The 282,358-nt window shown below is 49.4% G+C and overlaps 1 protein-coding gene across 1 annotated transcript; it reads left to right on the top strand.

The window, feature by feature from the left end:
- Window positions 1–95,234: 95,234 nt before the first annotated feature.
- Window positions 95,235–273,735, top strand: PRDM16 (PR/SET domain 16). The gene is made up of 18 exons (XM_054394822.1): window positions 95,235–95,259; window positions 96,833–97,182; window positions 137,306–137,356; window positions 139,603–139,605; window positions 230,465–230,599; window positions 238,409–238,511; window positions 244,453–244,651; window positions 246,488–246,635; window positions 247,789–247,942; window positions 251,084–252,485; window positions 256,311–256,395; window positions 260,968–261,137; window positions 263,074–263,151; window positions 268,207–268,376; window positions 268,867–269,041; window positions 269,667–269,897; window positions 271,237–271,411; window positions 273,601–273,735. The coding sequence occupies exons 1-18, from the start codon at window positions 95,235–95,237 to the stop codon at window positions 273,733–273,735; spliced, it is 3,789 nt and encodes a 1,262-aa protein (XP_054250797.1).
- The last annotated feature ends 8,623 nt before the right edge of the window (window positions 273,736–282,358 follow it).

Below are 282,358 nucleotides of genomic sequence, written 5' to 3'. Positions count from 1 at the left end.
AATTGGAAGGGACCCCTAGAGCTCCCTCAGTCTCAACATCCCTGCTGAAGCAGGGCACCCACAGCAGCTTGCCCAGGATTGCAATGATCGGGGGGGTTGGAATCTCTCCAGAGGAGGAGATTCCACAACCTCTCTGGGAAGCCTGCTCCAGGGCTCTACCATCCTCTAAGTGATTTTTTTTCCCCCTTATATTTAGGTGGAACTTCTTGTGCTCCAGTTTGTGCCTATTGTCCCTTCTCCTGTTACTGGGTGCCACTGGCCAGAGTCTGGCCCCAGCCTCTTGCCCCCCACATGTCCTTAGCTCTTGCTGAGTATTGCTCAGATCCCCTCTGGGGCTGTCCTTCTCCAGGCTCTCAGCCTTCCATGTTAGGATTGCTGCTTGTGGTACAATAGAAATGCCCTTGGCACGAGGTGGTGGCACTGGCCACAGAGAGCTTCCTTCCCCTGTTTACACACTGGGGTCACCCCCACACTCCCTCCCCTCCTCACCTTACACCAACCACTTCATTTCACAGGGCCCTGGTTGGCAGTTCTGTGTCCTTTGGGGCTGGCTTTGCTGTGAGGAAGTTGTGTGAGGGATTCCCAGCACAGGTTTGCAGTGGGTGGGGACAGTTTGGAGGAATCCCTGGTCCCTGACAGTTCCTTGCAGCAATGCCAAAGCTTTTGAAGCCTTCCCATTTACATGCAGTGTGAGTTTCCCTTTTGATTGAACAAATGATGCTTTGCTTAATTTGTCTGTGTTGGCTACTTGGGGTTTTTTTTTTTTTCTTTTTTTTTTTTTATGAAATATGCACTTAATTAAGTAAGAGAAATACAGCAAGATGTTTATTCTCAAGATTGATGCGAAAAGTGAGAACCCCACTGAAATTTCCAGTAGTGAAGCAATTAAGTAATGGAATTCCACAGTATAAACATAGTATAATTCAACTATAAAACTGATGCCTAAGTAATGTTAATGAGCTGCCTTGGAGCTGCACAGGCTAGGAAAGTTCACAGCTACACCTGAACGTTGAAACTGGTCTGAGTTAGAACCAAACTCAAGTCACTTTGCACCAGGAGTGGTCCAGAAGTTGCCCCAGTCCCAGTGCTGTGCATGGGTGCAGCATGGCAAGCTGAATGAGATGAGTGTTGAGGGAGTGAAGCCGGGTGGGATGTGCTCTAGGTCTTGGCAAAATTTGCCACCTACACTGCCCTGCAAGGCCACATCTGCAGTGCTGGGGCCAGTTCTGGACTCCCCAGTTCAAGAGAGGCAGGGAACTACTGGAGAGAGTCCAACAGAGGGCCATGAAGATGGTTACAGGACTGGGCCAGCTCCTGTGACAAGATGCTGAGGGGTGGGGGCTCTGCAGTCTGGAAAAGAGAAGACTGAGAGGGCATCTTCTCAATGCTCAGCAAGAGCTACAGGGGGAAGGTCATGAGGTTGGGGCTGGGATTTTTTTTTTTCCAGAGGTGCCCAGTGGTAGGGCAGGATCCACAAATTGGAACCCAGGAGGTTTCACTTGAGCTTAAGGGAAAAATTCTTTGGTGTGAGGGTTCAGAGCCCTGAAAAAGGCTACCCACAGAGGTTGTGGAGTCTCCTTCTCTGGAGAGCTTCCAAACCCACCTGGACTTATTGTGACCCTGGGCAAGCTGCTGTGGCTGGACTGGATGATCTCCAGAGGTCCCTTCCCACCTCTACCATTCTGTGATTCTATGACCTGATTTTGTATTTATTTTTTTCCCCATCTAAGTTCTTATCTCTTTGGGTAAGAGCCTTTCAGATCTCTGCCCAGGCTGTCAGCAGAGCAGTTGGGGAAGGTGTGTGGCAGTGCTGAGGTAAATCCCAGCAGCCCTGGCTGTGCAAAGCTTTAGCTGATGTTCTCAAGCTGCCTTTTTTTTTTTTTTTTTTTTTTTTTTGGCAGGTCCTTGGGGATTTTGCTGCACTCTGGCCTCCACACCACGTTTTCTTTTCTTTTGCTCATTCCACTTTCAGAATGTTGTTTCTGTCACCTTCTCAGCCCAGTAAATAGCAGGCCTGAAGATTTATGATGTTTAAACTTTTAACGCCATACCATATTTTATGTATTTTTCACAGCATTATTCAGATGTGTTATGTTATGCTTAGGTCGAGTCCTGGTGCAACTGCTCTGAGGAACTCTTTCCTTGTGGGCAGTTCCACTTTGCCAACTAGTATTTGCACTTGCTTCAGAGGAGGGAAGGAATGCTCCATAAATGTTGCACAAGATTAAAACCCCTAGATGGCCAAAACCTTATGGATGGAGACAAAAAGCCTGATCCTGCAGCTTGGAGGAACTACAAACCATGGCTTTTCTTGGTGAGCCAATCAGTGCTTGCTCCTTCCAGGTTTTCCCAGACTAAATTTAGAGCAGGATGAGTCTTGTTGGAGTCAAGGTAAAGAGGAAGGAATTTTTTTTCACTTGGAGAGGGTGGCAGAGCACTGGAAGAGGCTATGGATTCTCCATCTCTGGAGGCATTCCAGATCTGCCTGGATGTGTTCTTGAGTGATTTACTCTGGGTGGCCCTCCTCCGGCAGTGGGCTTTGGGCTAGATGATCTTCAGAGTTCCCTTCCTACCCCTACCATGCCTGGATTCTGTGATCTTGCAAGCAATATGTGAAGCAATGATGGTAAAGACAAAAGAGCACACAGGGGTCCTGAGGAGAGCAGGGGGCTGAGTCAGTGGCTGACTTCAGGTGCCCATGGGAGTCTTCATCTTGGCTGAGCCTTTCCCCATACCTCTGACAGCTTTGATTGCTCCCCAGCCCCAAAGCAGTTCTGAGCAGCCCTAACGTATGGGGGTTGTGATGGTCACCTTCACTTTGCTGCTGGGGTTGTCTGCTGCTGGTGTTGAGAAGGGATTTCACCACCAGAATACAGAGGAGGAGTCACAGAATGGTTTGGGTTGGAAGGGACCTTGGAGTTCACTTGGTTCCAACACCCCTGGCATTGTCAGGGACATCTTGCACCAGACTAGGCTGCTCATGGCCTCATCCAACCTGGCCTTGAACACCTCCAGGATGTATAGGTGGAGGCTGAGTAAGCAACATGTGGGCTATGAAGGGCTGTACCCAGCTCTTAGGGACCAAAGCTCATCCTGCTCTCTCCTCTGTGGAATGTGTGACTACTAAAAAAAGAAAACAGAAAACCCCACCTAGAATTAATTAATTAATTGTGGGGCACATCTGCTTGCCCTGAGTTCCTTCCACCAACTCTCCTGTGAAGTTTTCATGAGTTCATAAAACATTAACTGCTTCTACAAGAACAACAAACATTGTTCTCTCCTCACACAGCTCCTAAAGCCCAGCTCCCAGACGGCCCAAATCCTGCACCCAGCCAGGGAATATTAATTTTGATGGAGAGAGACTTTTGGTGTTGTGGGTATTAAATTCTCTGCCTTGGGAAATGCAGCACAGTAGATGTGTGTTTGTGCTGAGTGGTGGCTTTGTCTCTCCTACAGAAAACCCTCCCTAATTAAAAGATAATGTGAAAAGCTGGAGCGTGCTGGGTTAGCTTTTAGTGTGCTGCTAAGGTAAATAAGAAGGAAACAAAAGGTAGAGAGGGAGAGATAGAGGGAGGGTCGTTAAAAGTGCATTGTTAAATCACTCTGTGCCACAACGTTTCCAAAATGAAAAGCTGAGCAGCATCTGGAAGTGGACACACAAGCAGATTCCTGGTACCTTATCCAGAGCTCTGCCTTTGGTCCATGGTTCATTTGCACTGCTGGTAATCACTGTGCAGAGGAACACAGCTCCTGCAGCTCTGCCTCACCACATTTCTTCCTCTCACAACATCTCCAGCAGTCCAGCACAACCCCTCCCAGCTCTGCCCCAAGGCTGGGAGAGCTGAGCTCCATATGCTGCCTGCTGCTTTGGCTAGAAGGTCTCTTTCAACAGGTTCAAACCAGAAACAGCTTGGAAGAGGAACTGGGATGAAGCTGGCAGCCTATGCTGTGTGATGGGAAGTAGATGAGCTGCCAGGCTTCAGCTAGGGCTGAGCCTTGACCATTTCAATGTGCAATAGCCCATGACAACCCCAGGTATTTAATGAGGAGGCCCTGAGCAACCTGGGCTAGTGGGAGGTGGCCCCTGCCTATGACAGGGGGGCTGGAACAGGATGATCTGGAAGGCTCCTTCCAACCCAACCCATTCTGTGTTGTTTTATATCAAAGCTGGCTGCTGATAGCAAACCATGAGCCACCAGTGTGCCCTCATGGCCAAGAGGGCATCCTGAGGTGCAACAAGGAGAGTGTGGCCAGGAGGGCAAGAGAAGTTCTCCCCATCTCCTCTGCCCTGGGAGGATGGTCACCTTGGCAGCTTTGGAAGACTTAATCCAAAGTCCCCCCAAAACTTTAAAGATCTTTCTGTCACAGTACCCAGGTCTGGACTTGCTCTTCAGTGTGTGAATGCCATAACTCATCCTTGGTTCTTGCAGTATTGACTCCTTCATTAATGAATGTCTTTCTGGGCAGAAGTCCAAGGTTGAAGGCCTTGGGTACAGTCAAGGTTAGAGAAGGTCACTTTATCACCACTGTATTGCTTCAACACTATCTAAGTTCTCTCCAGAATCTTCTCCAAGTCTTCCTGGCATAGAAATTTCCAACCTGGTCTAGCAAAGGGTGTCCCTGCAGGTGATGTTGGAACTGGATGATCTTTAAGATCCCTTCCAACCCATTCTATGAATCTAGGAATATGGCCATGTTGGGGAAGAGAGAAGAAAGAAACCATGAGATCCTTTCTTTGTGCCACTATCCCCCTGAAGAAAAAGCTGAACATCTGATTTGGGTTTGCTGAAATAACAACAGATGTTTATCTTGTATTGTATGGCACATGGCACTACATCTCCTAAACCCCCTCCTGCAGCTTAAAGCAGAGTTTCTGCTCCCTATTTTGGACACTTGCAGGCTTTGTGCTCTCTCTCTTTTTTTTTTTTCCCCTCCAATGTTTTTGTTTCTCTGGAGCTTAATCTGCTACCAAAGTATCTGTAAGTATCAGGTTATAAAGCGTGAAACGAGGAATAGCAAAGGAGATTTTCAATACTTCCTTCCACTAAGCACAGGACTCTGCAGCTGCTTACCTGCAGCCTTAGATAATCAAAAAATGGTGCAAATGTTCTGCAGCTTTTGATTAAGAGGAATCCACTTGGGCTATGGGATTGGTACAGTTCCATGGGGGAAAGGCAGAGTGGCTTGGGAAGCAAAAACTGGGGAGAGGAAATGGAGGGGGGAGGAGAAGAATTCTGGGACTTGCAAAAAGTGGAAGTTTTTAACTTTTAAAGTAGACCTTAGAGCTCCATTTCAGTATCTAAAAGGGACCTACAGGGAGGCTGTGGGGAAGGACTGTTCAGAAGGGCCTGTGGGGACAGGACGAGAGGCAATGGTTTGAAACTGGAGCAGGGGAGATTGAGGTTGGATGTCAGGAGGAAGTTCTGCACAGTGATTGTGGTGAAACACTGGAACAGGTTGCACAGGGATGTGGTTGAGGCCCCATCCCTGGAAATGTTCAAGATGAGACTTGATATGGTCCTGGGCAGCCAAATCTAGTTGGAGATGTCCCTGCTGAGTGCAGGGGGGTTGGACAAGATGCCCTTTGAGGGTCCCGTCCAAGCCACGCATCCACTGAAGACCCAGACAGCACACAGGCAGCAGATTCCTTCTTCTCTGCAGAATATTCTCTATTGAGAGATATTTTTGCTATTTTCTAGATATTTCTGGGCTCCACTGACCCATGACTATTGTCTCCCTTCCCACCATACCCTCTGAAGGTCTGGTTTGTTTTAGCCTTGAATAAATGCAGTCCTCCTTTGTTTCCTCCTCCTGAATTCTTTATTTATTATTTCCTAAAATGATTTGATTTTCCTCCCTCCTTCCAAACACATCTGATTGCAATAAGCAGCTCCCAACTAGAACCTGAGAAACAAAAGGCTGAACATGCTGATAATGTACATTTGGTTTGTATTTCTGGTTTTAAGATGTGTTTTAATTGGTTCACTACCAACATCCTGTAACTTCCACTCAGTCAGAGGAGTAAACCTGTTTCATTTTAAAGTCAGCTCATTTCTTCCCTCTCTCAGCTGAGAGGGGTGGTGGTGGTGGTGCTGGGCAGGACCCTGCTGTAACATCTCCAGGTTTAATTTCATTACCTTGAGAAGCTTGGAGCAGATCTTGCTTTGTTTTGCTGTTCTCAGTTGGGTTTTGTTGTGGAATGGGTTTGAAAAGAGGCAACACAAACCACATTTTGGTGCTTTGTAACAGAAACCTTCCATGCTTCATTTCTAACCCAAACCTGGAGCCCTAAACCCAGAGATAAAGGCTTGGCCTTGCTGTTCCAGAAGCTTTGTCTCTTGAGTTTAACGGTGACACAAGTGGCATCCTGAAATGACAGCAAAATGTGATGGAGCAGTCTGAATGTGTGCCAAGTTCCAGTCCAAGCCTTTAGTTAATGAAGGAACAATAGGAATCAAAGAAAGTGGGATTGGAAGAGGGACCTGCAAGATCACAAAGTCACAGGATGGTAGGGGCTGGAAGGGACCTCTGGAGATGGAGCTCAACCCCCCTGCCAAGGCAGGATCAGCTGGAGAAGGTCACACAGGAACATTGTGGTAGAATAAGAGGGAATGGATTCAAGCTTGAGGGCAGCAGATTTAAACTGGAGGTTAGGAAGAAATTCTTTGCAGTGAGGGTGAGGAGACACTGGAACAGGTTGCTCAGGGAGGCTGTAGCTGCCTCCTGCCTGGAGGTGTCCAAGGCCAGGCTGGATGAGACCTTGAGCAACCTGGGCTGGTGGGAGGTGTCCCTGCCCATGGCAGGGGTTTGGAGCTTTAAAGTCCCTTCCAACCCAAACCCTTCCATGAATTGATGTCCAGGTGGGTTTTGAACATCTCCAGGGATGTTCATGTTTTGAACACCTCCCCTCATGTGTCCTCCTGGACATGAGCAAGACAAACTTCACCTTTCAGCCTCTTCCAGAGGTTTGTGGAGCACATTCACAGGAACTCCCCAGGACAATATTTCTATATTCAGACAATTTATCACTGACAATTTAAAGCTGAGGTTTGATGCCTCCTGAGAGGCCTGCAGTGTACCAAAGAGGAAGCAGTCTGAGGAAGTCTTGTTGTAGAGGAGGTCAGCCTGGAACACCACACCATGGTCCCTTTTGACCTTGCCTTTTATGAGCTTAGTGTCTCTGTTATTTGGACTGTCAGCTTTTGTCTCCAAACTGCAATTTGGAGTAGCATCAAGGATTTGTGTTTTAAAGGGTAGAAATTCTTTTTGCTCTGCCTGAAACAGGCAGGTCTGACAGGGGACACTGACCTGTAGTCATCTTCCACCTGGTGGCAACCAGCTTTGCCAGAAGCCTTGACTTTGTCTCACGACTGCTTGCTCCTAAAGCTCTGTTTAAGCACAAAACTTCTTCCTCAGCCCTTTTGGGGGGCGGGGTGGGGAGGGTTGCAGGGTGTTTCCAAATGAGAATTGGTAACAACAACTGAGGGCAAAGCCCCAATCCTGTGAGTGAGGAGCATCCTCTCCTTTTTAGCTCTAAATTTTCACCCTCAGCAGCTTTCAGCTGATTTCACAACCATCACTGCCTTCTCCTGAGCCGGGGATGCCCAGGGCTTTGTGCAGACAAATCTCCCCGGGAACAAAGGTGTCCCTGGACAGTGGCTTTGGTGTGGCAGTGAATGGTTTCTGCTGCTGTGGTCAAAGTGCTCCATGTGGTTAGTCCAAATCAAGAAGTTTATTAACAGAAGTGGTGAGGGGGTGGAATTACCTGGAAGCTTCCTCTGCTTAGTGTCACACAGCCTGGAGCAGAGCTGCAGGGGCAGCAGTGGGGCTTGGGCAGGTGGGTGATGGTGCCCAAGGAGGAGTGGGGTGCTCAGGACATGGAAATTTTTCTTTTTCCCCCCTCAAAACTTGACCAACTTTGATGGTTTCAAACCAAAGATTTCCTGCAGGAGGATTTGTGTCTTCTGGGAGGGTGGACAGTTGGACACTCTTCAGGAAAACATATGGAAAGTTTTGGCTCAATGAATGGTAGGAGTTTCCCTTTGGCTGCTGGAAATGTGGGGAGGGGGAAAGGTGGAAAAAAGATTCAGTTTGTTGGCTGGCCAGTTGGGTCAGAAAGAGAAAAAACTGGGAAGTGCCTTTTTCCAGAGAGGTGGTTCTGTGTCCATCTGCAGGGAGCCAGACCCTGGAGGTCCCCAGCTGTTTCTGCAGCAATTTTGCAAAGGGGGAGAGGTGCAGCAGCAGTGGAAAGAGCAGGATTCAGAGCATGGTTTGGAAGACCTGAGTTAAAAACGATGGGCCAGCGTTGCAGGGCTGTGGTGTGGAGCTGCTCCAGGAAAGAGCTGTCCCCAGGGCACTGTGATGACAATGTAAATAGCTCTCTGTGCTGTGAAACAAATGCAGAAACATTTGTTTAGTTCAGCCTGCTGCAGGTTTGCCAAGTCTCTACTAATTATGCTGTATCTTGTTTGTGTCACCTAGATTATAACTGATTTGATTGCCAAAAGGGCTGGATGCTTTCCCCAGTATCCTGTTACTGGTTTAGGTTTCTGACCATCTTCTCACTGGTATTGATTTTTTTTTTTTTTCCTCTCTCTCTCTCTTCTGGAAGCACTCTTGCTTGTTGCCTGCTGCCATAGCAATGCTGCTGCTGCTTCAAGTTCTCTAAAATGTGTAAGAAAGGAAGAAAAAAAAAAAAAGGTTGAAGTGCATCATGAGGCAAACAGCCTGGAGTGTGTCAGTCTGTGCCTCACCTGCTGCCTGCATCAACCTGGAATCTGTGTTTTCCTCGCTGGAAAAATACAAGATTCCCTGTCCAGTAGAGTTTTGCAAAGGGAGCATTAAACTAGAGCAGCTCTACAGGGAAGGAAAGAGCTTTTCTTTGGAATATTCAGTGAAGACGGAGATAATGGAGTACTGGCATCAGTTTTGGGCCCCTCAATCCAAGGAGGGACATTGAGGGGCTGGAGCAGGTCCAGAGAAGGACAACCAAGCTGAGGAAGGGTCTGGAGAACAGGGCTGGGGAGGAGCAGCTGAGGGAACTGGGGCTGTGCAGCCTGGAGAAGAGGAGGCTGAGGGAGACCTCATTGCTCTCTACAGCTCCTGAGAGGAGGCTGCAGTGAGGTGGGGATTGGTTTCTTCTCCCCAGTCTCAGGTGATAGAAGGAAAGGAAATGGCCTGAAATTGTGCCAGCAAGAGGTTAGGTTGCAGATGAGGAAAAATTTCTTTGCTGCAAGGGTGGTCAGGGATGGGAAGAGGCTGCCCAGGGAGGTGGTGGAGTCCCCATCCCTGGAGGTGTTCAGGAACTGTGTGGCCATGGCACTTGGGGCCAGGGTTTTATGGCCAGGGAGGTGTTAGGTCAATGGTTTGACTTAATGATCCCAGAGGGCTTTTCCATCTGAAAAAATTCTGTGCTTCTATAAAAGTCTAATGCAGAGGGGGGTGGGGTTTGGGCATTGCAGAAGTTGGTGAGAGAAGAGCTGAAGCGATGGGAGATAAGAATAAAGAGGATGCAGAATATGATCAGATGCAGAAGGAGAATAAAGGTAAAAAGAGTGGCTGGGACAAGTGGGGTCAGAAGGGCACAGAAAATAAGAAGTGGAGAAGGAGCATTTCTGTGCTACAGGGTTTTCTGTGAGATTATTTATTTCTAAACACACATTATGGGCATGAAGCATGAGCAGGAAGAACCTCAGAAACAGTTATGAAATGTTATTATTTCAAGGACAGTCAGGTCTAGAGTGAAGGGTTGGGAGTTTGTTTGGAGTGAAACTTTTCTCCTTGAGAACTTTCCTGGGCAAAGAAGTGACTCTCAGTGCAGGAGCAGATGGGGCATGGTGAGAGGAGATTTCAGACTGCTCAGGTGCCTGCAGTGCTGTGCTCAGGGCAGGTGCCCCTGGGCTGCTCAGTTCATGCTTCTGTGCTCAGATCCTTCATCACCAGCAGCCATTGGTGTGGGTGCAGAGGGCAGGCAGAGGCCTCAGCTAAGGTCAGTGGATCTCCAGTGCAGCTCAGGAGATTAATTTGGCTGTGGCCACCCATCAGAAGCTCTGTGCACCCCTAGTTCATCGGAGAAGTCAGCCACCACAGCTGACAAAGGGGTCCTTGCTCTTGAGGCCTGAGATGCTGATGAAAACTCTTTGAACTGCTTGAGGTTTCTTTGGTTTCTTTTTTTTCCTCCTTTTTTTTTTCCTTGTGGGTTTTTGCTTTCTTATGAAGAACAGAAAAGTAACTTCCCATGCAGATCTGGTGCAGGGACTCTCTTGAGCTGTTTTACATACAGTCCCTATTCAAAAGAATCTTCTTGCAGCTTCCTGAGGGGCCTCAACAATGTCATGTTTGGGTAAGGACAGGATGAGCCTTTAATGAGGAGCTCAGTGATTACAACAACCCTGTCTGGAGATGCTTTGGGCCATGGCTTAGTGGCCATGGTGGTGTTGGGTTGATGGTCTGAGAGGTCTTGTTCTGGGATTCTGTGAGTTTTGTACACAGGGAAGCAGCAGAGAAACTTGGAAAACTTCTTCTCTGCAGGATTACTTGAGATTTACATTACTGGAGATGACGCTAACAGATCATAGAATCATGGAGTTGTTAGGGATGGAAGGGACCTCAAGGATCACCTACTTCCAACTCCCCTGCCATGGGCAGGGACACCTCACACTAGATCAGGTTGCTTCCACCACTTCCCTGGGCAACCTGTTCCAGTCTCTCACCACCCTCATGGGGAAGAACTTCTTCCTAACATCCAATCTGAATCTACCTGTTTCTAGTTTTGTTCTATTCCCCCTAGTCCTACCATTACATGACCCTAAAAAGTCCCTCCCCAGCTTTCTTGTAGCTCCTTTAAGACACTGGAAGGCCACAATAAGGTCTCCTTGGAGCCTTCTCTTCTCCAGTTTTCTCCAGATGACTGTAGATGGGGAGATGGTCGTTGTCCCCTTGTCCATCTACACAGAGAGTGTGTGCCCTGAAATGCCTGAGAAATGCACCCCCAGCCCCTGCCAGTACAGAAGGTGCCCATGCCAGCTGCTCACCACGGATGCCTTTCCCCCTCTGCAGCCCTGAAGCTGTGCTGAGCAGGTCAGGAGATAGTTAGCAAAAGCTTGGTTTGATAAGGAGCTGCCTCAATGAGGCTAATGATGAGTTCTGCTGGGGAAAGCAGGGGAGGGAAAGTTCAAAGCTTGGTATTTCTGTGCAGAGAGTCCAAATCCCTGCCAAGTCCCCCTGATGAAGTGTCTTTGTCAGAACGATTAAATGAAGGTTACAAAGGCCAGACCCTTGCTCAACGTATTCCACTCGCTCCTTCTGTCCTCTCTTCAAGGTGTCTTCATGTTACATTCATTTGCCTCATGAATTCTTTATTACTCTAATCAGTCCTGATGTACAAACTCATTAGAAAATGAGCTGGAAATGTAAGATCTGTCAAATTTCAGAGCCTTCTGACATTGTTAGAATCAAGGGTGGGTTTTTTTTTTTAATTTTTTTTGCAAAGAAAAGAGAGAAAGGAAAGAAGCTAATGAGGAAATGTCAGATAATGTAGAAGTCAATCCATTTGGGGATGAAGTTTTATAAAGTTCAGAGAGAAAAGCTGTAGCCTTGCCAGGGTAAACACTTAATTTTTCCTTTAAATGTAAATTTTGGCAGAGAAGAATTTTTTTCTCTTTTTCTTTTTGCTTTGTTTTTTTTTTTTTTCTTTTTCTCTTTTCTTTTTCTCTTTTCTTTTTCTCTTTTCTCTTTCTCTTTTCTTTTTCTCTTTTCTTTTTCTCTTTTCTTTTTCTCTTTTGTTTTTCTCTTTTCTTTCTCTCTTTTCTTTTTCTCCCCTCTCCCCTCTCCCCTCTCCCCTCTCCCCTCTCCCCTCTCCCCTCTGCCCTCTCCCCTCTCCCCTCTCCCCTCTCCCCTCCCATGCTCCTTTCTTAATGATGACACAGAAACTAAGGGAAATAATTCTTTGAATAGGATTTCTTAATTGCATGAAAGAGCAATTTGCATTTAGGGTCTTGTGCCAGTCTCATTCTCCCAACATGCAAGGTGCAGGGCAGATGCAGGGTGAGGTAACTGCTGCTGTGAAGGAAGTTTTGGTCTGCTTTGGGGGTGTAAGGTCTGCCAGAGCAGGCGCTCAAAGATTCATCACTGGCCTGAGCTAAGAAGAAAAAGGTGAAAAAGAGGTGCTGGGGGGTACCTGAGTGCAAAGGTGAGCTTGCAGAAGCCCTCAAAGGCAGAACTGCTGCAGCAGAGGTGACAGAGGGATGATTCATCTGGAGGGGTTCTTCTAAAATCAGATTGGGGTGGGGTAGGCTGCTGAGAGGGAAGGGGACATGTTCTGCTTTGCAAATCTAACTCCATCCAAAAGGTGTCAAAGAGCTGCTACTTCCTTCTCAGTCCTTCCCCTCTTTCCTTCCTCTTTCTCTCTAGCTGGTGTCTTGGCTCTCTTGCAAACAGAACCCACATCTCAAATTCCTCCTCTGTGAAGGCTGTGGCAGGTCAGGTAAAGTGATTTCATCACACCCTTCAGGAAGAGCTTTGGGTGCTTTCTTTACCCAAGGGATGTGGCTCTGACTTCTGAGGAGCACTCTAGGTTTCTCCACTGCATCAGAGCCATCCACAGAAGAGTCCCAGGGCAGTGAAGGGTGAAGAGCACTGCATCCACCTGGCTGCTGGCAGATTTGGGGTAGGTGTTTCCATTTGCTTTGCTTTAAAACTCTCATTGCTCAGACTCCTTGCATGAGTCGGCTTCAATCATCCTAAACTTCTCCTTGCCACACTACCACAGGGTCATCAGCTTCATCTTTGCAATTCCTTGAGGTTTCCTTTCATTTCCAGTGCTCTGATTATTGCTGGCTGCTTTGTCTTTGAGTAGAGATGCTTGATAGCCTTTGGCATCCTCCTGGTATTCCTCTGGCCCAATCAAAGCCACTGCACTGCAGGTATGGAATCTAAACACACCCAGCTTGATGTTGGCTTTGGTGTCTTACAGCCCTTGGCAATCCTTCCTCTTCTCTTTAGTCTCAGGTAGGATTTCAACCTCTGACAACCCCTTAAGGCTTTTGGAGCTGATCTCCTGAATCTGGCTGTTGTGCTTTCCAGATGGATCAGCAGCCAGAGTCTCCCTTCAGCCAGCCTTTTCCATGTGGCCACTGAAGTTTCCAGATCCTTCAGCAGCTGTTCTCCAGTGGTCATGTTTTGCTCTAGGGCAAGGCTGCAGGAACAAGGAAGCAAGGAAGAGGGGAAATGCCTTGAGAGAGAGCTGCCATTTTTTCTGCCACCAGAACCCAGAATTATTATCTTTTTATTAGAAGGAAACCTCAAAATCAAACTTCTTGACTGAGCCTCCTTTAGAAAACCTCTTGTAAAGAGCTGCAGGAACTGCAGAGCTGTCTCAGCCAGGATTTTCCCAGAGCCTGGTCAGCTCCCAGTCATCCACCCTTGAGATGTTTGGCACTGCTGTGTGCCTACCTTGCTGTTAGTCATCCCTCTTGAGAAGGTTACTCTTCATTTGTGTTCATCTTTCCTGTCTTATCCTCTGTTCTCTCATCTCCCCTCTGCAGCTGGGAAGTTGATTAGATGCTCCAGAATCTCTGGATTTGGGTTTGCCCCAGATGATGATTTCTGTAACTAAAGGAGCAGTTCACTCTCTAGCCAGTTTTCACCATCAGACTATTTCTCTTTCCAACCAGTTTTTACCATCAAACTGTTTCTCTCTCCAACCAGCTTTTACCATCAAACAATTTCTCTCCAACCAGTTTTTACCAAACTATTTCTGTCCAACTAGTTTTTACCATCAAACTCTCTCTCTCCAACCAATTTTTACCATCAAACTCTCTCTCTCCAACCAATTTTTACCATCAAACTCTCTCTCTCCAACCAATTTTTACCATCAGACTCCCTCTCTCCAACCAGTTTTCACCATCAGACTATTTCTCTTTCCAACCAGTTTTTACCATCAAACTATTTCTCTCTCCAACCAGCTTTTACCATCAGACTATTTCACTCTCCAACCAGTTTTCTCTATCAAACTATGTTTATATGAAAAAACCCAAACAAACATATTTTGATGTTTTCTTTTCCCACCCCTTCATTACCAAAAGACACCCAAATTGCTAATTTTAACATAGTTCCTCCCTGAAAACCTACAAACAGTGGATGGAAGAAGCAAAGGTATTGCACAGTCCAGCTGCCTGCCTGGTTCAGACCCTGGGGCTGGCAGGGGCAGAGAGTTTTCCCTCCTTGAGATGCCTTCAGCTGGTTTTTCAGTAAGTTCAAACAAATCTATGAAGCCATAGATGGTGCAGTTGACGTTTCTGCCAAATGTGTGGTGATAAAAGGGAGACTTTGATCCCTTGGGCTGTCAGTTGTACCTCATGTGCTAGGTCAGGACAAAAGTCTAAGTGTGCTTCCCTTGGCAAATGGATTGTGCTGCCTCCAAGGTATTGTATCTGTGGAACAGTCAGTAGTGAGTTGGCACCACGAAACCCTGAGAGGGGAAGAGAGCTGATTCCTAACACCCAGCACTGCTCAGGGATTGTCAAACAGCTGAGGATGAAACAACCTTTCTGTTTATAGAGACTCCACATCCTTCAGCAGCAGGGACACTCCTGCATAGCTAACAGAAAAGCACCTGACACACTCTGCTAGCAGCTGGGAGCTCTAAGCTGCAGCTTAGGGACAAGCTTTCTTCTGTAGTTAAGACAAATTTCTCCTATCTATATTTAAAATAAGATTTTTCTGCATTTAAGACAATTTTTTTCTGTCTGCATTTAAGACAATTTTTTTCTGTCTGTATTTAAGACAATTTTTTTCTGTCTGTATTTAAGACAATTTTTTTCTGTCTGTATTTAAGACAATTTTTTTCTGTCTGTATTTAAGACAAGTTTATCTATATTTGTCTTAAATATAGGGTCAAAAAAACTTGCCTTAATTTTTTTCTATCTCCAAGACAAGTTTTTCCCATCTATGTTTAAGTGGATTGTTTGAGGAAAAGGAGGGATTTCATGAGGAATTAGTGCTGCTGCCGAAATTCATAGATTCATGGAGTGGTTTAAGTTGGAAGGGACCTTCAAGGTCATCCAGTTCCAGCCCCCTGCCATGGGCAGGGACACCTCCCACCAGCACAGGTTGCTCAAGGTCTCATCCAACCTGGCCTGGAACACCTCCAGGCAGGAGGCATCCACAGCCTCCCTGGGCAACCTGTTCCAGTGTCTCCCCACCCTCACTGTCAATTTCTTCCTCATCTCCAGTCTCAGTCTGCACTTCTCCAGCTTCAATCCATTCCCCCTTGTCCTAGTGGATATAAAAAGTCCCTCCCCAGCTCTCCTGTAGCCTCCTTCAGGTACTGGAAGGCTGCTCTAAGGTCTCCCTGGACCTTCTCTTCTCCAGGCTGAACAATCCCAGCTCTCTCAGCCTGTCCTCCAGCATTTCAGATTGCTCCAGCAGCAATCTGAAAGCAAAGAAGCTTCCTGAAAAGTTGTACTTTGATGTTAGCCTGACCTGGGGCTAGGGAAGTTAAGGATGCTTGAAACAAAAAGCCTATTAGAAAGCCGAGGTGAGCTCCTGTGTGTAATAGCTGCCGTGTCCCTTCCTGGCCTGGGGCAAAGGCTGCTGAGGGATGGAAGGGTTTCCACTTCTTGTTGAAGTGCTTTGTGCTGAGGAACTCTTGAGGCAGCAAAGAAAATGCTCAAGCAGTTGAATGTTAAATGCATTTTTATGCAGCAGCTGCTGAGGTTGTGCTGAGTTCTTTCAGCTCCTCCTGTTTGCTCACAGGGCAGATGTGTGTGGTTTGGGCTAATCTGTTCCTAGCTAGGTTAGCTTTGTGGGCACAGGGCTCTGAATCAGGAAGGCAAAATTGTGGCTCTGCCACTGCCCTGCAAGATAACCTTTGCATGGTTGGTTCTTCTGCTCTGCACCACTAACCAGCAGCACTGGGGTTTGGTAGTTCTTCAGGCAAAGGTTGGCTCCTACCAACAAGTGGGGCCATGTCCAGCACCAATTCATGACCTCTGGGGATGACTGCAGCACAAATAACAACCTGAGATGAGTTAAGTCCATGTCAGCCTGGTTGGGCAGTGTGTCTTAACTTGCTTGTGGGCAGTGCCTGGCCAGAAAGGGGCCTGCAAGAAAGTAGGGAAGGGACTTTTGACAAGGACTTGCAGTGATAGGATGAGAGGGGATGGACTGAAGCTTGAGGAGAGCAGATTGAGACTGGAGATGAGGAAGAAACTCTTTGCAGCGAGGATGGGGAGACACTGGAACAGGTTGCCCAGGGAGGCTGTGGATGCCTCCTGCCCTGGAGGTGTTCAAGGCCAGGTTGGATGAGCCCCTGAGCAACCTGGGCTAGTGGAAAGTGTCCCTGCCCATGGCAGGGGCTTGGAACTGGATGATCTTTAAAGTCTTTTCCAACCTAAACCACTCTATGAATCTATGAAATTCAAACCAAAACCACCTGCAGGCAGCAGCAGGTTTGTTTTTTCCCTTCAAGTCTTGTATCCCACCTGGGTCACCTGGATAGCTGCTGGCTTGCTCTTGACTTTGTGGCTCTGGAACTGCCCCATGTGAGTGTGCTAATAATACACTGGAGAGCCAGCAGCCATGTGGTGTCACTTGGTGTTGAGTGAGTCCCACAGAATGCATCTCAGGAGCTGCAGAGGGTGTGCAGAGCCTGGAGAAGGAGACCTCTAAAGTGTGAGCAATTGCTGGGAAAGTGAGTCTGAGGTGTTCCTGATCTCCTCTCTCAGCAGCTCCTCACAAAGCTTCCCAGCCAGCCTGAAGGAGCTGAAAGCAGCCATCAGAAATCCTCTTTCTGGAGTCAAGAGGTTGAAGGGGCTCTGGATATACTGCAGATGAGTGTTGCTTTTTCCCTTAGTGGAGCATCTTAGCTCCAGAGGGCTCCTCTGAAGCAGTGGAGAACTGCTATGTGAATGTCCCATGGATAATTTGACACAAACAAGTAGGAAAATCTTCTGAGTTTTGCCCAGTTCAGGGGCAGGAAGCAGAACCATGAACCTGGGCAGGCTGTGCCACATTGCCAGCTTGGCCCAGCACTTGTATAATGCCTCTGGTTCCTGCTCAGCAACCTTGGCCTCTTGGGTTCAGCTGGAGTTCAACCCTGGCACATGGTAATCATCACTTGGGCTCTCTGGGGAATCGAGGCAGTGAAGGCAGCACCAGGATTGATGCTGAGCAAGACACAGTAATGATCATCAGGCTCTCTGCAGGCTGTGAGGTTGTGAAATGTCTGACTGCAGTTTGGGGGTCAAAGGTATCGTGATGCCTCACTCATCATCAGGCTTGCATCAGAGATTTGGCACTCTGGGTCTGAGCTTGCCCATCCTGAGGCACCCTGCCCTGTGCAAGAGCCTCAAACCATTCCCCCTTGTCCTACTGCTAGACACCCTCAGGAAAAGTCCCTCCCCAGCCTTCCTGTAGGATCCCTTCAGCTATTGGAAGGCAGCTCCTAAGGTCCCCCTGGAGCCTTCTCCACGCTGAACAACCTCAGCTCCCTCAGCCTATCCTCATAGCAGAGGTGCTGCAGCCCTCATGGTTCTCCCACCCTTACCCTTCTCTTACCTTCTTAATGCAGCAAACTCCAGGTCACACACACAGTGAATCAACCAGGTTGGAAGAGCCCTCCTTAGCTGCAGATTAATTGAGACAGTGTCCACCCTTCTCTCAGGGGGCTTGGCTGTTCTCTCAGGGGCAGAATCTGGGCCACCCTTGGGTCCCCCCCTATCTCCAGCAGGTGCCTGTTTCTCAGTGGGCATCTCAGTGTGTTGGTGGCCTTGTCTCAGCTGTGTCTATTGGATTACACACCCCCAGCTCAGGGCAAGGAGGAACATATGCTTCTGCTTTCTGGCTCAGATGCTCCCAAACACTCACAGCAACAAAAGAGAACACTGCAACTTTCTTCTCTCTCTTTTTTTTTTTCTTTTCCTTTCCCCCAGCTGATTGAGTCATCCAAATATGCAGTTGTAGGATCAGAGAATGCAAGATGTGTGATAGCTGAAACAAAGCATCTTTGAGCCAGTCCAGTGGCCAGAGGAGCAGAGCTCCATGGTGATGGCTGGCAGGAGGGATCCATGCCAGCTGACACTCCAGAGCTCAGCCTGGCTGGGTTAGGTGCAGTACCTGCAGCACAGTGGTGCTGTGCCAGAGCTGATGCCCACAGGTACCACAGCAGCAGTGAGCTCATCTGATCTGATGAGACTCTGTCCCTTTGCTAGGTGGGAGTAGGAAACCTAGAGAAGAGGCTTCTGTCATTGTATGACTTCTTTTCCTTGGTGGATGCAAGATAGCTTCAGTTAATAGGCATCAAAAATGATTTCTCTTGTAAAATTAAAAGTTTAATTTTGAATTAAAGCATTGCAGTGCATCTGTCACCCTGGCTGCTTTTAGCAGACACTATGTTAGGTATTGATCAGCCACAACTGTGGGAGCCTGCAGAGGTCCTGATCCAGTGTCCTTGGGGCAAGATGAGAGGTGAAGGTTTCCTTCTCTTGCAGCCTCAGAGCCCTGGAGAGCATCATTTTGGTTGCATCTCCCTGCTCAAATGAGCTCATCTCCTCTTGTGCAGGAGCTGAGGAGAGAAGCTCTGTGGTGGAAGGTGCATGCAGCAGATCTAATCTTTATGATAATCCCCAAACTGACAATGAAATCCCAACAAAATGAAAGCTGCCGTCAGCTGGGCAGGAACTCTTTCCATGTGACAAGATCCAGACACTGCAGTGCCTTAGTCCTGACCCTTCCAGCACAGCTGGCATTGAGTTACTGCAACAAACATCCACCCAGGGGTGATAGTCTGGAGCTAAATTTGTGTTTCGGATCTCTACCAGCAGTGAAGGATCAGTGCCCACAATATTTTCTTTCAGTAAGAAGGACATAAAATGTTTTGGCCACAGAGAATGATTTATAAACTAGAGTAAGAGTGGCTGCCCTTGAGCAGGGATGAGAGCATTTGAGTTCACTGGTGGTGACCTTTCATGAGCTCTGACAGCCCCAGCAATGGGGTGGAATAATCCAGGATGTTGTGATGCAGGTGTGGATTTGAATGCCCCTGTGGGAAGGTGTTCAGAGTCCCTGCTCTGCTTTGCTGGTGTCCCTGATGTGCCAGCTCCCTGTGTGGTTCTCCTCTGCTATGGTACCTGAGCATCTCTGCCAGGAAAGGGCAGAACTTCAGCTTCTCCAGTACCTGAAGGGGGTCTACATAAAAGCTGGGGAGGGACTTTTGTTAAGGGCTTCTAGTGGTAGGACAAGGGGCAGTGGCTTTGGACTGGAAGAGGGGAGATTGAGACTGGAGATGAGGCAGAAATTCTTGACAGTAAGGGTGGGGAGAGACTGGAACAGGTTGCCCAGGGAGGTTGTGGACCCTCTCTGGAGGTTTTCAAAGTCAGGTTCGATGTGGCCTTGAGCAGCCTGGGCTGATGGAGGTGTCCCTGCCATGACAGGGAGCTGGAACTGGATGATCTTTAAGATCCCTTCCAACCCAACCCATTGCATGATTCTGTGACTCTGATGCACCAGCTCCAAGTGGATGTCCTCTGCTGTGGTATCTGAGCATCTTTGCCAGGAAGGGGCAGGTCTTCATCTTCTCTAAGCTGTGAGCAGTGGCTGACTTCAGAGCAGGCTTCAGATCCCTGCTGTGCTTCCTTCCTGGGGAGAGAAGCCCTCGGGCTGCAGTGCAGGCAGCACAAATCCAAGGACCAGAGGATTGCAGTCTGGGACGAGTGTTTTTCTGAACAGAGCCCACAATGAACTAAATGAGGAGCTCCTGTCTGTGGAAGTAAATCAATAGTGCCCTGCCCACCGCTCTGGCAGAGGTGACAATGCCAGCGTCTCTCTTTGTCACCAGCCCTGCCCACTGCAGATAGCTCCGGCATCTGTCTGGACCCAGTCTCCAGCCTCGCAGCATTTCTCCAAGATGAGTTCAAATTTTTTCTTCCCCCTCCACCTCCCCTTCCTTTCTCTTCTTCCCACCTCCCTCCCTCCCTGCCCGGTCCTTGACAGAGGCGCAAACACTCTTAAATGAGAGATAGTGGCTTGCATCCAATGGAGCCCTGCTTAATCACCGACCATCGTGGGAAAAGCACAAGATGAGGGCCGAGAAACAGCCCATTGTCTGGCCAAGATTAAAGCCCCAAAAGCCGTATTGTCTGCTGAGGGGATAAATCTTCCTGCTGTCACTCAAGCACTGAATTAAATTCCCCTTCATTTCTAAAGGGGCTTATCTGTGCTGAATAGGCTGTTGCGCCACAAGCGTAAGGGAACGTATTAAGTGAGCTCCTGTCTTGGGCACCTTCACAAATAGACGAAAAAACAGGAGCAGAGCTGGAAGGGGAGGGTGGGAGGTGGTGGTGGGGGGGTAAGAGCAGAAGTACTTTGGGCTGGGGAGAAGAGGAGGGATGCTAAGTGTTGTCGCAGGTTGCTGCTGCTGAAGATGGCTGTTTTTGATGGGCTCTTTGGTCTCCTCACCGCTGAAAGAAAGATGAGGAGGAGCAGCAGGGAGGAGCATCCCTCAGTGCGACGTGGCTTGGGCAAAGGGATGTCCTTGTCTACTTCAGGGAGTCCCAGGCTGTGGCAGTGTGATCCTCTGGTATGGTCCCTAAGAGAGGAACCAACCTGCTGGTGATGCCAAGCTTGGGCTAGGTGCCTCCTGCCACCCAGGTTGTCCCAGGAGGGAGGGCTGGCAGTGGTGGACTTGAGGCAAATGTGTTTTGTTTTGTTTTGGTTTTTTTTTTTTTGTGCAGGGGTTTTGTAACACATTTGCTCAGCTGCTGGAGCTGGCTCCCCCCCAGCAGCCCAAGGGCTGGGCTTCGGTGGGAGCTGGAGAAAGGAGGAGCTTTGTGAGCAGATGTAATGTCTCAAGGAACCCACAGGCAGCACTATCACTGCTTCTCTAAATGCTTCCTTTGCTCTTTGGCAAGGGCCCAGCAGTGTAGAGACCCAGGACACACACAGTCACAGCCTCTCTGATCCTCTCTTCCTCCCCTCCTGCTCACCCTTACAGCATTCCCCACAAAATCCCAGCATGCTGCTATCCCACCTGGAGGTGCTCCAGTGGGAATCACAAAAGCATAGAATGAGCATTGCCCTATGGTTTTGGGTGGTGTGAAGTACCTTGGAGATGCAGCAGACAGGGAGATGCATCCCTGGTCAGAGGGCCAAGTGCTAGGCAGTGAGCTTGGCATGTTCCAAAGAGGCATTTTGTGGAGGGGTGTGGTTTGGGAGGGACCTAAGGTTGATGGTTCAGTACAGCTTGCAGGGGATAAACTCTCATTCTTCTCCAGAGAAAGGTCAAACAAACTTTTCAACAGGTATCAGATGGTTTGCATGGGAGCTGCTGCTCCTCAGTGCCAAGTTCCAAGGATCTCACCAAGATGATTTCTATTATTGCAAGTGGAGGGTGACCTGTCCTCAATCTCTGAGGGTGGGTTCTGGCTCTTGGATGCGATTTCTTTTCCTCTGGTGGGATTTATGTGGCTTTAGTAAATATTCCTCTGCCTTTGGTGATGATGAAGGTGCCTGAGGTGGTTCTTGTCAGCAATCTTTATTGACAGCCTGGTCAGCTAAGATTTCTGCCTGTGGAAAAAGGTTGCAATTAAAGGTTGGATGGTAAACTGTCCTTGAATCAGCACTGAGCACAGAGAAGGCTCCAGGGACACCTTAGAGCAGCCTTCCAGTACCTGAAGGAGACTACAAGAAGGCTGCAGTACCAGGACGAGGGACTGTGGTTTGAAATGAGAGCAGAGCAGATTTAGGCTGGATGTGAGGAACAAGTTCTGCACTGTGAGGGTGCTGGAACACTGCAACAGGTTGTCCAGGGAGGTGGTTGAGGTCCCATCCCTGGAGATGTTCAAGGTCAGGCTGGACCAGACTCTGAGCAAACTGCTCTAGTGGAGGATGTTCCTGCTGACCTTGGGAGGTCCCTTCCAAACCAAATCATTCACCTTGGTGTTGGTGTTTTGGATTAGAAGCAGCCTGGGTGTGATTTGGGAAGTGCTGAACAGGATTTTCTGCCTCCTGAGTGGAGCTGCCCCTTGTTGAGGAGGTTTAATGCTGCACAAATCTCTTACTGTGCAAATACCTCCAAGCAACCCAAACCCTTGCTCAGACAAGTGGGTTTACACCTGCTTACCAGATTAATTTAATCACCCCAAAGCAGACTGGCTGGAGAACAGCAGCTCACAAAGAACACCTTTTTCTTTCTAGTTCTGGCTCAATCTGGTCTCTAGTGCAAGCTGGATTGAAATATTATTCCTCTCAATTTCCTGCTTACTCAGTTGTTTGGTTTTTTTTTTTTCTATAGGCATTTGAGAAAATAAATGATCAAAAGTCATGTTTTGAGGTTTTTGTATTTGACATTAGAGTGCATTGGGTTGGGAGGGACCCCTCAAAGGTCTTCTTGTCCAAATAATACAAAGAGAACTTCTTTACTCCTCCAGCCTTCACATGAAAGAGCTGGTCGAGTCCTGGGCTATTGCAGGAAATCCAATTATTTTTTGCTGTCTAAAAAGTGTCTCAGTTCTCCAGATTTGCTCAAGGAAAACCTGGAGCTGAGCTCTTACAACACTTTGTGTGATTTCCAGAAGCCTGCAGAAAAGGTTGGGATGCAATTGCTGGAGCTGGGGGCTGTGCTGTGATGTCATTTTGTACCTGCTGCACACTTGGGCAGTGCTGACCAAGGGCAAGGTGGTGCTGCGGCAAACCTACTGCATCCATGCTGCTGGGGCTGGTCTAGAGGAGACCACAAAGATGATTCAAGGGTTGGAGCTCCTCTGCTATGAGGACAGGCTGATGGAGCTGGGGTGGTTCAGCCTGGAGAAGGAAAGAGTCCAAGGAGAACTTAGAGCTGCCTGCCAATAGCTGAAGAGATGCTGCAGAGGGACTTTCCTTGAGGGTGTCTAGAGACAGGCCAAGGGGGAATGGTTTGAAGCTGAGGCAGGGCAGGGTTAGACTGGAGCTGAGGAAGAAGTTCTTCAGTAGGAGGGTGGTGAGACTCTGGAACAGGCTGCCCAGGGAGGCTGTGGATGTCGCCTGCCTGGGGGTGCTCAAGGCCAGGCTGGATGAGGCCTTGAGCAGCTGAGTCTAGTTGAGAGGTGTCCCTGCCCATGGTGGGGAGGTTGGAGATGATGATCTCTGAGCTCGCTTCTAACCTAAGCCATTCTATGATCTCACAGCTCAGCACCTGCCTGGTGGTCACTGGTTAGTGCTGGTCCTTGCTATGGCCAAGAAAGGTTTGTTTTTCCCTGAGAATTCCCACTGTTTGCAGCAGCTTGACTTGGGTCTGAGCATTTTTTAATTATTTTTTTAAGCTGCAAATCGTTAATTATTAGGAACAAAAAGGACTTTGTCCACAGAAACTTTGAGTTTCTAACCTTCAATATTTATTTCACCTTCACCCTTTCATGACTCTTCTTTAACAAATGGTCTTTAAGGTCCTTTCCAACTCAGCCCATTCTGTGCTCCTAAAATCCCACCTCTCCTTTTAAGCAGGCAGCGTTTTGCAGCCAAAAAAATAAAGGGAGCTGTACAATAAATGTCAAATAGTCTTTTCACCCTGATCCTCCTTTATCCTTTAATTTTTATTTTTATTTTAAGGCAGCAGATAAATTCCTGTTTGGCTAAATGCTGCTTTTCTAACACACAGAGTGATTTAGAGGCACACTGGATTGGACAATTGTAAACCCAGGGCATTATGAGCACGAATTTGGTTGGAAGTCAGCTGTTGAATTGAGATCAGACTGTTCCATGCTTGCTTCTTTCTGCCTTTTTTCCCCTCCCTTCATATTCTCCAATCTTTTGGAAGAGGCACAAGCATTAAGTAAAGCACCTTCAGAGTCCTTCACAATGCTACTTTTCAAGCAATTTGTATTTAAAAGGAAGGGAAAAGAAATAATAACAACAAGAAGCAAACAAACTTGTTTAGGCCCATAGGATGCTTCTGCCCCGTGGCTTAATGGCACAGGTCTTTATGCATCCAAATCCAGCAGCTTTTAATAACAAAGGATGGAATTCATGAAACAAATTGCTTCTCCCTTCCCCAGTCCCAGGCTCGTGTGCCAGGCTGAGGATGTGTTGATAACATTAAAATAGTTTGGTCGCCGCTGAATTGTAAATTCCCACCGAGCCCTGGGGCTGGCGAGGGAGCTGGGAACAGCGTGGTGCTGGACACAGAGAGCATTCAGCTCCTGGCATTCACTGCCCTCGGGTTGGGGGAATATTTTTAGGCTAAGAGCTAAGGAACACCACTGGGAGGTTCTGCTCAGCAGCCTCGAGAAGGGGGGGGGGAAAAAATAGAGAGTGAAATATGCAGAGGCGATTTAATGACCATGCAGGGCTCCTGGAAGCTGTGCTGGGGTGAATGTGAGCTCTGCTGGCTGGGGCTTTGGGGGGCAGGGGAACAAAGGCTGAATTCACTTGAATTTCCTTGCTGACAAAAGGTAGCAGCATGTCTGCACCCTTGCAGCAGAGAGCTGCTCCTCATCTCCAGGAGAATTATTCACACAATCCTAGAACGGGTTGGAAGAAACCTTAAAGATCATCCAGTTCCAGGGGCAGGGACACCTCCCGCCAGCCCAGGTTGCTCAGGGCCTCATCCAGCCTGGCCTTGAACACCTCTAGGGAAGGCACATCCACAGCCTCCCTGGGCAACCTGTTCCAGTGTCTCCCCACCCTCACTGCCAAGAATTTCTTCCTCATCTCCAGTCTCAATGATGTCTTCCAACCATGCTGAAATCAGGGAGGTAGTCACCCAAACCAGCATGGCAAAGCCATCTCTTGCTCTGGCTTTTCTCATTTGTAGATTGGTTGGGTTCAAACTGTGATGGATGATTCCAAGAGCTACTGGAAAGTGTAAATGGGGAAACTGAAGAGCAGACCTAGAGCACTGCTCTTTATGTAGAAGAGAAGGCTGAGGGGAGACCTCATTGCCCCCAGCTCCTTGGAAGGAGGTTGGGGTGAGGTGGGTCTTGGTCTCTTCTTCCTAGTATGAAGCGATAGGACAAGAGGAAATGGCCTCAAGTTCTCTCACTGGAGGCTAGGTTTGATAGGAGAAAATTTTCTTTGCTGCAAGAGTGAGCAGGGATTGGAACAGGCTGCTCAGGGAGGTGGTGCAGTCCCCACCCCTGGAGATGTTCAAGAAACCTGTGGCCATGGTGATGTTGGGTTGGGTGGTGGGACTCAGTCACAGAGCTCTTTTCCAACCAAAACTATTCTGTGATTTAAAACATGTGGCTCCTCAAGCAGTCCATGGGGAACCCTGCAAGCATCCCAGACATAAATCCATCCTCATGTTACAACAGCTCCACCCTTGACCACTCACATGGGAGGTCAGTGTGCCATGATCTTTAAGGCTCCTTCCAACCTGAACCAGTCTATGAATCCTTTAAGGCCCCTGCCAACCCAACCCATCCTGTGAAGCTGTGCATCTCTCAGCCTGCCCACTGCAATTAGAGCCCTGAGCTCTGCAGCAGCATTCTGGGACTCCCAAACCAGGGCACAGAGGAGGGGGAGGGGGGAAGCTGATGGTGCAGAGTTCTTCAGGCAGGTCAGGACACTTTGACAGGACCCAAAAGGGTTAACAAACAAACTGCCTGAATCTCTTTGTTCAGGGGAAATCTAATCAGATGTTACCTACAGTCCATATCCAAGCAATCCTTTCCTTATGATAGTGATTAGTATTACACTGGGAATGAATAGAGCAAGGAAGGATTCCTATGGTAACCTTCCAAATGCATTCCATGGGCAGGCTCTGCCTCCTCCCCATAATTACATTCTTAACTGGCCTAACAAACGGCATGCTAATTAGCTGCTTAACCAGCCCCTGCTCATTATTATACGAAGGTTGGGCAGCCTTGAGTAAAGTGACCCAGAGAGAAGCAGCCCACTTAAAAAAAATAATAGTAATAATAAGACATTTGTCAGCTTGGCCATGAAGATGGACCTCCTCCCCAGCCACAGGGCTCTCTTTGTGTTGGGGATTGGCCTTTTGGTGAGGCAGTGCTGCAGCTTCCTCTCAGCTCCCCTGCCTAGGCTGCTTCTGCTCTGGGTTGGCAGCTGTGGGTCTCACCAGTGTCAGAGATTCACAGAATCCTAGGATGGTTTGGGTTGGAAAGGAACTGAAAGATCATCCAGTTCCAAACCCCTTGCCATGGGACACTTCCCACCAGCCCAGCTTGCTTTGAGATTTCATCCAACCTGGCCCTGAACACCTCCAGGGAGGGGGCATCCACACCCTTCCCGGGTAGCCTGTTCCAGTGCTGGGGATTGTCCTGGCTTTGTTTGGGTATTCCTGTGAATGCCCAACTTCTTCTGAGGCTCATGGTTCAACATAGTGAAGATCATAGTTAGCAGGACTAAAGCAAACTTTGGATCTGTAGTGCAGCCCAAGGCTGAACTTGGTGGCTGATGGAAGCACTGCTTGGAAAGGATCTCTGGAGGTCATCTTGCTGCCTGGAAGACCTTACCTGCTCTGGCAGGGGGCTTGGTTGATGATCTCCAGAGGTCCCTTCCAACCACTACCATTCTGTGATTTCCTGAGTGCAAGCGTCATGTACTGGAGGAAACGGAGCTGCCTCCATCCCTGAAAGAGGATGAGCATGAGGAGCTTGTGCCACTGGGCACTGTCCTGAGGTTTGAGAAAGCCTCTGGAGTCTTTTTTCCTGGGATAAGCTGTTCAGAGCCTTTCTCTGGATGGGATCTTTTGCTCCTGGCAGCCATGCTCCATCCAGTTCCTCCATTCTGTAGTTCTGGGTTTCTTCTTGAAGGGTGCAGGAATTTTCTGTGGTTTGGGATTTCCCCCCCCTGCTTCCAGATCTAAGCAGGGTGGGATGGGCTCAGCTGCTGACACAAACACCATCCTGTATCTTTTCAGTCTGTTTCAGGATCTTCTCTCTGGTCAGAAAGCAGCAAATCTGAACCCCCCCCTTGGTGTTCCCTCAGCTGTTTGCTTTCCTTGTTCTCTCACAAAACCTTTAATTTCCTGCTGGTGATAAACTTCCAGCATGTGGAGAACCAGAACAAGCAGCTCCATCTCTGCTTTTGGAAAGGTGTGCAGGGGATTGGGTTTTTAATGTTGAACCAGTTGAGGCTTCCCCATCTCAGGTGTCCCTTTCTGCATCCCTTGCAAAGCAGTTTCACAGATCCATAGATTGCATCAGGTTGGAAGGGACCCTCAAAGGGCATCTTGTCCAACTCCCCTGTGCTCAGCAGGGACACCTCCAACTAGAGCAGGCTGCCTAAGGCCATATCAAGTCTGACCTTGAACTTCTCCAGGGATGGAGCCTCAAACACATCCCTGGGCAGCCTGTTCCAGTGTCTCACCACCCTCACTGTGCAGAACTTCCTCCCGATGTCCAACCTCAATCTCCCCTGCTCCAGTTTCAAACCATTGCCCCTTGTCCTGTCCCCACAGCCCCTTCCGAACAGTTCTTCCCCAGCCTTCCTGTAGGTCCCTTTCAGATACTGATATATAACTCTAAGATCTCCCTGGAGCCTTCTCTTCTCTAGGCTGAACAGCTCCAACTTTGAGCCTTTTCCCAAATAGAGTGCATCTGGGAAGCTCCTGCTTAACAAAACAACCCTCTCAAGTTCATCTTGGCTGGATGAGAAATACATATGTGATAATTTTTACCAGCATCTGTCTGGTCCCAAGGGGTTCTGTGTCAGCAGTGCTTGTAAAGGCAGCTTCCAAGCAGGAGAGTGCATTTGGGGAGGCTCCTGCTTCAAAAAGCCCTCAAAATCCTCTTGCCTTTCCTGCCAGTCAGGTTAGCTTACGGTAGCTGGAGCAGTTAAGGAAGGATCACAAAAGTTGAGGGGGGTTTTGAAACTCTTTTTACAGTTCTTCAGTGTCAATCCACAAAGTTAATCCTTAGGTAAACAAAGAGTAACACGATTTATGTGGCACTAAAGGCAAGCTTGTGCTATTGCTCTAAATACAATCTGTTGGGGTTTTATGTCCTTACACCAGCTGGAAAGGCAAAGCTCCCTCTTTCCATGATCTCAAATATTGATTTGGTTAACATCCATCACAACATTACCTTCCTATATTAAGCAGAATGTTTATTTTTGGCTTTCATACTTCCAGCCCTTTTAACACCTTAATGTGCTCTTGCATCTTGTTGCACTCCTAATTATTTTTTCAGTCCCCCTCTTCACCTCTGCAGTTGGTTCTTACATGGTGGGAACCCAACCATATGAATAAGAAACAAAGCTGAGCATGCTGGCTCCAGCAGATCAGCTTCCTCCTCCTCAATGCTTGCAGGGATCCAGGGGCCACAGAGGACAAAATTCCACTGGCAGAGGAGCTGTGGCTACAATCTGTGTGTGTTGGGCTGTCTTAGGATGCTCAAGTTGAATGACAGGGGATTTTGTACTCAACTATAGGCACAGGACAGTTCTAGCTTAAAAAATGTATTCCTCTCAGTAACTGCAGTGGGTTTCTTCATCTTTATCAGTAGGACAGGTTATCAGCAGCACAGAAATGCAGGTCTCAGAGCAAAAATCTGTTGTTATCTCTCTTCCTCCTCATAAAACCTTAGTCAAACCTGGGAATGCTTTTTGTCCCTGGAGCTGTGTTGATTTTATTTTTTCCCAATTGCTGATTCCTGCCCGCCCTTGTAGAGGAATCACAGAATCATTTGGGTTGGAGACCACCGTTAAGATCCAGTCCAGCCTTCAACCCAACACTACCATGGCCATTGCTCCTAAGTGCCATGGCCACACTTTTTTTGAGCACCTCCAGGGATGGTGACTCCACCACTTCTCTGGGCAGCCTGTTCTAGTGCTTAACACAAAATCATTCAGTTGAGGTTGGAAAAGACCTCATCACAACCACTAGACTATGTCCTGCAGTGTCACATCTACTTGTTTTTTGGCCACCTCCAGGGATGGGGAATCCACCACACCCCTGGCCAGCCTGTTCCAGTGCCTGACCACTCTTTTAGGAATTAAATTTTTCCTAATCTCTGACCTAAACCTCCCTTGGCACCGTTTCAGGCTGTTATGCTGGGGCAAGTAGTAAAAAGATAGGGAGGAAGTAAATAAGAAGCCTGGATAATTTAGGAGGTGGCATTTCAGGGGTTCTGGAAAGCTCCAGCAGTTGAATATCCCTGAGAGATCTGGATTAGGTAGGTTGTAGATCACAGGATACACTCTTCCATAAAATTTTAAACCTTCTCATTAGCTAACAGAAGTCTCTCCCCTGCAACCAGCTGCACAGCTGTTGGGGATTGTCTGTGCTCACTCCGTGTTGTAAAGGCAGTGCAGCTCTGCTCCAGCCAAGGGCTGGGAGGGGAGGAGGGAGGGCTGCAGCCTCTCCAGTGAGAAGAGTCCTTGCTGGGCTCTGGATCCCCATTGCTCAGTCTCACAGATGTTGGCTGAGTTTACTGCAGTGCTCTGCTCGCAGGTTGTTGGAGTAATTGGTTGAATCAGAGAGGGGTGCTGGGGCGGGGGGGGGGGGGAGAAAAGCAGCAAACTACTGCTAATAATACAATAAAAGCAAATTCTAGGCAGCACAATAAAAATGGGAGGTGGTTTCTGCTTTTTGAGGGAGTTTATGGACAAACAGGCCTCTGCCTTCTCCCCCTTGCACATCTTGGGGATAAGGTTACGTTTCATTTGGAGGGAATTTTCTGGCAGCAAAGCCCTTTCCTTGAAGGAAGAGAAAGAGCAGATGATTGTTACCCAGAAATCCTCCTCATCACTTCTCCCCCCAACTTGCTTATCCTTTAGCTTCTTCAAGGAATTTTTAGACAAAGATGCTTTCTTTTTCCTCAGGAGAAGAAAAAGGAGGGGGGGGGGGATGATGACAGGACACTGATGTACAGTTTCAAACCTCTTTGAGCACCAACTCTCCCTTTAATGAAGACCTTTTTGTTTATCGTTATTTTTTGGTGCTCTCTTCAATATTCACTTTCCCCTCTGGCCCCTTAAAAAAAAAAAAATTAAAGAAAAACTTCCCAAGTTCATAAGGACGGATTCCCTGGGTAGGACTTTTATTAAGTCTTTTCTATTTACTTCCTACCTAGATAAGATCTTAATCACAGCCCCCAAATTATCCACAATGACATTTATCAACTCTAGTCATCTTTTCTTTAGCATGCTCCGCCTGACCAGTTGGCTTTTCTTCCACCCCTTCCCTTTCAATGGAAGTTAATTTCGAGTACATGATTTATCTTGCTGGGCTAACAGCACCGAGGCAGCCCACCTTTTCAAAGGGCTGGCCAGGGAGTGAATTATAGCAGAGTTGTCCAGTGATTGCGTTCCATGGGGAAGGAGAATAGGCAGCCAGTGTGTTGCCCCGATGCGGCGCTGGGACCTTTTCAGCCGGCGGAGAAAAAAAGATTGGGCCTCTGACCGTGGGGCTGACAGGCAAGCGTTATATCAGCAGACAAAGGCTCCACTACCTGAAAGGCTCAGAACTCCATGTACTCCCAGATGTGATGTTGTTTACAACACCATCCCCTGACCCTAGCCTGAATTTACATGATATCAGTGCCCTGCTCTTTTAACCTTCCCTCATCCTTCTTCCCCCATCCTCACCCCAACGCCCCCCGTGCGTCACCAGCCCTCGCCCGCAGCCCTGCCCCACTGTGCGGTTTCCCTGCGTGCCCCCTGTACACATCCAGGGGCTCTGTTTGGTTTGGCAATGGGTTTCATTCAGTATCTATTAACATTCAAGTTCTATTTGTAAAGGGCATGTACAACCCACTCAAGTACATATTTGGCACAAGCCGCAGTCATTTAGCCTTGGTCCAGGAGTACAGCTGGTGCCATCTGGGGCAGGATAAGAAGAATCTTTCACAGAGGTCTCAGAGGCTGTGTTTTCAGATTTCCTTGTGCCTTCCCTGCCTTATACAAAGGGGGGTGGTTTATGAGTATGCTCCAGTTTAGAGTTAGAAGCTCATCCAGCCCCATGAGCTCTGCCTGCATTGGGAGGGGATGACTCTGGCAGCTTTGGAGGTGCCATTCAAATGAGCACCCCTAAATCTGCAGGGGTCTGGCTACCAGCAGCTGAGCTACCGGAATCCCACCAGTTTTCAAGCAGTAAGGAAGATTTATAACCCTTTCTGGTTTACTTCTAGAAAGCCAAGAACCTCCTTGCTAACAGATTCATAGAATGGTTTGAGTTGGAAGGGACCTTAAAGATCATCCAGTTCCAGGGGCAGGGACACCTCCCACCAGCCCAGGTTGCTTAGGGCCTCATCCAGCCTGGCCTTGAATACCTTCAGGGAGGGGGACATCCACAGCCTCCCTGGGTAATCTGTTCCAGTGTCTCCCCCCTCCTCACTCTCAAGAATTTCTTCCTAATCTCCAGTCTCAATCTGTCCTCTTCAAGGGTCAGTTAATTAATAATAACACTTTCCATACCAACAAGGGTTGGAAAATTCACAAGTTAGGGAGAGGGAGAGAATTGCTCCAACAAGACTGGAGGCTGGGCAGGGTTTAGTTTAATGCAGAAGCTTCAGCTGGTTCTTAGCACACATCACCGCCCGAGCTGGTGGTGAAAGGAAATTTCTTAGCTACAAAAATCACTTGACGCTGTTGAAAAACCTGGGGCCAGATGATTTGAAGCCTTCTGCATCCACTTAGCTGTTTATTTTCCTGTTCACTGAGTTATTCTAGACGGTGCTCTATGCAATCCTAGCGCTTTGCCTTGCCTTGGAAGAAACAAAAGCCCTTCATGTTCCACTTGGCATATCCCCTCCAACCCTCCCTTCACAATGAGCCACTGTCAGCAAGGACCAGCCTGTACCAGACCTGCCCACGTTGGGGCCATCGCTTTGGGACATGTTCTGGCAGATGTTCTCTGATGATCCTGTTCCACCAAGGGCAGTGGGGGAGCACTCTTGACCCTTGGGAATGGGTAACCAGTCCTGTGAGACTATGAGAGCTCTCTATGAGAGCTATGCTGGCTGGAAGGTGCCTGAGTTGCAGCTCCAGCTCCTGGGTGCCTGCAGCTCTCTCTGTAATTAAACACTTAGTTAAGTGTGCGACTGTGCCAGGGCCTTCCTAGCCTGGGGAGGGTTGTCTTGCTTGTATTTATTTTAAGACCCTGCAATAACCAAACTCATGAAGTTCCAATGGAAATGGCAAAGTTTTGAACTGTACATTCCAGTCAACCAAAAAAACTCAACTAAACAAATAAAAAAACCCACTGATTTTGGAGGGGAAAGAGGTCAAAAAGGAAACCTTTTCTTTGAATTTGTAAATTCCTTGTGCAGCTTTCTGTAGGGGTGTTCACCACTTCCAGGGTTTGATTCTTTGTTGGAGGGAATAACAGCCTCAGCCTCAGCCCAAGTTTAGGGTTTGGTGCTTTATCAGAAGAAATATCAGCCCCAGGGCATCACTTGGGCACTACTTGCATCACTGGGCACTCAAGGCCTGGCAGACTCTGCTGCTCCAATATGGTTTTCTGTGCTGAAAGAAATGGGTCATAAAATGGTTATAGATGTTGGCCATCAGAGGATAAACAGATGCTGCTCTCGTGGTGCTTTTTCATGCCTGTAAGTGCAGAAGGATCTTTGGTTATGGGGAGAATTCTGCTGCAGCCTCACTAAAATTTGTACTGCTAAGAGTGAAGGGGAAGTATCCAAAAGGGGCTACAAGAAGGCTGGGGAAGGGTTTTTGATAAGGGCTTGTAGCGATAGGATGAGAAGCAATGGATTGATGCTTGAGGAGGGCAGACTGTGACTGGAAATTAGGAAGAAATTCTTTGCAGTGAGGGTGTGGGGAGACACTGGAGCACTTTGCCCAGGGAGGTTGTGGATGCCTCCTCCCTAGAGGTGTTCAAGGCCAGGTTGGATGAGACCCTGAGCAAACTGGGCTGGTGGGAGGTGTCCCTGCCCATGGTAGGGGGTTGGCACTGAATGATCTTGAAGGTCCCTTCCAAACCAAACCATTCTGTGAGTCTGTAAGAGAGCTGAAAATGATGAAATGGAGCTTTCACTGGATTTTGGAGTAATGCTTGTGAGCTGTGTTATAAGATGCTAACATCTCTTAAATGTGAAACATAAAGGCAAAAGTGCAGGCTTGTAACACCACAAGCATGAGAGGTGTTGCTGTTTGAGGTATCTGAACCTTCCCTGCAAGCTTTCTCCTCCTCCATTCTGAGCTGATGGTGGTGCAGCTTTCCATTCTTTCTTTAAGGAATTCTGAAGGTAGTTACTGAGCTGTCTGCTTTTTCTTGAGCATTCTCATTGATTCAGTCACCTGCAGCCTTTTGCTGGCCTGTCTTTATCATTTTGTTTGCTGTAGGAAATTAAATGTTCTTTTGCAACTCGATTCCAGTGGGGAAATTTCTAATACAAACCTCATCCCTGCTCAGAAAAAAAACCCAAACCTAACTGTATTTTGAGTCTAATCCACCAGTGCTTTCCAAGCTATCAACATCATCATTTTCTAGTGATCTCATCAGTGTGTCAAAATCTCCCCTGTTAATGACTCTGAGAAAACTGTGGACCCAATAAACCCTGTGTCAGGGAAAGAATACAGCGAGGATTGGAAAGTGACAGATAAAGCAAATATCCTGCTCCTAAACAAACACAGCAGGACAGGAGAAGATGACAAATGATGGGATTGTGTCAGCTTGAAAACAGATTGGACTAATGGCATGCTGGACTTTGCACTCCAGGGGATCAATACTCTATCAGGAGAGAGCTGGAGACCTTGTGAGCAGCGTCGGCATGGGCAGGAGACAGATGGTTGCTGATAGCGACCGCGGTTGGGGCTCGCCCGGCACCGTCTCCAGCGCAGGGTGAAACTGGGCTCTAAGGGGAGCTCTCTGCAGCTTGCTTGCTGCAGGAGAAAGGGAAACCTTTCCTTTTCGGGGTCCTTCCTTCAGTGCAGGAAACGGAGATGTGGCCACGGCTCTCTGTGCCAGGCTTGGTGCTTGCTTCACCTCTTGGAAGTATCAATTGTTAGTGCTCAGAAGCCTTTGGCATCGCTCTGCTGAGTTTCTGAGTTTTCTGCCTGCCACCACCCTCACCTCACACACGTGTTTTAGGGGGCACTTCGGGGGTTCTCTTGTGTTCCTCGGGTTCCAAGCCGATCAGCAAGTCCAAAATACCCCTGCCATTGCCAGCCCAGTCTACACCCTTCCCCTACCCCCCCTGTTTCTCTCTCTCCCCACCCCCCACCCCCCACCCCCCCCCTTTCCCCTTCAGGACAGCCTCTCCATCAGCATCAAGATCTAATCCAGCTAACCAAGCTGGAAATTTCCTGATAGACTTCTTTTTTGCATATCAGTGTCTAGATTCAGGTCTTTCTCTTCTCTTTTCTCATCTCAGCCCCTCACCACCAACAGTTTTGGGAAGAGCTATTGATAGAGGGGACTGGGGGAGTGTTGCTGGGGGTATCTCCTATGCTGGGTTGGGCAATCCTGGCTGTGAGCTGCACCCTGCCTGGGGTGGAAGGGCTGACCCCAGCCATAGACTGAAATGGGAGCCCTGGCATTGTCCTGGAATCTGCCCCTGCTCTGCTGGTCTGAGCCTATTTTATCTAAAATCCCCATTCCTATCAGGTTTAGTTCCACCTGCTCCAAAGGGTTAACTCTTCCCTGATGGATTGCACTCTCTTTAACAGCTATTAGTTGTTTACCTGAGCCAGGGAGATTAACGTCATATTGAATATGGGGGAAAAAAATATCAATGCCTTGGACAGCCCAACACATGCTCTTAGATTTATATGCTAATCATCACCAGCATGAAATTAACACTAAGGAGCCATGGCAGGAATGCAAGAAACCAGAAAAAGAACCAAACTTGAGCGTGACCCATCCTGGAGATCAGATGGAAGGGCTCCCAGGAATGAAATCAGGAGGATTGCTGGTTGAGAGCAAGGGGTTTGGAGGATCAGCCTTGAAAATGTGTATTTTGAACTTGGAGAGGTCAGGTTCAGAACCCAGGAGATCCCTATATTGCTTGTGCTTTTCCAAGGTGTTTATTCAGCTTTAAAGTCTCTTCAGAAAGAGGAGGAAAGAAAACCTCCTGTGTGCCTATCAGGTTCTCTGTTGCTATGTCTCTCTCACCATTTGATATTTTAGATAAATAGGCATTATCTCATCTGAAGGAACCCTTTAGAAAGCTTTTTTTTTTTAAATTATTATTAGAGTCTAACAAGCTGCTGGTTTAGAAATTAAATCTATAAGGCTGCTCTGGGAAGGTGGGGGTTCTAGGCAGGCCATTTAATAACAACAACAACAAACAAAAAAGGCAAATTAAACACCAAGAAAAATAGAGAGAGAACCAAATAAAGGAGAAATTTAGCTGTGAAGAATGTAAATATTATTAGTGGTGGAGTGTTTAATTAAAATGAAGTGGTCTCAATTTGAGTGGAGGTATTGGAATGCACCTGAGTTGGAATAATCTATGTGGAGATGTTGTAAAAGAAAGCAGGTTAAAAGGAGATGCATTTTGCTTCTCCCCTCCCAGAGGCTGTGCAGGTCCCCCCTTCTCCTCTGCTTTCCTTGTCCCATGAACACTGATGCCAAGCAAATTAAGGGTTGATGAGCTTGATGAAGCTTAAATGGAAAGGTGGTACAGATAAAAATCCCTCTGCAGATCTGTGCCATGCATGCCCCCACCTTCCAGAAATGGGAAAGGTTGGATTAAATCCTTTGGGAAGGGCCAAATACCAACTCCCCCTTCCACTTGTGACGATCCCTGCACTTTCCTGACACCAAGAGCAGCCTACTAGGAGCTCTCCATTCCCCCTTTATCCCCAGTTTACCTCTTGTCCAGTGTGTGAAGGTAACTGGGGAGTGGGAAGGCCAAGATTTCATTCTTATCTGTCCCATGATGTGAAGATTCTACACCAAACCAGTGCCTGTGCCCTAGTTGCACATCCTACCCCTGCCTGCTCACCTTGCTGGGGTAGGGAACCTCTTTTCTCATAATAGTAACATGTTCTGAGGGCAATACAGGAGCTGAAAGGCAAGTACCAAGGAAGAAGAGCCATTACGGAGCTGGAATTTTGATCAGGCATTGGCACAGGCTGCCCAGGGAGGTTGTGGAGTCACAATCCCTGGAGGTGTTCCAGAAACCTGTGGCCTTAGGGACATGGTTTAGTGGCCATGGTGGTGTTGGTTTGATGGTTGGACTCAATGACTTTGGAGGTCTTTCTCAGCCAAAACAATTCTATGGTTCTAATGTGCTGCCTAAATGCTCTCTCGGCTGATCCTCTCCTTCTTTCCCAGAGCATCAGGGAAGAGGGAATTCTCCTATTCCTTGCTTTTTAGTGCTGGAGATCAGGAGGTTAGAAAAGAGAGTAGCCAGTGGTGGATCTCTGCTCCATGGGAGCTGACCTAGCTTGAAATCAGTTTTGGAAAGGGAACTGGGGGTGGATGTATTGGGGGAGAAGAGGCAGGCAGAGAGAAGTTTAGTCTCAGTGTTGTCTGGCTGGCTTGGTTACTGCCATGATCTCACTGCTTCTGGTTGTCAGACAGCACTAAAATAATAGAAATGATACTCTGAGAATGAGAAAGTGAAGCCATTTTCCATAGATCTCAAACACTGCCTCTGTTTTTCTGATTTTTATTTTTCTTCCTTGAACACCAGCAATTTACCCCAACTAACGAGCAGAAACCTTCTCTCTTATTATGTTTTCTCTCTTCCCCCCCCCCCCCCCCCCCCCGTAATTTATGCATAATGTGTGCTCAGAGAAGCTAGAGGGGAAAGCAGTGTTTAGCATTTATTTTGGCTTGTCTCCCCTTGTAACACAGTTGCTTGGGCCAGAGAAATTGCACATCATATGGGTGGTGGGGTGGGGGCAAGCCTAGAGAATCCCAAGAAGTGCTTCCACCTCCTCTCTGCTCAGCTTTAATAATGAATGCCTTGCTTCACTGAGGCTTTAATTGGAAGGGGTTGATGTCTCTAATAAATTAAAGCTAATTCCCTGCTCCAGCATCTCAAAGGAATCAACTCATTTTGGTTCCTGGAAGAAAATCAGCAAGCTTGGAGGTGTTTGTGACCAAAGTGAGCTGCCAAAGGGTTCCTCAGCTGGGCAGCAGCAGGGGTTTGGGGGTGTGTTGCACGGAATAAGGACCCTTTGCACGCTCAGAAGCATTTTGCCTAGAGCAGAGGCTCTGAAGGGAGCCGAGGTGCCTGCTCTCAGGCTGCCGCAGCAGTTACCTTACCAACCAGCTGCGCACCAGGGCAAGCCTGTGCCTCGTGTTTGACAAGTAAAAATGCCTGGGACCTGCCACAGTCATTTGTCTTTATTGCAGCCCTAATTTGAATGCAATCAAGTGCTAATAGAGGACACGCTTTAAGAAAACTCTCCGCATTGGCAGAAATTTCTTGCGGAGGGAGAGAGCGGCGCCGTGATTTAATAGCTCGGGCTTCTCTTTGCTGCTGGCAAACTTTGCTAGCCTGGTGATGCTGGTTGCTGCTGCAGTATTTTTATCAATGCATAATGCCTCCTTTTCCTTTCCCCCCCGACCTCACCACCACCACTACCACCTCCCCCCTCCCAAACTTGGGCAGCGAATTCATCTGGGGAGATATCGATTCCATGCTGCGCCAGAGTGGGACAGTGCCCTGCTCTGCGGAGGGCTCTCGCTGTTTCTCTTTCATGAGCAGTCACAGGCTGCGTCTGGCAGCCTTGCTGGTCCTCTGGTAAAGTCTTCCTCCCGATTCACAAGACGAGCTGCTCATCAAGGCGAGACAGACGTGTTAAATAAAGTGCCATCAGGCTTGCTCGCTCGCACGGTGGTGGCCCATTGTGCTGCCATACGGGAGAGCCGGGGATGGGTTTGTCCCCTTTGGAATCCTTTTTAATTATCTCTAACGTGATTCCAGCTTGAAATGATATTTCAATTGAAAAGAGCTCAGGGGACAATTACCTTCTTCCGTGTCTTTGTAAATATTCGTGTGCTGATTTCTTCAGATGGGAGAGGAAGAGGGGAGCAGGAAGAATGGGGGGAAAGGTGACAACTGGCAGTGTAAACATTTGGAGCTTGGATGGAGCAGAACCAGAGCTGAAAGCTACCTGCTTTCAGAGATGGGGTTTAGGGTGGCTTTATTTCCCTAGGTTTTAACTATATTTAAAGCAGCATTAAGTGAAGTGCAGCTGTGCTCTGACCAACCTCAACAAGTGCAAGGCTTGTAAAGGTCCCTGGTGGGGCAGACAGCCCAATCAGAAGGACCTCCTTGTGCAGAAAAATAATGCTCCGCTTCCTCCCCTTTTTTGATCCCCCCTCCTTCATTTTTTTTCACTCCCTCCCCTTTCTTCCTGTCTCCCAGTAGAGACCCTAATATTTTACACCCTGCTGAGTGGATGTGGTGCTTGGGGATAGGGTTTAGGGCTATGACTTGGTGATCCTGAGGGACTTTTCCAACCTGAATGTTTCTGATTAACCTGATGCAGGACCCCTTAAGATCCCTGAAATGCTCTGGGAAGTCTTCTAGTTTCAGTGACCAAATGGAGGCACCTGGACGAGGCAGCAAGTTCTGCCTCAAATTCTGCATGCCCCTTTTTCCTTCTCTCTCCCAGTTTCCTGGGTGGTCCTTTTCAAGCACAGACTGCTTGTAGTGGGGTCTCTGAGTGGTGAGGTCCCCTCCAGCAGATGCTGCTGACTAAATGCTACACTCCCTTGTGATGGTGACTTGGCAGGTTTAGGCTCAGTGGTATCTGAAGACCAAGGCATTAATTCAGCTCTAAAGATGCTTTGTGCAATCAAACCCCTCCCAGTCCCCTAAGAGCAATGCTGAGCTTTTTCATCTTGTGCTTTCTGGGTCCCACAGGAGGCTGGGGAATAGAAATATTTTTACCAGTCAGGTTCTAGTTTAAACATTCCCCCAAAATCCCACCCCAAACCCTAAATAATTCAAAAGATGGAATCAGTCTGTTCTAGACCTCTTGTTTATTCAGTATTATTTAATTTCACAAATATTAAGTTTCTCTTTTCCATCATCAACATCCTTCCCATGGGATGTAAGTTACCACCAATTTCATTCTTCTGCAGCCTCATTAATGTCACCAGTTGTTCGCTTTGACTTATGGGCTTAAATTGCCAGAGACTGGAACAAGTGTAAATATAGTTGGGCTGCCTGTGAAAAGCTCCTCCACACTTCAACCTTCTGCAGTAAACAAGAGCCAAGAGGTGACAAATGTGGTTGGGGTATTAAGGTAACTCCCTCAAAACCTCCTTGACAGCAGACAGAAGCTGGAGCAGTGTGGTGACACCAGGTGCAGTAAGAGCAGAAGGTGCACTGGAGCTGGGATTTACTGCTCCATACCCAGGCATGGTTGGGGCTCTTCACTCCTTCTTTGTGTGCAACCCAGGGACTGCTACTGCTGCTGCTGCTGACAAGGAATGCAGGTGCCTGCTCTTAATTACACCAGGCAAAAGTTAGCTGGGATGTAAGGTTTCTGTTAATGACAGAAAAAATCACGGATCAAATGGGAATGCTGAGGGATGTGAGACACCCCTCATCCTGGGTTTCTGAAGTGGTTTCCCTTAGCAGAGGAGGCAGAGTCAGAGCCTAGGCTGAGAGTGTGGTATCAGAGGGTTTCTCACAGGGTTTTTTTTTTCTGTTGGACCAAGGAATATTTACTTGAAAGCTGGGGAGAGGCACTAAAGTAACCAACACCTCCAACTCCCTGTCCTTCTTTGCTTTCCCCTTGGATGCAGTAGTTATAAAACCAGCTCTTTTGTCAGCTTTTATGTTCTGTGCTTTTTAAAGCTCCAAGGTGTAAAATAGGATCTAGTGACTAATGAGGTACAAGCACTGGGGGTGCTCCAGACTGCAGCATCAGGTGAGCTCAGAGCAGGAGGAGGCTGGGTGATGACACATGGGGACCATCAGCAAGCTTAGGCTGAGAGAAAATCCTGAACTGCAGAGTTTTACAAGAGGTTTTCTACTACTGGCACCATAGTGGGATGATGATTTAGTAAGAAAGAAAAAAAGGCCTGTACTTGGCTCAGGGTTGTGGCATAATGAACACAGCCAAAAAGACTTAAATCATTTCATGTGCAGACACTAAGTTGTTAGTGCAATAATTAAGTGTGAGAAGTTTCAGCCTTGGTATTTCTCCTCCAAAGAAGAGTTCTTTGGTACTTAAATTAGCAACAGGTTATAATAAACTTGGTAAGCTGTCAAAAGCCTTGTGCTGGGCAAGGTTTCGTGGCTGCTTGCTCCTCTCCAGCTTGGTTGTGCAGTAAAACACAGCAAACAGAGTGGTGGCTGAGGGGTGGTGAGGCAGTGCTGGGAAGTCCTGCCTGGGTTCCAGTGCACTGAGCCAGGGAGATATGAAAATGTGAGGTTACAGAGAGCTTGCAGGAGTGTAGATGGAGGAAGGAACCAGGACCTCAGGAGCACAAATGCTCTGTTTGCAGGCACAGCCAAGTACAGTGGATGTAAAAGGATTGAGAATCAGTAAATCATGTCCCCAAGTGCCATGGCCACAGGTTTCTTGAACACCTCCAGGCATGGAGGCTCCACCACCTTCCTGGGCAGTCTGCTCCCATCCTTGACCACTCCTGCAGCAAAGAAATTTTTCCACATCTCCAGCCTAACCCTACCCTGGTACAATTTCAGGCCACTTCCTCTCTTTCTGCCACCTGATAATAGAGAGAAGAGACCAACCCCCGCCTGGCTCCAACCTCCTCCCAGGGAGGTGTGGAGAGCAATGAAGTCTCCCCTCAGCCTCCTCTTCTCCAGACCAAACAGACCCAGCTCCTTCAACTGCTCCTCCCCAGCCCTGCTCCCCAGCTTTGCTGCTGGTGGGTTTTCTAGCACCAGGTCTTTCTGGTAGCAGGTAACAGAGATGTTTTTGTGGCATGCATTTTTCCATTTAACAGTTTGACTTGGAAGCTGTTTGGGCACTTCTAACCTACAAACGTTGCCACCTGAAGAAACCAACAACAGGCAACAGGAAAATAAGTGCCTTGATAAGGAACAACCCCATTTTTGTTGAGGCCTAAGAGAAGTTCTGAGCTTTGTCCTACAGCTCTCTGCAGCCTGCAGTGCCTCTTGCTTATTGAATAAGTGAAATGAAGCCCTTGGCGAGAGCGAGTAAGTGTGGGACAAAGGGCAGCAGTGAAAAATGAACACAGTTTCAAAATGCAGAGAACCAGATGTGAAGCTGCAGCAGAGCAAAGGAGGAAGGGGAGCCCATTACAGAGCCCATACTGAGGGCAGAATTTAAAGCTGCAAAGCATTTTGCTTACTGGGTTGCTAGCACCACACTGTATTTTACAGGCTGGTCCTCTTCATTATCTCTGATAGCAGGCTAGAGAGAGGCCACTTCTCAAGCAGTGTCCAACATCTGAAGATTCTTGAGGAGGAATATGCATCAAAAGACCTCAGGCAGGGCAGGAGTTGGGGGGGGGGGGGGGGGGGGGGGAAGGAGAAGGTGGGTGCTTATTAAGCCCTGCTAATGTTAGTGATGTATTGAGTGAAACATCATGAAAAATGAAAGCAAATCCTCCTATAATCTTGACAGAACAAAAGGCTTTCAGTTAAAACAGAAAAACTCCTCGGCGGTGTATATCAAACATAGCTTTTATATTAAATGTGCATGTGGCAGAATATGGATCACATTAGAAAAAATGTTGTTTGGCCTTTTTTTTTTTTGCCTTTCTTTCCCTGCCATCCCCTTCCCTCTTTTTCAACCAGCACCTAACGCTCTTGCCTGGGAAAAGTTTGGCCAGTGTGCTGCTTTCTGTTGGTAAAAAAATCAGATTTTTCTCCTGTTGTTATAATGAGCAGGGATTTGCCCATCTGCACTTGGAAGAGAAAAGACTTTTGCTCATCAGTCATTAAGTACAAGGTTTACATGTCTAGCATGAGTGAAAGTGGCTGGACTTCTCATTCATCTTTTCTTGACAGGAAAAAAACAATAGCATAGAAGCATGGAATGGCTGAGGTTGGAAGGGACCTCAGAGATCATCTACTCCAATTCCCCTGCTATGGGCAGGGACACCTCTCACTAGCCCAGGTTGCTCAAACCTGGCCTTGAACTCCCTGAAGGAGGAGGTATCCTCAACCTCTTCCAGAGTCCCATGGGCAGGGACACCTCTCCACTAGACTCAGCTGCTCAAGGCCTCATCCAACTTGCCCCATGGAGGAGGCATCCACAGCCTCCCTGGGCAACCTCTTCCAGAGTCCCATGGGCAGGGACACCTCTCCACTGGAGTCAGTGTATATTGAATATATTGACTTAATATGTTGGAGCAGACTTCTTTAGAAAACATCCTACCTCTTTATAACCACTTAATGGTATCAGCTTTATCTGATGACTCAGTTTCTTTGAGCGCAACTTCCCCAATTCGAATTGCTGCAACCTTTTGTTCTAAGAATAATAAAATATAAGCCAGGGCTGGCACAGGAGCCAAGTGGCCCCTAGCAAAAGTCAAGTGCTTGCAGAGAAAATAAAACTCTCCCAGTTCCTCCTTGAAGTCCAGTAGCTCACACAACAGCAGTTGTTTCCTCTAATGCATTTAATTTATCACAACTGGAAAAGAAAGGGAAAAAAAAAGTCTTTTAAAATACCTCTTCCCCTAGCAGTGAGGGTAGCCCTCCTTGGCTCATCCAGCCTGGTGCTGGAGTCATCTTGGCAGCCAGGAGAATTCATGTATTAGTTTAGGGCTCAAGCAACATAAACAAAACTCAAGTGGCTGGAGGGGAAAAAAGGATCATTATGTGAGTGAAAAAAAAATTAAACATCTTGACTCAACAAATGCTCCAGTCCTGTCTTATACCAGACTGTCTGTATGCCAAGTTAGGGGGTGGGGGTAGGGGGGAAAAGGCATCTGACTTAAGGAGGGGGAGAAAGGGAAGCAGCAGGGTTTGGGTTTCGATGTGCAGAAAGGGAATAGAATTGGGGGGTGGGGGGGTGGGTGGTGGAAAGTGGAAAGGATTTTTCTAAATATAGCTATTTTCAGCTTGCTGGTGTTGGTTTGTTGTTTTTTTTTTTTTTTCTCCCCCCTTTTAAATTTAGAACTGTTTCACTTTAAATCTAGTTGTGCCAAATGCAAATAAGAGTTGGAAAGGAAGTTTATGTTCCTTATGATAGTGTAAGGGGAGGGGGAAAACCCCAAAAGTGAGGCTGATTGCTTTGAGTGTCCGAGGAGGGCATTGGCTCTCCTGCGCCACCTTCTAGAAAGTAAACCATGACAGATCGGAGGGGAAAGATTTCTCTATCCATCTTGTTATGTCACCTTTAATAAATCAACATCTCTTAATTAATTACATTCTTTTCATACCAAGACTTTAGAATTGATGAGGGTGTGCCAGTGTGTATTTATTGCTCATTAGCTGCATGACTCTCCGGAGTTTCTGGACTCTATTCCCACGTGTTGAAGGGCTTGGCGGCGGGCTGTGGACATCTCATTTTACTCCCTGTATGGATAATGGTCTTGGTCACGGGGACTTAATTGTGTTGCCATCCTGCAGCAGACATGGGAGATGCATAAAATCCTGCTCTGTGTGCATGCAGTTCTACCTGTCACGTGCATGCACATCAAGATCTGTACCCAGCGGGGCACGTGCAGGGACCTCGGATAAAGGGCACTTAGGGATTCTTTTTAAAAAAGGACTTAAGGGTTTTTTGGTGGGGTTTTTGTTTGTTTGTTTTTAAGGACTTTTTACAGGGGTTTGTAATGACAGGATGAGGGGCAATGGATTGAAGCTGGAAGATGGGAGATTTAGACTGGAGATGAGGAAGAAATTCTTTGGAGTGAGGGTGGTGAGACTCTGGAACAGGTTTCCCAGGGAGGCTGTGGATGACCTCTCTCTGGAGGTGTTCTAGGCCAGGTTGGATGAGACCTTGAGCAACCTGGACTAGTGGGAGGTGTCCCTGCCCATGGCAGGGGGCTGGAACTGGATGATCCCTAGAGTCCTTTCCCACCCAAACCATTCCATGAAGGACAAGGATGTATTTGGGAGATGGTGGATGTATCTTGATGGCTTTTCTCATTCATAAGCCAAATCTGAAGGCAGCAGCCTGAGGGTTAATTCTGTGATATTAGTAATAGCTGTTCCTTAGGCAACCCCACAACGCAGAGGGTCACACACTAAATATTTCTGTTTCTCCTTCTGATGTGCCAAAATTTACTTGAACAAGAAATGGAAATGAAGCTGAAAGGAGTCTCTTAACCCAGCTAATAAGGAGGCTCATCTGAGAGGAGCTCTGGCATGAACTACAGGGAGTGATGTGAGCAAAGAAACCAAAGCAAAGTCAGGAGGCAAGCAGTCTGAAAGGAGCTGTGCTGGTGAGACTGGAACAGAACCATGCTGGGCTGTGGGTGCAGCTCAGTGCAGATATCTGGGCAGCCCTTGCTCATCCAGTTGTCTGGAGAGCTGCAGAGGAAATGCTGAGGGGAAGAGGACAACATGGAGAGATTCCCAGACTACAGCTAGCATAGGAGATAGCAACCAGATGGGAACTGTCAGCAAGAGTGAGGCCATTGCTACTGCTGCCTGAGAATGGACAGAGGAAGGAGAGGAGGGAAAGAGAGAGGGAAGAGGCTGAGTGAAAGATGGATTGCACTGAAGAGCAGGAGAGGAGATGACAGAACAGTGGGGAAGGGGTGTAAGAGTAGCTCTGGGTTAGAGCAGCCTGGCTCCAGCATGCTAAGGAGCAACTACTTTGTTAATGGAAAAACAACCCAGCTCACAAAACTGGCTTTAAGGTTACCCAGGGACAAAAGGCAGATCTTTCAGCATTAAAATCCAAAGGGGTTTGATAGTAACTAGGGCGATGGCTTGGGGTGAAGGTGCAGGTTCAGATTTCTCCCTGCGTAACCTGGAGTGCTGGAATTTAAACCTGGGTCAGTACTTGATTGAGAGCTCAGAGCTCCAGTCACTTGTCTGTGCTGGATTTTTTTGTGCTGAAAGATGGTTTCTGTCACTCTGCTCCCAGCTCTGAGATCCTAATAATAGCACTGATGCTCCAGTGCCCTGTGTGGCCTCCTGACCCATCTGTGCAGTTATCTTGACAGGGCTGGGTGCAGCTTACTAATTTCTGGACTTTAGAATCAGGGCTGAAGTTTGATGTTTCTACCAAGATGCAGCCCTTGGATACCATCCAGCATTATCTAAGATCCAAGAGAGTCTTGGAGACCAGTTGCTGTTGAAATGCAGCTCCAAGGAGGGTGAATCTGTGCTAAAAGCTCCAAGGGAGAAGCAGGGCTGCTGATGCTTCGTGATGGGAACCAAAGTACTGGGACTGTCACAGCCCAGAGAGAGATTTTGTCTTGTCCAAACACCAAATTTCTGCATCAAGAGCCAATGAACGGCCTGCTAGTAGAAAACAAACATCTGTTCCTCATGAGAAAAGAGTCAGTCATTCCTCGTTTAGCTTTTAATAATAATTATTTATAGCTTTATTAATTGAGGCTCAGCATTTTGTAAACTCTGCTACCTATTCCACCTGATGATTTAAGCTGCCTGGCAAACAAATGTGTTGCAAACTGCTAAAGCACATCAGCATCTTTTATTTCTGCTGCAAAATACAAACCTATGCTTCAGTACTTTGTTCAGAAGAGCTTTGATTCCTTAAATTGTAGTCTTTCCACTCTTTGCACTTTGAGTATGAGTTGTTGGATCTGTGGCTTGGGAATGTGCTTAGCTTCGTTACCCTTCAAGCATCTGTGGGGCTACAAGTGGTGAAAAACAAGGAGTAAGCATTTTCAGGATTGGGAATTATATTTTCTTAAGAAAGCAGCTCTGGGATGAGCTGGTTTGTACTTGGAGCCACTCTTTTTAGGCCATGAGTTATTTTCCTCATGCTACTGGATTTTTTTAATACATCTTTGTGGGATTTTTCACTCAGAGACTTCTTTACATGGTGTCAAAATAAAGAGTGAAATCAGAACAGCTGAGTTTGGGCATATCCAGGACTTTGGTTTAGTTACTTTGTTTTGACTCTGCTTCAGTGGGAATCTCAGACCAGCCTCAGAACTTGTTCATGGCTTTTTTGACTTAACTCAAACTTGTCCAGTCCAGCAGCATAACTCAATTTATGTATTCTTAGTGTAACTGAAACCATTTTGCTGGTGTTTATAGCAGTGACTCTTCAGCTGGAGCATGGGTCATTCAGATACTAACATGTGCAGGATGCCAAGATCTCTGTGCTGTCTGTAAACACTGCTCCTGAGGCAGAGAAATGAAAGCTATTTTCTAGCTTTGCTTCCTTTCCTGTTTGTTGACATGAAGGATAGCTGCTCAGGAACAGGGAAGATAGATGCATTTTTTTTAGGTGATCCCACATGGAGAGTGAGATTCCTCCCTGCACTTCTCAGGGTCTGGATGTTTTAACTTGACCCCTCACAACTGGTCATGCTTTGCTCTTAGGGCTCACCAGAGCAGGTGCTTTGCAGAGTGAAGCCCTGAGCTGGTACCTGTAGCTACAGCTGTGCAGCTCTGTCCTCGTATTGCAAGGATAAAGTGGTGACACAAAAGGGATGCATTCAGCTGGAGTAGTTTGTGTGCTTCAAAAATAACAACAAACGCAGCTCATGAGAAGATGTGAGCTGAGGTAGAGTTGTAGCAGTGGAGTCTCCTGTGGTCAGGGGTTGCAGTGCCTGATGGCTGAGGCTGGGAGTGAGGTTACACTTCAGGGGTTTTGCAGTGGGGTAAAGCTCAGAGTACTTCAAAGCCCTCCTGTGTGCACATACAGAGTGCTAGCAATGGGTGCTGGATCCAGCAATGGTCAGGCCTCCTCCTGCCCTTTGCTTTCCATCTCGTGTGGGCAGGAGCCGCCCACTACGGCATGCCTGAGCCAGCAGCCTGGGCAGCTGCTGGCAGCCTGGGCTGGGGTGTCCTAGCACCCCCAGGCTCTGTGGGTCACTCATGGCACCCCAGGAACAGTTCCTCGAATGGTTTCCTCCCTTGGCTTCTCCTAGGAAGGGGCCCTGTGCGTTTCATGTCGTCCGATGCAGCTTTTCTTCCCTGGGAGCCTCGAAAATCCACGCGGCTTGGTCTCTTTCCGTGCGTGCAGGGCTGGTGAAATAAAAGTCATGGTTAAACCCCTCTGGGGTGCGAGCAGCACTGCCACTGCCCTCCTGCAGACTCATGTGTGACAGGCAGCCAAGGCCCCTCACTCAGCGGCTCACCGGTGGAATTTCTCCCGGACTAATGGAGTGCGGAAACTGGAGTCCCTCAGCTGGAGCCACATGTTATGCTTAGCCCCCAGCCGGGGGATGGGGCCCTGCCCGGAGCTGGAGCCAGAGCTGAGCCCTGGCTGGTCCCCCCTGGGGGCCGCCCTACGGCTCTGCCACGGGGGGAAAGGGAGCGGCGGAGCGAACCGGGGCCGCGGCCGTCCCGGGAGAGCCGGGCAGGTGTGCAGAGAGGCGAGGGGCTGAGCAGCAGGGACTGGGGGAGTGCTGGGCGCCTTCTTCCTCATGTTCAGCATTTTTTTTTGCTGCCCGCTCTGGTAAGTGTTGAACATTTGTAACTTGCCCCCTTTTTTTTTTTTTTTTTCTTTTTCTTCTCCTTTCCCTTCCGTGAGGGATGATGAAATGATAATGAAATGCCGCCCGCTGGAGGCGACGTGCCAGTGCCCGGCTCCAACGCCGGCATTAGCCTAATTCAGTAAGTGCTAGATGCCCGCTTTGTTTGTGTGGAGCTTGCAGCCCTATTGATGTCAAGCAGGCTGTTAAAAAGCATAATGACATGGCATTAGAGACCCCGAGAGCAATTAACAGGCTGCTTAATTAGCAAAAGGAATTAGAATTTGAGTGGCTGATCTTTGCTTAAAGACTTGTAAAAAAAGCTGGAGCAGTTATCTGATTATGCATTGATCAAACAGGCTAACCCTGTCCTTAGGTAATTCTCTTCCCTCCATTGTGGTCTTTGAATATACAACTGTTTAAATATTCTGACCTGCCCCAAGAAACCAGAGGGGAGCTGCGGCCGCGGGGCTGGGCGGCACAGCAAGCCCCTGCGCTTCAGCCTGTGCTGGGTGCTGCGGGGCAGAGGCTTGGCCCAAGGACTGCAGCCCGGTGAGGGCATGAGGCTTGGCGAGGGCTGGGCACTGTGGGGCCATAGACCTGGCCTGAAAGCTGTGGCTCAGTGTCCCGAGTTAACGCCCTCTGCTCTCACAATCCCTTCTCCCCGCACACAGATGAGAGGGAAAGCAACGCAAAAAAACCTCTCTGGGTTGAAATAAAGAGTGAAGATAAAGAGTTTTGCTAGAAGTGATCCAATGCACAATGACCTGAGCCTGTTTGTGGAGAAGGGCAGCAAACTGCAGGAGCAGCAGCAGCAGAAGCCAGGGACCAGACAGTTCCCCTTCTCAAGCACACAGCCCAGCAGAAAAGCATCAACATCCCAAACCTGCAAGCGGGAAGCAGCACCCAGAGCAGGAAACCCCTCATGTTGCAGTCACCCCTCATGTTCCAGTCTGAACGTCAAGCCCCATAACTCTTTGCTCCAGCCAGCACTTTGATTTTGAAGCTGGCATGGCAGCAGCATGGTAGCAGCATGGCATTGAAAGGCAGCATCATGGCATTGAATAGCAGCAGCAGATTCAATTGAACCCATGACAGCCAGCCTGGAGATGAAGCCTGGGCTGAGAGCCAGGTGCTGCAGGACCAAAGCCTGAGGGTCATGGCCTGGGTGAAGGTCCAGGTGCTGCAGGGCCAAGGCATGGCCTTGAACCGCTGATGTCCCAGCCTGGAGCAGAGCTTGGGCCATGTGCCTGTGTGGTAGCCAGGTTTTGTGTGCTCGGCTGGGTGGTGCATGTTTGGCACTCACTGCTGGGCTCCTGGGCATGGCTTTGCTCATGCATCTGGCTGCCTATGCTGCCAGTGGGCAGGGCCTGCTGCCCAGGGTCATGCCAGGCCCCTTTGGCAGGGCAGGGGGCTGTCATGGGGCAAGGGTGACAGGGGCAGCTGTGCCTGCGGAGGGAATGGGCTGGATCTTGGAGGTCTCTTCCAACCTGCTTGATTCTGTGATTCAAGCAACTTTCTGTGCAGCAGGGCTGAGCCTGGAGGAGCTGGGAGTGGGGAGGCCTGACCCAGCGGTGCGGTGCTGGGCGACCCCCTCCGTGCAGACACACGCAGGCTCTCAGCCTTTCCACTCAGCTGTTGGCAGCCGAAAGCCAGAGGAGCCCGGAGTGATTGATTTTTACACAAACAGGCACACACACACTGCATTGTTTGCTCTGCCTGCCTTTGGGTCTGATTCACTCCAAGTGTGTTATGACACTCTCCCCTAGTCAAATCATCGTGGAATCGCTGCTGGGGCGGGAGCAGAGAGTGCTGCTGGGGAAGGGGAGAAGCGTGGGCATCCTGAACTGCTCCTGTTTGCTTTTAGGTGGGTCTGTGCAACAGAATTTACAGAGGAGGAAAGCAGAGTGGACTGAAAAGCAGGCTCTAAAGCTAGCAGGCTACTAGCTGAGACTGGTGGCTGCGGAAGGTCAGAGTAGATGATCACAGAATTTCTTTGGCTGGAACATGGATGTGACACTTGCTTGATCTTGCTGTGCTTTTGGCAGGTGGTTCCCTATTACTGTGTGGCACAGAGTTATTAAAAAATCCATTAAGGGTTGTGTTTGTGCTTGCCAGAAGCCCACCTGCCCCAAATTTTATACAGGTTTGTCTTGAATGTTGTTCTCCTCTTTGCTATAGAGAATTTTGGCTTATTGGGAAGATATTATTTAACACTTTTTTTTTTTTTTTTGGTACACTGAACACATTGTGGGTTTGCCTTTTTTTTTCTTTTTTTTTTTTCCTGGACTTGTGGGATTGAGGAAAGGGAATTAACCTTTACAAGGCAAGGGAACTCTGCTGTACCCAGTAGAGTTTTCATTGTTTTGCTTGCAAAAGTTTTGTTTGACCTAAGCTTGATTGTGTTTAGTTCCTGACAATTTATTTATTTTTAAATGCTAGTTCTAAACATAACCACCCAGGCTTGAGAAGTCCACCATTGTTTATTGTTTTCCTTTTAATAAACTTATTTTTTTCCTGTCTTCTAGATGGCTAGAAAAAAAGAACAAAAATCAAACACCCTCCCCCAGCTTAGCGAATTAAAAATAATCTACACCAATTTTCTTGCTGTGGAGACTGCTTGGGGGTTTAAATGTCCTGTGGAATCCTCTTGCAGTGATCTGAGCCCTAGCAAGAGTCTGCTTTGGTTTTTAACGCTCTGAAATGAGTAAATTGCAATTTGGGTTACAGTAAATCTCTGCTTACAGGAAAATTATCCTGTAGGGAAATATTTATTACTTCACTGCGAGGTGGTGTGAGAGAGATCAAATCTGTATTGGATTTCAAGCTGTAGAAGTCACTGAATTGTGAGAGAGTTTTGTCAGGCTGAGCTTCGTCAGCTAACTCTGAGCTCATTGGCAGCACCTCTCAGATTCACTCCTTTCACTCTTGCCTGTGCTGAGTGCAGCATTTAGGGGGGGTTAAAGCCTAGGGTTTGTTTGTTTATTTGGATTTGTTTCTTTATTTTGCCCCTTGGAAGTACAAGTTGCCACAACAGGAGAGGAGGGAAGTGCCTGCCCGCACTTGAGCTTCTCCATATCAGCAAGGGCTGGGATGCAACAGTCAGGGAAATGTTGAAGCTGACGTTCCGAGGTCTTGATCTAGACATCAGCTCTGTGTAGGCAGAGCTCTCTGCTCGTGATTTAATTGGGACTGCTGATGTCTTCAGGGATCTGTCCAGACGGGCACCAGTCTGCTAGCAGGGAAAAGCCTATGCTGCACACAAGCATTTCCCTCATCTTCCTGCTTCACTGACATCTTTCTCCAAGAAAAACCCTGACTCTTTTCCAATAGCTGCAAATGTGTATTTGAAATAAAAATCCCTCTTTTTTTTTTTTTTTTCTTTTTTTCTTCTCTCTGGAGACTTTCCTCACTGATAAATGGACCATTATGCTGTTCTGCCAAAGAAGATATTCATATCTTCCAACAATTGAAAGAACAGATTAATGACCATCCTGTGTCTTAAATAAATTCCACATTAAGTTGGATAAAACATGTTTTTAAGAAAAGGAAATGACAGCAAGCCCATATTTGCTGTCACTGGGTAAATAAGTGTGTGAGGTTATGCTTGGGTTTGAGTGCTTGCAGGATGAAAAGCAAATTGCTTTAGACTTACTTTGCTAAAGTTCTGCAGAACCTTGGACATTCTGAAAGCTTCCACCCTGCCGCTAACTAGAAATCATAGAATGGCTCAGGTTGGAAGGGACCTCAGAGATCATCTCCTTCAACCTCCCTGCTATGGGCAGGGACACCTCTCAACTAGACTCAGCTGCTCAAGGCCTCATCCAACCTGGCCTTGAATACCCCCAGGGAGGAGGCATCCATGACCTCCCTGGGCAGCCTGTTCCAGGGTCTCACCACCCTTGTACTGAAGAACTTCTTCCTCAGCTCCAGTCTAACCCTGCTCTCCCTCAGCTTCAAACCATTCCCCCTTGTCCTGTCTCTAGACAGCCTCAGGAAAAGTCCCTCTGCAGCCTTCCTGCAGGATCCCTTCAGCTATTGGAAGGTCCCTCTGGAGTCTTTCCTTCTCCAGGCTGAACCACCCCAGCTCCCTCAGCTGATCTGGTTTGGACTGATACTGAAGACAAGGATGAGAATCCCTTCAGTTCCATTCAGGCTTTGCTTTGTTTGTTTGTTGGTGTTTGTTTTTTTTTTTTTTAATCATAGTTGCCCACCACACACTTTGTGCTCTCTGGGAGAGCAGAGAGAAAAAGGGAATAAAATTCCAAACAGCACAAGTTTCAGGACACAGGAGGGAGGGAATTTATATTGAGTTGGTGGAGTCATACTGTTGTAGGTAATCTTGACCTAATTAGTCTAATGGAACATAGTCCAGCACTAAGCATCTGAGCTCAGATTTTTCACAAAGTAAAGATTAAATTTAAAGAGATTAGACAACTTTTTTTTCCTCCTTTTTTTTTTTTTTCCTTCTGCCCCTCCTCACCCCCCCAAGATATTAGCTGTTCAAAAATGACAAAAATGTTCTTAAGCCTCTCTGAAGGAAGGGTGACCAAACAGACTGCCTTTTGTTTAGCCATGGGGCTTGCTTGCAAGCCACAGAGAGGTGGTGTCCGGTCACGGTGTGGGACCCAGGAACATGACTTATCTCTCGCCAGTAAAGCGAATCAGGCTGGGGTATTAGCAGGGGGATTAGAAGCTGAAGTTGCTAGTGCAGCAGTGAAAACACTGGCCACCCACCAGGGCTGCTGGAGAGACAGAGCTGGAAAAAGCTTTCTCTAAATGAGAGGGAAAATTTGGGGCAATGATCTTCCCAAGTGCTGATGTAAATGAGCCTTGGATTCCTTCTGTGGGTGCTGACCTGGTATGGAGAGCAGATGCCTCTGACTTGCACAGGAGCACAGAGCTGCCTAAGTTGGGAAAGATTTCTGAGACCATTGAGTCTCAACTCAATTGCTGTACCCTTCCAAGTTTCTAAAGCTCTTGGAAGGGTACAGCAACCTGAAATTGTTCTACCTGCCTTTTTGGTAGCTCCTTAGCAAACTTGATTACCTACCTCCAGCCTGTGCCAGATGTGGCTGGCTGTGGTTGAGCTTGAATGCATGAAGTGCCTGGGAGTTGCCATGGAGCTCTGAGGCTTCTCTTAAAGTACCTCAATGAAACTTGATGATAGTTTTTCAAACTGACTTGGACTTCAGCTTTGCCAGGAGGCTGCCAGTACTGGCAAGCTGCATGACTATGGAGAGTAAGACTTGTGACAGGCTGAGTGGGGTACATGTGGTGATGTATGTCTCAGGTGAGCTGTGGACACTGGCAGCCTCCATGGAGTCATTGATGTGCTGTAAATTTTTATACTGGGTTGATGGCTGGGGAGAGTTTTGTGCTCACAGCCATACCCTGAGCATAAATCCAGCCTCTCAGGACTCAGTGCAGGAGTTGGCTCTCTCTGTTCATTGCTTTCAAATCAGAATGGTTTGGGTTGGAAGGCACCTTCAAGATCATGCAGTTCCAACCCCCTGCTATAGGCAGGGACACCTCCACCCACCCAGGTTGCTCAAGGCCTCATCCATCCTGGACTTGAACGCCTCCAGGGAGGGGACATCCACAACCAACTTGGGCAACCTGCTCCAGTGTCTCCCCACCCTTACTCTAAAGATCTCTGCTTTGAGTTTCTTGATTTGAAGCTTCAAATATTGAGATAAAAAGCCTAAAAGTCCTTGCACAGGGCAGGAAATGGCAGGAACACTTTGTACCCATCCCTCTAATTCTTTCCTTGCAAAAGACTGATTTCTGCTGAACTAATTCTGATAGCCTGGGGTATGATGTCTGTCCCCATCTCCCCAAGAGATGCTGGCTGTGCTGTGAGGCTGTGCTGGCTTGCCTGAGATAAACTCACTGCCAGTTTATGCTTGTTGTGAAGTGTTGATTGGAGTCTCTGTTGAGCTGAGTACCTCCGTCAAGGTCACGAGGTGCTGAGAGCAATCTGGTTAACACAACTGGGATCAATATTGGCCCCTTCCATGGGTTTCCAGGAGCTCATTATTGAGACAGATGATCTGGGAGGCTTTTGGATGTGGTTTGGAAGTGCTTTAATCGTTGCATTTCGTAGGGTTTGGAGAGGTTTCAGTAGCTTTCCTGCAGGGCTTTGCACTTCCAGGTTTTGATGGGCCAGAGGCAAAACAAGTGTCTCAGCTCAGACAGCATTGTTGTTTGTTGGAAACCTGCTGAGAAGCCTTCTCCCCTTGACTTAGCAGATTTAGTTAGACTTGGAAGGATTTCAGTTATCCCAGGTTGTTCAAGGCTCGGTCATCCAAGGTGGAAAGGTTGTGAGACCCTTCACACCGCAGCCGCAGTGCCACACAGCAAGCCTCACCCTTGCACCTGTGCCTCCTGTGCTCCTCTCCAGAAGGATAAGGAACATTGGCAGCATCTTCATGAAGTCCTGACTTTATTGGGAAGATTGTTCTTTTTGTGTGTGTGGGTGTTTTTTTTTTTCTTTTTGTTAACAAACCCTTTGACTTTGAAGCCTCAGCTGAAATACTTCTTGACCTTTACAAGTGAACAGGCGAGACACTAACCATGTGAGGTGGGTCATATGGAACAGATTTAGATACAAACTCATATCATCCTAGCAGAGGAATGCAAAGTCTTCCACAAAGCTGCATCATGTGTGTGAGATAAATCCAAGGGACACAAGGGGCTGCCAGACAGCCCAAAGGACAATAACTTTGCTATCTCAAACAAAACAGACAGCACTGCTTGGAGATTTCACTCTTAAAGGTGTAGTAACCTCCCTGGCCCGCTGTGAATTGCTGAGTGAGTGTTGGGGAGTGGAAGGAAATAGGATTTATGGCTGTTCCAAAACGCTGGTGGTCTGGCAAAATGTGTGAGGGACTGCCTGAGCACCACGGTGCCTTTGGAGAGCTGCAGAAGGTTTTAAGAAGTCAGAAGCAATAAAGAGTTCAGCTTTTGTTCTGAGCCACAGAGCATCCTGAGAGAAGGTTCTGTCAGTTCTTGTTTTACACACACCAGATTCTTTCTTCCTGCAACAAATCTACAAAGGTACCAAGGGCTTTCCAGGGCTATCAAGGGCTTTTCCAGGGGTACCAAGGGCTTTCCAGCTTGGAGGTGAATTTTCTCCCCCTCGTTTCATCACTAAACTGCATCTTACTTGAATAGTCAGGAGAGGAGGCTGAGGGGAGACCTCATTGCTTTCTACAACTATCTGAAAGGAGGCTGGAGTGAGGTAGGAGTTGGTCTCTTCTCCCTAATATCAGGTGATGGAATGAGGAGAGTCATAGAATGGCTGAGTCTGGAAGGGACCTCAGAGATCATCTCCTCCAACTTCCCCACCGTGGGCAGGGACACCTCTCAACTAGACTCAGCTGCTCAAGGTTTCATCCAACCTGGCCTTGAACACTCCCAGGGAGGGGACATCCACAGCCTCCTTGGACAACCTATTCCAGAGTCTCACCACCCTTGTACTGAGGAACTTCTTCCTAAGTTCCAGTCTAACCCTGCTCTCACCCTGGGTGCCTGGGGGGTGTTGGGTTCTGCTGGAAGTCCACTCCTGAATGCATTAGAATGGGAACTACCCAGGCACAGCACCCCAGTGGCTGGGCTCCTGTTGGGGCTCCTGAACCCTGGGTGACCTGTTTGGATTTTTTTTTTTTGCTGGTGAAAGGGAGGAAAATGTGAGCATCAGGCCTGCTGAGACAATCCTGGGTGATTTTAGTTAGAGAGGTGTCAGGCTCTTGCCCAACATCATTCTTCATTCCCATATTTCAGAGCTTTTTCTCTCCAAGTGTTTTTGCCTTAGGACTCTACAACTGTGACCTCTGGCACCAATGTTAGACCTTTAATTATGTCTGCTAGACAAATATGTCACCTTCCACTCACTTGGGTGGTGGCATTCCATGAATCTCCCTTGGCCAGCTTGCTGTAAGGTTCTAAGCTTTGACAGTGCTGTTAGCAGGGCAGGATTTGAAGCTGTTCCTTGTATAATCATCCCAGTAAGGTGCTGCTTTCCTCCAAATTAATCAGCAGGGCTTGTGTTTAATCACCAGTGATCCAGGTATAGCTTTTGCTATGATTCCATTATCTCACTGCTTCCTGTGGTACATTTTTTTTTCCTGAGATGACTCCGTCTCAGTGTTTCCTGGGAAGCTGGACTCTCCAGTTTGTTTCATTTGAGGGATTTTAATAAGTTTGGGCTGCCCAGAAGTAAACCTGCACTTGACCTTGAGCATAGCAGTAGAAGAGGAGCTCTGGCCCTTGTTTTTGTTGCTGACAAAGCAAACAGTTGAAAGATGGAAATTCGAATTCTATTTTCTTTCTGTATTTATCCCCCCTTTTTTTTTCTCTCTAAGTTAACCTATGGCAGAAGCAAAATCCAGCTCAGGCTACATCTGCACCAGCACTCAGGTTATTAATATTCCTGTTAGAGAGCAATGAGGATAAAGAGCAAATGGAGAAGAATAGGAATTTGGTTTGCTGGCTGGCATTACAACGTAAGACATTATTAAGATGATTTGTTAAATAATAGAAAGGGTTTTTCATTTCCTAATTTTCCAGCTGCAGCTAAAGCTATCTCCCGGCAACCTGCTTCTCATTCCTTAATATTTAGACTTATGGACCAATTTGAGAGTATTTTCTTTGCAGCTATGATTAATGCTTCCATGAAACAATGTCATCGCAAGCCATCCACCTACCTTGTCAGCTTGGCATCAGCCTGGCTCTGCTGCGCTGTAATTTATGGCTTCAGCCAGTCATTTGCAAACCTAATGTTGGGGAGGCTATGAGGATCTGAAATCTGAATGCTTTTTCCCCTGATTTGGTAAATATCTCCCCCATTAGTGAAACAAATGGCACAGGGATCAGACATCATCTCCAAGGCTCAATAAATATTTTATCAGGCGTAATGGAAATTGTCAAATTGATCTAATTGTGCGATACGTTATCAACCAGATATCAAAGTTGGACACGGCCTCTGCCCTTGTCTATCATGTGCAGGCTTTTGTCTTCCAGTGTGGCTTCCTGGGAGAAAAGTAGGGAAGTGCAGAGTCCATTGCAGAGCAGGGGGAATAACAGACCCAGGGAATATCCATTCCGAAGATAAATTCTGGAGAAATAATTAACTCTGCCCTGCTTGCCTCCAAAGCAGGGCTGGTCCATGTAAATCTCCTGAATGGGAACTGATGGTTTCCTGTTGAACCTCAACACATTGATCTAATACATCAAGGCAAATTATCCATCATGGATACTGCTTTGGAGGTAACATTCATGGCTTTGCTCCTTATCAAAGGGGCTGAGCGAGCCAATTCAAAAGCAAATGTTAGAGTTCTGCCAGCAGCTTGCTGGGGATTATTTAATGTATTTTTAAAAAGTTGGGGAGAAAAATGGCCTGACTGGAGGTAGAATTGATTGTCATTGTCACTCTGCTCGGATTCAGGATGAGTGGTCAGTCACAGGAAATCTAACTTGGTAAAATAATGAAGGATTTATTTGGATGCCTGATTTTGACAGGGTCAAATTAAAAGACTCTACCGTGGTGAAATTCCTGCCTGCAGAGTTGCTGCCTTCAGCTACATCCTAGAGAGATGTTTAAAAGAATCTGTCTCTTCTCAGGTCTTTTTGTGTAGGTGAAGGGATCCCATCCACTGGTAGAGAAAAATCCATTTACAGAAAAATGAAAACAACTTCTCACTTAGGAAGCAACAAAGGGAGGAGGAGGAGGAGGAGGCAGCTCACTTTGCTTGCAGGAACGTGAGGGGCAATGGTTTGAAGTGAGAGCAGAGGAGATTGAGATTGGATGTGAGGAACAGTTTCTGCACCATGAGGGTGCTGGAACACTGCCACAGGTTGTCCAGGGAAGTGGTTGAGGCCCTGGAGATATTCAAGGTCAGGCTCAACAGGGCTCTGAGCAACCTGATCTAGTAGAGGATGTCCCTGCTGAGTGCAGGGGGTTGGACTGGATGAGCTTTGGAGGTCCCTTCCAACCCAAACCGTTCTGTGATCCTATAGATGGTGTCTGGGTGCTTGAGATCTTTGCACAAAGGGTGCAGAAGAAATGGAAGAGGCTTCCTTTCTGTTCCTTGATACTGTTTGGGTCTCAAAACACCCAAACTTTCAACTGTCTCGTGCTGGGTACCTCGGTGAAGAATGTCAGAAGCCTTTTCATAGTCAAAGAATCTCAACCATGTGGTGGGATGCAGCCCTTAGTTATGGTTTAGATTAGATCTCCTGGAGGCTTAAATGGAAGGTCTACAGTAGATGGTTTTGGTTTCCTGTCGTTCTGAATAAAAATAAGCATAAAGAACATGGTATCTTAATAGGAACCTTGAGCAAAAGTGGCTTTAGGTGGCACTGTCTTTGTGAAGTGCTTACCGTGGAAGCTAACAAACTGCAAACATCCAGCAATGTGTTTTTACTGTTGGTTGGTTGGGTTTCAGCTGCTTTCTGCATTGTAAATAGGGACCAGAAGTGTGTGTGGAATTAGAATCAATTGCAGGATGTTAATAACTGAGCACAAGGAAGATCATAATGTTCATTAACTCACTGGAGGGCAAAGAGGCTACTTTAACAAAACACAGCAGAGAGAGAGGACTTAGACCAAGTTAAGCTTGGGCTTCAATGCAGCCTGTAGCCTGGGGGTTGTTGAGCCAAGAGAGGTTTCTAAACATAAGCCATATGCTGCTTCTTTCTTTCAACTGTGCTTTTAAAGTATAGAGTCAGTCAGCCAGCCCTGCACTGCTGGCCCTGCACTGTGCACAGGAAGCAATGTGAGTCATCTGGGATGCTTCTCTCCAAAGGACTTCTGGATAGGGTTTGGTTTTAACAGAGTCTGATGACGATGGAGTGATAGCTCGAGAGATAATAGCAAGATCTCGACCCAGCTTTAGACTCTCTTCTGTGGCAACGTAGTAAGAAGTGGCTGGAATTCACTTTGTGCTGCAGAGGTGGCATCTGAGTGTTTGCTTGACCCAGTGCAGCAGACTCTGGGTTTTGGAGCAGGGTTTCTCAGGTCTGTTTCCAGAGCAGAGCTGTAGAATTAAAACAAGTGGACACCCTGCCTGGCAGTGCAGCAGATGGGAAGCATTTCTTTTTGGTAGTTCTTCCTGGTACAGTTTAGTAGATGGTGACCCTGAAGAGTCTTTGGGGTATGGGGGAGCTAAAGAGGTGGTTGGGACGTTGCAGCATACACCTTAGATGCCCACCTTGGAACAGAGGCAGATGTTCAGAGCAGTCCCTGGTCAGCCACAGACACTGAGGCAGACAAGAAGTAGAGCTCCTCTCTTTGCAAGTCAGGCAGGAGCCAAGCTCTTACCTGTACTTAGGGGCAAAGACTCAGAGAGAAGGCTTAGGACAAGCTTACAGAACTGCTTCTGGCCACACGTCAGAAGCCTGTAGACATCTCCTGATCTGTCAGCAGGTGAGACAGGAGCCTTGCCCAGCACAGGGCACCCTGGATCTCACAGGCTTGCCTCTGGTCATTTCTTTCCTATCACCACTTCTGGTAGAGGGGCACAGATGCTTTATGGAGTGGGGAGCTGAGAGTTCTCCCCCTCTCTTTCCTGCCCTCCCCTCTCCCAGTGCTGACCTCCGTGACGATGCACACTTGGGACTTTGAGGAGCAGTGAGTACTGGAGCCACACAATCCTAAGGATGGATCCCTCCTTGGCCTGACTGGGGGATGGCTAATTCCCAGTCTCTTCCCGTGTGACCAGTGTGTCCTCTCCAGCCTCTCTGAAGCACTGCAGTGTTTTGCTTCTCTCCAGCACACAGGCACAGAGCACTCACCCATTTTGGTGGAAGGCCTCAGGAGATGACCAGCTGGTGGGTGTGAGCAAGCCCAGCCTTTAGCAGTGATGCTCTGCTGCACAGCAGTCAGCTCTGGGAGAGAGCTCTTGATTTTTAATGCCGGGTTCACGCGGTTCTCCTTTTCTTTGCATCCCTTGCACACTCCCACCTCCAAATCAGCAGACCTAGATTTTTATCTGTAATGGCTTCTGCTGAGAGAAAGAAGAAGAAGGGGGATAAAAAAAAATAAAGTTGTTCTTAAGCATTCATTTTCTAGGCCAACAATAACCCCAGCCTAGACGAGTAACTCCCTCCTAGTTCCTACGGAGAGAAGTGTTAGACTACACAGACAGTGAGGTCATTCCTACTCACTATTGTTTCTTGATAACCCAATTAAGAAAGTGCAATATATCTAGCCTGTTTCCATTTAATTATCTAATTTGTCTGAGTGAGCTGGCCTAGCTATCTCCTCTGCACTCCGGGGCTGCTGTCACGCTAAGGACTGTTCCTGCAGCCTGCTCCCCAGGTGCTTTTCATTCCTTTGACCTATGGTCATAGACAGTTATAAATCAGGAAGGTAGAGAGAGCCATCACCTCTCCTGCCTTTATCACTGGGGGGGAAATGTGTGCTCTAGATGGAGAGGCACAGTGCCATTGCCCTCCTGCTAATCAAAGACCAAACTTTAATAAAGAGGTTTGGTAGTCATCCATTTAGAGCTGAAGATGGCTGGGGGGGGGGGGGGGGGGGGAGGCGGGGAAAGGTGAGGGGGGGGTGTGGGGAGAAAGATTTGTCAGGGTGGGTGTCAGTCTCACCTCTGTGCCTGGCAAGATCATGGAACAGATCCTCCTGAAGGCTTTGCTGAGGCATATGGAAGATTAAGAGGAGGTGATTGGTGGTAACCAACCTGCACCAGACAGGATGAGAGGGGATGGATTGAAGCTGGAAGAGGGCAGATTGAGACTGGAGATGAGGAAGAAATTCTTGACAGTGAGGGTGGGGGGAGACACTGGAACAGGTTGCCCAGGGAGGCTGTAGATGCCCCCTCCTTGGAGGTGTTCAAGGCCTGGAGCAACCTGGGCTGGTGGGAGGTGTCCCTGCCCATGAATGAGTACCAACCCTGTGCCCTTCTCTGCTCCAGTGCAGTTGCTCCTGTGCCTGCTCTTGCTGCAATGAGCCACCCATAAATGTTGTCCTAGGTACACTGCAAACATTTCTTAGAGATTACAACCACCTCAGAGGTTTGTGGTCTGGTTGGGGGTGAAGCTCTCCAGGACAAAGACATTTTTCTGGGCTCCTGGACTTAATGCAGTGGAAATGAACCACTTGGGAAGTTCTGCTTTGTGGGGATTGGGGAACATTTCAGTTCTTCCCCCTTGTGCTGTTGATTTGTCAGTAGAGCAGCAATGATCTTTTACGCTGGGCTTTCATTTTTGGGAGCCAGGGATGAGCACCCTTCCTAAGGCTGTGGCTTTGCTTCTTTCTTCTGAGGTTGTTTGGGCTGCTGCTGTTTCTGAGGAGGTGTGTTCTGTGCTACTTGAAGTTAACCATGAACTGTGCTATCTGCTGATAGTGTGGAGATTTTGTTTGCTTTGCTACAGTCCTGTGCAGTCCAAGCAGGTGGACAAATACCTAAGAAGGGTTTGGCTTTGTTTGTGTTGTGTTGTGTGTGGGTTTCTTCCTCTCTCCTCTCCACCCCTTTAACCCTGTCTGGGGTTCTGCTGCACTTCCAGGGCTGTGTTTAGTTGGACAGGCTGAGGGAGCTGGGAGTGTTCAGCCTGGAGAAGACTCCAGGGGGTCCTTAGAGCTGCCTTCCAGTACCTGAAGGGATCCTAGAGGAAGGCTGCACAGGGACTTTTCCTGAGGGTGTCTAGAGACAAGCCAAAGGGCAATGGTTTGAAGCTGAGGGAGAGCAGAGTTAGACTGGAGCTGAGGAAGAAGTTCTTCAGTAGGAGGTTCCTGGAGGCCATGCTGTGCAAAAAAAATTGATAGGACTGGTAGTGGTGGAGTGTAGCTGAAGTGAAACCCCAGAGTGGTTGTCCCTTTGCACCTGTAGTTTGTTTCCTAGCAGAAGATTCTGTGAAGTGCTTGGCTGCATGCCAGGAAGTTTGAAAAATGTTTGTAAATCCTGAGAGCTTTGCATATTTCTCCTCTCTGGATATTCCCTCAAATATTTGTTCTGTGGAGAGACAACACTCACTGTTTGGTGTTCTCTGCTTTACAGAGGTTGGGTGCCCAGTTGGGGCACTGGTTTGTGCTGGTGTCTGCAGGGACCAAACTCTCCAGCTCCTGCAGGTTTGCTCCCATGACGTGCTGTTTGAGAGCACTTCTGCAGGGGCTTTGCAGCAAGAACCCTCAACAGCAAAGAGCTGTTTGAGAAACCAGGGATCTGAATGTGATTGCTCCAAGCATTGGGCAGACACTTAAGAAATCAAACATGTTGGCGTAGTTAGGGGCTGAGTTTGTAACCCATGGGATCTCTACCCACTTGGATGCACAGAGGGTCAGATCCAAAAGGAGAGGACCTGCTCTCTAGGTCTCTCTTCTCTGTGGAGCAAGGCCTCTTTCAGATAACAGGAGGACCACATCTAGCAGGTGATAACAATACTTAGAATCATAGGGTTGGAAAAGGCCTCTGAGGTCATCCAGTCCAACCATCCACCCACCACCTCCATGGCCACTAAACCATGGCCCCAGGTGCCATGGCCACTGGTTTCTTGAACACCTCCAGGGATGGGGACTCCACCACCTCCCTGGGCAGCCTGTTCCAACCTCTGACCACTCTTGCAGCAAAGAAATTGTTCCTAACCTCCCTTGGCACAATTTCAGGCCATTCTCTCTCGTTCTGTCACCTGATACTGGGGAGAAGAGCCCAGCCCAACCCCCACCTCACTGCAACCTCCTCTCAGGGAGCTGTAGAGAGCAATGAGGTCTCCCCTCAGCCTCCTCTTCTCCAGACTGAACACCCCCAGTTCCCTCAGCTGCTCCTCCACCCCCAGCCCTGTTCTCCAGACCCTTCCCCAGCTTGGTTGTCCTTCTCTGGACCTGCTCCAGCCCCTCAATGCCCTTCTTGGATTGAGGGGCCCAAAACTGAACCCAGAATTGAAAGTGCAGCCTCAGCAGTGTTGAGGACAGCATAGACTCCAGGAGAAGATTTTGGGGACTTGCAAGCTGTGCAGAAGTTGCTGTGTTACCCTCAGTGAGTATCTTACTGAATCCTCTCCCCCTGCTGTCCCTCCCCCATCAGCCTGAGGAGCCACAAGAGGGAAGTTTGCATCCTTTCCTGTGGCAGAAAGCCGGAGAAGGATCCTGCGCTCGTTTCCATTCTGATCAAAGACAAAACAACTAAATTGAGTTGGAAGCAATCTCTGCATTACACAAGTCTGCAGCCTGCAGAATTCTCAAAACAAAAGAGGTGCAGAGGAGGCCACTCACCAGCAGAAAGGAGGCAGAAAGTGTCTCTGGACTAGAACTGTTCCTGTTCCTTAACTCAGAACTGAAATATTTTAACTCCTTCACAACCAGAGCCAGGCCAGCTGCAGAATGCCAATGGCAGAGCTGAGGAGGTTGCACTGCCTGGGGGTGGCATCAGAATTTGGTTCTGTAAGAGATGACATCATGTCAGAGTCAGCTCTGGCACTCTGCTGCAGTGGGACTGGCTGAAGCTGCAGCTTGCACAAGTTCACTAGGGAGATGTGGCAGTCAGAGAGAGGGGAAACGTGCAAGGGACTTGGCAGGGTCAAAATGCAGAGGAAATCCAAACTGTCTTCTAGCACTGGGGTTCTTCTTCCTTTTCCCTCCAGGACTTTGCAAGCCCAGACTGTTATTTGTTGTGGTTAAAGTGGTCACTGAGCCACTGGTGTAGAACATAATCATTTGCAAAAACTTGCTGCTGGATTTTCTTTCCCTGGCAATGGAGGAGTGGGAAAGTGACCTGCTCAGGTATCCTGCCTCATCCAATTTAATTATTTTAAGTGAAGAAAAGGGAGGGGGAAAAAAAGAAGAAAGAGATGGTAGGGGCAAGGGGAATTCCTTGGAGCTCAAGTCACAATGTTATTATCAATTCAAATTCAGTGAGCTTTGCTGTCCCTTGACTCAGAATGGGAACCTGATCTTACCAAACAGAGAGATGCTGGAGAAGAGAAGGCTCCAGGCAGACCTAATAGCAGCCTCCCAGTACCTGAATGGGGCTGCAGGAAGGCTGCAGAGGGACTCTTCCCAAAAGGCTGCAGGGACTGGAGAAGGATCAGTAGTTTGAAATGAGAGAAGAGCAGATTGAGGTTGGATGTGAGGAACAAGTTCTGCACCAGGAGGCTGCTGAACCACTGCAACAGGTTGCCCAAGAAGGTAGCTAAGGCCCCATCCCTGGAGATTCCCAAGGTCAGGCTTGACAAGGCTCTGAGCAACCTGATCTAGTGGAGGATGTCCCTGCTGAGTGCAGGGGGGGTTGGACTGGATGACTTTTGGAGGTCCCTTCCAACCCAACCCATTCTATAATTATACCTGAGTCCATGTTCATCTGCACAGATCTTGGGTGGTTTTTGTCTCTGTGGCATCTGCACAAGATGCTCTAACTCCTAGCTGCAGCTTGTGACATCCCTACAGACACAAGCTGGAGTTTGAATTGGGGCTAGGTGCCTCCCCAGGTTAGGGACTAGAATTTGGGCTAAGTTTTATCCCCAGTTATCTGAGGATAAAACATGGCCCTAAAATGTAGGTGCAGGTTAGCTGGAGAATCTCCTGAGCCTGCAGTTCATGGCTCTGAAGTTTCCTCCCTGGTGACAGCTGACCAGTGAGGAACATGGATGGTGTGAGGAACATGCCTGGTGTGTGGAACATGCCTGGTGTGAGGAAGGTGGTGTCCTCCTCTTTTAACTGTAAGTGGTTGTGGGAAAATACAGAATCGGGGGCTGCAGGGCTGGCAGGGGAGACTTCACCCTCAGGGGGTTCTCAAGAAGCATTTTTGCAGGGCACCCTTCAGTGATGAGAGCAGCAGGGCTCTGGTTTAACAGATGTTGAGTTCTCCAGGATGGGATCAGGAAGGATTGGGGCAAGGATTACAAACCAAGTCGAGCAAAAACTTTGTCACTTCTGGAGACTTTCCCTTTTGAGATGACTACAAGAAAAGAAGAATTCTGCAGAGGTGCTGTAAGGCCAGGAGAGGTTTGTGGTCATGGAGCAGTTGTGTTTTGGGGGAGAAAGGGGGAAGGTGTTTGCATTTGGCTAAGCAAGCCTTGCTTTTTAAGAGCATTCCAAACAAAGTGTGGGAATTCCAGGGTGTGCTGATAGCCACTGCAATCACCTGCCTCTGGTTCCCTCTTGCCTGTGGCTCCCTCCTGCCTCTGGCTCCCTCCTGCCTGCGGCTCCCTCCTGCCTCTGGCTCCCTCCTGCCTCTGGCTCCCTCCTGCCTGCGGCTCCCTCCTGCCTCTGGCTCCTTCCTGCCTGCGGCTCCCTCCTGCCTGCGGCTCCCTCCTGCCTCTGGCTCCCTCCTGCCTGCGGCTCCCTCCTGCCTGCGGCTCCCTCCTGCCTCTGGCTCCCTCCTGCCTCTGGCTCCCTCCTGCCTGCGGCTCCCTCCTGCCTGCGGCTCCTTCCTGCCTGCGGCTCCCTCCTGCCTCTGGCTCCCTCCTGCCTGCGGCTCCCTCCTGCCTCTGGCTCCCTCCTGCCTCTGGCTCCCTCCTGCCTGCGGCTCCCTCCTGCCTCTGGCTCCCTCCTGCCTCTGGCTCCCTCCTGCCTCTGGCTCCCTCCTGCCTGCGGCTCCCTCCTGCCTCTGGCTCCCTCCTGCCTCTGGCTCCCTCCTGCCTGCGGCTCCCTCCTGCCTCTGGCTCCCTCCTGCCTCTGGCTCCCTCCTGCCTCTGGCTCCCTCCTGCCTGCGGCTCCCTCCTGCCTGCTACCTTACAGCTTGGTTTTGATAATGCACCAGTGGGGAGATAAGTAGGACCAAGGAGAGGCTTTCTCATCTTACAGAAGTGGCTACCCTCAGGTAAAGCAACTCAGTTGTTCCGAGGCTGACCCACTGACCTTCTAATCACTGACAAATTACCCTCTGCTTTATTCTCCACTCTTTATTATGCCCTGTTATTAAACAGGCTAATTTCTCTTTTATTAGGACAGAATCACTGAGGTGCAATAATGACCCTTTTGATCAACTCCACTGAGGGCTTGTGGAAGCATTTCTGTGGTTCTGACACATCTCAGGATGTTGTGATAGTTCCTGTGGCAGTTTGTCAGAGGCTGGTGAGGTGAGAGTGCAACTGTGGGGTTTCAGGTCCTGGCTCTTCTAAACAGGAAAAGTTCTAAAAGCTGAAGTCCCTACAGAGGGCTCTGGGACCCCCAACACAAGAGGCACAAGGACCTGCTGGAGAGGGTCCAGAGGAGGCCACAGAAATGATCAGAGGGCTGAAGAACCTCTGCTGTGAACAGGCTGGGAGAGTTGGGGCTGCTCAGCCTGGAGAGGAGAAGGCTCCAGGGAGACCTTAGAGGCTACATCTCAATATCTGAAGGGAACCTACAGAAAGGCTGGGGAGGGACTGTTCAGAAGGGCCTGTGGGGATAGGACAAGGGACAATGGTTTGAAACTGGAGCAGGGAAGGTTTAGGTTGGACATCAGGAGGAAGTTCTGCACAGGGAGGGTGGTGAGACACTGGAACAGGTTGCCCAGAGGTGTGGCTGAAGCCCCATCCCTGGAGACATTCAAGATGAGACTTGCTGTGGGCAGTCTGCCCTGGTTGGAGATGTCCCTGCTGACTGCAGAGGGCTTGGGTGAGATGCCCTTTGAGGGTCCCCTCCAGTCCAATGCAATCTGTGAATCCCCTGCCCCAGAAACAGGACAATCACACAAGTAAATTCTGCAGCCCTTCAACACCAGGGCCTTGTACAGCTGAAGGCTCTTCCACAGGAGGAGGTCTGTACACTGGTAAAGCCAAGCCCCACCATGAGTGACCTCTCTAAGTGATGACTGACAGAGGAGTCTGAGGCCTGAGCTCTAGAGCAGACTTGCAGTGAGTCTGAAGGGAACAAAGCAGGAAACATGTTTTGCCTAAACCAACAGAGATAACCTGATGGTGCTGGCATGATATTTCTTCCATGGTTCCCATCAGTCTTTTCACCAGAGCATTTCCAGTTTTTCAAAGGATTTATTGTGAAGGTATAGGGGACATGGGGGAGGGCAAACAAATTAGGGGTTTAAAATTACTATTAAGTATCTTATTTTCAACCCCCTTGACTGAGATCCTCAGTTCAGAAGGAAAGAAATCAATGAACCGTAGGCCAGGTTTTGAAAGAGACCTGGGGAGCTAAAGTTTCCAATGTGAAGCATCTTAAAGAACCCAAATTGCTCAGCAAGCTGTCAGGACCTGTGCTCTGCACAAACCTCTCCTTTCTGATGTCTCCAAGTGGGGCAGCAACTGCTGGGACCATCTAAACTCAGTCTTGGAAGCTTAAGCAGTGTGTTGGGGAAGTGTTTCTCCCTCAGCTAGGAAGGGCTGGGATTTGTTATGCTTCATAATGTAAGAAAATTCCAAAAGAGCCATTTCCCCAATGTGTGTTTTAAAACTTTCAGAGTATCACAGAGTGGTTTAGGTTGGAAGAGACCTTAGAGATCAGCTACTTCAACCTCCCTGCTGGGGGTGGGGATGCCTCCCAACTACACTTGGCTGCTCAAGGGCTGAGCCAACAAATAGATCAAACCAGAACTGAGCCCTCACAGGCCATTTGAGCTTAGTATTTGATCTTCCTCCTCCTCTTTTGTATTTATTTGCACTCTTCTGACTCTGAGCTGTGTCATCAGGAGCAGAAGCAGAGCTTTTGTAAGCTCAGATGGGGCATGTTCAGTCTGTCCTGTGCATGAAATCAAAGAGCTTCCCAAATTGCCATGCAAGCCTCAGCTGACCTTTCAGAACAAACTTTCCACTGTTCTCGGCTCTGCTTTCCACCAACTGTGTGGGTCCCTCTTCAGCTCTTTTTATTACTGCCACCAGAAAGCCTCAATGTGTGATGCAGAAGCTCAGTGGAGGACTCTGGCACATTGTGAGGAGCAGAAGGTAGAGAAATAGTTCCTTGTACTGACAGGACAAGGGGCAAAGGCTTTGAGCTGCAAAAGGGCAGATTTAGACTGGAGATGAGGAAGAAATTCTTGGTGGTGAGGGTGGGGAGACTCTGGAACAGGCTGCCCAGGGAGGCTGTGGATGCCTCCTCCCTGGAGTTATTCAAGGCCAGGCTGGATGAGACCTTGAGCAACCTGGGCTGGTGGGAGGTGTCCCTGCCCAAGGCAGGGGGTTGGAACTGGAGGATCTTTAAGGTTCTTTCCAGGAGGGGACATCCCCAACCTCCCTGGGTGACCTGTTCCAGTGTCTCCCCACCCTCACTGGCAAGAAAATCTTCCTAATCTCTAGTCCAAATCTGCCCTCCTCAAGCTTCAATCCATCCCCTCTCACCCTATCACAGCAAGAAGGACTCAGAATTCATTCCCCTGCAGCATCAGAAGCAATCTGGTGATGGCTTGGGTGTATTTTTTAGCCACTGGTAGGTTTCAGCTCTGGGTGTTTTAGTCTGAAAGCTTTTGTTGCAAGATTTAAAATAAATAAATAAACCGAGCAAGTGAAATCAAAGGCTTGGGTTTGCCTGACGGGAGCTGCATGGAGACTGTGTCTGGTGATTAGCATCTCTCACAAAAAGTCCTGGCAGTGCAGGTTCACAGAATTATTTCCCCCTTATCTTTGTTGTCGGTGGCACGATTGTGCAGAGATTTCCCCAGCAGCATTCTGTTCTCTTGGAGTGAAAAGGACCTGTGGTATTGTTTCAAAAGCACTTGTTCCAATTCTGAGTACTTTCCATCTGTTTTCCTCTTTCCTTCCTCTTGATAGGAGCAGCATTTCCTCCCCTTCTTGCTGTGCTGGAGCAGTGGAGAGGGAGGTTCTGTGCAGAGCCTTGCTTAGCTCCCTGCTAGAGGATCTCACTAAGATTGAAGCCTCAGGATGAGGGTGGGGGAGGCTCTGGAACAGGTTGCCCAGGGAGGTTTTGGGTGCCCCCTCCCTGGGGTTGTTCAAGACCAGCTTGGATGAAGCCTTGAGCAGCTGAGTCTAGTTGAGAGGTGTCCCTGCCCATGGTGGGGAGGTTGGAGCAGATGAGCTCTGAGGTCCCTTCCAATCTGAGCCATGCTGATGAAGAAAGAAACGGAGAGGAGAAGGACCTGAAGGAAGAGCAGATTTCCCAGCAAGGTGGCTGGGAGGCTGAGCAGCTCAGGGTGGTGGCAGTGAGGCTGTGTCTCCTGCTGACCCCCAGCTGCCTGGAGCAGCTCTGATGTAACCTTGTCCTCCCCTCAGAGCTCCAGGCCGTGATGGATTTCTTTAAATTAATACCGCGGAAAGGGAGATTTACACCGCCCTGCTCAGATCTTGTCTCTGCCTTTTATTCAGGCATTTGTCACTGTAATCTCTAATAGAGGTGTGCAGTGGGGGGGATAAATAATGAAGGGTAAAAAAACTCTGTCATCATCCAGAACCATTTGCAAATTCATCACCAATATTCTTCAGGAAGCAGAGACAGAGGGAAATGAAAAATCTAGAGGGGTGCTAATATATCTCCCTGATTTCCATCTGCTGTTTATTCAGGGAACCTACTTTGAGCCATGATAGAATGTGAATCCCAGAAATTGCCATTCCTTGCTTCAAGAGGAGGCTGAGCCGGCTGCTGAGCTTCTCCAGCAACAGATTCAGTAGAGCCAATGAATGCTCAAATGTTGTCCTTTGCAGCCAGACATCAGACACTTACCTTGCACTTCTTGATTAATTAGGGTTTAAGTTACTGTGTGCAAAGCAGGGAGGGAGTTGTAGCAATTCTCTAGCAGTTGGGAAAGCTTTTAGAGATGTGTTGAAAAAAAGGCAAGGAAGTGAAAGCAAATATTTTAAAGGAGGAATCCTGGAAAGATCTATTTTCTTTTGTTTTGTTATCCCTTACTAGAAGATGCCTGAGACAGATGCAGTTCCTCCTGAAGTTCAGATTTCTTTAACCTTCAGAAAACAAAATCAAATAAATGTTGCAATGCCAGAATTTTGAAATTGTGGTCTTAGGACAGGAGAAAATGAGATTGCAAAAGAGCTTCCCTGGTTGGATTCCCTGGCCAGCTGTGCCCAGGAATTATTACAAAACTTAGAGGGTAAAGATTCTTTTTGGTTTTGTGGGTGACATGTGGCATCATATGAGGGCCTTTGGGTCATGGCAGGGTATGGCACAGCATGCTGGGGTGGCCACTGAAAAAGAAACTCTGACCTTTCTGTACCTTTTACTGCAGCCTTTGTGGTTGTCCTGCTACCAAATGGGATAGTTTGATTGAACCCAGACTGCCTTCAGCAGTGATTCTGGCACCCAAAGTGGCTCCAGCAGTGATCCTGACACCCAAAGTGGTGAGCTGTGAAGGATATGGCTGATAGCAAAGGAAGGGGAAGGAGAGGCTCAGGTTGTAGGAGGAGGTTTCCTCAGCAGCAAAGAGCCAGGGGTGCTGTTGTCACTCTGATCCCTCTCAGCACCAGACCACTTGGGTGTTTTACTGACTTCCTGGGATGATGATTCATAGAATGGGTTGGGTTGGAAGGGACCATCAAGATCATCAAGTTCCAACCCCCTGCCATGGGTAGGGACACCTTCTACCAGCCCAGGTTGCTCAATGGCCTCATCCAGAACAGCTCCATGGAAGGAGCATCCCCAACCTCCCTGGGCAACCTGCTCCAGTGTTTGCCACCCTCACTGCATTTCTTCCTAATCTCCACTCTAAATCTCCCCTCCTCAATCTTCCACACATTGCCCCTCATCCTAGTGCTCCAAGCTAATCTGGCAGCAAGGCTGCAACTGGGGTTTAGCAGTGGAAGATGTTTCAGGGTGTGAAAAGTTTGGGTTTAATAACTAAACTAAGGTAGTGACACTGTGTTTTGTAGCCTGAGAGCTTGGAAGTGCCTGGACTTAATGGAATCTGCTGTTCTCTCTGTGATTGCTCCCTGCTGCCAAGCAGGGCTGGGTTAAAACCAGCGAGCAGAGTGAAAACAGAATGTAGTAGCACTCGGGAAAGGGGGAGAAGATGAAATATATCACAAGATAATAAGAAAATAAACCATTAAAAGGCTCTGTTTCCTATTATCATGTGGTTTTATGTTAATGAAGTTGTTCCAGGCCTGTTTGAGTTTAACTCAAGCAGGGGAATATGAGTAATATGAAAAATATGTGGGGATGAGGACCCTAAGTTAAAAAGTCTGTGAAACGTTGAATGTTTTCATTCACCATGCATTTCAGAGGAAGATATAAAGCAGCCAGAAAGTGGTATGGAAAAAAAAAAAAAAAGAAACAAAACCCAAACCATTAAGTGCCAGTTCCCCCCCCCCCCCCCCCCGCCTTTTTTTTTTTTTTTTTTTTTTTTTTTTTTTGTGCTCTTTGGTGTTTACAAAAGCAGAGCAAACTTGTCAGGGATGCTGGTGTGGGCAGCTGTGGGGGATGGTCAAGTTCAGGTTCATTGACTCAGTTTACCCTCAGCTTTGATGAATCTCAGGATGCCAGAAGAGATGAGGTGAGTGATAAATTGCCATCTCCATGTAGATTTCAATCCTGGTGAGGTTTGCTTAACAGATAATTGATTTATAAAAGAAGTCTAAAGTATATTGGTGGAGGGGGGGGGAGGGGAGGAGAATTTGGAAAGCAGCTTGGATCTGAAAAATGGAAAACAGGGAAAAGGTCCAAACAGAGACTTGGATATTTTTTTTTAATAGGGTTTTATTTCAGAAAAGCTCAAAAATGTAGCTCTGACCTGAAATGACCTAGATTTAATAAAGGAGAAAAGAAAGCACAAAGGGTCTGAGATGTCCCAGATTCACACAAACAGATTCCAGGGTGGACTGAGTTGAGCTAAATTTTTTTTTGTTGCTGTTTCAATTAATTGAAAACCTTGGAAAAAAAAGATTAAAATCTTCTGTTGTTTAACATGCATCAAGCTCTTGAACTGAGTTTTTGCTTTGAGAATGGACTCAAAAAAATGATGATTTATGATAGGAAGGATCCTAGCCAGGAACTGGTTGGAGAAGGTTTGCTGACTGAGCTTGCAGGGCAGCAGCTTTCACAGCTTTAGCAGCTGCTGGTCAGGAACCTCCTCACTTTCCCTCCTCACTGTTTAGAGCAGTGGGGTCCAAAGCACAGACCTAAGAAGCTGGCAGCTGAGTTCCATTGGGAGTGTTCTCAGGAATGGCAGGGAGCTGACAAAACTAAAGGCAGAGCTGCTCCTGCAGCACACCTGGACCTTGGGAAGCCAAAAGGGAGTTTTGGTGTTTTGGGTTTGTTTGGTTTTGTGGTTGGTTGGTTGGTTTGTTTTAAAGTAACTTTGCTTTCTGCCTCCTTGCTGGATATAACAAGAGCGGTAAAGCTCTTTTTCTGTTGTCCTGGGTAGCTGATGTCATTGCTAGGCAATATTCTGACAGTAGCTGCATTTAGTTTGAAATAAAACCAAAGAGCTAATTTGGATTGACAGATTTTTCAGTGCATCTGCATTTATTTGTTGTTGTTGTTGTTGTCCCCTGAAAAATAAAGAGAGAAAAATCACAGTCATTTAGCCACCTGGTTGAGAGCAGAGGAATTTTTCCTCTTCAAGAGGAAGCTTTGGTCACAGTTAATATTTCAAACATCATGGCACTGCTGCAGGCCAGTCAGAAGCACAATGTAAAAATATTTTTATCTTAAATATTTTTCTTAATAATAGCTTCAAAGGCAGGGAGGGAGAAAAAAAAATTGCTTGTTCAAGTGCAGCTGACTGTGGTGTGCTGTGGCCTGGCAAAGTCCAACTGGAGGGAAGAGAAGGACTTGCATTTTGGTGGTGGTGTTGGGCAGCCTGGAATGTGAGTTGTCTGTGACCCAACAAAAGCATTTCCACCAGGAGTAACACAGGAGGAAGAAGTGTTCTGTTGTGTAGATCTAGGCGCAGAGATCTCTCCAGCAGTAAAAGAGTTGCAGCAAGTTTTGCAGTGAGTCCTTCTAGATTTAGCTGTCAAGTCTCAGTGAAAACCTTCATCATCAACAGTAGGGAGTTGCAGATGGGCTGGGAAGGTGGTGGGACAGAGAGGCAACCATCAGCTGTTAAGTGGCAGCTGACTTTATTTCCATTAACTTTATTTCAGGTGAGTAATCTGCTGCCTAGGAGTAAGGAGAGGGGATGCTGAATGTGCTGACACCGAGGAAGCTGTCAGGCTGCTGGGGTAGAGCTGTAGAGGTGCTGCAGGCAGGCTGAGTGTTTCTTTCTACATCTCTCTTCTCATGTCCTCCAGCCAGTTGTGTTCTTCATGAGTCATTGAATCATAGAATGTCAGGGGTTGGAAGGGACCTCTAGAGATCATCCATGCCAGGGAAGGAGGATGAACTCCTGCCTGGGTGAGATGGATGTGGAGGTTGCTCTAGAGAGCCCTGCAAAGCTTGGCTGGAATGGATGCCCAGGCTGAGCCAGTCCTGACAGGGATGACTCCAGATGAGTGTTCACACTGCACAATTTTTAAGTAGAATGCTGCTCATTGGCTATTTCTGCATCAAAAGTGTGAGCTTAGGGATGCAAGGTACTGACTGCACTCTGTAAAAGGCCCTGGACCCTCTGGTAATGCAGCTGGGTGAGCAGTGCTGCAGGACCAGGGGGAGTGGTTTGCACCTAGAGCAGTTCTTGTTCCTGCTTTGATGTTTAAATTCATAGAAGTTGTCAATGGGACCAGAATGGCTCCAGGGTGGGAGAGGATAAATTGGCACAAGGTGGGTACTTGGTGCTGTCAGCAGTGCTGAGAGAATGGCAGCAGATGGAATCCCTTAGAGCCCCAGTTACTGCGTCGGAGGTGCAGCATTAAGCAGGAATATCACCTTGCCTTCTGTTTTGCTGAAATGAATTAACTGGCAGGAAATCATGGATTTCCGAAGGCAGCTTTCCTTACCGCATTCCTGCTGCAAAAGGAGAATTAAAGCAGTGAAAATGAGTAACAAGAACCAGCTTCTAAAATGATTCTGTCCGGTGAGAGCGAAACAGCATCAACCTGTTGAGCAGCCTTGAGGGAAAAAAAAAAAAAAGGGAGTTAGAGAAAGATCAGCTGGAACTGAGGGAGCTGGGAGTGCAGGGAAGGGGTGAGGAGATGGTAGGGTGCAGTGGAGGGCATCATGCAATGGGGGCAGGCTGGGAGAGTTTGGGCTGTTCAGCCTGGAGAAGAGAAGGCTCCAGGGAGACCTTAGAGCAGCCTTCCAGTACCTGAAAGGGCTCCAGGAGAGCTGGGGAGGAACTTTTGGCAAGGGCTGGGAATGACAGGATGAGGGACAATTGCTTGAATCTTGAAGATGGGAGAATTAGATTGGAGATTAAGAAGAAATTCTTGCCAGTGAGGGTGGGGAGACACTGGAACAGGTTGCCCAGGGAGGCTGTGGATGCCTCCTCCTTGGAGGTGTTCAAAGCCAGGTTGGATGAGGCCTTGAGCAACCTGGGCTGGTGGGAGGTGTCCCTGTCCATGGCAGCGGGTTGGAACTAGATGATCTTTTCCAACCCAACCATTCTATATTATCTATCTATCTATCTATCTATCTATCTATCTATCTATCTATCTATCTATCTATCTATCTATCTATCTATCTATCTACCTACCTGTCTACCTATCTATATCTACCTACCTACCTATCTACCTACCTATCTTTCTATCTGTCTAGAGCTCCTTTCCCACCTAAACCATTCTCTAAACCTCCAGAGCTCCCTTCCCACCCGAACAAACCTACGAACGCCCAGAGGTCCCTTCCAATCCAAAAGCATTCTCTGAATCTATGATTCCAAACCCAGGGCTCCACTCTTCCTCTCTCATTTCTCTTTCTCGTGCCCAATTTCCCCCTACTTCAGCAGCCAAAGGAAAAAAAGAAAGAAAAGGAAAAGGAAAAGAAAAAGAAGGCAGAGGAGTGTGTGGTGCGGGGGGAGGAAAAAAAAATCCTTTTCTTTGCTAGCCCTGTGGCTGTGCTCTCCTTGCCTGTGCTGGTGTCCCAGAGCCGTGCTGGGGTCAGCAGTGAGCTCCTGCTTTTGTCAGGGTGATTAATAGCGCTGTGGATTGTCGTTAATTCACTGGCTAATGACTGCAACTCTGGCCGCTCCCGCAGTAATCGGGTGATGTATGTGGGGAGCGAGCACCTCATGGCAGAGGTGAAAATCATTTCGACAAGTCAAATATTGTCACAGGGAACAAATGGCTCTCCCTGTTAATAAAAATTAATGAATTTTTTTTTCCTTTTTCTTTTTTTTTTTTTTTTTTTTTTCACTGCTAAATGAAGCTGTTGGAGCGAGCGGGCGGAGGGGACGAGCTGGGTGGAATTAGAAGGCTTTATGTGGCGGTTTGGTAAACATCTCTGTTAGGGTGGGGATAGGATGTGGCAAGGGGGTGGTGTGGGGATTCTGTGAGCTTTTTTTTCGTGGATCCAGGAGGTTGGGTTGGAAGGGACCTTGAAGGTCACCTGGTTGCAGCCCCCCCCCCCCCCCCCCCAGAAGTTTGGATCTGTGTTTGTGTCGAGAGAGAAAACAAAAGAGGTTTAGTCTGGTTCAGTGGGGACGGATGTTTGGTGTCAGCAGTAGTGGCTGTCTCTCTCCATTCCTTCTTTCAAGGATGGATCCAGAGTGCATTGCCCACCCTTTGGTGCAGAGCTTTGGCAAAGCCACCTCTCTGTGCTGCCCAGTGCTGCTGGCCAGCTTCTTCCTTTCCACCAGTTCCTTGTCCAGCCAAGCCTCCAATTACAGCAGTGCTCAAATAGCTGTTGACACGTGCCACCAAGCCTGGGCATGGAGCAGTGCTCAGGGAGTGGCTGTTCTTGCCCCTGGTGGCTTCCAAGACCAGGCTGGAGAATGGGGTGAGAGGGGAAGAAGTAATGTGGCAGAGGCAGCGGAGTTTTATGACACCGCAGCAGGAGCTGGTGCTTGATGGGGAGCTGCAGGGGCTGACAGGAGAGTTTGGCTTGGTTTCATTAGGACTTCTATCTGTGCATCTGATGAGAAGTCTTGGGTCCTGTTAGCCAGGTCAAACCTGCCTGGATGTGTTCCTGTGTGCTCCTTGGTGCTCCTGCTCTGGCAGGGGGGTTGGACTGGACAAACTCTGAAGGTCCCTTCCCTTAACACTCTGTGGTTCTGTGATCTATGGATCATGAATATGACTCTCTTAGGGCCAGCACCTCAGATTCCAGTGGGACTGGGGGCAGCACTGCTTGAGTCCTGGTGGTGCTGGTTTTGGGGACCACCAGAGGTAGCCACAGTCTTAGGGGAACAGTCAGAGAGCTTTGATCAAACAAACAACAGATCTCAGTGTCAAGGGAGCAGGCTCACTTTGCAGACCAGGGCACAGCAGCAATCCTGCAGCTTTTCCTTTTTGGGAGTTTCCCCCTTTTTGGGGTGCCTGTGCTGTGGGAAAGGCCACCTCACAGGCTTCATTCCTTCTGTTTGCTGCAGAGATGCTCTGGCAGAGGCTGTCTGGCTGCACACAAAGAGAAATATTTATACTACTTAAAAATGCATTGCTTTTCCCCAACAAGGTGTAGATGCTATCTGGGGAGAGGGAAAGCCTTTGTATACTTGTGGGTTGTGTTTCCCTTAATGAACTCTTTTTTTTTTTTTTTTTTCCCTGTGTGAATTTAATTTTAATGCAAACAAATTCAGCTGCATCCAGGAAAGTGATCTCCAAAAAATCCCAAGAAAGCAGAATGTCATTTGGGTGACTTTAATCTACTTTCTGGCTAGCAAAGTTGAGCAATGTGTTTATATCAGTGGACAGCAGCAAAAGCTTCCTGCATCAGGGATTATTGATTGTCATAGAATTCAGGATGGAGATGTTCTCCTTCAGATTAAATTCAAACAAAGTCTTGATTGGGTTTGACTGTCAAAGATTCCATTAGGATCTCGACTCCTATTTCCTAGGCAAAAATGCAGTAATATATTGGATAATGATCACAGCATGGGAGGGATTGAGAGGGACCTCTGGAGATCATCCAGTCCAGCCCCCTGATCACCTAGAGAAGGTCACGCAGGAACATATCCAGGTGGGTTTGGAATCTCTCCAGAGATGGAGACTCCACCACCTCTCTGGGCAGCCTGCTCCAGGGCTCCATACCTTTCAATTAAAGTTCCTCCTCATGTTTAGGTGAAACTTCTGATGTTCCAGTTTGTGTCCCTTGCACCTTGTCCTGTCACTGTGCATCACTGAACAAAGCCTGGTCCCATCCTGCTGCCACCCACCCTTGAAATATTGATCAGCATTGATGAGATCTCCCCTCAGCCTTCCCTTTTCCAGACTGAGAAATCCAAATTCTCTCAGTCTTTCCTCATCAGGGAAATGTTCCAGTTCCCTCAGCATCTCTGTAGCTCTTTCTAGTCACCTCGTGATCTTTGTAGCCCTTTTCTAGTCCCCTCATCACCCCTGCAGCCCTTTTCTAGTCCCCTCATCACCTCTGCAGCCCTTTCTGGTCCCCTCATCACCCCTGCAGCCCTTTCTGGTCCCCTCATCATCTCTGCAGCCCTTTTCTAGTCCCCTCATCACCCCTGCAGCCCTTTCTGGTCCCCTCATCACTTCTGCAGCCCTTTTCTAGTCCCCTCATCACCCCTGCAGCCCTTTCTGGTCCCCTCATCACCCCTGCAGCCCTTTTCTAGTCCCCTCATCACCCCTGCAGCCCTTTCTGGTCCCCTCATCATCTCTGCAGCCCTTTTCTAGTCCCCTCATCATCTCTGCAGCCCTTTTCTAGTCCCCTCATCATCTCTGCAGCCCTTTTCTAGTCCCCTCATCACCCCTGCAGCCCTTTCTGGTCCCCTCATCATCTCTGCAGCCCTTTCTAGTCCCCTCATCACCTCTGCAGCCCTTTTCTAGTCCCCTCATCACCCCTGCAGCCCTTTCTGGTCCCCTCATCATCTCTGCAGCCCTTTTCTAGTCCCCTCATCATCTCTGCAGCCCTTTTCTAGTCCCCTCATCACCCCTGCAGCCCTTTCTGGTCCCCTCATCATCTCTGCAGCCCTTTCTAGTCCCCTCATCACCTCTGCAGCCCTTTTCTAGTCCCCTCATCACCCCTGCAGCCCTTTCTGGTCCCCTCATCACCTCTGCAGCCCTTTTCTAGTCCCCTCATCACCTCTGCAGCCCTTTTCTAGTCCCCTCATCACCCCTGCAGCCCTTTCCTAGTCCCCTCATCACCTCTGCAGCCCTTTTCTAGTCACCTCATCACCCCTGCAGCCCTTTCCTAGTCCCCTCATCATCTCTGCAGCCCTTTTCTAGTCCCCTCATCACTCCTGCAGCCCTTTCCTAGTCCCCTCATCATCTCTGCAGCCCTTTTCTGGTCCCCTCATCACCTCTGCAGCCCTTTTCTGGTCCCCTCATCACCTCTGCAGCCCTTTTCTGGTCCCCTCATCACCTCTGCAGCCCTTTTCTAGTCCCCTCATCATCTCTGCAGCCCTTTTCTAGTCCCCTCATCACCCCTGCAGCCCTTTCCTAGTCCCCTCAACACCCCTGCAGCCCTTTCTGGTCCCCTCATCATCTCTGCAGCCCTTTTCTAGTCCCCTCATCACCTCTGCAGCCCTTTTCTAGTCCCCTCATCACCCCTGCAGCCCTTTTCTAGTCCCCTCATCATCTCTGCAGCCCTTTTCTAGTCCCCTCATCACCTCTGCAGCCCTTTTCTAGTCCCCTCATCATCTCTGCAGCCCTTTTCTAGTCCCCTCATCACCCCTGCAGCCCTTTCCTAGTCCCCTCATCACCCCTGCAGCCCTTTTCTAGTCCCCTCATCATCTCTGCAGCCCTTTTCTAGTCCCCTCATCACCCCTGCAGCCCTTTTCTAGTCCCCTCATCACCCCTGCAGCCCTTTCCTAGTCCCCTCATCACCCCTGCAGCCCTTTCTGGTCCCCTCATCACCCCTGCAGCCCTTTTCTAGTCCCCTCATCATCTCTGCAGCCCTTTTCTAGTCCCCTCATCACCCCTGCAGCCCTTTTCTAGTCCCCTCATCACTTCTGCAGCCCTTTTCTAGTCCCCTCATCACCCCTGCAGCCCTTTTCTAGTCCCCTCATCATCTCTGCAGCCCTTTTCTAGTCCCCTCATCACCCCTGCAGCCCTTTCTGGTCCCCTCATCACCCCTGCAGCCCTTTTCTAGTCCCCTCATCACTTCTGCAGCCCTTTTCTAGTCCCCTCATCACCCCTGCAGCCCTTTTCTAGTCCCCTCATCACTTCTGCAGCCCTTTTCTAGTCCCCTCATCACCCCTGCAGCCCTTTTCTAGTCCCCTCATCATCTCTGCAGCCCTTTTCTAGTCCCCTCATCACCCCTGCAGCCCTTTCTGGTCCCCTCATCACCCCTGCAGCCCTTTTCTAGTCCCCTCATCATCTCTGCAGCCCTTTTCTAGTCCCCTCATCACCCCTGCAGCCCTTTTCTAGTCCCCTCATCATCTCTGCAGCCCTTTCCTAGTCCCCTCATCATCTCTGCAGCCCTTTCCTAGTCCCCTCATCACCCCTGCAGCCCTTTTCTAGTCCCCTCATCATCTCTGCAGCCCTTTTCTAGTCCCCTCATCATCTCTGCAGCCCTTTCTAGTCCCCTCATCACCCCTGCAGCCCTTTTCTAGTCCCCTCATCACCCCTGCAGCCCTTTTCTAGTCCCCTCATCATCTCTGCAGCCCTTTTCTAGTCCCCTCATCATCTCTGCAGCCCTTTTCTAGTCCCCTCATCATCTCTGCAGCCCTTTTCTAGTCCCCTCATCACATCTGTAGCTCTGTGATGTATTGTCCAGCTTTAATGTTTGTCTCTGAGTTAAAGTGTCCTTCCCTTCTGCTCTCAGCTCTGTGCAGTGCTTTGGAGTGCTGGCAGATGAAGCATTTGATCCCAAATCTGACCAGAAAAATGCTGCCACTCCTAGTTTTGTAATTTCTGTGTGGTCTTAGAGACCCCAGGGCCTGCATAAATGCAGGAGAGCAGCAGACATCATCTTGCTGCAGCTTCTGCTTTCGAAGTATCCTTTGGTGGTGTGCTGGAGGGCTGGGTTTGGCAGAGATCTCCAAGGGAAATCCACCCTGCAGGGGCAGAATACATGGAAATGGGATGAAGCAATCCCAGATCTGGGCTAAGAGTTACTGGGTTGAAAAACAAATCCTTTGTTTTACATAAAATAAGATAGAAATTGAAATTAAAAAAAAAAAAAAAGGAAGGGTCTGTCTTTGGAGAAGCCTTAGAAAAGTAGAAATTTCAGTTTAGTGACTTAGTGACGTAGTCCAGTGGTAAAAGTGACACAAACCAATACTGCCTTAACTAAAACACTGATGATATTGCTCTGTTTAACTCAAATTCAGGGTTTTAGGGGCCTATTTAATTAGAATTTAGCTTATTTAGGCCTTGTCTGGGACACTGTAGATGCTGTTATTAAAAATTCCATGTTTTTCGTAGGCATTCCTATTCATTTCCTATGAATTTCCTATCTTTAATAATCTATCTCTGAGCTTGTACACAGCTAGCTGGTGCTGGGATTTCAGGCCAAGAGCTGCCTGCATTCAGTTGTAAAATTTGGGCATTTTAGGGCTGAACAGGATTTGTGGAATAAATCTTAACTGCCATGTGGAAGCTCCTTAGGGTTATTGAACTTCTAACATGAAAGGGAATTTTTTTTAACAAGGCTAAAATGTTGCATGTTCCATAAAGTTGGGCTGAAATATATTTTTCCTCTCTTTTTCACCCTTTCCCCTCTCTTTTTCACCCTTTCCCCTTTCTTTTCATCCTTTCCCCTCTTTCATCCTTTTTCCTTCTTTTCCATCCTCTTTTTCCTTCTTTTCCATCCTCTTTTTCTTTCTTTTTCATCCTCTTTTTCCTTCTTTTTCATCCTCTTTTTCCTTCTTTTTATCCTTTTCTCTGTCTTTTTATCCTTTTTCCTCTTTTTATCCTTTCCTTTCTTTTTATCCTTTTTCCTTTCTTTTTATCCTTTTTCCTTTCTTTTTATCCTTTTTCCTTTCTTTTTTATCCTTTTTCCTTTTTCACCCTTTCCCCTCTCTTTTTCACCCCCTCTTTTTCACCCTTTCCCCTCTCCTTTTCATCCTCTTTTTCCTTCTTTTTCATCCTTTCCCCTCTCTTTCTATCCTTTTTCCTCTTTTTATCCTTTCCTTTCTTTTTATCCTTTTCCCTTTCTTTTTTTATCCTTTTTCCTTTCTTTTTTATCCTTTTTCCTTTCTTTTTTATCCTTTTTCCTTTTTCACCCTTTCCCTCTCTTTTTCATCCTCCCTTTCTCTCTTTTTCATCCTCCCTTTCTCTCTTTTTCATCCTCCCTTTCCTTCTCTTTTTCATCCTTTCCCCCTCTTTTTTCATCCTTTTCCCCTCTTTTTCATCCTGCTTTTCCTTCTCTCGTTCTTTTCCCTCTCTCATCCTTGTCCCCTCTCTCATCCTTGTCCCCTCTCTCATCCTTGTCCCTCTCTCATCCTTGTCCCTCTCTCATCCTTGTCCCCTCTCTCATCCTTGTCCCCTCTCTCCTGTCCCTCTCATCCTTGTCCCCCTCTCATCCTTGTCCCTCTCTCTCATCCTTGTCCCCTCTCTCATCCTTGTCCCTCTCTCATCCTTGTCCCCTCTCATCCTTGTCCCTCTCTCATCCTTGTCCCTCTCTCATCCTTGTCCCCTCTCTCATCCTGGTCCCTCTCTCATCCTTGTCCCTCTCTCATCCTTGTCCCCTCTCTCATCCTTGTCCCTCTCTCATCCTTGTCCCCTCTCTCATCCTTGTCCCCTCTCTCATCCTTGTCCCCTCTCTCATCCTTGTCCCCCTCTCATCCTTGTCCCTTCTCTCATCCTTGTCCCCTCTCTCATCCTTGTCCCTCTCTCATCCTTGTCCCCCTCTCATCCTTGTCCCCCTCTCATCCTTGTCCCTCTCTCATCCTTGTCCCTCTCTCATCCTTGTCCCTTCTCTCATCCTTGTCCCTTCTCTCATCCTTGTCCCCCTCTCATCCTTGTCCCCCTCTCATCCTTGTCCCCTCTCTCATCCTTGTCCCCTCTCTCATCCTTGTCCCCTCTCTCATCCTTGTCCCCTCTCTCATCCTTGTCCCTTCACAGATGGCTGAATTTACTTCACACAGTAATAAAAACCTTTCTCCAGAGCTTCCCTTTCCCATCTTGCCCCTAACCATCACAGGCTCCCATGCCGCAGCAAACTGACCAGCCCTGAGGTGCATCTCCTGAACGTGGCCTTATCCAGGTTCAAATCCAGGAGCTGAAGAGTTAAGGCACAAATGAAACCCCAAGTTCAGACTGTCAGCTTAGATAGTGCTTAGCAAGGGGTGAGGGGGGAAAAAAAAAAGAAGAAAGAAAGAAAAAAAAAAAGAGCCAGTTGTGATTTAGAAGAAAAACAGTGAGATTTGACCAATTCCATGGAATACCTTTCTTAGCCCCAGGGCAAGTGGAAGTGGTATATTAACCAAGGAATAGAGCAGAGGAGGAAAAAGGCCAAATCACATTTCTTTGAAACAAAGAGGCTTTTTACCAGGAACAAGCCTTGATAAAAATTACAGTGGCATCGCGAGTCATTTCAGCCGCCCTGCCTGGGGCTATGCGAGAGCACTGAGGAAATAGGGGATGCAGCAGCCCTGCAATACAAATACAGGAGTCCCAGGAGCGTTTTTAGTATAAATAATCCTTGTGGAGAATAATGGAGGGGCTTTAAATAGGGCCAGGTGGTGGGTGCGACACCCAAGATTGCCCTGGAAAGAGAGAGGAGGGAAGCAGGAAAGTCCCTGTGGGTGGGGGGGTGCCCTGCACGCCCCCGCCGTCCCCGCCCCCCCCCGAGCTCCTTCGTGCTTCCCACTTCTTCCCAGATTCAGACTTGAACCAGAATCTAATGAAATTAGCTTAAGAATAATGCCAGTGGATCTGCCAGGCTGAGCCCTGAGAACACCACAGGGTGACTGGGAAGTGAATGGGTCTGAGCTACTCTGCTGTGCCCTGCTGGGGCCACAGCTGGAACACTCTGTCCAGTTCTGGGCTCCTCAGTTCAAGAGGGACAGGGACTTGCTGGAGGGGACACAGCAAAGGGCTACAAAGATGCTGAGGGGCCTGGAACATCTCTGTGGTGGGCAAAGGCTGAGAGGATTGGGGCTGCTTAGTCTGGAGAAGAGCAGCCTGAGGGGGATCTGGATTATAGATTGGACTGGATGATCTTGGAGGTCTCTTCCAACCTGGTTGGTTCTGTGATTCTATGATCTCATCAATGCTGATCAATACTTCAAGGGTGGGTGTCAGCAGGATGGGACCAGGCTTTGTTCAGTGGTGCCCAGGGACAGGACAAGGGGCACAAACTGGAATATCAGAAGTTCCATCTGAACATGAGGAGGAACTTCTGTAATTGAAGAGTGATGGAGTCCTGGAGCAGGGTGCCCAGAGAGGTGGTGGAGTCTCCATCTCTGGGGACATTCCAAACCCACTTGGATGTGTTCCTGGTGACTCTGCCTTGGCTGGGGGGCTGGACTGGATGATCCCCAGAGGTCCCTCCTGACCCCTCCCATTCTCTAGATGGACAATGGAAACCAGGCTCTAGATGCTCAGGACACAGAGGAAGCACCATTGATGTCACTCTCATTGCAGTTTCGAGGCCAGCACTCAACTTGGTGGACTCTGGAGGCAGGTTGTGTGTGGGAGCACTGGAATAAAACTCAGAGGCAGTCAGGGACTGGTTGTAAACCCCCCTAGCATCCCATGTGCTTGGGGAGCAAATCCATGGGAAATGGGAAAGCCATTTCCAGTGGGTTTGTGAACACAAACCTCTGCTCCCAGTGCCATCTACTCTGAGAAGCTTTCCTTGGTGGTTAACATCTCTATAGGAGGGAACCCTCCACAGTCCAACCAGAGATGCCTCTCTGCAGAGCCTGGGCTATCCTTAATCTCAGGCTGGGGACAGTGGCAAAGGACTGTGGCCAAAGCAGGCTTCCTAAGGAAGAGAGGAGGGTTAGGAGCAGAAACTCTGGAGCAGCAGCCAAGGCCAGGGTGCCTTCTGGTAATGGGTAGAGCAAACCTGTGCCCCTGAGGTGGTGGAAATGTGGGCATCTGGAGCCAGGAGCAGTCAGACCCAGGGAGCAGCACCCCAGCCCCTGTCTGTGCTCTGTGGATCAGCCCTGCTCCAAGGCTCTCAGCATCCATGGAGGCAGACCCAGCCCAGAGGAGATGGCACCAGAGGTGTGTGGTGCTGCCTCCTCTCCTGGCTACCACTCTGGTCACTGCAAGGTTTGCAGTCAGCTGTGCACAGACAGTTCTCCCAGGGTGTGTTCATGGGGAGGTGGAAATGTCCAGAGAGAAAAGCTTCAGCTGAACATCTGACAACCCTTTGTGTGTCCTGTTTGGGGCAGAACTCAGGCAGCCTCCTCTGTGCAAAGAGAAGAATCTTGCACAGATCTTCACTTGACATTCAGCTCTGGGAAAAAAAACCCCAAACATTCCTGGGTCCAACTGTGAAGTTCAAGGCTGCTGCAAAAATGCTTCCATGGATTTTGTGCATGAAAGCTCTCCTGGTCATGCACAGATCGAGGAGGACTCAGGGACCAAGTGGGGTTTGTGTTCTGCTAAGAGGTCTTGAGCTGAAATTGTTTGAGTTGGTTGAAGCAACACGGATGCTGTGGGGTGGATAATTGGGGAACTTCTCCTGCATTTTACTTCTGTGGTTCATAATTAAAAAGCGTGTGAGGTAATGAGAGAGACTTTCAAAGGCTGAATTTTAAGATCCTGACAGCCAATCCATCAAGAAAAAAAAAAAGGCAACAAGTTTTACAGCATCTTGGCTTTCAAATAGAAGGAGGAGAAAACAGCTCGAAATACAGAGTTAGGAACTGGGTAAACTTGTGCATGTCTGAAGTTCCAAAATATCAGTGCAGTGCTGGGAGTGCTGAGGGAAACACAGTGTGCAAAGTGCAGTGTTGCTCAGGATGGCAAAAAGAAGTAGAGAGCCATTTCTCACTGCTTGTGCCAAGCCCTGCTCCTTGTTATGCGATAGAAAATCGGTGAGCTTGGCTGGAACGTTGCTCGGGGTTTGGGGTTTGGGTTGGTTTTTTTGTTGTTGTTGTTGGCTAGGGCTGGAAAATCCAACTTATATTGTGGCATTAAAATGTGTGCCTGTATGCCTCTGAAAACAGAGCTCTGCTTTTGACACCCACCTCACGGCTCGCTCCTCTGTCCTGCATTGATTCACTGATTCCCTTTCATTCTGCAGAGTCTGTTGACACTGTCCCTCGCCTTGCTCTGCCCTCCCCTCCTCTGCTCCATGCCTGGGGTCTGTTTGCCCAGCTCCTGTTAAGGAAATAGAAGTTGTTATCGATTAATATTAATATTTAGCATGTTAGTGAAAATGTCTTCCCCCCACTGCTATTAATCTGCTCTGTTAATAATGCCAGGAGAGTCCTGTTCTGGACCCTGGGGAACCCACAGTGAGCGGAATGACAATGAGACGGTGACAAGAGCCGAAAAGCTTTCGCTTGGCAAAGATGTGAATTCCAATTGCAAGGTCTCCTTTTGGAGACTTACAAATGCTTTATTCTCGTTCTATGGTTTGACATCCAGGACTGAGAGAAATCTCCAGCATGGTTTGTTAGTGTTTGGAGAGCTGGGCTGGCTGCATGGATTTATTTGTTCTCAATAGGTACCATTGCTCTTAGCGCAGGATTTATCTCGCGGCCAGTTTGAGAGTTCCACTTTCCTGCGTTTCCAGCAAAGACATTTCTGTACTGTTGGACCAGTGCTGTAGTTTTATAGATTTGATTTTAATTTTTTTTTTTTAATTTTTCCTAAAGGAAGGCATTTTGTGGTAAAAATAAAGGGGGAAAAAAAAAACCCAAACAAACCAAAACCAAGCACTTTGGATTTTCTCTGTGGAGCAGAGCAGTTTGCTTTAGGCTTTCAGCTCTTCCTCTCCAGATTTTCTTTCTCCTGGGTTATTCCCATGGATTCCTCCCAACTGTTTGTGAGAGCTGCCCTTGGACATTTCTTGTGCTGCTTCTTTGGAGCTATTCTGTTGGAAATAGTCCAGAGACAGAAATCCCAAAGCCTAATATTTTTTTTTCCAATCACTTTATTAATAAGATACTAACCTCTTCCCCCCCCCTAAACTTCCCTCCTTTACCTTCTTCATCCAAATAGGCACTGAGTTAATTTTTTAACGGAGCACAACTTGTAGAAATGCCATGGAATGAATTTTTTTAATTTAAAAACCTGTGGAAATAGCATTTAATGAATTTATTAAGATCACAGCTTCTAGACATCTCATTTAATGAATGTATTAACAGCAGAACCTATGGAAGTATCATTTAATTAATTTAGTAACAAAGCCCAACTTAGAAACATCCCTGGATTAATCTTTAACACAACTTCTGGAAGTACCAATTGATTTATTAACATAACTTATAGACATTTAATTTATTAACATAATTTATAGGCATCTCATTTAATTTTTTAACATAACTTGCAGATATCTCATTTAATTTATTGACATCAGAACCTATAGAAATGTGATTTGATTTATGAACATCACGACTGAGAGAACTGAATTAATTCTTTTACTATCACAACTTCTAGAAGTAATTAATGAATGTATTAACCTCACAACTTGTAGACATCTCACTTAATCAGTTTATTAGCATCACATCTTACAGGCATCCCATTTAATTAATTTAGTATCATAAAAACTTACAGAAATATAATTGGATTAATTAATTAATTATCAAAACTACCAGAAATACAATGTAATTAATTTATTAACCTCACAGCTTATAGAAATATTTAATTTGTTATCATTACAATGTAGAGAAATAATTAATTTATTATCACCCCAACGTATAGAAATGTTTAATTAGTTTATCATCATTACAACATATAGAAATACTTAATTTATTATCACCACAGCTTATAGAAATATTTAGTTTGTTTATTACCATCACACCACCTAGATACACTTAATTAATTTATTATCAGCACAATTTACAGAACTATTTAATTAACTTACTACCATCACAACAGCTAGAAATATTTAATTAATTTTATTATCACCACAACTTATAGAAAGACTTAATTTATTGCCATCACAACAGCTAGAAATATTAATTTATTATCAGCACAACTCACAGAACTATTTAATTAATTTACTACTATCACGACTCAGAGAAATCTCATTGAATTTTTTTTTTTTTTTTAACACCACAACTTAGAGAAATAGCATGGAATTGAAAAGGTTTAATTAATCCCTTTAATTAATTTAATTAACATCACAACTGATAGAAATGCCCTGGAATGAGTTTTGTTAACCTTCACAAGTTGTAGGAATGCCATCCTGAATTCCAACAGAGCCCGGAGTACTGAGGCAGAGAGCTCAGGTGGAGCATAGCTCTGAAGAGTTGGATCCTAAAAGGATCTTCTGTGGAAATGTTTTTGATGCCTGGTAGCCTTTTACTGGAAATATAATCCTGGCATTGAGTGGAGAGTCATTTGGACACTTTCCCTGCTGCTTTTACTAGAGGAAAATGAGTATTAAGGAGCACACTGAAATACTGTTGCAAGCTTGATTCTTCCTTTCTGCCAGCAGAAATCCCTACATAGATTAAAAAAAAAAATAAAAGAAAAAAAGGGAAAAGTTAGTTTTTTACTGAAAAGCTAAGCCACTTTACATCCTGAACACCTCTTCTCCTTAACAAATCCTGAAGCAACTGATTTTTAGAGCCTTGATCAGAAATGACATCTGCAGAACTCCGGTGCTCAGCCATGATCTGCCCCTGCCGCTCGCTCCTGCTGCAAGGAGTTTTCTCTTGCTTTTTCCTAACAGGGCTGGAATCTGCTTGCAGAGGCACAGTCACAGTCAGGGCAAAACAGAGCACAAAAGTGAACCTTGAAAAATGGATCTGCAAACATGGCCAGGGTGTTCTGTTTGTAAATGTTTGGTTTTGATCACAAGCTTTTTCCTTTTCATTCCTCCTGTCTCCTCCTCCTGCCTCATCCCTCACTGTCTCCCGCCCTGAATAACTCTGCAGTTCTCAGGATCCTCCAGCACTAAATTGCTTTTTAATGTGTTCTGCAGCAGTTCTGCATTAGACAGAGGTTCAGGGAAGTTTCATGTATTGTGTCCTTAAACACCAGTTGCAAAGTGGGAGTAGCTTGGAGGACAGACAGACAGACAGACAGACTGACTGGGGCACTCGGTCAGCAGGAGCTGGGACAGTTTCCTGGAGGGAGAAGTGCACAGAGCTTGCTCTTTGCTGGAATTTTGCAGGGGAGAGGTCTTCAAATTTGTCTCCTTTGGACTTAATCCCAGTGCCAGAAATAAAAATGGCCCTGGGTGGCTCTGCAGAAGGAGTGCTCAGGGCTGGCATAACTCAGGTGAGCTTCCCAGAGCGGGTGTGGGTTGCCACCAAGTGATGCCCCTGAGCTGCAGGGAGCTTGGCAATCAGGGGCTGTCGGTTTCTGCTTTCTGACCACTCACTTCCAGGATCCTTTTTACAAAAACAGCCTCTGTGTGTGAGCAGAACGACGACTCAAAGGTCAGAACAGATGGTGTGGCACTCCTCGGGTGCAGTGGCATGTTGGCAAAACCACTTCCTATCCGTGACCACTTCCCTCCTTCTGTGTTTATTACCCAAGTCTTTTTTCAACTGTAAAACCTCTGAAGATGCAGAGTTTGCATGAATGAATGAATGAATGAAAGGAAAAAAAAAAAAAAAAAAAAAAGAATAAGCCATTTCTAAATGCTCTTTCAAAAGCAAAATTTACTTTTCCTCCTGTGGAATTAGAGTTGGATGGAAAAATCTTTGAGAGCCTTGTTGCAGAGTGTGAGAACCATGCAGAGCCCTGGCCCCACGTGTGTGCAGGAGGCTGCTCCTTTGCACTTTCTGTTTTGGTTGCTGAATGTTTGCTTCCCGACCCAACATCCTCCAGCAAATGCTGTGGACACCAGCACAGCTTAGCTGGAGGAGGAAGGTTGCAGTGAATGGAAGGAAGAAATTGTGTAACAGACTCAAGGAACTTCAGTAACATTTTTTTTTAAATTGCCCTTGCTTTCCAGCCACTGCAGGTAGATGAATATTGTCTGGGAATGGAGGCAAAGCCATTTCTGAATCATTTGATGCTTCAGTCCCATCCTTAATGAAAGAGGAATAACTTTCATTGCCACAATTTGGGCACTAATTTGCTTCCTTTCTGGCAGAAGCAAAGCCAAATATTTTAGACTAGCCTCCAGAGATGGCCTTGCACTGATTTTTAGGTCTTTGGCTTTTATGTGCACACTCTTTAGGCTGCAGACTCCCTGTGTGGTGAGGGAATTGTGCCCTTGTAGGTGAACTGCCTGGCCAAGGGTTGGTTGCCTCACCAGCAGAGTGGCTTGGAAACCACTCCTAGGTGACCTTAGTGGAGTTGTACTGAGGGTTGTGTTGGACACCTTGGCTTTGTTTTTTTGGTGCTGCCCTTTGCAAAGCACACTGCAGACTGCATCCTGAAGAATGTGAGTCTGTGGGAGACAGACAGCTCCTGGTGCTGCAAAGCGCTTGAGCTCTGTGGAAATCAGGACCCAGGCTTAGTAACCCAAGGCCAGCCAGCTCCAGCCGAAGTCAGGGAGCAGGTTTCTGATTCTCTATTGTATTTCAGCTGTGGCCATCAGGTGGCAATCTGATCACTAAGATCATTCACTGTTCTGAAGTCACTCTTGGGGTGGTTTGGTGCTTTCTTTTGTCCCCTGTGATTTAGGGATGTGTCTTCTGAGCTCTGGGCTGTGCCTGGCTGGCAGCTTTCTGCCGACTTCAGGACAGAGCTGGTGGCAAGGCTCTTGCAGAATTCCCAGTGGAGTGAGGCAGGACCTTGTTGTAATTTACCTGCAGCAAATCCTAGATGGGCAGCACCACACTCAGGGGTAAGGAACCTTGGCACTTGGCAGTGGTAAACTACTTTGCTTCGTGGAAGTATTTGCAGTCTTGGCTGATACAAGTTCAGTGTTATGATTCCATCCAAGCTCTGCTGGTCAACAAATGGGTCATAAAAATGACTTCAACATGCTGAAGGTACAGCAAGTGGAGACAGAACTCTCTCAGCCTAGACTTAAAGATGTAGGTGGTCTTGGTTTCTAGAGCTGTGGAATATTCCAGCCCTCCTTTGTAACGTAGCTCCCTATCAGGAATTTTTTGACTTGCTTGCTTTGTTTTCTTCCCTAGGGAATGTTTCTAAAGGAGGATCCATACAGCTCAGGAACCTTGATGCTTCTGCTCTCTTGCTCAAATTCTTTTCTTGGGCTTGAGGTTAGCAAAGGAAGAGTTCAGTGGGTGGCTGTAATCCTTCTCTTTGTCGTTCAGAAATAAAAATACTTTTGTTTTTAAACACATATCTTGTATTGGTACAGACCCCTTGGACAAGAGCATCCACTGACCTGGCAGCCTTGGGGAGTTAGAGAATCATGGAATTGTTTTGGTTGGAAAAGCCCTCTAAGATCATTGAGTCCCAGCAGGCTGTTGTTATTTTAAGGACAAGCAAAGTGAGGTGTTTCCTGTGAACATCCCATTCTGGAGCTGCCTGCCAAATGTGAGCTCGGAAAGTCGTCCTGCTCAGCCAGCAGCACCAAAGCATGACACAGGCTCAGCCTGGGCTTCTCCCTGCTCTTGCTAGTCCCATTGCTCTCCATGGGAGCTGTGAGTACAGAAGGAGTTCAGGATGGGGCCCAGTGTGGCATTTCTTGCAGGGTCAGTGAAGTTCAAGGCAGGTTGTGCTCACCGAGCAGACGCTGGCTGCCCAACATCAATTTGTTCTTGGTGTGCTCCACAGGCATCCCTTGTGAGGGAGCTGGAGATGCTCTTTGCAAGTGGCTGTGAGGGTAGAAGGTGCTTTAGTCATTGCAGATGGGAGAGATCTCCTGAGCAGAAATGTCTATTTTATATTATTATAACACTGAATGTTCTAATTATTTGCATTCTAATCCCATTTTAGATGATAACTTTGCTAGCCATAGCCAAACACAAACCCCACCATAAAGCCACCCAAACCCTGACACTGTGTTCCTTCCACCACCATTTCCTTTAACATCAGACTTTCTTTTCCTTTCCTTACAGCTGCTAAATAGATTATTCATGAGGTCTCTCACCAATGCTAAAGCATCACTCTCATTGTTACAAGAACCTCATTGGTGTCACACAGATTTTAAGCCTCTGCCCATATCTGATTATCTGTGGAAACAACCTTTCAATGGGGGCTTTTTAGCCAGTAATTTGGTTAGTGAGCTTTGAAGGACTAATTTTAGTTTCATGACAATAACAATAAGGTCAAGTTGTATTTCTGTCCTGCTTTTCACATAACCAGACATTCCAGAGTGCTGAAATACTTGCTGCTAGAAGAGGGGCAGATGTAGGACAGCCTGGTTGTCAGCAGGGAATGGCCACATCCCACATACAGCTCGGGAGGAGCAGCCAGCCCCTTTGGGATGGAGCTCAGTGGAACTGAAGGTTGCTCCTCAGCAAGGAGCTTTGATTTATTTTTAACCAGTTGTGTTACGTCCAGAGCAATGCTGGGAGGAGCTCAGGGGTTGATAAAGGGCACAACAGGCAGCGAGGGCAGGTTGGAAGGCTCTGACAGGCCCTCTCAGCAATGTGATAACCTTGTTGCACGACTCCTCCTGCAACAGGAGGTCACTCAGATGTGGGTTCAGCTTCAGAGGAGATGAAAACGTGATCAGGAGTGGCCTGGTTGTCTCCCAGAAGACATGAAACCAGCAGTGCTCAGTGCTGAGGTGTCTTTGTACTTCTCTTGTATCACTGAAAGTGTTCACAGGTCATGCTCCAATAAACCTCGTTTTGCTTTTCAACTCGGTTGGAATTCCTGCTTCTTAAGTGCAAAAGAGGCTAATCATAGAGGAGAAAATAATTTGACTTGCTAATACCAGGAGAGAAAACATTTACAGCAACCACAAGTATTTTCAGGCTCCTGGAGCAGATCCTGCCTTATGAAAGCTTGTTTCTGGCAAGGTGTCTGAGGCAGGAGGGCTGCACTCTCTGGCAGAGGAAACATTTGTAAGCTGCAGCAGGCACTTCTCTGTATTTCTCAAAAGCTGGAAGCAAGGGGAAAAAAATTGTTGACAAAGGAATCAAAATCCTCTTCTTTAGTAAAGTCTCCACCAGGTTTCTTAGGCATGAACTCAGGAAAATCTTTATTGGGCATAAAAAAAAAAAAAGAGGGAGAGGAGAGAGGCAGAGATGTGCCTGCAGACAGAAGGTGCATTCTGAGGGGAGAGCTGGGGGCTGTGTACCTTCAGCCCAGCCTTGCTTTTGCAGGTATTCTTCCCTGCTGGTTTCCCCTTGGCAAGCAGGGCTCTCCTCCGTGCTGCAGCGCAAAGTGTGAGTTTTGTTGGGTGCTGTTTCCCCCCCGATGACATCAGAGGTCAGTCATTAATATGCACTGTGGGAGTCCCTCTCACTGCTGCCTGGGCCACAATGAGGCAGTTGTTGGACTTGTTATCATAGTGGAAACTACTGTGCAATGAAAGCACAGTCATGCTGCCTCATGTTTAATTGAGAGATGGCAAATCTGTTCCCAAAATACTTCAGCTCCTTGTATTGTATGACAAATGTGTTTTTCTTTTCCCCTTCATCTGTTTCCCTCCCTCTCCCCTCCTTTTTTTTTTTTTTTTCTTTTCCCCTTTTTGGATGGAAAAAAAGACCCCAACCAACAACTCCCTTTTTGCTCCGTGTGAATGTTGTAGCTCAGCAATTGACTCCTCTTGGGAAAATCCCCAGACCTTCCTACCCTCCCAGTCTACCATTTTCACTCTTAAGCTTCCCATCTCTGATGCATTTTGGGCTCCCTGGGACTTGTCTTATTTTTTCTTCCCCTCTTTCTTCCTTAGCGTGTTCAGAGCTGTGTTCAGAGCTGGTTGTGGTAACTTCTTTCATGGTCCCACTGATGTTTGGCATCATCATAGGGTCAGCAGGGATCATGGAATCAGAGAATTGTTTGGGTTGGAAAAGCCCCTTGAGATCCTCCAGTCCAACCAGCAACCCAGCACCACCATGGCCCCAAGTGCCATGGCTACAGGTTTCTGGAACACCTCCAGGGATGGGCACTCCACCACCTCCCTGGGCAGCCTGTTCCAGTCCCTGACCACTCTTGCAGGACAAAATTTGGCCTCATCTCCAACCTAACCCTTCCCTGGCACAATTTCAGGCCATTTCCTCTCCTTCTATCACCTGAGACTAGGGAGAAGAGACCAACCCCTACCTCACTCCATCTCCTTTCAGGAAGCTGTAGAGAGCAATGAGGTCTCCCCTCAGCCTCCTCTTCTCCAGAATGAACAACCCCAGTTCAGTGTTGAAGAAGTTGGGTGGTAACAAACATCTCTTTTTGCTCTGGGAGCCAGAGAATTGGAAGGAAATACTGACCTGTGCTGTACATCAGTTTGTGATGGTTTGAAACTGTCTTTTTAATTTTTCCTTGCAAAGTTCAGAACAGAGAAAGTGAAAGAATGTAAATAAGTCACTATTGGGTGTAAGAAAGCAAAATAACGATTGTTCTAAACACTTCCATTGGATAGATAGAAATGTTTAAGAACTATTACCCAAAATAAAGTTAATGGCTGAAAATCCATGGTGCCAAGCTGATGGGAACATTTAATTCAGGATTAATTTGTGATTAATAACTGTGGATTTATTGTGCTGCAGCTACAACTAAATGTTATTTCATGCAAGCCATTTTTGCTTTGCAGAGACTGAATCATCATTTCCTTACTGATGGCTGGTTTGGAATATTGCTTTTTGACTTTACTCTTTTTTGTTTAATTTTATTACATCTTACCCAGCTTTCTCTTGAAACTGCAGTTCCCTTGCCAGCTAAACTCCCTGTGTTTGGAAGTAAGATCAGCTCTGCTCAGTTTGATAGGAGACAGGAGGATATCAGCTCATCACCTTCCAATCCAACAGAATATTCTATTATGCTGATGAGAGCTCCGATTAATGTGGCAAAAAAAAAAAAAACTTTGAAGAGAGAGTAATTAGGGAGAGGGGATGGACTGAAGGTTGAGGAGGGCAGATTGAGACTGGAGAGGAGGAGGAAATTCTTGAGGGTGAGGGTGAGGATGGGAAGCCACTGGAACAGGTTGCCCAGGGAGGCTGTGGCTGCCCCTTGCCTGGAGGTGTTCAAGGCCAGGTTGGATGAGACCTTGAGCAAGCTGGGCGAGAGAAGAAAGAATGACCATCAAACAGGGGTTTTTTAGAGAAAATAAGTTGTGAATTTTATGAGCACAGGACTGCTGTAAGAGGAGAACTTTGAAACAGTGAAAACTCAGAAATTCTCCCAAATTTGTGATTTTATGATGCCTGAGTTCAGTACAGAATATGATGATGGAGCATTGTGCTTTGTGTGGTACAAGGCGCTGTCTAGCAGCAGCAATCTGAGGAGGCAAACACATCCCAGAGGTGAAGTCTGTTGGCCTTTAGTGGGGTTCTTTGGAAAAAAATCCCTCTGGATTTAGCCCTCACTTGGATGCTCCTGGAACCCTCCAGCCAGTTCTAATACAGAGGGTTCAAAAAAGTTGTGGAAAGCCCACAGCTGGTTGAGGCAGGAGTCTTTAAAGGGCTGCAAACACCCATTTCAGGGAAAGATATTCTATCCTATGGAGCTCATTCAAGAGGTTAAGAGGTGACATCCTCAAAAATTGAAAAGGGAGAGATGTTGAATGCAGAAGGTAAAAAGGAGGCAGAGGCTTGCCGGGGAGAGAGGAGACAAAGGGACTCATAATTCCCCCATTAGCACTTGCTGCCGAGCCGAGTGCTTTGTGTCTGTGTGTGGGGGGTGCTGCACCAGCCCTTGTTCCTGGAATTCCCAGGAATCGGGACTGAGCAGAGTGCTGAAATACTCAGTGTTGTCTGACAGCAGAGAGCTTTACCAAGCCTTGAAGGACATCATTGGAGAATCTTAAAGTTCACCCTAAAAGATAAGCTGTGGACCACCTTTTGAGCTTGAAGGTGGGAATGGTCCTGAGGGGTTTGCACTTTCCCCCCTCCTCTTCTCTCTTAAAATCCCTTCGCTTGGCTGCCCAAAGAGGGTTTCAGAATGATCACTACACCTAACCCTGTAGCATCAAACCTTCAAAACCTTGAAGGATTTAAAGCTTTTGTGAATGGAAATGGTGGACAGATTTGGGCAGCCTTAAGAAGCTCAAGTTCTTGACTTCCCAGCAAGCTGGGAGAGGCTGATGGGAAACACGTCTGTTGGAACCATCACTTCTGTTGGAACTGAAGCCTCTTCTGTGTTGGGGCTGCAAACTGTGGCAGTGCTCCTACAAATTACCTTGCTCTGGGTTTGTGCACTTAGGAAACCAAAATAATGTCATCTGGAGAAGTTCTGGTGAAGGTTCTGCAATGGCAGCCTTGAAGCCCAAAGGTTCTTCTTCCCTGAGAGTGAGGAGGAGGTGGTTTTCCTCATTGATCAGCTAAGACCTGGGGTTCATCTTCCAGCCTGCTCAGCAGGAGTTCCTTCTCTCCAGGTCCATGTCTCACCTCTGTAAACCCTTCCTCCTTGTATCCCCTGGGAAACCCTCTGAAGCAGGAGCTCTCTTCTAGGCAGGGTAGGGTGATGAGACTGCTGAGCAGCTTCCAGCACTGGCATCACAAAACCTGCTGCTGTTCAGGAGTGTATTCCAGACACAGAGTCTGCTTTGACTGGGGGAGCTTCACTGTAGCCAAGGCCAGGGGAAAGTTGGTCAAACCCCAGAGTTTTCTGTCTTTAGAGAGTGATGATGATGATAATAATAATAGGGAAATGTTATTAATTTTGTCTTCATAAATCTTAAATGTCAAAGTTTTGTGTGGTCAGGAAAGCAAAGGAGGGAAGGGAACAATTCATTCTGAAGAATCACAGAATGGTTTGGATTGGACTTTTAGAAGCCATCTGGTCCATCTGCCCCCTGCAGTGAGCAGAGTTTGGTTCTGAAGACAGACAAGTGCAGTGGATTCTTGGGCTCCAAGCTCTGACATCTGCTCAGCTGCCATGCCCCTGCCTCTGCTGGCCCTGTGACAGAGAGAGAAGGGTCAAAGCAGAGCTCCAGCTGCCATGTCCAAGCTCCTGGTGGGGTGACATGGCTGAGTCTGGTGGAACGACAGGTCCGTGGGACTCCTGGAATCCCATGGCTACAGGGAAGAGCAGGAAGAAGCCCTGAGGGTCCTGCCTTGGAAGAACAACCTCTTTGGTTGAGCCTTAAGTGAATTTGGAGGGAAGGAGGCAGTTTCTTAGCAGAGCTGCAGCCAGCCAGCAGGCTGGTGCCGTGAAATCAGAGCAATGCGTGTCTGAAGGGAGGGGGCTGGCTTCAGCAGGGCAGCATTTGCCACTTAAAAAGATTCCTCTGAAAACTTCTGACTCAAGTCCTTGCTCACAGCCTTTTGCTGTTAGTTTTCTTTCCATGCACCCTGGTAAACACATCTGAGCAACCTGGGCTAGTGGGAGGTGGCTCTGCCCATGGCAGGGGGGTTGGAACTGGATGATCTTTGAGGTCCCTTCCAGCCCTGACAGTTCTGTGATCTGCCATTATTTGGGGTTTTTTTGGCAAGAGGAAGGGGTTTCTGAAGAACATTTTTACTTTGTCCAAGCCAATACCAACCCAGGAAAGAACTGCATGTTGGTACAGGTTTGACACTGGCATTGACCTGGACTTCTCTCAATTTGTTGCTGGAAAATGAAGCTTCAAAATCCCTGCAGCATTAAGGGTGTTTGCTTTGGGGGGTGGTGGTGTTTGTTCTCCCCCCAGACACACACACATTCCCTTCCAATCCTTCAGGGCAATTTGTTTCTCAGCCTTTTGTAGGTACTGGGCTGAACTGTGCTGTGCTGGAGATGCTGAGCATGAAAGATCTGCCCTCGTGTTTCTAACTGGATTCATAGAATCCTAGAATGGGCTGGGTTGGAAGAGACCTTGAAGATCATCCAGTTCCAACCCCCTGCCATGGGCAGGGACACCTCCCCCTAGCCCAGGTTGCTCAAGGCCTCATCCTTCTAGGTAGAAATGTTAACTCCTCCTCCTTAACATTTTGCCTTTGTTCTGCACACATCCTGCTCCAATCTTCTGTGTTTTGTGAGATTTTTGATTCACTGCTTGACACAACTGAAGTTGAGGCTTAGGAAACTCAGCTGCAGTACAGTGCTGAGATGTAGCTGGAAGGGTCACATCCACCACAGCTTCTGTGTGCCCAAGAAACCCCAATACTAAGCAAAGAGTTCCTGCCCATGAAGGTCATGGATGTCCCCTCCCTGGAGATGTTCAAGGCCAGGTTGGATGAGTCCTTGAGTAACCTGGGCTGGTGGGAGGTGTCCCTGCCCATGGCAGGGGGCTGGAACTGGATGATCTTTAGGGTCCCTTCCAGCCTAAACCATTTTGTGATTGTGATTTCTGTTACTGAAAGACAACCCCTCCAGTGACCCTGAGCCAGTGGGAGGTGACAGGCCAGCAGGTAGCTTCCATCTCCTCCTTCAGCAGGGCTGAGTATTGTGCAACCAGCAGCAGTATTCCTACCCCAGCCCCAGCTGAGTTCTGTAGGTGAGGGCTCTCTCTCTTTTTGTTTTTTTTTTTCTCTCTCCCTAAAGCATGTGCAGAAGGCTTTATGAACCTTTCTCCCACCAGGAGACTAACTGCTGTTCAGCTGAGTGTTTCAGTGTGTTTTGTTCTGCTGTTTCCCCTTTTAGGTGACAGCGAGATTGTAAATAATATGTATGAGACCGACCCTGATCTCCTTGCTGGCGACAGTGCAGAGGAGGAAACAGAGGACAGTATCATGTCCCCCATTCCTGTCGGACCTCCATCACCCTTCCCCACCAGTGAGGACTTCACTCCCAAGGAGGGCTCACCTTATGAAGCTCCTGTCTACATTCCTGATGACATTCCAATCCCACCAGATTTTGAACTCAGAGAATCTTCGATCCCAGGGGCAGGGCTAGGGATTTGGGCCAAAAAGAAGATTGAAGTTGGGGAAAGATTTGGACCCTATATGACAGTACAAAGGAGCACATTAAAGGAAACAAACTTTGGATGGGAGGTAAGCCTGTGGAACGTGCTAACCACATTCGTTTGTCTTCTGTGCAGACTGTTCCCAAAGCTGCCCTGGGGGGACAGAAGCTGTGACTTTGCTCTTGCCGTTTTCCCCCCTACCCCCCTGCCTTGTTTTGTATCCCCAGTGGTTTAAAGTGGGGCAGCAGAAAGCCTTTGTAAGAGTTCTTCCTGGGCTCCCAGTGCTGCTGTGGCACCACTTGAGATGAGGAGGTTGGTTTGAAATGCTGTTGGGTCACTTCTTTAAGTGCTTGTCATTTCCAGCCTGTGTTCAGAACTTGTCACCGTGGAGGGAGTGTGATTAGTCGCATCATGTTGTGTGGTTGGGGCTGTTACCTTTGACTTGCAGCCCATGTCAGCTGGGCAGCTGCTATTAACTGGCCAGAGAGAAATCCCTTGTACCCATTACCACCCTCTGTGTTCTTCAGCTCCTGCAGCAAGGAGAGAGAAATGTCAAAGTCATTTCCTCCGAGAGCTAAACAAAACCCAGCCCGCGGCAGGAAATCTGCTCTCCCACAACTCCTCTCCTTCTCCCTGCTCTTCTGGGGCTGTCCCAGAAATCATCTTAGTCTCTCCTGCTCCTCTGTTCTTGCTTTGAAGGTATCTGTATCCCTAGAGAACACTGAAGTCTTTTAGTAATTGCCTTGAGCAGCTTGGTAGAGTGGGAGATGGCCCTGCCCAGGGCAGGAGGCTTGGAACTAGATCCTCAAGGTCCCTTCCAACCCAATCCATTCCATGATCAATGACTACAGACTCTGTGAACAGGCCAACACAGCCTAGGATCTGTGCTCTGTGACCACAGCCCTATCCCAATGCATCTAGTATCCAGTCCAGGGTGTGTAATGGATTCTCTTCTGTAGCCCTGACACCCACCCCAGCATTGCAAACCCTCTTCTGCTGCCTCATGTCTTGAGGAGGAGGCTGTGCCTGGGCCAGCTGGTTCAGAGAGGTTTGGCTGCTGCTGGCCAGGCCAACCCTGTCCCTCAAAATATGGGGAAGCTGAATTTGCCCTCCCTTTTCCCAGGGTCAAGCAGTCACTTGGCCTGTTTGCTCCTTTGGCCAGCAACTGGTGTAAAGCCATTTGGTTTGCTACTGGAGTAAGGAGAAGGGGAGCAGCTAGGGGTAGAACTGTAAGACTTAGCAAGTGGAGAAGCCAAGAGGGCAAGCACAGAAGCTCTTTTTCTCAGCAAACAAGGTCAAAAAGGCCAAAGTTAAGCATTAACATTTTAAATGGTGTCTGATTATATTTACACTCTTGATTGTGAGGTCTGGAACATCAGTGAGCAGTTAGCTTCTCTGAAGCCCCAAGAAATAGGTCCAGATGGTTTTGTTTACTTTTTTTTTTTTAACTTGTCCAAAGTGCAGGAAAAGACAAAAAACCCCTTGCTATAAAAACAAAACTCATTCATGTTCTGCCCTTCTGCAGTTGGAAATGTCTGAAGAGCTAAAATCAAGAGTTTGGTTGAATGAATGAGTTGGGAGTTTCCTTTTCTCTCTCTCTCCTGGTACAGGAAACCTCCTAAAAGGAGGCTGGAGCCAGGTGGGGGTTGGTCTCCTCTCCCTAATCTCAGGTGATAAAAGGAGAGGAAATGGCCTGAAATTGTGCCAGGGAAGGGTTAGGTTGGAGATGAGGAACAATTTCTTTGCTGCAAGAGTGGTCAGAGATTGGCAGAGGCTGCCCAGGGAGGTGGTGGAGTCCCCATCCCTGGAGGTGTTCAAGAAACCTGTGGCCATGGCACTTGGGGCCATGGTTTGATGGCCACAGTGGTGTGGGGTTGCTGGTTGGACTGGGTGATCTCAGGGGGCTTTTCCAACCCAAACAATTTTCTGATTCTAAGGGAAATTCAGAAGAATGAGTCTGGATTCCCTTCAGAGGTTCATCTTGGTGCCAGCTGCTTTTCCTGTGAATGCCATTAGAGACATTTGATAACCATTGCTGCACTGCCTTCAAAACATGGGGGAGGGGGAGGCTGTGAGGAGAGGGGAGGATTGCTGTTAATATCCTGAACACAGTTGTGTGTTTGAGGGAGTTATAGGCAGGAGGCAGCTGGAGATGACCTCCTGTGCTGCTCACCTGAAGGTCCCTCTGAAGCTAAGCACAATTTTCCTGGTGCAGGCAACATTGATTACTTGTAGGCTGTGGTGTGGAAGTGGCTCCCACAGGAAGGTGAATTCCCTCTTCCTGACCCTAGTGTTGGTTGGGGGTTGGTTTGGGTGTTTTTGAAGACAGTGATTTTGGGGGACCAAAGTGCTGTCCTCCTTGGCTGCTGGAGCACAGACCAAGTGTGAGCACCACAAATCTTTTTTCCTTTTCTACGTCCTTGGCCCAGCTCCGTCCTTGTGTTTTAGATGTCTGATAAAAGTCTGTATTTACACTCACATGTTGGAGCAATGTGCCCATTCTGCAGGGAATGCCAGGCCTGATAGCAGGCCTATCTCCAAGCTCAGCCTGCGTTGACTTTGTGATACTGTTGAGTTTTTTGAGTGGAATTGAACAAACTTTCCTCCTCCTGCTGCTTCTCACGTTTCAGCGGTGTCCTTTTCTTCTCGGGCTTGGCAGGTACAGTGCAGACTTGGAAGGAAGGAAGGACTATTTGTCCTCCATCAGACGTCCTCAAACACTGTCTTAGACCCACCCTGACCCTCTCCCTTCTGACCTTGCTTGTGCTTGCAGTTACTTTTTGGGGTTTTCTGCTCCCTGCTACATTTAAAGGCAGTTTAGGAACTTGTTTGCTGTCGCTCAGTGCCTTCAGCGTTTCACTTGGGAGCAAACCACCCAAATACCTTATTGTGCTGAAGGGGAGTTCATGTAAGGACAGGATTCCTGTAGGGAATAGTCTGCCTTTGTCACACAACCACAGAATGCATCAGCTTGGAAGAGACCCTCAAAGGTCATCCTGGCCAGCCTTGCAGTGAGCAGAGATGAGGTTGCTCAAGACCCAACCAGTTTCGCCTTGAATGTCACCAGGGATGTTGGTTCCCTTGGAGTGTGAGGTCAAAAAAAGCCTTAGAGATGTTCTAGGTAGCTTTAGCTGATGTCACTTGTGCTGGAAATGGTAACTTGGGGGTTGTTGCCATCCTCTGTCAGTAAAATGGAGCAGGCAGATTGATGGCAGTGAGAGAAGAGAGGAGGAGGTTTTTGTCACCCTATAACTTGCTGTCCAGACTTTGGCCTCTGTGTGTTGTTCCTTACAGTAGGGATGGCTCTAAGGAGCCCACTTCTTGTGGTGCCCCATGAGTGGTGCTGCCTGTGCAGCCTGACATCATTCTTTGACTGTGTTTCTCTCTGTAACTTGTAGCTCTGTCCTGCAGTGACTTGGAAGTCAAAGGCTGTTGTAAGACTTCACAGCCACAACTCCTTAATGCTTGATTGAGAGATTAATTACTGCTAGGCTTGAACTGCCTCCCCTGTTAGGGACCTTGGTGCATTGAGAGTGAATTTATTTCAGTGTGTTTAGGAGTTATCTCTTCTTCACACCCAGCCACTTTCTCTGTCCATAGTTCTCAGTTCATTTCCTGTGGTTTATCCTCCTGATAATGGCACTTCTGTGGACACTCCACCCACCCAAATCCTGCAACCTGGGCTTTTTCTGTTTGCTTTTTGGTAGTCATCACTTCCTTCACTTTAACAGCATTCCTGCCTTTTGCACAAGAAAAAAAAGGTTTTGCCCTTCATCACAGGAAATTTGTTGTCAGACTTTGACTAAGAGTGGTAGAGGAGTGGTAATACCTAGGAGTGGTAATACCTAGGGGTGCTTCACACCAGGGTTTGGAGTGGCCATTCAATAGCTCAGCAAATCTTCACTACCTTCTTCCCTTACATCATTTTCCTCCCCATATTTTCTTTGGGGAATCTGTTCTGTTTTGTTTTGTTTTTTTTTTTAATAAATACTCTTGAAATCAAACCCCCTCCTATTGCTGCAGGGCTTTCAACAGGGGATGGCAGCGAGTGATTCATGCTCATTTCATACAAATAAAAATGAGATGTCTCATTTTGGCCCCCACCTCCTGGCAGGCATGATTCAGTAAGTGCTGGACAGGGCAGTGTGCTGTGTTTTTCCTCCCTGCCTCACTCCCCAGCACCACTGTACTGAGCGTGGTTAGCTACCTCCCTATATATATTTTTTTGCCCCTAACCTCCTTAAAAGGCACCACCCCAAACTCAAAGCCCTGTGATTATTTAGTGTGAGGTGATTGCATTTCTGCTCTGCTCTCCTGATCCTATTTCTTCCTTGCCTGCTGACACAGAACATCCCATTGAGAGCACCCCGAATAAATCACAGCTTCTTTTCACTTTATTGCCTCTGGGGCCATAAAAAAAAAGCATAAATAAAAATCATATAATGATTTTGATCACTCTGTTGAGTAAATAAAGATATTTGTCATAGCTCTGTTTAGTTTTGCTAATGGAGGGAAGAGTGGGAATTGCATCCTGGAGGGAAATTTAGCAATGGGGTTGTAGGGAATTTGGAAGCAGTCAGATGGGTCGGAAGGTTAAAGATCATCCAAGTTCCAACCCCCTCAGGTCATCCAGTTCCAACCCTTCAGTTTAAGGAAATTTTTGTGTCTCAGCAAATGATCTCTCTTAAAATGTCAATCAAAACAAAGCAACCAATAACTGCATTTTGCTAATGGTATTTACACCCTGGGATGTAAAATTCTTTCCAGTGAGGGTGGGGGAGACACTGGAACAGGTTGTCCAGGGAGGCTGTGGATGTGTCCTCCCTGGAGGTGTTCAAGACCAGGCTGGATGAGACCTGGAGCAAGCTGGGCTGGTGGGAAGTGTCCATGCTCATTGCAGGGGCTTGGAGGTGGATGATCTTTAAGGTCCACTTCGGTGGCTGCTTGCTGCTGGCTTTTGATGCAGAAAAAGGAGCAGCAAAGAAAAAGCAGGGAGGGATGAGGGGCAACTTCTGGTTGTATCAAAGGCAAACTCCCATTTCTCCAACTCAATCCTTTGGGAGGGTTAATTGATTAATTTCAACCCTGGATTAAAATGAGGAAGGAGCCACGTGAGTGAGGGCTGAAATTTGTGCTGGTTTTTGCTGTTAACCAAAATGCCTCCGAGTCAGGGTTAAAAGAGTGAAGCTTTTTTAGGCCCAAGAATGCCAAGATGTCTTGCTCTATCTTAGGCACTTCTCTAAAACATGGGTATATAAGGAATTAAGGCAGAAAAAAGAAGAGACAGGGGAAGGGAATGACTAAGAATACCTCCTGATATTTCTCCTTTATTTCCATAAGGGGTAATAACTCATGAGCAGTCCGGCAGAGGGCACTTGCTTTAAATAGAACCTTCTGATTCACAAGCAGAAAAAGGAAATAAATATTTTCTTTTCATCTTTGGAGAGACATCCATGAATGCCAGCTTCTGAAGCAGGATTTTATCATCCCCACTTTAACAAAAAAAAAAAAAAAAAAAAAAAAAGAAGGAGGAAAAAGCAAATCCCATGAAAAGCTCAGTGGTGACCACAGCGGTGGAAAATAGCTCTTGTCCTTGTCAGAAGCCTTGCAGGGCACTGCTGCTTCCTCTGGAATGTTAACCCACAGAGAAATCCAACCTTTATTTTGTCCATTCCCAGAGAAGCCTGAGCTGATGGAGCACTGGAACACAGCAGGCTGTTGTAAAAGGAAATGATCAATAAGTTAGGGTTAAAGCATAAACACAGAGAGGACTTTGAAGGAAGCAGCACTCTGTGCACTCTTCTTTGAGCTGCAGCTTCAGAGAGTGGAAGCCAGGCAAGAGAACTCAGCCAGCAGTTTGTAGGTTGCTCCTGTGTGGTAGTCAGGGAGGTGTTTGCTGTTTGAGCAGAGAGTTCTCCTGCTGCTCACTAGTAGCAGGGACAGCATGGAGGAGTCCAGCACAAGTTCTGTAGTGAAATTGAGAGCTGTCTGCTGAGTTCTGAGCGCTGCACCTCCCCTGCTTTGCAGGTACCCACACCTCACCTGTGCCATCCCTTGCTGTGGAAGGGTTCTCACCAGTGCAGAGGTGTAGCTGTTCTCCCAGCTGTTTTCTAGGAGTCCTTTTCTTCTGTAGCTTACCCTTAGCCCCTCAGTCCCAGTAACATCATGCAAAGACACTGGAGAACGTCATTACTCAGCTTTGAATCAAGGCTTAAATGCTTAGGGCTGTGTTTAGACTCTGAAGGTTTGGGACATTAGCAAACCTATCAGTGAACCTCATTTCAGTTCCTGCTTACTTGTGAATTCTGAAGGGTTTAAATTCAATTTCTTGTCCTCACTCTGGATGATACAAGAAGCACCAACAGCAAACTTTCCAGAGTAAAATGTTCTGTTAATTACTTTGAGAGAAAAGGGAAATCACATTCTCTGCATAATTTGGCACCGTCCTCCTCTTCCCGTAGCAAACTGGGAGCAGCACCACAGATCTGGAGAATTGCTAAGTGTAGCAACTCTTCCTTTGTGGGATTTAGCACTTCACACTTTTTGGCTCTCAGGCTGCTTCTTGTTTGGCTCTGGAAGTGTGAGGGAGCTCTGCTGTATCTGAAGGTGAAATGGAACTCCTTCAGAAGTAGCTGGACATAGATGGGGCTTGTTCTTCTTTTCATTATTCATCCTTTCCTTCCTGTGTACTGGGACCTGTAGAAAATGAGGCAGTCCTTGTACTGCCAGCTTCCAGCTTTGCACACCATGGGTTGTTTATCCAAGGAAGGTGTGAAGCTGAGTTTGAGTCACAGTGAGAAACATCAGCGGAAGCAGCATGTCTGGAGGAGGAGGTCCAGTGGCCAGACTAGGTGCCCAGCTGGCCAGGCAGGGTTGGAAGGAGCATTGCCATGCAGAAGGGTGTCTCTGGAAATTTTATTACTAATCCTGTGCTTTGTTCCTCAAGTTGTGACTCAGGTCAGCTGCATTGCAAAGGTTCCTTGTAAAACATTCACCTTGAGTCGTTCCTCATCTGCTTCTCCCTGTCCTCTCTGAAAGCCAGCAGGCAGCAGGCTCGTTGGAGGCACAGGCCTGAGTGGGAGCTGGTTAGGGTGATCAGGTTCCAGGCTGGTAGTGGTGTGCTGGGACCATCTGACGTGTTTGCTTGATCAGAGCCATGCAGGTTGAAGTGGGATGTGTAAATAAAGGAGAGGCGTCTGACAGGGCAGTCCCTCTGTACACACTGGGAGGCAGAGGTGGGTGAGCAGCTCGTCACAACTTGCCATCATTTACTCTTTTTGCCCCAGAAATGCAGAAGACATGCTTTAGAAAAACCCTTTTCCACTGCAGTGTCCTCACCCAGCTCTCCTGCTGTGCATGCTCCCTCGTGGGGCTTATTTCAGCTGCTGTTGGCAGTGTGTGGCTGGTGAAAGAAAGCTCCAGTGCCCCGGACTGTACAGTGACTGATGCAGGAGGTGAGGAGCCCCAATCTTTAAGAACCTCCTTTATGTTTTGTGTCTTTCCTAACCTTTCTGGTGCAGGAAGTGCAGCCCTGAGCCCACTGGTGCCTGGGTTTGTGCTGAGGCAGTTTGCTCAGCACCCAGGAGTGGGTATTTTCTTCCTTTTGATCTGATTAGCCAGCAGTATGATTCTTCGCTTTCAGATAACGCCCGGGCAAGGCATTGCTTCAATTGTACATCTTATTGTGTCTTCCCTGTTCAATCATGTTCAAAAATACCTACATTTCACCCTTGTCCCCCACCTCCCTTTTCCCATTTAGATCTCACTGAAGTCCATTCTACCTTATCAGCACAGTAATTTCATGAGCAGAGCTAGGATTTCTGCCGTTTAGGTCCCGGCCATTGTCTGTCGCAGCTGCAGTCAAGATAAACCCTCACCCAGAACAAAGTTGGAATGACCTTTTACAAGCAGAATCTGCCTTGTTTCCCTCCAGACTAATTTATCAGCCTTCATTTCAGCCTAGTCTCTCAGCAGAGGCCTGAAAGAACATTACAGAGAGCATGAATGAACAGGGGGATTAAGATGCTTGGCTAGTCCCTCTTTTTCATCAGACACCTTCTGGATTTACTGAGATGTAAGCTGTAAATGACCGTAAGTGGTGAACTGCCTTAAACTTGGAGTAAGGGAAAGGGGAGGGGGTGGGGTGGGGAGAATCACTGAAGCCAAATGTTTGGAAAAGGAGAGTGATGTGGGGAGTTGGCTAAACCTCCTGTCTCCAAGTCAGAAAGTGGAAGGGCTGAGCAGTGCCTGAGCTGCCCCAGCTCTGCTGGCTGCTGCACGCCGGGGTCGTGTCTCAGGGCCAGTCCGTCCCCGAGGGGTGCAGGGAGGGGTACAGGCTCTGCAGACAGCTGCCTTACACTGAGACAAGCTCCAGTGTTTTCAGAACTCTTAACAGGGCATTGTTGCACATTTAGACCTAGCTTAATGCTTCAAAACAAAATTTAAGAAGTCTGTTCCAATAAGTGTTTCCCTAGTGCAGAGGGCAGCAAAAGTTTGGTAGGAGGGGAGAGTTGTCAGCTGCAGTCGGGGTGAATCTCCTGGCTGCACAACATAGGAGGCTGCTGTTGGCTTGGGTGGAATTGGAAGGCATCAGATATCTTTGTAGTGCTTACAGCTTTTTGTTTTCTTCATTTTTTTTTTTTTTGTAATGAAAGAAACATTTAACAACACTGCAACCTTGCTGCTGAGCTGAGCTGCTGCTGGGAGAATCCTCTTCTGTACAGCTTGAATCCTTGGGCTGGGTTGCTTTAGCTGAAAGCTTTTGCAACGGAAGAATCAAACACAGCTCCAGCAACTTGGTCTTTGGGTTTTATAGTGGTGGCTGTGGCTAGGGCTGTGTTATTCCATGGATGTCAGTTGGGAAGCACAAAGGCAGGCTGGGGGATGGAGATTGCTTCCAATCCCAGTCCTGCAGTACCCCTGAGGTGCCTGTGGAATGGGACTGCTGGGTCTGGCTGAGTAGCAGAAATACCTAGAGAAAAAAATCTAATGCCAAGGAGATTTTGAACCTTCAGCAGATCATTCGGTATATTGGAAGATTTTGGAGTATTTCAGCTTTTGGTGGGAAAGGAAGAGGCAAAGGATGGAACTGCAGGTGTGGGGGGAGTGTGGAAGCAGAGCAAAACCTTACTGAAGAACCAACCTGTGCAGTGTCAGGCAATGGCAAACATCAGCCCCAAGATGTTTAGAAACAGGGTGCAGCTAAGAGACCAAGGGGTTGGGATTGCTTTAAGTTGTGAGGAGCTGAGCCTGCTGGGCAAGGCAGGCATTTTGGCTGGGAGACTTTCATGTCTCCCTGTGATCATACAGACCAACAAACCCCATTGCAACGACTGGTATTTGCCTTTCTGAGCAAGAAAAGCCCTCCAAAAGCAGTGGCTTGTGATCAGGGCAGAAACATCCAGACTTTTCCAAACCTTTGGAAGACTTCTGATTTAATCTGAACATTTAGGTGAACATCCAGGCTTTGATTTTCAGTCTCAAGCTGCGCCAGGGGAGGTTTAGGCTGGAGGTGAGGAGAAAGTTCTTCACAGAGAGAGTGGTTGGCCATTGGAATGGGCTGCCCAGGGAGGTGGTGGAGTCACCATCCCTGGAGGTGTTCAAGAGGGGATTGGACGTGGCATTGGTGCCATGGTTTAGATAGTCATGAGGTTTAGGGTGACAGGTTGGACTTGATGATCTTTGAGGTCTCTTCCAGCCTTCTTGATTCTATGATCATCTGTGTTACTAACCCCTCTTTGTGCCTTTGTTTCATAGCTGGGGATATGGAAGGATTGTGAGAGCTGATGCAGCTTTCTGCTCTCAGCAGTGGCTGTGTTTGATCTCTTACTGAGATAGCTTAATAATGCCCAAACACCACACTTGGGAAGTTTGCACCATGTTGGATATTGCATTCAGACAGGTGTGTGCATCTCAGCCCTAACTCAGCTGTTGTTCCAGGCACTGATTTCCAGCCCTTCCACTCTCAGAAACATCTTTTGCTGCTCACAAGTGCTTACAGCATCTCCAAACTGAATTTCAGCAGCATGGAAGGGAGATAAAAGGGCTGTCTGCCTTTGCTAGAGAGCTGTTGAGGCGAAATGCAGATACTTACTTTAACCAGGACAGATTATTTTTGGCTCCTGTCCACTTTCCTGGGAAATGGACAGAAAGAAGCTTAATTCCTTATAGCCCACTGCAGCTCTGCTTTAGGTTTTAATAAGCATCCAGGCTTGATTAAAAACAAAAAGCCAGGAAGTTGGGATTCTCGTTGAGTTGTCTGTGCTCTTTGGAGCAGAAACTGGGGGTTACTGCTAAGTTCTTCATAGACAGAAGTTAAACATCAAGGCTGGTGCTGACTGAAATGTCAATAACCCTGAAAACACTCAGTGAATGGACAAAACCCAACCCATGGAGATAAATGTAAGGTCACATAATTTAGTGTGTGCAGGGAAGAAGGATGGAGGCTGTGTCTGTGCAATGCTGAGCTTCAAGCTGGCAAGCAGAAGGCAGGGAGGGGAAGCTTGCAGTCCCTGCTGACAGCTCACTGGAATCATCAGTGGTGGACAAAACCACTCATCAGCACCCTGGGCTTACCAGGAGGATGTTGAGAAGAAGACAGAGGACATCACTGTGCTGCTACATAGACCTTGGTGTGCAGCTCTGGTGTGAGGGAGGCAGACCAGACCTGGGGAAAGAACAGGGGAGGGCAACTAAAATTTCCAGGAGGATTGAGGAAGAAGTGGAACCCCTGGATTTGCTGAGGGTGGAGAGGAGAAGGTGTAGAGTAGAGCCTGCTGAAGTTCACAAAGGCCTGGAAGCAGTAGATAAAGGGGATGTGGAAATGCTGTGTAAGGAATAGTCTCATACTTGTAGCAGGAGCATTTGGGGAAGCTGGCAGCACAAGCAGTGCCATGCAAGGCTACTGCTTTGTGTAGTGCAAAGGCAGCTCCAGAAGATGCTGCCTGCAGAGACAGGCAGGTCAGAAGCTGCAGAGAGCAGCTGGGTGGTGTGAATCCAATCTACAAATGATCTTCCAGCAGGAGCAGGCAGGGGTGTTCTCCCTCATATCTCTCACACAGCGGATTTTGGAGGGCTGCAAGTGGAACTCAGGCAGGCTCCTGTGTGCTCCCTAAATACTGTCTCCAACTTTCCTTTCCATCACTGATGTTGTCATAAGGGCAGGCAAAGACCAACTCTAGAAACTTCCTTGAGGCTTTTCCTTGGGAGAAAGGAGCATTAAGGATGAACTCCCTCCCAGAAAACAACCCAGGAAGAAGTGAAAAGTTTCTAGGTGATCACAAATGACATAAAGAGAGGAGTTGTGGGGTCAAGGAGCTAAGCTAGGGGACACACCAAATTGTGTCCCCAGCTAAATGGGGACAGGCAGCCTCAAAAAGGACTGGGGTGGGCAGAACATAGATCTACTCTGGGCATTTCTTCCAACCTCAGAGAGATGTAAGTCTCCCATCCCATCCCATCCGTCAGTGCTTCTATTTCTACTGCAAATCTGATCTTCAGCTCTGCTCTTGTTGTGGAGTTTAGATCCAGGGCAGCATCCACAGTGTAAACTCTCCTGCTGCCTGCAGCACCTGACAAGACCTTGTAGTAATCTCCCAGACCTTTCAGATTGAGAAATCTGAGCCAGTGATGACTTCTGATGTCTTTCAAAATTGCTTCATTTGGTGAAGGGCTGCTGTGTGTGTGTGTGTGTGTGACACAGACTGTGTGAATTTCCTGCCTGCCCTAAACCATCCCTGGCAAGAGCAGGAGTGCAGCAAGTTCAGCATGTGACTGATAAAATACTGATACTGTATCCTTTAATTTATTACCTGTATTATCCACACTCTAGGTTTCCCCTCTCTGCTCTCCCTCCTTCAGGAGCTGTGTTTTCACTGGACTGGCATTTTCCTGCTCTGATGAATTAACTGTCAGTTGAAGTTAGTGAGATAAATCAAAACAAATGGACAGGCTGCTCTGTATTGACTTTCTCCCTGCCTGATGCTGAAAACCACTTTCTGAGCACTGTGCTGCTGTTAGGCTCCTTTGGCTGTGAGGAAATGTCCCCAGGAAGGGAGGAGCTGGGGCAGGCAGGTGTCTAAGAGCCATCAGTGCCCTTTTCACTCTCTCTCTTCTGTCCAGGGTCTTGTCAACAATGAGATCTGGGCTGCTTGCCTCAAAAGAAGAGGCTTGGCACTGTGTCAGACAAGGAAATGTGAAAGGGCTCTTGGGAAGCAGGCACTGAGGGTTAGGTCTTTTTAAAGGTGGTCCTGATCTGGGCTAGAGAAGAGGACTGGGGAGAGCTGCAGCAGTTGGAGTCCAAGGGAGGACATTCTGTGGTGTGTGGACACTCACCAGGACTGAGGGAAGTCGCTGGTCTGGATCCAGTGAGGTTTTGTGACATTTGCTGTGGGAGTTTTCTGTCTGCAATTAAACAGTTGTTGGACAGGGGACTTGGAGATGTTGAGGTCTTGGCTTTTAGCCCAAGACAGCAAAACTTTTCTAGCCTGGTGTACTCCAGTTGTGCAAGTGTTCACCTGGGCCAGGCTGAGGCCAGTTTCTTCTCAGTGGTACCCAGGGACAGGACAAGGGGCACAAACTGGAACCCAGGGGGTTCCACCTGAACTGAAGGAGGAAATGCTTCACTGTGAGGCTGCTGGAGGCCTGGAGCAGGCTGCCCAGAGAGGTTGTGGAGTCTCCTTCTCTGCAGAGCTTCCAATCCCCCCAGGCCATTGTGATCCTGGGCAAGCTGCTGTGGGAGCCAGGGGGGTTGGACTGGATGATTTCCAGAGGTCCCTTCCAACCCCTACCTGTGCATCAGACAAGTGCTAATCAGGCTCTCGCTACCCAAGACCATCTTTGCTCCTGCTTGGACAACAGCATCCTAGAGTGATGGGCAGAACAGATCTGTGCTATGGACCAGTGGTCCAAGGTTCCCAGTGAAGAACATGTGGTGGTGGTGGCACAGGCACTCATGTTACTGTCACCAGAGCCCTAACTGTACCCTGGAGGAGTGATTTGATTGTTCTGAAACAATGAGAACAGAGCCCCCAGCTCTGTGTCCAATTGGGGCAGTGCTGCTGCAGCGCTGTGTAGATCAAATGCCAACCATACCCCTGGCTGACCTCAGTTATTCTGCCTGGCTTCAGGAGTAAGAACAAGCATCTGCCTGTCATAGAGCAAGTGCTGAAATTCCTTTGTTACTTGTTTACTTGTATCTTAAACATCTGTGCCTTGATACATGGCTTTGAAATGCACTCCAGATCCAGCAGATTAGTTTTTCCTAGCCATCTCCTGCCCCCTCAGCCCCACACCCCCGTGTTATGTCTTCCTGTGTAACCAGCACCACGTTCAGCAAACAAATTTAACACCACCTCACCTGGAAGAGATCTTAGAAACTTTAATTCAAGAAGTAAAAGGTTAAAAAAATGTATGTGCAGAGGAATGGATGGTGGAAAGGGGGTAAAGCCTCTCAGCAGTAGGTTAATTGGAGAGTGGAATACCAGTGTAGATGGGAGCACATAGTTTCCTTGGACAATGTGCTAAAGAACTGGGAGCTGGGAAGGACCAGCTGGGATTGTTAGTGAATTAGCTGAAGTCAGAAACTGCTGAATGGAGCAAAGAAGTAAAGGGGAAATGAAGGTTAGGCTATAATTCAGTCTAAATTAGGTGGGCCATTCACAATGCATAAAAGGGCTCCGAGCTTCCTTTCTTGGGGCAAATGGGGAGGAAAGCTCACTTTTATTTGGATGTGTGTTGAGTGGTTGATTTGAAGAATGTGCATACCTAGAGCCTACTTTTTGGAAGTGCTTTATCCCACATGAGCTGGGAGGAAGCATTGAAAAAGCCATGAGCCTGAAAGACAACAGGTCTGGCAGGAAAGCCTCCCAGCCGCTAAAGCATCGCAGTTTAATCTCTTGGGAGCTGAAACAAATTCTCTTCAGTTATTCTGCCTTTGCTGGCTGCTTGTTAGTGATGAAAGCTCTGATCACCTCAGAACCCTGGCTGCTTGAAACCTCCTCTGGCTCTGCCCCATCTCTGCTTGTTGTCTGGAAGAGCTGTATTTGAGCTTTGGTGTGCTTCTGCTGGTGCGTAAGGTTTTCTTTCTTGGCATCAGTGATGCCATCGGAGCAAAGCTTCTTGGAGGCTGTTTGTCCCACCCTGAATTATGGAACCAGAGGGAAGCCCCTTTCTTACATGAATTCATTGAATGGCTAAGCTCAACCACTTCCTCAGTGAAGCTAAAGGCCTTGACCATGCAAGGGCAGCTGTGAGGCGATTTGGTAAAGCTCTGTGAAATCTCATGAATGTAAGCAAAAATTAGGAACAAAAGCTGTAGACCTTTGTTTATTTGTTACCAGGAAATGCCAAGTCTAGAAGGTGTTGCCAAGTCTTGATCTAAGTCCATGGAGGGTAACTCGTGGCCTCACCACAACCAGAAGGGTCCATAATGAATGGGAGCAGCCAGACTCTTGGCTGTTGCCACCTTCACAGCCACTCACAGTCAGCATCCCCAGCTCAGCATTCATTTTCTCCACCCAGATCCTGAAGGAAGGATGGATTTGCAGCATCCTTGGAGCTGAGATGCTGACTGTTTCCTAGAAAGTGGATAAACCCATTTCAAAGCAGAGGGTATCTCAGAGCAGCCTGCTGGAAGAACTTTCTCCTCCTTGTCAGAGCTGAGCCATGCCCTTGTGGACCAAGTGTGTAACAGTGAGGCACACAATCAAAGCTACCCCCTGAGCTCAGCTGTTGAGTTGTAGCTTTGGAGTGGGGGGAAATCCAAACAAGATGCTGAAAGCTTCTTGCAGGGTGCACACTGAGTAGAGGATCAGAGAGGCGAATGCAGAGGAAGTTGGTGGTTACAGATGTTTTGATTTTTCATGCTACAAAAGCTGTCTCTCAGTGGAGCCTGCCTGCAGTGCATTGCTTTCTAATTGATGGGGAGAGCTTTGTTGCAGCCCTTCTGCCCTTGTGGCTTTGGGTTTCTTCAAACTCAATTTGCTCCACAGCCCCCAGATGCACCTCACCCATTTGATGACAAAAAATGTCTCATTTCTCAACTCTGCAGATAATTCAGAGCTCCTTAGAGATCATCCTTACTCTGATCTGTCTGGGAGTGCCAAGTGATTGTAACTCTGTGGTCTTTGTGGCTGGGCAGAGCATCCCAAAGTCATAGCCCCTTTAGTCCCACAGGTAACACAAAGCTTCTGGTTCAGACAGCTGGGTGATGCTGGCTGCATGGTGAAACTGCCTTGTGCTGGATCATTAGGAAGATAAAGCCTGGCTGAGTGGGGATATTCTGCTTTATCAGACAGAAAATGCTTAATAAGAAATCCAATCCCTGGCTGATGTTATCAGGGTGCAATTCCTGAAGTGCTTGAGTGGAGGTGGAAGTTTGTTGTTTTTTTTCTCCCGCCTCGTGCCCTACCTGCCACAGCCCAGACTCATTTCTGTGTTCACTCTAAAGGCTTAATGAGTTTAAATGAGATTCAGAACTGGAACAGCAATAAGTGTTCAATCGAAGCATTTGATAAATCACTTAAACAATCTTGCAGATTGCAAATTCTGTAAATGCAAGTCCTGCACTTATTCAAAACTAGTGGATGTGACAAGGCCGAGGGACAGCAAAGTCAAAACAGCAGGAAGAAAAACTCCGATTCTTTGATGAGATTAAAATGCCAGCAATTGAAGAGGCAAGCAGGTAGGACTGTGCTGCTGGTGGAGCTTTTCCAAGCCATACTTGAGCCTTCACCAGGAGAATACACAGATGGGATAAAGAAGAGAAGGCTGATTTGATGATTGCAGCATAATTTTACCTTTACTTGGGCGGGGAGGAGGGGGGGGAATGTGTGTTTTCCTTAATATCTTGAATGGCATAATTTAGGCAGTCAGGAAAGTTTTCTCTGGTATTAAATGGAATGACAAGTGACTGGAAAAGCAGGAGAAAGGAAATCTCAACAACCCCCAGATTGCTTTGAATGCTAAACAGCTTCCCCCCCCCCCCCCCCAGCCTTTCCTTTGCTTAGATCATAGCATGAGCTTCCTCAGGGGGAATTTTACACTCAGAAGAGTCTCCACAGAAAGGCTGAAAACAAAGTGTTGAAACCAACTCTCTGACTGGGCTTTAAACTGAGTTGTTACCCTCCGAAGCCACCAATACTGCCAACAATATACTTAATTATTAATGGCTTTTGCTACAGTTTTGATTATCTCAAAGAAATCTGGAGGAAATGGAAGCAAATTCATTCAGGAGCTTGCAGAATGTAACTTTGCATTTTCTCCTTTGATTTTTTTCCTCCTTCTTCATGAGAGAAGTTGAACAGGTTGTGGTGGGAGAGGAACACACTGCTCATCAGCACCAACACAAAGCAAGAGCTGCAGTCACACTTTCATGGTTACCATCAGGAAGATGAAAAACTGCATCATTTTAGGGTATAGCTGGTGTTGGTGTTCAGCATTTTAGCCAAAAAAGAGAGAGATTTGTGTGATTAGTTCAAAGTTCTCTCATCTCTGTTGCAACCCTAGAGATGTTTTTGTCAGGAGCCTGGTGCCAAACCTTTGCTTTCAGTGTCTTTTACTTCCACCATTCATGGAATTCTGCTCCTCAGAAAGCAGGAGTTTGATCACTTTTTGTTCAGCTTACAGTAGGAACTAACCAGTTGACCTGAAATTTGTGCTGGTCTCCTCCCAGGCATTTCTTTCCAGGGACATTAGCAAGTGACTGATCTCTTTGTCCCTTGTCCCCCACCTGTTTCACTGCAGATGGGGAAATGTTGTAATTGGGGCTTAAAACCTGCCTTCTGCAAACATCCACAGCTAGTTTCAGACAGCATGAGGCCTGATTCAGGGAAGTTTTTAAGGACTTGGGAGATTCCTGAATGAAAACCACTGCACTGCTCCCAGGGTGTTACAAATGCCATGGGATGATGCTTTTCCCCAGCTGTGAATGTGCACAGATTTGCTTTATTCTGGTTTTAAGTAAATAGATTTCTGTGTGTGTACTCCCAAACGTTTAAATCTCCCAAACAAAAAGATGCTAAACATCTCCTAGAGGCTTTTTGCATCACTTCTGGTGTGACCTGAGAATGTTTCAGGCCCTTCTCTCTCAGTTAAGCTGCCCAAAGACAAATTGGTTTAATAAATTAGTTAAAGATTTGCTTTCTAGTGGCTGCTGCAATGCCTTCTTCTGGGAGGTGTCCCTACCCACGGCAGGGGGCTTGGAACTGGATAATCTTTAAGGTCCCTTCCAACCCAACCCCTTCTGTGATTCTGTTAAAAATAATCATAATTCTGAAACTACCTCAAAATCTACCTCCCACACATGGATAGAATTGCCAAAAGAAATTTCCCTCGTAACTCCAAACCAGTTTTTCTGTTTTTCTGGGTTTTTTTTCTTTTGCTCTTGAAAAGGTTATTTTTAAGCCTTCCTTATTCTTTCTCCCATGAAACATCTCCGTTTATAGCACACTCAGCAGCTCTAAGGGCCCATCTAAAACTCCAGGACATGGAGGAGGGAGAATTGGTGGAAATCTTGAGTTAATCTGGAGTTGGTTGCACGGTGATGGCAGTGCCTTTATTTGCTGGGATGTCTGTGGCTGTGTCTAGCAGCTTTGGAGAGGTTAAGCTCCGTGTGTGCGTGCAGAGCGTGTGTGTGTGTGCTGCTGTTGTTCCTTTCTTCTCCAAATGCTTCACCACAGTAGGGCAAAATGGATGAAACACAGGGAAAAAGAAAAAAAAAAAAAAGAGAGAGACAATAAATAGTTTCCTAACCTGGCTGGGATAATAGAGAAAGTTCGTTAGATTTATTAATCCTCATTTTCCTTTGGACTGTCAGGCTGAGAGTGACAGTAAAAAAGCTTGTGACGACTTTGGCTAATTTGCACTCCATTCACTTTCTCATGAAAACCCATCAGGATGACTGAAGAACTGCTCTGCAATTGACCTTATTCAATGGCAGAGTGATATACTGGGAAACAGGCCAGTTTGCACAATGCCCAAAAGAGCAAATTGGACGGAATCTTTGTTCCTCTCTTTTTTTCTCTTTCCTTTTTATGCCAGTCTTGCTCTAGTTAAGCTCTCTCATTTGTTCCAGCAGTAGCTCTAGGGCTCAGGTCACCCTCTGTGGCTGCCATTGCAGGTGATCACTGGACTGCTTGTCTTGGATGCAGAGAGAGAGAGAGAGAAAGGGGAGGCTGGAAGACCCTGCCACAGGGAAGATGGAAGAGGGGAGATTTAGACTGGAGATGAGGAAGAAATTCTTTCCAGTGAGGGTGGGGAGACACTGGAATGGGTTGCCCAGGGAGGCTGTGGATGTCTCCTCCCTGGAGGTGTTCAAGATAAGGTTGGATGAGGCCTTAAGCAGCTAAGTCTAGTGGGAGGTGTCCCTGCCCATGGCAGGGGGGTTGGAACTGGATGATCTTTAAGATCCCTTCCAACCCAACCCATTCTGTGATTTGCTGAAGCAGTCTTGAGATGTTGTGCTCAGCAAGATGTTCAGAGACAGGAGGCTGGGCTGGTGTCTGCAGGCTGGTGTCTGTATGCAGCAATGGATGCTGCTCAAACAGCTTCTGTATACCTGACAGCCAGGAGGCAACCAATGGCCACATGCAAGGAGTCCCATGGCAAAGACAAGGGCTGATGGGGACAAGTTACTGCTGGGGAGATTGCCGTTGCACTCCAGGAGAAGATGTCTCACCATGAGAAGAGTTGGACATTGGAATCATCTACACTGGGTGGTTCTAAGCCTCAGCTTGACAGGATGCTAGGCCAGCTCATTTCAAGTCCACCATAGAAGGGTTGGAGCAGATGATCCTTGGGGGGGTCCCTTCCGACCTCCTGTGTCTGTGTGAAAGGGCAGAGGAAGCAACAAAGCTGCTTCCACCAACAGCCTGGGGGCAACTGTGGACATGAAGGGAAGGTTTCTACTGGCACAGCAGGTCTTGAGGTGCAGAATGAACCCAGAGAGAGGCGAGATGCTCTCTGCAGTGCCCTGTGAGGTCTTTCCCATGACACAAGAAGTGCCTGCAGCTCTCTGGGGTCTCCCCCGGCGGACTCGCCCCATGCGGTGAGCCTTCCGCCGCTCGCTGTTTCCACACACTGCACGGAGTCACTGGCATCCTTCTGGTCTTCCCTCTGTCATCTCCTTGCCCTCCTCCTTCTGGTGCCCTCAGGTCCTCCAATTTCCCCTTCTCTCTCTCTATCAAATTCTGCCCATGTCCGCACCCTCATTAATCAATGTCAAGTCCCAGAGTGTACAACAAGGGCTGTATTCTTCCACTGCCCCCTCAGCCCTCATACATCCCATTGTTCCAAAAAACTGATTCAGATGGCAAGAAAACAGCCGATGCAGCACATAAAAGAGATGAGACAGAAATGAAAAGAATCAAGGAAGGGGGGGGGAAGGGAAGAAGAAGAAAAAAAAAAATGGAAAAAAAAAAAAGAGGAGGCATTTTTTCCCCCTGAAACACTCAAATAAATACTGGGCAATGATAATTTAAATTATTCATACATTTATGAAAACATCCATTGAAAAGTGAAGTGTATGATGCTCTTTGTCTACTTTACTTGTCTCTTGTTTGTGATTAACCTTTACTGTAACTTGGGCTGGCAGTGCCCCCATCACAAAGACCAGGCCTTTTCCTTCCATGGGAAAAAAATGTTTCATCGGCTCCAAATGAAAAATTAAGTGGAGGTATTTGGTGCTGATGTGGCAATTTGTTGCAGAGCCTTAAAGATGCAGCATTAGGCCCTGTCTGTAGTCCAAACACTGCCTATGAAACGAAATAAAATGATGCAAAAGGCAGCCCCAGACAAAGGCAGCTTTTAGCAGCCTGTTCTTGACATGGATTCTACTCCCAGTGCCATGAGGTCCTTCAGGAGCCGGAGAGCTCCACACCAGGCAGTGTGCAGGGATCTGCTGCTCTCAGATAAGGGCAATCTGTGTCCATGAACAGGGACAAACAGCCTCAACGAATGGAAGTGGGAAAAGCAACTCCCTTGCTGCTATGGGAGGCTTCTTCAGGGAGCATCATTAGTAATTGCCATCAGCAGATGTTGAGGTGCTGGAGACCTGACACTGTGGAAGTCCAGGCAATGCTGCTGTGGTCTTGTGGATAGACTTTCTTGGTCAGACTTTGTGGTCACTGCCTCACTTTAGGAAGCCTTTTGTGGCAAGATGATTAGCATGGAATCCTGGAAGGGGCTGGGTTGGAAGGGACCTTAAAGATCATCCAGTTCCAACCCTATCTATACTTAAGACAGGATTTTTCCATATTGAAGACAAAGTTTATCTATTATTTAAGATAAGTTTTTCAACCTATATTTGAGACAAATTTATCTATGTTTAAGATAAGTTTTTCAACCTATATCTAAGATAAGCTTTTTTTCTACTTAAAGATAAGTTTTGCAACCTATGCTTAAGACAAGGTTTTTTTCTATTTATATTTAAGTGGATTTCTTGAGGAAAAGGAGAAATTTCATGAGGAGTTAGTGCTACAATTCATAGATTCATGGTTTGGGTTGGGTTTGGAAGGGACCTTGGAGATCATCCAGTTCCAACCCCCTGCCGTGGGCAGGGACACCTCCCACCAGCCCAGATTGCTCAAGCCCTCATCCAGCCTGGCCCTGAACACCTCCAGGCAGGAGTAATCCACAGCCTCCCTGGGCAACCTGTTCCAGGGTCTCCCCACCCTCACTGTCAAGAATTGCTTCCTCATCTCCAGTCTCAGTCTCCCCTCTCCCAGCTCCAAGCCATTGTCTCTTGTCCTGTCACTCTCAGCCCTTGTCAAAAGTCCCTCCCCACCTCTTCTGGAGCCCCTTCAGGTACTGGAAGGATGCTCTAAGGTCTTTTAAACACCAATAGTGATAATCTAAGATGAGTAATAGCACCAACAGTTTGAGAGCTTGTGGAGAACTCAGGTCTGTGGGGATTGTGTTCTTCTGCTGCAGCCTCTCAGTTCTTACTTCATTTCAGAGACCAAGAGAAAGAGTCAAAGCAAAGCTTCTCTTCTAACAATCGTGTCTTGCATGTAACTCATCAAATTTCCATCCAACTTCCAAACCAGAGGGGTCTGGATAATGTCATCTAATTTATAGATAATCATCCAAACATTTTTCTTCTCCAGCGAACATATTTAGTCCTGCAAATATGCATTTAGGCCTTTCCATAACTGGTTGATTACGTGGGAGGGGGAGCCATTGTCTAGCAGTCAAAGCCAAGGGATTTGAAGCAAGGATCTCCTTACTCTTCTCTTGACTCTGCAGCTGACTCTCCGTGTGACCTTGGACATGTCACTTATCCTCTGAATGCTTCACTTCCTTCTGAAAATGGACAGAAGAGTTTTGAGTACAGGCAGAAGAGGGGGTCTGGAACTTGGGAAAGCATTTGGAGATGCTGGTGCCTCCTGGCATTTGGGACTGCCAGTGGTGGGGGGTTGAGCCTGCTCCTTGTGGCACTCAGGAGCTCTGTAGATCTTTTTATGCCTTTTTCAGTCACTTTTGCATTTTCTCTTCTGTTTTTCTTAGTGTTTCCACCTAGCAATTTCTGTGCCATGTGTTGTTTTCTTTTCTCTTCCCCTCTGCATCTCTCTTGTCTCGGATTTCCTGGGGTTGTATTTAATGCTGTCTCTGGCTTTGTCTTTTGCTAAGGTGAAGCATGTGCCCCTGTTTCAACAGAAAACATTTTTAGTAAGCCCTCTAATGGATAAATCTACTCAAAGAGGCTGTCAGCCATAGGATACAGTATTTATAGAGAAAGTGTGGTGGAAAACTGTATATTAAAAGAGGAAAGGAGCTGGAGCAAGAGTCCTAAATCAAACTCCTGGCAATAGACTGTCTTGGTGTGTATTTCTTGCTAGGCTGTGATTCCTTTTCCTTGGAAATGGTCCAGAACTCCCTGGCTGGGTGAGCTGGGATACTTTTCAATGTGCTGGATGTATGGAGCAGTGGGCAGGCTTCAAAAGTTTGAGATTTTTTTTTTTTCCTTGGGGGGGTATGGAGAGAAATCCAAAATATTGGTTCCTTTCTCAGCTGATTTGCAGAAATCCTCCTTGACTGCTTCCAAGCTTTGCTGCAGTTTCCAAGTAAGAAACACACAGGCATCAGATCCCTGCCTCCCATTCACACCCCAGCCCAGATGGTCTTTGGGATCAGCAGTGCAGAGCCCTCTTGTCCTGCAGCAGAAGGGAGCTTGGCACCTCAGCTCTGCTCACTTCTTAATGGCTGGGCAAAGAGGTGGCCATGCAGAGACTGCCTGGGCTGGGAACAGGGCAAGGACAATCTCCTGGGCATCCATTCCCACCAAAACCAGCCCCAGGCTTTCACTTTGGATGAAGATGGTTTCATGGGGTCTGGTTCTTCTGAACACAGAGTCCTGAACCTTGCTCATCAGTGTCTGTAGTTTATAGGTGACCATCACACCTCTTTTGTTGTTTTTCTGCTGCACCTTCCTAGGCTGATCAATTAACAAATTTTCTTCAATCCCTCACCTTAGTGTGGTTCAGAAGTGCTGGCTGCAGAGCCCATTCCCTCCGTGGCAGCTTTGGGGTGAAGCTGAGTCCTGGCCTGTCCTGGCTGGGCTCTGCAGCAGCCCCCAGCGCCTCCCCCAGCAGCAGCCCCCAGCTTTGCCCATAGAAGGTACGGAGATGCCTTGTTGAGCAACGCTCCCTCCTCCCACCCAGCCACCAACACTGGGGTCTGGGAAGGTAGCCAAATGCCACTGAGGACACTGGAGCAATAAATCATCCTCCTTCCAACATCTGCAGGCCCCAAAGGCTAGCCCCTTGCCGATGATGATCTCGCCTCCCACCCCCTGCTTTTTATCCTGTCCCTCTCTGACAAAACACCTATTGTCACTGCCTGAGTGAAGAAGAGTCCTTTCTGCTTGACAAAGGCCCTCTGAAGCCAAGTTGTGAGCTGCCAGAGAAGATGCCTATGTCTCTGCAGGGAGTCTATATCTCACTCTTTTTCTCGCTAGTTCATACTTTTTCTCTCTCACGGGGGTCACCCAAAGCCTTTCACTCTGGCTTCATATTCACATAAAGACATCAAGAAAAAGAAAAACCACACCAGAAAGAATTATTAGGCATGGCTGTCAAATGCTTTATGGGGGGGGTTAGGGTGTAGGGGGGGGTGTAGGGGGAAAGAACAGTAACTCTTTATGTGCTGGCATTGTTATAGGAGCTAATGTACCAGTGCTGAGTGCAGGAAGGCACTGCATGGCTTGGGAATTACAGAGCACTGAAACCCTCTTCTATCACAGCAAAAAGCCATTTGCTTTGCACTGCCTTAGCAGGTTTTTCTACATTATAGGAGACTCTTTCCTGCTCTCACTTTCTTGAAGAACTTTTTTTTTTTTCTGACTGAAGAAGTCTTTATGGATTCCCATTTGCATGCCCTTTCCTCACTGTGGTGATTTTAAAGCTCAGATAGATCAAACTGTTCCCAGTGCATTCACCTGATGTGAAAGGAGCTTAAAAATCCAAGCACCACCACCACCAAACCCTGCCCAAAGCTGTAGTATTTCCTCTTTAGTGCCAGTTAGCTTGGAGATGAGGAAGAAATTCTTGACAGTGAGGGTGAAGAGACACTGGAACAGGTTGCCCAGGGAGGCTGTGGACGCCTCCTGCCTGGAGGTGTTCAGGGCCAGGCTGGATGAGACCTTGAGCAACCTGGGTTGATGGGAGGTGTCCCTGCCCATGGCAGGGGATTGGAACTGGATGACCTTCAAGGTCCCTTCCATCCCAACCCATTCTATGAGTCTATGAAAACGAGCTGACAAGTTGGAAGAGAGGAGCAGGCTCTTGTTGCCACCGTTCCCCAGCAGCAGAGGGACAGGAGCTGGGGCTGCACCTGGTGTCCAGACATTGGAACTGCCCATTTGGGGCAGGTGAACCCTGGCAGGCATTCCCAAACCTGCTCCCCATCTCTCTCCACCATGCTCCTGAGGAGCTGGGCAGAGCTGTGCGCTGCAGGCTTGGTAAACAAACAGCCTGCCCAAGGTTCATCCAGATGCCACCAGCCCTGTGTGCTGTTAACCCTTGGGAGCTCTGCTCCTCTCCTCGGCTGGCTGAGCAGGGCTGAGCTGTGGGAGGCACTGCTGTGAGCAGACCCTGCTGCCTTGGAGAGGAAGATAAATTAAAGGCTTCATGTAATCCTTTGGAAGGCCGAGCCTGTAAAGTTAACAGTCGAGTAACCTATTAAAATTTACAGTGCAAGGCATCAAAACAGGAGGAAAGTGCAGATGGAGAAAGTTTAAAGCATCCCTTGTAAAAAGCAGGAAACCTAACACTGCATTCCTACAAATTATTCCCTCAGCAAACATTTTTATTTCCAATTAGTAAAAGAAAAATTGCTAATTTGCTGCAGTTGGACAGGGCTGACGTCTCAATCTGCAAAGTGTCAGTGCTGTGAAAGGAAATGTTTCACACTGTGCTGGAGAGAGAGAGCAGCTCTAAAGAGGGTCAGGGCAGTGGGCCCAGAAAGCAGATTGACTGGCCATAGTGCTAAATTACTCACACAAGACAGACATTGTCTGCAGTGCCAGCTCCAGAGGACTCACTTTCTCATTCTTTCCCTTTTTTAGTTGGTGCTTGTGGGGGAGGTGAGGGGATGGATGGTTGGGCATGGCAGAAGGGGGGCACGGAAGAGAGAATGGGAGGAGGGTTGTGCTCAGCAGCCCCCAAGGATGTGGACTCTTCATAGAATGGGATGGGTTGGAAGGGACCTTAAGGATCAGCTTGTTCTAAGCCCTCTGCCACGGGCAGGGACAGCCTCTACTAGACCAGATGAGTTCCTCATCTCTGGGGAGGAGTTGCCATCTCTGCTTCCATCTGCAGACAGAGCCCAGAGAGCTGCAGGGAGCTGAGATTCCTCCCTGAGCCAGCTCCAACCTGTTTGGGGACCAACCTGTAAACCTCTGGTGCAGCACAGAGATGAGGCTGGGGTTCATGTGCTGGAGACAGAGGCAATCTTCTTACCTGCCTGTGAAAAACTTTCTTATGCTTTTGGTTCCTGTTTCCCCCTTTGTTCTGATTCTGGATCCGGTGAGGAGCTGAGGGTGGAGCCGTGATGCTGAAGGGGTGAAGTGCTCCTGAGCTTTAGACCTTTCTTTGGCTCACCAGGATGGGCAGCAGTCTGTGACAGGGATGGATTTTGTCTGTGTCTTCATAAACTGCTTGAAAATAACATTTCATTGTGCTGAGATATTGGTACCCCCTGGAGAGCAACTTCACTGTGCTAGACACATCTTAATTCCTTTTTCCTTTCTACAAGGGATCAGCAGGAGGCAAGCACTGATTTATTTGTGCTAAAAGTCTTACACATGGACACGGAATTCCAGTCAATTTGGTGCAGGAGGCTAATTTCCAGACGTGGCTTTCAGCTTTGCCTGGAAGGAAGCTGCTGCACCTTGACATAATCTCCACAGCCCCCTTCCCAACTAGACAGCTTCTGGGTTTCTTTCTGCTGATAATCCCATCAGGACCTTTGTTTTCTGATAAACTGGAGAAAACCAAACACATTAGAGGCTCCATTACACCCTCTGCATACCTCTGCAAACCTGCCCTGGGCTTCCTGTGTGTTAAACAGAGCAGATGCCTGCTGGGTTCCGCTGTGGCACAGCCAGCCCAGCCACCCCCTGCCTGCTGATAGCTGGCTACAGCTGCCATGATAAGACAGCAACATTGCCACTGTGTCTCTAGGAACCACAAAGGAAAAAGGACCTTGCCTTCAGTTAGACAACTGCAAGAAAGCTGGGGAGGGACTTTTGACAAGGGATGGGAGTGACAGGACGAGGGGCAGTGGCTTGGAGCTGGAAGAGGGGAGATGGAGAATGGAGATGAGGAGGAAATTCTTGCCAGTGAGGGTGGGGAGACACTGGCACAGGTTGCTCAGTGAGGTTGTGCATGCCTCCTCCTCCCTGGAGGTGTTCAAGGCCCTTGAGCAACCTGGGCTGGTGGGAGGTGTCCCTGCCCATGAGACCTTTGGAAGGGATCCTTAAGGTCCCTTCCAAGCTGTGATTCTATGTAGTACAAATGTGATGGTTTTGTTTAGCCAAGCAAGAAGATGCTGTGCCCAAGTCATCTTCCAGCTTCGTCACTCATGTGCCTCTCAGCAGCTGCTGGTGATCTGACACCAGCACTGCTGAGCTACTATCAAGAAAGGCAGAGAGAAGCAGCAGCTTGGTTTGGGTTCCAGCTCTGAGAGTGACAGAGTGGGAAGCCAGGGATGTGTTTGCTCTGTGAGACAGACCTTGCACGATGCTCACTCCAGCTCTTCCTGCATGCAACCAAGCCCATCAGGGACCCCAAAGACTGGCTTCCCTTGAAGAGGCACATTCTAGCTCTAGCACAGGAAGGAAAGGGGAGAGTGATTCCAACTCCTGGGAGGGCTTAGGAAGTTTTTGTTGGGGTTGGGTGGCAAGATCTGTACTTGAATGAAGTCTCCACATTGCCTCCATTTCAGCTTTCGTTTTCGTTGACATTTCTGGGGCAGAACTTTGCCCCTCTGAATCTGCAAAATAATTGTGAGAAGAAACTTGGGTGGGAAGCAGCAAGGAATGCTAGAAAGCTCTTCCTTTTTTTTGGTGTTTTAGCATGATTCTGCTATCCCAAGAATGCAGAGAGCAAGCAGTGGTAGCTGAGGTTCCTCAAGCCGCTCACCTGGGCTGCGACCTCCTGTGTGCATTGCTTCAGCCAGGAGAGGATCTCTGGGCAGGCACTGCTGAAGGGAGGAGGGACTCATGGGTCAGAGATTTTTCCAGGTGAAGGAATTTGGCTGTTCCTCAAGACCAAAGAAACAAACCCCAGCAAGTCTCCTTGGTTTCTTTGTCAGTCAGTGCAAAGTGAGTGCTGGCAGCAGGAGCTGGGGGTGTTAGGGGTTGTGCTCAGACATGGGCACACACAACACCCCCTGCCAGAAGCGTGGCAGCAGAACCCCCCCAGCACACCACATTCCTCCCAGTGCAGGCTCTTCTTCCTCAGTTGTGTAGGACTGGAACCAGTGCAGGCACTTTCCATGTGCAAACACCTTCACCTCCACACCAAGGGCGCTCCAGGCACATCCTGTCCATCAGCCCTCACCACAGAGAGTCATTTGGGATGTGCCTCCATGCATCTGGGAGCCTCTGATGTGTGCTGAGGAGGGAACTTGCTGCTTTCCTTCAGATGGGGTTTGCTGCTTACTGTTGCTCCTCTTTATTTCCTTCTCTTCCAGACCTTTAGTGTCATCCCTCGAGGTAAAAATTCCCCCCAGTTGTGTTCTCTGCTAATGGTTGCGGTGATTACAGCTGGGCCTGGCCACACAGAGCTCCTGTCCCAGTGCCTACCCTCTGCTGCAGGGGCAGTGGCTGGCCACAGGCACTTTGCAGCACGTGGATTTATCTTGTTGTGGAAATAGCCTTGGCCTTCAGGAGCAGCCAAGCAAATTGGCCTTGATCTGCAGTTGTAGGAAGATTTTGTCCTAATTCCCTCTTGCCTGTGGTCTTTCACATACTTTTTGTCATTTGTTCTTTTTCTCAGTGAGCTTCAGAGTTCAGTCAGCCAGCACTGGTAGCTGGTTAGCAGTTGGTGGCTGGTAGCTGGTTGCCAGTTCGTAGCTGTGGGCACTCACATGCCCAGGGCTGGAGAACAAGTTCCAGCCTACAAGGTGCACACCTGGATGGTTCCCCTCTGCATTCTCAGGTGCAACCAACACTGTCAAATGGAAATGCTGCTGTGATGCTTGCCCTGTGGCTTTGCTTTGGGCTGGCAGAGGCTTGCTGAGGTTCCTCACTGAAGTTGGTCACATTTCAGGTGGTGTTTAATAGATTCCTGATACATGCAGAGGCTCTGAAGCACTTTGGGCTTTGCCAAATGTAAAACAGTTAGTTCTGAGCTGAGCTGTAGGGGGTTCTGTGTCTCATTTTTCTGTCTAGATTGCTTGCTTTTAACTCAGCTCTGCTGGTTATGGTGAGGGGACAGTTACAGGACTGAGAGATAAGCCAGGCTTCAAAGTCTGAGTTGCTGTGTGTGTCATTCTGAGCTTACTGGGGTCAAAGGTGTTTGCATCCGAGGAGGAATGACAGCCTTGTTGTTCAGGTTAGGTCTGAGGAGCTCAGAACTCAATTGCTAACTGCCACAGACTCTGGTTTGGGTTCCTCACCTGCTTGCTTGTCTCAGTTTGTCTGTGAAACTGGGCAGTGATCCTTCTCTGTGTGTTCACTTAGTTCACGAGGGCTTTTCAGCAGTCATCTCCCTACTTTCTGTACCATCTAGCACAGCTGGCCTGCAGTCCTGTGTCCTGGGGGCTCCTGATGATAATTGGTGGGAGACTTGGCCATGCAGTGTGTCACACCAGGAAGCTCAGTCACAAGCTCACCTGACCTGGTGCTTCCCCAGGGCTTGGAAGTAGCAGATGTGGGGGTAGCAGAGAAGAATCTGTCCCTCTCTCAAATGTAAAGTCAGTGGCTTAGCAGGACTGAATTATTTCCCCATGGAAATGGGAAGGGTGTTGCTGAGATTCCTTAAGCCTTCCTGCCTGAAGAAAAGTCTGAGATATTTTCCTTTGTGGCCAGCAAGAAGAGCTCAGGAAGGGAATGATGATTCCTCTCATGCCGATTCCCAGCATTTCCCCAGCCGTGCTGAGCTGGCTGAGCCCAGGGGTGCTGGGAGCTGAGTTTGCTGTGTGGAGCAGCCTGAAGTGAGCTGTGCACCTGTGAGGCAGCAGCAGAGGAAGCTGGCCCTGGGTCATCCTGCGACATGAGGCATTTCTTCACGTAAATTATCAGATGAAGGTCAACTTGTGTCACCTTAACCATGACACAGCTCAGCAAAGCGCTGGTTGTGAAGCAGCTGCTGATTAGCACTGGTGAGCAAATGTCTTTGAATTTTATAGCTCCTGCTATCTGAAACTAATAAAAACACCAAGCCAGCAATGAGCTGAAGGTCATCTCAGCTCCCTTCAGCTGGGTGGTACTCAGCAAAGCTCAGGATTGCTCCCACTTTGGGTCTAATATAGCCTGCAAATAAAAGTTTGGGAATGAGAGATGTAAATCAGGGATGCATTCCATCCTTCCATCAACCCTTTAAACTTTTCCTTTTCAGCTACTGCTTCCTAACCTCCATGCTCCAGGAGAGAACACAGGTTCAGGTCTGCCTCAGGGTGCTTCTGCCTCAGGGTGCTTCTGCCTCAGGGTGCTTCTGCCTCAGGGTGCTTCTGCCTCTGGGTGTTTCTGTCCCAGGGTGATTCTGCCTCAGGGTATTTCTGCCTCAGCCAGGTGCCATTTTGGTTACCCAAGCACTGGGATGGTTGGAAAAAAATCAAAGTGAATAGAAAATAAAAAAAAAATCTATGGGAAGAGTCCAAATGCTCACCTTTCAGGGAAGCCATCGTGCAACCTAAAGAGACAGCAATAAATCACCCTGCTATGCACCTCAAATAGATAATCAATTTAATTGAAAGCATCAATAATCATAGTTTGACATTTATTACCCTGTGGATGTTTTATCTTTTAAGGCTAGGGGACAGCAGGGCAATGATGAATGCCAGTTCTGCCATGGAACACAATTATGTGGTGCAAGGAAAAGGATTTTATCTACTGCAAGAGGGAAAAAAAAAGAAAGGAGGTGGGGGGCAGGCAAATTCATAAAATAGCTTCTGGATCTTACTCCTAATCCACATCTCAAGATGTCTTGTCCAGGGCCAGCATCTCTCTCCAGGACAGTGTGTGGGGCAGAGGGATGTGGAGTTACATTTGGCAGCAGCTGGGGGGAGGATTTCAGCTGGGGTCACTCTTTCCCTGGTGCTGTATTGAAAGAGGAAAGCAGCAGATCTGAGCTTCTGAGCTGAATGTCTCTCACCTTGTGCAGAGGGTGCAGAAGCTCCTCTGGCCAGAGCACACTGCCTGGAAGTCAGTGGCAGAGGTGCTCATGGCATCTGTGGTGTAAGGGAGCCAGAATCTTCACATTCCTTCATGTCTGAAGCTCTTGAGAGGCTCAGTGCATCCTTCCACTTGTAACCAGGAGGTTTCAGTCCCAGGAATTACTTTAAAAGCCTTTGAGAGGCTTTTGAGGGATTTACTCTTCTGGTTCCATCCTTCTAGAAGCTTATCTGGGACAAATGCCAAGTATCCATAGGTAAAAGTTCTCTCCCTCGTATGGAGAAGTTTTCCCTCTCTCTGGAATTCTTTCTACTACCTTAGTGCAAGGTGAAGCTGTAGGCACTCAGGTTGGCCTTCTCTCCAAGGCAGCACTGGAGCTGCTTCCAACCCTATCATGCCCCTGAAAACCCTAAACACAAATTCCTAGCTGCAGAAGACAGCAGCAGCCCAAGAAAAAAAACCAAAACCAAACAAAAACCCAACTAACAACCTAGAAACTTCTTTCCATTTGGGCTCCTTGAATTCCTGCCTCAAGAAAATGCCTTGGAATTGCCACCCACTCTCTGTCTGGCTGAGGAAATAAAATATTGACCTTTTCCAAACACAATATTATCATTCCAAGCAAAATGTTCTCCGGTTCTGCCTGAGATTGTTTCTGCAGCTCTTTAAAACTGGAGCTCACCTGGCACCTCCTAACAGTTCAGATAAACCACCCCTGGGTGCTTTGGAAGAAGAAACTGATTGTGTCTGAAGTTAGTGCACAGAGACATTCTCTGGGAGCTTTGCTTTGTAGAGAGGATCATTTGCTGCTTAATATTGATTACTCTGAATAGAAGTTTCTTAACATTAATATTAATATCATTTGCTTAATATTAAGATTAATACAATTTGCTTAATATTAATGTTACCATCATTTTCTTAACAGTAATATTCATATCATTGGCTTAATATCAAGCTCAATACGATTTGCTTAATATTAATATCATTTGCTTAATATTAAGATCAATATTTTTTGATTAATATTAAGATCATTTGCTTAATATTAACATCAATACAATTTGGTTAATATTAATGCTACTATCATTTTCTTAACATTAATATTAATATCATTTGCTTAGTGTCAAGCTCAATACCATTTGCTTAATATTAAGATCAATCTGATTTGATTAATATTATTATCATTTGCTTAGTGTCAAGCTCAATACGATTTCCTTAATATTAAGATCTTTTGCTTAATATTAAGATCAATACGATTTGATTAATATTAAGATAATTTCCTTAATATTAAGATCATTTGCTTAATATTAAGATCAATACAATTTGGTTAATATTAAAGTTACTATCATTTTCTTAACATTAATATTAATATCATTTGCTTAGTATCAAGCTCAATACCATTTGCTTAATATTAAGATCACTTGCTTAATATTAAGATCAATATGATTTGATTAATATTAAGGTCATTTGCCTAGTATCAAGCTCAATATGATTTGATTAATATTAAGAACACTTGCTTAATATTAAGATCAATATGATTTGGTATTAATATAATTTTTTAATATTAATATCAATATGATTTTATTAATATTAATATAATTTGCTTAATATTAAGATCAATACGATTTGATTAATATTAACATCATTTGCCTCATACTAAGATCAATATGGTTTGATTAGAATTAGTATTGCTCCCTAATATGAAGGAAGGCCAAGTGCCCTTTTCTCTCCCTGTGTTGCTCTCTCTCCTTTCACAGAGCAGTGCTCCAGGAAATTCCTCTCCAAGGCACTGTACCAGCTCAGAGCAAGCACTTACTCTGTGCCTGAGTGCATCTTGAGGCCAAGTGGCACAAGAGTGGCACATGCAAGAACCGAAACTGCTCCTTGTGGTTAGCTCAGATCATGCCAGCAGAGAAACACACTGGGACAGAAAATTCCCCTCCTCCTCCAGCCCCTCTGAGGCTCTTCACAGCTTAGCAAAGATTTATTTAGCTCCATTAGAGGAGAATTCGGTGATGTAAGCTCCCTCCAGGCTCTCTGTGGCACGCAGCCTTGGTGGCTGTGCTGGTCACCACCTCCTTTGTCTTTCAGAGGAGGTCACCCCTGGTAAGAGCAGCCAACAGCTGCAACTTCCACTAAAATCAGGAGGACTCCCCCATCTCTTCATCAGCCTTATGTTTCTCTTCCAGTCCTTCTCAGGCTGCAATGGGCCATTTTTCTCACTGCATCACCCTGACTGACTGTGACCTTGTCATGTTGAAGTGACAGTTAGGTTATGCTGCTGATGGGTATCAAGTTGACATATCCCATCCCTTCTGTCTGAGTGCCAGGCAGGGAGACATTCCCAGACAGGCTACACCCTCCTGTCGGTACCAGCTCTTAGGGAGGCTGCTGGTTTCTTTTGGTCCTTTCACAGGGGGAGCAGCAAAACCAGGCTGCTAAATGAGACACTGCATTTCCCCACTTGAGACTTGGGAAATGGGGTGGGAATGTTGCATCTTGGCTTTATTTTCCTTCAAGTGTGATTAATGATCAACACTCTCCGTGTCACAGCTCAGCTCTTAGCTGTACTGCACTCTCTGGCTACCCTGAAGGCCATTATGGGGCTGGGGATAAGCTCTGGGATGTGGCTGCCGTTTACTGAGCTGGCTTTCTGGCAGGTTCTCTCTACAGGGCAATGCAAGTTGGCTTTTGTGCTTGTGATCTGACATGCTTGCATGTGGGCAACCAGAAGAGTGTCAGTGAGCTCAGCAAAGCTGTGTGTGGCTTGGGCAGAGGAAAGAGTTTGGCTTTTGAACCAAGCATGTCTCTGAGAAATGTGTATGTTATGTGCTCTTTAAATGTGATAAACCAATTCCTCATCCTTATCAGTGCCTTTTTAGGCTGTGAGGAAGAGAATTAAATGAGGTCATTTTCCTCTGTTGTTTCTCAAATCCACAGTTGTATAATTGGTACACTTAGAGAAGGGGGGAGGCTGTGTCATGGCTGATGGGAGAAGCCAAAGCCAGCCAGCCCAGCTCTGTATCTTGAGACCTCAATAGGAAAACCTTAGCCTTGGTGTATCCAAGAGAGCAGGAGGAAGTTCTTCACAATGAGAATGGTGAAACATTGGAACAGGTTACCCAGAGATGTGGTTGATATCCCTGGAGAAATTCAAGCTCAGACTTGATGTGGCCCTGGGTAAGCTGCTCTAGTTGGAGGTGTCCCTGCTGAGTGCAGGGGGATTGGACAAGATGCCCTTTGAGGGTCCCTTCCAACCCAATGCAGTCTGTGACTCTGATCCTTGTCCTTCTCTTTGGCAGCAGTAAGCACAGAGGGGTTGAGGTGCTGGGACTGTTTCCTACAGTTTTGGTGCCCATGGGTTTCAGCATCAGTGGCAAGACTTTGTCTGCCATGAAGGGGACTGTGTAAGAACAAAGAAAGAGTCTTGATGTTGGCCCCTGGGTTCGGAGGTGCTTAAACCTCTGCCACTGAAAGAAGGGCAGGGTGCTGCTGACAGTCTTGCCAGTGGAACTGAAAGTGATTGGCACCCCACTGATGCCAGAAGTGAGGTGAGGCAAAGGAACCTCACCCAGAGGGAGTCCTCAATGCCTGGTGTCAGAATAAGGAACTGTCCCAGGCACTGCATGCTTGTGTTGAACCCATTTCAATGCACTTCTCCCCTTGCAGAGGATTTCTAAGGCATCTTCCTCAGAACAGCTCTGGTTACATACAGGTTTGAGTGCAGTGTGTCAGTGTGTGTCCTGGGGACAAAGGCTGCAGTTGAATGTGAACTCTGAGCTCCTGAGTCACAGCCCAGAGGTCCCCAGGCGTCAGCTGCAGCTCATGTCAGCACCCCATCAGAGGGAGATGTATGAGCTCTCTTTATTTACTTATGATTATTACTGATCATCTTAACAAACAGGTTATCAATAGAGGAAGTAGAGGGGAAGTTCATTTATATTATTCTGTCAATATCAAGGTCATTTTTATAACTAAAAAGGGTCGGGGACAGAAGACAGATGGATCATATCTGCCTGAAGCTAACCACCCAATCCATTTCCATGGCTGCAAGCAGCAGAGCTTTATCTGCTAACCAAAACATGACACTTCACTCTTCAAGATGATTTTTAGCTCAGATAACAAATGGCTCTGGCTGCATTAAGTGATTGTGTGATGGAGTTCTGTGGCAGCCAGAATTTAGGGTTGGTGACCCTGAGCTTCCCTTCTACCACTTTCTCTGTGGTTAGAGTGAAGATGCCACTGGTTTGCAGCTCAGGAGCAGGTTGTGGCAGAGGAGCTCATGTTTAATTCAGCACAAAAGTCTGCTAGGCACATTCCCAGGTTTGGAGATGAGCAAACTGAGGGAGTGCAGCCACAGCTCAGTGCTCACAGCCTGTTTTAATCCTTACACGCTGCTCAGTGCTAGACACGGAGAGAAGTGTCCCTTCCATCTGCCCAGAGTTCAGCTCTCTGAGGGAATTGCTCCCAGGATTACAGGAATTAAGCTGAAAGAGGGGAGGTTGAGACTGGAAGAAATTCTTGCCAGTGAGGGTGGGGAGACACTGGAGCAGGCTGCCCAGGGAGGTGGTGGAGTCTCCATCTCTGGAGACATCCAAAGCTCGCCTGGACATGTTCCTGTGTGACTTTCTCTGAGTGACTCTGCCTTGGCTGGGGGGTTGGACTGGATGATCTCCAGAGGCCCCTTCCAACCCCTGCCACTCTGTGATGCTGTGATCCCTCCCTTGGATCCAGCAGCACAGGGAGTGAATGAAATACCTTCTCTTTTAGCCAGACTACTCAGTGCATTTCTCATCTCATTAACACTGGACTTTAAGAGCCCGATAAGAATGCAATATAAAATCAAAGAGCCCCTAAAGACCAGGAGATTATGTTTAATGCTCTCCTATCACCAGGACCCGAGTGCTTGGCAAGGGGAACAGTGACATTTGCTAATCAGTGCCCTCTCTTATTTGTCTTGGCTGAAAGTCTCAAGTCCTCAGCTTATTGAAGTTATTACAAATGCTCCCCATTAGACTCTGTTTAACTTCCTGGTATTTGCAGCTCAGCCCGGTGGCAGTGGCACAGAGCAGCCAGGTCTTCACAGAGGGGTACAGCAGCTGCCACAGCGTGGATGGAAGTCACTTGTTGATCTTCCTTCCTGCAGCCTTCCTTCTTCACCATGTTTGGGATGTTTGACATTCGTTCTTCTTGGCATTCACCACCCCTGACAAACCTGCAGCTCTTGGGGCACACAGAAGGTTGCTACCTGTGATAAGAAGATGATATTCATAGAGTCATCGAATGGGTTGGGTTGGAAGGGACCTTGAAGAACATCCAGTTCCAACCCCCTGCCATGGGCAGGGACACCTCCCATCAGCACAGGTTGCTCAAGGTCTCATCCAACCTGGCCTTGAACGCCTCCCTGGACAACCTGTTCCAGTGCCTCCCCACCCTCACTGCCAAGAATTTCTTCCTCATCTCCAGTCTCAATCTGCCCTCTTCAAGCTTCAACCCATTGCTTCTCATCCTGTCAGTAAAAAATGCCTTAGGTTGTTCCTTTCTTTCTGAACACCCTTTGGAATCCCCTGGAGTGATTCACCTCTGTAAAATGTGTTTTGTTCTGCTGGAAGATGGCAAACAGGAGACATTCCTCTGTAAATCCATAGAGGACAGGAGGAACGAGCAAGTGCAGAGCTGTTCCCTGGGGCAGAAGATTTTGGACCATGGATCCTTCCTCATTTTACACGTTTTCCATTGCAGCACTCTCCCACCTTTTTGTGCAGACTTTCAACTGAAAAAAAAAAATGGTTATAGAATGGTCTGTGGAGTGCATACCACAGCTCTGCAGACTGTTACTGGTCCACAAACCACAGTTTGGCTGCTCTACAGTGTTCCCAATTGTGCTGGGGTTGCCCTGAGCAGTGAATGCTTGGTTTATTCTTTATTCTCTTTGCAGCCCTTGGCTTGTTTCTTGCCAGCCAGAGTGGTGCTGTTCATCCTCCTTTTCTCACCAGCCAGGGGAGGAAATTCTTCCTCTCAGACCAGAGCTTTCCTCCCTTTCCTCTCAATTCCAGGCACACATTCATTTCAAATTCCCAAGGCAGGATATTGAAAATTTCCTCAAATAAATAGGACTTCAAAAATTTTGGTGACTATAGAAAATGTAAAATTTGGGGGAACTGTTGGCCAGGCAGTGCTGTAAAATTCCACAGGGTTGATAGGAAAACCCCTGGAGTGCTGAGCTGGTTTGCTGGGGGTTCCTTCTCCCTCCAGCTTTGCTCTGAAAGGGCATCATCTCCATGACTTGCCTATTGTCAGCTTGTTAGCTGCTAGCTTTCAAAGGGCTCCTGAATGCAGCTTCCAGTCCTCCCCAGGGTGAGCCCACACTGTGGTGTCTGCAGGTCTCAGGAGCTTGTTGTGCTCAAGCCTTAGCAGCTTGTGCCAGGACAGCTTCCCACTGGCAAACCCACTGAGAGTGGAGAAGACCAATGTTAGCCTGGCAGTGCCAGGTGGGCTTTCTGGGTATTTTATCTGTGTTTTCTTTCCTGCTGTGCTCATGTGGCTCCTCTGTCCTCATGAAGGGAGCAGGTGTGGAAATACTTCTTTAGAATCAAGACTCAGAGTGCTGGAGCAGGGGCAGGTTCTGCTCTGTCAGCTTTTGACAAGGGTTTGTAGTGCTAGGATGAGAAGGATGGGTTGAAGCCTGAGGAGGGCAGACTGAGGCTGGAGATGAAAAAGAAATTCTTGCCAGTGAGGGTGGGAAGACACTGGAACAGGTTGCCCAGAGAGGCTGTGGATGCCTCCTCCCTGTAAGATGTTCAAGGCCAGGCTGGATGAGGTCCTGAACAACCTGGGCTGGTGGGAGGTGTCCCTGCCCATGGCAGGGGGTTGGAACTGGCTGATCTTTAAGGTCCCTTCCAACCCCGGCCATTTTGTGATTCCATAATTCATCACCCTTAGAGCTTGCTGAACACATCAGGCTCTGCCTGGTGAGGTTTGGGGTTGGTTTTGGGGTTTTTTTTTGTTGGTTAATGACAGTTTATCTGAGCTGAGGGGATGAATGGATAACATTACTATTTACACAAGCTCATTGTGATCTGTCTGGGTAATGTAATCAAATTAGGGCTAACTGCAGCTGGAGAATGCCAGCTTGTAAACTGTTTTCCAAAAGGAATCACATGGTGTGACTTGACATGTTTAGTATACACTCAGGAGGCTCTGCTAAACTCCTAGCACATCCCCAACTCCTGCAACCAAGGCAAGGTTCTGTAGCCACCAGTTTGCTGGAGCCAGGAGGTGGAATGCAGGAGGAATCCTCCCAGCAGATTCCTGCCACAGAGGGGTTTCTGAGGTGGCTGCTGCTGACTTGGTGTCTTTCTTTTGGCTAAAATCTAGAGATCAGTTGACAGGAAAAGCATCTGGTGTACATTTTGAGGAGGTTTGAGAACATCTGTGTTAAGTGCAGAGGAGCAGCCCCACTGTACACGTCAAGCACTATATTTAGGCTTATGGCATTTGTCTCAGATGAAGTCCAGCCTGAGCTAAAATTACCCAATGAGGAGATTTTCAAAGCATCTTTTGTTATTCTTACCAATAAACATCACATCTGGGCCTCGCTTCCCCTCTTCTCCTGTAATCAGGAGGTGCTGTGAACATCACAGCTCTGCACTCACCAAGGTCTCCTGCTGCAGAGACCTCAGGGGACACTCTTTGCCCCTCAGGGCTTGCAGGGTGCCAGCCTAGCTGACCTGACTGGCAGCTTCCATCTGTCCTGAAAGGCGTTGCCAGGCAGACTTCATTCCAGACTGGGAATGCAGAGGAGGAATTGAGGCATCTCCTCCAGAGCCCAGGAAGGCTCCTGAAGGCTCAGAGCCTCAGCAGTGCTTTGGCAGCAGGAGGTTGTAGAATCACAGAATGGCTCAGGTTGGAAAGGACATCAGAGATCTACTCCAACCTCCTTGCCATGGGCAGGGACACCTCTCAACTAGACTCAGCTGCTCAAGGACTCATCCAGCCTGGCCTTGAACACCCCCAGGGAGGGGACATTGACAACCTCCCTGAGCAACCTTTCCGGAGTCTCACCACCCTCACTGGCAGGAATTTCTTCCTCATCTCCAGTCTCAATCTGCCCTCCTCAAGCTTCAACCCATTCCCTCTCTCCCTAGCACCACAAGCCCTTGTGAAGCCCTTGCTCAGGGGCAGGCTGGATGAAGCCTTGAGCAACCTGCTCTAGTGGGAGGTGTCCCCTGGCAGAGGAGTTGGAACTGGATGATCTTGAAGGTCCCCTTCAACCCAAACTGTTCTGAGAAGACTTTTAACTCCTTTAGCATCACCCTGTTTAAATGCCAGCTCTGAAAGTTCTGTGGCCTAATTCTCCAAAGGCTTTTGAGGGTCACTGGCCCCCAGTGAAGGTAACAGGAGCTGAGAGTGAGCTTGGGAACAGGCAGCAGGTCCCCAGCAGCTCAGGGACACGAGCCTGTAACTGTGCCTGAGAGATCCTTAGCTTGCAGTGGCCCAGGGTGAGGTTTCAGCCTGGCTGTGTGCACAGAGCAGAGCAGGAGCTCAGGGATTTTACTGCTCTGCTGTTTGCCTCCTAGTCCTGTTTGCTCTCAGCTGCTTTCTAAACCGCAGCTTCAGTGTCTATTAGAGCTGGTGTCAAACACAGAATGCTTTGGGGCTCTTGATAGTTAACCCCCCCCCCCTACACACACACCCATTGTTATTACAGCTGAGCCTGGAGATGCTTGCCAGCCTTCCTGAGATGTGTAAATTGGTTGATCTCACCTGGGCATGGGCAGAGGACTCCAAGAACTTGGTGCCAAACCCTCAGCTTCTGAAACATGACAGAGCCTCCTTGGCCCTTTCCACTTTCCCTTTTCCTTTTCTTTCCCTTTCCCTTCCTCTTTCCATTTCCCATTTCCTTTTCTCTTTTCCTTTTCCCCTTCTTTTCTCTTTTCCTTCCCACTTCCTTTCCTTTTCCCATTCCTTTTCCCCCTTCCTTTAACATCTTCCTTTTTCCTTTCCTTTTCCCCCTTCCTTTCCCTCCTTCCTTTCCCTCCTTCCTTTCCCTCCTTCCTTTCCCTCCTTCCTTTCCCTCCTTCCTTCCCCTCCTTCCTTCCCCTCCTTCCTTCCCCTCCTTCCTTCCCCTCCTTCCTTCCCCTCCTTCCTTTCCCCTTTTTCTCCTTTCATTTCCTTTTTCTTTGGAGCTTTTTTTTTTCCTCTTCTGTGGTAGCTTTCCAGTCCTGTCTTGCCTGGGTGTCCTGAGAACCTTGACCCCACCCTAGCCCTTGAGTCTTGTGTTTAGCCTTAGACATCTAAGATCCCCACTGAGGTCAGGGACATGAGTGAACCACTTGGAGCCTGGCTGCTCCATCAAGTCCTGGTGGGACATGTTTATCCTGGTGGGGGCTATCCAGTGGGATAGGAAGTTGAGGTACTTGACCTCCCTGAATGCCTGCTGACCTGGATCTAATCTGAGGTAGAGCCCAGCAGTGTTTTAATGACTTGTACCACCACACCTCTGCTGGAGGAGGAATTAAAGAGCTTCCCATGAAGCATCCCACGGCCCTGACCCCATGGGCAGCCCCTGCCACTGGGCTACAGCTGCTGCTGTGCTGTGAAGTCCTTGGCTGAGCACAGGAGGGGAGAGCAGAGGTGTGTGTGAGGGGAAAGATGCCTCCAACATCACAGGGGGTGATGCAGCTGCCATCAGACCTGCCCCTGGCACCATTCCTCATGAGCCATGGTGCTGGTAGAATCATGGAATAGTTGGAAAAGTCCTCTAGGATGAGTGAGTCCAAACAGCAACTCACAGCCACCATGGCCATCAAACCATGTCCCCAGGTGCCATGGCCACACATTTCTTGCTCACCCCCAGGGATGGGGACTCCACCACCTCCCTGGGCAGCCTGTTCCAATCCCTGACCACTCTTGCAGCAAAGGTATTGTTCCTCAGGTTGCCCAGGGAGGTGGTGAAGTCACCATGGCTGGCTTTGGTCACCTGCCACAGAGCTCCATCACCTTGGTGCCCATGGTGGGACAGCCACATGTGTGCCATCAGCGCCAGATCCAAAGGAATTATTTCTAGAAGCTACAGAAATCCTTAAAATGTGGGGGGGGGGGGGGGGGATCCCACCAAACTTCCAAAACATCTGGAACCAGAGAATCACTTGGGTTGGAAAAGGCTTCTGAGATGATGGAGTCCAACCATCAACCTAAGACCACCATGGCCATTAACCCATGTGTATGGCTCTCTGGCAGTTGAGAGTTTTGACTTTTGAAAAAAACATCATCATCTTCATCATCAATCTTCATCATCTACATCATCAATCATCATCTGTACTGTTTTAGAACATTCTGAGCTGCAACTCAACTGATTTTTCTTTTTTTTCCTTAGCAAATTCTGACTGATTCCGAGGTGACCTCCCAAGAGGGCAACATCAAAAAGGTAGGATGTGGCTCAACCTCATGCAAGTTGTGTTACTGCCTGGCTTTCAAACCCCTCTGGACACCATTTTCCCCCCCTCCTCTCTCTCCTGACTTTGGAACAAAGGTGTGGATGGCAATAGAGTGGTCAGAGGGTTTCCAGCATTTGCTGCTGCTGGTTTTGAATGAAGGATTTTGTGGTTCTCTGGGCAGATTTTTCCACCTTTTTGTGATTCCAATGTTTCTGGAAAAGAAAAAGAATAGCTTGAAGTGTTCCTTGAGCCAGCTACAACATAAACAGCTCCCAATCCAAGCTGCAAAACCTCATTTACCTCTTTTCCAGTAAAAGAAAACGTTGCTCCTTTGTTCAAGGTGCTACATTTCTAGAGGCCACCCCAGCCTGTGGAAAGTGGCTTCTGTGAAGTCCAAGGGAAAAGGCAGAAATCTCTGAAAGGATAAATTTTACCTCAGATGATGAATTGCTGCTGCTTTTTGTCACGTTGTGGTGCTTAAAGTCTAATAGTGACCAGAGGAAAATGTGTTCCAAATACAGCCCAGCTGGATAAATGTCTACAGAGGGGCTGGGAGGCAGCCTCAGCACTGCAGGTTTCAGTAGCCAGGCTCCTTTGCTGGGCTCAGCAGCACTGAAGTGGCTTTTGCTTTGCTTGCTTTTCTTTCTTTCTTTTCTTTCCTTCTTTTCTTTCTCTTTCTTTCTTTCTTTCTTTCTTTCTTTCTTTCTTTCTTTCTTTCTTTCTTTCTTTCTTTCTTTCTTTCTTTCTTTCTTTCTTTCTTTCTTTCTTTCTTTCTTTCTTTCTTTCTTTCTTTCTTTCTTTCTTTCTTTCTTTCTTTCTTTCTTTTCTTTCTTTCTTTCTTTTCTTTCTTTTCTTTCTTTCTTTCTTTCTTTTCTTTCTTTCTTTCTTTCTTTCTTTTCTTTCTTTTCTTTTCTTTCTTTCTTTCTTTCTTTCTTTCTTTCTTTCTTTCTTTCTTTCTTTTCTTTCTTTCTTTCTTTCTTTCTTTCTTTCTTTCTTTCTCTCTCTCTCTTTCTCTCTTTCTCTTTCTCTCTCTCTTTCTCTCTCTCTTTCTCTCTCTCTTTCTCTCTCTTTCTTTCTCTCTTTCTTTTTCTTCTTTCTTTTCCTTTTCCTTCTCTTTTTCCCCCTCCTCCTCTCCTCTCTTTTCTTCTCTCTTTCTCCCTCTCTCTCTTTCCACCTTCCTATCTTTCTTCCTTTTTTCTTCCTTTTTCTTTCTTCCTTTTTCTTTCTTTTTTCTTTCTTCCTTTTTCTTTCTTCCTTTTTCTTTCTTCCTTTTTCTTTCTTTCTTCCCCTTTCCTCCCTTTCCTCCCTTTCCTCCCTTCCTTCTTTTCTTCTTTCCCTTCCTTCTTTTCTTCCTCCCATTTTCCCTGGCTGTCTTTTGGTTAGCAGCTTCACTAAAGCAAAGTGTTCCCAGTCCTTGCAGGCTCTCTGGAGGTGTTTCTGTGCTGCAGTAACGAGCAGGCTGTGACTCTTTCCACGTGCAGGGCTCTCATAATGGATCCTCACAGTCCTGTTGGTAAACTCTGAGTTTCTGAGAGTGGAACCCACTGGAATGTGCAGCAACTGCTGGTTTTCCTCATCCCTTCAGGCCAGCTTCAGTACCCTTCCTTAACTCTGAAAGCTAAAAGGAAACACTTGTTTCACTCTGCCAAACAAAGTGAAATATAATCCTTGTCAGGCTCCAAAGTTAGTTTGGGGAAAGGTATTGAGCCACATGTCCAGTGTGGGCCCTTCTGTGCTTGCCATGTGGGGAAAAATCAGCTTTTATTTGAAGAGCCAGCCCCCCAAAATGAAACCTCCTCTGACCATCCAGTGACCTTGCAGAGGACCTGTCCCAGTCCTGCTGAACTTTTTACCTTGTTCATCTCCATAACTCATTTGGTGTTTGTCTGTGCCTCTGTGGGATCCTTTTGTCTGAGCAGAGTTGGTGACAAGGTGGCAGCTTCTTATTGTCACCCCACAGTTAGCAGAGGGATGGAGCCAATTCTCCACGGCTCACCACTGCTCAGCTGTTTCACTGCAGCCTTTGATTACCAATATCACAAATAAATTCCACATCTCAACCTCACTTCCCCTAAAGAGAGCAGGCATGGGATGGGACAGGGACAGGAGGAATATTAGGCTGGCAGCTTTGCACCCTCAGGGCTTGGCATTGAAACTTCCCTGCTGGGGTTTCAAGTTGCAAAACCGACAGGGCTCTGAAGCAAATACTGTCCCCATGCAGTCTTTTCCTGTCCAGCAGGTATAAAACTGGACAATTATGATATCTGACACGAGGGAAGGCCTGGCCTTCCACTTCTGTCTCCTAAATGCATTGTAGAGAAGCACTCGTGGGAGTTTATGGGGTGATAAATTTATTGAAGGATGGGCAGTAGGGTTTTACAGCCAGGGGAGGAAAGGTCAAAGCAGTAAGGTAAAGAGTTCAAGTCTAAACTTTATGGCTTGTGAAAAGACTACTGCTAGACAGCTTTTCAGTCAGGGAAAAGGGGAAATAAAGAATGAAAAATCATTCTCTACACTTTCTGTGGTAGCTTACAACTGTTTGTAAGCAGCGCTCCAGCATTTCACTCCGGTGCTACAAAACCCTCTCGGGAAGAAGATTTCCTTTGCCAACCTCCTTAAATCATTCCCTTGTCATATCCCTGCAGACACAATAGTTGAGGTTTGACTTCAATTTATTCCTTTTCCTTCAGAGATAAGTCAGTGGTGAGAAGGTGACTGAAGACAAATGTAGCAGTAGTGGGTGGGCTGGTCTAAGCTGGGAGGGAAGGAAAGCAGAGCCAAGCTGAGAGACCATCTTCAGTGGCTTGTTCACTGCTGGATCACAGGCTCAGGAGTGGGTGGCAGCACATGCTAGAAAGAGGGGGGAGAAAAAAATCTCTAGAGCACAGAGGTAAAAGAGTTAAGGCGGGGAAAAAAAGAGCAAAAGATTTTTAAAAAAGAGTAAAAGGTCGAAAAATTAAAAAAGAACAAAAGAGTAAAAAAAAGAGTGAAGAGTAGGGAAAGGAAGTGTGGTGAGAGGTCCAGGAAGGTTCACAGATTGCATTGGGTTGGAAGGGAGCCTCAAAGGGCATCTTGTCCAACACTCCCTGCACCAGCAGGGACACCTCCAGCTAAATCAGGCTGCCCAGGGCTACAGCAAGTCTGATCTTGAATGTCTCTGGGGATGGAGCCTCAACCACATCCCTGGGCAGCCTGTCCCAGTATTTTACCAGATGCCCAGGAAGGCTCTCTGCTTAAAAACTGAGCCCAGGATTATTTCTGCTCAAGCCTACTAGGAAAAAAAAAATCTCTTAGGCAATTTTTCCTGAAGTGCAAGGCAGTGGAAAGTGTGAAGATGCAGCAGGGCAGGCACTGTGGTCTGGTGTAAGATACATTCTTGTGTCACAGAAGCAGCCCTTCTTTGGCTTGGAGCAAAATCAGCAGCATTTCCCCCCCCTGCCCAGTATTTTTCAGTTTGTGTTCCTGTTGTTTCTGCTGGGATCACAAGCAGCAGGAGGCTGATTTGTTTGCTAGTGGCTGCCTCACAGGAAGGAAGATTTCTTGTGCTGTTATTGCAGGATCTGTATCCAGGATCATTTGTCCTTACCTGGAATGCTGCTGTGCCATGGGCTCAGGACTTTTCCAAGGAGTTTTTCCTTTCCTTAGTTTCTCTTGCACAAAGTTCTTCATCCTTGTTGATCAGGTAAAACAAAAATCAGTTGTGAGAGCTGTGCTAAAACAGGAGATTGGCTTCTTTTAGTGAGCCAGCTGCATGCAGTCAGGGATGTGCTCAAATATGGCAGTGGTACCTGTGGGCACGTTGTTCTATATTCCCGAATGTCCTTTTTTCTTTCTTTTTTTTTTTTTTTTCCCCATGCCAGGCTGTTTGTTTTGCTTAGAGAGCAGCTCCCATGCTCTCCTGCTCTGAATTTCCTCAGCTTCTTCAATACACTGGGAAGAAAAAAAAAAAAAAGGGTGGGGGGTGGGGGCTTGTTATCATTATCTTCATTGTCATTTTGATTTAACTTTGAGAGGCAGATGAAGGATTTCCACTTCCTCTGGCAGGAAGCAGGGCCAGTGTCCGTTACAAGCTACCTCTGTTTGTTTCCCAAGGAGCAGTGCTGGGTGCATTTCTCTCTCCTCTAAAAGTCACTTTGGCTGTTGGTTTGAGGATCACATTGAAGGAGGCTCTCGGTGTGCAGAGCTCCCAGCCAGGCTCCTCTGGCTGGGCTGTTTCTCTGGCTGTGGTGACAAGAGACCTCAGGGACTTCTCTCTTCAGTAGGCTCTCTATTTAGTTTCTGTTTACTTAGAGGGAATAGCCTGAGGGGCTACTGGAGAGAAAACATCTGTGGGAGATAATCTATAGAGTTATCTATCTATCACTCTTGTCGACCCTGTCTCCCTCGAGAGCAAGCTGAGAGACTTGTAATAAAAAGGCATCGCTGAAGAGGCTTTAGGGACAAATAAAGAGACATGTTAAGGGCCAGCTGAAAAAGGATAGAAGACATTATTAAAGCTCAATAGCTGTCTTATCAAAATCCAATAGGATAGGCATTGGGCAAAAGGCTTTGAATTTATTCTTTGACTTTCTGGAGAGCTTGAATTTATCCATTAACAAGAATGTTCTACACAGGGAGTGGGAGATGCTATCAGCTTCCAAAGAGCTGGATCCAGGCTGGCATTGTGCAGAACACAACAAAACCTGAAGGCAGACCCCATTTCACACACAGACACAGACACCCGCCCCCGCCCCCCTTCCCCCTCCCCCCCCCCCCCTTTATTTTGGCTTATTTAGGCAAACCCCAAACGCTAGAAGCTGGTAGCACAGTGCTGATGACACTGGAGACTAAAAGCAATTTCTGCAGTAATTTATTCTCTGCTCCCAGATCACAAAGATCTTTTCCAAGAGAAGCTGCTGTCAGCAGACTGGGTGAGATTCCAAACCTGGGCCTCTCAGAGAGCATCAAGCAGTTAAACCAGAAACCTGGGTGGAGGGAAAGCTCTTAGTCCTCAAGCAGAAGTAAAAGCAGCCCCTGATGTTTTGCTGCTGCAGATGCAAAGCCAGATAGGGCCATAAATCTCTCTGGGTTTATTATTATATCCCAAATGCTACAGGTCACAGGAACCATCTGATACTTCAGAACCACATTGTTCACCCAGGATGATTGATTGATAATTATGATAATTTGCAAAATGATGATTTGGGTATTATAAGCAGAGTTTGTCCCCCCGGATGGCTGTGAAGACATTTTCTATATCATGGGCCGTCAGAAATGGCCTCTGGCAACAAGGGATATGGAAAGGTCTGGCTGGGCTCTCCCAGCGGGACCTCTAGGGCTGATGAATGATGACCCAGAGGAGTAAGAAATCAGACTTCAATAAGCAGTCAGGAAGGTAGTTAGAGAAGAGCAAGGGAACTGTTAACTGTCTTTTGTGCAGCAATTACTGGCCAGGCCATACCGCCCCAGGCTCAGCACAGCCCTCTCAGAATGTTCCACAAGCAGGAGGGAGATTGGCTCCTGTTTTAACTTCAGCTGGGCAAACTTCTTGGGGTGGCAGCACTCTGGCACAAAATGCATTTGCATTTCCACACTGAATGCAGGCTGTGAGTCTATTTCTTAGCTCTCTACCTATTTCTTCTCTGTTGCTTATTGCTTATCTATCCATCTTTTTCTTATCTATTTCTTATTTATCCATTTCTTGTCTATTTCTTATCTACCTATTTCTTGTCTATTTCTTATCTATCCATCTATTTCTTATCCATTTCTTGTCTATTTCTTATCTACCTATTTCTTGTCTATTTCTTATCTATCCATCTATTTCTTATCCATTTCTTGTCTATTTCTTATCTACCTATTTCTTGTCTATTTCTTATCTGTCCATCTATTTCTTATCCATTTCTTGTCTATTTCTTATCTACCTATTTCTTGTCTATTTCTTATCTATCCACCTATTTTTTATCCATTTCTTGTCTATTTCTCTTCTACATATTTCTTGTCTATTTCTTATCTATCCATCTATTTTTTATCCATTTCTTGTCTATTTCTCTTCTACATATTTCTTGTCTATTTCTTATCTATCCATTTTTTATCCATTTCTTGTCTATTTCTTATCTACCTATTTCTTGTCTATTTCTTATCTATCCATCTATTTCTTATCTATTTCTAATTTATCTTTCTTATCTATCTACTTATTTCTTGTCTATTTCTTATCTATTTCTTGTCTATTTCTTATCTATCTACCTATTTCGTGTCTATTTCTTATCTATTTCTTGTCTATTTCTTATCTATCTATTTATTGTCTATTTCTCATCTGTCTACCTATTTCTTGCCTATTTCTTATCTATCCATCCATTTCTTGTCTATTTCTTATTTATCTATCTATTTCTTGTCTGTTTTTTATCTCTCTCTTTCTGGTCTATTTCTTATCTCTCTCTTATCTATATCTAATAAAAGCTGTTCCAAAAGGCTTAGCAAAGATTTAAACCCCCAACGACTGCTGATATTTCCTCTCCTTTCTGTACACTGCAGAAACCCTCTCCAGTTTTAGTGCTTTCCAATCACTTCTCATGCTTGCTGAGAACTGAAACCTGGGCATGGAGTGCAGGTTCTCAGGGAGTGTGGAAAGTGATTCCAGATCCCTGAAACTGGGGGAGGTGTTCCTCAGTGTACACAAAGACCTGAGAATCATAGATGGGTTGGGTTGGAAGGGGACCTTACAGATGAAGGAACATCACTGAAGACCAGACAGAATTCTTGTTTAAATTGCAGCTGCTTTTGTGGGCTTAAAGTTGGCTTCAAGAAAAGGCAAAGCCAAATCAGTTTGGAGAGCTGGAAGGCTGCACTGCACAGAGAGCAAAGCTTTGGGGGTCAGTGATGCCTTCCAAGCCCTGGGAGATGGAGCAGCAGTGCCCAGTTACCAGCCTCAGAGCCCAGTTTGCACCTCAGCCTTGCCTTCCAGTGGCTGGTTGGGAAAAGAGCCTTAATTTGCTTGTTTGGTAGGTTGTATCTTTGTGAACTAAAGGTATGTTTAGCTGCCACAAACAGAGGCAGCTTGGAGTTGATTTTTATAATCTTTTCCTGAATAGCCTTGCGTCATTCCAATAAGCCCTGGACAAAAGAGTGGACAGTCGTCTGAGAGGCTTTTTTATAACATTTCTCTCTTTGCATTGTTAGAGAGCTGCTCATAAAAGGACCAGGAGTCCATTAATTCAGTGAATGAACATATAGTAAAGTCAGTTCCCTCTTGAGAACAATAATGTTGCGGTCAGCTTAGGTTTCCATGGAAACTAAGTACTCCTAAGAAGTTTGCATCCTTGATTTTGCTGAAATGAAGCCTGTGAAGTAAAAAAAAAAAAAGAAAGAAATAAGAAAAGAACCCCAAAAAGGTGTAAGGCAAAGCTGGTGGAGCCAAGTGATGGTTAAATTATTTTGCAGGAATAACTCTGTGTTTAATTTTCTGCAGTGCAGAGGTTTGGGCTGGATTGCAGAGTATGTGTGTGACAAAGGGCTCCAGGAAGAGGGCTCTGGGGGGGTTGGACCTGTAAATCAGGGCAAGGTCAGAAGAGTAGCAGTGGTGAAGATTGCTCTTGCCATATAGCATCTACAGTGGTAGGGGCTGGAAGGGACCTCTGGAGATCGTTGAGTCCAACCCTACTGCCAGAGCAGGATCACCCAGGGCAGGTCACACAGGAATGCATCCAAATGGGGCTTAGAACTCTCCAAAGAAGACTCCACAACCTCTCTGGGCAGCCTGTTCCAGGGCTCTGCCACCCTCACAGTAAAGAAGTTTTTCCTTATGTTGAGGTGGAACCTCCTGGGTTCCAGTTTGTGTCCCTTGTCCCTTGTCCTATCACTGGGCACCACTGAAAAAAAGCCTGGCCCCATCTCCTGGACACCCACCCCTCACGTATTTGTAGACATTCATAAGATCCCCTCTCAGCCTTCTCTTCTCCAGACCAAACAGCCCCAGGTCTCAGCCCTTCCTCATCACACAGATGTTCCAGTCCCTTCAGCATCCCTGTAGCCTCCATTGGGCTCTCTCCAGGATATCCCTGTCCCTCTGGAACTGGGGAGCCCAGAACTGGACACAATACTCCAGATGTGGTCTCCCTCTCACAGAGCAGAGGGGGAGGAGAACCTCCCTTGACCTGCTCCAGTCCATTCCAGCCAGCTCTAGCCAAGTGCATCCCAAGAGGATGCAGACAGCAGCTCCATGGGCAGTGGTTCCAGCAGTACCAGCTGGGGTGGTTGGTGGCAGCTCTCTGTTCTCTGTGGCCAAGGCAATGCAAAGTGTGGCTCTGGTGTGAACACTTTGAGGTCCAAGTTGGAACCAGACCTGTCTGTAAGTTCAGTTGGCTCTTTCCCTCCCACTCCAGGAGAGTTCACACTGAAATCTCTGCAGCCAACAGAGCAAACCATTTGCTCTTTTAGCCTCAATTTACAATGTGCCTTATTTTGTGAGAGGTAAGTGTCCAATATGTGTCACTGAGCTATTTATAGGCTGCTCCAGAGGACAGGCATCTGCTGAGCAATATCTCTGCAGATAAAGGTGTCCCTTTAACTCCAGGCAGAGACAGTTATGAGAGGTCACCTTGTCTTTGTGTAAGGCATCTCAGAGCACACAGCTCTTTGGTGGCCTCCAGTTATTAACAAAGCCATGCCATGCCACAAGTGTCTGGGAGTGAGAAGGCAGGAGGCTGCTCCCCTGACAAACCCAACCCCCTCACATCAGCCTGGGTTGGTGATCTGCTGCATCTCTGCCTAGAAACAGGGAGTTGGAGGGCTTGGAAGGGACCTCCAGAGATTCATAGAATGGTTTGGGTTGGAAGGGACCTTCAAGATCATCCATCCCACTAGAGGTGTTCAGGGCCAGGCTGGATGAGGCCTTGAGCAACCTGGGCTGGTGGGAGGTGTCCCTGCCCGTGGCAGGAGGTTGGAACTGGATGATCTTTAAGGTCCCTTCCAACCCAAACCATTCTAGGAGTCTGTGTGAGGGGAGGCCAGAGACTTGTTGAGACATTTTGGCTGAGCACTCTTCAGCTGAGCTAAAGGTGTCTGCAGACTGAGATTTAGCAACCTTCTGATAGCAGAGAGCTTCCTAAACAGTGTGAGAGCCACACTGAGTCCTGGTGAGCACACTCCTGGCCTCGTGAGAGCAAAGCACACAGGACAGTTGCACACTGTCCCCCGTGCCCTGCTTCCCTCTGTGTGCTGCAGTGATTCCTTGGTGCAAACCCACGTGTGAAATTCAGAGCACTCCAGACAGAGCTTTCTCCAGGGGTTCACCCTGGGCTTTAATTGTTTGCATACCTCTGAGCACCTCCTCTCTCTCTCTCTCTCTCTCATTTTTTTCTTCTTTCCCCCACCCCCCCTTGCTAACTCTCAAAGCTGCACACTCAAAGGCTGGCATTTCCATCCCAGTGAAATAATCTTCTGGATGATTAGGAGGCATTACAGCCTCTGCTCAGTTTAAAAATGCCAGAATGCCCCAGAGATCCTCATGAATCTGCTGCCAGCCGGCCCCTGTCAGAGCTGAAGGCAGCACTGTCTGGAGCCCAAAATCAACTTCAGGAAGGTCATGTGAAAGAAAATCCTCAGTCATCAGGAAGCCCTTGGCCCCGTGGCCTCTCTGACATTTTCTGACAAACCTTAAATCACCAGAGTAGACAAAACATCACAAATTTGGGAATGGTAGCCTCTGGGGTTTCAAAACTGCGTGTTAAGGTGGAAGGTAACCCCCACCTCAGCCTCTCCAGCATTCCTCTGGGAATGCCAAGGGCAAGCGTGCTGGGAGGAGGTCCTGGAATGAGCTCTGGATTGGGAACTAGCCCTAGGCTGGGCTGGGCTGGGAGCAGGAGGCTGTAAGTGATACTGAGGTGGAGGAAGGAGCTGCCAGCATGCTGCCACCAGCCTGGGAAGGTACATTAGGGATGTGCACAGCAGAGGTGCTCCAGCCCTTGGAGCATCCTTGTGGACTCACTCCAACAACTCTGTGTCCTTCTGATGCTGGGGACACCAGACCTGGACACAGTATTCAAGGTGAGGTCTCAGCAGAGCAGAGTAAAGGGGCAGAATCCTCTCTCTTGAGCCACACTCCTCTGATGAAGCTCTGGGGGGAAATGCAGAGGAGCAGAGCCTGGGCTGGCCTCCTTCTGATCCATTTCCTCTTCCAGAGCAGGTGAAGTGCAGTGGAGGAATCTGCTGTCATAGTGAGACACCTCTCAATCTTCCTGGTGATTTTAGGGGCCTGGCCTCAGAGATGAGGGAGTTTCAGTTGCTGCTGAGCACTGTTCCAGCTCATTAATCCTGCCTGTAGAGATAGGACAAATCTGCACTCAGAACATCTTAGACCCTGCCTTCTGTTGCAGGAGAATAAATCACCAGTCCTAAAGGAATTGTTTCTCTTCGTTTCCCCTGGAATTTCAGTCTTCAGGTTCAGTGTCACCCAGCAGAAGAGGAGATCTTCCTCAGGTGGAGACTCTGGGGGGTTGCAGAAGTGCTGCTTCATAGAGGTTGCTTTCATCATGATGCTTAAGTCCTGGGATTCTCCTCTCCTTAGGAATTAAGTGCAAACATTATTCAGGATGACTTTTTCTTTCTCCTATTTCCCCCTGCAATGACACAGAGAGAAACCCAGACAAGTGCAGGCTTTCCTTGCTCATTCACTTCCCTTCATACCTCCTTAACTTGCCTTTTTTTTTCCCCTCCTCCTGTAGTTATGGCCAGAAATAGCTTGGGGCTACCTGCTGAGTTCTGTTGGCAAATTGAAGCAGCCTCTTACTCAGCTACTGCTGCCTCCAGATGGAGATTAATCATTTTCTCTGTCATGGGGATCTTCAGGAGGGTGAATCCTGAAAACCTTGTGGAAAGAGGTCAGAGATGCTGAGGCCCCTGGTTGCTGTTTGAATCTGTTCAGGCAAAAAAACACTGTCAGGCTGCTGAGGCACTCAGCTTCCAGCTGGCTGCAGTTGGAGTGGTCAGGATTCTACCACCATGAATTCTCTGTTAGCTCAGATAGGTGAATTTTTTCCCTTTTTCACCTTAATTCCCATTAGGAAGAGAGGTCTGGGGCAATCCTGTTATGTTACTGAGCCCAGTTGCCCACAGTCACTATGCAGTGAGGATCAGCAATCATCCATCAGTAGACTGTGCCCCCCCTCCCCTTAAGCAGGATAATTTCTTTCTGGCTTTTTGTCTTCTGATGACTAGAGCATGTCTTCTGAGTTCCATCCCAGACTTCTTCCTGGCAGTTTATATTTGCTGGCTGGTTTTGCCAATAAAAACTTCTCCTTTGAATGGTATCCCATCTTCCATCCCAGTTCTGTTCACCATATGCTCAGCTGTGCTCCAAAGGCTCTGCTGCAGGCAGCAGCACATCTCCTGCTCAGCAAAGCTCACTTTGCCTGCACTGCCCTTAGGAAAACCTGCTGGAGGAGTTTGTGAGGCCTTAAGAGTCCTAGAATGGGTTGGGTTGGAAGGGACCTTCAAGCTCATCCAGTTCAAGTCCCCTGTCATGGGCAGGGACACCTCCCACCAGCCCAGGTTGCTCAAGGCCTCATCCAGCCTGGCCCTGAACACCTCCAGGGAGGGCACATCCACAGCCTCCCTGGGCAGTGTTCCAGTGTCTCCTCACCCTCACTGCCAAGAATTTCTTCCTCATCTCCAGTCTCAATCTGCCCTCCTCAAGCTTCAGTCCATCCCCTCTCATCCCACTGCTCCTCCTGAGGTGTCCAAGGCCCTGCTGCCTGGGCACATACCTGATGCCTGCAGCAGTGGCACCCAGCAATGCCCTCTCCTCATCCTGAAGCTGAGCTGCTTTCAGGTGGAGCACTCCACAGCTTCGTGCCCAGGGTGCAGCATGATCAATTCTGCTCTTTTTGAAGTGATTTAAGCCCAAGAGAAGAAGTCCTGCTCTTAAGAAATAGACATTTTAATCCTCATTATCCAGATAACAACAGTTCCTCAGAGCAGCCAAGGCAGAAGAATCAGTTCCTTATTTAATGCTGCTTCATGGTTCTCTGATTCCTGAACCTAGACCAAAGTTTGGCCACTTGCTCTATGAATATTTCTTCTTCTTGTGACTTCAAAGTGTGACACAGATGGGGGGGCTGGTAAAATGGCCATGCCCACCAGAGCAGATGATCCTGGGGTGGTTTTTAAATGGCTCTCTCTCTTTTTTTTAAATTTTTTTGCTGCATGATAGGAAGGTTGGCAAAGGAATCTCTGCTGAACATCAGAGTTTGCAGTCCTGTTTGGTTTGGAGACTCCCTCACAAGTTTGGATGCATTTCTGAAATTCATCAGAACCTCTCTGGGCTGAAAAACTCTGATGAAAACCTTGTAAATGACTCTTTCTGGGTTGTTGGTTTTTTTTTTTTGTAACATTAATTTCTTCTAATTCCTCACATTAGCTGGGCTGGAAATAGCCAAGAAATAGCTTCCCTTGCTGTATTTTCTCTGTTCTCTTTGTAACAGCAGCCAAAGCCTCCAAGTGTGAGAAGCTTGTGCAGATAAATAATGAGCAAAGAAGTTAATGGATTTTTTTTTCCTTTTTACACTGCTAGTCCAGAAATGGTTTATGAACTGGGCCAGGCCTTCCCTGAGTGTTTTCCTTCTTGCAGAAGTTTAGTAGAATTAAAGAGCAAGGCCTTTTTCTTTCAGTATCTCCTAAATGGCTTGTTCCATAACAAAGCAGAACCACAAAGGTTGATAGGGTTGGCTCAAGGAGCAGGTTTCAGAAGAGGACTAGATAGGAAGTGGTAATTATTCTGAATAACAACCCCCTGTGCCAGTGATTTGTTGTACAAAGGGACATCCAACCCCCCAAATCCCTGATTGCAACACTGGAAGATTTGGTCCTGCCTGCAGATGGGCACAGCCCTGGGCAGCTTTGTTGGACTGGCTGCAAATTGGATTTTACTGTGCCAGAGGAAAGCCTTCATGCTCTTAGGCTGTGAAGAGGAAGTGGTTGTGTGCCCAGGCACACAGAGCCACTGGGAAGGCTGAAGGGGAGCTCATTGCTCTCTACAGCTCCCTGAAAGGAGGCTGCAGTGAGCTGGGGGTTGGGCTCTTCTGCCTGGTCTCAGGTGACAGAAGGAGAGGAAATGGCCTGAAATTGTGCCAGGGGAGGTTTAAGTTGGAAATGAGGAACAAGTCCTTTGCTGCAAGAGTGGTCAGGGATTGGCAGAGGCTGCCCAGGGAGGTGGTGGAGTCCCCATCCCTAGAGGGGTTCAAGAAATGTGTGGCCATGGCACTGGGGGCCATGGTTTGATGGCCATGGTGGTGCTGGGCTGATGGTTGGCCTGGATGAGCTTGGAGGTTTTTTCCAACCCAAGCAGTGCCACCATCCTCTGAGGAGATATTTTTGCAGCTCTGTGGTTCAGTTAATATCCAGTGTCAATCAGAAACTCTGCTGGACTCTCTTTGGGTAGGAACCAAATTGTGTTGCTCTCCTTCCCCAGACCATCCTGTAGCTCTGCTTGTTCTTGTGCTTGTTGTCCTCTCTTTTTCTGTGAGGTTTAAATGTGTCCCACACTGCCTTACAGCAGCTGAGTGTTTGGGAACTGTCTTGCCCCCCTGTGAACAGCCATCCCCCTCTCTCTCTATTGACACAGCCACCATCCCCCTTTGTCAGCATCCCTTCTTCCCCCAGTTTGCTTTCTCTCAGCTAAAACAGCTCACCTGCATTTCCCCTGCTCCCCCTTTTCATGCTGACAGAGCACAGCAAATATTTGGTTGATTTTTCCTTTAAATATCTCCCTGAATGAATCACCATTTCCTTTATATTAAAAAAAAAGGAGGGAAAATCAACCCCAACCCCCTGCTAAACAGCTGAACCCAGGGCTCACAACTGCAAAGCAATATGGTGGCAGAGGGAAACCTCCTGGAAAAGGAGTAGAAATACTTTAAATAAATACATTCTGGTCGTGCTCCCTGTTGGAAAATGCTGCTAAGATAAGCAGATGGGATTGTGCAGAGTCAACAGCTGAAGCTAAAATTCCTGCTCTGCATTAACCTCAAGCTTCCATCAGAGCAAGGTGAGCAGAAGGCGGCCTCCTGGCAAGAAAGGTTTGGGTTAGTTGTTAAGAAAAAAAAATACTGGAGAGGGTTGATATTGTTTGGTGTTTAGAGCAGGCTCACAAGGGGGGAGATAAAATATCTGCACTGAGAGCTCTGCAGAGGGTTAGAGGCATAGCTGCCAGGCTGGACTAGATCAACACAACCCTGCAACAGAAGAGGTGCAGCTCTGGCTGTGGAGGCTCTCTGAGATCCTTCCCAGCCTGACAAGGTTTATGGCATTAGAAGTTTCTCTTGTTCATCAGTGTGGGGAGCAGCTGGTAGGGTGATCAGGAGCTGGAGCAGCTCCTGTATTGCCTCCCAGGGCTGCACCCTGAGCGTGTGGGATGGAGGCAGTCACTGATTTTCTTCTCCTTTTACACTTATCCTGCTTTTCCTTCAGTAGTGCTGCTAAGTTTTGTGCTCTTTGCTTTCAGATTTCCTTATCAGCCAAATATTTCCCCCCATTTTCAAGTGGATTTGGTGCTCAGGAGAGCTGGCAGGTGAAGAGAACGTTGATCTGAAGGGCTGAAAGTTACCTCCTAAGCTCCTTACAGAGTCGAGTTTCCTCTTGTGGAAACTTGCTGATCCAGATTAAAAAGCTCAGGCTGAGTGGTGAGTTAAGAGAGCAAGCCCAGGATGGCAGCCCAGGAGATGCAGCCAGGGGCAGCAGGTGAACTCTGGCAGTGCTTTGCTGCTCCTCTAAGGAAGATTGAAGGTGTCAGAACATTTCTCCCTGTTCAACATGGAAGTTGTTTGTCCTTGTAGCTGACATTGCTCAGTTTCTATGTATCCTGGCCATGGGTGGAAACATCCTTTAACTGCCAGACAGCGTTTAGTGATAAGCCAGCCAATTAATAATGTTGATTTGAAAAGCCCAAGAATAGGTGAGAAAGCAAAGTCCTTTGCTAAGTCATATTTGCACAGTATTAAGAGTCCCCTTTTACCTGCTCTAGTAAACATGGTATTAGGAACTCTGTGCTATTGAAAAGTTGAGAGACCATAATGATATGTGGAACTGATAATTGCCACTCCTCACCATTCAGCACCCACTTATCATGCCTTTTGTACATACATACCTTTGAAGGAGACAGCTCATGGCTCAGGGATTTCTCTTCCCTAAATACCAGGGGGAGCTTTTTCCCCCTCCCCCCCTCCTCCTGCTCCATCGACCTGGTTTATCAATGCAGGAGAGGAATCAGCATTTCCTTCAAAGCTGGTGGCCCTCAAAGTGTAGGCTTTGGGTCTGGGTAGGCAAACAGCCCCCTCTGTTTGCTCAGCTGATGCCATAGTTTTCTCTTGTTGCATTGAAGCAAGATGGATTTGGGCTCTGATGGACATAAAAAGAGACCTAAACCTATGAGCAAGGCACTGAGGTGGCTGTGTCTGAGTCCATGCAGCCACTGCTTGTTCCTTGTGGTCTTTGGAGTGCTGTGTCCAGGTCTGGGGTCCCCAACACAAAAGAGACATGGACCTGCTGGAGAGGGTCCAGAGGAGGGCACCAAGATGATTAGAGGGCTGGAGAACCTCTGTTATGGGGACAGGCTGGGAGAGTTGGAGCTGTTCAGCCTGGAGAGAACACTCCAGGGAGACCTTAGAGCTGCATTTGAGTATCTGCAGGGGACCTAGAGGAAGGCTGGGGAGGGACTGTTCAGAAGGGGCCGTGGGGATAGGATGAGAAGCAATGGTTTGAAACTGGAGCAAGGCAGACTGAGGTTGGACATCAGGAGGAAGTTCTGCACAATGAAATACTGGGACAGGCTGCCCAGGGAGGTGGTTGAGGCCCCACCCCTGGAGAAGAACGTTCAAGCTCAGACTTGCTGTGTCCCTGGGCAGCCTGCTCCAGCTGGAGGAGTCCCTGCTGAGTGCAGGGGTCTTGGATAGGATGCCCTTGGAGGGTCCCTCCCAAACCGGTGCAGTCTGTGACTCTGCTCAGCCTGGAGCAGCAGAACTGCTGAAGGTGTAAGGCAGTGACACACAGAGGGGGGCTGGAGCAGAGCAGAAGCTGTCAGCTGGCAATGGGACATACTCCATCATCTGTATCTTTGTATGTTCCTGTGCTCTTAAAGAGGCACAGGAATGGAATTAATTAGAAGTAGATGAAGCTGTTTGATTAAAGGGCTTATTGCTGCCCGGATGGAGGTGTGGGTATAGAAATGCAATTAGTTGGAGAGTGCCATTAGCAGTGTCAGGGAGCAGAAGTAATAGAGCTTAAACCCCCCCCCAGCTGCACTGCAAAGCTGTCTGCAGCTCTGCTCCCTCCAGCCAGCACCGTCTGCACTGAGCCTTTGTCACCTCTTAACTCTTTCCTTCCAGCAGGAGCCATCCTGTTGTGGGAAAGTACAGGCAGTGCCAGGTCTTTCCTTCCTGCCATAGACTGGGCTGACAACAAGAAGTACGTCAGAGGCTTTCTTCTGAACGTGCTCAGTGCACAAAGTGCTCAAACCCCCCTGGGAAGGCCAGCTCTGAGGACCACAGAGGGAAGGGAGCCACTTCTTGTGCCACTGACCTGCAGCTGGGTGGTGTGAGAACCTCTGACTGTGATACACAGGGGGCTGAAAAGAGATGTCCCAAAGTGCTGGGGTGCTGCCCACTGCTGTTGCCTTCAGCAGTTCTCCTTTATCAGCTGCTGCCTAAGGTCACAGAGATGATGTGAGGACTTTATCTGTGCTTCTGGGCAGAGGGTGGACTTTGAATGCTTCTGTGAGCTGCTTTAATGAGTGTCTTGTAGTCTCTGTGCTGTTGGTGTTGTCTTCTTAGACCTGCAGAGTAGGAGGAGGGGAACAGCCTGATCTCATTGGAGGTCCCTGCTGACTGCAGTGGGGTTGGCCAAGGTGATCTTTGAGGTTGCTCAGAGCCTTGTCCAGCCTGACCTTGAATATCTCCAGGGATGGGGCCTCAACTACCTCCTTGAACAACCTGTTCCAGTGTTCCACCACCCTCATAGTAAAGAACTTTTCCCTCCCAGAAGGTGTTTAAGGCCAGGCTGGAAGAGCCTTTGAGCATCCTGCTCTAGTGGGAGGGTGTCCCTGCCTGTGGATGATCTTTAAGGTCCCTTCCACCCCATCCCATGACTCCATGGCTCCCAAATGTATATTCTACATCTGTTTGTTTCCTTGAGAAAGTGCCTCAGTTCAGATGAAAAGAAATGCACTTCATATTTGAGCTGATAACGAGAAGTTAATAAAATTGGGATTTTGTGCAATGCAGGACCTCTGACATCTTAATCTTTATTAAAGAGACTTAAACTACCAGGAACTGCTGGTGCTGACTGGCACAGCCAGACTCGAGGAACACCAGGAGAGACTGGTCAAATGAACTGTTAAACAACTCTTCCTAATCCATCAGGAAGAAACAATAAGTGCTGGAAACATCTATTTACCATGCATCAATCACGCTTACCTAAGCAATTTCTGAGTAATTATCCTTCTGCTCTATAGTTCCTGAGGTGACTGCTCTGAAAGAGACATTGGCTTTAGTAAAACAACAACAAAAAAACCCCAAACCCACCTCAGTCTCCTTGGCATATCAAATGGTGGCTCACGTTCTGGTGAAGCAGGAATTTTGCTCCTAACTGTTGTGTTAAAATCCTACCTGGAATTCCAGCAGCTGCTTTTGCCTTTGAACTTCTTGGCAAAGGGAAGGGGTGAAGTGTTTGGAAGTGGCTGAGGTTTGGATCTGTTGGGGTTTGCTAAGTTGGTAAAACAGAAAGGACTTCTGGGTCAGCTTGCCAGGATGTGTGCCCTGTGGGAAGGCAGCAGTTTGGGTTTGGGGAATAAGGATTGGTCTTTGCTGCAGTGAAAGTAGGGCCTGGCTGGCTGGCTTGGTCTTTTCTGCCTTTTCTTTCTTTTGTCTTTCTGCCTTTTTTACCTTTCTGTCTTATCTGTCTTTCTGACTTTTCTGTCCTTTGTGTCTTTTGGTCTTCTCTGTCTTTCTGGTTTTTCTCTTTCTTTTCTGCCTGTCTTTCCTGTCTGTCTTTTCCTACTGTCTTCTGCCTTCCTTTTTCTATTTTCCTTTTCCATCTTTCTTCTATCTCTCTTTTGTTTTCCTTTCCTGCCTTCCTTTCCTCTCTCCCTTTTCTGTCTTCATTTCCTGTCTTCCTTTCCTCTTTCCCTTTCCTGCCTTCCTTTCCTTTCTCCCTTTCTTGCCTTCCTTTCCTCTCTCCTTTTTCTGTCTTCATTTCCTTTCTTCCTTTCCTGCCTTCCTTTCCTCTCTCCCTTTCTTGCCTTCATTTCCTCTCTCCCTTTCTTACCTTCCTTTCCTGTCTCCCTTTCTTGCCTTCCTTTCCTCTCTCCCTTTCTTGCCTTCCTTTCCTGTCTCCCTTTTCTGTCTTCCTTTCCTTTCTTTCCTGCCTCCCTTTCCTTTCTCCCTTTCTTGCCTTCCTTTCCTCTCTCCTTTTTCTGTCTTCATTTCCTTTCTTCCTTTCCTGCCTTCCTTTCCTCTCTCCCTTTCTTGCCTTCCTTTCCTCTCTCCCTTTTCTGTCTTCCTTTCCTTTCTTTCCTGCCTCCCTTTCCTCTCTCCCTTTCTTGCCTTCCTTTCCTCTCTCCTTTTTCTGTCTTCCTTTCCTGCCTTCCTTTCCTCTCTCCCTCTCTTGCCTCCCTTTCTTGCCTCCCTCTCTTGCCTCCCTTTCCTCTCTCCCTTTCCTCTCTCCCTTTCCTCTCTCCCTTTCCTCTCTCCCTTTTCCTTTTCCCTTCCCTTTTCCTTTCCCTTTTCCCTTCCCTTTCCCTTTTTCCTTTCCTTTCCTTTCCCCCCCACTTGCCTTTACCCAGACACCCACATAGCTACAGGAAGAGATGCTCTTGAGCAAGAGCCTCTTGGTGGTCTCCAGAACAAGTTGCTTACATCCAGCTCTTCTTGTTCCTTCCCCTGAAAGTTTCAAAGTTCTGCTTATGTTTTTCCTGGCCAAGCTAACCTTCTGGACTAAGAGATAAATTAATGAAGAGCAATTTGTGTCTTCGTTTTATGGGACTACACAAACACAATATCTGGTGTCTTGTTGACCTTTGATGTTTGAACATTGGGGAGCTATAAAACCAGAGAGATGTGTGTCTGTGTGTCTGTGTGTTGTGTTCTCCAGACCCATCATTGTGTGGGGCTTTCAGATGTCGTTTTCTAATCCACCCAGAGAAAGGGGGAGGGATAGAGTCTTTGTCAGCATCCAAGCAATTAGGATAATTAAAAAAGAAAGCTTATTGGGTAAACATGCTCTTAGATTGTGACCTCTTAATTAATGGACTACAGGGAGAAATTACAGCAGTGGCAAGATAATTAACACATGCATTTAAAAAGAACTGCTAGGCAGGGGTATTAGAGGATAGTAAGGATTTGAATCAGGGCAGGACCATGGAGGTGAACACACACAGCTGAACCAGGCAAGGTCTGCATGTTTGAGTGCCCCAGCACACAAGGGGCAGCAGATTAGGTTAACTTTGCCATCACATCTGGGAGGCTCTTTCCGTGGGACATTCCCTTCAGCGAAGCATTTGGCAAGCCCCTAGGGCCCAGGGTGCCACAGAGCTCCTTGCTGCTGTCCCTGGGGCATGGAGGAGGAGGAGGGACCCCACTTGCAGCCACAGTGGGGGAATTTCACAGGGTTTGGCTACACCCAAATATCCTGCAGCTGGCCACCGAGAGGAAGGAGGTGATGAAGTACTTGAAGTGTGGAGGATGGGGAGGGTGAAAGTTAGTCTGTTGCTAATGAACTTGGTAAGAGTCTTGTGAAGCAGTCTGCTAGGAGAGGGATCACTTGGGAGATCTTCCTTGAAATGAGAGCCTTGTACTGAAGGGAGGTTTGAGATAATTTCTCTGCCCCAGGTCAAATCAGTCCCTTCTGGGACTGCCTCCTGCTTGCTGGGTTCTGCTAAATCAGCCCTGCTGAAAGAAACAAGAAGCTGCCTTTGTCAGATGCCCCAGACTGAGCAAGATCCCACCCTACCAGGACGGTCAGTGGATCTGATTGCCTCTTATCTCTGCTGGACTTCCCCAAAGTGGGGCCCTCCCTCTGTGGTGGTCTGGCTGAGCCCACTGCGGAGGGAATTTGTCTCCTTTGCATCCCCCTGAGAATCCAGGAGAGTAATGAACAGAGCAGAGTCTGATCTATAGCTGTCACCCCCTGTGATTGCTGGGATGCCTCCATCATCAGCACTTGAAGCTGACCCCTGGAAAGCCAGCTGGGCAGTAAACAATCCCCTTCCCTTCTGTGGCTCTGGGAGGCCATAGGAGAGCAGTGCAGCACTTTCCTGCTTGCACAGGGGCTGCCACCAAAGCTCGGGGGCTTGCAGGCTTGGCGTGAAAAAGCAAGGGGTGATTTGTAGAGCCTGAGTCATGGGTGAGCTGTTGGGTCCCAGCAGCTGATTACAAAGTCAGTCATCACCCCAGCACGGAGCTAGCTCAGCCCAAACAGGCTGAAATCCCCAAAGCAGACTCTGTGGGACCCGTCTGCCACTTCCTGTCACCAGGCAGCCTGATGGTTCACAGAGCAGGGCTGGGGGTTTGTCCTGGGGGGCTTCCCAGGCCTCTGTCTCTGACATCAGCAGTGAGATGCAGCCAAAATGGGAACAGCTGAGATGCGTGATGGGTGTAAGAGCTGAGGGCTGCTGGAGCACCCCGTGTTGCACAGTGCCAGGATCTCAGGAGAAGCATAAAACCATAGCCAGGGGTGATGGCAGCACAAAGGATTGTCCATGGGTCAGGGCAAGGCTTGGCCAGCCTGCAGTGAGCTCTGAGCAGTGGTTGTGGAGGTGCTTTGTGCAGGGTCTCTCAGCACGTGGTGTCTGTGACACAGCAGTGGGCTCTGCTCTGTGATCACTGAATCTCCTCAGCTATGAGACCCCCAGCACATGGACCTGCTGGAGAGGGGCCAGAGGAAGCCACCAAGATGATCAGAGAACCTCTGCTATAGGGAGAGGCTGGCAGCTGGGGCTGCTCAGCATGGAGAGGGGAAGGCTCCAGGGAGACCTTAGAGCTGCATCTCAGTATCTACAGGGGACCTCCAGGCAGGCTGGAGAGGGACTGTTCAGAGGAGGCTGTGGGGATAGGATGAGAGGCAATGGTTTGAAACTGGAGCAGGGCAGATTGAGGTTGGACATCAGGAGGAAGTTCTGCACAATGAGAGTGGTGAGAGACTGGAACAGGCTGCCCAGGGAGGTGGTTGAAGCCCCCTGGAGACATTCAAGCTCAGACTGGATGTGTCCCTGGGCAGCCTGATTTAGTTGGAGGTGTTCCTGGTGACTGCAGGGGGGTTGGACAAGATGCCCTTGGAGGCTCCCTTCCAACCCAGTGCCATCTGTGAAACTGTGAAACTCCAGCTTATAAAAAGCCCCAACTGCAGTAAAGCCTACACCAAAAAGGCTTCGTGTCAGGGCTCAGAGCTCCTGTTCTAGAGGTACACAAAAGGCAGAGCTGGGTGATTAGGTACAGTTTGAGAAGGTGTGATTTGCATAAGTCCCCACTCCTGGCAGTATCAGGGGGAACAAAGAGATGCTCTGCCAAGCCAACGTTTCGTCTCCAGCCGTGCACTTATCCCAGATCCCACCCACTTCTTGGGAAGTCTTAGTATTGCTTCTTTTGTCTGCATATAAATGTCCCCTGTTCAGTACAGTGTTCATCCTACCTGGAACATTACAGATGCAAGTAGACAGAAAAATTACACACACACACCCCCCCCCAAAAAAAAAAAAAGGAAAAAAATAATAATCCAAAGCTTTCTGAATGTTTGATTAGCAACTTGGGCCCCCAAATTTTTAACTAATTGAGTACATTAAATAGTATGTCTCTGAAAGACTCATACAAGACACTTTTCAAAGCTTCTTTAATGAAAATTCTATTTGGGATTTGACCATAATGGCTATCCTTGCTTGCCAAAACATGACTTCTTAGCAGGTGACTTTCATCAAGTACATCTGAAATAGTACCTAAATGAATTAGCAATAAAATGGACTTAGGCCTAGCAGTGGGAGCCTCCATTAATCTTGGGTTAATCACTAAAGAGATGCCATTCACTTTTCTTAAGAAGTCACATTTTTCTCCCCTTGCTGGCGACCAGATTTCATAAAGTAACATATTTCTAATGAAAGGGCTCTGCTTGAATTAAAACCCTGAAGGTTTATGCAGATTTTAGTTTTGATTACTGCTGGCATGGGCTCTTAGCAGACTCGGGAAGGTAGGGCAGCAGTGAAAGAGTCCCAGCATGCAGTTCATAATATTCTTTGAAATAAAATAGTGCACTTGTACTTAGTGGCTTTAATCAGCTCTGACTTTTGATAGTCAAACAATAGCTAATTACAGTAACACCTGCCTCCTAAGTCATGTCATGGAGGTTATTGCCAACGAGAGACCTTGTATCTTAGCTGCGTGATTATTATAGAGTCTAAAACCTATCTGTTAAGAAAAAAAATAGGAGGGGGGGGAGAAGAACTGACTTTGGTAGCCATTATACCTCCTTTTTATTGTCTGCTGCCTTTCTGGCTCTGCTGGTCGCAGTTCTCTGCCTTTGAAAGGTGAAGAGTTGGTGTTTGGGGACAGCTCAGAACCCCCAGACTGAAGGCAAAGGAAAGGATTTGGGGACAGCTCAGAGCCCTGAGTCTGAAGGCAGAGGAAAGGCTTTGGGGACAGCTCAGAACCCCCAGACTGAAGGCAAAGGAAAGGCTTTGGGGACAGCTCAGAACCCCCAGACTGAAGGCAAAGGAAAGGCTTTGGGGACAGCTCAGAACCCCCAGACTGAAGGCAAAGGAAAGGCTTTGGGGACAGCTCAGAATCCCCAGACTGAAGGCAAAGGAAAGGCTTTGGGGACAGCTCAGAACCCCCAGACTGAAGGCAAAGGAAAGGCTTTGGGGACAGCTCAGAACCCCCAGACTGAAGGCAAAGGAAAGGCTTTGAGTACAGCTCAGAATCCCCAGACTGAAGGCAAAGGAAAGGATTTGGGGCCAGCCCAGAGCCCTGAGTCTGAAGGCAAAGGAAAGGCTTTTGCAGCCCTGGCTTTGCTGGGAAGTATGGACTGCTAAAGCTAAATGTACTTGGTTGGGTTTCAGTGCAGCACAAAATTTAATATCTGCTGTGAGTTGTTGGTATCAGCTCATCTCTGGCCTGGAGCCATGGAGCAGAATTTTATTTCACTGTCATTAAATGCAGTGGTATGGTGAGGGGCACAAAGGCTCATTTATTCTGACCTTCATCAAATTTGGAAGGGTTTCATCAAATCCCCAGCTAAGAACCTGATTTGGAAATTATAGGCAGTGTTTCTGAACATAAATCCATGGGTTTTTTCCCTACTATTTGCCTTTCCTGTTGTAGAACACAGATGAGTTTCAGTGTCCACACTGGCTGCTGCTGTAGCCATAAATTATTGTCTCATTGAAGACTCTTTTCTCATTAATTTTACCAGCAAATAAGCTTCATTTTCCCAGACTCAGCCAAGTGAATAATGTTTGCCAGAGGCTCAACAGCCACCCTAACAACTCCCCAAGAGTCAGAACTGCAGAGATGTGTGCAGCTAGGGATGCTCCCTGCTTCCAGACCCAAAAAGAAGAGGGGGGAAGCTCTGCACCCAGTTCTGCCAGGCTGGGTGTCAGAACTGTGTGAGCAGTGAGGCTAAAAGGGCATTTAATCATCTGACCCCTCAGAGCAAGCCTGCTAGTGACAAAGGGACAAACCTGAGCCACGGCTGGAGCTGGTTTCACACAGTCTGTCTCTCTGGGCACATTTTACAGGAGCCAGTGCATGGGTTGTGCACAGCACAGAGCTTTTCTCCCCCCTTCCCTCATTGCTTTGAAGGCAAAGAGATGAATTGCTGGGCTGGGTGCTGTGCTCAGATAGCTCTGCTCTGACCCACAGGAGAACAGCTCAGAATATTTTGAGGTTTGACAAGATGTGAGGGTTTTCCCCCTGCTCTAGGGTTTTCCTCTGACAGCTCCTCAGTGCTGTCAGCAGTGGCAGAGCAGCTGCCTTGGACAAGCCACTTGCACGTTGACCTTTCTCACTGAGGCTGCAGTGGAACACTGACCCAGGCTGATCACCTGCCTGGGTGTGCTTCAGCCAAACCTCTCACACTGCAAGTGCAGGAGATCACTGGAGGGAACACCTGGACCTGGTCCTGTGTGGTCTGCTTTAGGTGACCCTGCCCTGGCAGGGGGGCTGCACTGGATGGTCCCCTGAGGTCCCTTCCCACCCCTACCATTCAGTGAGCCTGGATTGGGATCCATTACACCTGAGCACTGGAGGTGTGCAGAGGTGTTTTAAATCTCTCTTTACAAGCAGCCCGTCTGCTTAAAACCCATTCCTTGTGCAAGAGAATGCAGTCAGCCTTGCCTTAATGAGCAGGGAACAGGAGTGCGTGTTAAGAGGAATTGTTGTTAACTCTGCCTCCCAAAGCTCCCTCCAAGTTCAGTGTTTAATGGGCTGGTTGGGTTTGGTTTTTGTTGTTTTTTTTTTCCTCCCTTAAGTTATTCTTTCTCACTCTATCATTTGTCACATTAACCTCAAACTGTGTAGTAAGAAATCTTCTTTATATCAGTTCCCATGTTTGCCATCTCTGATCAGTTTGATTGATCATCGCCTCAGCCACAGGTTGGTAATAAGCTGTTTTGAGAGAGACACACATTTCCCACAGGACAAAACTGGCATGACAGCCTTATAAACTGGCCATTTATCAACCTTCTCCCTGGTGGTCACTGTCTGAGCACTGCTAGGCAGGCAGGCAGGCTGGGGGCCAGGGTGGGAGCCAGTGGGCACTGCGGTGCAGCTAAGGCAGCAGACAGTAACAAATGGCACTGTGGTGGAATCCAAATTGTTAGTGCAAATGTCATGCTCAGAGTCCAGCAGCTCCCTTCCCTCTGAGCTGCTCCTTCAGGTGCATGTCAGATCCTCCTCTTTCCTCAGCTGAATGGCCCTGCTGCCAGCTGGGTCCTGATCCCATCTGCAAAGCCATCAGCAGAAGGAAAGAACTGATTCCCAGGAGGTGATGGGATGGCTTTGCTGCAGCACAGGCTGGTGGTGCTCTCTGTGCTGTCCAGAATGCTGACTAGGATCCAAGGATGGCTCTGGTTGGAAGGGACCTCAGAGCTCAGCTGCTCCATCTCAGTTTTGTGTGCCTCTGGATTTCACAGACTTGGGTGTGGAGGGTGGAAAAGGAAGGGGAAAAAAGGCACAGACCACCTTGGAACTGCTATGCAGATATTCTTCACTTATATGTTGTTTGCTTAAAATCCAGGGAGGCAATAATCATAGAATGGCTCAGGTTGGAAGGGATCTCAGAGCTCATCTCCTCCAACCTCCCCACCATGGGCAGGGACACCTCTCAACCAGACTCAGCTGCTCAAGGTCTGTATCATCTATGTTGTAATCAGGACTTGATTAAATTTTGATCCAGGAGCTGAGAAGCCCTTTAGGGAGAAATTCAGAGTGAAATCTAAGAGGAAATCCACAGCTTCCTGTAGTGGGAAAAACCTCCTCAAGAAAAGATTTAGGTTGGAGATTAAGAAGAAATTCTTGACAGTGAGGGTGGGGAGACACTGGAACAGGTTGCCCAGGGAGGCTGTAGATGCCTCCTGCCTGGAGGTGCTCAAGGCCAGGCTGGATGAATCCTTGAGCAGCCTGGCTTAGTGCAAGCTATCCCTGCCCATGGAACTGGATGAGCTTGAAGGTCCCTTCCAACCCAACCCATTCTATGAATCTATGGAAAATCTTTCCATGTGTCTTGCTTCCCTGGACATCTTTGGGTGTGAGATGCAGGAGAAGAAGGAATCTTCTGAGCAGAACTGAGGAAGGTGTTAACAAAACTTCTCTGCTTTTAACCTGCTGGGTGTGTTTTGTGATTTCCCCCCCCCTAGAGTTTTGGTGAAGTGACTTCTGCTTTCCAGCCTGAGTGCCAAGTTATTCCCAGACTGCACAAACTGCAATTTTTTAATCTTAATGATAGATTTAGTGACCACTGAAGTGTAAAATAAACTACTGTGGCCTTAATCAATCACATCTGCATAGTTCAGAGAAAGTACCTGGATGAGGCTTTCAGATCAGCACCTCTGCAATGGTCATAGATGTTTATTAGCAACCAGAAAGCTGTTTGCATTCAATATCTAAATAACACCAACAGCACTGAAACAAATCTCTAAAGCAAACTCAACTGTGCCATTAAGAGCCTACAGTGCAAGCTTTGAAAGGCACTACCAGAATCCTGGGAGATTCATGGTTAGTTGAGGGGCTTTGGATGCTCAGCTGTGAGTGCCATCCCCCTGTGGATGATTGTGAAGAGCCCCAGAAGCAATCCTGGCCCAGGGATGAATGGGTTTATATTTGAGCATATCTTTGGCTCTTTGGTTAAATGGGACAGAAAATGGAGCCTTCCAAGAGGGCAGTCCTGACAGTTCAGCTACAGCTGAAATGGCCTCAAAAGTCAGGCTGAAAATGGTATCAGCGTGGTTGGAACTGGTTTTCAAAGCTGGGTTTATCAGCTCTTAACCTGAGACCTCCTGCCAAGCGCTGAACACTCTGTAACACCAATGAGGCTGCAAACCAAACTCGTTAGATTACGAAGCCTTCCTAGCTAGGAGTGCACAAGGAGGAGCTCAGGAGAGGGGGTTTAGGTTTTCTTGGCACTTGTCTATCCAGAGAGAAAAGAGAGCGACAGCAAAGCCATCAATAGACCATGCAGGCCGTGGTAATGCACTTCTGAGGGTACAAAATACTCAGGGGGTTGAGAAGTTCAAAACAGGTCTCTGTTGTCTTCTCTTTCTTCCAAGAGTTCTTCCTTGGTCCTTTGTTTTACTGCAATTTGTAAGACATCCTTGGAGATGGCTGCAAGCTGGAAAGTTCTCAGATAGGCTGCTTTGAAGTCCTGGTTTGCTTCTGCTCAGTCTTTAGGGTTTGGTTTTAAACCCTGGTTTGATTCTGCTCACTCTGTAGGGTTGGTTTTAAACCCTGGTCTGCTTCTGCTCACTCTGTAGGTTTGGTCTTGTACAGCAAACCTACAGCAGGACTCAGGGTCTCCATTTCACTGCCTCAGTTCCCGAGGCAGGAGGTGCTGGAGAGAAGTTCCTGTTTCTGTCCCTTCTCAGCAGAGCAGTATTCTGAATTTCATCTTTCTCTTCTAAATTTCATTCTAATTTCATTCATTTAGAAGCAAAACCTTAACAAAATGCCCATTCCCCCCTGGCAATACAACTCAGAGTGGGCTAGACTCTGAAGTGCTGTAAAAGCAACTACCCCACCCCACGAGTTTCGTGCTTGGCTCCTTTTTTAAGGGATCAAGGGCAACAGGGAAACATTCTGCAGAGATCCATGGGCCAGGGCTGGTTGATCTGGGCCCGTGGTGATCTTCTGTAGATGCACAAAGCTCTCCTCCTTGCCCTGTGCAGACAGCTGCCGATCTCCCCTGCGTTTATGGAAGCAAACCAAACCTCACTCAGTGATCCTGACGCAGTCTGAGGTCAGGGCCCCCAAGAAGCAGTTGTTTTTTTGGGTGAATGTGGTCAGATGAAAGGGTTGGAGAAGAACAAGACATTCAGCTGACAGGAGGTCATGGCCACGCTGGAGAATAAGGAGTGACAGTGTTCAGCCCGCAGCTGCGGTTAGCTGGAAGGTAGCTGCGGCTGGAGGCGAGGGCAGGAACATTGCACAGCTCTGTGCTTTCAGCTCGTCCTCTTCTGCAGGATGCCTGCTCCCAGGATGCTGTTCCTGGGCTGAATTGTCCCAAAGAAGTGAGGCCCTAAGGGGGATTTTTCCCAGCACAGAGGAGGAGAAAACGACCCCAGAGCAGTGACAGGGCACCTGATGCTTCAGCAGCCTGGCTGCGAGGGGCTCTCTCTCCCTGCGAGGGGCTGCAGGAGGAAGAAGCCTCTTTTGCAAGCAGAGAAATGAAATTTCAGAACCTTTCTCTTTTTTTTTTTTTTTTTTTTTTTTGGCATTGTATACCCAAGTTAGCCTCCCTAGTGCTTCCAGCTGGCAGGGAGGATGCTCAGAGCTGCCTGGTAGCCTCCTGTCGTAGCTGTCACTTGCAGACACCGAGCCCTGTGAGGAGGCTGGCAGCAAACCCTGTGTGATATCTGACTGCAGGGAGCACCTGGAACACAGCAACTTTGCCTGTGTGCTCTTGGGGGTGTAGGATGGATATTAGGAAATATTTCTCCACTGAAAAGGTTCTCAAAGACTGGAATGGTCTTTCCAGGGCAGTGGCAAAGTCATCATCCCTGGAGGTGTTTGAACAGTGTGTGGAGCTGGTGCTTAGGGACACGGTGTAGTGGTGACCTTGCAGTCCTGGGTGGAAGGTGGCCTGGATGATCCTGAAGGCCTGTTCCAAACAAAGCTGCTCTGTGTACAGGCACCATCTGCACTGCACAGAAACCCCTGGGTCCTGCTCCCAGAGATGGGACAGAGCAGCCACAGACAGCCCAGGGGAGGAGGTGAGAGGCTGAGAGAAGCCTGTCATGTATGAAGTCCCCAAAACAACTGCAGGTGATCAAAATGAGAGTTTGTTTGTGTCATTTATAGGAAGTTAAGGAGTGACATGTGGCACATGGAAGGTGCTAAGGAAAAAAAAAAAAGGCTGTGTGGTCAATGCAGTGAGGGAGCAGCTTTTCAAAGGCAAGCTGAAGGACTCTGTGGAACACCAGAATGGTTTCTGTTAGCAGAAATCGTTCTTATTTTGCTATAAATTACAAAACACCACCACCACCCCCCAAAGAAAAAAAAAATATCTGACTTGAGCAAAAACAATTGCAGGAGACAGCTCCCAGTACTGCCCTGGTGCGATAAGGAGCCATGATCTCAGCGAGGAAGCTGAGGGGCAGACACTCCACCACCACCAGAGATTTTCTTTTCCCTCTGAGAGAGAGCAAAATTTAAACAGAAGGCAAAGGAGGAGGAGGAGCTTGGATACTAGAAGCCATCAACCAGAGACAGTCACTGTCCCTGTTCACTGCAGGACAAGGTGACCTTTGAGGTTCTCTTCCAACCCCTTGCAATCTGTGAATTCAAATCCTGGGCTTGGTCTTTGGATGAGAACATTCAGAGTTGTGTTGGGAACCCCACAGATAACAGGGGCAGGCTCCCATGCAGCCCAGTATCCCGCTGGAGCTAGGGTTAAGTTTTGCACCACATTTGTCTTTGCACCCATTGGCATTTCTGTCTGGTCTGTGAGCTTGCCTTGATCCCCAGGAGTCACCAAGGGAGGTCACCTTCTATGAGGAGCTCACCAGCAAGCCCACAGTGACCTGGAATGGCAGCTTCACCTCTTCCCTCCTTGCTTTCTTCCCTGTGTCCTTGTTGCATCCAAATTCGCTGGCTTGCTCCACTCATGACTTCCTCATTCCTTGAACTGGGACCTGTGTGCTTTGTCACTTGACCACTTGGCATTTCCCCCAAGGTGTCAGTCCCTGACTGGGTTTCCTAGGTGCTGGGACAGTGTTCTGAGGAATGCTGAAGGAACTTCTCCCTAGCAATGCAGTTATTTTTGGTGAGGCAAGCATGAAGTGCTGAAGACAGAAACAAGATGTCCTGGGTCTGTTGAGTGCTTACACTGCTCATTGTCTGAGCATTCCCAGTGGTGTGCCCAGCTGGGTCAGGCTGGCCTGGGCTCTGCTGCTTTTCTTACTCTCTGCAGGATGAGAAATGAGTGGACCCAGCTCAGCAGGTAGCAGGCAGCAGGCTGATCCTGCACTGCACATCAGGAGCAGGGGAACTGAGTCAGGAAGAAATGGAGAGGCTGTTGTGCAGAAAGAGAACTCAGTCCTCTTTCATTGATCCCTGCCTTCTGCACTCACTTTTAAAGCAATTCACCTTTTTTTTCCCTTGTCTAAAAGGTACATCTTGTCTAGAAATGTAATCCTGACTGCAGCAAAACAGGCACCATGTGCAAAGTGCCAGGATTCACCTCAACTGCTCTCTACAGCTCCCTGAAAGGAGGTGGCAGTGAGGTAGGGGTTGGGCTCCTCTCCCCGGTCTCAGATGACAGGAGGAGAGGAAATGGCCTGAAACTGTGCCAGGAGAGGGATAGGTTGGAGATGAGGAAAAATTTCTGTGCTGCAAGAGTGGTCAGGGACTGGAACAGGCTGCCCAGGGAGGTGGTGGAGTCCCCATCCCTGGAGGTGTTCAAGCAAGGTGTGGCCATGGCACTTGGGGACAGGGTTTGATGGCCATGGTGGCATTGATGATCTCATGGTGGCATTGGACTGGATGATCTCAGAGGGCTTTTCCAACTCAAACTCTTCTATGATTATTCCAGTGCAGACTCACAGTTAGAAACATCCAGACTTCAGTGTGTTGCTTGATGGCAGGAATAACCATGGGTGACTGTGGGTGCTCCAGAAATGGGAGAGCTGCTTTACTTTGGGTGGTTAAAGCATGAGAGACAGACAGGCTGCAGGCTAAGGGGTTTGGCTCCATTTCCTACCTGAGCACAGATGAGCTGTGGCTGCTTGAGCAGCTGGATTCATGGCTTCAGTCCTTCAGTTCCCATCCCCAAATGGACAAAACAGACTTTGTCTTAGCAGGTGGAGGACTGGCAGAGTCCTCAGCACCTTGTGCACAGAGCCTGGTGGTGCTCCAAGAGTTCTGCTGCAACACAAAAGTAATAATGATCCCCTGCGGATCCTGAGCTAGGAGCTGGGAGCAAGGTGATGGCAGAGAGGATGGAGCATGCTGCAGAGCTCCCACCTGCCTTAGTGCCTGTTTGTAGACACCCCCACTGCTAAGTGCTGGTGTCCCTGCACAGCAAGGCAGCTAAAGCCATGGAGCTGCAATCTGAAAGGCTTTATATGAGTTTTGTGAGAAAATAAATGCACTGTCCAACCACAGCACTCGTTTCTCCAAATGAAATAATTTGTCTTTAAAATGCAATTATTTCCCCCCCCACCCCCGCCCCATCTCCCCAACTACTTCTCCAAGCCAGAGCCAAAAGCTTTAGTCTGCCTTCAGGATTAGCAGCCAGTTCAATTTCAATTTATAAATGAAGCCCTTTTTGATTTGCAAATAAAAAGCATCTGAAACCACTAACCAACTTGGCTTTCTTCTTCAAGCCTATAAAAATGTCTGAACCATTTGTTTTCGAAAATTTTCTAACTGTAAAATGTGCTCCTAGGAGCAAATTTGTCCAAGTTTCAACTGGAGGAGATGAGAGGAGTTAAAAAATCCTCAGATCTGCACAGAAATGTGTAGAAATTGGTCCAGTACAAGAGAATTAACAAAGAATTTCATTTAAAATCATCACCCCTGCCCTCCTCCTGCACCTGCATTAGGGACACAAAGGGCTCAAGAGGGAGTTGGATTTGAATCTAAAAATTCCGGTGCAGAATTTTGGCCCAAGCCATGCATGGAGGAGTTTTCATGTGGATTTCAGTGGGATTGGGATTTTGGTGCCCTTAGCTAATCCAGTGTGTCTGGAAGGCCTGGACATGGGTCTGGGGAGGAACATTTCTTCAGTATGACTCTGGAACAGGCTGCCCAGAGTGGTTGTGACTGCCTCTGCCCTGGGGGTGTTCAAGGCCAGGTTGGATGAGGCAACCTGGGTAGTTGAGAGGTGTCCTTGCCCATGGCAGGGGGTTGGGACTGGATAATCTCTGAGGTTTCTTCCAAGCTGAGCCATTCCATGACTCTGATTTCACACAGGTTATTGTACCCAGCGTGATGCTGACAGAAACACCACAAATCTGAGCTTTCTCACCACGTTTCCCTGGCTGTGGATGCTCTGGAAAACACCAGAAATCCTAATTCACAGCATAGTGTTGCAGTGAGGCTGCAGCTTTAGCAGCAAAGCATTGTAGTGGTGGAAGAAAGCCAACCCCAGGGCAGTCCAACACACCAGGCAGGTGAGAGCTGGGAGGCCTGTGTCTGCAGGGAGCTTTGCTGGCACAGAGATGTCCATCCTGCTTCACACCTCTCCTCTGCTTGGATCTACATGGGTATTTTAGGAGTAGCTTTGGGGTTCCATGCCAGAACAGGAGAACACAAGGTGCAAAAAAATCAAAACAGAAGGCAGTAAACTCTTTTTGAATGTTAAGAGGTTGGTCTGGGTTGTGACAGACATTCAGGGTGACTCCTTTTCTGAGTTGTGTTTTGCTCCCACTCAGAAGGATTTAAGCAGTTGCCTCTTTTCCCAGGTCCAATTCCATAATTTCTTAAACCCCAGTTTAAAAGTGGTTTCTGCTGAGGAAAGATGAACATTGCTGTGCCAGGCAAAACACTTGAAATGGTCCAAAAAAACTCTATTCTCTGCTAGTGCAGAGCTGAGGGAGGAGGAGTGACAGGTTGCAGGAGGGGGCAGACTGCTTTGGTTTGGCTTCTTACTCTGTAAACCAATTTAAAAGGAAAGGGGAAGAAAAACAGTAAACAAACAAAGGATCTTTACTCCCAGTCTGTTTGTGTTTTCCCTATTTGTTTGTATTTTCCCTGTTTGTATTTTCCCTGTTTGTCTTTCCCCGAGTTTGTTTGTAGTTTCCCAGTTCCAGGCACTTACCCTCGCTCTTTCCCAGCTGGTTCACCACTTTGGCTTGTTGTTGGTGTGCATCCAGGGAAGTGTTTTTGTACACCCAGGGTAAGTGAGCTGGAGGAGACTCACAGTGTAAACCCTCTAGGCTATTTCTCTTCATCTCTCCTCCAGAAACAGTTTTGATTTCATTGTCTCTTAGCACTGCTTTAAAATGGTTTGGTTTGGTCTGTATTGATGCCTTATAAAAGATGTATTTTTTTTTTTTTGGCAACCCATTTAAAACCAGTTGTGGGTAATAAGTGCCAGAGCAGGGTGGAGGAGACCTGGATGGACACAAAGAGGGTTGGGATGACCCAGTGCTGGGACATTCCCACCTGTACAGATCCTGGGGAGGGAAAACTCCTTTGGCTGGATGTGAGGTCAGCTGGGATCGTGGTACCATAGAATCACAGAACTGGTTGGGTTGGAAAAGCCCTCAAAGATCATCCAGATCATCAACCTAACACCCCCATGGCCACCAAACCATGTCCCCAAGTGCCTTGTCCACAGTTTTCTTACCACAGTCTGGGCTTGGCACAGGGGGAGTGCCTCAAGATGCAGCAGTGTGGATCTCGGTTCGGCTCAGCTCTTCTTTGAAGAGAGCCAAACTCCTCTTACAGCAAGGGGAGCCTCATTCAGTTGCACGCTGCTAGCACAGAACGGGATTGCGGTGCGGAGCGTGGGGTGGCAATGGGAACAGAGGCACGGAGCGCATTTACCGCACTAACGGCACCGATGCAGCTAAGCTAAGGACAACACTATCCCCAGCCCCGCCGCCGAGCTCCCTCCCCGGCCCCGCTTCCCCCCGGCCCCGCCGCGTCCCGCCGTGTGCCGCTGCACGGCCTGTGTGGGGGCGCCCCCTGTCGGCGGGAAGGGGGAGCTGCCGTGCCCTGCCCGAGCGGAGCTGAGGGGCTGCGGGCAGGCGGCGGGGTTCGAGCTGCGGACGCCCGCGGTCAGTGCCCCCGCCGCTCCCCGCCCTTATCGCTCGACCCCCGAAGCCCAGCGGGGTTACTCGTGCTCTGCTCCGGGACGGAGGCAGAGCCTGGGCAGACAGCGGGCTGGGGCTCCCCGGACCTCGCCCTCCCTATAAACCGCTGACCTGGTGACCGGGACCACCCCATCGTGCTGGGTGCCTCTGGAGCACGGTGTCACCCTTCTGTCGTGCCTCAGCCAGGCTTGCTGGCTCTGAGGTTCACGCCAGGTGAGAAGTTCACCCTCTGGGTCCCGTCCCAGCTTGAGTGAATTTGGCACAGAGGTGCCCATGGGCATGCAAAGTGCTGGGACTTCTCCCACTTTAGTTTTGCTGGTGGTGCCCACTCCTAGGGAAACTGAGGCAGGTCCTTGGCACTGGCTGAAGGCATGGGGCTTGCTGGGAGCAGCCCAACAAGCGTCCCTCAAGCAGACAGCATGGAAGGAGAAGCAGTTGCTTCAAAGCCAGGCTCCTGTCAAGCAAAACAGGCTTTGCTCCAGATGTGAACTTTGAGGTGACTTGTTTTTTCTAACTGCCAGCCTCTGGCTTCAAGCAAAACCAAAGTGAAAGGTAGCAGATGCCTCCTGGCAAGCACAAATGTTAAAGTTCCCAGGGTTATGGTCAGAGTTGTCCTTTGGAAAAGGGGAAGTCTCCTGCTTTTCACTTGCTTTTGCAAGTCGGGTCAGAAATTCTGTTATTAAAGGGGGATGTGGGGGATGTGACTAAATTCTGGTCCTGATTCTGCAGGTATTCCTTTTTTTTTTTGGGGGGGGGAAGGGAAGAGTTTTTCCCTTTCACGTTGGTCTATATGTGGGAGAAGAATTTGCTTCACCAAATCCCCTCTTTTTGTTTCAAAGTGTCAGCTTCTGGGAGGGTTTGGTTTCAAAGGAGCCATGTAGTAGTTTATGTCTCTATCAAGTCCTTAAGGGTTGTGGTTCTGTTCCTAATATTGGATCTGTGAACGCTACATCAAAAATGACAGCACTTTTCTGGATATTATTATTCCAATAAACTAAGCTGTTCCTGGATACAAGACTTCCAGGGCATCAGGAGTGGAGCTGGGGAGGGGGAGATTTGTCAGGAATGGGGACCCAGCCAGAAGTTCATTGATCCACATTTCAGCAACAAACACACAAACAAACACACACACACCACACACACCCACACACACCCCTGCCTCCCAAAGCCCTGGGATGCTTTTAGCACTAAAATGCCAGAGTGGTGTTTTTCAATTTTGCCCAAACAGCAGAAAGATTGAAGTAGAAGATTTCTCTAAATGTTGCCCTCCAAGTCGGTTTGTTAAATTATTCCAAATGCTGGCAAAAAAACAAAAACAAAAACAAGCCATCAACAAACCACTTCTTGCATACCAAAGTGAAGAATTTGGCAGCCTGGCTGACCTGGAATTTTTGGCTTTGTTGTATGATTCCATGTTCCTTGGTGTGCTTTTGGGGATGTCTCCCATGAAGGGAGGCTCAGGAGAGTCCCAGGTTGTGCTGTTGGCCTGGGAGTCATCCCCTGCTCCATCCATCTGGATGGGGATGAGGATGAGGAGGGAAAGACTGGCATAAGAGCTATCAAATGGCTTTGGTAGTAACAAAACTCTCAACTTCTAGATTGATTTCTTGAGATATTAGAGCCTGCAGGATTTTGGGAAGAGTTCCAAGGTTTTGAGAATGTTGAAATGTTGTTAGACATGTTCTGAATTTGTGGTTAACTTGGAGCTGCCTGAACCTTGTTTTAATGCCGTGTGGATCCCTTTAACCCCTGAACCAGAGCAGAATATGGCCCTAAGCTAACAAAATAACTGTGAGCAGCTCCTTCCAAACTGTTCAGCTTTCTAATGGCACTGGAAATATTTCTCTGGCATCTGCCTGTGACGTTTGCTCAAGTTTTATTAGGCCTCCACTTGAAAATTAATTCACAAAGGGCAGAGGTGGGAAAATGTTGATGAGTCGTTAGTCAGCCCCTTCCCAACAGCCACCCCAGCCCCCTGTTTATGTAACAAGTGGAGTGTGTTCAGTGACAACTTTCTCTGCTGGGAAGGGCTCTCTGTGTTTCAGAGGCAGGGTGAAGGCAATTCACTCACTGACTGCTTGCAAAACTGTGTTTGTTTAGGCTTGTGCTGCTCTCACTGCCTGGGAGCACTCAGGAGACTTTGTTGTTGCGTCACAAGTGAGGACTCTTCTTTGGACAGCAGCCTAAGCAAGGGGCTGAGAGTGCTTCCCAGCATCTCTCCCAGCATCCATGATCTCCTGTTTTCATCCACCACACCTGATCTGGCTTAACACGAGAGACACTTCAGCTCTTAGCAGGGAAAGCTCCACTTCTGTGGATCCATTCGAATCATAGAAGAGTTTGTGTTAGAAAAAACCTCCAAGATCATCCCCCAGCCCTTCAGCAAGTTCGTCCTTCAGCCCAACACCACCAGGGCCATCAAACCATGTCCCCAAGAGCTATGGCCACAGGTTTCTTGAACACCTCCAGGGATGATGACTCCACCACCTCCCTGGGCAGCCTGTTCCAATCCCTGACCATTCTTACAGGACAGAAATTTTTCCTCATCTCCAACCTAACCCTCCCCTAGCACAATTTCAGGCCATTTCCTCTAGTCCTATCACCTGAGAAGAGACCAACCCCCACCTCACTCCAACCTTCTTTCAGTTCCTTCAGCTGCTCCTCTCCAGATCCTTCCTTTGAACAGTCTTCTGTGCAGGAGTCTGAGCACCATCCCCAGTGAGGGTGGTGAGACACTGGAACAGGTTGCCCAGGGAGGCTGTGGATGCCTCCTCCTTGGAGGTGTTCAAAGCCAGGCTGGACAAGGCCTTGAGTAACCTGGGCTGGTGGAAGATATCCCTGCCCATGGCAGGGAGGTTGGAGTAGATGATCTCTGAGGTCCCTTCCAACTTGAGCCAGGCTGTGGTTCTATGGTTCCAAGCAGTTTTTCCTCAGTGAAATCAGCAGAGTTAGTCAAGAGGATTTCAGGTCACTTCATCATCAAAGGGTTAATTCCAACGTTGAACTGCCCAAATGTCAGTGCTCTCCTCTCCCAAACTACACCAACTGCCTTTATCAACATCTGCTTTTCATTACCTACAAGCCTTAACAATATTTTTTGGTGTCTGTATCAACTTGATTCAATTACTGGTACCACTGCAAGGGAACATTACCTCCAGGGAAAAGGGGGTGAATGCATCAGTGCCCATGGATACAGTGTAGGGAGCAGATTAATAGAACAGATTTACATCCAGACTGCTGACTCCATTACTTTTAAAACTCCTGTAATTGACTTTTTTTTTCCCCCCTCTTTAAATGGCATTAGCATTTAAATGGTGCTATCGTTACAAGGGTGAGGGTTCAGCAGAATATGATCAATTTATTGAGCTCTTCAAATGTTCTTTTGATATTTATTTTTTGCTGGTGTCACGCTGGAGGGGTTGGGTTGGTTGGGTTTGTTTTTTTTTTTCAGTCTTGTGTCAGACACCAGGAAAATTCTATAGCATTGAGGCCTTGGCTTGTGTGCAGCTGGAGGGGAGGAAGGCAAGCAGAGCTCACCTCACCCAGTGCGTGACCTACCCGGAGTTGTCTTCCTCACCTTCCTCCCCCACACCCTGCAGCTCTCTCTGGGATGTGAAATCCCAGGGTGACAGAAGGGAATCATTCACAGGAGCTCTCTTTGCTCCATCAGCAGAGCCTGGTGTTCGTGCTCCCTGCACAGCCAACAGCCAGGGAGATTATCCACCAGGAAGGTTCCTGCCAGCTTTGCACATCAAAGCCATCTCACATCCAGCTCCCAGGCCATCCAGGCCAGCTGTGCCAAGGCAGCAGTGCCAGACAGCTCACACTGGCTTGGGAGAATCATGGAATTCTTTAGGCTGGAAAAGACCTCTGAGGTCATCCAGGCCAACCATTAACCAACAACATCAAGTCTGCTGCCAAACCATGTCCCACATCTACCCAGCTTTGAAACCCTTCCAGGGATGGAGACTCCATCACTGCCCTGGGCAGCCTGAGCCAGGCTTGGACAACCCTTTTGGGAAAGAAATTGTTCCTTCATGGAATGGGTTGGGTTGGAAGGGACCTTAAAGGTCATCCAGTTCCAACCCCGCTGCCATGGGCAGGGACACCTCCCACTAGACTTAGCTGCTCAAGACCCCATCCAGCCTGGCCTTGAACACCTCCAGGGAGGAGGCATCCACAGCCTCCCTGGGCAACCTGTTCCAGGGTCTCCCCACCCTCACTCTAAAAAATTTTTTCCTCATCTCCAGGCTCAATGTGCCCTCCCTCTGTGGATCAACAGGAGGCTCTAAATCTTCTCCTGAGCCATCTAACACCACCAAACAGCATGGGAATGTATCCACAGGGCTTTGAGGAGTCCACTTTGTTGTCTCCAATTTTAAGAAGCAAGGCCTAAAAAGAGGAGAAAAGAGCAACTGCAGTGATTTTTTTACAACTTTAAGCTCTTTGGCTGCTGGTGATAAAACTGATGGATCCCAGACCCATTCCATGTGGAAGAGCAGGTCTGGGACACAGAGCCAAAGCTCAGCCTATAGTGGCAGCAGGTAACTCAGTGTCCCTCTTGCTTGCCTTGCTCCTGCAGTGGCAGTAGGTAATTCAGTGTCCCTCCTGCTTCCTTCTCTATAAAAATGCTTGGTAATGACCCAGTTCAACCCTGCCAGTTCTCTCTGACCTCCTCCTTCCCAGGATGCTGCTTAATTTGCACTAATTACATTCCATTCTGACAGGAACTTGGACATTGTCTCCAGCTCTCAGGTGCTTTCATTGCCATGTTCCAATGTAGAGGACTCTGGAGGCTGGGCATGAAAATGGCAGTGAAGTAATGCATGAAAGTAGACTTTGTGTAGTGCCATACAGGAGTGGATTGCAGGTAGGGTAACCTATAGCCAGAAATACTCCTGGAGTTTGCCTTAGGGGCTTCGCTTTTGAGTTCCTAGTAGGATTCAGGAGGATTGGTGAAACCCAGCAGCTGTAGGTTTGAATAATTCAGAAATTTGTAGTTGCTTGGTGTGGTTTTTCTTTGGTTAGTCTCCAGAATCCCAAGTTAAATGCCTAAGAATGATTCTTAGGTTGATGACCACTACAGAAACTTCTGATTCAAAGAGGTCAGTGGTGTAGGAAAGGTCTTCTGCAAAAAGAAAACACCTGCAGGGAGGAGGCAACCTGTGCCAGTGTCTGCCCACCCTCACGTCAAAGAATTTCTTCCTCATCTCCAGTCTCAATCTCCCCTCTCCCAGCTCAAAGCCATTGTCCCTACTCTTGTCACTCCCAGCCCTTGCCAGAAGTTCCTCCCCAGCTCTCCTGGAGCCCCTTCAGGTACTGGAAAGATGCTCTGAGGTCTCCCTGGAGCCTTCTCTTCTCCCAGCCTGTCCTGACAGGGGAGGTTCTTCAACCCTCTGATCATCTTCCTGGCCTCCTCTGGACCCCCTCCAGCAGTCCCATGTCCTCCATATAGTGGAGGATGATTCTGAGGACACCTCAAACCCCCTCATGAGCTCTTGGTGCCCGTTTCAGAATACAGGGGCCATCCTTTCCCTTTGCAAGGGGCAGGTGGGAGTAGTCTGGAGACTTCAGCAGCGTGGTGACCATGACCCTGCCACAGCAGCCGTGCCATGGGGGGACCCAGAGAGCTGCACCCGGGACTGCAGGAGTGCATGCTCAGGGCTGGGAGGAAGAAGGGCTGCTCAGGGCTGGGAGGAAGAGGGGCTGCTCAGGGCTGGGAGGAAGAAGGGCTGCTCAGGGCTGGGAGGAAGAAGGGCTGCTCTCCTGATGGAAGGAGATCTCCTCACCCAGTCTCAAAGCCAGGGATGAAAAAGCCTCCAGCGCATGCCAGGGCTTTGTGTTCCTTCCAGAAGAGGAAGATAGGAGCCTTTGTTGGAGCTGCAGGCAGGCTTTTAGGCACAGACAGTATCAGGCAAGGAGTTGCATGTTTCAAAATATTGTATCATTTTAAAGTGCAGCCCACGTGAGCCGAGTGAAACGGGATCCCCCGGGCCGAGCTGCGGCAGATAATGCAGCTCTGTGTTTGCGGAGACAGAGGCACCCCGGACCCAAACCCCCTGGAGCTGTCTTTCAAAGAGTGATAGTTACGGAAATTAGCCGTGCAGAAATCCCCCCTGATCAGTCAGCAGCAGCCTTATTAACTGTCTTACCACTGTGATTAGGAGAGAGCTCGGCCCCCGAGCAGGGCAGCAGGGCACGGAGCCACCTCTGCCGGAGCGGCAGCCCCGCTGCCCCTGCACTCCCCAGCCTCTTCCTCACGCCGGGAATCGTTCCGGAGGTGAGGGAAAAGAGGATCTCATCTTGACAGAAACTTCTTGTGCCTGACAGAGCAAAGCAGCATAGAAACCTGGAATGGGTTGGGTTGGAAGGGACCTCGAAGAGCATCGAGTTCCAACCTCCCTGCCGTGCACTGGGACACCTCCCACCAGCCCAGGTGGCCTTATCCAGCCTGACCTTGAGCATGTCCAGGGAGGAGGCATCCACAGCCTCTCTGGGCAACCTGTTCCAGGGTCTCCCCACCCTCCAGCTAAAGATTTTCTTCCTCATCTCCAGGCTCAATCTTCCCTCTTCCAGCTCAAAGCCATTGCCTCTCATCCTATCACTCCCAGCCCTTGTCAAAAGTCTCTCCCCAGCTCCCCTGGAGCCCCTTCAGGTACTCGGAAGCCATTTCTTAGGAAAAAGAATGCCCTCAGAAGGATGAGTTTTAAATTTGACCCTTGGTATCCCCATCTCATGCTGGTTTCAAGTGAAAGAAAATGAGATGTCAGTCTTGGGGGGGAAGGGTTCAGGCTGTGAAACAACACCCTTGGGTGGAAGGACTCAGCCTGTGAATCCTCCTGCAGTCAGTATCTCTGCCATAAGGGAAACAAAGAGCAGAGGGGAGATAAATAATACTTGAGAAGGACAGGATCCTTTTTGTCTGCTTCTTTATCAGCAGTGTGACTGTGAACATTAAGTGTTGAAAGGACACTTTCTTGGCAAGGATGACACAAATAACCTTCACCCTTGACTGCACTGCCTGGGCTGGGGCTGAACGTGAGGAGAAGGGACAGGAACAAGAGTTACTTTATATGACATTTTCTGATGATAAGAGGGGACAGGGAGAGGAGAGAGCATTCCCATCACACTTGTCCCCAGATTGTCTTGTCACACAGCTGGTTTCACAGCCCAGGCTCCTGCTGTCCCACAGCGAGGTGCCTGTGCCTGTGTGCAGCCAGAGCAAGGCAGGAGCACAGCCTGACCCTGAGCCCTGTCACCTCCTGTGCTGAGCTGCCCAGGGCTGATGCTCCTGCAGAGAGGGCCGTGGTGGGGTGCTGGATGGTCTGTCATGGAGCAGAGGTGAAGCATCTGAGGAGAGGAATGGATTGAAGCTTGAGAAGGGCAGATTGAGACTGAAGATGAGGAAGAAATTCTTGACAGTGAGAAATTCTTCTTCCAGTGAGGAGACACTGGAACAGATTGCCCAGAGAGGCTGTGGATGTGCTCTCCCTGGAGGTGTCCAAGGCCAGGCTGGATGAAGCCCTGAGCAGCCTGGGCTGGTGGAGGGGTTGGAGCTGGATGATCTTTGAGGTCCCTTCCAACCCAAGCCATCCTTTAGCTCTATGAGGCCATGACCCTGAGCTCTGCTGGCAGGGTGCTGTGGAGCAGGAACTGCCCCCTGTGTGTTGCTGTAGGGTTTGTTACAGCCCCATGATGGTGGGTCTGAAGGTTCCACAGAGTCCTCAGGATTAAATTTATCAGTTTCCCACTTAGAAACAATTTCATGATCCTTTCAGGTACAATTCAAAAAAGCTCCTCAGGCTTCCTCAGTGCTCTGAACATTTTTGTTTACCTTGCAGCAGTCCATAGCCCCTGGTGGTGTTCCTGCTGGGAGCAAGCTGAGGCTGTTTGCTTTCTGCCTGCTCCTTTGGCACAGCCTGGCAGGGAATCTTTCACATTTTTAGAAATGCATTTTAAAGATTTTACTTCAGATTTTAACTTCTCTGCTGTGAGGGCTCAGAGCCCTGCAGCAGGCTGCCCAGAGAGCTTGTGGAGTCTCCTTTTCTGCAGAGATTCCAAACCCCCGTGGCCATTGTGATCCTGGGCAAGCTGCTGTGGGGGTACCCTGCTTGGGGCTGGGGGGTTGGACTGGGTGAGCTCCATGGGTCCCTTCCAACCCCACCCTGCTGGGATTTGGGGATTCTCTGTTTAATTTTCTTTTTTAAGTGTCTTTTTGGAGGATGCTATTTAGAGACCTGCAAAAACCTGCATGAAACCCACCCCAGTAACATCCTGTGCTTGACTGAGGCTGTTCTCAGGCAGCATCAACGTGCTCAGGGGAGCTCCTGGCTGTGGTGTTGGGGAGATGTGAGCACAAACATTTGCATCTCAGCCCCACTCCTACTTAGAGTATTCAAATGAAGCCTCCTCCCCTCACCATGCCCTCTGGTTTTGCTGATGGCATCTGGCTGAAGCTCTGCTGGTGTCTCTGTAGGAACCCACCCAGCTATGACCCAGGAGAAGGCATTAATAGAGGAGCAGCACTGCCAGGGGCAAAGTGAGAGAGCTGAACTTTGGGTCTGTGCTTCAGAGAGGATTCCATTATTGCTTCATAAATACAGAGCTGGAGGTCTGTGTGCCATCAGCTGCTGGTGACATGAGGGCAGTTTGGGCACCTTGCTGCCTGGTGCTGGCTTGAGGGAAAGGTTTGGCTCATTTCATGGACCTGTTTGCAGTGAGTCTGGGGAATTGCTTGGTTTGATTTCCTCTTTTCCCAGAGAAAAGGCTTCCCTAAACTGGGAGGGACTGTAGCCTGTCTTTTCAGCAGGTACCAATGTCTGTCTGTCCTTCCAGCAGGTACCATTGTCTGTCTGTCCTTCCAGCAGGTACCAATGTCTGTCTGTCCTTCCAACAAGTACCATTGTCTGTCCTTCCAGCAGGTACCATTGTCCTGCTTGAGGCTTTGAGCCCTGTAGCAACATGAAGAAGGGAGGAAGTATTTGAGTGCCTCATGGATCAAGTTGTCCAAGTTTAGGTCTAACTTTGGGATCTCTGAAGAGCTGCTTGGATGTGGCCACATTCAGGCCTCATCCATTCGACTGCTTCCCTTCTGTGGGATCCTGGGGTGGATGGCACTGCTGGTGATGTGGCAGCTCCAGCTGGAGCTTGGCAGGAAGGTAGGAAAACTCAGGAACAGCCATGGGAAGGCAAAGCTGGGCAGCAGGAGAGCCTTGAGCAGGAAAGGAATGTGGTGTTACGTGGTCTGCTCAGCCTGCTGAGCTGGGTGATGAAGGAGGTCCTCTGTTTGTTCCTGATGGAGCTCATTTTTTGTGGGATTATCCATAATTAGTGAGGCCTGGCATGTCTGAAGCCCCAGCTCGGGCACTTAGAGCAAAGCAGTGCAGGTCAAGGCTGTTGGGCTTCCACCAGCACCAGGCTGTGGTCCTGCTCAGTTCACCAGCTGCAAAAAGGCTTCAGCAGCTTCCTGTCTGTCAGGCTGTCAGCAGCCTCACTGTGCTGAATCCAGGCCTCTAAGCATTTGGTTCCATTTGGGCATTGAGCACTCACTTTTCCTTCCTGGGATTCCTTCTGCTCTTTCCTAGCTGCTGCTCCAAGCATGGCTCCGCGTGGGTGGCACAGCACAGCCTGGAGCAGTGCGATGCCCTCCCTGGGTAGGTGTCTTGGTGTCAGAGCAGCTCTGCCATGGGCACTATGCTCTTTTTCTGTCCTGGACAGAATCAGTCAGCTCCCATTCCCATGTGGAGTGAGGTGCTCTGCACACCTGCCTGAGGGAATCCATGGCTGTACCACAGAGTCACAGAATGGCTCAGCGTGGAAGGGACCTCAGAGATCATCATGGGCAGGGACATCTCTCAGCTAGATTTGGTTGCTCCAGACCTCATCCAGCCTGTCCTTGAACACTCCCAGGGAGGAGGCATTCACAGCCTCCCTGAGCAGTATCTCATCATCCTCCCACTGAAGAACTTCTTCCTCAGCTCCAGTCTAACCCTGCTCTCCCTCAGCTTCCAACCGTTCCCCCTTTGCCTGTCTCTAGACACCCTCAGGAAAAGTCTCTCTGCAGCCTTCCTGCAGGAACCCTTCAGGTACTGGCAGGCAGCTCTAAGGTCCCCCTGGAGTCCTTTCCATGCTGAACACCCCCAGCTCCCTCAGCCTGTCCTCATAGCAGAGGAGCTCCAGCTCTTGCCTCATCTTTGTGGCCTCCTCTGGCCTCACTCCAGCAGCTCTGTGTGCTCCTGATGCTGGGGACCCAGAGCTGGATGGGGTCTCACATGTGAGGCTGTTTATCACCTTCCCTGAGTGTGCCAAACAAATGCCCCTCCAGCTCTGCTGGCCTCATCTTTGTATCTGCTCCACCCTCACACCCACTTTGAGCACTGCACCATGGTTTTGTCCTTCAGGAAAATCCTCCTTTTCCCCCTGCCATTAATTAGAGCTGTGTTTGGATCTGCACGTGGCAGTGTAGCTGTGTGCAGAGCTGTATTTTGATATAAAATAGATACCACAGCTGGGAGTGCAGTGAGAAAACAGAGGAACACCAGGCAGTGCTGTGATTGTGGCACTGATTGGGAGTGCAAATTAGATTTAGATTTCTCCAAAGCATCTACCAGCAGCTCAACATTTTCCTGTCCTTTGTGTATGAACATTTCTATTACCATTTTACAAAGGGTTTGAACTGGATTAGACTCCCACAGTCACTTTGAAATCACAAAATACAACTTGGCTGACAGGGGCTGTTTAGAAACCTTTTGCCACAAAAAAAATTATCTCTCAGGAACCTTAGCACTTAGCAGTTACAAAACGTCTGCTTTTGTCCTGCCCCCTCTGCCAAGTTCCCTTTCTGCCTCGCCACGAGGAGGAGAAATTATCCGACTTGCAGAGATAAACCACAGAGAGGTGAGACTGCTGGAGCTGAAAGCTGGAACCTCCCAGCCCTCTGTCCTCCTCTCCAGCCTGAATTCAAAGCCCTGCTTCTGGCTGTGTCAATCAGTCACTCAGTGAATGCATTACCAAATGTGCTTGGGCTTTGGGTTGGTTGTTGTTGTTTTCTTCCCCCCCTCCTCTCTGGAAGATGCAATTAATGGTTTTGGCTTAAGACACCTAGTTTAGAATACATGGATGAAGGGCAGCAAAAGGTCTTTGAAGTAATTCAAGGAATTATCTGAACAGGAAAATAAAGGCATCCAGTATTGCTTTGAGGGGTCTGAAATGGGTTGGCAGAGGGCAGGGAGGGGGCAGTGGCACTTCAGTTGTGCTGCCATAAATAAATACTCCATAGCCTGGTGTGCTGTGGTTGTGCTGAGCTTCATCTGGGAGAGGGCTGAGGGCATGGACACCAGGGATGTGTTCCTGTGTGACCTGCCCTAGGTGACCCTGCTCTGGCAGGGGGTTGGACTAGATGAGCTTTTGAGGTCCCTTCCAACCCCTAACATTCTGTGGTTCTGTGTGAAAGCCTCTTGGCTGCTGCAGTCACAGATTCATAGCTTGCATTGGGTTGGAAGGGACCCTCAGAGGGCATCTTGTCCAACCCCCTGCAGGCAGCAGGGACACCTCCAACTCGAGCAGGCTGCCCAGGGCTACATCAGGTCTGATCTTGAATGTCTCCAGGGATGGAGCCTCCACCACATCCCTGGGCAGCCTGTTCCAGTATTTCATTGTGCAGAACTTCTTCCTGTTGTCCAACTTCAATCTCCCCTGCTCCAGTTTCAAACCATTGTCCCTCGTCCTATCCCCACAGCCCCTTCTGAACAGCCCCTCCCCAGCCTTCCTGTAGGTCTCCTTCCCATATTGAAATGTAGCTCTAAGTACTCTTGGTGCTCTTGTGTGGCCAATGGCCACAAGAGTGTTCAATATAAAGAGAGACATCTAAGGAGTTTCATCTTAGAATTACAGACTGGCTTGGGTTGGAAGGGACCTTAAAGCTCATCCAGTTCCAACCCCCTGCCATGGGCAGGGACACCTCCCGCCAGCCCAGAGTGCTCAAGGTCCTGTCCCAACCTGGCCTTGAACACCTCCAGGGAGGGAGGCTCCAATAAAAGGAGGAAGAAGATTTTCCTTCCACGATGGCTTCGTGCTGGAGCAGCAGTGAAATGCAACCTGGCTGCAGTAGGAGAGCAGCAAAGAATTTTAGCAGGAGGTGCTGACAGCTTCTTTTAACCTTCTTGATGTTCTGCATGTATTAGTTTAGTGGCTGACTAACAGTATCTTTGGATCTAGCCAAGAAGCCTCTTGACAGAGTCATTTTTCCATCTTATTTATTTATGAGGATTTGTGCTGTGAGGATGTGATGATGGTGAGGTTGGAGGGCTTGGGGAGCACCTCCCTTTGTCATGGGCAGGAGCAGAGAGCCCAGGGCAGGCCAGTGGGGACAGATCTGTTCAGGATGAGTGGAGGTGGTCCTTGAACGGAGGGATGTTGTCAGTTGGGGGATGTTGAGGTGTCAAACCTGCTCTGTGAGTGGTTTCATGAGTGATGCCCAGGCTGGTGGGGTTGGTAGAGGAGATGGCTTGCTGAGGGCAGGGGAGAGGCCAGCAAACCTCACTGTGGTTCAGCCTGCTTTGCATTTCCGTCCCTGGAACCTGGAGGTGAATCCAACCTCAGCAGCAAAGCTTGGGCATTCTGTAGGTGGTGTGTCTGATCCTGATGCTCAGGGCCAGCCAGACACTGCAGGTTTCTTCTGGGCCTCTCCTGCTGTGCAGCTGAGGTCTGTGCTGGCCCTCAGGACCTTGCCCTCTCTCTCTCCCTGGGTCTCACCCACCTCCTCCCTCTGCAGCGCCGCAGTGGGATGCTGTGTGGGTGTGCAGTGAATTCCCCACACAAGAAGGGCTTTGACTGGGAATTCCTCAGGGCAGAGGCTGTGCTGGTGTCTCTGAGGAGCACCCAGAACAATGGAGCTTGCTCTGGCTCCCAGCTTCCCAGCCAGAGGATGAGCCCTAAGGATTGCCTCTGAGATCCACAGGGCAGCTCTGGTGGTGTCCTGCTGCAGCTCCAAACTTTGCAGCCCTTCTGCACCAGGCTCCAGGTCTGTGGAGGAGATGAAACCATGAGCTGCAGGTTTCAAACCAGAAGTGATCTCCAGAGGTGCCCTCCAAGCCCCACCCTGCTGGGTTCTGGGATTCTGCCATCAATTTCTCAGTTCCTTCCAACTGGAGACCCAAGACCAAAGCTTCCCTGTGCCCTCAGCTCTGCCAACATCCCCTGCAGCAGCCTGGTTCTACAGAGCCCTCTGAGCCCACCCTTAGCCCATGTGTGTGGTGCCAGGGCTGGAGCTCTGCTGCCCATTGCCTCAAGGGTTAACTGCCAACCCCAAACACAAACAAGAGATGCAAGCAAACAGTCCCCAGCAGAAATAGGACCCATCACTTCCCTCTAATGAAAACCAGATTCACTCCTGCAACAATCATTCTACTGTTCCTAGATACCCTTCCCAGCTCCATTATTGTTGTTCCTATTAAAATACAACCCCCCCAGCCTTGCACTGTGCTTCTAGAGCTGATCGGCTCTGATCTATTTCATCACCTGAGTCTTCCTTCTGGAAAAGGAAAACAAAAAATGAAATCCAAAGACTTGCCAGGTGTGGGTGCTGAGACTCAAAGCAAAGGAGAAGGGAGTTTGCAGTGTCCTTGGGCCAGATCCTGGTGTAAATTCATTGCAAATGAGTGCAGACAAAATAACTGCAGTCACACCAGCCAGGGTCTTAAATATGTGTCCTGAAGCCTTTCTCTGGGGAGAGGGAACACAGAGAAGGGGTGGATTACAGCGGGGATGGGTTTTGAGTCACTAAGGGAGCTGCTCTCTGCCCCATCCCCTCTCTTGCACACTGACTGTGCACCAGAAGAGACCTGACCCAAGAGCTGTTTACTTTCTAGCACACAGCTGGGCTGAAGGATCAGAGCTCCTGGGCTGGATCTCACAGCCCACACCACTTGTTCCTGATCTCATTAAGCAGCTACAAAGTGACCACAACTGGGACAGAGATTATTAATTTATTTTTTTCCTCCCCTTAGTAAAAAAAAAAACACCTCAACTTTAAACCCAGCCTAGCTGTAGTGGAACCTTGAATCTTCTTGCCCAGTTCTGCTGGGGTGATGAATCTGTGCACATCCCTGGTCAGATCTCCCCTCTCCTCTGCCTGTGTTTCTTGGCTGCCATGTGAAGGCTTTTGTGTGCTTCCAGCTTGCTGGCCTTGTGAGCACCAAGAAAGCTGCTCTCTAGCAACCTGATCAAAATGTGCAGGGTGGAGGCTTTTCCTAGCTGTTGGTTTGGATTTCATGGTGGGTAGCTGATTTGGGAGGGGGTAGAACAGGACTCTGAGCTGAGTGCAAAAGAATCAGACTTCAGACTTTTATCTTGCTGAGCATTTCCTTTAACGAGCCAAATCAGCTCTGAGCTCTTTATACACTGGCCCTGCCCCGTGGTATCTTTCAACACAGTCAGGCTGTTCTGCTCAGGCCAGGATTGCAAACCCACACAAATATTCCAGATCTTTTGAAAGCCCTTCCAAACAGACATTTATTTTGGCTACAGCAGTATTTGCCTTTTATTGCTGTCAGGAGATTCAATGTTTCCAGCACTAACTTCTGAAAGGTGCTGGAGGCCCTTGGGCAAAGGTGTTGTCAGGTGGAGGGGAGAAGTGGCTTACAATGCACAATGTCCCCTAATATGTGTTTGGAGCAGGAAAGATGCACATTTGGGGCTGTGTGACCTGCTAGAGGTGATCCTGCTCTGGCAGGGGGTTGGACTGGATGATCTTCAGAGGTCCCTTCCGACCCCTAACATTCTGAGATTCTGTGTGAAACTGTTCCATCAAGAAATTAGGAACCATAGAATCATGGAATGGGTTGGAAGGGACCTCCAAAGGCCATCCAGTCCAACCCCCCTGCAGTCAGCAGGGACATCCTCCATCAGATCAGGTTGCTCAGAGCCTGACCTTGAGTATCTCCAGGGATGGAGCCTCTCCAGGGATGGAGTGTTCCAGCAGCCTCCTGGTGCAGAACTTGTTCCTCACATCCAATCTCCATCTGCTTTGCTCTCATTTCAAATCACTGCCTCTGGTCCTGTCCCTGCAGGCCTTTGGGAGCAGTGCCTCTGCAGCCTGTTTGGAGCCCCTTCAGGCACTGGAAGGCTGCTCTAAGGTCTCCCTGGAGCCTTCTCCTCTCCAGGCTGAACCACCATCAAGATCCTTTCCTACAGCCCTGTTGTTCCATACTTCCACTGTTTGGGTGTTCACTTGCTGCACCTGGTGGCCCCTGACCATCTCATGATGGTCATTGGTGCTCACTTCTCCCATGCAGTGCTCCTGGGCAAAGCTACTGAGGGATGACCTTCAGCAGTCACATGAGAACACAGAGCAAGCTCCGAAGCTCTCAGCCATTCCTTCAGGGCATCCTGCCTTCTCCTGGGGCCTTCCTGTGTGATTTGGCATCTGCTGGAATGTGAGAAACCCCCCACTGACTTCACCCAGCTCCAGACCCTAAGAACAGAAGCTGAACTTCTCATTTTGGTCTTGGGTCCTGAAGGACTCCTTTCCTCTTTCCTCCCTACCCAGTCACCCAGCATCTGGGTGCTTCTCTAAGTGGGCTTGGCTAGAACCAGGTAGTTTGGGCCCTGAGAGGATGGAATTCCAGTCTGTGCCCATGCAGAATTCCCCCTTGTGTCTGGTGCAAGCCTGCAGCTGTGAGGGGCTGGCTTTGGTTTTGGAGGAGGCTGTTCTGCAGAGTGCTGCAAGTGGTCCTTCTGCAGTGCTGCCTTCCTTGCATGAGGTGTAGTGGTGTTTGCAGGGCACTGCATAGGTGTGCAGCTGTGTGCAGCCATGGAGCTGAGCATGGGCCCTCAGGAGCAGGCATTCCTGAAGAGCTCTGCCTGTTGGGGGCTGATGTTTGAGGAGGGCTGCAGCACTTCCCATTCATTTCTGCAACACTCCCAAACCTGCTGACCCAAGCCAAAACCTCTCCACTCTTCTGCTCCTGGGAAGGAGTTAGGGATTTGTGAATGTGTGAAAGCATTAGCTGCCAGTTGGAACTGGAAGGGAGCCTAGAGGAACCCAGATCCTTCAGCAGGAAGGTTTCTAATACACCATCTCTGGAACTGGCCCAGCTTCCAAGACCAGGAAGCATTAAGAGGAATAAATGTGAGCACCATTAGCACTTCCAAGGGCAGGATTTATTAGGCAGGCTGGGTGCAGCAGATTGTTTAGTTGCATCATTTCTTCATTTAAACAGGGAGAGTCAGGAATGGATTGGTTTATTAAATACCCAGGCTGGGAAGTGAGGGAATTCATAGAATCATGGAATTCCTGATTGACTTGGAAAGGGCCTCTAAGGTCACTGAGTCCAACCAACAACCCGACACTACCATGGCCACCAAACCCTGTCCCCAGGTGCCATGGCCACAGGTTTCTTGAGCACCTCCATGGGTGGTGACTCCACTACCTCCCTGGGCAGCCTGTTCCAGTCCCTGACCACTCTTGCAGTGAAGATTGTGAGGGTGGTGAGGATTCTGCTCTTGCTGTGGTTTTGTTCTGGTTTCCCCAGTCAATGAGCAGCAAGTTTGGCAGCAGCCATCCCTGACTGGCTGAAATAAATCATGAGCAGGAGCAAACCCTTGGCCACTCAGCACTGGCTTTAGTTAGCTGCTGTGTTTCACTTGGTGCCTGCCTGCCTCTCCCAGGCCATGCTAATTGCTCTGCCTTTTTTCCATTACAAGATATTTGCCCCCACCCCCAATGTCCTGCCCCTGTAGCCAGTCTGTTCCCTGTAAAACCCTCTGCTTGCCTCTCCTCCTTTGATCTGCTGGTTAGGGTTCACCTCCTTCATTTTTTGCAATTACCAGGCAGCAGTGAGGATGCCCCTGACCTCTGAGCAGCAGTCTGGCAGACACATGGGACAGGAAGCTTGGGGTTTATTTCAGCCTTTTCCACCATTCATCTTGGATGGATTACAACAGTAGCAGCTCCAACTGTCCTGGAGCCCCCTCAGTGATAAAGTGGAGGAAAGCTCCTGGGCACAGGGAAATGTGCAGAGCAGGGCTCTCTGCTTTGGGGTGGGCTGAAGGGGGAGCACATCTTTGGTGGAGAATCAGATGAAAATCAACCTTTACATTCCAAATCATCTCTGGTGAGCCAAAGAGGGAAGGAGAGGCAGCCTGTGGGCAGTGCTTCAGGAAAATGCTCAGGATTTGGTCTCCCTCTTCCTTTTTTTTGGGGAGGGGGGTGCTGATATTTGGCTTTGTGCTCATTTCCAGCTCAGGCTGCTCCCTGTGGTTGTAACGTGGATCACTTTGGTTTCTAGCTGTGGCAGGACAGGGGGTAATGGCTTCAAACTGCAAGAAGCTGGATTTAGGTGAGGCATTAGGAAGAAATTCTTGACAGTGAAGGTGGTGAGACACTGGAACAGGCTCCCCAGGGAGGTAGTGGAGTCCCCATCCCTGGAGGTGTCCAAGAAATGAGTAGATGTGGTCTGGTGGTCATGGAGGGGTGGGGTAGAAGGTTGGACTTGATCACCTTAGAGGTCTTCTCCAACCTTAATGATCCTGTGGTCAGTACAGCTTCTGAATGAGAGGTGGCAGACACTTCTCTGTCTGCACAGATCACAGTAAGCAAGCAATCAGCTTCTCCTGGCCAGCTGTGGTGGGGAGCAGCTGGAGCAGCTCCGTGTGGGAGAGCTTTGGCTTTTCTGTGTTAGCACTTCACAGCCCAGCCTGCAAACCCAGACAGGGAAGGACGATCTGCTGCTTCCTTTAGTGGGGCTGTGATTCCTAACAGGAAGAACCAAGCCAGGCTCCTCTGCCAGGGGCAGGGCGTGGGGAGCCCCAGAGATGAGCCTGAGGAATGACATTAGAGCTTTACCTGCCCACTGAGGGGATCTGTGGATTTAAATGACATCTCAGGGGACAGTATCAAACTTCTGAATTCCATTCAGCCATCAGATGGGAGAACAAGACCTGGCTTTCAGTCAGGGGGGAGCTGGAGGTTTCTGCTGCAGTAAATGAGCTCAGACCACACAGATAAAGGAGGTCTTCTGTTCCCTCTGCAGCATTTCAGGGGAGAATCATCTGTCACTCGGCTCCGGCCTGGAGGCTTTTCAGCTCCAACTGAGGTGCAACAGGAACTCTTTTCAGACTCTTTCCAGTCCCTCATTCCATTTGAACTTCCAGGGTTTGCTTCACAGCTTTCAGAGCTTTGTACACAGTGCCCAGCGTTTGAATGCTGCAGGGAGTTCCACTGCATGGGGCAGGGGAGGCTGGGGTCTGCCTGGCAGACATTGCTCCCCAAAAGTGCTGCTTTGGGGGTCTGTGGCCATTCACTTTTTTGCTCTCCAGTGAGTATCCTTCCAGCCTAGCCCAGACCAAACAAAACCTGTGGCCATGGCACTTGGGAACATGGTTTAGTGGCCATGGTGGGGTTGGGTTGTTGGTTGGACTCAATGAGCTTAGGAACCTCTTCCCACCCAAACAATTCTGTGAGTCTAGGAAAAAGGAAGTAAAGCAAAGAACAAATAAGTAAAGCAAAGAACAAATGAATAAATAAAGCAAGCAACAAACCAATTAAACAACAAATTAGTAAAGCAAATGATGAATTAATAAAGGAATCAATGAGTTAATAAAGGAATCAATGAGTTAATAAAGGAAGCAACAGATTAATAAAGGAGGCAACAGATTAATAAAGGAGGCAACAAATTAGTAAAGGAAACAACAGATTAATAAAGGAATCAATAAATTAAAGGAAGCAATGAATAAAGGAATCAACAAATTAATAAAGCAAACAACAGATTAATAAAGGAATCAACAAATTAATAAAGGAAACAATAAAGGTAGCAACAAATTAATTAAGGAAGCAATAAATAAAGGAATCAACAAATTAATAAAGGAAGCATCAAATTAATAAAGCAAGCAACAAATTAGTCAGTAAAGCCAAGTGTAACTGAAGTCATTCGTGTGTGAGGAGTTAGTTTTCCTTGGTGGCTCCTCAGCTGGGCTCTGTTCTCTCCAGTTTTGTCTGGATTCAAATGTCAGAAACCCACAGCTGGTCTCCAGAAGGGTCTTGGACCTGACTCTCTCCTGTTCTTTTCCTTCCCAGTGGCTTTAAGACAACTCCCCCCAGGGCTGTCTCAGCCTGTCCTGGCTGTTGCAGGAGGCAGAAAGTGTGGGGGGTGATCTCGGTAGATTGGTAGCTGTCCTGAAAAAAGAATCAGAGAATGGTCTGGGTTGGAAGCAGCCTCCAAAGGTCTGAGCTGGAAGGGAAGAAGGTCTTCCAAGGTCTGGTGGGAGGTGGCCCTGCCCATAGTGGGGTTGGAACTGGATGATCATCAAGGTCCCTTCCAACCCCAACCATCCTGTGGATCCATGGCAAACAGAAGTACACAGAGATCCAACCTGGACTCTCTGCCTTCGTCTTGAAAGAGAAGCAAACCCCCCAAGGTGTGGTGAAAGGGCCTCATAGTCCCAGCTTGTCAGACCCAAGACTCACTGGGAAAATCTTCTGGCTTTTGGTTAAATACTTCACCTTGAACTGCAGGACAAGTGAGGTTGGGTAAAGTGGAGATAAGGATCTGAAACATGGATCAGTGGCAGATTTCATGGACAGCTGCCATGGACACACAGCCCCTGCTCACTTCTCTGTCAGCACACAGGATCCTAACGATGCCCACCCAATCCTCAGCTCTCTGGGACAGACTCCACTGCTGTGGGAGCTCAGAGGAATGCCTGCCTGCTGGATTTCCAGGGTGCTTTCCCATCCAGAATGAGAACAAACACATGGAAAGGAGAAAGGAAAAAAGAAATGAGAAAGGAAAGAGGGAAGAGAGGAGAAAGGAGAGGAGAGACTTTGAAAGCAAAATTTCATTTTAATGCAAATAAAAAGCAACTTTTCAAGTCTGAAATGCCAGGCTGGTTAACCTTGCATCCTGAGGCTGCAGAGATACATTTTCATCTTTGCAGTGCCTTAGTTAGTGGTTCCTGGCACATTACATTAACTAATTTGAGATCGAATTATCAAATTTGCTCATTGCTGCTAGCACTAATTTGAAACCTTACAATAAAGAACAGTTTGAGAGGCAGATGAAAGGTTGCCACCCACAGAGGCTCCAAGACCTGTCCCTGGTGTATCACAGCAAGGTTCGGAGAGATTTGGGGTAATTGCAGTCATGAGCTGGAGTTGATTGAAGAAAATTATACCTCAGTTTTTTACTACAAGCTTTTTTTTCCCCTTCCCTTTCTTTCTTTCTTTCCCCCCACCCCTTTTCTTTTTTTTTTTTTTTCCCTTCCTTTTATTGTGTGTGTGGCTTGTCTTAAATTATGCTGTGAAATACTAGTGGAGGGAAGACCAAGCAATGCCCTTTGAGTAACTTCATTAAAACTTGGCTCCCAACTCCCTCTCAGCTGAAGAATTCCTTCTATAAAGGTTACCTGCCTGTTCCAAAGAGGCTTTGCACATTTTATTCTCTCTGAGGTCTTTGTCTTTGCTAAACTTGTAGGCAAAAAAAAAAAAAAAAAGAAAGAAAAAGGCATTGATGGAGTTCAAAATGTTAAATCTTCTTTTCATTCTAATTAGCAGGGATCTGCTGGCCCTGCAGAGTCTGGTAGAGTTTTATGGGAGAAGTTTCTCAGTTGCCAGGTTTGAGGATGACAACTGGGAGCTGAAAGCAATTTTCTCTCCCCATCAGCATTTCCTCCTCCGTGCACCAGGCTCTTAGCTGGCCTGGTTGAATTCCCCTCCTCAAAGAACTTGCATTTTAACCACTGACACAGGCTGCAGCAGCAGGGGTCCTGAGAGAGGCATTTTCTTCCTGACCTTCCTGAGATAAATAATTAAGATGGAGTCTAGATAAAGATCACTGTCAAAGGTGAGAGGTCAACCTGCCTGCCTGACCTGAGAGGTAAAATTGCCCTGCTTGCCACTGCAGCAACTTGAAGGCAGCTGTGTGTCAGCAGGAAACTAAAGGGTTGTGGTTTTGGGGGTTTTTGTTTTTTTTTTTTTTTTTGCTCTGTTGAACATAGGCAGAGCACTGGAAAAGAGGAGCTGGGGGAGAGAAGGTCTCTTTGTGGTCTGTATCCACCAGATGATGCTGCTGGAAGTGTCCTTCTCTGGCCAAGGTGAAAGAGCAGATCAGGAGGTGGTGACCAGGCTTGGAACCCACAGCGCAGAGGTTGGAAGTGTGCTCTGGTTTGGAGCCTGTGGGCTTGGAGCAGGCTGTGCAGCTGCTGGGCTTCTGTGCTGGGGAACAAGTCCTTACCAAACAGCTTCCCCAGGGAAGCCTCCCCCGGGGGCTTTGTGGCAGTCAGCAGGCTCAGACCCCCCGGGGCTGCTGAGGTGCAGCTAAGCAAGCAGCAGCTCAGCAGTGCTCTTGCTGTGGGAAGTGCCTGCCGTGGGGACCTGCCTCCTGCCCACGCTGCTCACTTTGCAAGGCTCTTGAAGTGACATTTTTCATCTGAGAGGCATCCTAAGGAGGGCACAGCAGGCCCTGGGATGGGATTCACCTCTCTGCATCGTGCCATTGATTCTTGGAAGGAAGCCTGTCCTGAGAGGGAGGAAAGGAGGGAGGGAGGCAGGGTGCATGGCTGCAGCCAGGTCCAGGGGACACACATCACAGGAGAATGAACTGAACTGAGGGCCTGTGCTGGGCTGGTCCCCGTGGTTCAGGGTCATCAGAAGTTCCATCTAAACATGAGGAGGGTGACAGAGCCCTGGAGCAGGCTGCCCAGGGAGGAGTCTCCACCTGGAGGCATTCAAAACCCACCTGAGTTTTGACCTTCTCTAGGTGACCCTGCCCTGGCAGGGGGGTTGGACTGGATGATCTCCAGAGGTCCCTCCCAAGCCTCCCTCTCTGGGATTCTGGGATTCACTGACTCCCTAGACAAAAAGAAACTTTATCCATATTGAGATGCCTTGGAAAACAACCACCCCCCTGTGCCCTGCTTGCCCTCTTGCTGTTCAGCAGACATCACTGCATGAGCAGCACTTAAACTAAGCTGAAGGTTTGGGAGCAGTTTGGGAATTGTTCCTAATGAACTAATCCATGATCATTAGAGAGCCAAATTGGGAGAGATGGAAAACAGCGAGGGGAGAAAAATCCACCTCTCCCCTCCAGACTCCCACCATCTCTCTGTTCCTGGGCTCATTCTTGCCTGCAGCACTCTGCTGTGGGAAGCTTTCTCAGCAGACAACCCCAAATGGTGTCAAATCAACCCTAAGCCGTGGGGGTGCAGCCCTGCAGCACATGGAGAGCTGTGTCCCTTGTCCCCAGCCCCATGTGTGCCACCCCTCCGCAGGCAGAGCAAGTGCAGCAGGGAGCTGGAAGTTCCTGCTGCCCGGCTGGGGGATGCCCAGGCTGTGTGGGACTGCTCTCACACAATGAGTCCAGGGCTGTGCCCCACCTCCAGCCCCAGCAGTGCAGGAAAAAGGAGCTGTGCCTTTAACTGTCCCTGCAAGATGTCTGCAGCCTGGGCTGCCTCTTGTTTTGAAGAGGGAGTGCTTGGGGGCTAGTTCCAGAGCTCAGTGACAGAGAGGAAACAGGGCCAGGAATAAATGGCCTGTTGATTTACTCAAGTTACATCATTTTCTTCCCCTCAAGAGCCTATAAATCTCACGCTCCTTGTAAAAACAGAATTTAAAAACAATTGAGAGCTTCTGAGACGACCTCGTAGCTCCCAGCCGCTGCGGGCTCGCAGCATAGAGCTGCCTTTTGCAGGCTGCCCCACTTGCTTCGTGTTAGATACTAGGGAGCCCTACTTCCAGCTAAGCAGAAGAAGCTGTTAAGATATTTTATAGTCATCCTCGTGGTTTAGATAACTCTCTCCCCATCCAGAGCACAGGGCTCCAGCTGCACTGCAGCCTTCCTGCCTGGGCCACGGAGCTCGGAGTCGTTAATTCACACGTTCAGGTTTCCCCTCTCCTCAGGAATGTTCCTGATCAAAGCCCTCCTGGGCTGGCAGAGGAGCCTCTGTTCAAAAGTGGAGTCTTCTGATTAGTGTACAATTTATGGCCTCTCTGTTTGCACGTTAAGGTTAAAAAAAAAAACCCACCCAAAATAAGAAGAAAAAGCTCACTCCTGGAGCTGGCTGCGGCGCTCCTGAGTTCTGCCTTCGGTCTCACATCTGAAGAGGGTTTTTGATTCAGCAGGGCTTTGTGGTTGCTTTTTGTCTTCATTGCTGAGGGGATGCAGAGGGCTGCAGCTCCTTCCACAGCTGGGTTGATCTCTGGGGTGGTTATTGGCATCCTGGAGGGGGTGAAAAAAATACTTAAAAGAGACTTAATGTTGTGATGCCCTAGATGAGGGGCAGCTGGGCACTTCTCACCCTGGGCTAGGTGCTGAGCAGGGAGAGTTGGTGCTGGATGTCTCTTGATGTTAGCAGCCAAGTTTTGGTGAGACGTTTTGTAGCTGTCATGGGGATGTGGAGTTTGTGGAGACAGGGCAGGAGCTGCTAGAGCTGGATGGGTCCTCGCTCCTTGGTGCGTGGCAGCAGCAGCTCAGAAGTCCTTAGGAACCTTGGAGAAACAAAAGGAGCTTTGCTCAACCTGTTTGCAGCCTTTTGCCAGCATCCCCAACAATGTGATACCTCCTGAGATGATGTCCAAGAGGCATTTCACAGCCTGAGCCAAGCTTTCTGGTGGCTAACATCCACCCTTGAACTCCACAGCCCTGCAGTTCTGCTCTCTCTATTCTTGCTGATAAGCCCTGAGGTGGTTTCTCCACTCCTAGGCCTGTGAACACATAAACCCAGGTCCAGACCTCTGAGTTTCATGCTTTCCTAGGCCTGCACTGTGCTTGCTCTTTGCATTCAGCCAGTGGTTACTGCACTTGGCCCTGCTGTTAGTGGCTAAACATGGAGATGGCAGAGTTTGTGTTTGGCTTATCAAGGGGATGCTTTGATAATGATATTGTGGTTAAGTGCAGGAAAAGCAGAACTAACTGATGAAACCAGGCAATCCCTTCTAGACTGGGGGGGTTTGGTTTTTTTCTTTCTTCTCTCCAAGAAAAGAAATAAACAGACAAGTTGACATAACTCAAAAATGCTCCCTCCTGGCTCGCTGCCACCCCAGAGTTAGCACAGGGCTGAGGGAGAGGAATCCCTGCAGGCACAGCTCACATAAACTAAGTGGATTTGCTTATCATTTATGAAAACAGCAAGGAGGTAGCTGATTAATCACTCTGTGGATTGAGGGCTGCATCATGAGGGTGTAAAGCAAGAGCTTCTTGTGGGCTGTGTCCCTGCTACGTTCAGATTTCAATTTGCACTTCCTTCTTGGAAGCCTCCAAATGATTCAGTGGCTGGCTGGAAACATCTGGTGGCTGCTTTCCTCCTCAGAGCCTTTATGCTTCTCTTCCTAGCATGCCTGCTTGTGCCCTGTGTTGTTTTATGCCTCCCAAAGTACTTGAAACTCTTCACAGTGAGGGTGGTGAGACCCTGGAACAGGCTGCCCAGGGAGGTGGTTGAAGCCCTGTCCCTGAAGACATTCAAGGTGAGACTTGCTGTGCCCCTGGGCAGGTTGATTTAGCTGGAGGTGTCCCTGCTGCCTACAGGGGGGTTGGACAAGATGCCCTCTGAGAGTCCCTTCCAGCCCAGTGCAATCTGTGGCTGTGAATCTCCAGATTCACAGCTCTGCTGTGTTCCTTACTCTCTGCTGTGTTCCTTACTCTCTGCTGTGTTCCTTACTCTCTGTGGCAGCAGCCAATGCCTGTGCATCTCTCTTGCCCCCCAGGCCAAGTGTCTGTTGCTCCTTGCCACCCTGTCTTGATCTTTGTGCACCACCTGCTTGGGGGTCTGGAGTAGTTACAAAAATAAGGAGGAGAAAACACAGGCACCACCCAGCTGAGCAGCTCCCTGAGTGAGTAGAAGCAGGTTCTGAATCCCAGCATTTTCTTTCAGCAGGGTATTAAAAAGTGACTTAAAAAAGAGCCCTCAGAGATGCCAAGAGCTGTTGAGCATCGAGCTGTAGCCTCCATGGTGCTCCAGCTCCTCAGCCCTGCAGACTGGCAGTGGTTTTCATGCTGTTTGACAGTTATCTCCTCAGCAGCATTACTGGGCTCATACATCTCCTTTCAGCAGTTCCAGCCAGAGCTGACAGCAGGGGGATTCTGTTTTGTCTCAGGGAAGGGGAAGGAAAAAAAAAAAGGAAAAAAAAAAAAGGAGAAGGCAAAACAAAAAAAAGAAGGTGGTCTTTTGGCAGTAGCCAAGGCCACACTCAAGCACCAAGGGGCACAATGTCTCCTCTGTCTCAGAGAGAAAATAGCTTCTGACAGGAATCAGCTTTCAGTCAACTGGCAGCCATCTCTCATGATGGGAGGCCTGAGCTGCAGGCTGCTGTGCAGATAACCTCTTATCAGGGGAGATTGAATGCACAGCTCCATGGCCTCATGCTGCTGCTGCTGCAGATGCTGCTGCTGATGCTCCTGCAGGGGCTGGGGAGGGGCAAAATTCAATATTATCCTCAGGAAGATTTGTCAAAGTTGGAAAAAGTGGAGGCTGAAGCAAGGCAGTTGGCCCTCTCTGGGTGTGTGGGCAGCAGAGCTCCCTCTGCTTGGGTCAGTGGGCAGGAAGCAGCTGAAAGGGCTGCAAGAAAGCTGGGGAGGGACTTCTGGCAAGGACCTGCAGTGACAGGATGAGAGGCAAAGGATTGGAGCTTGACGAGGGCAGGTGGAGACTGGAGATGAGGAAGACAATGGAACAGGTTGCCCAGGGAGGCTGTGGATGCCCACTTGGAGGTGGTTTAAAGCCAGGCTGGATGAGGTCTTGAGCAGCCTGGGCTAGGGGAGGGTGTCCTGCCCATGGCAGGGAGTTGGAACTGAATGATCTCTGCTTTTTGGTGTTGTGGTCCTCACTCTCTCTGGTGTGTTTCTCACGCTCTGCTGTGTTCCTTACTCTCTGCTGTGTTCCTTACTCTCTGTGGCAGCAGCCAATGCCTGTGCATCTCTCTTGCCCCCCAGGCCAAGTGTCTGTTGCTCCTTGCCACCCTGTCTTGATCTTTGTGCACCACCTGCTTGGGGGTCTGGAGCAGTTACAAAAATAAGGAGGAGAAAACACAGAAAGCTCCTCAGGAGTTCAAAGGAGCACAGACACTTTGTTAAATGCAGGCTCTTGGTGCTATCTTGTACATGACATAGTTTGCTGAACAATTTGGTGACCACTGTGCACTGTCAGCTCTCACTGTCCTGCCAGGGCACACAGCAAGCTCTGAATGCAGCACACAGAAATGCTTTCATGTCACTTTTATCTGGCCCTGGAGGCCTGAAACAAGTTTACAGAGTTAGCACTGAATTCTTTTTAATGCAGAGCTGTGGGGTCCTGCATGGCTCTCCTCAGGTGCAAGATCTACTGCCACAGAATCCCAGAATCCCATCACAGAGAGGCTTGGAAGGGACCTCTGGACAGCATCCAGTCCAACCCCTCTGCTAAATCACCCAGAGCAGCTTGCCCAGGATCACAATGGCCAGGTGGGGCTGGAAGCTCTCCAGGGAATCACAGAATGTTAGGGGTTGGGAAGGACCTCTGGGGATCACTGAGTCCAACCACTCAGGGCAGGTCACACAGAAGTACATGCAGGTGGGTTGAGAAAGTCTGCAGGGAAGCAGACTCCACAACCTTTCTGGTGCCTGCCCCAGCACCCTCAGAGTGAAGGAGTTTCTCCTCACATTTAGGTGGAAGGCCCTTAGGCTTCTGAAGGCTAATTGTTGATTTTGAAGGGTAGAGGCTGAAATGTTGCCTTCAGAAGGGAAGGTTTCTTCTCCCAGATCATTAACATAACACATCCAGGTCTGCCTCTTGGAACGTTTGTGGGCAGTCCTGTTGTAGTGACCTTAATTGTCTCATGTCCTCTCCCCACCAAAGCTTCTCAGCTCAAGTGGTGTGGCTGTGAGACTTGATAACCCTCCTTCAAAGCCAGGCTGGCTATGAAAGTCAGTCCTGATAAGGGCTGCTGTGTGCTGTGTCTGCAGGGAAGCGACTGCCTGGCACTCACTTGGAATCTTGGGCTTCTGGCAGAGAGAAAATTCACTGAATCCAAAATTCACTGAATCCAAAATTCACTGAAACCAAAATTCACTGAAACCAAAATTCACTGAATCCAAAATTCACTGAATCCAAAAGTCACTGAAACCAAAAGTCACTGAAACCAAAATTCCCTGAATCCAAAAGTCACTGAAACCAAAATTCCCTGAATCCAAAATTCCCTGAATCCAAAATTCCCTGAATCCAAAATTCACTGAATCCAAAATTCACTGAATCCAAAATTCACTGAAACCAAAATTCACTGAATCCAAAATTCACTGAAACCAAAATTCACTGAAACCAAAATTCACTGAATCCAAAAGTCACTGAAACCAAAATTCCCTGAATCCAAAATTCCCTGAATCCAAAATTCACTGAAGCCAAAATTTACTGAAGCCAAAATTCACTGAAGCCAACCTTTTGTTTGCTCCAATTCTCATGCTTGGAGGTGGTTCTGCATTTAATGCAAATTCCCCTTCACTGGACAGTTTGAAGCCTCAGCTTAGCAGGGTGGTGCTGTGCCAGCTCATTTCAACTCCACCATCACCTAGGAGGGTTGGAGCTGATGATCCTTGGGGTCTCTCCCAGCCTGGCACTCTGTGGTTGATCTGATTCCAATGTGCTCCTGGTTTGACAGATCTGATTCCAATGTGCTCCTGGTTTGACAGATCTGATTCCAATGTCCTCCTGATCTGACTGATCTGATTCTAATGTCCTCCTGGTTTGACTGATCTGATTCTAATGTCCTCCTGATCTGATTCTAATGTCCTCCTGATCTGACTGATCTGATTCTAATGTCCTCCTGGTGTGACTGATCTGATTCTAATGTCCTCCTGGTCTGACTGCTGTCCCCTCCTGCTCTGTCAGATGCTTAGAGGAGAAGGTTTCAAAGGGGTTTTGCAAGTGGTTTACTGTGTTCAGCACAACAAACACACATCAGAAGTTGGTGTTCCTCTTACTCCTGGAGACAGCCCCAGAGGTTGGTGTCTCTTTCATTCTCTCAGCCAGAGAGCCACAGGACTTTGTCACCTGTTAGCTGCCCAGCAGAAACCAGATCCTGTCTCTGCAGCCATGATTCAGGGTCAAGAGGGAAGGAGATAAGGCCTCTGCTTTGTGAATGCGAGCTTGACTTTCAGAGAGCAGGAAGCAGGAATGAATGCAGGGAGAATGGCAGGAGTCAGGATGGTGAAACTCCAGCCTGCTCTCATCTGATAAGGAGGAGACACTAAACACTGCCAGGGTGGCTCTGCCAGGGGAGGAGGGAGAAAGGCAGCCCCTGGCCTGCCCCAGTCTGTGTTGTGTGTTGACAAGCAGAGCAATAACATCACTTAGTGCTGGGCAGGAGGAGTGGTGCTGACCCCTGCTCCTCTCACCTCTTGCTCTCCCTTTCTGCTGCTGCTTGCCTTGCTGCAGGAGGCTCAGGGATGCTCTGGGAGATGTCCTTTCTAGGAACCTCCTAAGCCTGAAGGAAGACAAATCTGCTGATAGTATAGCCAGAGTTCTGAGGGGGAGCTCTCCTTTCCATCCCTCCCCTCCCCTCCCATCCCCTCCAGCCTTTCCATCCCTTCCATCCCCTCCAGCCTTTTCATCCCTTCCATCCCCTCCATTTCTTAAATCATTTCTGTGTCCTCCATCCTTCCTATCCCCTCCCATTCCCTCTATCCCTTCCATCCCCTCCATCCTTTCCATCCCTTAAATTCCTTCCATCCCCTCCATCCTTTCCATCCCTTAAATTCCTTCCATCCCCTCCATCCCTCAAATTCCTTCCATCCCTTCCATCCTCTCCATCCCCTCCTTTGGTTGTAAACTTGGACTTAAACAGAAACTGGTCTAAAGAAATCTCAGACATCACTTCCAAATCCATGAAGTGATTTCAGTTTTCTCCCAGCCTGTGTAAATGTAATTAGAATTTGCCTGCATCCAGCAGCCATTCCCCAGCAAATCATCAATTAATTGATTCCAATTACTCCTAATTGTTTCTCATACATTTCAATTAGTCTACAGTGTTGTTACCAGCAGTACCACTCAATTACACAAGTAATCAACATGCCTTTAATAACTGCCATGAAAAGAAGTTGGGAAAAAGAGCTGAGGGAGGAAGGAGAGAGCATTGTGGGTGCCTGTTCCTTGCTCTCAGTTCTGGAGACAGAAAAGAACCAAACTCGAGTCTGACGTTGTTGGTCGTCAGAGCCTCACAACAAACAATTTTCTCCTCCTGTTCAGGTAGAACCTTCTGGGTTCCAATTTGTGCCCCTTGCCCTTTGTCCTGTCTCTGGGCACCACTGATAAGAGCCCAGCCCCAGCCTCTTGTCCCCCAGCCTTTAGCTCTCGCTGAGCATTGCTCAGCTCCCCTCTGGGGCTGCTCTTCTCCAGGCTCTCAGCCCCAGGGCTCTCAGCCTTTGCTCCTCCCAGAGCTGCTCCAGGCCCCTCCGCATCTTCAGAGCCTCCACTGGGCTCTCTCCAGTAGTTCCCAGTCTCTCTTGAACTGGGGAGCCCTGAACTGCTCCCAGTTCTCCAGCTGTGACCTCACTCATTGCTGCTATATTTGTTACCTTTATTATTTACCCATTTGTAGTTGTTTTCTGCCTCTGTTCTTGTCAGAAAGAAGTAGCTGGAGGTGGCTGGCAGTGCCCAGCCCTCTGCTGCATCCCAGCATCATTTCCCAGTGCAGTCAGCAGCAGAGAGGCAGCCAGATCCCCCTCACTGTTGTGACAGCTAGGACTTGGCTGTGAAGTTGGGGAGGAAAATAGCTCCATTTGGAATACATTTGGAGGTGTTCATTCAGACATCAAAATTCAACAGATCCCCTTGCCAAGGTGTCCTCCCAGAGCTGTGCTAGCTGAGCCACAAATGGTTGGGTTGGAAGGGACCTCAAAGATCATCCAGCTCCAGCCCCCTGCCATGGGCAGGGACACCTCCCACCAGCCCAGGTTGTTCAGGACCTCATCCAGCCTGGCCTGGAACATCTTACAGGGAGGAGGCATCCACAGCCTCCCTGGGCAACCTGCTCCAGTGTCTCCTCACCCTCACTGGCAGGAATTTCTTCCTCATCTCCAGTCTCAGTCTGCCCTCCTCGAGCTCCAATCCATTCCCTCTCATCCTAGCACTACACACCCATGTATTTAGGTACTTAATGATGAGGCTAACTCCTAGTGGTAACTAAATATCCTGCCTTGGAGTTCTGTGCTCTGTGTGTGACAGATTCTGACCAGGTTTCTGCTTGTCATACTGCAATAACTCAGGTGGGGGGTGAGGTGAAATTAAAATGAGTAAGGTGGGTGGTGGGTGAGATGAAATAAAGATAGGTAGTGGGTAAGGTGAACTAAAGATGGGTGGTGGATAGAGTGAAATGAAGATGGGTGGTGGATAAAATGAATTTTATCAGGATGCAATCTGACAATCTGAACGTTGTCAGCAGAAGAGCCTTGCTGAGGCTGCTCAGTGTGCCTTGGAAAAGGGCAGGATTCAGTGCAGGGATCACAGGCTCTGTGATTCAATGAATATTGGTGGGGGTTTGCTGTGGCTGGACTCCATTCTCAGCAGAGTAAAGATGTAGCAGCGAACAAAGCCTGGGGTCCTTAGGTCAGGGACTGTCACTATGGAGCTGATATCAGTTACAGAGCAGCCAGGAGCAGATTTGGTTTATCTGACAGTGGGCATTGTGTGGGGAAAGTTGGCAGTGCTAATAATTAGAGATGGGAGCAGGGGCTGAGGAAACCTGCTCAGCCTGTAATCAATCTTGGGGGGAAAAAGGCAGAAAAGGACCCAAGGCACACCTGTGAGCTGCAGGGGACTTGAAAGGGGCAGGGAAAGTAAGATCCCATCTCCTGCAAACACGAGAAGCTCTCTCAGCATTCCAACTGCAGCTCTGAATACAGCAGAGAAAACAATCCAGGCCACCTCTAGGCTCCACTTGCTTTGGTGTCCCTGCTGGAGCCTTCCTGGTGGCTCCTGCTGCCTCCAGCAGCACCATGGGGCAGGGCTGGGCTCTTCCCTGCAGCAGGAAGGATTCGCAGGCAGCATCGTGGTGAGGTTTTGGTTTTAGTCCTTGGGGCAGTGAGAGGGAAGGCTGTGTCTGACCTTCAGGTGAGGCTTGGTGATGCCAAACTGGTTGTCAGCTCTTTGTGAGGCTCCCACTTCACTTCCCAGCTGCGGGGCTGAGCCCCCTACGTGCTGCAAAGCCCTCAGCATGGAGTCACAGACTGCACTGGGTTGGAAGGGAGCCTCAAGGGTCACCTTGGCCAACGCCCCTGCACTCAGCAGGGACTCCTCCAGCTAGAGCAGCCTGCACGGGGCCACATTGTGTCTCCCCTTGAATGTCTCCAGGGATGGAGCCCCAAGCACATCCCTGGGCAGCCTGTTCCAGTGTCTTACCACCCTCACAGTGCAGAACTTCCTCCTGATGTCCAACCTAAACCTCCCCTGCTCCAGTTCCAAACCATTGTCCCTCATCCTACCCCCACAGGCCCTTCTGAGCAGCCTCTCCCCAGCCTTCCTGTAGGACCTTTCACAAATCTTCACTTTTGTTCCTTTTGGAACATCTGCTGCTGCTTTGGGCTGCTGCTGAAGTCTGCTCCTTGCTTGCTGCTGAGAGCTCTGGATGCAAAGGGGATATCTTGTTGCAGACTTGGGTGCTTGCAAGCAGATGCCGCAAAGTACTTGGAATTTATTTGGAAGAGAGTAGGAGAGGTTGTAGAGCTCTCTGCCTTCCCCAGCAGCACTGTTTGCTGACTTTATTTCCATATTCCATCTCCCAGCCACATCTTTTTCATACAGACGCTACAAAAAAAAAAAAATGGAAGGAGGCTACTGGAGCACAGGAATTTATTTGCAAAACTTCTGGAAGCTGCTAAGAAAACACCAAGACAGGGAGAAGTCTTTGAACTTCCCAAGCTTCAGCTTTCAGAGGTTGCTCTTTCAGACAGTGCCTTGAACATTCCCTGAGGGAATAATTATTTTGGGGCAAGCCTGCATCGATCCAGGCTAACTTTGCAGCAGTGTGATCTGCACAGCAGGGTGTCCTTGGCACTCTCTGCCATGTCTCCAGGAAAGAAACCTGACAGCAAGCTCAATAACCCAACAGCTTCCCCATTGATCATCTCTGGAGTCAGAACATTCAGCAGGCAGCAGGCTGCTAAATTATTAACTCAACGTCATCATTCACAGGGGACATGTTCCCCTGGATGGGCTTTGGAAGAACAAAATGAGCCTCTGCATGCAGCAGACAAAGGAACAGCATCAGCTGCTGAAAAGGGCTCCCATGAAGGCAAACTGGAATGTGTGGGGGAGGGCACTGGGTGGAAAAGGAAGGGACAGGACAAAGCCATCTGCAGCCTGGGAGGGCTCCTGGCAGGGTCTCTGCTCATGGGCTGTGCAGATTTGCTCAGCAGGCTCCTGCTGATGCTGTACTTCCCATGTCTGGACATGACCATGCCCAAGGTTGATGTCAAATAATGGTTGGAAGCTGAGGGAGAGCAGGGTTGGGCTGGAGCTGAGGAAGAAGTTCTTCAGCGGGAGGGTGGTGAGACTCTGGAACAGGCTGCCCAGGGAGGCTGTGGATGCCTCCTACCTGGGGTTGTTCAAGGCCAGGCTGGATGAGGCCTTGAGCAGCTGAGTCTAGCTGAGGGGTGTTGGAGCTGGTGAAGGGTCTGGAGAACAGGTCTGGAGAGGAGCAGCTGAGGGAACTGGAATTGTTCAGCCTGGAGAAAAGGAGGCTGAGGCCTCTGCAGAGAGCTACAGCTCCCTGAAAGGAGCTTGGAGCCAGCTGGTCAGAGGTGATGGACAAGGGGGTTGGACAAGATGACCTTTGAGGGTCCCTTCCAGCCCAATGCCATCTGTGAAGCTGTGACAGGTGATGGTTAGTTGCCACTTTGACCAACCACCAGCAGCTGGGGTGGGGCTGGAGATGCTGGTGGCCACTGGTGCTTGCTGTGTGTCCTATCCATTAGCCACTGCTGCCTCCAGAGCCCACAGCAGAGCATCTCCCAAGGGGGGAGCTGGAGCAGTGTAGGCTTTGGGACACATCCTGCTGCAGCTGGAGTGCAGCCTGCACACAGCACCCTGATTTGAGGCTGTTCTCCCAGATCCCTTCTTCCTGGTGTGATGGGGGCCAGACAATGCTGATCCCTTGGTGTTCGTGTTCCTGGCCCTTGAGACCAGCCATGAGGATGGGCCTGGGCAGGTTAATCCCTGCAAAGTCTGCCAGCCCCAGGTGGTTATGTTTGCTGCTCCAGGCCTTCAGGCAGCCTCTTTCACAGCTTCCAGCAGGACACTCAGGCTTCCTGGCAGCTCCTGCTCCAACATGGTGTTACCCAGCAGGGGAGACATAAAAGGAGGAGGTTTAGGTTCATGTGGTTTAATAAAAGGTCTTGGTTTAAGTCTGGGAAAGGCAGATAGAAGAGGCTAAAGCCCAGTGTTGATTGGAAGGGATCTCTTCATCTCCAGAGTCAATGACAGTGTTGGGGTAGGAGAAAATCATGTGGGAGATGCAAGGATTTGTCCTGGTTTAGCTGCTGGGAATGAAAGTGTCAGAAGGTTACAGCTGTGAGATTCCACAAAGGGATCTTTGGTGGTCATGGTGTTAGGAGAGGATGGAAAGGAAAGGGAAGGAAAGAAAGAAAGGGAAGTAAAGAAAGAGAAGAAGTAAACACAGGGAAGGAAGGAAAGAAAGAGAAGGAAGGAAAGAAAGAAAGGGAAGGAAGGAAAGAAAGAGAAGAAAAGAAAGAAAGGGAAATAAGGAAAGAAAGGGAAGGAAGGAAAAAAGGGAAGGAAAGAAAGGGAAGTAAGAAAAGAAAGGGAAGGAAAGAAAGGGAAGTAAGAAAAGAAAGGGCAGGAAAGAAAGAGAAGAGAAGAACGAAAGGGAAGGAAGGAAAGAAAGGGAAAGAAAGAAAGGGAAGGAAGAAAAGAGAAGGAAGGAAAGAAAAGGAAGTGAAAGGTTGGGTTTGGAGCTTGTGTTGAGTTGTCCTGGTGTGTGGTAGGTGATGAGAGGGTGCAGTTGTCAGGCTTTGTACTTTCAGTTCATAGAAACACAGAAGGTTAGGGATTGGAAGGGACCTCTGGAGATCACCGAGTCCAACCCTTCCACCAGAACAGGGTCACTCAGGAACACATCCAGATGGGTCTTGAAAGTCTCCAGAGAAGACTCCACAACCTCTCTGGGCAGCCTGCTCCAGGGCTTTGCCACTCTCACAGCAAAGAATTTTGTCCTCATGTTGAGGTGGAATCTCCTGGGTTCCAGTTTGTGCCCATTGCCCCTTGTACTACCACAGGGCACCATTGAATGGAGCCTGGCACCAGCTGGCAACCTGAATGGGAGTGTCAGGCTTTGCCTACCTCCTGTACCTACTGCAGCAGGGCAGCCAGGGCCTAAACCAAGGCAGAGCGAAGCTCATTAGCAGCCTTCTACAGATGGGACATGAAGGAAAGGGGGGCAGAACTTTCTGGAAGTCACCCAGAGCATGGGTGGCACATCAGGGCACGTGCCCCAGCTCTCTGCCAGCCCAGGCCAGTGCTCATCTTCCCCATTGATGGCCCTAAATAGAGTGGCCCTTGCCCACTGCCAGCCCAGGGAGGCAGGGAAGAAGGCAGAGCATTGTCCCTGGGCAGGATGTGGGATCTCCTCTGTGGCTGATGCCTATTTTGGTCTGCTGAGCCCTCCCAGTTTAGGCACTGGTGACCCTCATGCTCCCTGTGTTTACTGGGATGAAGTCCAAGGGATTTTTCCATGCTCTCAGAGGGTTTGCTGGGGTTTGAGTTGAGAGCCCCTGGAAGAGCCACAGGCTGCCCAAGGGGGTGGTGGAGTCCCCACCCTTGGAGGTATTCCAGAAACCTGTGGACATGGCACCTGGGGGCATGGCTTGATGGCCACAGGGGGGTTGGGTTGAGGTTGAAGTTGATGATCTTAGAGGCCTTTTCCAACCCAAACAATTCTATTATTTATGAGGAGAAAACACTGCTGTGATGTGCAGAAATGGGAGGGAATTCCACCAACCAGCCCCCAGGCATCAATCTGTGTTTTTGTCAGGGAAGGATGCTGGAGCCATGCAGTGGTGATGGTAGAGCCTAAAGCAGCTCTGGCTGCAGCCATGGAAGGGTCCCAGCAGCTTTGCTCTGACACTGCAGCCCTGACTCTGCAGGGACAGCAGGCAGCAGTTCCTGCACTTCTGCTGCCTGCTGCCAGTGGCAAAGCAAAGCCCTTTAATGTCCCTGTCCCCCCCTGCTGCTCGTCTGAGTGCTCATCCCCCGGCAGCTGCTGCTGCTGAACTTGTCTCCTGGCTGCATTCCTGGCCGTGCTCTGCCTCTCCCAGCGAGGGTCCCAGCCCTGTAGCAGATAAGATACAGCAGGCATGCAGCAGGAGGTGTCAACGGGCAGCCCTATGACACACGATGAGTGACAAAGGCCCTGGGGAGGTGCTGATGTGGCCACATCACTTAATGAGGTCATAGCTGAAGTTGCTGCCCCACTGATAACCTGCAAATCCCAATCATGTGCAGATACCAGGGGGCTGCTCAAGGCCTGCCCCTGTGTTCCCTCCCTGCCCACCACCTTCAGGCACCCTATCCAAAAGGAAAGCCAACCATGAGGATGCTTCCAAGTTTCCAAAAGGTCAGCACTCGTTCTTCTGGCTGCTCCCAGAGCTGCTCCAAGCTGTGGGGAAGCAGTGGGGTGAGGAATGTCTGCCCAGGATCTGGAGAGCCCTGCTGCAGAGAGCCCTGCTGCAGAGAGCCCTGAGTCCTTCTGCTGGCTGAGGGGAGAACTGTTGGAGTGGATTCACAGTGCTGAAGGTGATGGAGAACACAAAGCTGCAGCTGGCTTTGTGTGCAGGTTGTGGAGGGTTTGGTCTGAATGTCCCAAGGCTTGGGGAAAGCCTTTTTGCCACTGGACACATCTCAAAAGAGTTGCTGTCCTCAGACAATGATCTTCTTCATTGATGAGTCTAAAAACGGGCAGGGAACTTTCCTTGTGCCCCACAAGGAAGAGCTGCATTGCAGTAGCAATATTTTTAGTCCAGAGTAGATGGAGTCTGCCTGCAGCTCTGTGGGGCTGCAGGGCTCCTCTATTCCTCTCCACAGGCAGCCTTGTCCTGGATCAAGAGTGATGGATGGTGTGGGAGCAGCACCTTCTGAGGTGGTCCATAGCAGGAGAACCTTTGGTGGGCTTTAGGTGATCCCCATAGTGCTGAAGGAGCAATGGATGGTGTGGGAGCAGCACCTTCTGAGATGTTCCATAGCAGGGGAGCCTTCAGCAGGCTCAGGAGATCCCCAGAGTGCTGAAGAGGGGAAGAGGGAGATGCAGCTTTTGAAGCCAAATGAGAGCTCCACCATGAGCTGCTTGTCTCTCCTCTGGGATTGGGAAACCTCTTCAAATGTGCTGATTTTTCCCCCTTTTCCTCTTGGTAAACAAGCCAAGAGCTGGCAGCCTCTTGTGGTGCTGGTGGTGAACTTTGTGTCCTTCCCTTCTTAGCAGCTCAGGTCTAATTTCTTTAATCAAGGGAGCAACCTTTCAAAGCCACTCTGCACCTCCCCTTTTGTCCCTGAGCTCCAGAGGTGTTTTTAGTGCCTGGGACCGAGCTGGGGCTGTGCACTGGAGAAGAATTAATGATTGTTTTGGGTTTGTTGGTACCCAGAGGTTGGCCAAAGAAGGGGATTTGCAGACTTTGAACACCTCAGGGGCTTTGTGCCTTGTGTGTGTGTTGTTTTTGGGCTTTTAGTGGTGATTTGGGCTGGAGGGGGAAGTTCAGGGCTGCTGAAAGGTGACAGCCCAAGGAAGGCAGCTCTTTGGGTACCCACACAACAGTTTTAAGCTCAGCAGCAGAGTGGACCTCCCCAGCAGGCCTCAGCAACCAGCTGGAGGGCTGGGCATAAAGAGCAGCTCAGAGCATGGGAGGAGGATGATCCTTGCTGCTCCATGTAAGGGCTCAGCTGCACCAAACGCTGCAGGAGCAGCTGAAGCTCCCTCACTTTATCATAAACAACAGTTGCTGAGTCCCTCTTGGCATCACAGCATCCCAGCATGCAGGGCTGGGAAGGGACCTCTGGAGGTCCCAATGCCCCTGCTCCAGCAGGGCACCCACAGCAGCTTGCCCAGGGGCACAATGGCCAGGGGGGGTTGGAAGCTCTGCAGAGAAGGAGACTCCACAACCTCTCTGGGCAGCGTGCTCCAGGCCTCCAGCAGCCTCACACCAAAGAAGTTTCTCCTTCTGCTCAGAGGGAACCTCCTGGGTTCCAGTTTGTGCCCCTTAGCCCCTTGTCTGATCACTCAGCACCACTGAGCAGAGTCTGGCCCCAGCCTCTTGCCCCCCAGCCTTTAGCTCTCGCTGAGCATTGCTCAGATCCCCTCTGGGGCTGCTCTTCTCCAGGCTCTCAGCCCCAGGGCTCTCAGCCTTTGCTGCTAACAGAGCTGCTCCAGGCCCCTCCGCATCTTCAGAGCCTCCACTGGGCTCTCTCCAGTAGTTTCCAGTCTTTCCTGAACTGGAGAGCCCAGAACTAGACCCATTTCTCCAGCTGTGACCCCAGCAGGACATTCTTAGCCATGCTCTGGGGGTCCACTCAGGTCTGTGTGGTGCTTGGGCTCTGCTCAGTGTGCTCTGGAGGGTGCAGTGCAGTAGCTGCAGTTGGTTGCTCTGCAGTGGAGGGCTGAGGGCTACCTTTGGGGTCAAGACCCAAGCCCATGCTCACCCCAGTCAATGCCCTGTTTATTCCAGAGGATCCAGAGCCAATCTTCTCCTTCCAGTGCTTGCTTTTGAATTCTTTCTAAGATCACTGCTGCACTGCAGCTTGTCTTGGGCTGCTCCCAGCAGGGCTGCTTCAGCTCTGCAGGCTTGGGAGAGCAGAAAGCTTTCCTGCCTCAAACCTTCACCTCCTGGAGCTTCTCTGTGTGGCCCTCAGTCTCCACAACTTGTGAAAAGCTTTGTTTGGAAAGGGCTTCATTGTCCAAAGCGCTGAGCACAGTCCATCTGCCTGCACCTTTGGTGGGAGCTGCTAAGTGCTCTCCACTGCTGCAGAGAAGCACATTTCTTGGGGAGTCTTCATAGTTTGAGGGCCAGGCCTTCCCCTGCCCCTCCCTGTGGATTTTAGCTGTTTCTCTTCCAAGCAAGGAGCAGCAGTCCCTGCTCCACTGGGTCTGGGGCAGCATTTTGCTGGGGCTGTGTGCCCCTGGCTGGCTTTGTGCTTTGTGGCAGCCCAGGTGAGCAGGGGAGAACATTTTAATGGCCCAAGTGGTGCCATAAAAAGGTGTCACAACCTATTAATCCATTTCCCTTGCAGAGCTGGGCTGAAGGAGTGACAGCAGCAGACCTTTGCATTTGGCATGGAGGTATTTTATGGGGTTTCTTCCCAGCCCACACGCTCCTTTCCCACAGCTCTCCTGTGGCTCTGAAACGTGGCTGTTGCTGCTCCTCCAGCTCCTGCCCCTCTTCTTGTCTGACTCCTCCTCACCAGGAGGTCCTGAAGCCACTGCAGTGACGGCTGAGGTGCTCCTCAGCACTGGGCAAGTGCCAGGCTCTGCCCTGCCCTCCCTGGGCACCTTTTGCTGCAGTGCCTCTCCCAGTTCTGAGGGGAGCAAGCACTGGGGCTGCAGTTGGGATTAGGCTGTGTGGAACCTGCTGGGGTTCCAGCTGCTGCTGTTGGCTCTGTTCTGTTGGAGATGTTCTGTATCTCCTGTCACTGCCATGTAACCTGCTGGTTAGTGCTCTACAAGACTCTCTTCTGGATGATGGGGTTCATACCCAGCCCTTACTGCTGTGCCAGATGTCCCAGGAAGATGCATTCAGCATCTCCATGTGGCTGGTGGAGGCCCCAGCCCTGCATGGGCTGATGAGCAGAGCTGGGAAGCTGCTGGCTGGGGTAGTTCTCAATGGCAGTTGGTATTTGGAACCTCTGAACACGAGAGAGAGAAACTAAGTGGAACCCCAGAAGCCAGATAGGCTCCAGCAGAGGGTGAAACTTTACTGACCAGCCTTCAGTGCTGCCTCACCTTCTGGGGAAGGTTGGTTGAGCAATGGTGGTTGGACTCAGTGACCTCAGAGGTCCTTTCCAACCAAAACAGTTCCCTGAGTCTAGGACAACCAGGTCTGAGCTCTGTTCCCTTGACTCACACCAGGTAGCTTCTGTGGCAGCTTCTTCTTGCCCACTGCATGGAGCACTTCACTTCTTCCTCCCAGAGAGGCTCTGTGCTCTCCTCTGTGCTCTGTGCCTGGGCACAGTGTTCTGAGCTCTCTGAGGGCTTCCAAGCTCCACATCCTTGTGTTCCCGCCGCCTGGATTAGTTCAAATGGAGGATGCTGAATGTTTAATTACACAGATTATGGCACCAGCCCTGCCTGGCAGATCATCTACAGCTCTTGCCTGTGAGCCATTGCTTGGAGACATAAGCAAGATGCTGTCCTGCTGTGGCAGGGGTCAGGAGGCCAGGCAGGGCTCAGCTTGGAGCTCTCAACGTTCCCACTGAGTTCCTGGGGACCTCTCTTGGGCCTGGGCTTTGTAATGAGGTTTCCAAGCATCCAGAGGTGACTCTGCCTCTGTGAAGGGATGGCAAGGCCCCAGCCATCAGCAGTGCCCCTTGGTGCCTTTCTCTGGGTGATGCTTTTCCCTGGTTTCTCCCCTAGGGCTCTGTCCTGACACATCTCACCCTAGCACCACCTCTGCTGCTTTTGCTCTCATTTTGTCCTGAATGTTTGGCTTTTAGACTGGAGCTCATCCTCTGCTTTCAGCCCTTTGGTCCTCCTGCAGCCTTTTACCATGCCCTGCTCTGGCTTTGGCCAGAGGTTTGGTGTTTGACTCATTTTGGGGCACGAAAAGCTCACCTGCTTTGCCTGCTGGCTGGAGCATGAGCTAAGCCATGCTCTGGGCTGCCCTTCTATTCATTCTCTCCTTTTTTTTGTCTCTCACTCTTCCTCCCTCCATGGGCCCAGCCTCTGTGATTAAGTCTGCAGCTCTCCTGCTGTTTTTAATAGGCCTGGAGACCTGACCATCTGATGAGAACCAAACTGCACAGCGTGCTCCTGAATACTTTCACTGGAATCTCCTAACGCAGGGTATTAATCATTACTGTCAAACCATTCAGGCCCTAAATGTGTCCACCCAGTATAAAATTATACTAAACAGGAGGGGGAGAAAGGACTTGGCCCATATTGAAAGCAGACATTAGGCAGTCCCTGAGGTCCCAGGCAGGATGGCCCTGGGCACTGTCCAGCCTGGCACTCAGTGGCTGCCACAGAATGGGCTCCCTGGGGTGGGCAGATGCAAAGGCTTCAGCAAATGAGCACAAAGAGTTAAAGGAGGCTGTGGTGGCTTCCCCTTGCCTGGCCTGGCACAGATTCCCAGGGGGTGGTTTGCTCTGTTTGTAGTTTGGATGCAGCTTGGTGATCTTCATGAGAAGAGGAGGCTGACGGGAGACCTCATTGCTCTCTTCAACTACCTGAAAGCAGGCTGGAGCCAGGTGGGGCTTGGGCTCTTCTCCCAGCCAAGCAGTGACAGAAGGAGAGGACACAGTCTCCAGCTGTGCCAGGGGAGGTTTGGGCTGGGTGTGAACAGGAAATTCTTCCCAGAAAGAGAGATTGACCGTTGGGATGTGTTGGAGTCACCCTCCCTGGAAGTGTTTAAAATAAGCCTGGATGAGGCACTTGGTGCCATGGTTTAGTTGATTGGATGGTGCTGGGTGCTAGGTTGGACCTGGTGATCTCCAAGGTCTTTTCCAACCTGGTTGATTCTGGGATTCTGATTTGGTGCACTTGGCTCTTGACAGAGCTCTTCACAGCTCTCCTCTTGCTGCCATTGGAAAGCAGCCATTGCCAAGCCAGCTGCTGCCATCCTGGGCTGCTTTTGTGTGTCCTGGGCTCAGGGACTTCTTCCTGAACTGGAACTGGGGCCTGGGGAGTGTGGCAGTGGAGCACAGGCTCAGCTGGCATGGCTCAAGAAAGGTGAGGCTGGTCCCTGTGAATTCAACTCTTGTTCTCCTCCTGAGCTGCCACAGCCCCTCAGAGCAGAAGGTGTCTTCCCCCCCTCCCCTCCCTTTATTTCTCCTCTCCCCCCACAGCCTGGTTCCAATTCCCTCCAGTAAGAATGCCTTTATTCTTTGGACTTGGTAATAAAAGTTAATCGAGTGTAAAATAAAAGTTACAGAAGGTGAGTGGTAAAACTTTATGATTCCTGATGTTGGATTTATTGATGCCTCCATTTGGTGTTATGAGCTTGGCATACAACCACCCCCCAGCCCTACAAGGCTGTGCTCTGCAGACACCTTCAGCCCTGCTCTGTGAGGATGAAGAGCCTGCTGTCCCACAGGGAAGCTCTGCAGGGTGCCTGGCATGGCTGTAGGAATTTCCAGGGACAGGTCTCTGCCCAGCAGTGCAAGGCTCTTAGGTAAGTGCAGGAAACTGGGCAGGCAGTGGAGAGGAGCTGCCCTTTGCTGCAGCTGTGCCAGGGCTCCATGGCTGACAGCAGCAGGGAGAGAAGCTGCAGCCATCAGCTGCTGGTTTCATCCCTCTAGGCTAGAGCAAGGCCATGAATTCATGGAATGAGTTGAGTTGGAAGGGACCTTCAAGATCATCCAGTTCCAACCCCCTGCCATGGGCAGGGACACCTCCCACCAGCCCAGGGTGCTCAGGGCCTCATCCAGCCTGGCCTTGGGCACCTCCAGGGAGGAGGCAGCCACAGCCTCCCTGGGCAACCTGTTCCAGTGTCTCCCCACCCTCACTGCAAAGAATTTCTTCCTCATCTCCAGTCTCAATATCAGCAGTTTCTTTCCCCTCCTTACAGTCTTTTTCCAAGCCAGCCTCCAGCAACAACCAGCCCCTGGTGTGCTGATCAAGAATCCTTTTGCACAGGCTGAGAGGGAGGGATGAGAGAACCCAGTACCCAGCACCCAGCCCAGGGTGCCCACCTCTGTGTCTGCAGGGAGGCTTCCCCAACCTTCCCCTTCATTCACTCTCTGCCTACCAGAGGAATACAGGAACCCTTTGAAAATAAACTAACCCATCTGGCTCTGTGGCTGAGTGCAAACAGAAAATGTCCTTTTCTGTCTACCATTAGCTGTATTAATTGGTTTGAGTGGCTAATGAGACAGTGCAGCCAGTAGTGGGTTGTACATTTAGTTCAGTTTACTATGGATTTAAGATTTTCTTTTCCCATTTAGTGGTGACTTAAGGCAGAGGGGTGGGAGCTTTGCAAACCCTTTTCTTTCATTAATAGCTTTTGCATTTGATCTTCTAAAAGCCAATTAATTGATTAATTGATATAAATAGAGGAAGGCCACAAGGATGATCCAAGGGCTGGAGCACCTCTGCTATGAGGACAGGCTGAGGGAGCTGGGGGTGTTCAGCCTGGAGAAGAGAAGGCTCCAGGGGGAACTTAGAGCTGCCTGCCAATAGCTGAAGGGATCCTGCAGGAAGGCAGCAGAGGGACTTTCCATGAGGGTATCTGAGACAGGCCAAGGGGGAATGGTTGGAAGCTGAGGCAGAGCTGAGGAAGAAGTTCTTCAGCACCAGGGTGGTGAGACTCTGGGACAGGCTGCCCAGGGAGGCTGTGGATGCCTCCTCCGTGGGAGTGTTCAAGGCCAGGCTGGATGTGGCTCTGGGCAACCAAATCCAGCTGAGAGGCGTCCCTGCCCATGGCAGTAGATGATCTCTGAGGTCCTTTCCAACCAAAGCCATTCTATGAAGTAACCCAAGCTGATCCTGGCACAGCCACAGTGCAGTTTCCTACGCTGACTTGCACTATTGACCAAAAAGCCCCAAATCCTCCTGGAATGGTGGTGTAGGAGGTTAGCTGCTGTTGGTCTCAGCAAGAATGCTTAAAGCTGCCAGCTGTGCTGCGTGCTGGAAGTGGAGACAAGGACGTAGCAAGCAAGGAAGTGTCAGCTTTGAAATAGAGCTCCCAGAAACAGGGCTGGAGGTCGGTGCTCAGAAAGAAGAGCATCCCAAGCCTCCCTGAGAAGATCTGGTTTGTTTACTTACCTGCCAGGCTCCAGCTGCCCAAACAGTCAATGAATGGTGGAAATGAGATTCTGTGACTCTGGTTGTGGCTGGGGATGAAGGACTGACTTCATTCAAGCTGTTTAAAACAGACCACTTCTGGGTCCAGCTTTGTGTCTCTCCATCACCACCTCCTTGATGCCATTGTGCTCTCTCTGGAGGGTAACTGCTGTGTGCTAAGGACCATTTATTCCAGGAGTGCTGCATGCTTCCAGAGCTGCATTGTGAGTTTGGTCCAGCCTGCAGGAAAAAAATGATACTGTAGCTGGCATCCCAGTATTAGGTCATATTAAAACCATCTGTAACAAATCTTTATTTGCAGTTACTTTGGAGTTCAAATTTCAGCTTCTACACCACCTGTCATCAGTGTTTATCCTCATAAACTTTCACAGCTTCTCTTATTCTGTTTCAGCTTTGGGTTTGGTTGTGTTTGGTTTGTTGTTGTTTTTCTTCCCTCCCCCCCTTCTGAGGAAGCTTTTCAGGATTTTTGGCAACCTTGGGCTCGCTTTGCCCAGCAAAACTGCACTCCTTGGTTTAGCAAAGGTGCAGGTTTAAACATCTCACATATCTTTAGGAGAACAGAATATTTTTTCATGTGATTTCCAGGGGAAAAAGGCGGGGGGGGGGGGGGGGGGGAAGCCCTGCTGCTCATTTTGATTTCTGTAGCCTAGGAAAATAAAGCCTTTTGGGGAGCTGTCTGCAGACCTGGAGCACAACCATGTCCTAGTTTTGATGTGGGGCAGTGGTTCTGCTCCAGCTTTGAAGGACTGTGTGGTTGTGAGCTGGGATTTAAGGCATTTGCAGCTCCATTTGTTGCTGTCTCAAAAGTCCTGGCTGGCTCTGGTGCTCTCAGCTGAGCTGAGTTGAGGTTGGTTTGGGGTAAGATCCTGGCAGAGGAGGTTGGACCTGGCTGTGCTTCCTCTAAGGCAGAGTCACCTCAGAGGGGTTGGCTTCCTGGCAAACACCAAAGGCACTTTGTTTACCAGTGAGCAGTGGCTTGGTGCTTTGAGAAGAGGGAGCTGCTGGTGGCTTCCTTTGCCTTGCCCTCTGCTCAGCTCTGCAGGCTGCCTGCTCCTCACAGCCTGCCATGGGGTTCACCACATCAAACAGGGCAGGGCACCAGAACACCAAACAGACAAACCAGCCAGCATTAGCTGCTGGAAAACTGACTTAATTAGGGGCTCTGGTTTCCTGGTTGCTTGCTATATACAAACTGGGGGATTTGGCTTGCTGGGAAAGGTTTTAAACCCTTCCCCCCGCCATTGAGGAGTTCTAATCCTCCTCCTTGGTCTTCCATCTGCAACACCACTGATTCCTGACTGGAGCTGCTGCTGTCAGGTTGTTGTGGTGAGCAGGGCTGGGTGTGCCAAAGAAAACAACCCTTCTGCTGCTTTGGAGGAGTTGAAGGGTTGATAATTCTCTATAAAGTCTGTTTAGCACTGCTATCTGCTGCTGTTGTTTTAAGTGGGGGCTAGGGAACAGTTAATGAGCACAAGGCTGCTCTCGGAGCCTCCTGAGCTGCCCAGTGGAGCTGGTGGCTGGCATTCCTGCATCCCAGTCTGGGACAATCCTGAGGGACACTGAGAGCCCTGGAGCAGTTTAACCACGTTCTCAATAGCATTGTAAACACACTGAGAATCAAGTGAGTGAGCTAAGGATCTTCTAAGATCCTGTTCATTTTCCTTCATTTCATTTGGAGTGAGGTGAACTTCATTTCATTGCCTAGAAAGGAAGCAAAACAAAAGTCACTTACTCTTGAAAGAGCTGAGGAACACACAGCTGAGGAGCAAACAGCTGAGGAGCAAACAGCTGAGGAGCACAGCCACTGAGGTTGTCATGCAGCACACTTCTGTCAATAATTTGTCACACTGACAAGTTGCAGCCAGAGGAGGAGGACCAAAGCTGCTGCTCCTCATGGACTGAATCTTCCAGTGCCTAGAGCTAGTGTTCTCCTGGGCTTGCCTCCTTCATGTCTCCTGCTGCAGTACTGGGAACATGGGAATCTCGAGGTGATACTCAAGTGCTTCAGGATTACACCCAACCTTTCCTAGGAGCACTGAGTTTTCCACCTTGAGACCTGCTTTGTTTCCTCCTGCATTGCTGTATTTGAGCCTTTCATAATTTTTTTTTGTGGCACTTTCTGCCTCATCTCCCACAAATCAACTTTCCAGGCACTCAGAATGTCTAAATTCAGCTGATCCTGACTCTCCTCCTGTGTTTAATTCATTGCCATAGCAGCAGCTCATCCTCAAGGCAAGCAGAAGCCTGCTCTTGCTGCTGAAGAGAAGCAGAAGGCCACACTGCTAGAGATCATCACTGGGCAAACAGCTCCTGGCTGAGCTCAGCAGTGAGTGCAGAGCTAGCTGCAGAGATAGGAACCTTCCACAAAGCTGACGTGAGAGAATTCATAGGCTCACAGGATGTTAGGGTTTGGAAGGGACCTCCAAGATCATCCAGTCCAACCCCCTGCCAGAGCATGAGCATAGAATCCAGCACAGGTCATACAGGAACGCATCCAGATGGGGCTGGAAAGTCTCCATAGAAAGAGACTCCACAACCTCTCTGGGCAGCCTGCTCCAGTGCTCTGTGACCCTCACAGTGAAGAAGGTCCATTGCCTCTTGTCCTATGCCAGGGTGCAACTGAGCAGAGCCTGTCCCCTCCCTCTTGACCCCCAGGCTGCTCTCTGTTCCAAGCAGAGCAGGCAGGTTGCTCAGAGCACTGTGGTGTGGCCACAGGAGCAGCAGGAGCATCATGAGAGGAGCTGTGCAGGTGTCCCTCAGCTCCAACTGGGCACCAGCTTTTTAGGCCACATCCAAATGAGAGCTCCCACAAGCTGCTTGTTTCTCCTCTGCATGGAGCACACCTGGCTGGTTCCTCTCCCCTCTGCAGGGACATTTGATTGTTGCTTGGCAGCTGCCAGAGCCACGTGAGAGGGCTTTGGATTTGCTTTGCTGCAGACCCAAAGGTTTGCTCATGGACAATCCTCTTGCCACCCCACACCACCTGGGACTGGGAAAACTCTTCAAACGTGTCAAGCAGAGTATGAGCAGCCTTATTTGGGATGCTTCAGCAGAGCTCTAGAGCTTCTTCTGTCACCACTCCATCTGGGCTGGCTTTCTTTTGATAGCTAAGTAAATGCAGACCTTCTGTAGCCATGTCCAAGTAATTGCTGCTGGGTGTCCTCTGCTGTTCCTTTTCTCCTTTAATGATCCCGTTTGGGGTGAGAGCAGAGAGGTGAGGGGGGCCTGGCTGCAGCCATAAACCAGGGCTGCAAACAAGCTTCATCTTTGTAGCTCTGAAGAGTGCATTATGGATGGTTTTAATCTCTTTGACCTCGTGGCAGAGCAAGAGGGAAGTGAAGAAATGGTGACAAACGCCAGCTCCGCAATGCCAGGGCTGCTGCTGCCTGGAGTGCCCTAAGGGTTAATGTAACAGTTTTAAGTCCTTCAGTCACACCCACCCCCCAACTACAGAACACTTCCAAATAATCCCTTTATAATAGACCCTTTTCCACAGATTGTATCTAACCCAGGCATTAATGGGGCCCGTTGGTGTCAAGCATTTCAACAAATCCCAGCCAGCCGACTGCTCTGGGAGCCTCTCCCTCCAGCTCCGAGACCTTTAATGATCTTTTGCCCCTCTGACTTCGCTCCCCTGCTGCAGGGACAAAATTAAACTACTGCGGATGGCAAAATAGTTATTTGCTGCCCAGGCAATTACATACTTCCAAAACTCTCCATCAGGGAAGGCCAGATGGACTTTATGGAAACCAGACCCCGGCCGCACTTTTAATTATCATAGTCCTGTCAGAAATGAGGGAAATTCTGAATGACTGCATGAAACCAACCCCAAAGCCTTACACATGGATTTTTTCCTCCATAAAATTTTATGGCTTCTTAAAGAAACAGCATTCATAGATTTTTATGAGGCCAAATCATTCACTTAATGCCGGTGTGAGTGCACCTGCGGCCCCGTGGAGAGCACCACGCTGCGCCCAGCCACCTTCTGGGGCAGCTTCTGGCAGACCCCTTGGCCAAGCTGCAGCATGTGTGCCAGGGAGAAGCTGGGCTCTATGGCCTTAGCTGGGCTCCTTGGCCTTAGCTGGGCTCCTTTTCCTTAGCTGGACTCACTCCTTTTCCTTAGCTGGACTCACTCCTTTTCCTTAGCTGGGCTCATTTTCCTTACTTGGGCTCATTTTCCTTAACTGGGCTCATTTCCTTAGCTGGGCTCACTCCTTTTCCTTAGCTGGACTAATTTTCCTTAGCTGGGCTCACTCCTTTTCCTCAGCTGGACTAATTTTTCTTACTTGGGCTCATTTTCCTTAACTGGGCTCATTTCCTTAGCTGGGCTCACTGCTTTTCCTTAGCTGGGCTCATTTTCCTTAGCTGGGCTCACTCCTTTTCCTCAGCTGGACTAATTTTCCTAATCTGGACTCACTCCTTTTCCTTAGATGGACTCTTTTTCCTTAGCTGGTCTAATTTCCTTAGCTGTGGTCCTTTTCCTCAGCTGGACTCACTCCTTTTCCTTAGCTGGACTCACTCCTTTTCCTTAGCTGGGCTCACTCCTTCTCCTCAGCTGGACTCATTTTCCTACTCTAGGATCACTCCTTTTCAGTAGCTGAGCTCATTTTCCTTAGCCAGCAGTCATTGCAATAAGGAACAAAAAGATTAATAGAACCACAGAACAGCTTGAGATGGAAGGGACCTTAAAGCTCATCCAGTTCCAACTCCCTGCCATGGGCAGGGCCACCTCCCCCCCAGCCCAGGTTGCTCAAGGCCTCCTCCCACCTGGTCTTAAACACTTCCAGGGATGAAGTGACCACAATTTCCTGGGCAACCTGTTCCAGTGCTTCACCATGCTCATAGTAAAGAATTTCTTCCCTTTGCAACCCCCCAGATGTTGTAGTTCCACAGGGAGATGTCAGCTCTGCCCCACAGACATAGCACTGTGCTCATGCTCAGGGGGCTGCGACAGAGCTGCCCCAGAGCAGCATTTTATGCACCAGGCCACCACTGCCCAGGGCTCTTCGGGTGAGCTGGTTGTGCCCTGCCTTTTGCGTCCTCTTTCACAGCCCTGGCAGGCTCTGGGGCTGGTGGGAGCAGCACCAGCAGCTGCAGGTCACGTCTGGGGGGCACTGGGGAGAGCGATGCTTCGATATCCACTGCCAGCTGCTTTCTAGCTGGGTGAGGCAGGTGGGGGATGAGCAGCTCAGCCCTAGCTGGCAGCAGAGGGAAGGTGGCACCAAGGAATGCATCTCCCATGGTTGTTAGAGGCAGATTTGCTAATGAGGTCCACTCCAGGGACGTGCTGACAGCCACAGAACATACTGGGTGTGTTAGCTGCGGCGCTGCTGGGCTGAAGTCAGCTTTCTCTCCCTATGCTTTCTCATTACTTCATGCACTTGGCAGCTGCTAACAGACTGGACAAGCTTAGCCAAAATAAGAGCTGATGTAGAAACATGGAAAAGACTATTTAGCATTTCCAAACATTCTTCCTGGGGAGATGGCAGGAGGGGGAGGAGGAGCTGCTCTGTCTCTGTGTTTTCTTTCTGTGGCGCTATCAGATGTGAGCAGCTCCCTGTCAGGGAGGGCAGATGGCTCTGCTGGGCATGTGCTTGGTTCCTTCCAGCCTGGTGGCTTTGGCCTCAGCCCCAGCAAGCTGCCCCAGCCCCTCCAAGCCATCCCAGCCCCACCAAGCTACCCCAGCCCCACCAAGCTGCCCCACACAGCTCCATGTCCTGGTGCTGGAGGTACAAAGTGCTCTTGTACTGAAGATATCAGTTCCAAAAGGGGCTGGTAGTAAACTGAGAGTATTTGGATAAACTTGCTGGCCCTCAGGACTAGAAAAGGACTTTTGTTCATGTCAAGGAGAAGCTGTTAGGTTACCATAGGATGGCTGGATCTGGGCCAGTAAAAACTGAGCTTGAAGCATAAAAAATGATGAGGAGTGTCAAGAGAAGGGTCCTGTGCTTGAGGTCAGAGAGTTATTTGTATTTATTAGAATGCAAGATCTACATCTCTGGCCCAGCTTTGGTCTGCAGCAAGACCTCCCTCGGGAACATTGTCCCTCAAGGACGAGAGTCTCGTGCCAAGGGAGGAGCTGGAGGTCAAGCTGCTACCTCTGCTTTCTGGCAGCTTGATTTCAAGGAGAGAAACAGCCAAAAGCTTCAATTCAACACAATTTATTCTATCTGCTTTCACCAGGCTGGGGTGGCTGGTGCCAGCCTCAGCTGCAGAGCACAGGGATGGATCATTCTGCACACACCAGAGTCAGGGCAGCTTCACTTTCCCAACCTTCTTCCATCCCCAAAGTAGTTTACAAACATTTCTCTGGGTATTTACAAACAGACTCCTCCTTCTTTGCTCTGCTCCTCACCCATGAGCCACCTTGGTCTGCTTTAATGAAGTCATTTTTGTCCATCAGGTTTTGTTCACACCCTGACAAACATCAACATAAATATCTCCCTGCCAGGGTCATTAATGAGAGCAGGCAGCTGAAGGGGGGAGGCAGATGTGTTGTATCATCCTTGGAGGCTCTCCTGGTGCATGACTCTTCCCAAAAAAATAAACAGGCAGGGGAAGAGCTGCCCCAATGCAAATGTTCTGTGGCTCATGGGTGTGCTCAGATTGCATTTGGTAGAACTGAATTTATGTCCATCCCTCCAGAGCTGGAGCTGCCAGATCCAAGCCAGGAATCATTCCTGCCGTGGAAATCCTCTGCTGTTAGAGTTTATATTTTTTTTTAAGGGCTGGAGGATTAGGTCTCAATAAACTGTTTCAGCAGCATTTCAAGGCTAGTGCAGTGGCTTCAGGGTGAGGGTTTGCAGAGGAGATGGAGGCAGTGGTGGTGTTTTCACCACCTTCCACTTGCTTTGCATGCCTAGAGCAGTGTTAAAAACAGGCTGAGGCTCTCCCTGCTTTGCATTGGATTCATGCTTTTGATTACAGTCAAAAGGAATTGGTGAGCTCCTGTGCTCTCTGATTCTTAACTTGAAAACAAGAAGCAAGCTCTCACCATAAAAGTCTCCATCTGTTAATGCAGAAAACTTTCAGATTATTCTCAGGTGGACCTTTAGGTATTTGCCTAAAGTCAGATTTTATTTTATTTTATTTTTTTTTCCAGGAGTGTTATTTCAGTGGTGGGAGAGTGCTCAGTTTGAGGAGACAACCAACCCCACCTCTAGAGTGACTTGAGGGAATAATCAGCTTTGCTGTGCTGCCCAGGGACTAAAGAAACCCTCCAGCCTCTTTCTCTGGGTGTTGGGCTGTGTGTCCTGGCTGGTGTCTGACCAGCAGCAGTGGGGTTTTGGTGGCTGGCCTGGAGGAAGCTGCATGTCTGGTGTGAGACAGCAGAGGCAGTGACAGCTGTGATACTGAAATCCTCTGCAGGAGCAGCTGAGGTCTGCCTCACTCAACACACAGGGGAAGAGCAGCCCAGGCAGGAGGTAGGTTCCCTTCTCCTGCCCTGAGGATCCTGATGCTCTATTTTCTCAGCTGAGTGAGTTCCCATGCTCCAGCAGGGTGCTTTTGGAGAGCAAATATTTGTTGTCCTCAGCTCCATGGTCCAGCTCAGAGCCTGGCTTTCTGAGACTTGAGAGAATTGCTCTAAAAGCCACATGCTGCTCTGCTCCTCTCTTTCCCCTTGGCTTCAGAGCAGCTCACCTTAGAGCAGAAGCCCTCTCCTGTTGCATTGGGAGGTGGATGGAAGTGCAGGCAGTTGGCTTTAGCTGTCTGTAAGGCCTGAGGTGTCCACAGAGGATGAGAAACTCTGCATGGAGGTGATCAGGATCTCCCTAACTCCTGCCTGACTTGCTCAGGCCCTGCAAGAGGTCTGGCATGGCAGAGGCGGTGGTGTTGTGAGACCTGCTGGCAGAGAACCAGATGTGTTGGAGCTGCAGAAGTCTAAGAAGCTGAGCAGAGGCAGATCTGTGTCCCCTTCAGCTGTGTCCCCTTCAGCTGTGTCCCCTTCAGCTGAGTCTTTGCTGTGGCTTCCCCTCCGAGCAGTCACCTACGCAACATCCCTCTGCTGAGCTGTCTTTTGACCCAGAGATGGGAGAAGATCTGAGCTGGAGGTTTTGCAATGTTGTTACTCAGCATCTTCCAGGGGCAGGATTTATCATGAGAATCAACTCCCCAGCAGAGATCATTTCATAAGTAGGTGAACTGGCTCGGGGTAAGGTTCACCCAGGCGGCCCCTGGGGCTCTGCAGTTCACCCTTGTGCCTCCTTGGGGCTGGGATTTCAGTTTGTGATGTCAGACCAGGCACTTGGTTAGCTTCAGCTGCAGAGAGGCCAAAGCACCAAGCTTGAGAAGGCCATGACTGGATCAGCCCTTCAGTGGCCAGGGTTTTGAGCAGAGGAACAAGTTTTGGCTTAAAGAATGCCAGAGCTTGCTTTCAAATGAGAGATTTCTGCATGTCTGAGTGAGAAAAGGTGACAGGTGCCTGGGAAAGGAAGCCAGCAGGCCTAGGATGGTGTAAGGAAGTAAAAGGTCTGTAGGTAAGAGGCTCCCTGAGCCAGCTGTGATGTCACCTCCAGCAGAGAGCCCAGCAAGGATGTGCCTACATTGCTGGCTGGCTGGGGCTCAGTGATGTTCACTTGCAAGGAGCTCTCAGGAGCTGGCTCCTCTTCTGTGCAAGCACTTTGAGGTCTTCAGATACAAAGGGACTCCAAAGCCTTTTTGTTCTGCTGCAGAAACAAACCTCTTGGGGCAAAGACATTGGTCCTGGTGTCCTCAGTTCTCATTTTAGTGATGCTTGGACTGGGAATGGGCTGTGTGTTAGGAGTGCAGATTGAAGAGGTTCTCCTTCAAGATGTAGAGCAGATGAAGAATCTTCATCTCCTTCAGGAGGCAAAGCAGCACAGGAGCTGATTCCCTAGAAGCTGGAAGTGCCCTGGGATCTGCTTCCCTCACCTTGCTCTCACACTCACAGACATCCGTGTGCTGTGGGGCCAAGGGATGGGACAAGCCTGCATGCTCCTTGCTGCCTTCTCCAAGCCCAAAGCAGGAAGGATGCTTTAACTGAGGAGCTGCCCCCTGTCCCTGGCCTCCCAGTCCAGGTGGCTGTCCTCCTTGGCTCTCTAGCAGCCCGAGGCAAGGTGAGAACTCATTCTTGGTTCTCCTTTCCAGCCCTCTCTGAGCTCCCACAGGTTTGTGCCCATGGGCAGCACACCAAGCTGTGGCCATTGTGCTCTCCCAGCACTGCCCCAGGACCTGCTGCTTCTGTCCTGCCCAAGCTGAGCATTTCTGAGGGGCAGGTCAAGCACCAGACCTCATGGAAAGGATTGGTTCTGCCCTCTGGGAAGGTCTCTCCATTATATATTTAAAAGAAATCAACAGGCAGCAGCAGGATGTAGCTGAGCAGCGTGGGAGCCTCTGGTGCTCTGTGGAGCACAGCTTCAGCAGCTCAGGTTTGCACCTCCTGTTGGGGTGTCTCTGGTAACCATCAGCTGTGAAGAGCTCACACATCTGAGCTCTGCAGAAGTGAGCAGCACAGTGTGAGCAGCACAGTGTGAGCAGCACAGTGTGAGTACAGCTCCCTCCCTGCCTCTCAGCAGGTGGAACAGCTCAGGGTGGTTGTGTTGCTCGTAGCCTACCCTGCTGGGCAGGCTGATTGCCCTTCCCCACAGGGAAGTTTGATCTGTGGTGTGCTGAGGTGTTCAGAATGTGACCCAGGCACCAAAACCAGGTGTCAAGGTAACTCCAGATACTGAGCTCTAAAAATAATTCTCTTCTCAGGGCAGGGAGTGAGTCACAGAGGTTGTGTCCATCTAACCCACTGCAGAGCACAGAGCATCCCTCAGCTGCATCTTCCTGTGGCCTGAGCTTGGGCCATGCACCCCCAAAGCTGGGCAGGAAAAGGAAGATGCCTGCAGTTCAGGAACCTCAGCTCTCTGAATTGCCTCCTCCTTCCCTTGGGACACCTGCATAGCTGATGTTCTGATTTGTTTCATGTATTGTTAATGGTCAAGGATAATCTGAGGGCAAGGAGTCTGCAGGGGGAGGGAGTGGAGCTGCCAGCACTGTGCCAGGAATCCTTTCCAAGAAGGAGGCTGGGAAGAGGCCATAAGATAAAGTTATTCCATAGATCCATGGATGGTTTGGGTTGGAAGGGACCTTAAAGATATCCAGCTCCAACCCCCTGCCATGGGCAGGGACACCTCCCACCAGCCCAGGTTGCTCAAAGCTTCATCCAGCCTGGCCTGGAACACCTCCAGGGAGGGGACATCCACAACCTCCTTGGACAACCTGTTCCAGTGTCTGCCCACCCTCATTCTAAAGAATTTCTTCCTCATCTGCTGTCTCAATCTGCCTTCCTCAACCTTCAATCCATTCCCTCTTGCCCTGTCACTCCCAGCCCTTGCCAAAAATCCCTCCCCAGCTCTCCTGCAGCCTCCTTCAGGTACTGGAAGGCTGCTCTAAGCTCTCCCTGGACCTTCTCTTCTCCAGGCTGAACATCCCCAACCCTCCCAGCCTGTGCCCACAGCAGAGGAGCTGCAGCTCTCTGATCATCTCATGCTTGACCCTGCAGGGGACTCTGCAAGGCTGTCAGGGCTTGGAGGCTGGTGGCTGATGTGAGCAGCAGGAATGGGCACTGGAGGGCTCTGCTGCTTCCTTGGCCAGCGTGTGAAATGGCTTTGGCACTCAGTGCTGTCAGTAAATCACTCTGAAGAGGTCTACATGTTAGTGGTGTTCCACAGCTCCACTCCCCAAACGTTGTTAAAATAAAGCTGCAGTAATAAGGAATGATTTAAAGCAAGGAGCACTGGCTGCTCCAGCCAAGCAGCCTCCACACCTCCACAGAGGCTGATCAGGATTCGTCTGCAAGCCTGTGGGGAGTGAATGAGGGGCAGGAGCCACTTTCCTTGGGTGGATCCTCCTGGATGGTGCCTGCCTTGCTGGTTTTAATGTGCAGTGTAAAGGCTCAGGTCCTGAAAACAAGAGATTAGTCCAGGACCTCAGGTTTCTTCCCTGCTGGAAGAAAGTTACAGAGAGCCAGTTACAGAGAGCAAAAAGAATGAGAGAGTGCCAGGTGGGAAGGGACCCCAGGGATCATCTGCTCCAAGCTTTCTAGGTGGCAGTGGAGTTGTAGTGAGCTGGCCCAGCAGCTGCCAAGCTGAGGCTTAACACTGCCCCATGCAGAGGAATCCACTGCTGCCCCCAGAGAGCAGCAGCTCCAACTGGGCAGCAGACCTTCAGAAGGCTCAGCTGGATTCAGCCAGGCTCCAAAAATGCAGCCTGGCTTACAAAGCCTGGGTGAGCTCTCCAGACTCCTCTGCTCTGGAGATGGCCCAGGGCCTTCTGGGCAAACCCAGCCCTCTTTGCATGTGATTTCTTGTGTTCTTTAGATGTGGTGGGAAAAAAGAATGAGAAGGTAAGTCTTTGGTTATTTTTTTTGTGACAGAAGCTGTCTCAGCAGCAGCCTTTCTCTGCAGCTTGCTGATGGGTTGCTCCAGATCCCTCCTGAAGCAGCACAAGAGCAGACTGGGAAACACCAGTGGAAAATTCCCACTCCAGCCCTCTGGCCCAAGTGGTAGGAGTGAAAGTTCTGAACCATTTGTTCTCTTAAAAACCTCCATTGCTGCCTCCTCAGCAGCACCAGGCTCAGCAGCAGCGCTGGGGCTGGCAGTGGTGCCACCTGCCCCTGCCCAGCAGCACAGATCCCACCAGCCCTGGTGCAACCCAGCTTGGTTGCCTCCAGCCCATGGCTGTCCCAGCTCTATCTCAGCTCTGGCAAGACAGCAGCAACCTTGTCTGGCAGAACTAGATCCATAAAGATTTCCTTCCCTCTCCTCTGAGCATCCCATCTGCTCTGCTGAGAATCTGGAAGCCTGCTGGCACACAGGGGACACTAGACATGGCACTTGGGGACAGGGTTTGGTGGCCATGGTGCTGTTGGGTTGATGGCTGGACTCAGTGATCTCAGAGGGCTTTTCCAGCCCAAACCGTTCTGTGAGTGGGTGTGGGTGGTGAGGACACCCCTGAGCGTGACCACAGAGCCCAACAATCACAGGTGAACAAAGTTCTCTCGTCCTGCAAGCATTTAATAGCACTTAGCACATGAACCTGGAGGCTCTTGGAGCACAGCTGAGGAGGTTTGAAGCTGAAGACCTGAGCAGCTTGCTCAGGCTGAGCTAAAGCACAGGCAGGGGCTGCCAGTGAACAGCCTCTTCTCTCCTTACCCGCTGGCATGACTGGAGATGAAGAGCTGGCTGCAGGCTGTGCTGCAGGACCCCACCTTTGGGACCAGAGATTGACACCAGGGAAGCTCTCACTGGAGGTTACTCCCAGCTCTTCCCCTGGCCCTGAGCTGGGGCAGCGAAGGAGCTGGGTCTGGCCGAGCTGCTCTTCCCATGGCTCTGCAGGGCTGTGCCCTGGGTTTGCTGACTCCTTTCTCATTACCTCTTTGTCAGATCACCAGGAAGCCTGCTTAATTGCAGGCAGAGGGCTGGATTTATGAGTTCATCATCTGGGCTCCATGTCTACACATTGACAGAGGTGTTGTGCTGCCTGAAGCCTTTCTCTCTTCGTTTGGTGGCAAGAAAGGACTTTCTGTTTCACTTACTTCTGAAAGTCATAAATTGCAGCAGTCCCTCCCTCCCCCTTTATTTAAAAAGAAACACAACAAAACTTCATGGCAACAGTTTATTGCTCTACATCAGCTCGTGGGTCATTAGAGAAAAAAAAAAAAAAGAAGAGGAGGGAGAAAGAGGAAGGGAAAAAAAAAAGAAATCAGCCTCTAACTGCTGCCAAATAAAATGCCTGCATCAGCCAAACTGTCACAGGCAGATCTTGCAGCCATGGGATGAGAAGGTTTATTACACTTTGGGCTTCTGGGGAGGGATGTTATAGCAACAGGAGGCTGGGTCAGTGATGGCAAACTCCTGGTTGCTTCGTTTCTCCATGCACACTAGGAATCCATTAGGCGACCTGACGACAGATCCCCAGGCATTCCAGCCCCCAGCACACCTCTGCCGGGGCCAGACCTTGGAGGCTGCCCATTAAAACGTGAAAGGAACAACCCAGCAGTGAGCCCACAAATTAGAGAAGCAGGAAACCTCAAATGATGTGCAAAAAAAATCGGTCAGTGCTCAGGAGAAAGCTTTCCATAACTTTTTGCTTCATAACTCAGCAGTTCTGATGCTCATAAATTAGCCTCCGCAGGATCAATGAAGCCTTTTGGAGTCAGCCCCCCGAGTGCTGAGCAGCAGGCAGCAGATGAAGCTGCAAAGTGAGCCCTGGGACATGACAACGATTTCCTGTTGGCTGCAGAGAGATGAGTCTGAAGCACTGCCCCAGCCAGCAGGCAGGGGCTGGGTCCAGGATCCCTGCCTCTGAACTGGGCCAGCTGGAACCCCTCTGATCCACAGGAGCACCAAGGTGGTGTTGTGGCAGCAGCCAGAAGAAGAGGAGGATGGGGAGAAGATCACATTCTGTGAGAAGACAACAACCCTTTCAGCAAGGCAAACTGATGGCACTGCCAGGAGGAGTGGGGCTGAGGGTGCTTGGATGAATGTTGGATCTGAAGACAAACGTGCTGGGAGGTGCCTCGAGTTAATAACTGAAAGTATGAACTGAGCTCACCAGCTGCAGCAGAGGGGAAAGAGGAGCTCTGAGGCATGTTCAGGGAAGAAAAAGGAGTGAGGAATCCCAGGCCTGGATGGGTGGATAAAATGCAAGAGATCAGAGGGAGATGAGGCAGAGGCAGGGCTCCCACAATGATTAACGTGAGGAGGATGCCCACAGGCTGCGGTCCAGGCAAAAGCTTTGGCAGCAGCTCCCTGAGTGCAGATGGCTCCCAGACTGCCTGTGCTGTGCCCTGGGGGCAAGGCAGCACAGACCCAGGTGCCTTCTTGCCTTGAACACAGCTTCTCGGGCAGGGATGCTGCAGTTCAGGCCTCAGATCATCAAGAAGGGGCAGTGTGTAGCAGCACCTCATGACCTCAGATTTGCAGAACTGGTACCAGTTACAACTCTCTGCTCTCTTTTTCTCCCCTTCCTTATCTCCCCACTTTTTGCCTTTTCTTCTGATAACTTCTTTATCCCTGGAGATATTCAAGGTGAGGCTGGACAGGGCTCTGGGCAGCCTGCTCTAGTGGAGGACGTCCCTGCTGACTGGAGGGGGGTTGGACTGGATGAGCTTTGGAGGTCCCTTCCAACCCAATCCATTCCATGATTCTATGACTGTTCTAATGAGTTCATCCCAAACAAGATTGGCTGGGGTGCAATGAACCTTCCAGCAGTCCTCTGTGGGCTGAATCCCTCTGTGCTTCCCTTTGCCACCTTTAGTGTACCCCTAGATAAGACCATTTGCTCCCTCTGCTTCCTCCACTTGATTTCTTCAGAGCCTCAGCTCTCTCTTGGTGCTTCTTCGAAAGACCACCCAACAGAGAGGGCTTTCTGTGCCTTCCAAAGCAAGGCTGCCAACAGCAAATCTTTCTGCTTACTGACAATGGTTTGTAAACAGCTGGGTTGAAGCATTTGGGCAGAGGAAATTTCTGATTTCCTTCTGGCCTCAGCTGGAAGGAGATGTGGTAAAAGATTTCAGTTTGTTTTTCCGGAGTTTTCGAAGGTGAGGGGAGAGGGACTTGAGAATATTCTGTGTGTGCATGCTTGAGGGAGGAAAAAATACAACTGCAGAGAGTGATTTGTGCTCACAGATGGATTTCTCAGGGGGGCTTGGGGTTTAAGTTGTGATATAACTTCATACAGAGCATGAGAAAAGAGCCTGAGTGTGTGAACTTGGTCTTTAATTAGAGGTGTCAACCACAAAGAGAATGCCCCTACTCTGCAGCTGGGCCTGCAGCAGTTCACCTGATTGCACATTCTGTAGCTCACCAGGGCTGGAAAAATCATCCTCTGCAGAGACTTGGGCTCCTTGTTGGACAAACACTGAAGCATCCTAGAAAACACCTCCCAGAGGAGTTGTGGAAGCTCCAAGTCAGGTTGGATGAGGCCTTGAGCAACCTGGGCTAGAAGGAGATGTGAAGGCTTGAGCAGGGGGTTGGAACTGGATGGTCTTTAAGGCCCCTTCCAGCCCAACCCATTCTGAGGTTCTATGAAATTAACTTGCCAGCCTTGGTCCCTTCCTGCTGTTTGACAGTGGGGTTGCTGCTGACCCTCTGCCCACTCTCCTGGTTTGTTCTGTCCGCTCTTTATTTAGTTTCCCAGCTGCTCCAATTCCGAAGGCTCCTTGTGGACAACAACAGAAGCAAAGCATTTGGCAAAGGGACAGCAGTATGCCAAATTCAGTCACTCAGTGATGCTGCTGGGCTTTGGGTCATGGCACCTTGTTCCACTTCTGGAGCAGAGTGAGTGTGTGTGAAAAACAGGTTCTCAGGGTTTCATACAACCTCTGGTTTTTGGTTGTTTCTCTTTCTCCTTTTAATCTGTGAGATTTCACAGCCCCTCTTTGGGTTCTAAAGCTCCACTCAGATAAAACCACAGAGTTTCAGGTGATTTCTAGCTAAGGCAGGACCTCACTCTGAAGCTGTCAAGCTTTGTGCAGGGTCCCTGCAAACCAGCTGGTGAATTTCAGCTGAATTCTGGGGGTTCCCAGAGCTATCTGAGTGTCCTCAACCAAACAATTCCAGTCTAAGAGAGAAGGTATCCATAAGGAGCAGCTAGGAAATAAAATGGACTGGTTGTGCAGTCCTGGGGCTGTATTCCCAGGATGGCTAAATTTCTGTGATTTGTCCATATTAATGCACACAGCTCAACACAAATGGTGACTGGGGGAGGTGGGAGGCCAGGGCACGTCTGCTGGGAGCCCTCCTGGTGATGCTGCCTGGCCCAGGAGGGTCACAGAGCCACTGCTGGCATGGCCCTGAGCTCTGGAGGTGCTCAGAGCTGGGGAGCAGAGTGCCAGCTGACAATGCCCCTCCCAGATCCCTCAGCCTGACCTTACACTTGAGTCGTGGCTGTCATCACTGAGTTTTCATTTCTCCTCTCTTTTGTTCCTACCTTTTTATTTTCCTGTGTCCTGAAACAGATGGGAAAGTGTCCTTCTGTCCCATGAGACTGTGAGAGAATTAATTGCTGGTACAAGCAAGTTAAGAACTTCTGATGACTGAAGTAATTTGCACTGACACAGGGTCTGGTAGGGGTAGAGGGAAAGTTAAGCTTAGGGGGAAAAAAAGAGAAGGAGTTCGTGTAACAAGGAGGCCCACTTGTGAGCAGGGCTCCAAGGACTTTCCCCTCCTTTTGGTGCTGGTCTGAGGGAGCTGCAAAATGGATCAGCACAAACCTTGGTGTGGGATGGGGAGCATCTGCTGTGTTCCTGTGTCATCCAACTTCCCTCCCTGGCTTAAGGACGAGAAAGTGCCAGGTGTCTGCCTGGCCATGCAGGGCTTTCCTTCACACCACAGCCCTTTCATTCACCCCACACTTGGACTTTTCAGTGCTTGAGGGGTTTCATTTGGAAGGATTCTTCTTCTGCAGAGTTGTAATGCTGAGCCTGTTAGTCGTGGCCAGCCCTGATGTGTGGCCTTGGAGGTTCTGCTACCCAGCACTGAGCTGGTTTCAGGTGTGTCTGTACCAAGGACCTCTGCCATCCTGATTTCTCCTGTCTAGTTCGTTTGCAACTCTGCATTGCAAAGGCAATTCTCCTTCCTTCCTCCTTCCTTGACTCCAGGTGACCCATGTATTTCTTCTCCTGCCCTCCTACAGATTGCTGATGAGCTGGGGAATGAGAAGTTCTGCCTGGAGGCAAGCCAGAGCGGGGCTGGGAACTGGCTGAAGTACATCCGCGTGGCCTGCTCCTGCGACGAGCAGAACCTTGCTGTCTGCCACCTTAACGACCAGGTGAGGGCTGCCTTCAGTAACTCCTAAGCCTGCTGCTAGGTTGCTGTGCTCACCTCACCACTTCCACAGAGCCTGGGCTGGGTTGGCCAGAGGAGAGCGTGGGAAGGAAGCACTGAGCGGAGCGGACCAAGGGTCACTGCAGTGCCTGTGGTCAGGCATTGGAACAGGCTGCCCAGGGAGGTGTGGGAGTCACCACCCCTGGAAGTGTTCCAGAAACCTGTGGAGATGGCTCTTGGGGATGTGGTTTGATGGCTATGATGGCCTTAGGTTGAAGGTTGGAGTCACTAATGTTAAAGGTCTTCTCCCACCAAAACAATTCTATGGTTCCATGGTTTGTCTGTTGAGCAGCTCTGCTGCCATGTCCCTGAGACCCCTGAACTCATGGGGGGTCTTCCAGTCCTCATTTTGTGGTGAGGAAGATAGTGTGGAATGTTAACCCCTGGTGTGAAACAAAACACAACAGGACCAGTGGGATCTAGGGGTGGGTGTTTGATTGCCAGAAAGTTTGCTCCCAGCTGAGCTTAAGAGTTTAAGAGAGGAGTGAGAGTGGGAGATGGTTTGGGAGCCTGCTGAGGAGGAAGGAAAGTAAGAAGCTAAGAGGCTGGTGGGGCAGTCTGGAGGTGGGGATGTGGATGAGGGATATTCCAGGGAATTAAGAGCATTTTGATCATGTCAGCTAATGGTTGTAAAGTGCTTTGAAGCTTAAGCCCCAGAATGGATTCGAGATGAGCAATCCAGGTTGGGAGTTTCACAAACCTCAAGCTAAGCACAAGTCAGCTGCAAGTCACCCAAGTGGGATGAGAAAAGCACTCTGAATGGTGTTGCCAGCTAGCAAACAGGTGGCATATTTGGATGCAGGGAAAAAAAATAATGATGAGCTGAGGGTGGAAAAATGCACTTCTAATAAAAACATTTCAGAATCTAGCTGACAGGGAAGCTGGAGTGAATCTGGAGTGAGCCAGCTCCTGTAAAAGAAGAGCTCAGGGTGCACCGAGCTGTCAGCCCCACTCTGTGAACTTAGCTCCTGCTTTAAAATGCTGTTAAATAACTTAACTTTGGATGCAGTAGAAAAAAAAAAAAAGTAAATATATATATATATACACACACACACACAAATACCACAAATGTTGGCAATTTAAGCAATCCAGAAGAGATTGAGGCACAAAGCTCTAAATTTCAGCCTGCTCAGTCGAAATGAGCTGCTGATTGCTGCCCTGCCCACTCAGCACTGCTCATAAGTGCTCTTACATCAAGGAGCCTTCTAACCAAGAGCCAACATTTATTTATCATCAGCTCCTTGTCTTACTCCCTGAGCTGCTCAGGGCCCTCTGTGGCACAGGCAGGGCTGCTCCTGTGTCTCTGCTGCACAGGTAAATCATGGAATCACAGAACGGTAGGGGTTGGAAGGGACCTCTGGAGATCGTTGAGTCCAACCCCCCTGCCAGAGCAGGGTCATCCAGGGCAGGTCACACAGGAACACATCCAGGTGGGGCTTGAAAGTCTCCAGAGAAGACTCCACAACCTCTCTGGGCAGCCTGCTCCAGGGCTCTGACCCTTCACAGTAAAGAAGCTTCTCCTCATGTTGAGGTGGAATAAACATCTCAGGGGACGTCACATTTCCCCTCCCCTGCTACTTAGGTCTTTACAAAAACTAAGAAAGTCAGGTGAGTTGAGTTCCTCACAGAAGCAGGTAGCTGCTGTGTGCTTTAAAAAGGAATCCCCTCCTTTTCCTGGTGGAATGTGTTGAGAAAGTGAGGTTTGTCTTGATTTTGTGTGTGCAAAGAACTCTGTGCAGAGTTTGTTCAGGGGCAGATCCTGCTGGGGGCTGGTGCGCCGAGCATCCTGCAGGTGAGAGTGGGGAGATCTGGGAAAGAGGAAGTCTCAGAGCTCAGAGGGATCTCAGGGAGGAAAGATGTCCAAGAGAAGAGAACTCAGAGAGGAGAGATCTCAGGCCCTGACCAGAGTGACTCCTAAAGCTGGAAACAAATTTTCAGAGTGACTAAGCACTGCTGCTCTCTCCCCACTGCTGTCTCCTAGTGCTGGCTTTAACTTCATTTAATTTCTCATTCCTAGCAGAGTACATTTATGGTTTTTTTTCCTTCCCTGCAACAGGGACTCAGAAAGCAGGGAGAAAGGCTTTAACACTCCTGTTCAGTAGGCAGGCAACGATTTTTCCTGGCAAAGGTTTGTTTGTAAGCACATAAAGAGAAGAAAAGCTTTTGCAAGAAAAGATTACCCCCGAAAGAACAAAGCAGCTTTGTGGTGGGAAGAGCCTGGACAAGCTTTTAATCTTTGGAGGAAAATAAACAAGTTTAGCTGGGGAGGAGATGGTCCTTTGCACACACACAGCCCGGACCTCATTCTGTTCTTCTCTACACTCCTCTACCTTGAGAACATTCCCAGCAATGCACAGAGAATTTTCCTGGAATTTTGGTGAAGGAATTGAGAGCAGAATCTGGACTTCTGAATGCTGGGGGTTCTCCCCTTGCCCCAGTTTAAAGTGCTGCTATTTAGGAAGAAAACAGTTGAGACATTTCATTAACTACTTTTCAATTGTGAAACATTTTTTTTTTTCCCCACCTAAAGAAATGTTCCCCATTTTCCTTTCTATTTATTCTTACTTGGTAGGTAGTTTAAACAAACAGCAGATCCTTGACTGACTGAGAAAATGGTGTTTCTAAAGCAGGATTAGAGGGGGGGAAAGGGTAGAAAAATGCTAAGATTTGCTAAATGCATCTGGGAAAATGATACAGGACTTGTGTTTTATTTGTTCATGTGGCTACTGCTGCCTTCACAGGGCAAATACTGCAGCAGTTGAGCTGTTTTCATTCAGGAGACTGAAACAGTAAGGAGAATATATGCAATAAATAAAGCAGCCAGGAGTTTTTGGAATGCTAGGTGCTGCTTTCGTTTGTGTTGCATTCATTGGAGCCAACAGGAGCTACAGTGATGGCAAAAATCAGCCTCTAAAATCAGAGATATTTTAGATGGATTTTTACATCCAGTTTTGGGGACCTTGTTCAGGATTCCCAGGTATGGAATACAATGACCTAAAAAAAAAAAAAAAAAAAGAAAAGAAAAAGAGGAAATACAAAGCAATGTGGAAATACAAAGCAATGTGGCTCGGCTGAAACAAAGGGAAGGCGACTCCAAAGGAGGAAAACATCTGAACAAAAGCAAAATGTGCAGCCGCGTTCCGGCCAGGCACGCAGGAGGCCAAACTTTTGCCGTGCTTGCTGCTGCTCTACCCAGCCAGCCCCGCACTCGGGGCTGATCCCTGCCAGCAGCGGGGGAAAGATTTGCCGCCTTCTCTCATTGGGTTGCCGCTGCAGTTCCCTGTTTGCAGGGCAAGAATGTAAAGCAACCACTTTTCGGCTGGTTTTGAGTTGTCTTTGTCCATCACCTCTGCCGCACGCTGCTGCTGCTTCAGCGAGGGGGGGGGGGGTTGGGGGGGGGGAGGAATCCGGATCTTTAGGGAAGCTCTGCAGCTGTTTTCCCAGCTCGCTGGTGCCCTTCTCTCCCTAGCTGCACACGTGTTGCTGCAAGGAAGTGGAGATCAATAGCAGGCAGCACTCATGACAGCAGGTAAACAGCGCTGATGCGAGCTGGTTGCCTAAACAATGAGGGGAATACCCGGGCGGACTTTTCTCACTCGTATTCTATCTCCGTCTGCTGCCTCGGCGCTGGAAACGGCGAAGCAGGGGGATTGATTCTGAGCTATCTCTGTCTCCAGACCACTTTATCTCCGAGCAAAGATGCGCAGCTTTTGTGCCCTGCTCTGCGATCAGCCTCGGTGCGTGCCGATGTGCTGCAGTTTTACGTTATCGATACTCGCGGTAATTGCACCAAATTGTTTGGTTCTGTGCTGCAAAAACCTCGCAGTCAGCACCAGCTTCCTGGCACTCCGAGTTCCCATCCAAAAAGGAGCAGTTACAGAGCAGATCCAGGCTGGGAAAAAGGATTCCTCGGGGGTTTATTTTACTTTTCGTTTTTAATTCTTTCTGGAGCGCCCTGTGCCTACAATAATGTTGCTTTAAAAATCACCAAATGTGCTCTTTCCAATCAGCCCCGAACCTGAGTTCTGTTGTTAATTATTTTATGCCAAGGAGAACCGACTGGCCGTGAGGAGAGGTACCCCTCTCCTTGGGAGAAAGAAATGCTAATGCATAGAATTTTTAATAGAAATCCCGAACAGAAATGCTTGGTGGCCATAAACGTTCTGATGGATTCCTAAATCTTGGTGCACAACAAATAAGGAAATGAAATACAGCAGCACTTGCAATTCATTCAGAGCATCAGTAGCATGGTTATTGTAATGAAATGTTTGATGAAAGTAAAGTGACTCCAGCAGGATCTGGCTCTTCCCTGATCATTAATGAAGGCTGTGCTGTGGTTTTCTGCAAGGCTGTAGCAGCTCTGGTTTTGTCTGCACGAAGCTCCTCTGTTCTGGGAGCAAACAGGAGAGGTAAAGGAGTTAAAGAGGGCAAGGCAGTGGCAGCGTTAGCCAGGTGGTGTTAGAATCCCGAAGGATTTTCCCAGTGTAAAATTCGTGGCTGCGTCTATGAATTAGGGGGAACTTTTAGATCGTGGTTTGTGTTTTGCTACTCGTTTGGTTTTGGGTTAGTAGCCAAAAGAGAAATGTCTTTAAATAGCGATTTTGCGTGGGTTTCTTTTTTCCTCTTTGCGAGCTGCAAGAGATGGTAAAATGTTAGTTCAGTTTTCTTGAGTTCTGTGCTTATTCCTCATCTTTCTTTTGTTTTTCAGACAGGTTTGCCATCAAACTCAGGGTGGTTTGGTGCTGGGAAAGGCTTTTCTTGTTGAACAAGCAGGCAGGAAAGAGAGTTAACTACAAATAAATTATATCTACATATATTTTTTTTTAAAAAGAGATAAAAAGGAGAATTTTATCCCACTTGTAGTTCGGGGTGGAATGCACAGAAATTATCTCTCTGGTCCGCATGGAACAGCTGTGTTCACCTCCTTACAGCTGTACTTAAGCATTTATCTTGCTGTCCCATTTGCACTGTTCAGGATTTTCCAGCTAAGGGTCTCAAAGCTCTGCACATTGAGATCCTGAGGTGCCTCCAGCTGCACGAGTTCAGTTTTCCTTTTTTTTTTTTTTTTTTTCCCTGGTTGTTTCTCGGGTAGATGAGGATGGATTTGTGTTCAGTGGAAGAATTGGTTATAAACCTGTGGAAAAAAACAGGTGATGCAAATTCTGCTGAGGATTGTGGCAAGCGCGAGGGTGAGGCTGTGCGGTTTGGGGCATCTTGTAAATTGCAGTTAGATTTAATTTCTCCAGTTAAATGTTCGGGTTTGCGGCCACGGCACTTGCTGCTTTGACCATGTCACTGAGAACGTTCTCGGCCTTTTCTGCTGGGCTCCGCCGGGCTGTTCGTACACAAAATATTAAAGCATTTGCAGCTGGAACTGCAGGAGGTTTAGAGGACGCTTAAGAGAGAAGAAACGGAGGCGACTGGAGGAATCCCAGCCCCGGTGCGGGCTTTATTTACCAGAACGGCTGCGTTCAGGCTGGCCCACACTAAGCGGGGCTGCGTTCCCCGAGGTTTTGGCGGCGATTGCCTCCTTCCCTCCCCGCTGGCCCCGGGCACAGCGGCAGCAGCTCGCAGCCGCTCCGGCCCTAACTTCGCTTCCCCTCGCTCCGTGCGGTAGCTCCCGGCCCTGCCAGGGAGGAGTCCCGGGCCCGCGGGGGATGGCCTTTGGGGACGGGGCTGTGCCGCCAACCCCGCCGCAGTATCCCGCAGCTGCTGAGCGTCGCCCGGAGCCAACAGGTCAGGAGTCCCCTGGTGTCCCCGGGGCTCACGCTCGGCAGCGGCCAGAGCCCCGCGGGCGGCCCCGCCGGTGTCAGGCGGCCGCGGCCGGGCCAGGGACACCCCGCGGGCGGCGGAGTGGGGCCGTGGGCGGGCGGAGCCTGCCCCCTGCTGGGGCGGGCGGGGGCCGCGCTGCCGGCGCCGGGATCCCGCCGCTCCCGGTGCCGCTGCCCGGGTGTTTGCTGGGTCTGTGCCGGGAAGGGTGGGAGTCCCGGGGCGGGGGGTGGCTGCCGGGGCTCGCCCTGCCCTGGGGACAGCGCCTTGTGCCGGAGCGGAGCCTCCGCGGGCGCTGCGGGACAGACTCGGGCGTGCGGGGCCGGGCTGCGGAGTCCGAGGCTGCAAACGGGCTGCCCGTGTTGGCTGTAAACCAGCTTCTGTGTTTGGGTTAAAGGGTGGGGGCAAGAGGCTGGGGCCAGGCTCCGCTCAGTGGTGCCCAGGGACAGGACAAAGGGCGATGGGCACAAACTGGAACCCAGGAGGAGAAACTTCTTTGGCGTGAGGATGCTGGAGCCCTGGAGCAGGCTGCCCAAAGAGGTTGTGGAGTCTCCTTCTCTGGAGAGCTTCCGACACCCCCTGGCCGTTGTGATCCTGGGCAAGCTGCTGTGGGTGCCCTGCTTTAGCAGGAGGGTTGGCCTGGGTGATCCCCAGAGGTCCCTTCCAGCCCCACCCTGCTGGGATTTGAGGATTCTGTGTGTGCTTTTTTTTAAAGTGCCTTTCTGAAAGATGCTGTTTAGAGAGCTGCAAAAACCTGCATTAGAACCAGACCAGTAACATCCTGTGCTTGACAGAATCTGTCCTTAGGAAGCACTGCCATGGTCGTGGGACCCACAAGCAGTGTGAGCCCAGGAGTTTAGTTCTCCATCCATACAGGGAACCAGCAGCTCGCAGCCTGCTCCTACAAACAAACTGATGTCAGCACACATCCACCTCACAAACTCTGCCCTTCTGTCAGAGGGAATAAAGCTGATGGGGTCCACTTGTGTGTAACCTCAGTGTCACTGGGCTTGCAGCCATGGCTTCTCTGTGGGACATTAGAAGTGTCCTTCAACCCATGTTCTGCACTCTTGAAGTGGTGTGAGTGGGGCATGCAGCTGGGGCTTGGCCTCTGCCCTGGGTCACAGACTGTTTTCTGGTTTGTCCTCTGGTGTAAGGGTGAAGGCTTGGGAGTGCTGTATCAGTGCATCCTGGAAGGCTTGGAAGGTGGACAGTGTAGTAATTGGTGCACCTCAGAAGGTTCAGGTGAGCAGTGCTGTGCTCAGTGCACCTCAGAAGGTTCAGGTGAGCAGTGCTGTGCTCAGTGCACCTCAGAAGGTTCAGGTGAGCAGTGCTGTGCTCAGTGCACCTCAGAAGGTTCAGGTGAGCAGTGCTGTGCTCAGTGCACCTCAGAAGGTTCAGGTGAGCAGTGCTGTGCTCAGTGCACCACAGAAGGTTCAGATGAGCAGTGCTGTGCTCAATGCACCACAGAAGGTCCAAGTTCTGTGTGAGGTGGGAACTCTGAGCAAGGATAACCTGCTCACCTGGCATGGCTCAGATCTTGTCTTTAGGGGTCAGCTCCTCAGGCTGTAGGTGAGAGCAATCAAATAATTCTGAGAAGACACTGATTTCATTCTCTGAGCACCAGGCCAGTCTGGGCTTAGAGAAGAGGCTTAAAAGTGTGCATTCCATGGGTTCAGTCTTCCCTTGGCTATCACAAACACCCTGAGCTCACAGGAGGTAGGGCAAGCAATGAGAAAATTTGGTGTAGTTCCAGTGAGAGTGGCTGGTACCATAAATATTCCTTCCTTGTCCAACCACATGAGCTGCTGACACTGGTGGAGTGAAATAAAGGCAGAAAACAAGAGCTCTCAGTGGCAATTATCCCACAACTCAAGTGACAGCCTCCCCTGTTAGCTGGGATAATTGGAGTTGGTGGTTAAAATGTGGAATGCAAGGCCTTGCATATTTAACCTGTCTCTCAATTTCTGTTTCTGATTCCCAGATCTATTATAAAGTTATTAAAGAAATTGAGCCAGGAGAAGAGCTCTTGGTGTATTTGAAGGAAGGTGGTTATTCCCTTGGGAACATGGCGCCCAGCATGGAAGGTAAGGTCTCCTTTTGCCAGACAGGACCTTTCTGCACCTCTCAGCAGCAGACCCAGCAATGTTGGGAACCTCAGCTAGTGCCAAACTGGGGCAAAACCCCAACTGGTTCCTGCCCCTTCTGAACTGTCACTGTTTGCCTGTTTTACGCTGGTGAGAGCAGCTGCTGATAGCAAGAGCTTGCATTAACCTCAAGGCACCCAACAGATGAATTTGCTGCTCCTCTTGGAGGAACAGGCTGGGTTTGGGTATGACTGGAGGCGCCTTATTTTTGTGCCCAGGGTCTCCTTGTTTCTTTGGCTGTAAGCAAATGGGCCAAGCCATCCCAAGGCTTGCAAAGCACTGCAGAGCTCTAGATTCTTCCTTTTCATGATCCATGAAGATGGTGATGAAGCACTTCCCTTGTCATAAAAAGCAGCATGAAGCTTCTGGTCATCATTCTCTTAAGCTGTTGAGAGATTTGGGTTCAAGCTGAAGGTCTGTGAGTGAAGGGAATGGCCAGGCAGGGAGTGCAGCAGCTGCTGGCTCACTGAGAACCAAACAGGTTTGGGTTTTTTTCAGTATTCTCCCCCCAAAAAATTAATAATTTTCTTATTATTGGAGAAGAGAAGGCTCCAGAGAGACTTCAGAGTTGCATTTCGGTATCTGAAGGGGACCTACAGGAAGGCTGGGGAGGAGCTGTTCAGAAGGGGCTGTGTGGATAGGACAAGGGGCAGTGGTTTGAAACTGGAGCAGGGCAGATTGAGGTTGGGCATCAGGAGGAAGCTCTGCACTGTGAGGGTGGTGAGACACTGGAACAGGCTGCCCAGGGATGTGCTTGGGGCCCCATCCCTGGAGACATTCAAGATCTGACTGGATGTGTCCTGAGCAGTCTGCCCTAACTGGAGATGTCCCTACTCAGTGCAGGGGGGCTGGACAAGATAGATGCCTTTTGAGAGTCCCTTCCAATCCAAAGCAATCTGTGATTTTTGAGGCCAAGACAGAGAGATTAATAATTTCTGCCTGCAGGGATGCAGTAACCCAGGCTTGGTTTGGATTTTGATGCCAGGGAGAACTCAGAACCCTCAGCACTGCTTTGCACTTCCCTTTCTCCCACGCTTTTATTTGAAGAAGCCAAGAGTGCTCCTGGTTTGACATCCTCCTCATTACCTAACATTCATCTGTGTCTTCCTGCCCATGTGTGCTCCTTTTGCCACATAATTACTTCCAAATTCTAACGAGCCAACATTAAATATTTGACTTCTTAGTATTTTTTTTCCCCCCACCTTGGCCAATGCTATCTTCCTGCTGCCTCTGCACACCCCTGTTCCTAGCCTTAAATTAAGGAGAAAGAAAATGCCAAATTGTTCAGCACAAAGATAATTATCATAAAAAAAAATAAAAAAAGGAGAGAAATCTTTTATCCAAACCCCAGCCAAACACAGCAGACCCCTTATCACTGCAGGAATTTTGAGTAGGGCACTTGAACTCCTTTGAGATTGGAGTCTGGTAGATTAGCATGTAGATGCCACATAATTGTGTTCCCCTTGGTTTCTCTGAAAGCTATTAGGCACTGATTTATTTTTTTTCTGTTACATTCCTGCTTTGTCCTGAGTGTTACTGATGGAACTTAAGATAGGCACCACACAACCACAGATTCGACAAACAAGACATGAGAACAGGCAGCAATTTTTGTGTAGCTGGCTTGGGTTTGTTGTTTGTTGGGGTTTTTTGTTTCCTTTTTTTCCCCCCCTCTTTTCCTTTTCTTTTTTATCCCCTTCTCCCTGTGAGATACCAAAAGCAGTAACCTTTTGTGAAGGGCAGCATTTGCATTTGTGGTGCTGAAAGAAAGAGGGAAAACTTTAATGAGGACTTGTTTTCAAGGGCAATATTTTTAATTTTGGTACTTAAAGAAATGGAACAAAAAAAAAAAAAACAAAACAAAACAAAAAAAAACAACACCATAAAACTCCCAAACCCCAACCTCAACTTTAATGAACCTGCAGGCTCCAAACTGGCGATCTGATATAGACACAAAAATAGATACCAGGTCTTCTGGAGTCTGCCTGGGACTCCCAAGGCTTTTAGTCAGATTTCTATCAGTTCTTTAGGTCATCTTTTCACTTAAATTTTGGGTTTTTTCCCAAAGCCAAATGTTCTGAAGCAGTTGCATTTCTTTTCTTACCATCCGTCTCTTAGAGCTGCATTTCAGGATCTGCAGGGGACCTGCAGGGGACCTACAGGCAGGCTGGGGAGAGGCTGTTCAGGAGGGCCTGTGGGGATAGGATGAGGAGCAATGGTTTGGAACTGGAGCAGAGGAGGTGTAGGTTGGACATCAGGAGGAATTTCTGCACAGCGAGGGTGGGGAGACACTGGAACAGGCTGCCCAAGGAGGTGGTTGAGTCTCCATCCCTGGAGACATTCAAGCTCAGACTGGATGTGTCCCTGGGCAGCCTGATCTAGTTGGAGGAGTCCCTGCTGAGTGCAGGAGCCTGGACAAGATGTCCTTCAGGAGTCCCTTCCAACCTGATGCTACCTGTGAAGATTTTCCCCCTCTGCCCAGGCTGTTGTGTTGGATGATGGCAAAGGAAGGTTGTTGCTGCAATAGGAGCCTGGACAAAGCAGAGTTCAATACAATCAACCTCTGGTGGGGCAGCTCCTCAGCTTCTACCAACTGCACCTAACTTGTGTGACAAAGGACAGGGAAAGCTAGAAGAAAAATCTCTGAATAGTTATTACTGAGGTTATTGATGTGTTTCAGCCTACCCTGTAATGCCCTGGAAGGGACAGAAGGATGTCACTGGTAGCAGGCAGTGCTCTGCCCAAGGGTCTGCTTTGGAAGGGGGCTTGGAAGTTGTCCATCTTCAGCTGGGCAGGTAGTAAGTTACTCTCCATGGCTTCCAAACTCAAGGTGGATTTCTGGTTTCTAGAGGGTATGTTGGGCAAAATAAGATAAAATTAATCATTTAAATCTCCATCTGAAGTAAGAAGAATTCCATATGGGTTTGCAGAGGTGATGCCTTTGAGGTAAAAAGAAGAGAACAGAGTAAAGCTACTTCCTCCATTCCACGTTTCCAGCTGTGGGGAGCTGCCAGTTTGAGCTGGAGAGATGCTGGGGGGTTGTAGGAGCATCTTAAGAGGTGAAGTTCTCATCTGGAGGGCTTCCAGTCACTTCTGCAGGAGATCATTCTCACCTTGAGCCATCTCTGTGTCTGCAAGGGGGAAACATTTGATTTGAGGGGTGGGCTGTGAGGTGCCAGAGCAGTCCCACGCTGGCTGCAGTTAGGGAGGGATTTATCCTGGTACTCCACAGCCCATGGGCTGCATGAGTCAGATGAGCTCCTACCCACCTCCTTCTCTAGGAGTGGAAGAGAGAACAGAAATCAGGTCACATTTGTTAGTGCCAGTGACACTTGGGAGTACAGCTTGACATCTGAGGCTGTGAAAAGTGAAGGCTGCAGCAGATAAAGCCCTGGTTCAGAGCTGATGTGGGGAGAGATGGCACAAGGAGATTGTTGCCTCAGCCTCTGCAGTGCCTGCCTTGGGGACACTTGATGCTGTCAGCCTTGTCTCCTCTCACCCCAGCTCTGGACGTGTGGGGACTGAGAAGGTACCAAACACACCTAGTCACAGCCCTGGCCCCTCCTCACTTGCTGCTTTCATGCTGAGAGTGTTTTTGGTGCATAAACGTGCAGGGAAATGGTGCTGGGTGCTGGTGTGAGCTTCGTGCTGCTCTTACAGGTCCAAGGCAATAGCCAGGCCAGGATGCTGCAATTCTTTCTGCTTTCCTCATGAAAAGCAGGTTGGGTTGTTTTAATGGTAGGTTATACACAGTATTTGATACTGCCAGGGAGGGTTTTTTATCCTGATTTCCAGGTTTCCCTCCCCAGGGACATTAAGTGCATGAGGTAATTCTGGTGCTGTTGTGCACAATGCTGCACGCCAGCATTTCTCTGAGGAGCAGAGCAGGGCCTGATCCCCTCTGCTGTGAGGCGGCTGAGAGCAGCTCCAGAGGATCTGATCTGTCAGAAGGAGCTGAAATGGGACAGGGCTGGGCAGTTTTTTCACTTAGCTCTCCTTTTTTAGTCACAATCCCTTTTCCCCTCCCAAAGGAGAACGTCACCCTGCTGGATTGGATTTCTCTTTACATCCCTCTCCTCTGTGCTTCGGGAGCTGCTGGAGCAGCTCTGGATTTCACTCATTCAGGGTGCAGCACCACAGGACATGCTGCTGGATAAGCAGCAGGGCTCAGCTGCTGCTCTCATGGTGCTATTTGCTCTGTTCAGCTGTGTCTGACTTTTCCCAGCCCGTGGGCACGTCGATACTTTCCGTGTAGGTGCGACCAGGTTGGCTTTCATCTGCCTACAGAGCTTGCTGCTGCAGCAGCTTGGGGGATCTCCTCTTTCTCAGTCACCACAGCAGCAAGTCACAGGCTGATGGTGTGTGCAGGGGCACAGGGCGAAAACCACAGCCTCGGCTTGAAAGAGCTTCTTTGAGAGCAGCAGAGGAAAGAGATCGGTGCCCGAGCACGGGCGGTCGCTGGGTGTGATGCTGCTGTGCTCGTGCTCAGCTCACACCAGGGAGCAAAATTCACCCTGATTTATTTAAACCCCCACTGCAGACCTTACAGCACAGCCTAGGTGGTTGTAATGCATAGAGTCCTAGAATGGGTTGGGTTGGAAGGGACTTTGAAGGTGGTCTAGTTCCAACCCCCCTGCCGTGGGGAAGGACACCTCCCACCAGCCCAGATCCAACCTGGCCCTGAACACCTCCAGGGAGAAGACATCCACAGACTCCCTGGACAGCTCCGATGTAGGTCATGGATTCCCCCTTTAGAGTGAGGGTGGGGAGACACTGGAACAGGCTGCCCAGGGAGGCTGTGGATGCCTCCTCCCTGGAGGTGTTCAGGGCCAGGCTGGATGAGCCCTTGAGCAACCTGGGCTGGTGGGAGGTGTCCCTGCCCATGGCAGGGGGTTGGAGCTGGAGGATCTTGACGGTCCCTTCCAACCCATTTTAGAATTTTACCACAAGCTCTCCTTCTGAAAGCAACGTTGTCAGAAAGAAGGGCTCAAGCTTAAGCCAAAGAGGGGGACAGAAGGGGGACAGAGGGGAACAGGGCAGTACGGCCCCAGCGAGGAGTGGTGGCTGGGAGCTGCTGTGTCAGGCTGGCTGCAGGGTGGAGGAACCCAGAGCTATCCTCAACTCCCTCCCAGAGTTTGTTCTCCTGGAAAATTTACAGCTCTAAGCCAATTGTTTGGCTTGGCAGGATGGTCAGGATGCTGCCTTGTAAACTTAATAATAGCTGCCCTCTTTTTAATTTGTTTGACCTTGACTACAATAATTTATGATGTGCATTGCAGCCTTGCCTGCCTTTTCTTTTAAAGAAAAAAAAAAAAGAAAAAGCCCCAAACAGCACAGCACCAAAGAATGTGGCTCCTTCTTTTCCTCCCTTCTGTGGTGCTCAGGGTTTGAACTCCTCAGCTGTGATGGCACACTCTGCTTCTGCAGTTGTGTGGGGACCATGTTGGGATGAGATCTCATTAGGAAGGACCTTCTCCAGGCTTGTGCTCTGCCCCTTGGCTTTGCCTGAGGGTGGTTTGCTCTTGTTTGTTCTGAGGAAAAGCTCAAACGCCCTTGACTGCAACCACAGAACTCCAGCCCAGCCCTGCTCCTCGGTGTAGCTCCTGATCCTTGTGGGTCTGCACACCTCAGCCACAGAACAAGATCTCTCCTGGTTGTGTGATTCACTTTTTTCTCTCGATGCTTAAAGTGAAAGCAGCCTGGTGGCACAGCCCTGCCTCGCTGACTCTCCCCTGTCACTCGCAGATGTCCTCTCCCCGGGTGTCTGTTGGTAGATCCCCACTCAGGACTGTGTTCTCTTCACCAGCCCAGTGCTGGGTGAAACCCTTCAGGTTGCCCTGGGGCTGCAGGTGCAGCAGCCACAGGCCTGTGCTGTCTGTTGCAGAGGAGCACACGTTCCGCTGCGAGGACTGCGACGAACTCCTGCAGTCCAAGCTGGAACTGCGGCGGCACAAGAAGTACTCCTGCAGTGCTGTCAGCTCCCTCTACGAGACCCTCAACGAGGAGATCAAGCAAGAAGGGCTTGGAGATGGGCAGGTCTATGAGTGCAAGGACTGCGAGAGGATGTTCCCCAATAAATACAGGTACCAGAGGGTGGCCAGACCCTCCCCTGGCCTCTCCCCTCTCCGTTAACTCCTGCACAACCCTGGCCGGTGGTGGGAAGTGTGGGACCGAGGTGGAGCTGGGGACAGATCCCAGAGCTAGACCTTTCGTTTCCCCATAGCGTTAAAGAATCTCATTTTTAGGATCCTGCAGTGCCACTGAGTCTTGCACAGCCTTGGTTTTCACCCTGGTTTCATAGGATGATGCTTTTCATCACTCGGTGGTGGAACCCACAGTTCATTGATGGAATGGTTTGGGTTGGAAGAGACCTTAAAGATCATCTAGTTCCAGCCCCCCTGGCAGCAACAGGGACATTAATGGCAATTTAAAGTTTAAATTATTGTTTTCTGAATTCCCTGGGACTTTTTCAGGCTGCTAGACCTGTAAGGCAAGCATGAGAAGGGGGCAAAACCCAAGACAGCTTATTCTCCAGCTCCTGCTTTTACTGACGGAGGCAATTCTAAACAAGAATTAAACTTCTCTCTTTTTATTTAAAGGAAAAAAGAAAGTAGGCCCAATAATTTTTTTAACTGAAGGTTTGCATCTTCCAAGAGTAACCTGATAGTCTTCAAATGCTGCTTTAAAGCAGAGATCTAGATGGACTAAATGATCTTCAAAGGTCCCTTCCAACCCTGTGCATTCTATCACTTTTGAGCTCTAAATGGTTCAATGTTCAGAGCCAGTCTGAGGAAGTTGTGGGGTTTTGTTTCCAGTCTTTGTAGGATTGTGGGGGTTTAGCATTCTGAGCCTTCAGCGTTCAAGGTTTTCTCCACAGCAGCTCCCAGCACTCTGTATTTTGATGTTAATTTAGGCAATGTGTTTGCCATCTCCTCCAAGCGGCCTCTGGGTGTTTCCTGGCTCCCCTGCAGTGGCCTTGGGTCCGTTTTGCAGGGGTTAAGAGAAGCGAAGCCACCTGAGAGGTGCAGGATTTCCAGCCTGCTTGGTACCTTTTACATCACTTGGTCTCCACTCCTGCCCCACTGCCACCTGCAAAGGCTTTCCTCTGCTGCCACACATCATTTGGTGTCCCCAGCAGCAAGCTGCCTGCCGATGCGGCAGGATGGTGCTGGGAGAAGTGGAGCATCCCTCTGCCTGGAAAGCCCTCCCTGCCCTGGCCCCATTCCAGCAGCCACTCCAGGTTGCCATCGTGCTCCTGGGGGCAGGAGGCTGCCAGTTGGCAGAGGCTGGAATTGCTGTTCAGGACTGAAAGATGCCTGACGTTTGCAAGTGCAATGTGTTTGCACCTGATCAGGTTTCTTTCCAATGCTCAGTTGCTGTGTTCTGGGAAGCTGCAGGCTTCATGCCTGTGAAAACAGCACCAGGATAGCTCAGCAGCAGCAGCAGCTCATCTCTTGTCTTTCCCTGTGGGGATGCCACAGAAGCCTTGGTCACAAAGTGCTCATTTTTCCCTTCAGGAACCTGCAGGGTCAGGGCTGGTTTTCCTTTCCCTACTTGTAAATGGCCTTGGGTATCTAGAAGAAATAGCGTCAAGCACAGGGCACTTTGAGGCAGAGCAGGGGCCTGGGGCAGCTTCCACCTCTGAAGGAAATGCCAACAGCAGAGAAGGTGTTTGCACGGTGCTGCACCTCTCGTGGTCAGTGTGCTCCTCACCTCCTTTTCACAGAGGCTTTTGCAGTCCTCCTGTATGGGAGCTGCTAGCTCTGGAACCCCTCATCCCCCCCAGGGCTTCTCTGTCACCATCCCTGATCACCTCCCTTGGTTCAAACCTCCCGACACGGGGCAGGAGTTGTCTGCCCTGGCTGTTGGTGCCCAGCTGAGGTGGGTGCTGAGGAGCTCAGGCTGTCTGTCTTCCCCAGCCTGGAGCAGCACATGGTGATCCACACAGAGGAGAGGGAGTACAAGTGTGACCAGTGCCCCAAGGCTTTCAACTGGAAATCCAACCTGATTCGACACCAGATGTCCCACGACAGCGGAAAACGGTTTGAATGTGAAAACTGTGTGAAGGTACGGGGCAGGGGCACAGCTGTGCCTGCCAGAGGGTGCTGGGGCCTGGGCAAAGGGGCCTGGAGAATGGGTGAGCCGTGCTGGCATGGTTTGGTGGCCTGGCCGTGGTGTGGAGCCTGGTTACAGTTGTGCTCAGCTGGCCTCTGCACCTCCCTTTAAACGTGGAGCTCAGCCTGGCCCCCAGCAACTCACCTTTGGCCTTTCCCAGTGTCCAAACCCAGGTCACTTGGATACTGGGGAGCCTGCTGGGGTGGTGGGGGAGCCTTGTAGGGGGGCAGATGTGGGTAAGCCAGGAGCTGTCCAACTGTGAGCACCAGGGCACCTTGGGGAGCATGGCAGGACACAGCTCAGCCCTGATGCCTGAGGGTCAGGGATTGGAACAGGCTGCCCAGGCAGGTGGTGGAGTCCCCATCCCTGGAGGTGTTCCAGAAGCCTGTGGCCATGGCACGTGGGGACATGATTTGATGGCCATGGGAATGTTGGGTTGATGGTTGGACTGGATGATCCTAGAGGGCTTTTCCAACCCAAACAATTCCATGATTCTGTGATTATCTGCATGCAGCAGGCAGGGACCATCCAGGGGTGCTGATGCCAAACCCCCAAACAGAGTCACAAAAGATCTTTGGTTGGAAGAGACCTTCAAGTTCATCCAGTCCAACCCTCAGCCTAGCACTGCAAGGTCACCACTAAACCATGCACCCTGTGACAGGACAAGAGGTAATGGATATAAATTCCAGCACAGGAGGTTCCACCTCAACACGAGGAGGAACTTCTTCACTGTGAGGGTCAGAGAGCCCTGGAGCAGGCTGCCCAGAGAGGTTGTGGAGTCTCCTCCTGTGGAGCCTTTCAAGACCCATCTGGATGTGTTCCTGTGCTGGATTCTGTGGTCCTGATCTGGCAGGGGGATTGGACTGGAAGATCTCCAGAGGTCCCTTCCAACCCCTGACATCCTTTGATCCTGTGACTCCACCACCATCCTGTGCAGACCGTTCCAGAACCCTTTCAGCTGCGCTCAAGCTTCTCCCCTAGACGCCAGGCTGTGCTCAACGATCTGCCAAGTCCCCTTCCAGCTGAGCCCATTCTCTCCTACGGTTCTGTGCCTCTCCCGGCTCCGCCTGCCCTCCCTGAAGGTGTTTCCCCCCCCCCCCACCAGGTGTTCACGGACCCCAGCAACCTGCAGCGGCACATCCGCTCGCAGCATGTGGGCGCCCGGGCGCACGCCTGCCCCGACTGCGGCAAGACCTTCGCCACCTCCTCGGGCCTCAAGCAGCACAAGCACATCCACAGCACTGTCAAACCTTTCATATGTAAGTTGTCACGGCCATCACCCGGCTCCAGCTTGCCCTGTAATTGCCTGTATCCTGCGGGCCCCCGCCCCGGGGAGGGGCTGTAATTGTATAGGTCAGAGCGCAGGATGAAATTCTGCTGCGATTTGGGCTTCTTGGGTTGTTGTTTTTGTTTTTTTTTTTTTTCCTCCTTCTTCTTTTTCTTTCCCCCTCCCCTCTTTTGCATGCTCCCTGTTTTTTCAGTAAACATTCCTGGCAGTTTCTGACTTTTCTTGACAAGTTAAAAGCTGAGGCTCTCAGCAGTCCTCATATCTTTTCTTTCACTCCTCTCTCTCTCTCTCTCTCTCCCTCTCCCTCTCTCCTTTTTTTTTTTTTTTTTCTTTAATAATTTCTGAATGCTTCACCTTGGGGACATAAATAAAGAGCTGACACAAGCCTGCTCCAAATGGGTTTCAGGGGTGCCTCAAATCCCTCAGCTGTTGTAAAGAGTTTGAAATAGTCGCAATAAATAGTCAATAGAAAGGAGGAGAAGGGGGGTGGGGGGAAGGTATTTTAAAGGAGGGGATTGGGGGGGGGGGGGGGTCCTTCTTTATTTGCTGCACGTTTCATCTAGATAATGCTTGGAAGCCCAATAAAGAGCAGGTAACCATGTCCTGAGTGCTCCCTTCAGTGGAGCATTTCCAGGAGGACATTTTCCCCTGAGGGCTGTTCAGCTCCTCTCCTGGCATTGCCAGGGCTGTGAGGGCTGTTCAGCTCCTCTCCTGGCATTGCCAGGGCTGTGAGGGCTGTTCAGCTCCATCCCTGGCATTGCCAGGGCTGTTCAGCTCCTCTCCTGACATTGCCAAGGCTGCGAGGGTTGTTCAGCTCCTCTCCTGGCATTCCCAGGACTGTGTGCTATGTTAATTGCCACAGCACCTCTTGGATTGGGAGAGCTGTGCAGGACTTGTGTCACAAGAGAGCTCTCAGAGCTTTAGGGACCACTTCCTGCCACTCCTCAGCAAGCAGAGTTCAGGCACAGGAGGGGATCTGTGTTTGATTCCTGGCTTTGATGTGCTGGGGAAGCCACTGAACCCACCTTTTTTCTGCTGTTTCCCTGTTGGTGTAATGGGAACAGCATGGCAGAGTGTCCTGGGAGAGTGGTTTCATTAGTGTGCTCTGAGGTAATCAGCTGGGTGTCAGCAGAGGAAGAAAAAAGACTCTTCTTGCTCATTTTGATTGAATCCTTCACTTGGTGACGGGCACATGAAAGAGATCATTGGGATCCCCTAGCATGGCTGCAGCCAGATGAGTGATTCCTTCTCATAATCTCCTCACTCTCACCTCATAAGAATTAGGGAGTTGTCAGTCTGCATCAGTGTGAGAGCCAACTGCAGGCTGGTCCTGCCTGCTGCAGCCCTGCCAGCTGCAGTCACATGTGGGAATATGGAACCCATTAGCAGCTTTAAGGGGAGCCCTGAGGAGGGCCTTGCTGGGAAGTTTGTCTTTCCCCTTAAAGGAAGGAAAGAGTTGGGTTCTGGGAGGGTCTTTTGCTTGCTTGTTTGTTTGTTTTTATGATGTTGTACTTGGAGGATTTGAATTTGGTCCTTGCCTGCTGCCACCAATGTCCCTTCCCTCCCTGTGTCTCAGTTCTCATGCCAAGTGGTGCTAGCAGCAGCTCTCTGGTGACAGAAGTGTGTTAATTCCCTGAGAAGTGGAATTTGTCCCTACCTTGAAAGAGGCAGCAGATAATAAAAACTCAGGGTGTTTTGATACCTGGAAAAGTTTGGGTGGGATTTTTTTTTCACTCCCCCCCCCCACGCACACACACTTTGCCCAGTTCCTGCCACACCAGCAAAGTTTGCAGGTGAGAAAGGTCATAAAAGCTCTCACTCTGAAAGCTTGGCATTTGCAGGTCGTTAAAGCAGAGGCTGAGGCAGGGTTGAGCTGAGGCTGTCTTGCTGATGCAGTGACTGCAAGGTCTTACCCTGCTTCAGCCTGAGCAAAGCACTTCCAGCCCATCCCCATGGGGGCATTCAAGAAAGGGCAGGTTTGGCTCAATGAGGCAAAGGTCTGCTCCCTTCAGCCTCCCCTGCCATGCCAGGACAGCAGGGCCAGCAGCTCAGCTCATGTCAATGGATGTTAGCATCAATGTTGCTGTCTCCATTGAAAATCCCCCCCCACCCCCCAGAGATGTTTGAGGAGGGATCTCAGAGTGTCAGGGTGGAAGGGACCCCAAGGATCACCTGCTCCAAGCTTTCTGGGTGGTGGAGTTGCAATGAGCTGGCCCAGCAGGCTCTGAAGCTGAGGCTTCAAACTGACCAGTGCAGGGGAGTCCACTGCTGCCCTTGGGAGGTGTCTGCAGCACAACTCCTCAGGTTTCTGGAGAGAGTCTCTTGTTGAGGGCTTCTCTAGGCAGGAGCTTTATCCCAAGGGAAAGGCAACTCTGGGATGTGGCCTCTTGGGCAATGCTGGGATTCAGACAGAGCATCACTTGCTCTTGACTGCTCCAGCCCACTCCTTGTGGATTCCCAGATCTGCCTCTGCCTTTTCTGAGTGTAGCTAAGATCACAGCTTGGTGGGGCTGTGTCTCATATGTGACTTAAGAGGGAAGCAGCTTTTCCCTCACTGATGCGGACTGGAGAGGTCAGCTGCACTCATTGCCCTGATTTTATACCAGGAGAGATGAAGCACAAGGAGACTAAACCCTGTGCCCATTGCTCCCAAGTAACCTCTCCTGAGTAAGCAGTGAGTGACAGGACAAGAGGAAATGGCCTCAAGGTGTGCCAGGGGAGGTTTAGGTTGGAGATTAGGAAGAAAAAAATTTCATGCAAGAGTGGTCAGGGATTGGAACAGGCTGCCCAGGGAGGTGGTGGAGTCCCCATCACTGGGGGTGTTTATAAACTGCATGGCCATGGCTCTTGGGGACTTGGTTTGGTGGCCATGGTGGTGTTGGGTTGCTGGTTGGATCAATGGCCTTAAGGGCTTAATGATTCTGGAGGGAAGCCTTAGCAGGAGAAAGGTGGAGGTGAGCTCCTAGCGCTGCATCCCACCAGGCACAGCCTGTGCCTCACCTTAGCTGCCTGCAGGGATTTCAGGGTAGGAGGAGGGGGACTGGGGGGACTGGGGGCCTCATGCTGTTAATTTCATACTGCTCTTGTTGCTTGGCTTCTGTTGATGCTTTAGGTGAGGTCTGTCACAAGTCCTACACGCAGTTCTCCAACCTGTGCCGGCACAAGCGGATGCACGCCGACTGCCGCACGCAGATCAAGTGCAAGGACTGTGGGCAGATGTTCAGCACTACCTCCTCCCTCAACAAACACCGGCGCTTCTGCGAGGGCAAGAACCATTACCCCCCGGGGGGCATGTTTGCCCCCGGCCTCCCCCTCACGCCCACCTCCATCATGGACAAATCCAAGCCCTCTCCCAACCTCAACCACGCCGGCCTGGGATTTAATGATTATTTTCCGTCCCGCCCACACCCCGGGGGTCTTCCCTTCTCGCCTGCTCCCCCAGCGTTTCCTGCCCTCACCCCGGGGTTCCCGGGGATTTTCCCACCCTCTCTGTACCCCAGGCCCCCCTTGTTACCTCCCACACAGCTGCTCAAAAGTCCCCTCAACCACACGCCCGACGCCAAGCTCCCCAGCCCCCTTGGGAACCCAGCACTTCCTCTGGTCTCTGCAGTGAGCAACAGCAACCAGGCCACTCCAGGAGAGGAGAAATGCGAAAGCAGCCTGGAGAACTCCTACCTGGAGAAGCTAAAAGCCAGGAACAGCGACATGTCCGACGGCAGTGACTTTGAGGACGTCAACACAACCACCGGCACGGACCTGGACACCACTACCGGTACCGGCTCTGACCTGGACAGCGATGCAGAGAGCGACAGGGACAAAGCAAAAGAGAAGAGCAAGCAAACGGAGAGCAAGGCAGACTTTGTCAGCAGCTCTGTGTCTGCCAGCTCCACCAACAGCACAGGGGAGATCCCTCTCTTCTACTCTCAGCATTCCTTCTTTCCTCCCCCCGAGGAGCACCTGCTGCCCGCCACGGGAGCAGCCAATGACTCGATCAAAGCCATCGCCTCCATCGCAGAGAAGTATTTTGGGCCTGGCTTCATGGGGATGCAGGAGAAAAAGATGGGCTCGCTTCCATACCATTCCATGTTCCCCTTCCAGTTCCTCCCCAACTTCCCCCACTCCCTCTACCCTTTCACGGAGCGGACCCTCAATCACAACTTGCTGGTCAAGGCAGAACCAAAGTCACCCAGGGACCTTCACAAAGTAGGCAGCACCAGCTCAGAGTCGCCCTTTGATCTCACCACGAAGCCAAAAGAGATTAAGCCAGTCCTGCCCCCACCCAAGGTCCTGCCAGCCCCCTCCTCGGGGGAGGAGCAGCCGCTGGACCTGAGCATCGGCAACCGCATCCGAGCCAGCCAGAATGGAGGGAGAGAGCCCCGGAAAAACCACATCTATGGGGAGAGGAAGCTAATGGCAAGTGAAGTCTTACCCAAGATTTCCCAGTCTCAACTGCCTCAGCAGCCATCCCTGCACTATGCTAAGCCATCACCCTTTTTCATGGACCCCATCTACAGGTATTAACATACCCTGCCTTAAGGCTTTCCTCTAACCAGCTCCTTTTGCAGCTGCCAGCACCTCTGCAGGCAGGTGGGGCTGGGAGGTGTCGAGGAAGAGTCCATTGCCTTCCTCTCGCCCTTGGTACAGCACCTGGAGGTCTGTGGATGGAAAGGCTGAGTAATGGGAAGGTCTCTTGATGGATGTGTGTGAAGAACCCCCCCTGATGTTGATACAGAAGGAGCTTGCCCTATTTCAGGCCTCTCCCACGAGCCAGCCCTAAGATGGCACTTCTGCTGCTGGGGAAATTCCAGAGGGTTGATTCGATAAGAATGCAGAGTTCAGCTGCCTCCAGCCAGGGCTCTCATGGCTTGGGAATGAGTCAGGAGCCCTGGGAGCCTGGAAATGCAACTCTCCCACTGACTTGATGGCCTTTTGTCAGCTGCTTCACCTTTCTTCCTCTCCACCCCCCCCTTTTTTTCTGTCTTGATTCCCTGTGGTGGAGTTTTTCACTTGGTAGGAGCTGCTGCTGTGGGCCCAGCCTTTTGGAATGAGTCTGGAGTAAGAAGTGGTGTGTAAATACCTGGGAGTGTGTGAACAACACCTGGGAGTGTGGTGTGATCCAGGTCTCACACTGCTTACACACTTACCTTGCTTGGGAGCTAGCAAAGTGTTTCTAGGTTTGCTGCAAACAAACCTGGAGTCAGACCCAGTATGTTCTGCCATGCCCAGAACGAGCTGCAGGTGTAAAGCAGCCTGGCAGGGGGTTGGACGTGGCTGATCTTTAAGGTCCCTTCCAACCCAAACCATTCTATCATTGTTCTAAAGTTCATGGGGAGGGTACCAGAAAGTTTGTGTCTTACCAGCTGGGTGCTGGCACTGGCTTTGGTACCCCCCAGCTGCAGGGGAGATGCTCTGGTCATGTAGCAAATACAGCCCAGACTTTTCAGCAAGGTCCAGGGTGAAAAGGTGTCCCACACCAGTCTGATTTAGACATGAACAGGGCAATTAATTCTCCTGTAGGAGATGGGTGCTGGCAGCCAGGCCAGTCTTGTGGGCTCCTGGATTTGGTGCCTCATTGCCCAGCCAGCTCCTGCAGCAGGTGGTTTGTCCTTGTGTTCCTTGAGCTCTGTGTGAGCAGGGTGAGTCCTGCTGTCCTCCAGCCCTCAGGAAGGTGAAGGCACAAGCTGCAGGAGCTGGAAATGCTCATGGACAGCACAGAGTCAGGGTGTCAGCACCAGGCTGAGTGTTCAGAGGGCTGTGAACGAGCAGGACTGCTGTGGCCTCCACCACAAGCAGTCCAGGAGAGCAGCACCTATGTCACTGCCATGCTGCTGGTGTGTGGCTGATAACTGTGGGAAAAAATGATGTCAATGTCTGGCCAGGCCAGAGAGCTGTCAGCTGAGCTGAGGATTACTGAGCCCTCCCTGCTCACTGCTAGCAAAGCTCTGGGGGCTGCTGCTGTGGCTCTTGCTTTCTGTCTGTGATGGCAACAGGCACAGCACAGGATTCTGTCTGGGACCCTCTGTGGTCATCTCCCCTTGGAGAAAGGAAGGAATGATGTAAACAGGCCCACACTGATGTGTGTAAGAAGGACTTCTGGAGGAAAAAAAATGGATAGAGGAGGGAAAAGCTTGGCCTGAGCTCAGGGCCCTGCCACCTCTGGGCATTCTCAGCAAGAATGCTGCAATAACATGGGCTGGAAAAGCTGCGGCCAATGCAAACAGCAGCCCCAGGAAGGTCCAGCAGACAGAGGGAAGTGAAGGATGGGACATCACTGGTTGCATTCCAAGGCATGCATGGAGTTCAGTGCTGCACTAAAATAGCAAAGCAGTGGTGGAGCTGCTCAGAGCAGGCTCCTGCTGTAAGCAGCTCCCAGCACCCTGCTTCAAGCACAGGAAAATGCTTGGGTTCTGAACCTCTCCTTATCAGCCTCTCTCACATCCTTTGGCTGCTTTGTTTTGCTCCCAAAGGCCCCTTAAATCCTTGGCATTTTCTGCTGGTGATCTAATTTAATGCAGTCAGACAGCCTGAGGTCAGGGCAGCGTTCAACTGGGGCTGGGCACGGTGATGTGCTCAGCTCCACTCCATCCTGCAGTGGCTGTGGAATGGCTCTGACCAGGCCATGGGGACATGAGGATGTTGGTGGTGTTCTCATTGCCTGACAGCAGGAGAGGACAGAGCTGCATGCAAGGTTCTGCATCTGTGGTGCAGGAGGGTTTGTCCCTCCTGACACTGCTGCCAGGGTCCAGCGGGCAGCCCCCGGGCATCACCTTGGGCTCAGCACATTGGGGAGGGGAAAGCACTTCACAGATGGCATTGGGTTGGAAGGGACCCTCAAAGGTCACCTTGTCCAACCCCCCTGCAGTCAGCAAGGACACCTCTCCAAAAGGTTGCAGCAGGTGATCCTTGGGGTCCCTTCCAAGCTGGCATTCTGTGTGATTTTGTGATCTCCAACTAGAGCAGGCTGCCCAGGGCCACGTCAAGTTTGACCTTCAATGTCTCCAGGGATGGGGCCTCAAGTTCCAGTGTCTCACCACCCTCATTGTGCAGAACTTCCTCCTGATGCCCAACCTCAATCTCCTCTGCTCCAGTTTCAAACCATTTCCCCTTGTCCTATCCCCACAGCCCCTTGCAACCAGTCTTTCCCCTTCCTCTTTGCTCTTCTGCCTTGTGTCAGGGAGAAGCTCCTTCTGCCTGGTTCCACAAGCTGCTGTTCCTCTGAGAACTCCTGCCCAGCACAAACACCTTCCACAGCACAGCAATTCTGACTGCCCTGCACTCCCAGCTCTCCTCTTTTCTTCCACTTAGAGAAATCCAGTGCAGATTAAAGGCAGCACTCTGCATGAGTGGTCTGTGAAGCTCAGGGGTGATTTGATCCACACCAATCAGCTGAAATGCAGCAGAACCATTTGCTGTCCTCTGCCTTTCTGATGGAGTTCAAATCTCTCTGGCTGTTGGGTTGGTGCTGGCTCAGCTGAGGTGGCCTCCAGTCCATGACTGACAGATGCAGCTGCATCCACTGAAGGCACTTCCCTCACACTTTTCTTTCCCCCACAGAGGACCTTTCAGTTTCTCTTTTTGGTGATTCCATGCTGTGGGTTTCCCTGCAAGGAGAATCTTTGGTGAAATCAGAGCCAATGTTCTCCAAAGCAGAAGCCTAAGCTGCAAGGATCTCGTCTGCACAGGAAGGGTTTGAGCAGGAGATATTGGAATGGACCAAAGGGACCCCAGAAGAACTCAGGTTCTGAAGTCACTTTGGAGATGTCCCTCTGGATCCTTAACTTTGTAAGCTGTTGTCCACAGATGCTTGCCAAAGAAACTCAGTGCAAATTCTCTCTCAGCCGTGAGGGAGGAAATCAGTATGAAACACCTCATGATTCCAGCAGCCTTGGGGCTGCAGAGCCTGGCCCAGGCTCAACTCTCTATCTCAAGACCAACTCTCAGACACCTTTTTTTTTCCATGCAGTGGCTGCCTGCTGTGGACTCCAGAGCTTCTCCCACTTACCCGTGGCTTTGACTGTCAGTGTAGGGCTTTGCATGACCTTGCACCACAACAGAGGCTCAGGAACCACTCTAGCAGAGGCTTTCACCTAGGAAGATCCAGATCTTTCCTTATGCCTCAGTCTGATGGCTGTGAGGTCCCCCCCAAGGGAGGGGATCTGTTTCCATCTCATTTCCAGGACAACTTCTGGGTCAGAACTTGCAGTATCCAGCAGAAGGGGAGAGAGATGTTTGTGTCCAGGGGAGAGCAGCCCTCTGTGGCTGCTTTAGCCAGCTGCAGGTGGTGTGGCTGCTGGAGCTGCCCTGGTTGGTATGTAACCCTCTGTGTTGTTGTCCAGCAGGGTGGAGAAGCGGAAGGTGACAGACCCTGTGGGTGCCCTCAAGGAGAAGTACCTGCGACCCTCCCCACTGCTTTTTCACCCCCAGGTAAGAGCAGAGGTGTTATGGGGTGCTGCTGGGTTGAATGCTGGGAGGTTTGAGGTGCAAACAGGCTGCTTGGGGCAGAGTCTTTCTCCTCCAAGGACCTGATGGGAAGCTCCTCTGTTTTCCATCAGCTACCTTCAGATGCATTTAGTTTCACAGCTGGTTTGAGGGTGGTGGTTGTTATGCTTTGCTGAGGGTTTGTTTGTGTGTGTGAACAGAAGCAGGGATGAGGTCTGGACATCTCCACTGCTCTGCCCATCTCCTCTTTCCCTTGCCTACATCATTTTTCCTCCAGAACCCCTGGTGCTGTCATTCGTGTCAGTGCAAAGTAGAGCAGGACCGCCCAGCCCCCAAGCAGTAGCATTCTCCACCTGCCTGATGTTCACTGACATCACCTAGAAAGTGTGAAAGTGCAGGCCTGTGGGGAGCCAGGGGTCAGCTGCCTGCTCCAGAAGGTGCCAAGGAGCTTGTGTCCTGTCCTTCCTGCCCAGTTGCTCCTGGCAGCTCCCAGACATGTGCTCCCTCTGCATTTCCTGCAGCCCTGAGTCACTGCAGGGCAGTGGGAGCTGCTGCTGGCCTGCAGTTTGCAGTGCACTGGGAATGTCACTCCAGCAGCCCCCAGTGCAGCTGGGCCAGGCCTTTATCCAGGGCCTTGGAAAGGCATAGCTGGGGCTGGCACAGCCAAAACTACTGATGAGAGCCAACCCAGCTCACACAACCCCAGATCCTGCAAGCAGTAGCTGAACTCCCCCAGAGCAGTGTCACTCCTTGTCTTTTGGATTCCTCCCTCCATAATGGCACTTTGGGACATGGTTCAGTGGCCTTGGTGGTCTTAGGCTGAAGGTTGGACTGGATGATCTTGGAGGTCTCTCCCAACAGAAGCAATCCTATGAGTCTATAAGGACAGTGGAGCAAGTCCTGCCTGATGTCCTCTCCAGGGTGACAGTCACCAACTCTCCTCAGTCTCTCCTGCTGGGAGCTGGGCTCTGTGGTTGTTCTTCTGCTCTCCTTCACATTCACAGGCATTGTTCTCCCCTGATCATGTTTCCCACCTTAGATAAATACCCTGCAGGTTTGTGGAAGCTGGATCCTGGTGGCTTTCACAGCTAAACTTAGTTCCCTCATTGTTTCACATCAGCCTCAGAGTTTGGTTAATAACTTCCCCTGATTTTTCCTCCGCAGAGGCTGGATAATGGTGACAGGCTGGCCAGGAACATCCTGTGTTTGTGTGAGTTAGAATGGTGGGGATGGCTGCCTGTGCAGCAGCTGATAGCAGGGAGGAGCTGGAGTGGCACAGCCACCCAGCAAGAGACGATGAGAAACACACAGAGCCCGAGCAGGAGCAGCCCTGGGCTGGGAGGTTGTTAACATTGTTCCTGAAAGCCTGACCACGTCCTCTTCCCATGGCAGGGAAAAGACCTGGAAGGTCTGGTTATCTCTACCAGCTTATCACACAGGGGAGCTGAACATTTACAATCACTCCAGCCCCAAGCTTCCTGAGAAGGGACTTCTACTAACGTGGGTTGTGTGAGGATCCCTCGGTCTGGGAGCTGCTGTTCCCATGCTCTGCAGATGCAGAGAGCAGGCACAGCTCATGTCTAGAACCACAGAAGGATTTTGGATGGAAAAGACCTTTCAGATCATCCAGGCCAACCATTCTCTAACAGGACCTAGGCTGGTGCTAATCCATGGCCCTCAGCACCACATCTCTGCAGCTTTGGAACCCCTCCAGGGATGGGGATTCCATCACCTCCCTGGGCAGCCTGTGCCAGGCTTTGAGAACCCTTTCAATGAAGAAGTTTGAGAAGTCAGTGAAGAACTTGCTTGAGAATCTGTGAGATTTTGGCTACCAGCTCCCCACCCAATACTGTCCTGGATCTTGCCCTAAGGAATTGTGTTTTCATGGGCTCCTTGCTTCCATTTTCTTCACTAGCACCAGCACCAGGTCACTCTAAGCACAACCCATAGAATCACAGCATGGCTCAGGGTAGAGGGGACCTCAGAGATCATCTGCTCCAACCTCTCTGCCATGGGCAGGGACACCTCTCAACCAGACTTGGTTGCTGAAATCCTCTTCCAACCTAGCCTTGAACTCCCCTAGGGAGGGAGGTCTGCTCTTTTCCTTCTGTGCATAATTCCTCAGCCCCCACAGGGGACCCTGTGTGGGATGTGACCTAACCAGAAGCCGTGCTGAGGACTGAGCCTTCAGAAGATGCTTTCTCCAAATGACTTTCAGGCCACATTTCCCTCCTCAGCCAGCCCTCGGCAGCAGATCCTCTGCCCCGCCAGGAGCCCTTCTTCCATTGTCTCTTTTGCATGAGGCTCTGGACAACAGAAATGAATGGTGTAACTTTATGATCACTTAATGGAGGACCTTTTTTCCTCACCTGTTCTGTTCCTTTTCTTCTCCCTTTCTCCTGGATGATTATAACCAGGCAGTTGTTCCCTAAATAGCAAAGTGCCTCTGCTGCTGGCACTCGGGGCCGAGCCCACGACTCTCCCAGGCAGCAAACATCTCCTGCCTAAGTGCCTAAAGAACAGGGCACAACAAAGGAGATCTGCAGGTACTGCAGCAAAGGGCTGAGTGGCACAGCTCAGAAGGATCCAGAGAGCATTTCTGCCGTGATGGTTTTGTTACGTGACTGGCAGCTGGGGCAGAGCTTTCACTGGAAATGATCAAGTAACCTTTTCAAGTGGCTGCTGCTAAGTGTTACTTACTATTTATCATGGGCTGGGAGCCTCCAACCAAGGGGCTGTGGATCTATTATGGGCAAATGGGGTTTTTACTACTCCTCTCTTTTATTCTTTTACAGCTTATGAATGGTTGTCAGCCCTCCACAATGTATTCTGGGGGTGATTAAGACAACTCTTTTCCTTTTTTTTTTTTTTCCTTTTTTTATTTAATAGTCCTACATTTTAAACAATATCTTGGCTCTCTTTCCTCCCCCCTCCAGCCCAGTTTAATAAAGTGTAAACGTGCAAAAGGTCAGCCCTTCCTCCACAATAGAGCATCTCCTTTTGATAGATGGCTTCCTACTGCCTTCCGCTCGCTGCCTGTCCCCAGCTCAGGCTGCCTGCTCCAGCCAGGCTGCTGCTCCCCCCACTGCTGCCTCCTCTCCTGCTGATGTCATCCTCAGCAAGAAGGCAGCTTTATTGCTGCCTTGTTTGTTTTATCCCTCTCTGCTGCTCGGGGGCTTGAAAAGTGCTCTCAGGAGTGCACGGAGAGGAAGGTTGGGGATGTCAGCGTGGTCCTGCGAGCTGCATTGCTCTCTCGGGTTCGGATTTCCTGTTCTGCTCTAATGAAAGTAAAACTGGGCTGCTCTAGGGCTGGTTCTGCACACAGCTGCCTTTTGCCTTGCTTTTTTCTTTCCTTTTTTCCTTGCTCTTTTCTTTCCTTTTCCACCCTTTTTTATCTTCCTTCCATTCTTTTTCGTTTCGTTGCCTCTCCTCCTCGTTTGTTGCCTCTCCTCCTCGTTTGTTGCCTCTCCTCCTCGTTTGTTGCCTCTCCTCCTCGTTTGTTGCCTCTCCTCCTCGTTTGTTGCCTCTCCTCCTCGTTTGTTGCCTCTCCTTTCCTCCCTGTTTGTTTGTTGCCTCTCCCCTTCTCCTGCATCTCCAGGTTTTTCCCCTTGTCCCTCTCTCTGCTGTGGGATTTCCTGCAGTGTGTGTGGAAGGTGGCCCTGGCTCAGTGGACAAAGCACAGCTGCCAAAGGCACCCAGAAGCCTCCTGTCTGGTGTCACATCTCCAGTCCTCTGTGCCTGCCACCCCCACCCAAGCAGCCTCCACCCTGCTTCCAGTTGTGGTGGTCCTGACCATACCTTACTCAGCTCAACCATCTCCCACCCATCCTCCCATCATGCTTGCTGGCTTCTGAGCTGTTCCCACATCAAATTAAAATGTTGGGCCCTTCTCTGGGCAAACTCCCTGTGGACCCACTCCATCCTGAGTCTGATCTTCACTCCTCTCCCCAGCTGCTCCCTCATCACCCCCAGCCTCACTTTCTCCTCTGCTTAGCTCTCTGATCATGGTTACATGTTCCCCTGTGCTCACTCCCTCTCCACTCTGGATTCTCCTGCCCAGAAAGTCTCCATCCTCTCTGGCCTTGCCTTGCCCACAGCTCACTGCTGCTGTCCCTCTGCGCCCATGCAAGGGTGATGGATGCTGGAGGAGAAATCAAGCCTCTTGCTTTCCAGTGTTTTGGACCTGAGGAGAGGGTTTGGGTGGTGAGTTCTATACCCATCAGCTGGCTGCAGGGCCTGATTTCAGTGTCACCCCTGGGACCAGGGAGCCCCAAGTCTATCTGAAGTGTATTTTTACTCTGAAATGCTGATGGTAAGCACAAGGCTGTTGCAGGTCACCAGATGCCTCATTTCTGAGGTTTAATGCTGACTGCATGGCTTTGCCAAGTGTCTTCCCTGGTTTCTCAGAGGCCACTTTCTCTCCCTGCTTCTGAGAGCAAGGGCAAAGGTCAGTAGCAGACTCTGAGCATCACCCTGGTGCTAAAAGCTGTGTTTGGTGCTTTGGGTAGTGCTCTTCCCATGAGGTTTGTGACTCGAGGTCTTGCCTTGTGCTCCTAGATGTCAGCCATAGAAACAATGACGGAGAAACTGGAGAGCTTTGCAGCCATGAAGGCAGACACTGGCAGCTCCCTGCAGCCCCTTCCACACCACCCCTTCAACTTCCGATCCCCACCACCCACGCTCTCCGACCCCATCCTGCGCAAGGGCAAGGAGCGTTACACCTGCAGGTAAGGGCCTGGGCACCCCCACGGGTCAGGCTGAACCCCCAGCTTGTGGGGGCAGCCCTGGCAGGATCCCACCCCTGGCAGGATCCCACCCCAACACACGACAGAGCAGCTCCCCCCGGGCACCTTTGCTGTCTCAGCAGGGGTGGGAGTTAAAACCAAGGAACAGCGGAATTAGAGCAGAGCATTCTGATGACTAATTCCCTCTGCAGTCCCTTGTTTTGTCTGGTAGCAAATCAGCATCTTCTGTTTTCTTTGTAATTTTTAATAACCTTGAGAGCAGATCTGGAGATTCTCAAGCAAGCAGAGCTCTCTCCAAGCCAATCCTCCCATGTGTGGCAGTAAACGCTGAGGTTCACAGCCTCGGCTGGGCAGAGGAAGGGAATTGCTCAATGGCAGGCAGGAAGCAGCATTCCCTAACACAACTGTGCCCACAGCAATCCTCAGGGATCCACTGTAGCTCCCAGAGCTCCATCCCTGGGGAGGAAGCCCCTGTGTCTGCTTGCACAGGTCTGCCCAGCACTGCTCCAGGTTCATGTGGGGGCTCCCACAGCTCTCTCCGTGGGGACCTGTTGTGCTTGGTGTATTTCTTGTGTTCAGCTGTGCCACAAATAGGCTCAGGTTTTAGCTGAGTATTGAGGAATGTGAGGTTTCCACCTACAGCAGGGACTAGACTTAGGTTTGCACCCTCAAGTTAACATTTGGGGGTTCACTGCTGAGGAACGTCAACCAGCTTCATGGTTAGTGGAGCTTCATGGATCAGTGGCACTGGAGATAGAGGTGAAAGCAAGGGGAGAAGCAGTCTGGTGGGAGGAGGTTGGAGCTACATGGCCTCTAAGGTCCCTTCCAACCCAGTCTATGACCAGTCCATGATTCTATGACCTTTAGGAGAGATGCTGGAAGTCTCTGAAATTAAGGAGGTCTACTCAGTGTCACTCTTCATCCTTTATGTTTTATTTCCCAATTCATGTTTTTATTTATTTTCCCTTCCTTTTGAGAGAATTGGGAATCCAGCTTGTGGTGGGGCACAGCCTCTCCTCTTATTTCAGTTCCTAGTGCCACATTTCCTCCTGCTAGGCAGATTCCCAGCAGTTTATCCCCAAAGCAGTCACTCAGTGCTGCAGCTCTTAGCCAGAAGAAAGTTCTGTGAGTTCTGAGAAGGATGATCAAGGACATTCTGTAGGGTGAGCAACCAGAGAGGGCTACAAAGGAGATCTAGAAAACCTCAAGGGATGGACAATGTGGATAGGCAGTGAGGAAACACTGACCTGAGGCAGGATGGAGGTGGTGTTGAGTGCAGGTAGTGAGGGGCAAGCAGGAGGTTCTTTACACAACCCAGAGCTCAACAGAGGACCTCATGGCCATGGGACCTTGGGGAAGTCCAAAAAGCTTTGAGAAAATTAGATGGAAGAAGCTCAGCAGAAGGGTATCAAAGTGAGGTGAGTGGAGCTTGGGGATGTCCAAAAAGTTTTGAGAAAATTAGATGGAAGAAGCTCAGCAGAAGGGTGTCAAAGTGAGGTGAGTGCAGCCTGTGATGTCCTGGGACCACAGCAGTGCTGGGAGGGCTGGAAGCTCTCTGCCCTGAGGCCAAGCTGGGAGAGTTGGGGTTGTTGAGCCTGGAGAAGAGAAGGCTCCAGGGAGACCTTTATGTGGCCTTTCAGTGCAGAAAGCAAGCTGGGGACAGGCTTGTTAGCAGGGCCTGCTGTGCCAGGACAAGGGCTGATGGCTGCAACTCAGGTTTTGTACACTGAGGGTGGACAAACATTGACCCAGGTCAGACTGAGGGGCGGCAAAACCCTGGGCCAGGCTGAAGAGGGCTGTGAGCAGCCTGCTCTGGTTGAAGATGCTGGACTGGATGACCCCTGGAGGTCCCTTGCCAGGCAGAGCATTCTGCTGTGCTGTGGCAGGCACTGATGGGTCCCTTGGCTTTCCCCTGCAGGTACTGTGGTAAGATCTTCCCACGCTCGGCAAACCTGACCAGGCATCTGCGGACACATACCGGAGAGCAGCCCTACAGGTGATGCTGAGCCCCATCCCAGCCCCTTCCCCTCCTTCAGCAGCAGGGGGATGTGCTCCAGAGAGCTGTGCCAGCCTCTCCCCCCCAGTCCTGCCATGATTCATAGCCCTGTCTGTTGTGTGTGCCAGCCACAGCTCCTCAGGCTTGGCAGCTCCCTGGCAGACACTTCACTTATATTTAGCTGTGTGCTGGCAAAGCAGGGCTCTGGTTTGCAGTGTTGGTTAACACTCACAGGAGCCATTCATCTCAAGGACAGCTGAAGGTGCTGAATGGCTCTGAAATTCAGGCTGGTTTGAAGGCCTTGCCAGGATGTTAACTGCTGGGTCTTGATGGATTTTCTTTCTTTTTTTTTTTTTATTCCCCCCCCTTTTCTTAATGCATATCTGAGGTGTCTGGAGTAGGGGATCAAAAAAAGAGAAGAGAAGGAGAGCCCTGTGCTCTATCAGCTTGGAAATCTGAGCTAAGGGGGTTCCTACCTTAAATCCTGGAGTTTGAGAGGGGTGAGCAGTGGGGGGGAGTTCACACCCTGCTAGGGCAGGAGCCTTGAATTACTATTTTCTGCTAATTGTGGCCAGGGTTACCTGAGGTTTCTGCTTGATTTTGCCTTTTGGCTGTGCAAAAAGGCTCATTGCAAAGCTGCCCTGCATTCAGGCATGGAGCGGAGTTGCAGCCACCCATGCTGGGGCTGCTCTTTAAATTCTAAATGGTTTAAAGCTGAGTAAAACACAAAAGCAAATCTGTCTGAGTGCCTCTCTGTGGCTAGGTGTGTGAAGAGATATTTCTCATGGGAGACCAAGTGGCAATGATTTCCCCCCTAGTATTTTTTCTCTTTGTATTTTTGCAATCAGTGTCCAAAAAAGAGAATTGGGGCAAAAAAAAATTAATAATAAATCAGCTTTGGTTGGTTTCTTGTTAGCATAGGTCCATGCATGAGCAGAAGAGAATGACTGATGAATGGAGAGCTCCCTGAAATTCCAGCTCTGTGTTTTTGTGCTCTGTCAAACAGTGGTAACAACCCAGGTTCATTTTTGGTGGCTGATGTTGGGGTTTGTTTTGCACACAACAGCCGCAAGAGATAGGAGAGAAAGGAAAACAAACAAACAAACAAAAACCCAACCCCAAAACCCAACACACCAAATTCCTGAGCAGCAAAAGGCCAATTTTTATGCAGCTCTTCTCTCCCAGATTTTAAGCCCTGCTTCACACAGAGCCGCTTTGCTTTCCTTTTCACATTTTTTTATTTCCATCCAGAATCCCTGAGTGCAGACATGAGGTAAATCAAAACTCCAAAGCAGACATTGGGATGGATTTTGGAGCCATTCCCCATTCTGTTATTTGATCTGCTTTGAATGAGGGCTGTGTGTTCCCTGCACCCCCTCTCCTTGCTCCTGATTATCCCCCAGATTGTGAGCTCAGTCTGCTTCCAAAAAAAGGAACCTTGCAACTTAACAAAGGTTAGGAAAATAAAGATGTATTTGATCTGGTCTTCTCCCAGCCAAGGGCCCTTCTGGGTGTTTGGGGTTTGTTTGGGTTGGGGTTTTTTTGTAGCAGAGGTTTGACTTCTGGACAATGTTGCATCCTAATGGCACTCCTGAGAGTTGGTGCTGCCCTTCCAGAGGAGCTTAATTATCACTGATTTGCTGCTGCCCTTCCAGGGAGCTGAGATACCCAACTTTTGCAGCAAGGATTGCTTTGGAGCCTTCTTTTTTTTTTTTTTTTTTTTTTTTTTATATATAAGGATGCAGGTAAAAGGCTGACCTGAATCACAGAACCACAGAGCCTCAGGGGTTGGAAAGGGACCTCAAAAGATCATCCAGTCCAACCCCCACTGATGTCTTGCTTGGAACTTTGCTTTGGGTTGTTTAAGTGGAGCAAAACTAGAAATGGAGAGATTCAGATTGGGTGTTAGGAAGAAATTCTTCCCCATGAGGGTGCTGAGACACTGGAACAGGTTGCCCAGGGAGGTGGTGGAAGCCTCATTCCTGGAGGTTTTTAAGGCCAGGCTGGATGTGGCTCTGAGCAACCTGATCTAGAGTGAGGTGTCCCTCAAAGCAGTGGAAATTTTTCCTCCAAGCCTGTTGCCAGCTGCCTCTGCCATGTTCCAAGTGGCACAAACTGCCACTCTTCCTCATGTCACCTTGCTGCCTCAGGTATCTGAGTCCTTCTGGTTGCCTGCTGTCCCCCAGAGCCCCCCAGCTCCAGCTTTGCCTCCTTCTCAGCCTCCCTTCCCTCCCACTTCTGTTTTTCCAGCCCATTGGTGTGTCACTTGAAACTGATAAGGAGGGAGCTTTACTAGCGTTCTGCCGGGGTGTTTACAAAGCAAATACTGCTGCTCTGGAGTTTTATTCTCCTGCCTCTCTGTTCACCTCTTCCCTGAATTGAAGCTGGTTCCTCTGTCTGGGCCATTTATTTAGATTAAAACCAGCAGAGATCCAAGTAGTGACCCCTCAGGGACCACAAATAACGTGCAGTGTCTCCCTCGCCCCTCTCCTTCCAGGCTCCTTCCCAGCACCCCTCTGTTTTCTATTTTTTTAACAAGCTCTTTATCCTTCCTCCATCCCCTACCCTGCATCCACATAGCTCATGGTTAGGGCCAGGACCTGTCAAAGGCAACTTTTCAAAGACTTCCTGAACATCTAAATAAATGGAGGTGCAGGAGGCCAGGCTGCTCCTGCCCGGCACACGCAGCTGCTGCCTTTGAAGTCGCTGGAGCTGCTCCTGGGAGTGATGCAGGGGAGAGCTGGCTGGGTACCTGGAGCAGCCCTGATGCCCCCATTGTACCCTGCACTAACTGAGACCTTGTTGGGTACCTGGAGCAGCCCTGATGCCCCAATTGTGCCCTGCACTTGGTGAGCCCAACTAGAGGAGAGTTTGGCTTTGAAGGCACAGAGCTGGTGAGGACAGGCAGGGAGTGAAAACCTTGGGCAGCAGGGATGAGGAGGGGGCTGTGATACAACAGCAGAACCAAGCTGGGCAGAAGGGTTTGTGGAAGTCCTGTGGACACCCAGGGGTGTTTGGATGTTGGCTGGATTGGGCACTGCAGTTTCCTGAAGTGCTGAGCAGCAGCAGCTGCCAAAGCTGGGCAGCTCCTGAGAGCAGCTGCCAAAGCTGGTGGCCAGCAGGTAGGAGGAGAGCAGGGGATGGCAATCAGTGTGTGCTGAGCTCCCCATCTCCAACCTGTGCCTGTTTTGGCTGGTCTTTCAATCCCATCTTGCTTGCTTTACTTGTTAGATTTGTGGTTTCAGGAAAAATGAGAAAGAAAAACTTTAGAAGGCTGAGAAAACTCCGAGGTTTCCCTTTCCTCCTGGGTTAATCATAATAAAGGTTCATTATTTGCTGTAGCTTTGTTCTCTTTGGGTTGGTTTAGCAGTAGGAAGTTCGGAGGTGGACATGGAATCCATAAACATTCAGCAAGAGAGAGTGGCTCAGAAATGGATCTCTGCTCTCTCCAACAATAACAGCCACTGCTTGCTCCAGCCTCAGTGGAGGCCCAGCTGTGGCACAGCTGGAGGCTGGGGATGTGTTTCACAGCAGAGGTTTCACACTCTCACCACCTTCCTGCGTCTGAACCTGGTGTGCTGGGAGGGAACCTCCACCACGGCCTCAGGGGCAAGGCAAATCCAGTGCCACACCTGGGTGGCACAGGCACAGGAGATGTTCTGGTGCCCTCTTCGTGCCATGAAGCCCTCAGATCTTCCCACAGGCAGCAGGTCCCAGCTCATCTCAGTGGGACAAGCTCTGCTCTGTGGCCCTGGTCTGCAGTGCTGAGGCTTAGGAACAGCTTTGGGTTTGTCCCCCAGTGTCCAGCATGTGCAGAGCTCTCGGCGGGGAGAAAGGATTCCATCTGCCCAGGGCTTTGGGAGGAAGGCCGTGAGGAGGCAGCTCTGGTGAGGTGCAAACGATGTATTTAAAGGGAGATGTAAGGAGGAGCTCGGGGGGACGGAGTTGGATTTTGTGTAGCTGTAGTCCTGAACCTCTCCATGATGGCTCGAAGCTGCCCTCTTCAGTCCATCAGCTGCCTCCCTGTGCTGCTCCGGGAGAGGACAGGGCTGAGCCCACACAGCCTGGGCAAAGCTTTGGTTTTATTTGGGGGGAACCTGAGTGCAGAGCCTTGGAACCAGCTTTCAGCACACCGACCCTGGGTCCTTCAGGGGTTTGTTTCACGGAGGGAACATTTCTTCCCTCAGCAGCTTCCCCAGACGATCTGGTTTGGCTCCTTCTGCATTTTCTCATCCTACCCCAGACTCAGTGCTCAGGAGGAAGCCTTCTCTTCCTTGCAGGCTAAGCTGTGTTCCTTGGGAGCTGCTGAGCTGCAGTCACAGCCAGCAGCAGTGTGCAGGGCAGGCTGTGCTGCTGCAGCCTGAGAGCCACCAGCAGCTGCACAAATCCAGCTGGGGATTCTCACTGTGCAGGTGACTCTGTCACAGAGAGATGTGCTGGCTGAGAACTATTTGATAGTTCTTTCTTCTCTTCCTGTCTTCTTTTGCCTCCTTCCACAGCCATATTTCACCTCCTTGCCCAACCAAATGAGGAGTGTGGGCAGCAGGGCAGGAGACGGAATTCTGCTCCTTGACTCTGCTCTGCTGAGCCCTCAACTCACCTGCCCAGGGAGGCTGTGGTTGCCTCCTCCCTGAGGGTGTTCAAGGCCAGGTTGGATGAGGCCTTGAGCAGCTGAGTCTAGCTGAGAGGTGTCCCTGCCCATGGTGGGAGGTTGGAAGAGAGGAGCTCTGAGGTCCCTTCCAACCTGAGCCATTCTGTGAGCCTGTGAATAATTTCCTCTTTCTTGTTTTTCCCTTTCCTGCCTGGAAAGGTAATTATTTTGTTCCAGGTTCTTATTTGTTTGGACTCCTCACTTTTTAATTAATCCTGATCCTTTCCTTGTGCTCCTTGAGTCACAATCACCTGAGCTGTGCCTGGGATGATGAATGCCTCCTGCTTCCCAGCTCCTCAGCTCACCAAAGATTGATGGACCAACGTTTTCTGCCTTTCTGCCAGTCAGATTTCCCTCTCTCATTCATTTCCCCCCCTCCCTCTGACATTCCCTCTGTTTGGCAGGTGTAAATACTGTGACAGGTCGTTCAGCATCTCCTCCAACCTGCAGCGGCACGTCAGGAACATCCACAACAAGGAGAAGCCTTTCAAGTGCCACCTCTGCAACCGATGCTTCGGCCAGCAGACCAACCTGGACAGGCACCTGAAGAAACATGAACATGAGAATGTGCCAGGTGGGGAAGGGCAGGGCTGTGTGCTTGGGGTGGGAGGGGACCCCACAGGCTGCTCTCTCTGGTCCCTGAGTAGCCACCTTCAATACTGCGTCCCCCACACAAGGACACAGCTGCTGGAGTGAGGCCACAAAGATGAGCCAAGGGCTGGAGCAGCTCTGCTGGGAGGCCAGGCTGAGGGAGCTGGGGATGTGCAGCCTGGAGAGGAGACTCCAGGGGGACCTCAGGGCTGCCTTCCAATAGCTGAAGGCATCCTGCAGGAAGGCTGCAGAGGGACTTTGCCTGAGGGTGTCTGGAGACAGGACATGGGGGACAAGGGCTCAAGCCTGGCAAACAGGAGCTTCCTTGGGCAGCTTTGCCCCTGGAGGATGCTCTTAGCTCCTGAACATGTAGTGAGAGGATTCTTGTCTGATGTCCCTCCCTTCAGTTTCCTCCCAGTAAGAGCTTTGGCACCCCCTGACTGTTCCCCTCTGTTCTTGTTGCTCTCCCACAGTGAGCCAGCACTCTGGAGTCATCACAAACCACCTTGGGACCAGTGCCTCTTCTCCAAACTCGGAATCAGACAACCATGCACTTTTAGATGAAAAAGAGGATTCCTACTTCTCTGAAATCAGAAACTTTATTGCAAACAGCGAGCTGAACCAAGCAGCAGCTCTAGCAGATAAAAGGTAGCCCTGCAAGCACCCTCCCTGGTGGGGGATGTTGTTAAGGTGGTTCAAAGGCTGGCCAGGCTCTGTCCTACCCCTGGTTGAAAAGCCTCAGAAGAGAGAAATGAAAAAAGTTTGGAAGGAAAATGCATTCAGCTTCCAGCTCTGGTGCAAAGGGGTTTCAGAGGGACCTAACCTAGGAGGGCTGACCTGGAGAGCCAGCAAGGCTTGGGGATGTGGCTGTGGGGATGAGAGCAGCCACAGAGCAGGTTTCAGCAGCAGCTGCAGGGGCAGGCTGGATGCTGCTGTGGGCTCCAGTGCAGCAGCTGAGAGACAGCAAAGGTGTTTTAAGAGATGGAAGCCCAGCACTGAAATCCAAACTCAACCAGACCCCAGCTGGGGGACTGGGGTGTGCTGGCCATGCCTGCTGGTCCTTAAGACACTCTGAAGCTCTGTTTGAAGTGCTGGGAAGAGGCTGCTTTGCCTTTTCCCTCCGGGGCTTGTGTCCATCTATCTGGCTCTGCCTTCATCCATGGGTTCTGAAGTCACCCTGGCCTTGCACTCAGTGGAGAGCCAGGGCTCAGCCAGCTGGCAGCTTTGCTTTGTAACTTGTCTTTCTCCTCTCCACCCTGACCATCCACTGCAGGCCAGAAATCCAGGATATTGATGGCAATTCCCAGTGTCGTGGCTTAGCAAGCGAGAAAACAGAAGACGTGGACGACGAAGACGAAGAACTGGAAGAGGAAGATGATGACAGCCTGACAGGGAAGTCCCAGGATGAAACAGTATCACCCACTGCAGAGCCCCGGGGAGCATTTGAGGATGAGGAGGATGAGGAGCCCACATCTCTCACCATGAGCTTTGACCACAGCCGGAGGTGAGCTGGGCCAGCCCCGCTGGGAGGTGCCAGGGGGCTCAGCTGTGCCCCTGTGTCGCTGCTGGCTCATGGGTGCTGTTGTTTTGGTTTCCAAGCCATGTCTCACACCTCCCCTTTGATTTGAGCATTCACCTGAGGGATTCCATTCTCACCTTCTGGGGGAGACACGAAACAAGTGGACTGCAAGGAGAACCTTGGTTTGATGGCCACGGTGCTGTTAGGTTGAAGGTTGGACTCGATGAGCTTAGAGGAATTTTCCAACCCAAACAATTTGTGATTCCCTAAGGTGCAGATCCAAGGAGTTTGTGTCAGGAGAGCAGTGGAGCCCAGCACAGCAAGCAGCAGTGTCAGGTACCTCAGATGATGTCTTTCTCTCCCAAGCCCTGGGCAGGGCAAGGAAGAGGCACCTGTGTGCTACCCCTGCTGGGCTGCTCTGCCCATTTTAGTTGCAACAGAATGTTGTTGGCTTCAAGTGGAGTTCTCAGAGCTCTGGGGGAAAAGCAAAGTTTTTGGTTGGTTTTTTTTTTTTTTTGGTCCAAGGTCAGGGAATGTCCAAGACAGCTTCAGAACTGCAGTTTGTGGCCCACAGTGCAGCCTTAGCTTCCTTTTTGCCTCAGTTTCACAACTGGGAGAAGTAACAACTGCCCATGATGCAAAGCAGCATCACTGATGTCATTGCAACCCAGCAGAAACACAGCAGGCCTGGATCTCCAGACTGGGATCTGAAAGGGGCTGCAAGAAAGCTGAGGAGGGACTTTTGATAAGGGCTGACAGTGACAGGACAAGGGAGAATGGATTTGAGCTGGAGAGGGCAGACTGAGACTGGAGATGAGGAAGAAATTTTTGACAGGGTGGGGAGACCCTGGCACAGGCTGCCCAGGGAGGCTGTGGCTGCCTCCTCCCTGGAGCTGTTCAAGGCCAGGTTGGATCTGGTCTAGTGGGAGGAGTCCCTGCCCACAGCAGGGGGTTGGAACTGGATGACCTCCAGGGTCTCTTCCAACCCAACCCATTCCATGATCCAGTGTCTGACCTTTCAAGGGGAGGGCAGCACCTGGGCATCTCCCCAGAGCAGAGCAGATCAGGGTGAAGCAGCCCTGGTGGGTGCCAGCACTGCCCAGCACTGCCCCTGTTTGTGCCTGGCCCTGCTCTCCACTTCTTCGCTCCCTGCATTCGGTGTCGTTTTGGTGTCTGTCTGTCTGTCAGCTCACGCATGCGGCTCCTGGGCCCCCACCTCCATGGTCTGTGCATGCAGGCACCGGGTTAGCAGCACAGCTTGGCCAAGATGTGGCCAGTGAGAGCAGCTAACAACAGGTGCCCCTTCCCCTGGTCCTTGGTACAGGTGTGGTGAGGAGGACGCAGCCGGCTTGTTAGCTTTGGAGCAGATGCCGCAGTTTGGGAAGGGGCTGGACCTGCGCAGAGCAGCCGAGGAAGCATTTGAAGTTAAAGATGTGTTTAATGCCACCTTAGACTCTGAGGCAATAAAACAGACTCTGTACAGGCAGGCTAAAAACCAGGTGGGTATCTGACCAACCTTCTCTCTAGCTTGCCGCCGGCACGGGCCAGCAGCACCAGCCAGCAGCACCAGCCAGCAGCTGGCCTCTAACTGAGGGCTCTGCTCCCCTTGCAGCCAGCAGGAATTCTGGCTGGCATGTGGGGATGGTGTGGGAGCTGTGTGCTGTGCCTGCACTGAAAGAGAGGAGAAAGAGAGTGGGCAGCAGTTGGAGGTCAGCAGGGGAATATATCCCAGAGAAGGTGCTGCATGGAGGGCATCTGTCTGGGCTTCTCTGTCTGGAAAAGCTTTTGTGACTGTTCCTCATCTACACCTTGGGAAAGTTCTTGGCACACACTAAGGAAGTGGAGGTTTGGTCTGCAGAAGCAGTGCCCAGCTCCTTAGGCTGGAGTACAAAAGGTGTGATAGGCAAAAGCATTTCCAGGAGTTGCAGTCCTCTAGAGACTCTAGAGACCTCCTCACTGATCTCTCTGACCCCTGAAAGCCACAACATGGAATCCTGCCCTGGGGGCTAGAGCAGGGCACCCCCTCCCAGGAACCTCAGCATGGCATCTCAGCAGCTCCTGGAGGGATGGGGCAGCTTCATTTGTGCTCTCTGCTTTCATTAAGCCAGAGCAGTCTGGTGCCAGCAGCTCAGCTCTCGGTGCCTACAGAGGACTCCCACAAAAGAGATGTTCAGCGAGGTGACTTCACTGGGCTGGGACCAGCTCAGGCCTCCATGGGAGGAGATGAGTCCAGCTGTTGCCTTGGAGTCTCTTTCTAACCTTCCAGCACCAGAATTTGTCATTAAATCTGTTTGAAATGTCCAGCAAAGCAGGAGCTTGCTGCAGTTGCCAAGCAGGACGTGGATTTTGCTTTAGCATCACTAGAACTTGGGAAATTCTTGTCCTCCTCCTGCACTAGGTGCTAGAGCTGAAGCTAGGGAAGGTCTGCTTGGAGGCAGGACTCATCCTTCTGGGCCAGACTAATGTGAACACAAACCACCTTCATGTGCCCTGTCACTAACACACCAAACGTGCTACCCCTGTAGGGCCAGCTTGCTCTGCAGCAGCTGTACTGCACTGTCAGGTCCAGCCTGGGCTTGGATGGTGAGGGGAAGGCAATCTGGGGACTTCTTAATTAGTTGTATAGTGTGTGAGATGCAGGGCAGGTGACACTTACACCACAAGATGTAACTTAAGTAGTCTGAACCAGCTCCTGTGCAGGAACTGAGAGCAGACCAAGAGCTGCATGCAGAGCACAGCACTCCATGGGGGTCTCCTCAGCAGCTCCAGCACTCAGCATGCCCATGGCAGAGCCAAGCTGCTCTTCTGCCAGCTCCAGAGCATCCATGTGTGGGCTTGGCAAGTAGATCTGGCTCCCAGCATTGCACAGGAGAGGCTGAAGTTGGATGACCAGGTCCTAGTGTCTGTCCCCACTGCAGTCATATTACCAAGGCTCCTGTTGTGCATCCTGCATTGTCCTGGTGTCCTGGATAATTGATGGTCTCTGTCTGTTGTCCTGCAAAGGGTTGTGTGTGGGGGAAGGAGAGGGCTCTCTGGGCACAGTTTCACTACAGAGCAGAAGCATCCACTGCAGCAGCTGATGTGTGGAGCAGGGAGGGCTGGGACCATGTCCCTCCTCCTTCAGCTCCAGCCTGTGAGGTTCTCACTGCTCCTGTGGGCTGTGGAAGGACACAGAGGTGTGAGACAAGTCTTGGAGGAGGGAGAGCACCTATGTGCCAAAGAGCAAGGTTGTCCCAGAGAAAACAGAAATCCTGATGCATTTTTTCAGCAGGTGATTTTCAGCATTCCCCTGCAGCAAGCCCAGCAGCAGCACACCAGTACCACCAGTACCACCAATGAGCCTTTCGTGGCTGTACTCCCAAACACCCCTGTGCAGGTTTCTGCAGGCCCCAGTGGGGTCACCCCAAGCAGTGAGGGTCAAGCCTGTGGGTTTGTGTCCAGTGCAGAGCTGGCACAGGAGGGGTTTGGTGCTACAAAAGCCAGCAGAGGCCTCTCCTGACTCTGTGGCAGGTTCGAGGCGCTGGGGTGATTGGCATCACCCTCCCGTGTGCCATCCAGACCTGCTGGCACGTTCCTAGCCCTGGCCAAAGGGTGCCAGCTGGCCCACATGTGCTGTAGGGTGAGGTGGTGCTGCCTGTCCCTCCTGTGCACTGATAGCTGCCCTCTGCATTGCTCTCCTCTGCTGCAGGCTTATGCCATGATGCTGTCCCTGTCCGAGAACGCTCCCCTCCACGCGTCCGCCCAGAGCTCGCTGGGGGCTTGGTTGGACATGGCAGGAGCAGCCTCAGAGTCGGGGCCCTTTAACCCCATCAACCACCTCTGAGAGGTCACCAAGGCACTGGCCAGAGCCCGAGCGAGAAGGAGGTGGTGCTGCAACTGTCCTAGCAACAACCCCAGCAAGCAGAAGATGGATGAGAGGGCCTCAGGGAGCCGTCTGGACTTCTGGCTGAGCAGGAGACCTGTCCCGTCCCACCCCCCCCAACCCTGCCCTGCCTTTCTGTCCACCCAGAGCTTTTCATTCCTAATTTATCAGAAGGAACCTCTCCCAAACTGGATAAAAACCCCAAGGCAGCCCTGGGATCTCCCAGCCTGCAGGAACAGCTGGAGCGAGGCGTGGACTGCAGCAGTGCAATCAGCCACTGTCCCCTCTCCCAGTACAGACCAGTATCACTGAGCCAGCCAAGCCTGAGGAGGAAGGGAAGCCTGGAACCATGTGGTGGCCTTTCCACACGAGGAGAGAGCCAGCTGTGACCTGTCCCTGGTACCATTCTGACCTAGTCACTGGAGTTCTACCAGGGGAGGGGAAATTCAACTCCTTTAACTGACCCCACCCCAACCCGGGAAGGATCTGAAGTCCTCTGCTCCCCCAGGACCCCACCCTGCCCCTGCTGCCCAACCAAACCCTGGCACAACACAGAGCTGCTGGGACCTGAGGCCACAGCACACTGTGGGCAGTGTCCTGCTTGAGAGCTCTTCAGCCTGGAGTGCTGCTGGGGTTGGGCTTGTCAGAGGATCCTGCAAACCTGTGGTCTGTGGTTGCCAGCTGTGCCCTGAGTGCCCTCCGCCTGCCAGCACTGCCAGGTGGAGAGCACTTCCCATCGCTGCTAGTGCCTGGGGGCCTGAGCTGCTGCTGGGACCTGAAGTCCTGGAGGAGGAGCCATGCTCAGCAAGCCTGCTGTGAGGGGCTGGGGGCACTGCCCCACGCCTGAGCCATGGCGGTGCTTGGGCTGCCCCAGGCAGAGGGGTCCTGAGGTGAACCTGGAGAGGTGCAGGGCTGTGCAGGGCGTGAGGACAGCTCAGCCACATCTCATTTACCTCCCAGCCTCTCACTGTTGATGGTATCTGGGGCTGGGGCAGGAGTTCCTGGCTGGTGCTGGTTTTGGCATGCTGGATGGGTGCTCATAGGTCACAAGCTGCTCTCTGGCCTGTAATTGAAGTGGAAAGATTCAGATTCCCTGGGTTCAGCCACCCTGGGGCTGCAGCCTCCTGTTCAGGCACAGAGCTAAGGGTGGAATCATCTCTCTGACTGCAGAACCCCTCACAGGTATTTGGTGAGGGATTTAAAATCACTCCAAAGCCTCATCCCCTCGACTGGCACGAAGCAGCCTCCAGCAATGCTGTGGTGTTTGTGCTGTTCTACACCACAGTCCCATTCTGCTGCTGGAGAAGGGAAGCTGGAGGCCAAGCTGCAGTTCAGAACAGCCAGGAAAGCAGAGAGACCTTGCAAAGGGTCAGGTTGGCTGCACAGGTAAAGGTCAGAATGTGTGTCCTGAGACTTTCTGACTTCATTTCAGCCTCTGAAAAGCAGAAGTGGCAAGGTTTGGGCTGCTGGCTGCACACAGATGTCTCTGCCCCTCCTCCATGGCAGTGCTGTGGCAGGAGCCTGCCCAGCTGGCTCTGTTGCACCCAAGCCAGCAGAGCTGAGAACTTCTCCTCTTCAGCATATTTTAGTGCTGGATGTGCTGCTAGGAAGCATCCAGCTGATGACTGCTGGCAGCACTGGGAGGAAGGTTGAGCTCAACCACACAGCTCACAGTGGGCACAGCATCTGCCTGTGAGCACTTGGCTTGTGCAGCCTCTCTGCCTGCCTGCCATGGAGAAGGGACAGAGGCTTCTGTGCCAGTCCAGGGTGGAGAAGCACAAGGGGGGAGCCTCATTCCAGCATGCCAGCCCAAAACTGCTCCAGCACAGTGGAGGATCTGCTGGGAGCCATGCACCCAGGAGTACACCTGGGGCTGGTTCTCGAGGGCCAGGAGCCTCTGGCTGGCCATGGAAGAAAGCATCTTGGGGTAGCCTTGGTGCAGGAGGAACAAGAGTTTGAACTGGCAGCAGCAGCAGAGGTTCCAGGGAATCTCACCCTTCCTTTCTTTGGTTTTCCACAACCCCCTGTGAAAGTGCCCAAGGCTCTGAGACCAACAGTCAGCATCACCTGAACTGCTTCATGTATTTGCACAAAGCTCTGGGGCACAGGCAGCCCAGGAGCTGCCACTGACAGCAGCAGCCAGGCTCTGACAAGGGCACAGCAGCCTCCTGTGCCACCACAGCTGCTGCTGCTGCAGCACAGCCCTGCCCAGGCACTTGGCCTTGAAAGGATTCTCACGGGGGCCAGCTGAAAAGAGTCAAAGAATTGTTTCTGCTCCTGGCAGGATTGATCTGAACCTGTACAGAACTTGTCCTGCTCTTGGCTTCTTGCTCCCTTGCCAGTAGTGTTTGCATCAGAGCTCCTCCTTGGCAAGAAAGCAGCTGCCTGGGAGGCTGCAGTGAAGGACCAAAGGCTGTCAGGAAGGTTGGATGTTGTGTGGTTGAGAACCAGGGAGCAGGAAGATGTCCACGTGCCAAATGCCCCTGATCAATCCTGCCAGTCTCCAGCCAATCAATCAGACCTCTCCCTTCATTGCCTTCAAGTGCCCCTTGCACCACACAAAGGCTTCTCTTGAGCTCCTTGGCTGGTTGGGAAGTGAACGCAGCCCCCAGGAGCCAGCAGCCCCTCCCCACCTGTCCTTCACCTTCCAGGGCTCTGCAGGGCCTCCAAAGTGCTGCCCCAAGGCCTGGGAGCTGTTTGGGACAGCCTGGGGCTGGCAGGTGATGCCAACGTGCCAGCAAGTGATGCCACCATGCCCTGCCCCAGGAAAGCCTCCAGCCTGCAAGCCCTGCCCTGCAGCCAGCTGCCAGCTTCGCCCCTCGGTGCACAGAGACTCATCCAGCACACAGGGGTCAGGGATCCATCACCACCAGCACAGCCTGGAGAAGAGCTCTGCCCTGCTGGGACTGTGCAGCCCTGCAGGTTCCCAGCCCCTGCTCCAGGAGCATGGTGGCCTGGCCTTGAGCACGGACATAGGTCAGGCCTGTCCTGTGGCAGCAGCAAGGCTGCAGCCCTGGAGCTCCTGCTGCAACTCATCCATCTGAGCATCTTTCTCCTGAGGGACCACAGCACTCTCTGCCTCCTGAAACGAGACCTGGGGGTGATTGTGAGCTCTGCCCTGGTGCTTTGGTCATCCTTGAAGCACTCTTTGAGTGTCCATCACACTGCTCAGCATGAGGAGGTGACAGAGCAGCAGTGAGCTGGCCTCCAAAGTGTGGTCCAAGCACTGAGCAGTGCAGGTATTCCTGTGAGGGTTTCTCTGGGCTGTGTGTGGTCTTCCCTTCAGTGTCTCACCCTCCAGTCCACTCTCTTGGTCCTTCAGAAGCAGTTTGTCAGCAGCTGCTGGCTCAGGTGGAGCTTGTGCAGGCACCACCTCCCTTGCAGGGCTGCTCTGTGCCCCCCAGGCTCTCCAAGAGCCAGGGATGGCAGGGCCCAACCCAGCCAGGGCTTTAGGACATGGGAAAGAGAGGGGATCCAAATCATGAAATGATTGTTTGCTTTTCTTGTTTCCTGGTTCACCTTCCTTCACATTTGCTCTAGCTGGAGTCTGTTGCAGGATCCCCAGCTCCATGGGTTGCAGGATCCCCAGCTCCATGGGTTGCAGGATCCCCAGCTCCTCTGATTTAGCACTGATTACAAGTTTAATTTTCCCACAGTTCAGACAAATAAAGAGGAAGCCTCCCTGGATCTCTCTTTATCTTGAAGCTTTCATTTGATTGCACTTGAAACCCATTGCAGCTCCTAGCAGATGCCTAGGTTGTGGTTTGCTGTTGTAGGCAGAAGCCTTCCCTCCTGAAGGATGCTTCTGAGGGGTGTGGGGTTGAGGAGGGTTCTGCCATAGCTTGCTGTGGGTGGTGGGAAGGTCTGGACCTCTTGGCTTCCATCAGACATCTTCCCACCTGAGCTAGCTGGGGAGAAGAAACCAGGTCTGTTGTGTGTCTTTCCCTGTCTCTTGCCTGCCCAGGTGCTAGTGCCAGTCCCCGTGGGTGCTGCTGAAGGCTGGTGGTGGCAAGCATGTGAGTGCAGCAGGTCCTCCTGTGGGATGCCCCCAGCAGAAACCAGTGGGAAGCACTTGGTTGGCTCTGTGGTACACAGGGGTTCTCCCTTGGGATGTTCCCAGCATATCTTGGAAGCATCTAGCTTGTAGTGCTGGGATGAGAGGGAATGGATTGAAGCTTGAGGAGGGCAGATTGAGACTGGAGATGAGGAAGAAATTCTTTGCAGTGAGGGTGAGGAGACACTGGCACAGGTTGCCCAGGGAGGCTGTGGATGTGCCCTCCCTAGAGGTGTTCAAGTCCAGGCTGGATGAGGCCTTGAGCAACCTGGGCTGGTGGGAGGTGTCCCTGCCCATGGCAGGGGGCTGGACTGGATGATCTCCAAGGTCCCTTCCAGCTTACCCAGCCTGTGCCTGCATGGACACAGAGCAGTGGAAGCTTTGGTCGCTCCCTGCTCAGCACTTAGCCGCAGCCCTGCCGGGCGCAGGGTGTCCCCGGGGCACTTGCACAGCGACCTGGGACCTGTGGGACTCTGCAAGCATCAAAGCACTGGATCGTGAGCCCCCTTCCTGCCTTCCCTCCCTTCCTCCCTCCCCTGGCCCGTCTGGATCTGCTGAGTGGCACTGGGCTGTGCTGTGCTGCATGTGTGTGAGTGTGCAGGGGGAGCCAGGGGCACCCCAAGGGCATGCCCTGCGCTCCTGGGCGCCGGTCAGTAGCTTGTTCACAAAGCCATGAATCTTCTTCTCTGTAGTGTTGAGTGGTAACTGTGATTATTGAATGATTCCAGGATTATTGTTTTTATTTTATTTTTTTTTAATATTTTGGTTCCTCTTTTCTTCTGTTGTTAATTTTTAATTACCACTTTGGTCGGGGGGTGGGGGGGCAGAATGAAAAAGGAGAAAAAAAAAGAATGAAAAGGAAAACAGAATGAAAAGAGGATGAATGAAAAGTAAAAAAAAAAAGAGAATGAAAAGAAGAAAATGAATGAAAAAGTAAGAATGAAAATGATATAATGAATGAAAAGGAAAAAAGAAGAAGAAAAAAGAAAAAGAACGAAAAGTGAAAAAGAAAATAATTACATAAAAAAACAATTAAATAGAGTAAAATAAGAATGCGATAGAAAAAAACAAAAGAATGAAAAGGAAACTAATGAAAAGGAAACGAATGAAAAGGAAGCAAAATGAAAAAGACGAAAACAAGAGAATGAAAAAGAAGTAAACAAAAGAAAAAGAAGGAAAAATAATGGAAAAGAAAAAAGTGAAAAAGAAGAGAAAAATGGAAAAAATTAGAGCAAAAAATTGGAAAAATGAGAAAAAAGAAAAGAATGAAAAGAAAAAATGCAAAAGGCAAAAAAAATGAGGAGGAAGAAGAGGAAAAAAGAATGAAGAAAAATACAAGGAAAAAAAGAAAAATTAAAAGAAAAATGCAAGAAAAAAGGAAAAGAAAAGGAAAAAATGGAGAAAAAAAGGAAAAAATGAAAAAGAAAAAAATGAAAAAGGAAAAAACTTAATGGGGAAAAAAAAAGGTGAAAAATATTAAAAAAAAAAAAAGGTAAAAAGACCAACCCAAGGCAGCTTTGATTTCCAGATGTGCAATCCAGAGGTGAACAAAAAGTCATTCTGCAAGCCCCCCCCCCGGCTGTGTTTTCCCTTCTCCTGGCTCTCTCTCGGTGGCAGGAGAGGCTCTGCCCTGCTGCCAGCCCCAGCCTGCAGCTGTGCTCTTTCCCCCCACTCAATGTTGTGCTTTGCCAGCATCCCCCACCCCCTGCAGCCACAGCTTTCCTTTGCCCCCTTCCTTCCCACCACAGATCTGATGTAGGGCTTGGGGTTTTGTGGGGTTTTTTGGGGTTGTTTTGTTGTTTTGGTTTGTTTTTTTTTTTCTCCTATTTTTAGGACCTGTATAGTGGTTTTATTTGTTTTTATTATTTTGTAATGAAATCAACTGTAAATGTCTGGGTTTTCATATAATGTTTAAAATAATAAAACAAAAAAACAAACAAACCTTTGAGAAACAGAGGATGGTGCTTGTTCCATATCCCTCTCAATTGTATATTGCTTCTGTTCTGTTTCTAAGTGAGACTTTGTGCATGACTTGTGTTTAGCAGTCATTATGGTTGTCTGTTTGTGAAGTTTTTATTCCAATAAAAAGGACAAAAAAAGAGAAAAAAAAAAGAAAAAGGAAAAAAAAAGAAGAAGAAAAGAAAGAAAATTCTGTAGCTGCACTTATTGTATATTGTGATTAGAGGCTGAGGCTAGGAGCCTCCAACTGCCAAGCAAAGAGAGAGGGAAGGAATAAAAAAAACCCAAACCCTCAAATAAATAAAATGTTGGCAGTTATTAATTAAGACAAAATGGTTTGGGGGAGCAGAATGAAAGAGGTGAAGTGGAAGAAAAGAATGAATTTTTAAAAATACACACACACACACACAAAAAAAGAGAGGCAATTTTCTCCCAATTTCAGTTTTGATGCTTGTGATAAAAAAAAAATAATTTAAAAAAAGAGACAAAAAAAAGGAAAGAAAAAATAATGTATTTGTGTAGAGAAATTCCCAACCCCATGCCTAGGAGAAGCTGATTTTGAGGTTAATGCTGTAGAATAGGAATGTTAAACCAAATGTAATCTTTCCAATGCTACTATGAGGAATTTATACCTGAGATTGATATGCAATAAACCTGTGTGCTTTTATAAAGCAGTGGTCCTGAGAGCTTCTGTCCTGGGAGGAGGAGGAGGAGCAGTGCTGGACACTTGGGATTCAGCCTTTGGATGCTCACTCAGGTTCCACACATGGCCAAGTGATGGTTCACAGCAAACCTTCATCTGTGCTCCAGGCTGGAAAGTTGGAAGCCACCTTGAGTGCTGCCTCCATGTCTGCTGTCTCCAGGATAAGAAGGGCACAGAGCTGTTGGAGTGAGGCCAGAGGATGAGCAGAGGGCTGGAGCTCCTCTCCTCTGAAGACAGATTGAGAGAGTTGGGGTTATTCAGTCTGGAGAAGAGAAGGCTCCGAGGAGACATTCTTGTGGCCTTCCAGTATCTGAAGGGGGCTACAAGAAAGCTGGGGAGGGACTCTTTAGATCCAGGGGGAATGGAGCAAAACTAGAAATGGGGAGATTCAGATTGGATGTTAGGAAGAAGTTCTTCCCCATGAGGGTGGTGAGCTGGAACAGATTGCCCAGGGAGGTGGTGGAAGCCTCATTCCTGGATGTAGCTCTGAGCAACCTGATCTAGTGTGAGGTGTCCCTGCCCATGGCAGGGGGGCTGGAACTGGCTGAGCCTTGCGGTCCCTTCCAACCTTGACAATTCTCTGATTCTATGACAAAGATGCTATGAGGACAGGCTGAGGTATTTCAATGGTGCGGACCTGGTATAGTGGCCTTAGGGACATGGTATAGTGGTGGCCTTGCAGTGCTGGGTTGAAGGTCAGACTGAATGAGCTTGGAGGAGGAGGAAAAACTTCTTTATAGTGAGGAGGATGGAGCCCTGGAGCAGGCTTCCCAGAGAGGTTGTGGAGTCTCCTTCTCTAGAGGATTTCAAGCCCCATCTGGATGCATTCTTGTGTGACCTGCCCTGGGTGATCCTGCTTTGGTAGAGGTGGGTTGGACACAATGGTCTCCAGAGGTCCTTTCCAACCCCTAACGTTCTGGGATTCTGGGATTCTGTCTCTTCCAACCAAGGATATTCTGTGAGTCTAGGGATGCTCTGCTCTCACTGGGAAGCTGTCAGGGGGAAGAGTGCGAAGTGCCTGGGGAGGGGAGGAGGGCAGGAGACAGCATCAGGGAGCTCTCTGCAAATGTCAAGGCTATTTCCTTTCAGCCCCGAGAGCTGCCAGGAGGGAAGCATCCAGTGATAGCGGTCAGCCGGTTCAGCGGGGGCCCTGGGAGCAGAAATGACTTGAAAGCAGGGTCTTTGAACTAACAACAGGCATTAACCCAACTGATGAATGGGCTGCGCTTCAAAGAGTCATTCAGGCTGATCAGATGATGGTGTCCTACATTCAGCATAATGGCCCTTCCCCGGAGCCTGCCGTGTGAGGGCTTCAGTCCTGCCTCAAGCCTTGAGTGGAAGCCCCGCGCCTGGCTCTGACGGCTGCCAGCCTTTCTCCTTATTAGCCCTGGAGGGAAAGGGGGGAAAAAAAGCAGCCATGAGATAAGAGAGCTGTGATAATAGAGTGATTGTCAGGCAGGCCTCGGAGAGAGCAGAACAGAGTCTTTTAAAAGAATATTGCTGACAAGTGGACTTTGTCATCCAGAAAGCACTTGAGATCCACAGCCCTGCCAGAGAAAGGCTCCGGTTCTGAGGAGGGGAAAGGAAAAAGAATCAGAGCAGGGGGCAAAGGAGAAGGTCAAGGAAAAGTCCGTTCCCAGTGACACACAGAGCACTGCTGAGCCTGGGCAGCTGTCAGCTGCCTGACCCTCAGATCACGGAATGGGAGGGGTTGGATCCTTTCCCGTGGTAACTCCGTGTCCTAGCAGAGTGTGCATGGCACCAAAGTATCCCAAAAGGACGTTCCATGCACCCGGAGGGGACAGCCTGGGGTTACCTGTAGCCACCAAAGGCTTGAGCTGCTGCAGCAATCCTTATCTGTGCCTTTA

Source organism: Indicator indicator, chromosome 32 (genome assembly GCF_027791375.1).
Source record: "Indicator indicator isolate 239-I01 chromosome 32, UM_Iind_1.1, whole genome shotgun sequence".
Lineage (NCBI taxonomy): Eukaryota > Metazoa > Chordata > Aves > Piciformes > Indicatoridae > Indicator > Indicator indicator.
The sequence above is the reverse complement of the archived record's forward strand: the minus strand, read 5'-3'. Positions and strand labels throughout refer to the sequence as shown.

What these genes read in the sequence shown, in the direction of transcription:
- PRDM16 (XM_054394822.1), top strand. Translation starts at nt 95,235, where the DNA reads ATGGCTGAGTCTGGTGGAACGACAG. An exon ending in ACCGGAGAGCAGCCCTACAG is followed by an intron (nt 263,152 to 268,206) that starts GTGATGCTGAGC and finishes TCTGTTTGGCAG; the next exon opens with GTGTAAATACTGTGACAGGT. An exon ending in TGAACATGAGAATGTGCCAG is followed by an intron (nt 268,377 to 268,866) that starts GTGGGGAAGGGC and finishes GCTCTCCCACAG; the next exon opens with TGAGCCAGCACTCTGGAGTC.